General features: G+C 42.0%; 11 protein-coding genes and 2 long non-coding RNA genes across 18 annotated transcripts in view; 4 read left to right on the top strand and 9 right to left on the bottom strand.

Annotated features, from left to right (window-relative positions):
- Nucleotides 1-1,075: 1,075 nt before the first annotated feature.
- LOC309695882 (regulator of G-protein signaling 6-like) lies at nt 1,076-49,760 on the top strand. Of its 4 annotated transcripts, none has more exons than XM_082516858.1 (17): nt 1,076-1,155; nt 7,279-7,374; nt 30,753-30,852; nt 32,996-33,046; nt 33,133-33,239; nt 34,591-34,642; nt 35,153-35,217; nt 36,376-36,452; nt 36,998-37,079; nt 37,461-37,535; nt 42,731-42,832; nt 42,962-43,134; nt 43,448-43,573; nt 43,799-43,985; nt 44,548-44,637; nt 47,239-47,298; nt 47,604-49,760. In XM_082516858.1, exons 1-17 carry the CDS (start codon nt 1,120-1,122, stop codon nt 47,652-47,654), a joined length of 1,530 nt encoding a protein of 509 aa, XP_082372984.1. In that variant the 5' UTR covers nt 1,076-1,119; the 3' UTR covers nt 47,655-49,760. The 4 variants fall into 4 exon arrangements, with proteins under 4 accessions (XP_082372984.1, XP_082372985.1, XP_082372986.1 ...); XM_082516859.1 differs by having other exon boundaries at nt 47,242-47,298; XM_082516860.1 differs by lacking the exon at nt 47,239-47,298.
- Nucleotides 49,761-51,846: 2,086 nt separating this feature from the next.
- On the bottom strand, nt 51,847-56,145 carry LOC309695886. Its single transcript, XR_014273254.1, has 2 exons — nt 55,719-56,145; nt 51,847-53,887 (listed from the first exon to the last, which is right to left on the bottom strand). It is a non-coding gene; the product is annotated as an uncharacterized lncRNA (long non-coding RNA).
- Nucleotides 56,146-56,238: 93 nt separating this feature from the next.
- LOC309695915 (zinc finger protein DPF3-like) lies at nt 56,239-83,581 on the bottom strand. The gene is made up of 10 exons (XM_082516919.1): nt 83,478-83,581; nt 65,779-65,939; nt 64,910-65,017; nt 62,671-62,798; nt 61,478-61,573; nt 61,238-61,298; nt 57,968-58,009; nt 57,232-57,372; nt 56,703-56,816; nt 56,239-56,605 (listed from the first exon to the last, which is right to left on the bottom strand). Exons 1-10 carry the CDS (start codon nt 83,507-83,509, stop codon nt 56,445-56,447), a joined length of 1,044 nt encoding a protein of 347 aa, XP_082373045.1. The 5' UTR covers nt 83,510-83,581; the 3' UTR covers nt 56,239-56,444.
- A 509-nt stretch (nt 83,582-84,090) lies between these two features.
- On the bottom strand, nt 84,091-92,437 carry LOC309694889 (zinc finger FYVE domain-containing protein 1-like). Its single transcript, XM_082515126.1, has 11 exons — nt 90,931-92,437; nt 90,337-90,841; nt 89,151-89,365; nt 88,931-89,037; nt 88,721-88,829; nt 88,500-88,597; nt 88,202-88,319; nt 87,926-88,096; nt 87,531-87,711; nt 87,298-87,411; nt 84,091-85,977 (listed from the first exon to the last, which is right to left on the bottom strand). Exons 1-11 carry the CDS (start codon nt 91,438-91,440, stop codon nt 85,745-85,747), a joined length of 2,361 nt encoding a protein of 786 aa, XP_082371252.1. The 5' UTR covers nt 91,441-92,437; the 3' UTR covers nt 84,091-85,744.
- Nucleotides 92,438-95,505: 3,068 nt separating this feature from the next.
- Nucleotides 95,506-100,607, bottom strand: LOC309696000 (rho-related GTP-binding protein RhoV-like). Its single transcript, XM_082517027.1, has 4 exons — nt 99,793-100,607; nt 96,431-97,544; nt 96,292-96,350; nt 95,506-96,207 (listed from the first exon to the last, which is right to left on the bottom strand). The coding sequence occupies exons 2-4, from the start codon at nt 96,588-96,590 to the stop codon at nt 95,758-95,760; spliced, it is 669 nt and encodes a 222-aa protein (XP_082373153.1). The 5' UTR covers nt 96,591-97,544; nt 99,793-100,607; the 3' UTR covers nt 95,506-95,757.
- Nucleotides 100,608-107,345: 6,738 nt separating this feature from the next.
- On the bottom strand, nt 107,346-109,720 carry LOC309694796 (glutathione-specific gamma-glutamylcyclotransferase 1-like). The gene is made up of 3 exons (XM_082515005.1): nt 109,289-109,720; nt 109,085-109,120; nt 107,346-108,439 (listed from the first exon to the last, which is right to left on the bottom strand). The coding sequence occupies exons 1-3, from the start codon at nt 109,457-109,459 to the stop codon at nt 108,023-108,025; spliced, it is 624 nt and encodes a 207-aa protein (XP_082371131.1). The 5' UTR covers nt 109,460-109,720; the 3' UTR covers nt 107,346-108,022.
- A 914-nt stretch (nt 109,721-110,634) lies between these two features.
- On the bottom strand, nt 110,635-127,596 carry LOC309695090 (delta-like protein 4). 2 transcript variants are annotated; one of them, XM_082515536.1, is made up of 13 exons: nt 127,392-127,596; nt 124,038-124,135; nt 123,751-123,876; nt 116,445-116,696; nt 115,932-115,989; nt 115,100-115,363; nt 114,253-114,313; nt 113,902-114,032; nt 113,599-113,768; nt 113,118-113,337; nt 112,284-113,025; nt 112,087-112,195; nt 110,635-111,985 (listed from the first exon to the last, which is right to left on the bottom strand). In XM_082515536.1, exons 3-13 carry the CDS (start codon nt 123,787-123,789, stop codon nt 111,980-111,982), a joined length of 2,052 nt encoding a protein of 683 aa, XP_082371662.1. In that variant the 5' UTR covers nt 123,790-123,876; nt 124,038-124,135; nt 127,392-127,596; the 3' UTR covers nt 110,635-111,979. The 2 variants fall into 2 exon arrangements, with proteins under 2 accessions (XP_082371662.1, XP_082371661.1); XM_082515535.1 differs by lacking the exons at nt 123,751-123,876; nt 124,038-124,135; nt 127,392-127,596 and adding an exon at nt 116,777-117,265.
- A 9,974-nt stretch (nt 127,597-137,570) lies between these two features.
- Nucleotides 137,571-142,234, bottom strand: exd1 (exonuclease 3'-5' domain containing 1). Its single transcript, XM_082515537.1, is given in 13 exon segments — nt 137,571-137,841; nt 137,843-137,917; nt 137,919-138,433; nt 139,708-139,899; nt 139,983-140,126; nt 140,264-140,344; nt 140,431-140,535; nt 140,624-140,710; nt 140,792-140,865; nt 141,454-141,530; nt 141,621-141,654; nt 141,768-141,833; nt 141,960-142,234. Coding segments are annotated over 13 exon segments (1,683 nt in total). The 5' UTR covers nt 142,090-142,234; the 3' UTR covers nt 137,571-137,738.
- A 149-nt stretch (nt 142,235-142,383) lies between these two features.
- On the top strand, nt 142,384-144,981 carry LOC309695092. Its single transcript, XR_014273037.1, has 3 exons — nt 142,384-142,442; nt 142,929-143,054; nt 144,188-144,981. It is a non-coding gene; the product is annotated as an uncharacterized lncRNA (long non-coding RNA).
- Nucleotides 144,982-145,140: 159 nt separating this feature from the next.
- On the top strand, nt 145,141-161,661 carry LOC309695286 (RAS guanyl-releasing protein 1-like). The gene is made up of 17 exons (XM_082515811.1): nt 145,141-145,456; nt 146,065-146,240; nt 150,744-150,849; nt 152,284-152,346; nt 152,434-152,565; nt 153,237-153,390; nt 153,592-153,765; nt 154,558-154,674; nt 154,781-155,056; nt 155,454-155,534; nt 156,171-156,275; nt 156,426-156,535; nt 156,978-157,122; nt 157,234-157,270; nt 157,659-157,790; nt 160,066-160,370; nt 160,454-161,661. Exons 1-17 carry the CDS (start codon nt 145,323-145,325, stop codon nt 160,586-160,588), a joined length of 2,382 nt encoding a protein of 793 aa, XP_082371937.1. The 5' UTR covers nt 145,141-145,322; the 3' UTR covers nt 160,589-161,661.
- A 17,675-nt stretch (nt 161,662-179,336) lies between these two features.
- Nucleotides 179,337-185,969, top strand: LOC309695773 (synapse differentiation-inducing gene protein 1-like; the record flags this gene model as incomplete). Its single annotated transcript, XM_082516639.1, has 4 exons — nt 179,337-179,941; nt 181,752-182,240; nt 184,975-185,112; nt 185,811-185,969. The coding sequence occupies exons 2-4, from the start codon at nt 181,818-181,820 to the stop codon at nt 185,967-185,969; spliced, it is 720 nt and encodes a 239-aa protein (XP_082372765.1). The 5' UTR covers nt 179,337-179,941; nt 181,752-181,817.
- A 25,668-nt stretch (nt 185,970-211,637) lies between these two features.
- On the bottom strand, nt 211,638-217,704 carry vsx2 (visual system homeobox 2). 2 transcript variants are annotated; one of them, XM_082517276.1, is made up of 5 exons: nt 216,727-217,704; nt 216,243-216,327; nt 215,634-215,757; nt 213,021-213,201; nt 211,638-212,582 (listed from the first exon to the last, which is right to left on the bottom strand). In XM_082517276.1, the coding sequence occupies exons 1-5, from the start codon at nt 217,142-217,144 to the stop codon at nt 212,266-212,268; spliced, it is 1,125 nt and encodes a 374-aa protein (XP_082373402.1). In that variant the 5' UTR covers nt 217,145-217,704; the 3' UTR covers nt 211,638-212,265. The 2 variants fall into 2 exon arrangements, with proteins under 2 accessions (XP_082373402.1, XP_082373401.1); XM_082517275.1 differs by having other exon boundaries at nt 211,638-212,645.
- A 3,673-nt stretch (nt 217,705-221,377) lies between these two features.
- Nucleotides 221,378-223,764, bottom strand: part of lin52 (lin-52 DREAM MuvB core complex component) — a 12,159-nt gene continuing 9,772 nt past the window's right edge. The window contains exon 6 of the mRNA XM_082516354.1: nt 221,378-221,773. Coding sequence (XP_082372480.1) covers nt 221,718-221,773 — 56 coding nt within the window. The 3' untranslated portion in view covers nt 221,378-221,717. The remainder of the gene's footprint in view (nt 221,774-223,764) is intronic.

Consider the following 223,764-nt stretch of genomic DNA (forward strand, 5'->3'; position numbering starts at 1 on the left):
TCTGCCTGTTTTTAATCAGCGACTGCAGAAATAGAATAGATATTAATGCTTATTTTTGTATTGTAAAATTAAAATAAGGGATGGTGGTGTCTTTTTTTAATGTTTGGTAGCACTCTATTATTTTTAACCAATAAGACATCTTTACAAGTGATGTGCTGCTTTGAATGGCTTAAACCTGCCAGAGAGCTGGTAACCAAGTGCAAATACTTTGTTACTGTACTTGAGTAGAATTTTCAATTATCTATACTTGAGGTTTTTTTTTTCTGATAGCTTTTTACTTTTACGCCCTACATTTAAAAAAATATCTGTACTTTTACATTTTCAAAGCAGGCTTGTTACTTTTGGTTTAACCAATTTGTGGGCCTTCAAACATCAAACCAATTTAAGGCTAAACAGGAACAAATAAAAGAAAGTCTGGTTCGTGTATTAATCACCAGGGGACGTCGCATAAAGAAGAGATGAAAGATGCATAATCGCGTGCCATAGTCTGGGGTTAACACAGATCAGTGTTGTGATGAAATTAAGGCGAAGAACAGTTTGTTAGTGCACAGTGGCTGCAGTGCTCATGGTCAGAGATACATCAAGTGTGGAAGAGACTAATGTGAATTTTAGCTGATGATGAATTCCAACTTTATAGCATCTAGAAAAAAAGACAGCATAACCGGTTACTGTCAGTGAAGAGGATGTAAATCAGCCAGGACAACTCATGAAACATCTTGTTCAATCAGGTTCTACAATGTAGGCATCAGAAAATAAAGATTCTTTTTAAAATTTTCCTCATTTTTTTGTTTAGAAATTAAAGTAAAATTTGCATTCCCCTCTTCTAATATTAGAAGATTTATCATTACATTAGTATAACACAAAAAACAGCTGGTAGAAACATAATTCAAAGAGCTACTTTTGCTTGCTTACTTAGATTTCAGACCCTGTACTTTTTAACTTTTACTTGAGTAAAGAAATTGAATCAGTACTCTAACTTTTGCTGGACTGTTTTTAGACAGTTGTATCTGTACGTCTGATGAAGTATAGGATTTCTGTACTTTTGCCACGACTATTGTTAGCGCCATCAAGTGTTGTTTACTAATATGACAAGTGAGAGAGCAGTCTGCTCGGAGACATATGAAGCGCTTTACCCTGGTTAATGGCAAAGCTAAGGTAGGGGTAGCAAAAACATAGTAGCCAGAAACCTGCAATCTCAGCAGTGACTGAGCCACTGCTAAGTAATCATCACTAAAGTAGTTTCTCTTGGCCACACTGGCCTTAGAAGTCCCTTTGTTTTGTGAATCCAGTTAAAACAAATGTGAAAGATAATCTAGTCTTATGTGCCTTTAGCAGTGACATTTAGATGAGCTAAATATGATTCTTGTAGTGTTTGAACATCTCAACTGTTAATGTTTATATTGTTGGGACATAAGAGTGGGGTGGACTCTGCTTCTGATTTGATTATTGCAAAAGTCATGAAATGTAATATATTGTAGCTGTCTACCCGGCAATGACAGCTCTGCTGCTAGCATGGCGGCGGAGAGGGAATTTGTATTTGAAAGACTATCAGTGTAAGATGATGACAATGTGTTACACAGACTGCTGAAGCCGCATTTGCTTAGGACCAGAAACGGCCCTAACCAATCTGGCGCCCTAGGCAAGATTTTAGGTGGCGCCCCCCTACATCAGCAGTGTAGTGTAATGTTGTAACAAATAATATTTCTATTAAATAAGCTTTACTTTGCATTTTAATTAACGTGGGATTATTTTTTGTATTTAGAAATAATAGTACCAACTTTTTTTTTTTTTCAACATTTGTGGCACTGGCGTGGCGCCCCCTGATGGACGGCGCCCTTAGCATTTACCTATACGGCCTATGCCACGGGCCGGCCCTGCTTAGGACTGATCTTCCTGGGCTATTTTGGATCAGATGTTAACAAATTGTCATGTTTAAAAGAATTCATAGCTAATCGCTAACACACACACACACACACACACACACACACACACACACACACACACACACACACACACACACACTGTATATATCCAGCAGTCAAATTCATCTTTTTGTTTTGTGATTGGAGGCCGTGTTGTTGAGTGTACAGATTAGGCCTCTGTAACCATAACTAAACCTAAAACGAACAAGAACATTTACATAATTGATAATTATGTATTATTAACATTATACCCTATAAATCTTTCACTTTTTCTTAATGTCACTGTTATCTTAAAACTGCATCCAGACATGCAAGGCTAGTAGTGCATATGCAGTACTGTGCAAAAGTCTTGAGCCGCCCTTCGTTTCTTTATATTTTACCTCCAAGCAGATTTTCTTGTAACTTAAAGCGGTCTTGAGCAACAGTTCTCTAGGCTTTCTGAAGTCTTTCAAATGTTGTCTTTGGACATTGGCTGCCCTTTCCCTCATGTTCTAGTTCAGTCCTTGTAGCTGATCATCTAGAAAGCATCTTTAATATCAACTTCATTTTCAGCATGACAATAATCTCAGTGGTCATGCAGTAAGATGATATCTGAACAGAAAAACACCCAAAAAGTCCTTCAAGAACCCCGGAGAACTACTCCTAAAGACTACTTAAATAAACTGAACAAAGCTTGTGGAAGAGAGTTCAGGATTTGTAGAATAAAGGTGGTTATACTAATTATTGAGAGGTTTTTTTGCACAGTACTGTAGACTAGCATGACACTCCCATGGTACCAATAGTAATGCAAATAATATTTTCAGACAGCCTTAAAAAACAGCAAACTAATCCACAATAATTTCTTTAAATAATGAATCTATTCTGTGTATCTCCACATATTTAGATGTAAAATCTGGCAAAAAGCCTAAAAACATTCCTCTTAAGTCTCTCTAAAAGCAAGCGAGATCTTTGCTGTGTTGTGTGTGGCTAGCACTGTTGGTCTCTAGCAGTAGTGTGGATCTGAGCAGGCTGTTCAATAATTTAGCATTAATGCAGATTATGGCAGGACTGGCCCCCTCAAAGCAGATTAGAGTCCCTGCCTGTCTGCCGGCTGCCTGTCTGTCACCTTGTTAAAGATGGTACATGGATCATATGCAGTTTGTATTCTGCAGGTGAGGTGTGTTATGTATCACTGCAGATGTACGAAAAGGGTAAATGTGTAGTTATCATAGTAGTTTTGTAGTTTTGGGAGGATGTAACACTCCTGCTCTTTCCCTGTCTATAAGTAGTGGGAAAATGTGCAAGGTAAGGGTGAGTATCTGTGACCTCAGTTTCCCTTGGTTACAACATTTACAGAGAACAGTAGCAGCTTCGGGCTGTTCAAATTTTAATCTGCTCTTTGCCTGAAGAAACACACACCGAACAAATTGTACTTCTAATAATGAGAAGTGCGGCTTTTTATCTCTCAGGCTTGATTAAACCTGCGTGTTGTGAAGAACATTTTGAAGCTTCCTCAAATATTTTCAAAAAGCAACGAGGAGAGGTCCGTGCCAAACAGCACGCTGTGGAAAAAACAGAAGGAAAAGTGCAGTGAAGAGGAGCAGGCTACACAATTCCTTGATAGCTGGTGAACCGGCTTTGTCAAACCCAGGCATCTGTGTGTGTGTGTGTGTGTGTGTGTGTGTGTGTGTGTGTGTGTGTGTGCACACTCTGCACGCGTGCACTCACAAATTGGCCATGCCATGTATTTCTGGGCTGTGTTTCTCGGGGGCTTTTGGGATCTAATTTATGGCGGACGGGGGGAAAAAGAAAAAGGTTCATTCGTTTGGGTTTGCCATTTAAGCTTGAATGAGTGTACATGAAGAGAGGACGGGAGGAGAACATGCATTTAGAATGGGTTGAATGGGTGGAGGAAGAAACATGAGAGGATGTTCGGCGTACTCGAGGACATGGAAAGTGGACTTTGTCCGTGATAAAAGAAACACACCCCCACCCCACTAAGAAATACAAGAAAAAGTCTAATTTTGGGACCCGGGCGGCTTCTCATACATGAGCTTTGAATGCATAATGAAAGCATTTTCTCTGAGGTTGCTTGCTCAAAGAGTCTGGGATATGTATTTATAGCCAGCGTGTGTGTGTGTGTGTGTGTGTGTGTAAGTGTGTGCTCACTAACTTGTTTTTATATTAGCATTTCAATATCCGCTTAATGAAATGTTTCTTATTTTCAGCATCAGTGGGCGCTGCTGCTGCTGCAGTGTGCATCTCTCTGTCCTCCTTTTCTCTGTGCTGTGCATCCACTTCTCTCTCTCTCTCATGCACGCACACCCTCTCTCGCTCTCTCTTCCTGCCCGTCTTTCTCCTCCCTCTGTTTTCCTCTTTATATTCTCTTTAATTCCTTCATCCCTCCCCCCTTTTTTTCAACTTAATCTCCCTCCCTCCCTCCCTAACACACTCTCTCTTTTGCTCTCGCTCTGAGTCGTGCACATGCAGACAGAGGGAGAGGGGGGATGAACGAGGTGCACACATGAGGATCTCCTGAACTGCCGGGGCAAGGCAGGGCTGGTGAAGAGAGAAGAAGAAGAAGAGGAGGAGGAGAACTAGAGGAATACTGCAGTGGCCAACCAGCTTCTTTTCCCTTCTGTATTTCTTTCTCTCTCTCTCTTTTCTCGCTGCTCCACTGCTTCCATCCCCTTCTCTCTCCCTGTGCCAATTATACCATGAACCTGCCTGCTGCTTGTTGCTAAGGGGAAGCCAGCCAGGGGGAGCCGAGTGGACCGGGCGATATTTTGTTGTTAAGGTAATAAAACGCTTCAGTATCAGCAACTGTCAGGTGTCACAGATGTTGCACTGCAGACGTTCGCCTGCCTCAAGTGAACAGGGCTTTGGGACTCGCTGTTTTTATGGCTCTGGCTGTAACTGGAGCACGGCTTGTTGCGTGGCTCTTTCTGCAAACTCTCTGCCAGTTTTATTCCAGTTTGTTTCAGTTGACCGGGCATCTGTGGACTCACAGGGGGTCTGCCTCTGTGAATATGTGTGTGTGTGTGTGTGTGTGTGTGTGTGTGTGTGTGTGTGTGTGTGTGTGTGTGTGTGTGTGTGTGTGTGTGTGTGCAATGTCCTTTTGTGTTTCCTCATGAATTGGATTTTGCTGCGTGCTTAGATTTGTGGATATGCATGGGTAGAAACACACGCACACACACATACACACATGTGGTGTACATGAGGGCATATGTGGCCCACTTGGGTTTCTTTCAGCAGCTCTCAGTATGCCTGTTTCATCTGTTTCTCTTGGACAGGCGTCTGTGGGTTTGCATGTTTGAGCAGCTTCATTAGAAGGAAGTTGCTCTCCAGAATTACAGCTTTGAACTACTGGTACACTATTGTTTTCTTCGAACAGGTGCTATGCAATCCATACCTCCTCTGTCTGTATACGACCCTTGAGGCAGGCGCAAAGATTAGCTGTCTAATGTGCTCAGACTCTAAAAAGAGCACAGACGTGTTAGCCAATGAGGAGTGCTGCACTCTGCACTTCTGGTGGCAATAACAAACAGTGAGGAAAGAGCGGATGATTACTTATTCACTCATGCGCATCACCATGCTCTACGGTGTAATAAATGAAAGCTACAGTGACGAAGCCACCTTGCACGGCTGCTGCCCTTCGAACCGGTAACACCGATGATTCCCCCCCCTGTCTCCGTCACGGCTATTGTCTTCAAAAGTTGAAGTAAGTTGTAACATTGCGAGTTGCAATTATATAATACAGCCACTCCAAATCCCCCATGCCAGCTGCAGGTTTAATGTATGAAGGTTTCATTTGAGCACGCTCACGTGTCCCTGTCATAAAATGCCATCTGTATCCACTATTCTTTGCCCCTCGGTAGCTTATCACAGCTCTGTTTAAACACGAATAACTGTCAACAACAATGAATTGCAGCTTTCTTCTCTCACACCAAAAATTAAGGATGTGTTAAACTATGTGATCTACTTCCTCACCAGTCTCATCTCCCAATTAAAGGACCAGCAAATGGTTAAAAAGCCATTTTACATTTTACAGGTACCTCGAATGCAAAAGGAGCTGAGAGGGCTTGTGAAGCACCAGTCACCAGGTTATGAAAATCCTTACTTAAGCAGAATTAATTCCGTGTGTGTGTGTGTGTGTGTGTGTGTGTGTGTGTGTGTGTGTGTGTGTGTGTGTGTGTGTGTGTGTGTGTGTGTGTGTGTGTGTGTGTGTGTCTGCTTAGAGAAAGTAAATAAATCCCTTAACAGCGGCTCTCAAAGCATGAAGCCTGGGGGAGGTTAATGTTGGGAGTGCAGGCAGATCAGAGGTAACCATTGTATGATTGCAGCTAATGGAGTCAACATTTACTTATGCTGAAGATTTTCTTCTTTTTTTTTTGGGTTGTATGGAAGCCCCAAACGCAATTTCATTGTTCTTGACAATGACAATAAATAAATAAATACTAAATACTAAATACTAAACAACAACAAACACAGTGGCCAGCGCTAACCACGCTCAAAGCCACTATCGGTATCACCTCGGTGAAGGTTCATTCATTATGAACATCAGCTTTCTGTTAAGATGAGTCATCAACGTCGCAGCCGCACTCAGTGTGTGCTGAGGACACCGACATCTGTGCTTTATACATAATTAGTGCCTTCCTGATTCCTCCTTGCTGACACACTTTACTGCAGTGGCAGTTTTATATAAGATGAACTCAGATGAGGTTATCTAATAGTGTTAATTGCAAATATCTTGTGCATCTACCTGTCTGCATACGTCAGTGTTTTGTTATGCTATTGAGCCCACTACTCTTCCACATCAGCGCTTCTTCATTGGGCTACTTTGAGTATTTCCTTTGAGGTAATTATTAACTATTCCAGTTGTCCTTCCATTATTTCCAGCTATTTATTTCAACCTTTATCCACAAACTGTTGAGCATTCCCAGCTCAACTGTTACCACATCCTTAGCACTGACTTTATTTATGTAGTTACAGTCTTTATTTTTCAAATTAAACAGAGCTACACGCAACCTCTCGCACAGCCCCTGGCAACTGCAGAAACACCCGCTGAGGTTAAGGTATTGTGTGTTCACGATCTGGCTTTGTGGCTTATTTATTATTCATCCTACATCGGCCTACCTGGGCCCTTTTATCTGCCTCTGCTATGACAGGCGTCCTCTTTTCTTTCTTTTTTTTGCTTTTGAGACAGCAGCATGCGTTTTGACAGCTGAATGTCACTCCGATAAAGGCTGGAGAACTTTTGGTTCTCGGGGGAAATGCAGTTATCGTCTGATGTTTGTTGTTTTTCATTTTGTTTTCTTCGACCCTTCAGCGGATGCCGGATGCTGTCTTCTAATGGTGCGTTTGCTTTTCTCGACAGGATTTAGAGAAAATGGCAGAAGGGTCCAAAGACCAGGGAGGAACGGGCACCGCTGATCCCGAGGAGGACTCCCCCAATATGATCGTCTACAGAAAGGCAAGTCTGCGTGTGCTTTCTGTGAGATGGGAAAAAGACTTTGCTGAGAGGCAGTGACCCGTATACGGGCTCCTGACAGCTCACTGGTCTGTATGAATGTGTATCTACCTCACACACACTGGTTTCACTGTCAGGTGTCAGGAAGCCTCTTTCCACTGTCTTACAACAAGCTCCTGTCTCTTCGGGACCCACTTCCTACTACTGTATCCCAACACTGGCAAACCCGAGCCCAGCAAAGTTTTAATAAGTTTTCAATCCCTTCGGTGGATGGTTTTGGCAGCAAGAGGGCCTTCGGTGACATGTGTAATTACCACATCCCCATAGTGCCTTCACTTCCACTAGCTGCTGTTTGATTGGAAAGGTTCAGCAGTATTGGAGGTTAATGGTGTCGAGTTTTTTGGCTGGGGAGAAGCGGCTGATTCTCCAGGGCTGGTTCTTTCTCCTCAACCCACGAATTACTTCTTTATTCCTTTGCGAGCACTATGACAGCCCACTCAACAAAAAAGAAAAAAAAAAGAATTATACAGCTTCTTTTGATCATTTGATCAGACTTTAACTACAGGATCGGTCTTGGTTATGGTAAAATATGAGCTACGAGCCTGCCTCTGTAAGCTGCCCCCAGTCTCGTGTTTCATCCTGCTTTTAATCACCGTCCCTTCATATGTCCAGGCAAACAGATTAGGGAAGAAATCCAGAAGAGCAGGTGTGAGATAGATGTTGACAGTAGCGGCATCGCTTGATAAAAATGTTTTCCTTTTAGGCATGTTGTTAACTATGTGCCACTGTGGAGCTTTAAGGCCTGGTGACAGCCTGAGGAAATCTTTGTAATAAACACTCGAGTGTGCCACTCACCTGGAAAAAAGTGTCAGGCTGAATCTTGATGAATCACTTCTCATAATGATGCCGTTGGCATTTTGTGCTATGATGGTGTCACATGCATTTGGCGAGATAAGAGTCGGTGGAAGTGCATTGCCAGCAACAACTCGGTCGTACTGTAAACACTCTGCCTGCTCGGATAGCAGCGGGGGCGTTTTACAATCTCCCATAATGATCGTCAAATCAGCGCTACCAAACCTAGATTTCATGCCATGTGTCATAACTGTGGCTCTTCTACACGGCAGCAGGTTATTTATGCAGCGTTGTTCATGTTCATCCATTCTGAGAGGCTCTCGAGTTGGTAGAGGAGAACATATAGCTGCGGTAACACCGGGTACTTCCACGGATTTCACTGTACAGCTTCGTTACGTAATGCTACACATGTCTGGAGGCGGCGTATTTAAGAGGCTTGTTGGGATGCTGCCTTAGGGAATATTCATCATTCCATGTTTTACTCACATGCAGTGACAACAGACAGATGATTCAGATGACAGGATTTTCCGCCTTTCCTGTTTTTGAAAAGGCGATTTTTGATTTGAAGCTTTTGAGAAAAAAGCCAAGCAGCCGGATAATCGAAGGTATCTTTGACAAAATCTTGGAAAGGATTAAATACTAAAAGCATTCGCTGCGGTCTAAACCTGGTGGAGTTTCTTGCATCGTTGCTTTACCTACGTGCCTGTCTAATTTAAGATGTCGAATAGGTCAAGCAGAATAGAGAGGTGCTGGGACTTTGAGGGCTCAGCGCGCATGGCCTCTGGACTCAGTGGGTGGGCAGCCTGGCTCAGTGTGAAGGTGCTGCATGCAGAGAGGCAGATGGCCACCAATATGTTGTGCCGCCTGGGAAAACACTGGCAGCCTCATCCTCAAGGCTCAAACCCACAGCTGGGAGACATCAGGATGTTTCTGCAAGGAGGACTGTGCAGACTCGATCAAAGGATAAAAATATCGCAAAGAGAAAGTGCAAAATGCATGGATGCTTTAAAACGCCTTCCCTTCTGCTGCCACATCTACTGCAAAAAGTGTTAAGTTATCGGTGTGGGCAGTTAGACAAAGGTGAAAGTGATGTATTTAGCCATTAGAGAGGCTGAGTGCTCGCAGAGAAGAAGAGGAGGTTGTCTCTGTCCGTGCGGCGTAGGTGCTGCAGTACTATCTTACTCTGTCTCTGTCCTCCTATGAAAAGAAGGGGAAGTGAAGCAAAACAATCCAATAACTGCAGAATGTCTTATTACCTCGGGAGCTCGCAGGAAAGGGGAAAAAAGACGTACACACCCTTGGAGACAGCTTGATGCACGCTACCTGTTCATTGTTGTGTTTTCCTCTGCCACGCTCATATGGTGGAGATGAACAGGACTGGCACTGAGGGGGGGGGGGCACAAAAATGAAACTCCAAGCGCCACGAGAAACACTACAGTGCAGGGAAATGCAATTACTCTGAGGAGAGAGGCCACACACTGCTCGCAAACTATTAATAGCCAACATCTCTCGTCCCTGAGCGTGTCGTTCGCTTCTTCTCCTCCACGCTTCGGCCCGAGACTCTTCCGAATTGTGACGCCTGCCTGGCTTTTGACACACGCAGCTAATTAGACGAATTAAAGTACCCCTGTCCTGCCCAGGGAGAGTCAAGGATTTGACTGCTTCCCACCTCCCTCTTCGCTTAAGTCAGGCTATTAAATGTTAGATTGGATAATCCTTGGCAGTCTACATGTACCCAAAGGCGAGTTTTACAGCTTTTTGTGTGTGTTACAGCCCACGAGACTTATATCTAGATGGAATTAAGGGTGGCTTAGTGGGGAAATATTAGTAATGAACCATCATACCAGGAAGTTTAAAGACACTACTTGGTGTCAGTGGACTTTTGGGATGTGCGTGTAAGCTTTAACAGTCTGTTAAGAGACAGTGCAGTCTGGTTCCCAATTACAGTGGTGAAGACACTCCAAAAGTTTTCATCATTAGTGCGAGAAAAGCCTCACATAAGATAAAGTACAGAAAATCTACACTGTCAAGGACAGTGAGGGGTGGGTTAGTGAATGGATGAACTGTCTGTCAGATATTTTTGGTCACCTGAAGCGCTGCCTCATGGTGATTGTAGCCACAGTGGTCTCCTTTCTCTTCAGTGGTCTAGTACTGATCTGTGTCCGATCAGTTATTTAATCACTGCATCTACAGAGGTGGATGAACCTCAGATACTTGTCTACACTGGTGGCAGTACTTTTATTGTGCTGATGTGTTTCTTTCAATCAGCCGGTGCGCTATAATCTCCAAAGCAGCTGTTAATTTTCCTCCATATGGTAAATGGTAAATGGCCTGTATTTATATAGCGCTTTACTAGTCCCTAAGGACCCCAAAGCGCTTTACATATCCAGTCATCCACCCATTCACGCACCCATTCACACACTGGTGATGGCAGCTACATTGTAGCCACAGCCACCCTGGGGCGCACTGACAGAGGCGAGGCTGCCGGACACTGGCGCCACCGGGCCCTCTGACCACCACCAGTAGGCAATGGGTGAAGTGTCTTGCCCAAGGACACAACGACCGAGACTGTCCAAGCCGGGGCTCGAACCGGCAACCTTCCGATTACAAGGCGAACTCCCAACTCTTGAGCCACGATCGCCCCAAATAGATCACTGGGTGCTTTGTTTTTAATTTTGAACATCTGAGGTCATAAGTTGTTTATATGTACTACTTGTGTTTATTATCAAATACCAGAAATGTTTTCAAAAATATTAGCATGCTATAATACGAAACTACAGTGAAAGTGCCACTTAGCCCGGCCTCGCAGAGCTGCAAGCATTGCCGTAGACTGTCGACTTTCTTTTAGTTTCCACTGTCCCTATTTCTTTATTTCAGCCTTTCTTTTGCTTCTTGATGATTAATAATTAAAGTCCATTTCAAGCATTCCATCTTGGAAAAAAAATCGGGTCCTCTGAGACATCATATCCCCTCTCTCACCGTTCATTTATTCATACCAAGCACATTTTTTTGTGATGGCTCTGTATTTTTGTTCCTGTGTGTGCTTCTAAACGTGAGGAGAGTCGGACCGCTGGGGGAAAAGAAGAGAGGCTGGAAAACGATATATGTATAAGCATGAAGTAGAGCTGGGCGATATATTGAGGGTTTTTTTTAAAAAAAAATCGATATATTTTTATACGAGATATAAGATGTGACAATATCCTTTATATCGATATAGTCTATGTTACGTTATAATTATAGTTGTGGAGCCGCAGGTTTGCCTCTCTTTCGTCTCTACGCAACGTTACTCTGCCTCGCCCCTCCTTCACTGAACACAGCTCCCCCTCCTCCCCCATCGCTTCACCTGCAGGAAGCGACATGATGGACACGGCAAATCTCCGTTAACGAGTTATTGCGCATCGCCCCGTGCGTGGGGCTGGACGCAGTCAACGTGTTAACGAGCTAACCACGCTAACGCCATGCAGCCCAGAGGGGCTGCACGGCCTAAAATCCTTGCATTCTCTCAATAGTTGACAGCGCGCCTTTTGTATGAATTCTGGTTGTGCTTGATGGCCGCAAACCGATCTTAGGTGGTACACAGCGCTCAGCAATCTGTCAATAAATGTTTGAGTACGACTTTGCTAAGCTACGGAGCTGCACCGCTTGATGGATTGTCGGAGCATTACGGCTACCGAGGAGCCTCGTGGAGTGATACGTACTGTGCTTCAACGTAATATTACCGTATTGTGTGTGTATAAGGACCATAAATGGCACCTGTTAAGAGACGTGGTTACGAAGCGGATTTCAAACTCCAGGCTGTCAGTCACGCAGTACAAGTTGGGAACAGAGCAGCTGTGAAATCTCTTTGTTATTGTGCTCAGCGTCTGTTAGTTTACATTCTGACTGCACAATTGTGAGCTCTTTGTTATGCACAAAAACAACAGTTTTCTTTTATTTATGGAGCATTATTATTTAATAAATGCTCCTAATTTATTTTTGAGTAGTTTTTTTCATGTACATCTATGCTGTATGTTAATAAAAGTGCCTGTGTGACATCTGGGACACAGCTTTGACTATGAACTCTCTTTTTGTTCTTACTGTATGGCTTTAAAAAAATATATATATCGAGATATATATCGTATATCGCCATCCAGTTAAAAAATATCGAGATATGAATTTTGGGTCCCAGCCCTAGCATGAAGGGTTAGAAACTTGTGTATCTGGATCGTTTGGACACATCTTCACATTTGCTTGCACGTGTGCAGCATTACGATACGTCATGATGGGAGCAGTGACAGAGTAATGTCCGGTTTAAGACCTTTTAGAAACAGGACAGGGGGTCTGCTCCACTCCTACATCATCAGTGTAAAATTACACTAATCACACGACTGGTTGGACATTAACTTTCCCTCAACTGGCAGAAGATGAAATTACTGTAAATGGCAACTTCCTGAACTACTGATTCCCGAGCTCTAGCAGGGAATTACTGCAGCTTGGATCTGAAGGGGCACGAGGACACTCTAGTTGCACTGGTCAGAAGGTAGCTGCCCGTGCGTCACACTCTCTTGGCACTCTTAAGTGCCCCTGGGGGCCCGTGAACGGTATATCTCTCCTCTTTTAAAGCTAACCTCCATCCGAAGTGTCTAGAGCCACTATTTACTGTTCCAGTATGCACTCAAGATAGAAAGGCCCAGCCAAACACTCTGGATATCAACTACCATTTTTAACACTGTCTCCCCTTGCAGCATGGGAGTCTTTATCTGAGGCGCTGGCATGGGCTGAACTGTCAGGGTCACGCTGAAGCCCGTGTGCCTGTATGCTAAGTGTCAGTGTGGGTTGCTTTCCTATTTGGGTCAATAACATAAAACAACAGTAACAGCACAAAGCTTTATCTCTTATGTAACCAGCTCCGGTGTGTTTAATACGTAAGCCAGTCTCTTCTTTCCAGTAAAGCAGATGGAGCAACACATGAAAATCCACCGAAATCAAATCATAACTGGATAATAATTTGGCGTTTTTGGCAGTCTGCCCCTCGTGTTGACAGGATTATTCACCTCTTCCATAGAAAAATCACTGTGACTAAAATAAAAGGCTTTTCTCCAGTGAGGATAGTCCTCCCTGCGCCAGTGCCTCTCCTGCTCTGCCCGTCTGTTTGAACATCGCTAACAAGGTGCTCTTAAAGAAGCGCATTTAATAAATGCGGCCGGCGTTGAGGTTTTTTTTTTATTGGGCTCGCAGCATAAAGCTGTGTATACAGAGTGACGTTAATAGTGAGTTTGATGGGGTGGATCGGCTGGCGCTACTCACAGCTCTCTAGCAGAGCGGATGACATGGAAATACTGGAAATATGAATAAAATTACAGCAATTGACTCAGAGAGGATTTCCACAATAGATAAAATTCCCATTAAGTGGGGGTTAATGGTTAATGGCATCAGTGAGGACACTGTTGTCCAGTTAAACCGCTTTTAATGACACTGATATATAAACTTAGCATAAAAAATAAGGAAATTTGCTTCCTTTATGGCGATAAAGCTTATATTATATAATTGGAAAGTCTGTCTATGTCCCCTTAAATAGTGCCCCATTTGTAAGAAATAATCGACCAAGCACAAATTTCCTTACGTTTTCTGCTAACTTTAGAATCAACTGTTGTATAATCACAGCTGTAAATCCTAGTGGGTTACTGAAACCAGCTGTGACATTTGTAAGCTGCGTGAAAAGTTGCTGGTTCTCCACTTGATAATCAAGCTGTAGCCCCACGGTAGCGCTGACACGCTTAATTAGGAAAATGTAAAGAGAGAGCAGGCTATTACTGCACAACATGGTTTTGTCACATTTTTCAAAACAAATGCATTCATTGCGGCAAAAATAATAATTTCTGACACATCTGTATTAATATTATCTTAAGTGTGCAAAGCGCTTGTCAGGAGGACAAGCGATTAAAAGGGATGTCGCAGATGAGAGACACATTAAACACAGACTCAAAGACGATTACTTCTAAAGTCATGGTAAGAGCCCTCTATTTAGGGATGTCCTCCTGAGAAACATCACACCTCATGAGGGTGGGCTGAGAAGCAGCCACGGGGATCTGTAGCCGGATTCTTGCTGACACAAAAGTAAAAAGTCAGCTGTGGATTGATGTGGTCAGACTGAGCCATGCTCGATTTGAGATGATGTTGCCAAGAGGTGAAGCGGAGACAACAAAAGAAGCAGAGAGACATGAAGGATCCTGACAGGTGACATCTGCCCTGTGAATTTGTTTTTTCTTACTTCCTTTTGAAAGATCAAAATGCATTTGTAGCAGTAACTTATTGAATTTTGCTTTTATGTGCTCTTATTTTTACAACTGCTGTCATTAAGCCAGTGATAGATTCACTTTGTTAATTTGTTGAGCAAAGGTCATTCAAATGTCTCACCAAACAAACAACTCACAGGCTATTTTATTAGGTACATGTTGCTGGTGCTTAATTCTTCATGACTGAGATTCAACAAGGTGCTGGAAACACTCCTCAGAGATACACAGCTGCAGCAGGTTTGCTGCTCTCATGATGTGAATCTCCTGCTCCAGACTCAGGTTGGCATTTAAATAATAGCCAATGCGTGTCGAGAAATTATCCTCTACATTATTACACCAGCACCAGCAGCCTAAATGTTGTTTATCCCAAATTCTGACCCTGCCATCGGACTGTCAGAGCAGAAATGGAGACTCATCAGACGAGGCAACATTTTTCCAGTCTCCTGTGTTACTTGTAGCCCCAGTTTCCTGTTCTTAGCTGACAGGAGTGGCAAGTGTAACAGGTCTTATGCTGTTTCTGTTTTCAGAGATGCTCTTCTGCACACTTTGGTCACAACGAGTGCTTTATTTAAGTTACTGTTGCCTTTCTATGTTGCATCTGTTTGGGAAAATCAAAGTGGATCAGCAGTTCCTGAAATACTTGTGTCATGTGATTGGTTGGACAGTTATACCTGTATTAAGAGGTCAGTGAGTACATTTGTGCATGCAGCGTACAGAATGAGAATAATTAGCCATTGGTCACATTTGACTTAAATTAGCCAGCTGATTGGCTAATAAGGATGCACAAGCAGACCGCTCATTTGTCCGAAACGATCTTTAAAGCCACATTAAAAATCAATGTCCATAGTCCACTGTGGAGATTTTCCACATTTAAAGATGGAAAAAGGATCTGAACATTTCCTATGAACGAGACCCTGCGACTGTATTCTTCTACCGCTCCATTCTTCCTTTTTTACAACGTTATCTTCTGCATGTGTCAATTTCAGCTGTAACTGTCACCTGACTTTTTCTTTAAACCCAGTGAGATCTTCTCTAGAACTGCTCCATGCTCCATCTTGTCCCATTTTCACGTCTCATCAAAGTGGAATGAGGATTTTATCACTGCAGACAGTTTTTCTTTTCCACTGATGGTGTATTTAATCCTTGTGCCGGTGGATCGGCAAGTGATGAATATGTCCTCAATATGCTGAATCAAGCTGATGAAGTACGGCTCCCTGATGGAAAAAAACGAAGCTCGCTGCATGTGCCATTTCACTGAATGCTTCATTAGACGCCTCTTTCTCTGCTCAGACTCTTAAAAGAAGCGTTCAAAGAATGAAAAACAACAAAAGAAGGCACATCTTTCAAATGGCCGTTAATTACTTCTGACAAAGACGAGCACAATGCGGCACCTTTCAGCCTGCTGCACAATTACAACTTTGACATATACCGATCGACAGCACTTTGAGCAACCATACAAATGTACTCCAATTGTGGCACCATCTGCACACCCATTTATATTGTTTACAGACACATCTGATGGGTCGATAGAGAGACACGTTGCTCAGAATAAAAGCTCTGACTCAGATGAGCAAGAGACAGACGGCGAGTATCATCTGTGTTCTGCTGATTCGCAGGTAATGATGGAGTGTCAGTTGGTAGAGTGGTGTGACTCTGTAATTGTCTCTGGGTAAAGGCTGAAGCAGGGATGAGTCACCCATGCCCCAAGTGTTAATTACCCTGGCTAGCTCGTCTGACTAAACATGGCTTGGAGGTCGGACCAGACCATTTAGTTCTGTTCCAGAGCAGGGACCTGCACCCCCCAAAACACATTCCCCTCTACTTGGGTTCACTTTAGACCACCCCGATTCAGTAACTTTGCCTCTTGGGATGCCTGTGTTGAGCTGTGCACTGTCACGACACTTCCCCATCACTTAAAAATTAATTGGCCAAACGACTGAGATGTCCTTGCACATCTGTCCGTTGCAGTTGCCGCCAGAGTCATAAAGGTCTAAATAACCCATTTGTCAAAAGCGACTCTGTTGTCCCGCGGTACGTGGGGGGATTTCAAACTGACTCTGTGACATTAGGAAGGCTGTACAAGTTTCCATTATGTTAGATAATCACTGGCACATTTCTCCTTGTTTCCTTTTTTCAGCTCGAAAATAATAGAAATGTCCTTGCGGGAGACCTTGCTGTGTGCTGACTCCTATTTCCACTCCAATTGTTCTGTCAATAACTTATACAGCAGAGGCCCCCGGTGCTTAAAACAAAGCTGTGATTACTTTTATCAAACTAAGTGAGAGGAGGGAAAGTGAACCTGAATCTGAGGCTTGGGTGAAAGTTAAACCTGCTCTTAAACTTTGGTCTTTCAGGGTTTTTAAAAGTAGTTGTTTTGATCTGCTTCACGCCTTCCTTTACAACCAGTTACTTGGATGCAGTGTGAGCTTAATTCATTTAGACACTCCGGCATCCTGCCTTTAATTTGACACCGCGGCATTTGCTTTAGTTGCAGATTGGTCTTTATTAGCAGAAAAGAGAGGAAGGGAGTGCCGAAGCTTTTAAGCTCGTCGTAATCATCAGAATCGATCAGGCTCGGGGCAAGAGGGACAAAGGCGGTGATGATGGTGGAGTAGGATGGTATCACCAGAGGAATCCAACGTGGTTACTCCCACATTTCGGAAGTGCAGCTGGTGGAAGGCAGAAAACGTGTATTGATAAATGTGTGGATTTGTTTTCCACAAAAAGAGCTGTCGGCCGCTGTTGGTTTTGCTGTGACGTTAATGTTCTCCCAAAAGAATCAGTCACACAATGCTGTAAGAATTACTCTCAGGGCAGCTAAGAACATAGCAATGTACTTTAAATCATGCAGTCTGGCTTCATCGCAGTGGCTGGATGTTCAGAGGCTTTTTCCTAATCATAAAAATGTCATTGCCGTCTACTCACAGCACTGCCTCCAGACCTCAAGGACCGGTGACCTGCAAGGTTTTAGGTCTCACCCTGGGTCAACGCACCTGAATCAAATCACTAGTTCATTCCCAGGCCTCTGGAGAACTTCAAGACTTGTTGAGGGGGTAATTCAGCCATTTAAATCAGCTGTGCTGGATCAAGGACACATCTGCAGAACACCGGCCCTTGAGGCCTGGAGTTCCCCCCCCCCTGCCTTATGCGGTTCAGGTGACGTGTTTGTCATTTCTAACAGCTACAGTGGAGGAATCACAGTGACTTGAAAATAATGAAGAGTCTACTAATCCATGCTTACTTCACACAATGACAAGCCAGGCGCGAACATAAGAAAAACAGATATAGTTTTGAAAAATAGTCGCAATCTGTTGTAGATCAGCTTTATTCAGCTCCTTCCATCTGTTTTCGTGTGCATAGTTGACAGCAAACCTATGAATGCCTTGTCTAACAGTGTGCATTGTTATCACCAACTGCATAATTTATCTCCTCTAAGATATGCAGAAGAGTTCTTGGCGAGAGTTTGCGGAGGCACGGGAACGCAGCCAGAGAGAGGCTTCATTCAAAAGATTTGTTTTCCTTTTGGACATAGCTGAGCCTATAACACGATATAGCAGAAAGATAAAATAAGCTTAAGCTTTTTTTTTTTTTGTGCATGGTGGCACAGAGAGAACAGCTGTATGCAGACGAGGCCATGTTCACATGCAACATGAATCACTTGTACTTTGATTAGTGGACATAAGTGGACTAATACAAGCTGGAAGAGGTAAAACAGCGTTTCCTTTTTCTTCTATATAGTCTTTAATCTGTTTTATATGTATATAAGTTTGAGGCAATAAATAAATAAATAAATATAACAAGAGAAAGCCTGAAAGAATAGTGTCCAAAAAAGAAAAGGCGCACCTCTCCAAGGTGTTTCCATGGAAATGACGATGGTTAAAGTTTAAACAAAGTTTAAACATCAACATAAAATAATTCATAGCCGATTACAGCATGAAGTTACTTTTAGCTGCTCCCTTATTCACATGAGGTTACCACAACAGGTGACTCCGCATGTTTGCAGATTTTTATGCTGGGTGTTCTTCCCCGACGCAACCCCCGAAGGGATTTGTGCGTCCTCTCAGGATCATACCGGGGATCTTACGCTTGTAAGGTGAACGTGGAAGCCATTGCACTACAGAGCTGCTAATACCCTAAGGCCTGGTCAAAGAAGAACCTTCATGATTTAACACTGTCTAGGAAATAGTAAGACAATTCTGATGTCCTCCAAAGCAAGTGTGGCAGAGCAATCCCTCCACAATCCTTCTCAGCATTACAGCCTGCTGTCACAAGCAGATAGCGTGCAGTGGGGGGAAAAAACACTCAAACGGACACCACTCTTCATTCTGAAATATGTTGAGAGGATTTTAGATCACAAAGCATGCCTAGTCTCTTCTTAAGAAGCCTATTCAATAATTCAAGGGGGCTGTGATGGTAAGGTTGCAAGTTCTAGCTTTGCAGGCGTAATAGATGGTTCATTTTTGGCTCGCCTGGGGTGAAACAATAAAAGATTTATGAGAAAATTTGGTTGCTTCCTATTAATGCTTTGGTTAGCAGTAAAGGTGGTCTGTTGACGTTATAGACAATCGATGAGCAGTAAGTAAAGATTTGATGCTATAAAAGACTGGAGCTTCTGTGTTTTACTATCTATTGATTTCATTATTCAGTCAATTAGCCAACATAGCTCTGTGACATATCCTTTTTTGCCTGCAATGCAGTTGTGCGAGCTTCCTCAGGACTCATGTAGTTTCATTAAAAGTCATTAGTGGATGACAATTGGACGAGTGGTGTGTAAGAGCGAGGATGACAGGGTGACAAAGGCCAGAACTGTGAACATCTCTGTGGCAGCTCCTTATCAGGAAGAGGAGGCATGCCCTCAGGGACTGAGTGCAGCAAAGAACATTACGAGTGTACGCCGCCGCTTGATGCCCCACGGCACTGCGAGATGAGATTTTATCACCACATGTACGCCCAGCTGCCTGGATTTCATCACCTGTAGCTGCAAGTTGGAGGTAACAAGGCTTTATTGCCAGCGAGAGTCGAGTTGTTTTCATAGCTCTTCGGCAAACTTGAAATACTCCTCTAAGAAAAATGGCCTAATGTTGCATGATATTACAAATAAAACTGCTGGTGAATGTGCTGTCTGATAGCAGGATGGACTTGTGTGAGTGTCTCAGCATCTGTGTGGGTTCTAAAGTTCATTTCCGCCTCCACTGTGTTCCACAACACCTTCTCTTTCCTTTATGGTCCTTTTTCAATTTGTCCCTCTGTTGTCACTGTGACATCCTTTACCTCTAAAAACCCATCAGGATCCTTGTGCATGAAGAGAGGCAAAAAATGTGTGGATGACAGAAGCCAATGAGGAAAAATGGAAGGGCATGCAGGGGAGGGCGCTTAATAAAACAAAGTGCTGTTGTAAAGAGCATCTCCTATACATCTTTAGAGGTCAAGGGCCTCTCTTTCAGGAGAATTTCTTGTAAACATAGGAATTCAAAAGGAACAGAGACGAAAAACAGCATCGTTATGAGCCGAGGTATAAAACGTGTGGAGGACTGAGCCATACTCTGTGTCCCTGGAGGGAAAGAATGTGGAGCAGTCGAGCAGATGGCATTATAGAATTATGACATGAAACGAGAAAGGGAGGAAAAAAATCCTTTGGATCAAAACTTGGCTAAGCTGATTAAGATGTGATACATCATTTGGCTGTGAAGTGTTGCTATATGCCAAATGCACATGCATGCATCACTGATTCAACAGTTTTCTGGTGATAGGCTAATACAGAATATGTACGGACGATGTAGGCGTGAGTGCGTTTGTGAATTGGATAGATGCGCATGTGGATGAGATGGGTTTGGATCGAGTTCAGAGAGTCGACTTTTATTATTATACTGTTACTAAAGAACACTATGTAATCTCAACTAAAGCCCCAGGGAGCTGGCTCCATGTCTTTTCTGTTGCAGGTCGATCAAATATCAAATTATCACTTTGAAAAAGGAACATGGAACAAGTCAGTGTTACTTCCAATTTCTAAAGAAGGAATCCAGAGTAAATATTACAAGTAAGGAGGAGGTTCATTGGGGAAATCACAGACTCCCTAATGAATTTGTAAGTTTGCTTATCTGTAAGTTTAATGGCAGTTTCATTTTACTGGAGAGAGACAGAATATCAACCAACATTATATTTTTAAAAACCACACACACCACTTAAAAGTTACAAATTAGTTTGCATGCGGTTGACTGAAATAAGATTTTGATCCACCACTGCGAGCAGGACCATGGATTAAATTCTTGCAGGCCCCCTGTTCAAGAAGGCACATGTACAGGCCCATCATAGGTTTGCCACTGAACATCTAAATGAGTCAAAGAAGGCTTGGGAGAAGTGCTGTTGTCAGATGACACCAGAGATGAAAAATCAAGCTCTTTGGCATCAAGTTGATCCGCCATGTTTGCATGTTTGTGTCATACTCAGCATTTCTCTTCGAAATGCTGAGTATGACACAAAGAACACCATCCATACAGTCAAGCATGGAAACATTGAGCTTTGGGGCCATAAAAATCTTGGACGCCAACCTCCCTTCCTCAGCCGGAACACTGAAGAGGAGTCTTCCAGTATGACAATGATCCAAAACATACCGCCAAGGTAAAATGGAAAGGGGAAGCACATTACAGAAAATGTGTGGAGGGAGTTGATTTTGAGTTTTAAAAGATTTAGAGAGTTTCTGTAGAGAGGAGTGGACCAAAATCCCTCCTCAGTTATGTGCAAACCTGATGACCAACTTGTTCGCAAATATTGATTTCTCCATCAAGCACTAAGTAATGTTTTGCTTGGGGATCAAATGTTTATTTCACTCAATAACATGCTATGCAATTTATAGATTTTATGTAATGTCTTCTTTCTAAATCTATAGTTGATATTCTGTCTCTCTCGATTTGTAAGTGAGAATAAACCTTCAAATTCAGCACGGGATCAAATGATTACTCACTGTTTTCAACTTCTAAAGCTAAAACATGTCATCAAGGCACCCCCCCCCCACGGCCTCTGGTTTCCTCCTGAGAAAGCTTTGCATTGCAAAGTCTCCTGCGTCTCCCACATCAAGAGCAGACCTGTGTGTCCACTGAGGGACAAGGCCAACCTGGGCATGCCTCATCCTTTTCCTATTAACCCAATTCCCACCAGGACTTAAGGAATGGGACTGAGGACTCAAAGAGTGGCATGTCAGGGGGCAGTGACAACATGAATATAGAGAGATGGTACCACCTCAAACCAATTACATGCGGACATTATTACACAGTTGCAGTGCCCCAGATCTGAAGATGAACTGAGGCTATTGATCAAGAAGATGAGAGCGATTCAAAGAGAGCTCGAATTCAGCACCACCTCTGTCTCACACACACACCAGACCTGAGCCCCTCCACTCCCAGGTGCTTTAATCGCTGCGCACCCTTAGAATAGCGCAACATTTCATACCCTTTTCATCTCCACTTTTACAGTGAACACTCTGTGACATGGAGGCAAGCCTTAGACTCCGGTGACTGAGACGTTACGGCAGCGAGTGCACGAAGAAATCAAAAGCCGCTAAATGACAGAAAACCCTCTCTTCACAGATCTTTGAAACTAGCAGTCAGGGAGACAGTCGCAGATGCTTTCTGTGTGGTGCAGGCTGTTAGCTTTCTCTGCATTTGTTTGCATCATACCACCGCCCTCTCCGTCTCTCATTTTCATTTCTCACATGCCACAGTCCTGTATTGCTTTTCTGTCTCAATTAGAGACTAGAGACCAGAGATATTCTCCTCTACTGCTCCCACATTGACATACACTGAGTCCCTCGTTTAAAATGCAGGTGCCGTTAGAGGTGTTTGCATTCAAAGTTGCACCCCTGCATTTAAATTGCCATGAGCAAGTGATCTCTGAGGTAAATCTCGCAAAGGAATGAACTGCAGGTAATACACAGTTCACTCCCAGTGGGGAAAATTACCTTTGCCCCACTGGTCCTGTGGCTGTTGCTCATTTCTGACATGTCTGATCTCATACACAGCAGAGTATGAGCAAGCCTGTGAAAGCAGCTAGTCCAATTCGAGGCTGCTGTTGTCCTTCATTTGAGGCAGTTTTTGTTTTAAAAGTAGCCCCTGTATCTGTGCAGTGCACTTTGTTTTTAGAGTGGACAATCTGTTCAGAGCAGCAGCAGACTCCTTTTTTCCCCCCCACTGCACTCGAGCCCTTAGCAACCCATGGAGTATCTAACAACAGACATTTACAAGAGGGGAGATGATCTTTTTCTGTCCTCCTTGAGTCTCATCAACAGAAAGGTGACCTGATGAGTCACTATGGTTTGTGGGCAGGCTTACGCTCGCCTGACTATAGGCTGTCTTAGCCAAGCCATCTTTGCATTTGCAGTTTGCTCACAGCCCCAAAGCTTTGATTTGTAAGCATCTCATTTGACGCTGGAGAACAAAAAAGTAGCTTATTAATTCCTATTAAAAAAAGAAAGAAAACCCAAAAATGTAAAAGAATGATTTGAAAACAAGATTATCCCTCTTGTGCAAAGAAGTGGATCTGTAATTGTAATTTAGTCAGGCTGGCACGCTGCCCAGCATTTGAGCTTAACTTGGCAAACTTTTAATTGCTCTGCTCCTCTTGACACCAGTGTTGCCATAGAAACGTACGCCAGTTTCCATAAGGGATCCTCGACCGGCCCAAACAAGCAGCTAACATCCTCATCAACACTTCCTGTTCCAGCACATGGGTCTGACTGGTTTAAAGTGAAGCTAGGCATCACAGTTGCACACTTCTGGATCTCATCAGTTTCCCTGAAGAGCATCCGGCAGTATGGGCAGCCCAGTACTGGCTAATTGGACTTTCCATACAACCCTATACCTACGTAGTTCTCCTTGACAGGAGCTCAAGAAACTTTTAATGTTTGTTGCGTTTTCATTTGCAAATGAATCCACCCAGCTGGAGCAAAAATTCCCCTGAAGGGGCAGGGTGTGTTTGCATGGAGAGAATGTAAATATATATATATTTTTTAAAATCACTAAAAACTAATTGATTAGTGACAGGTTCACAGATCGTTTCACTGATCCACGGACGTGCACACATAACGTTCAGCAGGCTTTCATGAAATAATGTTACTAAGAGTGCAGATTTGAGTGAATAGGGTTCATTTTCTCCGTGTTTAGCAATTAACTTTAGTGCATTTATGATCCATTATCGCTAATGATTACAGGAATTACGTATGAAAGGCGCTGGCAAAAGTGAAAATGGCTTCACTAGGGTGTAAAAAGCTATTTTTTTTCAGCTGCAGGACCTGATGGGAAAACAGTTGTTTATTGCAGAAAAGAAATGGCTTTTTCTGCAGGGCATTCCCATGGAGATGGCAATTTAGAGAAGAAATGGATCGCTGAATATGTCTGTTTCGGGCCGCCGACGCCTCAGTGAATTGCAATACCAGACGTAGCAGGTGATTTGGTGTCTTTCCTGTCCACATGACTGCGCACAGCTATGTGCCAGTGTGTGAGGGAGTTCACTCAAATGTGATTCATTAACACATCTCTAAAACCATCCAAGTTTCCAGCCATCACAATTTCCTGGCAGGGCTTTTCCATGGGAAAGAGAAGGGGCGTCTTCTTTCTCCAGCAGGCTTTATTCTCACCTCGTTCCCCAGGGCACCGCACACCAGCTGGAACTCGCTTAATTATGCACCCAGTTTGGCGCAGAGGTCAAAGTGGCACTCTGAGGAGTATTATATGACAGTCTAAGTTATTTAGCAACATCCACCAAGTTGTGGATGAGAACACTGATTTTTATGAAGAATGTTGCAATTGTTTTGCAGTATATATGTGCTTACATACATGTTTAAATTGTGTTCTTTATTCATATGAGAGCAACTCAACTCTACTCAACCAGCCAATATTAGGTACATCTTGCTAGTACTGAGCTGGACCCATAGATGCCCTCATTGTTTTGGAATAGATTCAACAAGGTGCTGGAAACCTCTTCAGAGATTTTGGTCCATATTAGGTTGATAATATCAGAGAGTTATTGCAGATTTGTTGGCTGCGCATCCGTAATGCTAACTTCCTGTTCCACCACATCCCAAAAGTGCTCCACTGGATTTAGATTTGGTAGCTATGGAGGCTACTTGAGTACAGGGAAACCAGTTTGAGATAGTTTGAGGTTTCTGACATGGTAAAGTGTCCCGCTGGAAGCAGCCATCGGAAGATGGGTACACTCTCATTAGGAAAGAGCCCTAAGTGTGCCAAAAAATATCCCCTGTACCATTACACTGTCTCCAGTCTGAATCAATGATAAAAGGCAGGATGATTCACCATACCAGCTGAATGTCAGAGCAGAAATTGAGACTCATTAGACCAGGCAACGCTTTTCCAATCTACATTGTCACATTTTGGTTAGCCCATGGAAATTGTGGCACACACCAGGAGTACCTGGTGTGGTCTTCTAATGCTGTAGCTCATTTGCTTCAAGATTCAGTGTCCTGTGCATTCAGAGATGCTCTTCTTTGTTCATAGTAGGTGAATATTTGATTTACTGTTTCCATCCTTCAGCTCGAAGCAGTCTGGTCATTCTCCTCTAACCTCTGGTAACAAGGCCCTCACCAAATAATTTCTCTTTTTCACACCATTATCTGCAAACCCCTGAGATGGTTGCACAGCAAAATTGTCAGTTTCTGAAAATCTCAGAACAGCCAACATCACGCCATATCTATTTAAATAAACTGTTGCCCTCATTCTGATGCTCAGTTTAATCTTCAGCACAGGCTTAAATGGTTGGTTATCGTTAGCATTTATTAGCAGTTGAACTAATAAAGCTAACAACTACTAGTCATAACTGGCAACTAACAGAACTTATTGTTATTATTTGATACTGCAGCTAATTCAGCTCCAGTATATAGGAAATAAAAGTTAAATATTAGAAAATAATTTTGTATTAAAACAATTATCTTACTTTAAATCTTATAAGTCCAAAATACTAAAAGTTAGTGGTAACAGAGATTATATATGTAAAATGAAATGGAAGGATGCAGGCCACATTAATATGCCAGTGGTGTCCTGCTAGCCTGCAAGTGTCTGGAAATGTAGGTACTGCAAAATACAGAGATTATAACAACACAGTTGGAATGAAAGCAGCATGAAGGTCACTGTTCTATGATTCAGAAAAGGGGTCAGTGCAGCCATCTGCTGAGAAGGAACAGAGTTCAAGTTTAAAGCAGTGCACAGGCACACAGCAGCAGAGCGCAATCCAGAACAATATGTCGAAAGAAAGTGTGAACGTAGTAACCGAACAGACACGACAAATGATTTGGAAGTAAAAAAACAACCAGTATGCTGTGGGGCAATGGCAAATTAGCAGCTTTGAGGGAAGCTCTGTTAGGATAAAAGAAAAACATAATGATGACACGATGGTGGCCATCTTTAGCCTTTTGATGTGCTAATCCTGGCTAGTCATGAAAAAGCTTTGTTTTCTGGAGGTTTGTGAAGAGACAGATGTGGTCTTGACTTTAGATCGGTGGGTGAAGAAAGGACGAAAAACAATAAGGTTTATCGGTTTATAATGTGTTTGTGCTAAGGTCAGATATTTTGTACTATTTCTGAGACATATTCATATTTTTTCAGACTGTTGAGGTCCTGGTAAAGTCAGCAGATTGCCTATAGATTATAGTAAAATAAGTAATGAAATAAGGAGTGGATTTTTATTTAGTCACATTATAGGAGCATGAAGTTGGCAGTGAAATCCAGCTGCTTTCACTTACAATATCTTTTTTCATAATCTTCTGTAGTGAGAATGTAATGCCATCTCCAAACACAAATGAATGCTTGGATACTGAAAAGAAGACAAAAGCAGGGCTGCTTCAGGGAAAAACTTGAAAACCTGAAAACTTTTCAAAGCCTCATCACTGTTTCATTGTCACACACCCTAACACTGATGTCAGAATCATCTCCAGGCCAGACATTTTTCTTCTTTGCCCACCACCTAGACATCGGTCATTTTCCTCACTGCCCCCAAATCTCTTCCAACAATGACACAGTATGTGCCCGAGTCTCCTGATGACTGCTGAATCTTTAATGGCACTATTACTGCCGGATCCGTCTTTTAACAGCGGCGCTCTTATTTCTCAAGGCTGGGCCAGTTTTAAATAGCTTCATCTCTGGCCATTTTTGGAAAAAGAAAAAAAAATGGGCCCAGATTTTCAATTAGTAGGAGAAATGAATGTTTCCACACTTAAAGCCCAGCAACATATTGCATTCACATGATGGTTATTTATGCCGCTGATGCTCCCATTTGCTTTTATGTCACTTCATTAAGCATGTTCTTTAAATAACGTGGAGTAAATGGGATTTTTAAATTTTTAATGTTTTTCTGATGTTCTTGTTGTGTTGGCTTTGCCATATTTCACCTCAAGCTCCATCGCACTTTCTCCCTTCATCCTTAACCTGCTACCGGTGCCAGACAAATTACTGGTCCTGCCTTAAGATAAGGTGGACAGGTGACAGCATTCATACACTGGCACAAAGGTGCACGCACACACGTGCTGCGAATGCAAACATACAATATGGTGGCAGGATACACAAGATAGTGTTCTCTTGATAATCATTTATAGAGCTCGGTGGCAAGGGACAAAGTGCTGTTATCGCTCGCGAGCAGCAATGTTAGGTGCTAAACAACCCTCCACACCACGCTGCAACGCCATTAGCCTGTGCATCAAGGAGATACAATGTGCACTTTCTGTAGCTGTGCCAAGAGCTTCTTGTCTGCTACTGGGAGGTAATGAGTTCTGTCTATGGAGAAATACTCAAACCAATGCCTGTAATCACAGGAAAAGAAAAGGAATTAACGTGTTGTTGTGCCTCAGTGGATTTGAGGAGTCCTTCAGAGTTGATTTCAAAGTTTTTCTTTCCTGCTCCTTTGAGCAGAAAGTTTCTCTTCAACATTGTGATGTTTCCCATTTCTAATCCCTGCGCCCTGATTGTGCTGTTTGGGCTCACGTGCAGGTAAAAGCAGGTTTAAACGTAGAGCAGATGCAGCTCCTCTAATCTCTCCCTGCTCCTTTGTGAGAGATTTATGAACAGAGATGAAGCAGTCAGTCTCCATTGTGGATGCTCAATAATTTATGCCGAGACACTCTCTTATACTTATGGTGAGAGATTGGTAATTGTCTTGCCACACAGTCGTCATGCTTTCAATCATCTCTGTGCTCTGCATTATGTATGATATTAATTCATATACATCTGCATCTTATATTGTAGATTTATGGCGTATGTTTATGAACCATCCATTTAAAGCTTTGCCAGGGAGGATGGTTACCTTGTTTAAAGTGGTTGAGTAGGCAGGAAGTACCGTGGGAAAACTCTCTGCTTGTTTTCTTTCTCTTTACACTCCGGGGCACGTTTCTGAAGTTTTGGTGGTAATCTTAGTAAAGATATTCTGCTAAATTAAGAAAATGTCAAGAAATGGTTTTGATCTCACAAAAAGGTGAAATACAAAGTACACAGCCACCTTTATTCAGCTGATGATGGACAGCTGAGAAGATAAAATCTACTATCTGGTTATCCCATTAAAGATTTAATCACTTTGCAAATATAAATTGTGCAAAAGTCTCGTGGCACCCCTCATTTCTTTGTATTTTGCTAGAAAACTGCAAAAGGCTCAATAATGTTTTGATACATTTGCAAATAGAAAAGGAAATACAGCATATAAGATAAACACAAAGTTTGTATCGTTCTAAAGAGCTTCAGAGTCAATATTTGGTGTGACCACCTTTATTTTTCTCACATCCTGAACTCTCTTAAAAAGCTTTTTTGTAGTTTCTTGAAATTTGTCTTCGGGAACAGTTCTCCAGGCTTCTTGAAGGACATTCAAAACTCTTCTTTGGATGTTTGCTGCCTTTTGTTCTGTTCTCTTGTCGATGTTGATCATACACTGCATCAGTGCTGTTTGCATCTGGACTGTTTCACCTCTCTCCCTGACCTCCTCCGTACATAATAATGACAAGTTGAACCAAACTTTTCAAATTTCAGTCTAATTCTTGTGTAATTTGGCGTAAAAGCCCTTTCTCCCCGTTTCTCTTCCTTAAGAAAGCCTTCTTGACAGGCACTCTTCCACTGAGACCGTTTCCGATAACGCTTCAGTGAACAGTAGATGGATTAACTTATGGGTCAGATGTATCTCTCAGGTCCTTTTTTAGGTATTTGCTGGATTTCTTTTTCTTATTTTTAAAGGGCATGACTTTCAGATAGTGTTCATCTGCTATAGATTGTTTTTTAGGGCTACCACATTTTCCTTTGTCCTCCACATGTCTAGTTTCACTGCATGCCATATTGAGATATGCCAAGTTATTGGAAATCACTTTAGTGCTGCAAAAACGCTCATTACGCCTGTCAAATTGTGTTATCTTTGGCATTTTGTTGGCATGTTTGACATACAATTCAAACCAACTCTTTGCAAAGTTGTCTGTCATGTGTAGACACAACACTAGTGTTTCCCTACAATTAGGTGCATTTTTATGATTAAATTATTTATAGCATGTTGACATTTGCTAGCACAAGAGACAAAATATAGCCTAATCTTATAAACTGCATTCATAATAATTTTGCTAAAATGTTATCATGCCTACGAGTTGGACACTCAGAATTCACCTCATCAGCTTTTTTCTTACAGTAGCTGTGTGCATGATTATGTCTGTGAGCATTTCAGTGTGTTTACTTACTAGACAGAAGCTAAGAGAGCCATAAAGAATTTAATAGCCATCTAAACAACCTACATTTGGCTGGTTGCTCATGAACCAGTTAAGTGTGCAAAATCAGCTTCTTTTGGACTCTAGTGAGACTCCACCAGGCACCACAGCACTCACTGCTCAATACATGACCTGACTGTTCCTATAAATTATGGACTCTGTGACTATAATTGACCTTTTTTTTTTAAATAAAAAAAGAACAGTTTAGTGTAAATTTCAGTTTCTTTAAGTGTGTGTTTGAGAATGGATGTTTGCTTGATTCTGTATATGTTCTCCCTGTGGAGCAGCAGCATGATGTGCTGTGTCGAGCAGTCGAGCGTTCCTAATTATAGGCGGCTGTTATGTGATGTGTTTGGGGGTATAGCTGCGTCGGAGGTGTGATGTTTATCTCTACCTCCAGGAATAGCTGTGACATCCTTTTTCAACTGGTCAAAACCTCTGAATAATGCTGCTGTTGCTGCTGTAAGTTTTATCACAGTGTGCTTATATTGCCATTCAAATATCGTGCCTGCATATGTTTCAATAAATACTTGAATTCTACCAAACCTCTGGTCCAGGTTTGCCCTGTTTTGCAAGACTGAGCTTTATAGAGTGGAACATGTCACAGGGTGCCAGTTTATGTCAATGTAAGAACTACACATCTACACATGTGATGATTCATGATCGTGGACTTGGATTAGACTGACCTCAGGTCATTTTCCAGCATCAGTCCTTCCAACAGGTATTAGATGGCATTTGTGTTTGGCTGGTTGTCAAATAATAATAATGATAATAACAATAATAATGTGTTTACTACTACTACTTGTTATGTTGCCCTCAAGTTGCAAAGTGAAGCTTTAACTTATTCATGCTGCCACTTTTAGACTGGTTTTGATTACTGTCCCTTCTAGTACTATAATTATAGTAGTGCTGGAGGCACGCCTCCTTTCTTTACTCTTTGCTTCCAAGAAGCCAGACTCAAAATTTCACTAATTTGGCTGAGGTATGACAACGCCTGGACTGAATATCAGCGGCAAATTTAAATGCTTGGTTCAAATGGTTGTCGCTATGTGCAGAGTACGACACTGAGTATCTACAGCCATCTGTAAAACAGACAGGAAGCTCTGTCATGGTTTGGGACTGCATTCAGCCCGTGATGTTGTAGATCTTGTCAAAATTGATAGAATTATGAATGCAGAAAAATACCATCAGACTTGCATGCTACTCCACCATGCAGTACCATCTGGTGTCCAATTGGCAATGGCTTCATTTTGCAGTATGACAATGAGCCCAAACACACTGCCAATGCAGTAAAAGCATACCTTGATACAAAAACACACAGTGGAACACTATTGGTCACAGACTGTCCTCCCAAGACCTACATTATTGAAGCAGTGTGAGATCATGTTGGTAGAACAAAAGAAGGGAATAGAACAAAAGGCAGCCAACATATTTTCTTTCAAACTGTGTTACTCTATTTTTTGTGTTAATGCTGGCTGTTGTAGAAAATCTATTTCATTGAAATCCTCCATCTGGCCTCCCCACAGATTGAAGACATTGTTACACGAATCCAAGATGAGAAAGCAGGAGGTGTAGCCATACGGACTGTCAAAAGCTTCCTCTCCAAGATCCCAAGTGTGGTATCAGGTTAGTATTTGTGTGCAAAGGTGTGTGTGTGTGTGTGTGTGTGTGTGTGTGTGTGTGTGTGTGTGTGTGTGTGTGTGTGTGTGTGTATCCACATAGACACCCAACTAATGGAGCAAGTGGAGAAATATTATGGTTTTGCTACACTGCATTTTTTGGTGATTGATTATAGGGAAAAGCTAAACCCTTGATGCTTACAGGTTAGTGCTGGCTCTGCTACACTGTGTGTGTGTGTGTGTGTGTGTGTGTGTGTGTGTGTGTGTGTGTGTGTGTGTGTGTGTGTGTGTGTGTGTGCACGCACCTGTTTAGACATCTTTGTGGGGACCAACAGTCACTTATGAGGACAAAGGTGCCTGTCCTCATGAGTTTAAAGGCATTTTTGAGACTCAAAATGTGGTTTTAGTGTCAGGGTTATAATTAGGTTATGGTTAGGTTTAGGATAAGGGTCAGGGTTAGGCACTCATTTTTGATGGTTAGAGTTAGGGTAAGCGGCTAGGGAAAGCATTATGTCAATTAGATGTCCTCACTAAGATATTAAAACGAGAATGTGTGTGTGTATGTGTGTGATCCCCATTGCTAATCAGCACAAACTTGTCCCAAGTGATTTATTCTATGATCAAACATAACTATCCATCCCAACTCAGACGACAATGTCCACCACCACAAGGCACAATGGTTTGGTGTGTGAGTCACTTTGTCAGATACCAGATGGGACACCATATTGGGGAGTTGGGAGATTTTTGGATCAACCTTTTAGTCAGTACTCTATCACCACCATTAGTGTGACACAACATGAGGGAAGAATACCGTACCATCCTTTCTGAAGAAAGAGGCTCGTAGAGTCGATCCTAAGGTACGATAAAGCTGTTATTGGTGGCACATGGTGGACCAGCATCTTATTAAGACACTTTATGTTGGCTTTTCCTCTAAATTGTCCCCCCATCTATACAAAATCATAAATCAGCAACTGGGGAAAAAAAACAAGTAAACGCTTGTTAGTGCAGTCTAACTGGAAGCTGTGTCTGCACACTTTGGCTGCTGTTGACTGATTTCAGATTGTTCAGCTCAAACACAATCAGTGACTAAAAACAGAACATAGGAAAAGGTGGGCTTAGGGATTAGGGTTGGGGCATTTCAAGCAAAAGCACTCCTCCCTATCCACTTGGAAAAATTCGACTAATCTTCCAAGATTGCCCCCAGATGACTTTGCACAGACTTGTATATTTGCCAACTTTACCTATGCTGGGCCTCATTTAGCGGACTTTGGCTTTGCTTTTTTAGAAGAGCATTAGATGCTACCATAGATTTAAGATATAAGAACAGTTGCATAAAATATTTGATATTTTTGTAATTGCAGTATTCACAAATGTCAAACATCCCTTGCAGGAACACAATGCAGACTCGTGCCCTCTCCTCTTGCGTTTTGCACATGAAGGCAGGTGTCAGAGTGAGTTTCTGTGGTCAGGGTGGAAGCAAAGTGTGCCTGCCACTCTGAAATGTCACCTTTTTGGTTAAGTAAGATAATACAGGTTAAATGGATCTGTTTTTTTCAGCGGCTGTTTATCTGTGTGTGAGGCAGTCAGTGAAGAAAGCACGACCTTTTGGGCTCATTTAAATTGCAGCTACTACTGTTAGAGGCAGATGATGTCTTTGCCAATAAGACCTTGGCCATTGAGGAAACTGCCCGTGGTGCCGTGCTGCCCTTGTAACTATCACAGAAAAGCTCCTCTCTTCTTTCTCTCTGTCTCCACAAACTGTACTCATTTACGTTTGTACTCCTGTGTGCCCGTGTATGAAGTGAGTCACCCCTCACGGACGAGGGGGTTGCTCCCCGTCCCGAGGCTGTTTCTGAGTCACTCCTTCACATGGCTCCCCCAGGACCGACAGCCTCGCGGTTTCTCTCTCCAGCCTCTGCTATGTGTAAGACGGGGCCAAAAAACGAGCCGTCCAGGAGCGAAAAGAGAACGAACCGCATCCTGATTACTTAACGTTATATTTACACACCTATTCAGCTTTGACCCACAGCTTCAAAGGGACGTGAATCACAAAGCTTATTTGTGTTTTCCACATTGCGGCTTTTGTTGAAACTGTTGCAGAGCTGGAATTGTGACGCCTCTTCTAACCCGTGTCCTTCTGTGAATAACAGGAGCGGACATTGTTCAGTGGCTGATGAAAAACCTCTCCATAGAAGATCCAGGTAAATGTCAGTACATGTAAGCACAGCAGAGCTTCCAATCGAAGACGACGGCAGCTTCACGTGTCTGCTTTCTTTCATGTCACCAGCTGAAGCCATCCATCTGGGCAGTTTGATCGCTGCCCATGGATACGTCTTCCCCATCTCTGACCACGTTCTGACGCTTAAAGATGACGGAACCCTTTATCGCTTCCAGGTACGAAAAAAAAATCCACCTTGGGACTGTCCTTGATATGTGTTAGAAGGCCTTTAAATATAGAATAATGAGCTGATGGCAGTTTATCAGAGGGATGTGTTTATTGCGTGATACTAATGAGAGCAATCCCTCCTAAGCCTATTACTCATCCCACCAAGGTCGATACTGTGTACCCCTGCTGGATGCTTCATCAGAGCAGGAGGTGGCCTGTAGAACTGGACCGATGGGTCAGTAATGCAGCTTGTCAGTCTGGTGGTTTTGTTTTGTTTTTTTTCCTTTGCTCCTTCTTCTTCTTATACAGCACGAACACTGACAGATCTGTCTGATGGCTACAGACTCTGCTATGACTCATTACTGTGACTGGGCCATTAGCATCTTAATCCAGCAAGCAGGCTACGCCAGGCAAGCTCCCCTATGGGAAGCGCTGAGCTGGCTACACGCTGGCTCTGCACTTTTTGCTGTTGCCAACCGTCCCTCGGTCCCTCCTCAGTCTACCGCTGGATGCATTTATCTTCACCTATTGCTCAAGATTAAAAGCCATTATTGCGGCTGTGCAGCGAGGGCAGCGAATGCCGCGCTTCCTTATTCAGCAGAGGCTAAAAATATTCCCTCTGATGTTGTCGTGATGCAACAGGCTCGCGTCATCGGAACCTCTGAAAAGAGTCCACAGTGGATTTGAAATGCGCTGGCCAGCCTACATTGCAAGAAATAGTGTCAGGGGGAATTTTGAATTGCTAGTCTACAAAAAAAAAGAAATTTTAAATATGTGCTACACCAGGAGAAGACCCAGATTTGATTATGTGCCTTCTGCTGTTTGTCACAAATTCACAGTTTTGTGCACAGAGTGGTGACTTTCTTTTGATTTGTCATAATTTCTTCCTCTCCGAATCCAAATGACACCGCTGAATGAGAGCACGTTAACTTTTCTGTTCATTACATTCAAACCAGCACACTCATCAGTGCCGGGCCTTTGCTCCCGAGCTAATTGCTTTTATGACAAATAGTGCGAATGAAAAATGTCCATGATAAGTTCTAATTTTGCCCTGTTATTAAGAGCATATGATAGATGTGAATGATCCATTAATAATGGACTTGAGAATGAACTTTGAATGCATAATATCACTTGTAGTAGACTTTAAGATAGAGAGACTGCAGCTACCATTGCCATTGCAGATCATTACCTGGAGCGCGCAGAGGTCAAAGGTCACAATCAAACAAAGAGTACTCATCCATAAAAGGGGCAGGGGTGGTGGAAGTATTTGCTGTTTTTTTACGTGATGATAAAAAAAAATTGATTATTTGTGTAAATAAGCAAAATCTTTTTTTTATTTATTCTTCCTGCTTTCATCAGTCTCCATACTTCTGGCCTTCAAACTGTTGGGAACCCGAGAACACAGACTATGGTGAGTCACACGCTATTCCCTGTTTCTCCATCGGTGAGATCTCCCTAATGCCTTCAGCTGTCTCATTTTCTCCACAACTGACATCTGTAGCTCTGTGGCTGACACTCACTGAGTATTGATCCATTCCCTGTAATGTATCTGGCCCCCGAGGAACCCCACCCCCGCACCCACCACCACCCCCTTCCCTCCTAACACCACCAGGGAGAATCCTGTGGGATACAATTAGCTTAACAAAATAAAGGGACAGTCACTGCTTTGACAGCATCTCTGGCTATCTGCATGGCATTTACTCGAGGTTTGGTATTTCAAAAGAGAACACATGGCCTGCCTGGCTGCTCTGGCAGGATGTGCATTAGTTCACACAGCTGCGGCCTTGGTTTAAAAAAAAAAAAGCAAACAAAGAAATCCCACCATGCATTGCAAGTATTCTTTTTGTTGTTGTTTTATTGTAGTTATGACAGTGCTTATTCCCCTCTCTATGTTTCACTCTTTGTCTTTGTCACCCTGCAGCCATTTACCTGTGCAAGCGCACGATGCAGAATAAAGCCAGGCTTGAGCTCGCTGACTACGAGGCTGTAAGTAAACTGTCGTTTTGGTTTAGCGATCGCCAGAAAGCTCCTAATTCAATTCCATCATAGTGCATGAACCATAGTATGATGATGCTCTCGATTTCCTGTTTTCCTTCACTTTGTTGAAAAACCAAAAACGTGCTGAAGCAGTCTCTTCTGGGCTTTTAAAATAACAAAATGTATTTACAAGAGGATAAGAAAAGGAAAACAAACAAACAACAAAAAAGAAGAACAACAACATCAAATTCTGAAAGGTAGATTTCTTTTCCAGGAACACCACTTTGAGGAATACAATGCAGTCATTTACCGGCCCCCAAATGTAAATAAAAATATCTTTAGGTATACCTGCATCAGCAGATCGATACAGTCTCAGGAGGGGCATTGCTGCAGTGCTGATCTCGTTGTTACACAATAGCAATCCGCTACACTTTAATATTCTAAATGACTCTGCAACTATTGTCCAGTGGACTTCCTTTCACTCCTATTCAGGTCACTTTATGCCTTCAGGCCTCATTGCTTTCACTGATAACATGCCTGCTTCTGTAGTTTTTTTTCCCCTCTGATTTTGTAACAAGCTCACATACTGTATTAATGCTTGAATAGCTTTTTGGAACCCAATGTTCACTCACAGGCACCAAAAAATGCAATTTCTACAGGTAAATACTGTTTATGATCATTGTTATAGTAATAAATAAACCTGAGAGATAAACAATCCACAAAAAGCACATTATCACCTCTCTTATTACCACAGGATACCTTGATTGGTTAGGACTGTAAACCCTTAACTCTAATGTTATGTTTTAGAACCAAGCAACTTAAATTTGTTTCATAAAATGTTAAAAATTATTGATGCAAGTTAATTCCCGTGTATGTCAGGTCTTGAGAAAGCATCTACTGTGCCTAATTATAAAGCGCATCTAACTTTCCCACAGTTATCCCTGTGGGGAATGCGTTTAATCATTGCAGTTTACTGGAGATGAAATCAATGATGTATACTGAAACAATATACCTGTGTGAAACTCACACTACATGTGGTATCGGCATCTTGTCATAAAAGTGAAGGCATCAGAGTGAAAAATCCAAGGGCCTTGAAATCAAAGTCAAGCCCTTGAAGATAAACTCCTTAAGTCTTCCTCTTACACCGTGTCTGATTGGCTCCTCCAGGAGAACCTCGCCAGGCTGCAGAGGGCTTTCGCCAGGAAGTGGGAATTTATCTTCATGCAAGCTGAGGCTCAAGTCAAGTGAGTATATCAGTTAATTTTCTAACTTCAGCACTAATGTGACAGGATAGATGTTGATACAATCAGGTTTAGAGAATGCTGAGCTTTGGCTGCCTGCACAGTGTTTGTGTTCTTTGTAAGCCTGACACCTGGTGGCTGAAATGTGCAAGTGCAGCGATAGTCCTGCAGTTAATGGCATACAGTAGCTGTCCTTTCTTGTCTTTTAAAATAGAAAATCAAAGTCTTGGCATCATTTAGTTGTTGCTGCTCTGTGGCTGTAAACGTGAGGATATAAAAAAAAGTCTTCTTATGTCTGGAGAGTAACGACAACAAGCAAATGCCAGCTGGTAAATGTCAGTTATGTAAGAGCTAGGTCCCACCAGGCCTCTCTTGGTGAACTGAGCAGACAGGTTAAGACCTACACTCCTGAGTTTCTTTGCTCTTTTGTCTGGCCTGTCTGTGTTTTTAACGTATGCCGGCAGCAGAGAGCAAGTATGGACCTTAGAGGGTTAATATTTCAGAGCCGTGAGCGTTTTATTTTAAAGACCTGTATCCTCTGCTCTCAGGATTGACAGGAAGAAGGACAAGGCGGAGAGGAAGATCCTTGACAGCCAGGAGAGGGCATTTTGGGACGTTCATCGGCCAGTGGTGAGTAACAGCCAAAATAAGGAAAAGAAAAAGTGCAGAAAGGAAAAAGAGAGTCACATGGTTCAACTAAAAAATGGAAATGAACTCAACAAAAGAACAGAAAAGAAGGGATGTTTTGTAGGTAGACAGTTTTAGCATTTAAACACTGAAAAGAGCAGATTTAGCTCCACATACTGTCCAGCAGATAGCCATGTTGTGTTGTTGGTAGCACAATCAGATTTGGTGCCAGTCAATTTGCATAAGAGTCTTTTGTGAGTGTGGTGTTGCTCAATAGAGCACCAGCACCGTATTGTGTGAGCAGCACAAGTGTAGACAATACATGCTGGAGAAACAGTCTTATCTGACCCAGAAACATGCTTTGTCTGCTGCTGCCTCCCACAGCCAGGCTGTGTCAACACCACAGAGATGGACATCCGCAAGTGCCGGAGAGAGAAGAACCCACACAGGGTAAAAAAGGTGAGAGGAAGAGACAAGCTGCCACCAACCACGTTCATTTTTAAATGTAAGGTTTTTTATTAACTCTGCTGCTTAGTCATATATATATATATATATATATATATATATATATATATATATATATATATATATATATATATATATATGTATTAGGGGTGCAACGATACACAAGATTCACGGTTCGGTTTGATACTTTGGTGTCACGGTTCGATATTTTTTCGATACAAAAAAATGTTCATGCCTTTTTAATTTGTCATTTATTAAAATTATAAATATATATTTTAACTCAAAAGTACAGTTTTTAAATTTAATGTTGCTGAAACAAAAGTAATTAAAAAAATAAATATATCTCAGGGCTCGCAAAATTTCAAAATCCCTGGTAGCCCTTCGGGCAGGGACTCTTCAGTTTTTGGTAGCCCAAAATAAATGGAAGTAGCCCGAATAAAAAAGAGAGCAATTTTTTGATTGATGTTTTGTTTCCTTTACAATATTATACATTAAAGTATAATATTGTAAAGGAAACAAAACATTAATCAAAAAATTGTTGAAAAACAAATTACAACATTGTATAAAAATTACAATCATCAACTCAAATACTTGGTTCTAATTGAACAGAAATTTCTATGAACTTGTAAGAACTGTGTAGGACATGAATTAGTCTGTGTCAGATCCTGAATCTGACATTTCCACTGAAGTCACGGGTAAGAAACAAGTGGAACCAAGATCGAGGCCGTTTGCTTTTTGAAGTTTGCAAAGACTGCTAAATTTTGCCATGGTAGTTCACTCTTTGCAACATAGTAGCTGTTCTAAACAGATTTTTCAGGTTTATTTTTAGTATGTTATTTGCAATTGGTGTTTGTTCTGGGAAAGATATTGCAGACTGAGCAATAATGCATTTCTTGCATTTCTCATGGCTTCTAATGGGGGCCTTTCTTAAAATGACTGGTCCCAGTAACAAAGGCGCTTGTCGACTCAGAAATCGAGAGAAAACCAACAACACACCAGGCAGAACATTATGTTATTTACACGGGTGCACATAAGTGGTCCGCATGTGCGCATTCGCTGTCAAAATAAAAGACGCACCAGATAAGAAGTTGCAACGCGCGTTTGCGTCCATATAAAAAGCACTGTTTTTGTCCGCTAGAGTGGGATTTTCACGGCACATTCCACACCACATCTCTGTGCGTTCATTATTTGTTTGAAGCCAGCTCACCTCCTGCAACCACTTTTCCGAGAATACGCGCTTCTTTTGTGGTTCGGACTCCTTCTGACATTTCTTTGGAGGTGGAGGAACACCAAAGTAATTGCTTAAAGGAGCTTCTTCGACATCTTTAAGAGTTCTAAACTTTAAGAGTCTGTCCTCCTCCAGAAAATCTTATGTATGCAAACAGGCGTTGCGCGTTTTTTTTTTTTTGACAGCGAATGCGCACCTGCGGACCACTTATGTGCAGCCCTGGTTATTTAGCTCGTCATATTGCAGCCACAGAAATTCTTTTGTCCATGAAACCATAAAGCTGCACTTTCTTTTTGCCTCATAGTCTGATTTCTCATAACTTTTCCGTTTTGTGGTAAGCTTTTCTTTGGCTGTCACTTCTTCACCCTGACCTGTCTTATTTGGCTCAGCAGAACTAAAATATATATCCTGCTGCTTTTACACACGCACTCACATAACGGTCAGCGATTCTCTGCGCGATCAACCTCTCATATGTTTAAGCTGCGGGAGATTTCACTTGTCATGTTTGCATAGTAAGCTAACGATTAATAAGACGATGTCAGAGGAATTGGTGCACAAATTATCATCACTCACAGATCAGTGCTGTCGCTCCCTATACACAGTTTGCGCGATTGCAAAGTGAAAGCAAAAAACAAGCGACTTCAATATGTCACATATTGACAGTGGCTCGCCGATGCCAATGATATAATTACCCAGCTACATTTCTGAAAGAATGCAAAAGCATTGACATATATTTTTCCTTCCTACAATAGCCCCACGGGCAGGGAAGAGATAGATTTTGGTAGCCCGACTGGAAAAATCGCTAGCTCCGGGATGTCGGGCTAGCAATTTTGCGAGCCCTGTATCTGATTGAGGAATCACTCATCTTTGGAAAAGAGAGTTTATTACAGAGAAATGTCTCTTTCCAAAATAAAAGCTATACTATACGCTTCTCCTGGGCTATATTCTCAGCAGCATATTGTAGCGGGTCAGGGCTGTTCGGGGTTCTGTTTGTACAGTTATGTTTTGTTTATGTTGCCATAGTGACGGGTGACCCCTCTCGCTGGACGGTGTGTCCTTCCGGGGTCAGAGGGCGCCCTGTGTGTTGTTGTTGTTGTTGCTGCTGCTGTGCGGTTGCTGTGCTGAACAGTTAGCTAGCGGCAGTGTTCTTCTGTAGATGTCAATAAACAGCTGTGCTCCCTGGCTAGCTCACGGGAAGCAAGACCAAACGACACCTCCGTCTCCTCCTTGTTTGAGAATCCTGTGCTAACGGCTGTCTAAATGACTCGGGTAAAGTTTGTAGCATGCATGCTTGTTGTTTTTGTCTGCTTCCACTTGTCTTTGCACTAGGATGATGTCGGAGTAAATGTGCAGTCATATTCTTGTGTTCCCACTAGTGCTGTCAGCGTTAATGTCGTTGAAATGACGTTAACGCCACAACACGGCAAATCTCCGTTAATGAGCTAACTGGCTAACACACTAGTTCCCACCCATGTAATTGAGCATTGCGTGGCACATCCAACATACTGTTTTACTTTAGTCCATGACACGCTTACCTTCAGGGTCATGTATCTGATTCAGGAATCACTCATCTTTGGAAAAGAGAGTTTATTACAGAGAAATGGCTCTTTCCAAAATAAAAGCTATACTATACGCTTCTCCTGGGCTATATTCTCAGCAGCATATTGTAGCGGGTCAGGGCTGTTCGGGGTTCTGTTTGTACAGTTATGTTTTGTTTATGTTGCCATAGTGACGGGTGACCCCTCTCGCTGGACGATGTGTCCTTCCGGGGTCAGAGGGCGCCCTGTGTGTTGTTGTTGTTGTTGTTGTTGCGGCTGCTGTGCGGTTGCTGTGCTGAACAGTTAGCTAGCGGCAGTGTTCTTCTGTAGATGTCAATAAACAGCTGTGCTCCCTGGCTAGCTCACGGGAAGCAAGACCAAACGACACCTCTGTCTCCTCCTTGTTTGAGAATCATGTGCTAACGGCTGTCTAAATGACTCGGGTAAAGTTTGTAGCATGCATGCTTGTTGTTTTTGTCTGCTTCCACTTGTCTTTGCACTAGGATGATGTCAGAGTAAATGTGCAGTCATATTCTTGTGTTCCCACTAGTGCTGTCAGCGTTAATGTCGTTGAAATGACGTTAACGCCACAACACGGCAAATCTCCGTTAATGAGCTAACTGGCTAACACACTAGTTCCCACCCATGTAATTGAGCATTGCGTGGCACATCCAACATACTGTTTTACTTTAGTCCATGACACGCTTACCTTCAGGGTCATGTATCTGATTCAGGAATCACTCATCTTTGGAAAAGAGAGTTTATTACAGAGAAATGGCTCTTTCCAAAATAAAAGCTATACTATACGCTTCTCCTGGGCTATATTCTCAGCAGCATATTGTAGCGGGTCAGGGCTGTTCGGGGTTCTGTTTGTACAGTTATGTTTTGTTTATGTTGCCATAGTGACGGGTGACCCCTCTCGCTGGACGGTGTGTCCTTCCGGGGTCAGAGGGCGCCCTGTGTGTTGTTGTTGTTGTTGTTGTTGCTGCTGTGCGGTTGCTGTGCTGAACAGTTAGCTAGCGGCAGTGTTCTTCTGTAGATGTCAATAAACAGCTGTGCTCCCTGGCTAGCTCACGGGAAGCAAGACCAAACGACACCTCCGTCTCCTCCTTGTTTGAGAATCCTGTGCTAACGGCTGTCTAAATGACTCGGGTAAAGTTTGTAGCATGCATGCTTGTTGTTTTTGTCTGCTTCCACTTGTCTTTGCACTAGGATGATGTCGGAGTAAATGTGCAGTCATATTCTTGTGTTCCCACTAGTGCTGTCAGCGTTAATGTCGTTGAAATGACGTTAACGCCACAACACGGCAAATCTCCGTTAATGAGCTAACTGGCTAACACACTAGTTCCCACCCATGTAATTGAGCATTGCGTGGCACATCCAACATACTGTTTTACTTTAGTCCATGACACGCTTACCTTCAGGGTCATGTATCTGATTGAGGAATCACTCATCTTTGGAAAAGAGAGTTTATTACAGAGAAATGGCTCTTTCCAAAATAAAAGCAATACTATACGCTTCTCCTGGGCTATATTCTCAGCAGCATAATGTAGCGGGTCAGGGCTGTTCGGGGTTCTGTTTGTACAGTTATGTTTTGTTTATGTTGCCATAGTGACGGGTGACCCCTCTCGCTACATCACATGAAAACCAAAATAATTCCAAACGCCAGATCTGAATGAGGGTGGGGGAGGTTTAATTTGCCATGTTGCAAGGAGAGCTTAACTTCTGTCTCGCTAGCTTGCCCTGCGCTCTTCCTTCTGACTATGCTGTCTGTGTTGAACGCTCAGTGGATCTGCGCTCGACAGTGCAGCCTAGGCGGAGTAGTCGAACGCAGATTCACTGAGCGCTCAACACAGACAGCATCGTCAGAAGGAAAGGTGATAAAATAAATTACAAATTTTGTATTGTTCGATACATATGCGTACCGAACCGAAAGCACTGTATCGAACGGTTCAATATCGATACGAGTATCGTTGCACCCCTAATATATATATATATATTTTGCTTGTTTGGAATATTATAAACATGTGAATCAGTTGCTTGGAGTATCATCTTTTGTGTGTTCAAAAAAACAAACAAAAACCTATCGGCTGATCAGATTTTTAATTCAACACATATCGTTATCAGCATCGGTCTCCTAATAAAAAAACTTCTAATAAAAAATTAATGGCATTTTTATTATTTCTATTAAAATTAATCTAAAAATATTTCCTTTTCGGTTTTGTTTCAAAGCTTACTAAGTGGTCTTTGTGTGCAGCTGTGAAAATGTCCTCTTCGACACTTTAGATCCCTTATTCCCTGACACAATACTGAGTCCTGCTCCCAAAACAATCACCAGACATACATCAAAATGGGGTTAACAACATGGCAGCGGTAACAAATTGAAACCGTGTCCCACGTGTGTCTCCACTCGCCCGCTCTAGTCGGTCTATGGAGTACCAGATGATGGCCAGAGCCAACCGAGTCCTGTCCACATCGGCTCCCAGCCGACCAGGAAGACCACCAAAGACGATGTTCAGAAGGAGGTGAGCCAGGGCGTTGTTACCGTCAGCCTGCCTCACTCATCCATCATAACATAGCCGCGGTTGGGGACGTAGACCGATGAGCCGTTCCCTTATTTAACCTCCTCATTACTCCTCCTCCCTCTCCCACAGATTACCTTCTTGAACATCCAGCTGGAGAGACACTGTATGAAAGTTTCCAAAGTGGCCGACAGTCTCATGACCTACACCGAGCAGTTCATGGAATATGACCCCTTTGTGTCAGCCGTAGAGCCTTCGAACCCATGGATCAGTGACGACACTACCTTCTGGGACTTGGAGGCAAGGTGAGGCTTGAAACGGGGAAAGCATGTTGGGATGTGACCTGAGAGTGTGCCAGGAACTAATGATGCTTTAAACCCACACTAAGGTCAGGTGGAGTGTAGAGGTCTCAGTGCTAATGAACTGTTGCTATCCTGAATTAGCTGGGATCTGTCTGTTTGGATCTCATCTCACATGAACACTAACACTGGCATTCCCAAAGGTTCACTCTGTCCTGACTTGCTGGTCGTGACTCTCTGTAGGCCAAGTGACCAGACCTTCTATTCTATTCTATCCCATCTTATTCTGTTTTTTTCGGATGTGTTTCAATGTGAGCAGTCGCGAACCCACCCAGCAGCGTGTGAAGAAATGGGGCTTCTCCCTGGAGGAGGCGCTAAAGGACCCAGCAGGTCGAGACCAGTTCCTAAAGTTCCTGGAATCAGAATTCAGCTCAGAAAACCTGCGGTAAGAATCTCTATTATTTGACTTCTGTAAAGGTTTATGTTTTTTTGCAGTCTGGTATGTTGCAGTAGCATGATGCTGCTGCTATAAAATGCAGAGCTATGCTTTTTAGTGGCTAAAGAAAACAAGGCATGTGTGATAAGAGTGATAAGTCATAAAAAATGTAAAATTGACACTGTAAACACATTTTCTGGAAGTTGTTATTGACTGTGTATGGCGCTGTTGTAGGTTCTGGTTAGCAGTGCAGGATTTTAAGCGACGGCCACTCCATGAAGTTCCCTCCAGGGCGCAGGAGATCTGGCAGGAGTTTCTGGCTGAAGGAGCTCCAAGCTCCATCAACTTGGACTCTCACAGCTACGAGCGCACCAGCCAGAACCTCAAAGACCCCGGACGATACAGCTACGAGGACGCTCAGGTGGGGGGGGGACAGATGGACTCACGTGGCTTTACGTGCTCACTTTTGATTTATCTTGGCGCTCTTCTTCGCCCAGATCTATTTTGAGTTCACCTCAAATTTACTTTACACTGCATCCCCAGTGACAACGCACAAACTCGTTTGCTTTCCCTCTAATTGGCTAAACTCTCCATACTCATGTTACACAACGGAATGAATGAGGGCAAGGATGAATAAAAAGAAAGAGGAGAAGGGAGGAATGACAGAGTGTGTTTGTGTGGGGAGCTAATGAGCCGACTAATTCCATGAATAGGTGGTTGAGTCGGTTCACAGTAGATTCCTCTGCATTCAAAGTGCGTCGGTGATGTGTGACGTGCAACGCCTCTCACTGGCAGGACATTACTCAGCTCTGTCTTGCAGGACTTTGTTGCTCATGTCAGTACTCTCGGTTTGCATCACCTCTTGCATGGATTGCATTACCATAATCAGGCCTCTCTTTATTTTATTTTATTTTCTTTACCACACTTTCTCCTTTATCACTCACAGACCAACGCGCGCTTATGTGGCCTTCTTTATCTTGCAGGAGCACATATTCAAGTTAATGAAAAGTGACAGCTATGCACGCTTTTTGCGATCCAACATCTACCAAGACCTCCTGTTGGCCAGAAAGAAGGTGAGCTGCACTCGCTGACCATGATTTCGGCTCCACATTTAACATGATGCAATCACTCTTTTTGCGTTCCTCATATTGGTTTGATTTTATTCTATCATTTAATAAACATGCCAGGTTTATAATCACTTTATGTATATCAATCAAAAAGTAGATATTTTATCTATACTATATGCTGCAAGGTAAATGGAATGTAAATTACTACGTTTACATTTCAGGTTTTCTGCTTCATTTTATATTAATAAAAACACACAATCATCTTTAAATAATGATACAATGTCATGTTATGCAACATTAGTGCTAACTACAAATCATTGGTCCTTATTGGTATTATATCTGTATATTGATACACTACACTGTCAAGGTTTGAAATATAATAAAAATGTCATCTGGCCTTTACCAGGTTTTAGAATTAGACGATACAACTTCAGATAATTAACAACACATGAAATATTACACTGTGCCATTATTTTTTTAACAAAATTAAGCCAAAATGTTGAAGCAGTGAGTGAAAAACTAAGCGAACGCTTTCTGCTTCCATCGGAATTTAGAGGGTAAGTAGCAGCCAGGTCCTGCCAATCAAATATACTCGACTAACTCACCAATCTGCAAGTGTTTTGTCAGTTTCCAGGTCTGGGATGTTAAAGAATGTATTAACGCAATGCCAAGGAAGAAAGGCATGAACAGCGACCTTAGAGAAACAATTCATCAATCTGGGAAGGGCTGTAAGGTCATTTCCTTCATCATAATACAGCGAGGAAGATTATTCACACGATGAAAGCATTCGTGACAGCTGGGAATCTTCCCAGGAGTAGATTCACATTTGCAATGCTCTGAGAAATCTCAAAAAACAAAGAAACAAAAAACATGCTCACATCTAAATGTTCAGGTTCATGGCATACAATCAGAATGAGACTGAACAAGTACGGCTTGTTTCAAAGATTTGCCAGGAGAAAGCCTATTCTCTTTAAAAAGATCATGGCAGCGTGGCATAAGTTTGCAAAGTTGCATCTGAACAAATTGCAAAACGTCCGGAACAATTTCCTTTTTACAGAAAAGGCAGAAGTGGAGATTTATGCCCCTAACGCTCAGCACCGTGCTTGGCCAAGCCAAACACACCACATCAGCACAAACAGCTCATACCAACTGTCAGGCACGGTGGTGGAGGGATGATGTAAGCTTGTTCTGCAGCAACAAGACTTCGAGTCGACCATAAACTCCTTCGTATATCAGAGTATTCTGGAGACAAATGTTCATTTTTGTAAATGAAATAATGACACAGTGTAATATTTCATGTGTAACTGTTCGTCTGGTGTATATTTAATCATTTTACAACCTGTCAAGGACCAGCTGATAATTTTTATTATGCCCTCATATGTAAAACTTTAGAATTGAGGGTGTACTTTCGTTTTTTCACATGACTTTAGGTAACGAAGTCTTTGTGGTATTGTTGGATGTAATGATCTTCTTCCACCACTAGTCAGTAGTGTTGGGTGATATTGCACTTTTAAACGTGATGTTTTGTTACTGTAGTTTCTATTAAAAATGTTACTTGATAGGGTTCTTTTATGCTTCCACACAAAACCTCTGAAAAACTTATAATCAGGCAGAATTTACATTATGATGTTCTTCTTGTCCTTTTCACCCATAAAATGACCAAAAAATTTAAATACTTCCTCAATGTAAATGCTGTCCTTTCTGCTATCTTGCTAGCACATGCACACGTATACTAGTCCAGTATGCAGCTCCCTTCCAAAAGCACTAGGAGAAAAACAAAAGGAAATATGCATTTTCTTTTTTTTATTGTTTTGCAGTAACAAAAAAATTGCAAAAGATTCAGACTGTTTTAAAAAAAGAAGAAGAAGAAGAAGAATATATGCATGGGAAACAAACATATTCAAACAAGCAACTCAAGGTTTGGGACTTACTGAAGTATTTGGATCACATTGAAATAAAGTGGGTCATTTAATGTCACGTAGCAGCATTTCACAGCTCTTAATAAGGTCTTCAAAGCACCGTAAGGCTACAAGCAGAGCCCCAAAAAGGCACAACCACTGTGCCCAAAATGCAGGTGCAAGGAAACTGCTAAATTATTTAAAATGTCAACGGAACAGTCTTGAAAAAAACATGAGATCATATGCCAAACACAGACAAACCGCTGTGTAAAAGAGGAACAACAGCCAGCCTGAAAAAGAAACTTACAGAGCACAAGTATTACCGTGTTATATAAAAATTCTATGCTACTTTTGTCTGTCTCCTTCAGTGTAACCTTTAAATCTCATGTAGCAGCACTCATTTAGCTGTTTAACTGTAATGCAGAGCTTTTCAGCAAATCACAGCTTCTCTGTTCATGCTAGCCTTTCTGCCCTTTCCCCCTTTGGACACTGCTCCTTGTGCTGGCCTGTCACTGATTCCACTTCATTCCCTAAAAATAATAAATGCAACCCCTTGCACTCTCCGTTGGCCCTCATTTTTTATTTTTTATTTTATTTTGCAATGCTTGGCCCCCCTTTTTTCCCCTCACTAACAACATCACTCCCAACTCCCTCGTCAACACCCATACCTGACCCAAACACTCACCCTGCTTCCCCCCCTCCAAAACAGCAGCCAGCAGACACTGAACAGGGCCGCCGCACCTCCTTGGAGAAGTTCACCCGCAGTGTGGTAAGTCATGTGGAGCTGGGGGCTGTTCATATCACAAACCACACTGGCTGGCTCACTATCAGTGGCTTGTTTGCAGTTATAACCATGTTACACTCTGTTGTGAATTTTTTTTAGACCTTTAATAGGACGTGTGTGTGTGTGTGTGTGTGTGTGTGTGTGTCAATAAGTTAACACCCTAGTCACTTTGAATGGTCACAACCTAACACTTTTTGATCAAACCACATTGCTGGTAGAGATTCTTTGTGTTACTTTTGCTGTCGGAACCTCAGACTGGTAACGAGTTTTCGTTTTAATCTACTTTCCAGGGCAAGTCATTGACGGGAAAACGCCTGACAGGCCTGATGCAGTCATCCTGACACAGCCTGTGCTGCAGGGGCACAGCCAGACCCTGTCGGGTGGGTGGCTGCCGCACAGGGGCCGGGGCACGGGCACAGACAGTGGAGCTGGGCTGGACAGGGCTGCTGTGGAGGCTCTCAGACACTGCTCCGAGGACTGCTGCCATATTGGTATTGCAGCACTGGGCTTGCTGGGGTGAACACCCCAAATTGAAACACTGATGATGAGACAATGTCGACAAGGGGAACCTCAGCCAACACACAGCACGGCATGCAGCGTACAGTACAAGCAAATGCAGTGCAGGGCTCTTCATCACTTAGGCGGCAAACTGGTTGTGAGTCTCGATGAAGCTGATCAGTTTATTGTTTTCAGGTTGTTTTATATTAAGCGTTATTAGAAACGAAAAGAACATCTGCTAAATATTCTTTGATAGGACTGCGTGTAACTCGCCACAACGTTTGCAGTGATGACTATCGTCTTATGATTTCGGGATCCAAAAATAGCTGCAGCCAATCCTAACTTGGACATAAATACAAAGTCTAAGAGGCACATCAGCACAGACACAAATCTGTTTTACATTTGCCTCTGTACTCACAAAGCAGCCAGCAATAAATAAAGCCTGTCCAGTTTTTTTTGATTGTTTTGTTTTTAGAAATATCCAACCTCTTTTTATATCTTTCTATTATATTTGTGTCCTAAGCGAAGCACGTGTCAGTTAAACAGCGAGCACAGCTTTAGCACTGTGAAAAGACGCAGTACAAAGCCTGTATTCTCCACGCTGAGAGGCATCTACAAATTTTTAGAGGTATAACTTTTCATGCTTCATTACATTCCAAAATTTGACATAAGGGCTTAATGTAGCATTCACACTGCACCGTGGCGTGCTTCATCCAAACGTCTGTGTTGAGAATTAATGTTTCATTTCTACAACACTGCTCTGTAATGAGACGCGTGGCGATGATTAATTTCTTCTGGCTGGCAAATTATTCATTTGCTTTGAGAGGTTCAAAAACGTGGCTGTGCAAACAGTTGTGGTGTGCAGCGCCGTTTAGTCACAGCCATACGTACACAGTCACAGGCCAAATAGCATCTCCGGTTTTTTTTTAGGCTTCTGCTGTAGTATTTAAAGTATCCAGTGCCATGGGTCCATCTAGTGGTGGCTGAACCACAGGACCAGAAACCAGAGTGTTAAAAGACTGAACTGTGCTGTCTTCATATCATGATATCAGAACAAGTTGATCTCCCGTCTTGGAGACGTTACAAGGCCTGCTACTCAATATAGGATCACTTATTGCTTTTTTTAAACTGCATGAATATTTTTTAATCACAAAATGTTACCTGATCATTTAAAAAACAAACATTTTTTTTGTTGTCTCCACGAATTATCTGTCGTGTTTTAATGACTATGGGGGGAAAAAAAGAAATATTTGCATGCTGGACTATTATGGAGTGCTAATTTAGGGAAGGATGGTTGGATTCTCCAAAGAGGGCACACAGACAGGGACCAGCCCTGCACCGGAGCAACACTCCTCAGCGAATCAACATCTAAGCCCCGAACTGCAACTGGGAACAATATTTGACCCTCGATAGACGACGCACACCGAAGATAAAAGGCCTCTCTGCTCCACTGTGGCTTCAGACTCCTTCTACATACAGAAAGTGCTTGGACTGAGGAGATTATGGTCTCACAGCTCCCCCATGAGGCCAGTGACTGCTATAGAGATAAACTACGCTGCTGAATGAGTCAATCATCTATTCTTTTGTATTAGAGTCGTTGCAATGCACTGTACAGGTCATATTAGTAATTATTGTTAACATAAACCAGTAACCTCGTTGAGTATAAGGTAGAGAGATATGCTTAACTCGAGTCGATGTACCAAATGTTATCCTCAGCACAAGACACAATGACACTATGTATCGAGTGCATTGTAAATGTAAATTGGCTAAATTTCATTAACCAAAAGCACACTTTATTATGATATGGGCACATTACTATGCATGTAACATATTCAGGGCATTTTGTGCTTTTAGTTTCGCAATCAGCAAGATAACTACTGGCACTCTGAAACACTCAAGCACCTGCTGTCTATTCATGGGTACCAAATAATAAATACTATGGACCTGTCTGCTTTGTGCTGCTGTCTGGGTGTTTTTACTGCCTTGAGCCATAAAGCATAAAAGATTCTGGCAGAGATTTAGAGAAGCAGTTTTCATGCCGTAGATATGTGGAGTCAAAACGAGCCATACGTTTGTTGTAGTTTTGCCTTTATATACACCAGCGTGGATTTTTAAGTCAAACAGTCAAGATGAGGTTGAAGTGCAGATTTTAAAAGGTGTAACAAAAGTGTTACATTAACTGTTTAGGGTTGTTTTTATACGCACTCCCCATTGCACTGTAGGGGTGTAAGGAAACAAAATCATGAAGAAAAAAAACAAACCATTAGGTCCAAAATGGAAATATGGACCTAATATTATAACATCGATTCATCATCTTGACATCACTGAATTGAATTACTAGCTAAAGGAATCTGAAACAGGCTTTTAAAGAGACACTGCATTGGCATTTTTTAAGCATAACAGTTAGTTTAAGTGGTGTTGTGTAATAATAAAAATAATAATAAACTTTATTTATCCCCTCTGGTCCTAAAATTAGTTCATGGGGCCATTAACAGCTGTTGACTGGAAGATCTCAGACGTGTAGGTTCTAGAAGGTCACACAGGGCTACAATTTTATAATGAATTCTAAGATATACCGGTAGCCAACGTAAAGAGATTAAAACTGGAGTGCTGTTTCTTTCGTGTAGCAGCAGCATTCTGTACCAACTGGAGACGGTCAAGATCCTTCTTATTCAAACACATAAAAAAGGCTGCTACTATAATCAAGACAAGACAAAAAGAGGAATGAATAATCATCTCTAAATCCGCTTTTGACACCAGAGTTCAAAGCTTAGAAACATTTCTCATGTGGGAAAAAAAACAGTTTCTGATTAATCCACAAATGATGCCAAGGTTTCTGAGGTTTGGTTCGACAGAAGAGGGCAATAGACCAAGGTATTGCTTGATTTCAGTTATTTGGTTCTCTCGGGGAATAAATAGGGTTTCTTTTTTCTTTTTTATCAGAGTTCACCTACAAGTAGTTTTCAGACAGACTCTGGTTAATACTACTAAAACAGTTTATTACACATCAGAAAATTGCCTGATTATTTGGCCTAGGGGCAAAATAAGAGAATAGGTCCCAAGACTGAGCCCTGTGGTACCCCACACAGCAGGCTCTTGGAGACTGGTTTGCAAAAACATTGAATGTTTTGCCAGAAAGTTAGGAGGTAAACCATTCTAGAGGCCCACCTGATACACCGACTACATCCCAGAGCCTGTTAATCTAAATACTGTGATCATGTTCGTTATGCTAGAAAAACTGGCAAAACAGAGCACTAAATACTACATCTGGATAGATAACATTCAGTGCAGAAAGTATATGGAGGATCAGCAACAACTGAAAATTATTCATGACTAAAAATCAATGACTGATAGCGATCCATTGTGGGTTTTTCTATGTGAGTATGCTGCTACTGGATTGGCAGTGTTTGGGATCATTGTCATGCTGAAAAATGAAGCTGCTGATAACCAGATGGCATTGCATCGTGCCATCTGAACTGTGCTTTCTGTACACACAGAGGAGAAACCTAGCTTGGTTTCAGCACAGTTCAGATGGCATTAGCATGCACGACACAAGAAAGTAGTATGTTTTGGAGCAACGTGCTGCAATCCCAAAATTTTACAGAGTTCTGGCTTAAAAAAAAAAATATTATTGACGTTTCTCGTATTGTGATCTTATTCCTACCTGCTGCCTAAAACGCTGTTTTACTGCCATTTATTGGAATCGTTTATCTCCTCTGTGTACCACAGTTAACATTCAAATGTTTTTGCCACCAGTAAACATTCCTGTCAGGAGACTCTGTTACTCATCCCATTTCTTCAGACTCACTTGTTATTTATCAAGCAGCACCTACTGATCAATAAGATCTCTGTGAGCGAGATCTACTTTTGTTATCTTTGTCTTATACAGAGTCCAGCACTGCCTCCTGCTCTCACACACTCAAGAGATGTTTTTCCTCTCGCTCTGTCTGCTCACAGATTCTGAGTCACTCCAGCTTATCGATCCAGTCTAGGAATCCTGTGCTTATCAGAATGACCCATCTCCCTTTTGCAGAAAAACAGCATCAAGCAAAAATATTCCTTTTTTTGTTTATTTTTTTCAGAACAATAAAAATAGTTTAACAAAGACTTCATTCTCTCTTTTTTGACTATTTACAGCAGAAGATGAAAAAAACAAAACAACCAAACAAATTAAAAATAAACAAACAAAACCCCTAAAACGGTCATGTCCATTTCATCTCCTCTTGGCTCTGTTCCCACCCCGATCCTCCCTCTCCACCCTCCTTTGCAGGCTTGACAAGAGAGTACCAGGGCCTATTGCTGTCTTTGACGAGGTATACAGGCTATTCAATGATTGGTGACACGTTAAATTACGGAGGCATCGCTAACTTTTGCACTCGGGAGCTTCTCCTTTTGTTCAGAACTGCACCGCACTTGGCCCGTTCATGTATACGGTAGGTAACACTTAGCAGATTATGAGTGATGACACATGCTTCAACTTACTGGCATGACTGACTTAGGAAGATAAATGACACGATGACCCACTTTTTTTCAGTTTTTCTTTTTTTAACTGTGGAAACAACACGTAACTGAGGAAAACAAGACAACCGACATGTCTCAGATGCATTCCTTGTCCAGTGGAGATAAACTGCTGTGTGTGGAGGGTCCCTGAGGGAAGTGAAGAAAGATGGTTTGAAGCACTTACGCAAGTCATAACAGACACATCTAAGATTAATGGTTAGCTTCAAAAACGGAGCAGCTGTTATTACATTGCAGCGATACTGAATAATCACATGGAAGAAAACAGACCTCTCAGACAGCATGTGCAACCAGCGGACCTAAAAAAGCTTTTGGATACAGTACTTCAAGCTCCTTCTAAATGTCATAAAGCAATTAGGCCCTCTAAAGCACTCAATGGAAATGTCACAAGTAACTTGGATTTACACTCGTCACTTCTAAGTAAATAGCTGTATCCCAGCGGAGTAATGTCACTCTAGTAATGATAATTCCAAATGCAAATCCGAGATGAATCTCACTGTGTCACGATCTCTGTAGGACTGTAGAGTTTTTGCATGCCATGCGTGACAGCAGGTAGAACGAGCATAGAAGAGACAGAGCTGAAGCTTATTATTGCAATGTTTTCCTATAGCATGAGACTGCAGTATTCCCAGGCCCTACTGGCAGTCGGGATCCACGTGTGTTACTCTGCCAACTGAGAACAATCACATAAAATCAGGGCTGAGTGGCTGAACAATCAACAGCAGATGAAGTGAAAAGATGCCTGAGTAGTTGTGGCTATTATGCACCTGATCAGGACAGAGGTATCAATACAGTCTGAGCAAACGCAAGAAGTCATACCATCAAACTTTAAAACATAGAAATATTATACAACAGAGAAAATATGCAACAAAAAAAAGTGAGCTAAATCATCCATTTGAGATCAGAGAGGCAGAGAAAGAAGGGAGCAAAAACAGGTTGAGGGCCAGAAGCAGAAAACCTGTGTCCACACCGGGGTATTGTTACAGTAGTCCAGAGGTCTGCATGTAATAGTGGTGAGTTTGAGCACCATCTCTATGGCTGCAGGTCAGAGGGTCACTGGTCCAATCAGGTTGGAGGGTCATGGCTGTCAGAGCTGATTTCCAGTGCAGAGCGGCAAGCTGGCACAGTGATGAGGATAATGACGTCTTAGTGTCACATCGGATCACACAGCAGACACACAGTCGCAGAGCAGGAGTGGGCAGGCTGGGCCGCAGGGGCCCCAAATGCACCCGTTGGGCACAAACAGTCCAAAGGCCTGGCCTTTAGTGTTCCCATAGTTCTGAGAGGAGCTCCAGCACAGTGCAGAAAGGATAAAATGAAGCCGGATACTCACATTTCAAATGTTCACAAGGGGTCGATATATACTGTCAAGGGAGCAGTTGCTTCAATTAAGCCACATGGCTGGGAGAAGTGATGGATGCCTATTCATCCGTTTCAGTCAGTTATTTCAGGCCCAAATCAGGAGGGACATGAAGGCTCATTAGTTTTTGAGGGTTAAAATCCTCTTCTTCACTGGTCACCCCCAGCCCTGGGCCACATGCCAATGTGCTGAGTGCTCCTATGTAACACAGACAATAACAGTAAGCCTCACGCATAATATGTCTGAGCAAGAGTTAAGATCTGCAGCCATGCTAGCAGCTTTTCAAGTTTAAACTAGCTTAGCACAAATACAACAGGAGCAGGGCTGTCAAAACATCAGATTTCTACAAAAAAATTGTCACGGCCATAATAATTGATAGCGGATATCTATAATAAAAAAGAAACATCAAATCTTAGTTATGGAGGTACCCAAATCATAACAACATTTTTTTGCTATACGCTAATAAGGTGAAGTCCACAGAAAGCCTTCAAAAATTACAACCCCAATTCTAAAAAGTTGAGACAAAATGTAAATAAAAACAGAATGCAATTATTTGCAAATCTCATAAACCTATATTTTATTTACAATAGAACACACAGAACATGGGACATGTTTCTCTTTCAAGAAAATTATTTGCTCATTTTGAAAAGCAAAAAAGTTGGGATGGAAGCAACAAAAGGCTGCAAAAATAATTGGTACTATAAAGAAACGGCGACCAATTAGATTCAATGGCAACAGGTCAGTAACATGATTGGGCATAAAAAGAGCATGTTAGAGAGGCAGAGTTCCTCAGAAGTAAAGGTGGGAGAAGTTCACCACTCTGCAAAAAATGATCTACAAGTGAAGATAAAGCATTTCATCATCTGTAATATTTAATATTATCAAAACATTCTGATAATCTGTAGATATCCTCCAAGATTTCAGTATTGGATGCCTGTAACCTTCAGGCACTCAGACAGGCATGACTGTCATGGAAATCACTGCACAAGCTCAGAAACACATATAGAACTCAACTGTTTAGTGTTCAGATGAACAGAAATTTGAATTTCATTTTGGAAAACATAGATGCCGCCTCCTCTCTTCTAAAGAGCACGGCGTTCTAAACCCTGCTGCTCTGATGGTATGGGGCTGCATTAGTGCCTATGTAACACATCTGGAAAAACATCAGCTATGACATATAAAAGTTTTAGAGCAACATATACTCCCATTCAAACAACATGTTTTCAGGGAAGAGCTTGCTTTTTTCAGCAAGACAATACTAAGCCATACAGAATCTATTACAACGGCATGGCATGTTAGTCAAAGAGTCCAGGTGCTGCCTGCAGCTCTGACCTTTCTGAAAACACGGGTTTATGAGATTTGCAAATCATTTCAATCCATTTTTATTTACATATTTCAGAGTGTCCCAGTTTCTTAGCAATTGTGGTTTTACGTTTTCCGATAGTCATCAACATAATTACCCTTTTAAATATCACTGCATGTCAAAGAAACATAAGTGGAATATTTGCGCCATCAGCTCTGGTACAATACGATGGGAATGCCATTTATTTTGCATAAAGCAAGTTTTTGGACAAACTCAAAATATGAGGTAATTAAAACTCTATATTACCAGACAAATTTCCTGGCAGTTCATCAAATATTTCTTCAGATAGTTACTAAACACACAAATGTGAACTCATTGTGCTACTACTACTACTACTCAAGGCACCAACGTTATTAGGATTCAACTTCTAAGCGTCATGAATGGATGCATCAAATGTCACGGCAGTACATCTGTGATTTGTTGGGAGATTTCAGTCTGGACCACAAGTGGTGCTCCACTGTGCCGTGTTGCAAGCATGTCTGAAAACTAGACCAATGTTGGACTACAAAATGCTCGTGCATGACCCTTAATTAGTTTTATTGTCCAGTACAATGTGCAAAATGCAGTTTGTCTAAATCAGATTTAAACTGGTAACAATCACTCGCATACCATCTATTCTTGTCTTGTAATCTACTTGTTCTCTGACAAGGTACCACAAACGCTTACCTTCGATTTGATTTGTCCCCCTTGTGTAAAGACTATAAAGGTTTCTTCATCCAAACATTTCCAGTGGCCTGTGGCACTCCTTTCATTGGTTCCTTCATTTTCATACGTTCAATTCAGAGTTAGAGCAGAAGAAGAGGTCTTCATAGTCACACTGACTACTGATTCAAAAATATCCAGTAGTTCTGCAATGCAAGTATGGGTCTGCAATGACATTCAATCATCTACCAAACTTATCATTCACTTAAAAAACAAAAAGTCTTGTCTGCAATTTTCCAATTTCTCCAGTGTTTTTGTTCATAACCCTTCTGCTCCAGTGAGGGAAGAAAAAACAAAAAAGCCACACTCCAAAAACATCTTCCGTTCTGCACGGAGTCACTTGTCAGGAAAAACTGACAGTCCTTTGTAACCTTAAATGTCATATATATATATATATATATATATATATATATATATATATATATATATATATATATATATATATATATATATATATATATATATATATATATATATATATATATATATATATATATATAAGAAGGTGTTCATAAATTAATTAACAATGTTCAGTAGATAAAATACCACTTGCTTGCATTTCTGTCCTGAAATCATCACTTTGTGCTTTCCGCAAACAAAAACAAAAAACATTGAAAAAGAAGCAGCAGATTTTTGCCAGAGGTTAATCCATATTAAAAAAAATGTCTCTTTAAATCTAAAAGATTTTCTTTATCTGTGACGGCCGGGTATCCCATTGCCGTTTGCAGCCGGCTCTTCCAGCTCGTCGTCCTCAAAGCCATGAAAAGTGGAAGTGTCGCTCTCTGAGGTGGTGCCGAAGAGCTCCTCAGCTCCAGTAAAAGTCCCGTCTTCCTTCTCTTCTCCACAGTCAGCTGGAACACCGGACAGGAGAGCAACAGAGTCAAGAAAGAAAATCATATGGCAATCATCACAGCATAATAAATCATGCAAAGATATATGTGAACATACTTGTGCACTGGCAGGCTGAGCAGGGAGACACAGATTTACCCGTTTTCTTGTTTGAGCCCTGGCATTTATTACAGTAACTGTTGGGAATGCTGGTCCCACCTGGACCCTTTGGACCTAAACAGGAATTTCCAGAAAGAAATCAAAGTTTTAATGACAGTTGATTTAACCCAGATTATGTTAGGTACCTATACAACTTATACAAACAGAATATAACTTAAGTGAAAACCAGGTGACATTTGTCCTGAAGAAGCCAGTTTGCAGAAAAAAATGTTCTACAATTTTAATTGCATTAAATAAAATTACATTTAATTTAATTACATTTGTCTACACCTAAAAAAAGGATTAGGATTTTGCATTGGGATAAAAACAAACAAAACAACCCCCCCCAAAAGAAAACAACAACTTTAAAATATAACCAGAACAGGGTTGACAAGAAGCAAAATAATCGGGGTGAATATAACTTAAATATAACTTAAAGTGTTAAAAAAGAGGAACCTAAACAGGAGCCACAGGTGTCACATTTACTTACGTTTGTGTCTGTCAGTCTGTGGTGCAGTGGGGGGTTGGGAGGCAACTGTGCTCCTTTCCCCGGCTCTGTCCTCCTCTGCCAGGTGAGAATGGGTGTAGTGGTAACTTAGTCCTGTGCGGTTCCTGTAGCGCTTTGCACAGACTGCAAGAAACACAGGGGAGATGATCAGTCTCACTACTGTGGCTGCGTTTCATTATATAAATATAATTCTGGGAACACAGCATTTCTAAACGTGGAGTTGGGCAGGTGTTTTCCCCCCTGCATCATCTGGCCATTTGTTTTTAGGATTATGGCTGGTTCTCATAGAGACCTTCACAAAGCTTTTGAGTTAAAATTCCACAGAGCATCTGCTTAGATGGTAATAATGTCAAAGAAACATAGCTACAAAATATTTGTATGTACCCTTTTGTCTTTATAGGCAACAACAAAGTGCAGACTGATAGCATCATTGAGCATAGAAGAAAATGGAAGAAATTCTATCTAATGGAGCTAACTATTCTACTTCTGGCACCAGCACTTTAAGATCTGATTACAACAGTGAGTCAAATAAAACACCAAGCCACACATCATAATAACCGTGGCTCAGATTCAAAGCACCAAGGGCACCTTTCAGCTTGAGAAAAATAACATAATGTAAGGGCTAAATCTATAATGGCAACTCTTGCAACAATACCACTCAACAACCGATCAAAATAAATATCTACAGAACTACAGTCAGAACAACAAATCAACGTACCTGAGGTTGAAGATTTGGAGTTCTGCCTTTGTTTGTATCTGTCTGAAACAGAAAAGACAAAAACACAAGAAGAAAGAGAAAAGATGAGGGTGTGTTTTTCCACACAGAGTCAGCAAATGGAGTCAAATCCAATACCCCTTACTTGGATTTTCCACATGCAACTTGCATGTACAAGAATAGCTAAGACTGCAGTCGCAGTAGTTCACAAAGTTTTATCCTGTTAAGTCCATAATTTGTTTTGCAAAGACACATTTTTTGTAGTTTTGCCTCTGTGCACCATCACCGAGTGGATTTTAAATTAAACAATCAAGATGTCGTTGAAGTGCAAACATTCAGGTTTAAAATAAGCAGGTTTTACAACAATTGTGCATCAACTGTTTAGGAATTACAGCCATTTCAATACATGGTCTCATTGGTAATTGGATAATTGGCTGACAAGTACTTGTCTTGTTATTTTATGACTAATAAGAAAGCAGATATAATCAGGGATGCACATAAGTGGTCCGCATGTGCGCATTCGCTGTCAAAATAAAAGACGCGCACCAGATAAGAAGCTGCAACGCGCGTTTGCGTCCATATAAAAAGCACTGTTTTTGTCCGCTAGAGTGGGATTTTCACGGCACATTCTGCACCACATCTCTGTGCGTTCATCATTTGTTTGAAGCCAGCTCACCTCCTGCAACCACTTTTCCGAGAATACGCGCTTCTTTTGTGGTTCAGACTCCTGACATTTCTTTGGAGGTGGAGGAGCACCAAAGTAATTGCTTAAAGGAGCTTCTTCGACATCTTTAAGAGTTCTAAACAAATGTCTGTCCTCCTCCAGAAAATCTTACGGACGCAAACGCGCGTTGCAACTTCCTATCTGGTGCGCGTCTTTCATTTTGACAGCAAATGCGCACCTGCGGACCACTTATGTGCAGCCCTGGATATAATATTGGAAGCTCATTCAAAGTGTTAAATTTCTATTTTTTTTGTTCCACTGTGATTTTAAATGAGATGTTAATGCAAGTGAGTGAGGCAGTCATGAGGCTGAAATACCCCCCCCAAAAAAAAAAAAACATTCAGAGAGATGGGAAAAACTTTCCAAGTGGCCAAATCAACAATCTGGTGCATGATTCAAAAGAATGAATGCACTGTACTGGCAGCTCAGCAACACCAAAACCTCTGAAAGAACACAGAAAAGCACATGATGACAGAATTATTTCCATAGCTCAGAAAACCAGCTTCACATCTAGTCAGGAGGTAAACTAGACACATCGTTATCAAGATCTACGACCATGAAACGCTTTCATGAATCGAAAAATAGCGCAGGCTGCACTACACTCAAGATTACAAAGGTCAGATTAGACTTTGTGAGAGAACATCGAAAAGAGTTTGCACAGTTCTGAAACAAAAAATCTCTACAGATGAAATCAAGGTCAACTTGCACCAGATTGACTGAAACAGAAAGCTATGGAGAACAAGACAAACAACTCATGATCTGAAGCAATCCACATCATCTATCAGTATGGATGGAAATCGAGAACCGGCTCCTAGCAGTCGAATTCCTCGGAATTGTTAGTCTGCCCGCCTATAGATCCCACTTATCAGTTCTTGCACTTCCGCTACAATCTGCTGATGTCAGTTGTCGGAGGAGGTAAATAGTTGAGCAGTTTAAAGAGTGGATATGGACATTACTTTTAATTTTATTGCACTAAAGGACAAGAGTGTAATGGTAAAGAGCAAAGTGCATCCAGGACAGAAGTAACTGTATTAAACTGTTAACACACCTTCGGTCTTAGCAAGCAGCTGTACAGACAGCATGCTAATGCTAAGCTATCCAAAAAACCAGAGTGGTGCTAAAGCCGAGTGAATGACGATCCCAGCCCAGGACTGGAGTCAAGTAATTCGTCATTTGGGAGCAGCGGTGAAGTCAGTCGCCGCTAAACTTCCTCAGGTAACAAAAGGATGAGCAGTCAAGCTGCAGCCTCCGTTTCTACCTGTTCATGGGATGTAAAATCACTGTGGCAATTGCTTTGAAGTCTCTTTGTGCTTCATTTTTGCTTTGTGCTGTTTGCTTTCTGTTCATACCTAAATACTAAGAAAGATCATATGTGTGGCCTCATTAGGACAGGGATTTGTTTTTGTGTGTTGGGCTGTAGCCTCAGGTTTATATTGTTTAATGATAATGAACAGACAGTGTGCTTCAGGTCATTTTACAGAGCAACATGAAAGTAATGTTATAAGTAGTATAGTGAATTATTTTCTCCTTAATTAAGTAATGTACTGCATTACTTTTAATAAAAGTGTTCTGTGTAATATGTGAAATAAATTATTCACAACAAAGAGAGGAAATGCATCCAACACGCACAAACAGTTGATCACACGACATGCAATTAATTGGCACGAATGTAATGTCTTTGATATGATGGCAGTAACTCTGAAAGCACAGCTAGTGAGAGCCCAATGAGAATCATTGGGAGAATTGACAAGGATTCGAATCAATAAGTAATATCGATAAAGGAATCGGAATTGCTAAATTCTTATCAATTCCCATCCCTTTCTGTCAGCTGTAGTGGAGATAATGTTATAGTAGGGCATGTAGAGGTGCTGGTAGTATTGGGTCACTGGTGTTAATTGATGATGTGACTGCTGATACACAGACAGGACGAATTGTAAAGTCCACTGTGGTGGTGTACAATAGCAAACCTACAAAATTGTTAAAGTTTAACAAGTCTAGCTATATTGTTGGTAACTGACTTTGAGGGTTGCTGTTGACCATGACAGAATTTTGAAGAGGAAATCTTGATCTGTAGGTGCTCTTAACAGCCTCACAACCAAGGAAAGCCTTTTTCTTATCCTTTCTCACACACAGCAAGACAATCTCTGCATCAGACGTGTTCTCGCTACTGAAAATACCTAGCTTGGTTTAGGTCAGAGCTCGGATAGAGGGTGTAGGAGGCAGGACACATGATGCCCACTCACAGAATTCATCAAACAATTACCTGCTCCTTTTTTCACATGAGCTCATGAGCAAAGTGTGAAAGCGGCTTAAACATTATTCTTCCAATTAGGTCTAAAATACAAACTGACTCTGTAAAAAGCCTGTCCAATTTATTTTATCAGTGAGGAGTGTAAACAGTAGTACTCTAGGAAACTGTTAGTCTCGACTGTACAAGGTTACAACGTTAGATAACAAAATGAGAAGAAGAAGAAAGAAAAGAATTCAGCAGATTATCTACAAATCATCTGTATGACGGTTAAATGATTTAAGAATTTGTCTCGACTTACTATCACAGACATATGGCTTATCATCATCTAGATCTGTCCTCCTGCGACCTGAACCCCGACCCTGAAGAAAGGCAAAAAAAATAAATAAATTCAATGAGACTGTCTGCTATGGAATCTGTGTTTTTAACATACAGACGTAACACATAAAAGATCAGCCTGAGTTAACTGTGATTTGACTTTTTTGATTTTTCTAAACTGCATCTCCAGTATGTGTCCATCATCGTTTCTCCAGCCACTTACTCTTCCTTTTCCCCGATGTCTCCGCTTGGGAGTGTCCACCTCGTAGTCGTCATCGTCATTGAAAGCATCTTCTGCTGCATCTGCCTCCAGAACCCTCTGGGACAGAGAGAGATAGAGTAATGGATGATCAGTACTGATTAGAGCTTAGCTAGCTAGAGGAAAGGGGGGGAAATAAATAAAAACACTGTGATGAGGCAACATTTTAAGATAAGATAAGATAGAACTTTATTAATCCCTCGGGTGGGTTCCTCTGGGAAATTCGACTTCCAAAAAAAAGCACAGCAACGACCAAAGTTACAGTTACAGAACTGTTATATATATATATACACACACACACACATATATAAATACAGAGACAAATATAAATAAAATATACAAAGGGGATAAATAGAATAAATAGGAATAAAAAATAAAAATACAAGTGAATTGCACATTTCAAGTTTTGATTTTGATCACATCAGTTGCAAAGCCTGTGAGGATTTGGGTCAACAATGCCCTCAGCCCTAACCTTGACATCTTAATACATCTCCATTTTCATTTCGATCCCAACAACAAAGCTATACAGCTTTTCAAAATCTTAGTTTAGAACAAACATTTGAAGCATTAACAAAACACTTTAAGCACATTCCCCCCCCCCAAAGATTTAATGTCTTTATACGTGCAGTTGTTGTGACTACTGAAAGTTATGGCTCTCCTCATTTATTTGGAAAGGGCTTTGGTCTTGTTCACGCAAAATAGTATTACCAGAGCGGCTGCAGAGTGGCAAGATTTCCTTCTGAAAGGACTTGGCCATTATGCTCCAAGCACCCTCTTTCCATAAATATGAATGTTTCCACAAGAGTATTTTAGTGGAATGTGTGATGCTAGGAGATATACCTGCTTTTGACTTGCAACAAGAAACAATAAAGATACTGACTTTTTTTCACAGGCAGAGCTACTGCATTGAAAACTCAAGTTCTATACCTTCCCTTTTCCTAAAATGCCTCTCAGCGAGACAACAGTCATCTAACAAGCACCGCAGGTCAGCTGAAAAAACTTGGCAGGTTGCCTTGGCAACCAGTTGGGGCACTAAACATCACTGTGAGTGCCAAGGCCTTCGATCGTTTAACTGATACCACACAAGATTAACATTTTAAAATGTTTACCGGATGCTATGAACCGCACTGATCCACACGCAGTTTGACTGGACCCACCTGGATCTCCAGCAGGCTCTCCTCGTCGTTCTTGGAGGCGTTCCTCTTGTCTAGGCCCTCTCCACGAAGCAGAGCTTCCAGTGTAGTGCTCTGAGTCGGCAACGTGTCCTTTGACATGAGACCGCCGTCTGCATGAAGACAAATAACAGGCAACATGTGATGAGTCATCACAACACCGGCTTAGTGTTTGTCAACTGTGCGCTTTAAGTGAAAACGTCAGAGTGCTAATACACAGCATGTGCAGTGTATCACCATCAAGCACTATAATTTCGATAGGAACCAGCAGTGTCACAAACTGTGACCTGCATGAGCAGCTTTTATCAGCATAATTCCATTATCTTCCTTCTCTTCCACTCTTACTAGAACTCATGAAAGCATGTGGCAATTTGGTGTAGCATTTGTTTTTTCTAATGCTTATCATCTCTTTGTCCTGCAGCAGAATGTGTCATCACAGCCATTTTTCCACAACAATATACTGCTGGAAAACAACAAAAAACAAAACATACATGTACTGGCTCTGAGGAAGACTGCACAGTCACTGAGCTCTCGGTACTGTTGCCCTATGCGGACATTATGCTGACTTTGTCCACAGGAATGTACTTATGTGGCTTATCACTTTAACTTGAACACATGCAGATATCTCCTCCTACACTGACGATCTAAACAAACAGTGTAGGAGGCGAGCAGGTTGAGCAGACAAAGCAGAACAAACAAAAGCTTTGACAGCTAGTCGGATCCACACATCTTATTTGCACAATCTCCTCTACAGAGAGCTTCATGATCATCCAGTTGCTTTGTGGGTCTTTGAAGAGGACATACTTCAAAGCCCCAGCTTTTGCAGAATATTGAGCACGTAGGACCTGAAACAGCAGGACTGCATAGGTGAGAGGCAGGCACAAAGAGATAGGTACGAGAGGGAGAAAGCTCTATGCTTCTTAAAAATTGGCCCTTCCACCATGTGGCAGCAGCCCCTCACCATTGTGTCTGCACACGTTGACTTTCAACTCTCCGCGACGAGACAACCCCCCCTCAACCCCCCTCCCTCCCTCTCTCAACCCATGGGAGCTGGGGGGGGCTAAAAATAGAGCCGGCAGCAGCCTGCAGCAGGGAGCTGATTCTGCATGCAACCCCAGTCCCTCTAGCACACCATCAGACAGTGAGACAGACTCTGGTTGCTGCCCTGAGCTGGCCACCTCTGGCCAGCTGTACAATGTGCTCCATATAAGAGACGCCAGGTTAAATCGGGGTACGTTTCCCCTCTGATGGGCACTCACACACAGCGCATACCAATCCACTTTTTATTGGAGAAGGGAAGGGACAGCAGGGTGGTGGTGTGGTCTCGGCAAGCACAAGCTCAGTGGAAAACAATAGGCTACAATGGGATGTGTTTAGGAAACAAAGGCTTTGTTCACATGCTGTCACTACATCTTGGTTTCTCTTTCCAGTCTCTCTCGCTCTCTCTCGCTTCCTCAACATCCCAACAATTTTTCCTTCTAACATGCAAAACACATAAACACAGCACCACAATCTTGGAGGTTTCTGTCAAAACATTATGCCATTTTCTTTTTGCAGAAACTACTTGAAAGAGAAAGATGTAACCTTGCATTTCTGTGTTTATTCCTTAGGATAGTGTAACCTCCCAGTGGGTATGAAAGCTTTGGGCACAGAATGGACCTGTTACTCGGTGTTGAGAAAGACTGGCCACCAAACACAGACACACTGCGTGGCAGGCTACAGGGAGAGAAAGATGAAAGAGTTGCCAGAGAGAAAGAGACAAACCCAATCAGCAAGGCAGGTGGCAAGTAGAAAATAAGATGGAGTGAGAATATAGAGAGGGTAAATGTGTTGAGTGAGATGTTTCAAGTGGCAGTCAGAGAAGACCAAACTTCATTCCATAACATTTATTAAATACTGTCTGCAGTGGCCAAACTCTGTCTCGCTGCTCCCAGCAGCGGTAAATCTAATTACATGTTCTACTTCTCACAAAACAAGTTTACCAGCCGTGGTGAACACAGCCACATTTCATCCTCTGAAAAATGACTGGCAGCCTGCTCTGCTCATTGCGCTGAGACTGACTGATATGCTTTTAGTGAGATTATTCCAGATCATCACCAGTAATCACATGAGCTGAAGGAGGTGGGTGGAGATCGAGGGGGAGCCGGCTGAGTGGGAGGAGAAGCTGAGTGGAGCAGAGAGCGGTGGGCAGGTGACATGCCGAGAAGAGGCTGCAGGGTCTTACCGAGCTGGAGGCCGTAAATGCCCAGGCGGGGATCTGTGGAGTTGTGCAGCCGTCTTTTCTTTCGCCAGCAGCGGGCGGGGTACGTGTACATCTGTCCGGCTGCAACACCTGTAGAATGGACGCCATGAATGAAAATTCAAGTCTCATGGCAATTTGTTTGTTTCGACATAAAGTCCTTCAAACGTTTTGTTTTTCTCTATGCCTGCACCAATTTTTCTGTCTGACACTGACAGGACAGTCTCCAAACCACCAAACCATAACAAACTAAACCAAATCATGATCATTTACTAATCCTAGCCAAGTAGTTTTGTTCCCTAAACTTCACTAAAAAGCACTTAATAATGTATTTTATGTCTTTTAGCTGAAGGTTACTTGCCACTCCCAACCACTAATACCCCTTTTCCATTAGTATATACTCTGATTGGCTCGACTCGTTTTCCACCGAATATGCGTAGGGCTCATTACAGTAACGTGACCGAACGTCCCATGACATCATTTGTTTGGGACACAAATGCCACAACAAAGGAGGAAGTCGAGGCGATGGCATAACTGCTGCTCGGTCTGTGGCTTTTTGTCAAACTTTTTTTGTGTAGCCATTTCTCTCACTGCTGGGCTTCAAGATCGCCGTTTTGATTTTCATGAAGGAGACGCTCTCATGACTCATCGAGTGACGTCGCTGACTATCTAATCGGTGGAATTCAGTCTGTTGATGTCTCCTTTTCGGATCATCTCGGATCCCTTGGAACCCCGGTCAAGTAGGTACTTGAAAAGTACCTGGTACCAGGTAATAATGGAAACACTAAAAACCGTGTCGAACTGATCCAAGTCTTCTTTCTTTTTGCATGCATAGTGTGGGTGTTTTCACTCACCGGGGCTGCGATGGTGACGTTCCATCCAGATGTAGCAGTTGTTCTGGGCCACCCCGGTTTGAGAGTCCAGGAATGGCAGGCGGACGCTGCGTTCAGCGCACAGGCGGGCATTGTAGCTGCGGCACTGCTCAATGGCCTCTTTATAAAACTGGTCGCCCAACCTGTCAAAAATAAGCAAAGATCAATGACAAGGGTAGATATGGTTGGTTAACTTTAACTAATTGTAAATGACATCACCTGCTGGTTAATGAACTCCTGTTTTTAACCTACGAGCATTAAAACACACCTTCACTACATGGGACTCCTAAGGGGTGGATGTGACGAACATTACTTGCTCAAACAATACCAAGCGATCAATCAAAATGTATGCTTGCCTTAAAGCACATTCTGCTTTATCATTCATTTTGACTCTAGGGGGACAACAGACAATGTGCAAACAGACACACCGTGTTGTAGAGATGCACCGACTGATCAGTCAGGGACCAGGATCGGTCCAATCCTAGCATGCTGACCCCTGACTAGGGATGGGTATCGAAAACCGGTTCTTGTTGAGAACCGGTTCCCACTGTTTCAATTCCTTGGAATCGTTTGCCATTTTTGCAAACGATTCCCTTATCGATTCCAGTCGCCCCGAATGACGTCACCACGTTGCGGAGCGTCATTTACCTGGCAGGAAACAAGGTGCCGAAGCGGCTCAAACGCTCAAAAGTTTGATTATACTTTATGAGAACCGATGACAACAGGGCAACTTGCAATACTTGCAAAGTAGATATTTCATTTAAGGGAGGAAACACTACGAATATGCAAAAGCATTTGCTTACAAAACACGCAATGACACGTGTTTTTAATTCCGCTCCGGACTCGTGACTCTCAACCCAGCAGCAGCGGTAACGTTTGCACGTCCTCTCCCGTTAATGCGGCAGGTAAATAATCAACTAACAGTGCATATTATGTTAGCGCAATCTGCCTTATTACAAGACCTGCCATTACTGTGCATGTAGGTGACCATGATGAGAGAGACAGACAGAGTCTGGCTGGCGCTCGCTGGCAGTTCTCGCTGCAGTCTACCGGTAGCGTCTCCTTTCAGGCCAGGATAGACTAATGTCACCGAGCAGTGTCTAAGTTTGTGGTCAAAGCCTTGCACCCATTTGCCACAGCAGATGCCCCGATTTTTGGTAAGTGAATGTGTTTAATTGTAGGCAGGGACATTACTGGATATTCTTGTGTAATTGCCACAGAACAATTTATGTTATACTTTGTTATTGCTACAGAAGAATATTTATTTTATTATTTTACATTTACAATTTTTTTTCCTGGGGACCCTGTGACACCCCATTGAAGAGCCGTAGGCTGGATCTCTTAAGATCTCACTGTTGGGTTTGTAAGGCCATGTTACTCCTAAATTTCTATCTTGTTCAAAGAGAAGATATAAAACAAAGTTCTAAGCTAATCGACCTTAGTGTTCTCCTTTTTTAAAAATAATCGATAAAGAATCGAATCGTTAAACAGAATCGAAAATGGAATCGGAATCGTTAAAATCTTATCAATACCCATCCCTACCCCTGACCCATCTCACTTATGTCCAATTAGAAGCCGGACTGTTTCGTGCACAACAACATGAGCAAAAAGCAATTCACGTGCAAACTCACAGCCGTGTGCTAAGATGTCATCAGAGTAAACTCACTTCACTGTGAGTGAAGACACAAAATTCACACCTGGTGAAATCTATTGCATTTGCTTTTGTTTGGTAAGATAGAACATGGTAGGTAAAGGTGCATCTCATTTTCAGCACTTTTTTGTCAGGGGTTTAAATGAGAGGAGATCCAGGAAGTTGCTGCAGTTTGGGGAAAACTGTAACGTGTACTAATGTCTTTTAATCTAAAAAAAGTTACGCGAAAGGTTCATAGAAAGAAAATTGGGATCAACAAAAATTTGTACTGACAGGACACGCTATCAATTAGGGCTGGGCGATATGGCCTAAAATTCATATCGCGATATAATTTGAAGCACGTGCGGTAACGATATATATCGTGATATATTCTGTTCTTCTGTATAACGTATTTTCCACACTTAAAATCCTTTAATTTTCTCAAAAATCGAGAGTGTGCCTTATGTATGAATTCTGGTTGTGCTTACTGACTTCGAACCGATTTCTGCGTGCAGAAATCTGTTAAAAAATGTTTTAGTACAACTTTGGTAAGCCGCACTGCTTGATGGATTGTCAGAGCATTACGGCTGCCGTAGTGAGAAGCTTCGCGGAGTAATCTGGGTCCAAAACTCCGTCCCTTCAGGTCCCAAAATCAAACGAACACTGAGAGTTAAAAACTGTCAAAATTTGACAGGCTCCCCCACAAACCTTCGCCTCTCTCACCACAAGCTAAGGCACTTAATTCTATCTGTGAAGACTTGAGATTTGTAGATGTATGGAGAATAAAACACCCTTTAGATAAAGAATACACTTTTTTCTCCGCACCACACAAATGCCATACTAGGATTGATTTTTTCTTTTTACCGGGGTTGTTATTGCACTTAGTCTTATCGTGTGAGATTGGTAGTATTATAATCTCAGACCATGCTAATGTAATGCTCGATCTCTCTCTCAAAAATATGGCAAACAGAGCAAAATACTGGAGGTTAAATACAATTATTTTAAAGGATCATACATTTATATCTTACTTTAACACTGAGTTTAGATACTTCCTGTCCATTAATCTGCAGTCAACAAATGACTCCGCCTTACTGTGGGAAACTATTAAAGCGTACACTAGAGGGATTCTTATTTCTTACTCAACCAGTAAGCGGCAGCAAAAAGTGAGGAAGCAGAATCAGTTAATGGTAGAACTTAAAACAAAAGAAAGGACTTATGCTGACTCCCCAACCCCAGCTTTACTACAAGAGATATCTGCAGTCAGATCAACTTTAGATAGCCTTTTTACGCAAGATGAAGAGCTTAACCTTACGTTTACTAGACAAAGATTTTATGAACATGGAAACAAACCTGGAAAATACTTGGCATGCCTTATCAAGAAAAGATCTCAAACACAATTTATTACAGTTATTTGTGATGCTCAGAATGAGCGCGTATATGATAGTAAAACTATAAATAGCATTTTTAAAGAATTTTATTGTAGACTATATACATCTGAACAATCAGTTAATGCACTGGAATTAATGGAGGATTTCTTTTCCAGGCTTAGTCTGCCTACTGATGGTTTTTGTAGTGAATTCTATAAAGAATTTAGTGAGCTGTTAATAGACCCGTTACTTAATATGTTTAATTACTCGTTCTTGCATAATAGATTACCTCAGACTCTAAGGGAAGCTAATATCTCTCTTATTTTGAAGAAGGGGAAGTGCGCAGAGTCTTGCTCCTCTTATAGACCGATAGCTCTTCTAAATGTGGACCGGAAGATACTTTCTAAAATATTAGCTACTCGACTCGAAATTCTTTTGCCTGTAATTATTAAAGAAGATCAAACAGGCTTTATAAAAGGCCGTAATTCTCGTAATAATGTCAGACGCCTTCTCAATCTAATTCAGGCTGCTCAGCAAAGGAACATAGGCGGTTTGGTGCTCTCTCTGGATGCTGAAAAGGCTTTCGACCGGATAGAATGGACCTACTTATTTTATACTTTAAATAAATTCAGTCTTGGTGATAATTTCATTAAGTGGATAAAAATTTTGTATGATAATCCCCAGGCGTCCATCTTGTCTAATGGATTGAAATCAGATAGTTTCCCATTGTATAGAGGAACGAGGCAAGGCTGCCCACTGTCACCTCTTTTGTTTGCCATGGCTATCGAACCATTAGCTGAGGCTATAAGGACGGCATCTGATGTACGGGGTTTGCAAATTGATTATGAGCATAAGATCAGTTTATATGCAGACGATGTTTTAATATTTATTTCTGATCCAGAGACATCAGTACCGGCTTTACTTAACATTATTGATACATTTAGTCAATTTTCTGGCTATAAAGTAAATTTGACTAAGTCAGAGGCTATGCCAATTGGGAGCTTTAATTCAGTGCCAACTAGACCGTTTTCTTTCCCCTTCAAATGGTCCCCCACAGGTTTTGTATACTTAGGGATATTTATAACTCCAGAATTTAAAGAAATGTATAAAGCAAATTTTTCCCCTCTGTTCGAGAAGGTAAAGCAAGATTTGGAGAGATGGAATTCCCTACCTGTTTCTTGGCTAGGACGTATAGCTTTGATTAAGATGAATATTTTACCTCGATTGTTATATCCTGTCCAAATGATTCCGGTTATATTTTCAAATAGAGTGATGAAGGATCTGAATAGTTGGCTAAGCTCTTTTATATGGAGCAAACGTAGACCAAAACTTAAGATGGCTACACTGCAGCTCCCAGGTTCAGTAGGAGGTCTAGATTTACCAAATATTAGAACCTATCAATTGAGTACTCACATGAGTTATATTCATGACTGGGTCACAAATAATTCACACTCTATCTGGTTGGGGATTGAAACCTCTCTTTCAAAGTATCCATTAAGGGACCTATTGTTTTTCAAGAACTTTAAAGATATTAGATTGAGCTGTGATAATCCAGTCACACTTAATACACTTAAGGCCTGGCGGTCAGTATGTCGAATTGAGGGAAGGTTGAAGCTAACATCTATGTTTACTCCTATTGTGAATAATCTTGACTTTCAACCAGGGATGTTTGATATAGGATTTAAGGAATGGAAGAACAAAGGAATTCAGAGACTGAGGGACTTATTCTCCGATAATGTAGTTATGCCATTTGACCAAATGGTTGAGAAATATTCTCTCCCCAAGCATGACTTTTTCCGTTACTTACAGATAAGGCATTATATTTTGCATAGTACTAACTTTAGTGAGAGTCATGAAGTCTCTCCTGTTGAAAAATTATTATTTTTAACAGACAAAGAGGTACCTGTGAAGATATTTTATAAGGCTTTATATTCTGTACTCTCAGGGACGTCACAGAGGCTTAAAGGCAAATGGGAAAAGGAATTAGGTATAGTAATTGATGATGAGGAGTGGGAAGATGTCTGGAGTTACGCCAAATCAATATCAGTTTGTAATCGTACCAAAGCAATACAGTTAAAAATTATACATAGAATGCACATATCTATGTTTCGCAGACATCAATATAATCCTACCCTTTCACCCATGTGCCTTAAATGTAAGACAGTAATTGGTACCCTAACTCACAGCTTCTGGTCATGTTTGAAATTGCAAGAATATTGGTCTAATGTGCTATTTGAAATGGAGAAGATTTTCGGTTGTGAATTGGAGATGGACCCTCTGTCTCTCATACTGGGCCTCCCCAGCCGGCGATTAATATCCAAGAATAATAGGAGATTGTACTGTGTTCTCACCTATGCGGCAAGGAAGAATATACTACTCCAATGGATTTATGAAAAAGTACCAACTATTAAAGGTTGGAAAAGAGTAGTGTTGGATTTAGTGCCACTGGAATATCTTACATGTATATTGCATTCAAAAACAGATCAATTCTTTAAGGTGTGGGAACCATACTTGAACTATGTGGAACCTGATGTTTCTAATATTATGTTACAAGGATTCTCTTGAGTGTTTAAACTGTAATGGAACTGAGCTGTTTTTTTTTTTTGTTTTTTTTTTGTGTGTGTTTAGTTATCAGTTTGTTTGTTTTATGTTTGTTTGTCTGCTTGTTTATTTTTTTGGTTTTGAATTGTACACTGTATTATGTTATGTAATTATGTACTATTTGTGAAAATAAAAGGGAAAAAGGGGAAAAAAAAAAAAAAAAAACTGTCAAAATTATTTCATCTTTAATAAAATCATCAGCGTTGCTGCTTTACCAGGTGCAACAATTAAGTTTAACATCCAGGCATCCATGAAAACAGAAGTTATTAAATTTAACGGAGTTAGAAGTTAGCAGGAAGTTAGCTCGCTAGTTTCCACCTAAACATTTCATACCATGTTCTAACTGAGAGATTTTTGAAGCTAATTAAAACGTACAGCTCTGCTACAACTTCCAACATAAATGAAGATAGAAAACTAAACAGCAGTGACGTTTGCAGGGTTACTGAAGTTGGACTACCTGGTATATAATGTTGTGCTACGTGATTAATGGTTGTAGCCGCTGCGATGCTTTCAACCAGGGGTGCCCAATCCCAGTCCTCGAGATCTACTATCCTGCAGCTTTTAGATGCATCCCTACTCCAACACAGCTGAATCAAATGGTGTGATTACCTCTTTAGTAGGGCTGAACGATATATCGCATTTGCGATAATATCGCGACATGATCAAGTGCAATTTTCTAACCGCAAAGGCTGCGATTATACTCTGGACATGTCCAAATTCATGGGCTGCATCCTCCTGAGGCCGCATTTGTAGACCGATTACGTCACAGCGACGTGCCGAAGGCTGTCCAAATTACTACCATATCCCAGAATTCATAGCGCGGCCCAGCCAAACTCCAGTTTCCAGCAATGGCAGCCGCTACTAAGTTTTAAAATTACTCATACTAATCTTTCTGGGTCACAAAATAAACTTTTAACATATTTTCAGGCGAGAAAGTAGTTGTGTAAACATCAAATATCTGCTCGGTTTATCAAGATATCCCATATTTGTAAAAGTGCTTCGACGTTTTCAGAGGCGTCTGCTACCCACCAGCTCGACAGCTAGCCGGGAGCTCGAGGGTTACTGATGCGGCCGAGAACGGCACAACTCCCGGCACATCATTTTCAGATCACCGCGGAGTTTCGCTGCTCGGGTTAAACGTAATATATAAGTCACTTAGACAACCTAAAAATGTTATTGTTGGGCTTTTTTCAGTGTTTTGTTTGTTCGTGAGTAAATCGGTTTGGCTGAGATTAAAGTTATTAGATTAGATAAAATAAAACTTTATTAATCCCCCGGGTGGGTTCCTCCTTGGTTTTCACACAGCTGACTAAACGTCAAACAGAAAACTTATTAAACAGAAGTATGAGACAGTCGAGAATTTACACCAGTGTCTGGTTATATTTTAGATAGCAAGAAGCAGACGGCCGAGTTTATTAAACTCCACCGAGACAGCGGTGACGCTAATCAGAACTAGACCGTCCAATTTCACGCCTTTAAACTTTAAAGGCGTGTTTGTGTGTGTGTTTATACAATTGCTATTATGTTTGCACTTTATGTGTAATGTTACTGACTGCAGAGATCAGTAAGATGTGTGTATTTTTTATTTATTAGTTTTATTTATTTAATATTATTTTTTAATTGAATGACTGTCTAGTAGTTCACAGATGTCGAAAAACTGAGTGTGGTAAAGCCACTGATTTTTTTTATATATATTTCTGCAATCTGCACATTGTACTGACTTTCATTTTAATGTTTACACCAGGGTTCCTTGTCAGCACTTTATGCTCAGATGTTTGTAAGCTAAAAATAAACTATTGTGTATGTTCAAATATACTGTTGTGATTGAAGAAGTTAAATAAAAATGTCAGTCATCAATTCATGCATCACCTAAAGTGCGCATGCGCCAACCAGCGTGCAGCCTGTTACAGTCGCTCCTGCTTTTCTCTTAGTTTAGCTCTTTTTTCTTACGTATTCTTTTTTTTTTCTGACTTGTATTTTCCTCCGTTTTCTATCTCTTACTCAATCATGTGGATTGAGAGAGTTTTTGTTCTTCTGGTGGCCGTGGAACTGTTACTTTTATCAAGGAACGGGACCGCGGCACATCTCCTACACGCACGGACTGTTTACTCCAGAGATCAGCTGATCGCCCTGATGCCGGCCGGCTCGCTGGCCAGGCCCGCAGAAGTGCCCGCAGAAGTACCAGCTGAAATTTGGAGGAAAACACATCGGGGATGCAGAGGTCAAGGACAGAAGAGAAGAAAAAAGGTGACGGTGAGACAGCGGAGGCTCGAAGCGAGGAGGTGGTTTAAACCGTGTCTGCCGTCTATCGTGATGGGAAATGTGCGATCGTTGGCAAGTAAAATCGACGAGCTCTCAGCACTGGTACGGAGTCAGAGGGAATACCGAGAGTGTAGCCTGATGTGTTTCACCGAATCATGGCTGCACCAGGTCATTCCCGATGAGAATGCTTCCGTGGAAGGCTTCCACACTGTTCGGGCGGACAGGGACAGCATCGCTAGCGGTAAGCGTAAAGGAGGTGGGCTTGCTGTTTTAGTTAACAACCGGTGGTGTAACCCTGCCAACATAACAATCAAAGAAAGGATTTGTTGCCCGGACACTGAACTGTGTGCTGTTGGACTCAGGCCGTATTATTTACCCAGGGAATTCTCTCACGTCATCTTGGTGGCTGTTTATGTTCCCCCCTCTGCTAACCCCACAGCTGCATGTGACACTATCCACTCTGCCATAGCTCGGCTACAGACTCAGCACCCGAGTGCCTTTATTGTGATCTCGGGTGACTTCAACCATGTATCACTGGACAATACACTACCAACATTCAAACAATATGTGGACTGTCCCACCAGGGGAGAGAAAACTTTAGACTTACTGTATGCTAACGTCAAGGATGCATACAGCTCCTCCTCCCTCCCCCCACTTGGTAGGTCAGATCATAACCTGATTCACCTCACCCCCCGCTATGTGCCAATTGTGAGGAGGGAACCTGTGACCACCAGGACTGTCAGGAGGTGGTCAGAGGAGGCAATAGCGGAACTACAGGGCTGTTTCGAGGTGACCGACTGGGAAACACTCTGTGAGCCTCACGCCGAGGACATCAATGGGCTTACTGAGTGTATCACAGGCTACATAACTTTCTGCACCGACTCCATTGTTCCAGCTCAGACTGTTCATTGTTACCCAAATAACAAGCCGTGGGTGACTAAGGACATCAAAGCCCTCCTCAACAACAAGAAGAGGGCTTTCAGAGGGGGCAACAAAGAGGAGGTGAGGAAGGTCCAGGTGTTACTAAAGGACAAGATCAGAGAGGCTAAGGACAATTACAGGAGGAAGCTGGAGTGGAAACTCCAGCAGAACAGCATGAGAGAGGTGTGGAGGGGCATGAAGACCATCACTGGATTCAGGCCAACCAACAGCAGGGGAGCTGAGGGAGGTGAGAATAGAGCCGACGAGTTGAATCTGTTTTTCAATAGATTCGACACCACAGTGTCTGCTCCTACCCCCACAACCTCACCTGCAGTCAGCCTGGAATCCAGAGCCACACCACTGTGCCAGCCGCTCTCTTCACATGTTGCCTCCTGTGAGATTCCTGACACCCCTCCCCCACCCATCACCTTCACTCAATACCAGGTTGAGATGCAAATGAGGAGACTTCACTCAGGCAAGTCTGCTGGACCAGACGGAGTGAGTCCCCTTGTCCTCAAGACCTGTGCCCCCCAGCTGTGTGGAGTCTTTCATAAACTGTTTATGCTGAGTCTGAGTCTGCAGAGGGTCCCGGTGATGTGGAAGACATCATGCCTCGTCCCTGTACCAAAGACGCCTCGTCCCAGTGGCCCCCAGGATTACAGGCCTGTGGCACTGACCTCCCACATCATGAAGACCCTGGAAAGGCTCATCCTGGACCAGCTGCGACCCATAGTAAGACCACATCTGGATCCCCTTCAGTTCGCTTATCAGCCTCGTCTCGGAACAGAGGACGCCATCATCTACCTGCTCAATCGTGTCTACACCCATCTGGACCAGCCGGCGAGCACTGTGAGGGTCATGTTTTTTTACTTTTCCAGTGCTTTCAACACCATCAGGCCGACCCTCCTGGGTGATAAGTTAGCAGCGATGCAGGTGGATGCTTCTCTGGTGTCCTGGATTGTTGATTACCTGACAGGAAGACCACAATATGTACGTCTCCCACAGTGTGTGTCTGACAAGGTGATTAGCAACACAGGGGCACCACAGGGGACTGTCCTCTCCCCCTTCCTCTTCACCCTCTACACCACAGACTTCAGCCACTGCACAGAGACCTGCCATCTTCAGAAGTTTTCTGATGACTCTGCGGTGGTTGGATGCATCAGCAGGGATGATGAGACAGAGTACCGGGCTGTGGTCGACTCCTTTGTCACGTGGTGTGAGCAGAATCATCTGCAGCTCAACGTGGCAAAGACCAAGGAACTGATCGTGGACTTCAGGAAGACCAGGAAACACTTGACCCCTGTTTCAATCCAGGGGGTCAGTGTTGACATTGTGGAGGACTATAAATACCTTGGAGTACACATTGACAATAAACTGGACTGGGCTAAAAACACCACAGCACTTTACAGGAAGGGCCAGAGTCGTCTCTATTTTTTGAGGCGACTGAGGTCCTTCAACATCTGCCAGAAAATGCTGAGGATTTTCTATGAGTCTGTGGTGGCCAGTGCGATCCTCTATGCTGTTGCATGCTGGGGGAGCAGGCTGAGGGTCGCAGATGCCAACAGACTTAATAAACTGATCCGTAAGGCCAGCAATGTTGTGGGGATGGAGCTGGACTCCCTCAAGGTGGTGTCGGAGAGGCGGATGCTGTCCAAGATAAAGACAATGTTGGATAACACCTCCCACCCACTCCATGACATGTTGGTCAGTCACAGGAGCTCGTTCAGTGAGAGACTGAGATTACCGAAAAGCACCACTGAACGACACAGGAAATCATTCCTGCCTGTGGCTCCCTGTACAACGCATCCACTTAACACACTGTTTGCTGCTACAGCTACACATGTTTCTTTTCCAAATATTTATTTATAAGTGACTTATGTATGTATGTATGTATATATATGTATATATTGTACTATTCTTAGTTAGCGTATTGTCTGTCTTGTCTTAATGTTGGTTTAAAATGGAGCACTGTAACAAAAAATAATTTCCCCCAGGGATCAATAAAGTATTCTGATTCTGATTCTGACCTCATGTCATCATAACAGAGGTCTGTCTTCCAGGAAAGAACAGTTTAAAATTAATGTAATATAGTATTGGCCATACTATATGATGTATTGCTTGTCTTTGTTTAATAATACAGAAGACAAAGACCTTAAAAAATAATCGCATATCGCATCGCAATCGCAATATTGGGGCAAAAAAAATCGCAATTAGATTATTTTCCATAATCGTTCAGCCCTACTCTTTAGCATGCCATCAAGTTTGGCAAAGGCCTGATAACAAACCATTCAGTTGATTCAGGTGTGTCAGAAGAAGGATGCGTCTAAAAGCTGCAGGACGGTAGCTCTCGAGGACTGGGATTGGGCACCCCTGCTTTCGACCAAAACAGGCACAGCTTGATGACATCATCAACATGCGCTATCGCGGTAGAGCGGTATAGTCAAAATCTCTATATCGTTGGCCAAATTTATATCGTTTCTATCGTATATATCGCCCATCCCTACTATTAATGTTACATTTTTTTTTAGAAATTTAAATCAGCCAATAAAAACATATTGTATTCAACAAAAACTAGGGATTGAGACCATAGCCCCAGCAGTAAAGTGTTTCCTGTACATGAATATGGTAGAGCAAATGTGTCCTTTTGCATATGAATTTCCACACAGAAAAAAAACTCAACTGCACATCGCTGGATGTGGGTGACCTGTGTGTTGGTTGAATGCTGAATGAATGACAAGTGGACCCAGACAGGGAAGGGAGTGACAGTGGAGTTCACCGGGGAAAGGCAGTCTAAAAAACTCCATCACAGAGCCAAAAATACAATATGAAAAGTACATACTGTGGCTGCAGTGGACACTTCATTGCTTTTAACAGTCTAGGTTTCACTTCAGTTCTTTGTATGTTAACTTCTCCACAGCTGGCCGATGGACCAACAAAAGTACATCAAGAGTAGCCCACAGACCGGTTGCACCACATACTTTGCACACTGCCTCTATGGACAACAGAACACTCTCTGCAGGTAGACGGGCACTCTACGACTGCCCACGGACTGCCTTTGTGCTACCACTGCTGAAGTATAATTTCAACATCAAAGTATTTCTTCCAGAATACTTTTTTTTTTTACAATCGGTGGAGTCGCTCTCTGCTGGCCACAACCCACAAGACCCACAAGCTACATCCATCTTTTATATACAGTCTATGTAGAGTAGTGGAAGAACAAAAAAGGAGCACAGAAAAGTCAAGAAAACAGTCTATATTAAAAATACTCAAAAGTTAAAAAAGCTTAACAACTCTTACAGAACAGATCGGTTTATTAGCAATTCATATTACAGCTAGCACCAGTGGGACTGAATTTAATAATGATATATCCGGTAAACATGCAATATTTGCCTTTGCACTATAGTGGAGTAGAAACAGACTGTAGAAAATGGGGATGCTCTTTTAAAGTGCAACTACTAATCAGACTTGAGTAAATCTACTCTTGTAGTTCTCACCACTGTTGACACAGCTGGGACACTGATGTGGAAGCTTCTTTGAAGAACCGGTCAAGAAGTGCTGTGCTGCTAACAATAAGGGCGACTATACATACGCAGCATCTGACATCCAAGATGTTCATCATGTACAAATGCTACGATAAAGGCCTGTTGCTTTGCTGGCTGCAGATCACTTAGCTGAAGCAGCTATAAGCTGATAGAAAGCCAGATCAAAACAAAACAAGGGAAGAAACACGTTGCTTCTTTAAAAAAAAAAAAGACCGCAAAGATAAAGTGCATCTTTCACACTATCTGTTTCCTGTATATTCAAGTCCCCAAGAACCCAGCAATGCTGTTAGCATCAAACCCTGTTCAATTTAGGGATCAAACTGACAGCTGAGCTTCTCACTGCTGTCTCCACCTTGCCAACAGGGGGAATTTGTGGAAAGAGAAAAAAACAATGCATCCCATTTACAACAGTTCGACCACTCTGCTGCTCCCACTCCTGAGGTTAAACATATTATTACCTCTGTGGGCTCTTTGTTTGATCTGATTCAAGACAGGCTGTGAGCTACACTGACGCTGACTGTGTTAGATTATCACGCAAACACTGAATCTGGGGTCTGATATAAAGTCACTCCTCCGACCAGCAAGCAGCCAAGACTCTCGCACTTTAGTTCCACTTTTCTTAGTGCTGCTGAGATTTTGGCACTCCCCGAGGGTTTCAATGTTAATATTCAGAGTGAAATGGGGGAGGAAATTTCACATTCAAGCCCTCAATCGCTGCCACACGCCTGGTATGGTAATTAGCCTACTTAATTAATCTCAGCAGAGTGCCTAGCACAAGGGCAGGTTCTAATTTGACTATATCAAAGACGAAGGTAACTGCTTCAACTCTGAAATCATGACACGGTACTTTGGATGCGTTTTCTACAGTTTGCTATTATATCACAGGGCCAAGAGGGCCCAATAATAGCTACTGGTTCTTCTGGTATAAACATCCCCACATCCAGATAATGAAGTTCCTCCATGTGTTCTCAATTACAGCATTAGAAGGACGGCCATTTTGAAGTGAAACTAATGAGCTGCGGGTTGTGAGTCGAGGCTGGAATTTTAAAGCGGAGGTAGAGGTGCTGGAAGGCTGATTTGTCAGTGCTGCTCGGATCCCACACTCCTCCTTTACCTCCGTCTTTGCCACCACCCTTGAGACAACGTCCAGCTATGCATTTGAGACAAAACCAGATTGTGTGTGTGTGTGAAGTTTCCGGGAAGGACAGGCTTCGTGTCAGTGTGATTGAGAAGAGTAAACAGTCGCAGGTACAGAGCTTGCGCAGGGAGGGGTGGAAAAGTGTGAGGGAGATGAAAAGGGAGAGGGAAGGAAAAGCTAACAAGCAGATCATGACTAATAAACACAGGACTTTATTCTAATGAATAATTGCATTACTACTGCTCCCTGCCTAATAAAGACGTAGCTGATTGATTTGCGTTGCATACAAAGCCAAAAACAACATAAATTTCTCACATGTAGCAGGGCTTTCTCTGGCTTTAAGGTGCAGGAATTTTTACAAGCGTATTCACACAGGGATAGACTCAAAACAGATTTGCCACAAAGCATGACCACACAGGATCAGCGGTTTGACATGCTTGCTAGTAGCTTCATCGAGGATTTAAGAGAAATGTTTAGCTCATGAAAAAAAATAATAGCATGCGGCTTGCTAATAAAACGCATAAATTAGATTTGTCAAATGTGTACCATGTGCGGAGTGTCTCGTTTCCAACAGTAAATCCCTGTCAACCTAACCTGTGTGCTTCAGTGGCATTCCTTGATATCAACACACAGCTGCGATGGGGCATAGTGTGACATATCAGTTTACTAAAAGCAGATCGGCTGCGAGTGCTCCCCGAAGTCAGCTACGGGCGCACGCTAGTGCCAAGAAACCCCTGCGATTACTCGAGTTGAATGAAGGCGGGAGAGGATGCCGGTTGGTCTCAAGTGAATCCTGGAGTGCAAGGGGGTTTGAGGAGGGAGGATGGTGGAGCATCTGAACATGTAAGTGGGTGAAAGACTTCTGGTGGTTGCTAGCTGTGTGCGCAACAGCACGAGCTGCATCAGAGCCCTGCCTCCCCCAGCAGCAGGTGTTCCAGCTTAGGTGAGAGAACTTTCTGACACCTGTAATGAGTGACAAGACCCACATGTCCAGCGACTCAGGAGGGGGGTGGGGGGGCGCGCACACATACAGACACCACCTCCAACTCAGTATTCACAACCTTCCGCCTTGTTCTGAGAGACTAGTCTGTTGACTTGGCTGAAAGATAACTTCAACTTTATATTTTTGGACATTATTTTCATAATCGAGTTAAGATCAGAGAATGAAGCAACAGTTTGAAGAAGAACTGATCACACATGCGCAGTTAGATGATTGGATAAAGCTTTCAAGTATGCAGCTGAATAATACAATTATGTTCTGACCAACTACAGACAACTAAAATGTATCTCTGGAGCCTTAGAGAGGTGTGCAATCCACTGGTTTAGACAATCTGGCTAAATTTTTAGCTTGTCTGTTTTCTATTACAAGACACAGAAGAAAAATACACAAAAATGAGCTCAAATTTGCACTAAACCAGATTTAGCTGTTAGAATTAGCCATAAACACTTGAGACTTGTGTGCATGCCACAGCCTCAGAGGTATGTACAACACATCCCCGATGTCTTCCAGCTGAGCAGAGAAGGTGAGTGTGCGCATGAGGGTGAAGAACAAAAGCAAATCTTGTGGCCAGTGGGGCCTCCGCTATCAGCGTGTTCCTGTCAACGGTTCACCGTGTCACATGGCTGCGTCCGTAATGTAAGCGTGTGTCAACTCACGTTTTGCATATCTAACGACAAACTGAGAGAGCAGGAGAGCTACGAGTGAGCTGCAGTCATGACAAAAAGCTAGTGCTTTACAATAGCCCGGCTTGTAAGGAGAATATGTAAGAGCAAAAACAAAACAACAACAAAAATCTGATATAAAACAACTTCTGTCTCGTGTGCTCTATTTAGAAGGTATCTCAAACTTGCAGGTGCACTGCTGCTCCACAGGAAGCAAGAGCTACCACATAACAAGGGTAGGGGGAGGGCCTACAGAGTGACTGCATCCTGATAGCAACCTCTGATTACACCAATCAGAACAACACAGTCTGGCTGAGGGCAGGGGTAAAAAAAAACCAGACCATACACCTCCACACTGCAGTACCAATAAACAGCAAGCCTGACTCACTCAAAGTCTACTCAACAGCAAATGACAAGAAAGCTGACAACACGAATCCGGCGGGTGGAACGTCAGGAGAGCTGCGGATGGAAGATGTGTCCAGGCGGCAGATAAACTCCAGCTGTGGCTCAAATTTTAATGAGCAGCTTTATGCGCTCCCCTTATTAATTAAATATTCCAGCCTCCATTTTAATCAGCAGATTCTGGAGATTACTGTCGTCCAACAGAGCTCAGAGAAGGCGACAGACCTCAACCAGGCGTGCGCGGGCCTGCATGCTCCTGCTCCATCAGCCTCATCCTCACAAAGTCAAACTAGCAGTTCCATTTCCCTGAAGTGAATCATCTTAATACAAAAAAAGGTCAAACTGGTCTATGGGAGCGACATCCAATTAGTGTCAAGTGTGACTAATTATAATCTGACAAACGTGTGAAATGAAGTCAGAAACCCGAGACAGAGGCTAATTATAGCAGATTGAAACACTTCATTAAGCACAGCTTATAGCAAGGAGACATTCCACATCAGAATGCTAAAACGTCAGTGAGATGAAGCAGCGGCTTGACAGCAGACAGATACCGAGGCTTGCTGGGACACAAGAGAAATGGCCCAACACCGGTAGTCATGAAATGCACCTCTGCGTGCTCTCGTGAAAAGGCGTGAGGTACGAGAACAGCAGCAGTTTAGATGGGGAGGGAATTATTTATTGAACATTTGCAATGAACATCGAGTGTGTTCGCTGAGCTGCTCAGGTGCCAGCAGGAGGAGGCTGTGATTGCACCGGGCAATTCCCCGGTGAGTAAAACTGTTGAGCAGTTTGAGCGAAAATTGAGAGCATGCGCAGTCGACTGAGGAGTACATAACGATTCAACATGCCCCCCCAATTTCTTTTTTTTTGTGTGCAGGGAGGTTATCTTACTAGGAGGCCACTTTACTGGATCATCACAAATACATATACATATATACTCTGGATGCTTAAAATTAACTTCTCCCTAGATGGTGCAAAAAACACCATCCTTTCCAGCATCCTTTCCTAGGTGTAATAATGCCTCAATAACAATGGCAGCATGGGGTGCATGGATGTGCAAGGTGCTGTGAGGTCCACTCCTTGTGCTCACAGTCCACTGAGGTGGCAGGGTACCTCTGTGAAGGAGCAGATGGTTCTCCTGCTTGTGCCCAACACTTCCTCTCTGTCGGAGCATCTCTCTGACAGATGGGCCCAGGATCCTGGACCAAGCTAATCTCCAGCACTCCTCCACTTAAAGGCACAGTGGAGACAGCCTGCACTATACCTCCACAGTCCCGTGATTATAACACATCAATACAGGCGGACTGCTTGGTGACAGCCGCGCAACTTAACATGCATTTAAAGATTTAACAGACCACAATGTGCAGTACAAAAATGACAAGGAGCGAGAGGCCAAGTGTGTCTAACTTGCAGTGATACGTCTACCAGTAGGAACTGGTAAAACAATACAGAAGAACAAAGGAGAAAATGGGAGGGAAAGGTGGAGTATTTCTTTGAAGTTGAGGGACAAAAAACGGCCGTGCATGCACTATTTGAGCGCAGGGTGACAGCCTATTTTCAGCGGCGGAGTCAACTGCTGTCACTTTTGTCGATTTCGCCAGCAAGCATGCAAATACAAAATGCCTCCTCCCTTGCTTTACCGGGTCCTGACCACGTCTGCGCTCGGAGGAGCCAAAGTTGACATGTCGACAATTCACACCAACTATAAAGGACTTTCGGAATGTCCGATGATATTCCGCCGCTATGCCCCACCGAGCGAAGGAAGAAATTCGGCTTTTTAATTATTCGTAACGGCGCAAAGGCACGTTGTGGACAGTTTTTTTTTCCAAATAAATTTACAGCCCAGAAAAAGACGACACTCTCCCGTGTTGTATGCAAAGCCGTGTAGAGGAAAAGCCCCGCTAGTACAGCGAAAATGTCAAGCAGCCGAACGCACGTTGTTTAAAACCAAATGTTGAAATGTAGCGGAATTAAAAAAATAAAAAAGAAACTATACGAGGTTACTTTGCCATGCAAGAAGTACACAAAATGAATTTGGACAGCTTAATAGCTCATATGCACACGGCTGGAAATGGCATGCGCTAGCGTTCAGTTTAAATGTACGACTTGGCAACAAAGTAGATATTCACAATTTCCTCAATGTCTAAATTACTTACGCTTTTAGTGGATTCTGAATGACAGCCGCCATTTTGCTACAATGTAACGCAATATCGGCGTCTTGCAGTTCTGAGGGAAACCTACGGAAATTGACCAATCGGAGCTCAGGGTGAATTCGTGGACCAATACATCTGCAGCATGAGCGGATAGGGCGTGGCTTAATGGGGTAAACTGTCAAAATTATTTTAAAGGGTTTTCCCTTGTATTTATATTGTACACAACTGAATAACAGCACTTTTAAAGAGACCCTTACTGTAGCTTTGGATAGATATCACATGCAACTTCCTCTATTGGCTCACTGATACCATGCAGTGTATTGGCACAGAATATCAACATGGAAGCTTGGGTTTAATTATTTATTAAAATAATTATAAATCATTTATTATTATCAATAAGCACCAAGCAAGTATTACTTGATTTTTTTCTCTCGTTTATCTGAAACTGCAGTGCTGGAGGGAATGAAAGCAAGGCTCATAACACAAGGATGTTGCACACGATCTATTCCTCCCACATACAGTACAGTAAGTGGTTTGACACAGGGAGATTTAAACCCCACACACACACACACACACACACACACACACACACTTAAGACATGGAGGCAGTTGCAGATTATGTTTTAACAGACGGGAGCTGATACAACTTTAATCTTATGCAAATCTTCCACCATTTCTTCAAGTTAGTTTCCAACAGGGAGAATTAACTTTATCTACAAAGCATACAATCGACAAACCCCTTTTTTTCCTTGTTGCTTTTTTTTGACAATGAAATATTAGCATACGTCTAAAAGGCATCGCCATGTGCTTTATATGATAATGGTCTCAATACTCAATAAAACAAAACTAGTTAATGATGAAAGACACAATTAAAGCTCTCAGTCGCTACATATGGGCCGACGTCTCGCCTTCGACACATTCGAGCATTAGTATTTCTGCGTAACGCTGAAACACAAAAACAAACAAGACAGAAAAAGGGTGGTTCACAAAGTGTCACTACAAAGTCTATAAATATACATACAGTGAATGATGTCAACCAAAAAAAAGCTAAAGCAAACAGTTTTCAATAACGGATGTAAAGTAACAGAAAAAACAAGTCATTATAAGCAGAACAAAAATACCATTGTGCTTTGTCAAGAGGCTTTATCATGACAGACTGCATCTACAGCGACCTGGAGGCATGAGTGGAATAAGTAAAACCAGTTTGAAGACTATTTGTGTATCTTTGAGTTCTGAAAGACAACATCCATATGCAACGCAGGCAGGAACTGCAAATATTAAATATTTATATAATAATTCAAACAAAAGTTGTCAATAAAAACATTTTGAACATGAAGTACATGTTGTAACATAAGAACACTGAAATGCCGCTAAGTAAAAGAGATAGTGAGGTTTATTCAGAGACCGTCCTCTGAACAAATTAAAGGCCATGATCTCTCACACTGTCATGCATGCCAGAGTGCTAATATATATATTTTTTTCAATTGTCGATACTTAAATAACTTTCAACATTTCCTCTAACATAGTTCTACGTCTTCATACGACCACATATTACATGATAAAATACCAGCACAGACACAGTGACCTGAATGATTTTTGGCACGCCAGATATCCAAACTCAAGACCTCCTGCGGTAGATTTCAACTGAGTTTGCAGCAACCGCTTTGTCACCTGGATATCTGGCTTTTTGGCCATGGTAAGCAACAGCCTATAACAGCTGAACAAGGCGTAGTGCAAAAACTAAAATGTTGCAGTACATGCATGCAAAGGAACCTGCAGTCAGCTGCATATGTTTAAAATATCTCTTTGCCATTACGTGTATGACATCAGAGAAAATGCTCAATAACAGGAATTGCTGGAAACTAATCACACCAACCCATCCAGCATTCTCAACTAGCTATTATTATTATTTAAATTATGTTTTTCGTTATATTTTCTGACAGTAGAAAAATAGCTCGACAGCCTTATTACATGTAAAATTAGGGATTCGTGTCAATAAGAATCAAAACATTGACACCGCGGATGATCAGAGTAGAAACGCAGGTTTCACACTCGAGTCGAGTAGCTCACACGTTCTGGCTGTTCTACAAAGGCCACGGGAACGCTGAAATCCCAAATCTGCTAAATGTCCTACATATATGCCTAAAAATTTCCCTTCCACTGATACGAGACAGAATCGGTAGAGCAAGAGAGGTATACTTTAGCAGAGACAGGCTGCTGAGTTAGTGAGCGGTTCAATACGGTGTTCTGAGGAAGGAAAGCAGTCCCTGTTAAAGTTCTCCGGGTTTCTGGTTGCAGCTGGTGCACACGCGCACAGGGTGGTCCCAGCCACGCGATGGAACGGCTCGGCGCTCGGGGGAGCAGTCGTCGCACACTCCTTGGCCACAGGCGCGGCAGTGGTGCTTGGACAGCTTGGCAGTGAACTCGCGCTGGCAGTTGTGGCACGACAGGATGTCCTGGTCAGGAACCCAGTAGGCAGGACGAGCTGCGTCTTTCACTAGGCCTAAAAGGAGGGTGGAAAATAAATGCGCCACACTCACAGGTCTGGAAACTTTATATGACACCACATCCTGTTCGCTTAAGTTTATACTGCAATATAACCTAATAGAATCTCTGTCACGCAATAATTGTCTGTAAAACGATATCTGCATATGAATATGTAGAATATGTAGGCAAGGGACAAAAACTGTGGGACCAAATGATTGGAGAGGACGTCACTCTGTGGTATTTTTGGGGTAGTCACAGATATGGAGATATCTTCAGCGAGATATCATGTGGTCCAAAGCATAATTATCTATGCCCTTTACCAGTAAATTTAGACCTGCAGGTATATATATAGTATCTTCACATCTATAAATATTTAACTTGTGTTTGGATTACACAAATACTTTGGTTTTGAATGCTAATAAAGAAATCTGAATAAGTTTGTGGCCTAACTGAAAAAGTACAAAAGTTGACACTCTCTTCTTATAAAGCAGAACTTGTTCTTTCTGTTGGATAATCCTGGCAGAATCCTGTCACACTGGCTTAACAAACACACTTAACAAAAGCTTTTTCTCATATCCACTGGCCAAAGTGCATCCTGGAGGTTAGTTCAAAGGGTACAGAAATGATTGATCCCGAGTAGTTAAACGATCACTGAGGAATTCTCACAGATGTATGCTGTGTAGGCAACCTAACATCAATATTAAACAAGTACAAAGAAAAGGAGACTCACAAGCCTGGCAAAGTCTCATAAACAAAAAGAACAATATAACTGGTCATCGATCACATCGCTGCACTAAAGACATCTGGTAGATACAAGAACTGAAACACTGGCAGTGTTAAACATTAGATGGGAGAGCACTTCTGCATGGAGGTGTTGCCACAGATATGTCCTGAACAGAGTGTCCAAGGCGTTTTTAGGTTCGGTGGCCAGTGTGTGTGGGAGGGTTTCAGTTTTTTAGCTTATAAATATTTTTTGCTGGCAAGAGGAACTAGTTACAGGAAAATGCAATCTCCATATAAATGTAATCATTTTACTGCCATTAACTTAAAACACTTCAGATGGCTCAACTGTTTCCTTGATTTGCGGCATAGAGACCTGCTTTTCATAGCAGTACATGTTATGTTAAAACTAGGCCATTAGGGCATCTCATATTCCTGGCGAGACTCCAGTATGACATAAATAAAAGGAAAAGACTTCATTTCTTTTTAACTGAAATTAAGCAGAATGGGCCTCCGCCACAAGAGGGCATCGCTCTGGTGTACTACCATTTACTGGGTCATTTGTTTAGGTTGCATAACCCTTCCCCTTTAGGTTTTGTTTCGGGGAAACATTCACCTAGTGGGATGTCAATAGCAGTGACCACGACTCCGAATGTGTTGGTGACAGCTTCTCCAACCTTCCTAGCAAGCGTTCCACCTTCTTCCTCTTCTTGCTCTGCTTCAAGTAGTTCTGGATAAATTTAAAAAAAAAAGACCCTTACTAAAGCCATGCTCATAGATGTTAAATGGCAGCATAACAGAGGTTTGAGAAAAACAGAGGAGATCTGACATTATTTAGAGTGTGTGTACCTGCATATGAAGATCTCTGCTCAAAGCAGACATCACACACTCTGACAGGGGCAAGACCCCAGCCTCTCTCGGGGACGGGTGCAGCTTTGGAAGAGCAGCCATCACAGAAGCCCTCCCCGCAGGCACGGCAGTGATGCTTGGTGTCGTTATCCTGGAAGACTGTGTGACACTTGTGGCACACCTTGCATGAGAGAAAAATAATCACAGTCCGTGTTGTATTGAGCAAGAGCTAAAAGAGTGCGGATGCAACACGAATCCAAGTTTCATCATGAGACGTGCAAATGTAGATTGTGTAATAGGCACACCGCAGACAGTAAACATCCTTGTGAACATGAAAGTGTTGACTTGGCCGTTGGTAGCTGGTGGCAAAGGATGGGGCTGTGTGTGTCACTCACCAAGATGAGGGAGTTGGGTTTCCAGTAGGCTGGGGCGATCTGATCTGTCAGCCAAGAGGTGACGGCCTTGGCGGGTTTGACACTGAGCTCTGACACAGACTGGGCCACTAGGTTGACTCCATCCAGAAGCCGCTGTGCAGCATTGCTGTTGTCCTTTAAAAAGCCATCCGACTGCAAGAAACAGACAGGTTATCTGTAGCCATAATTAAGGTCTATGCAAATCAGTGAAATATAGTCTGCATCTGATAAATAAATTAAATACTTGGCGTCACTTACTCCCGGCCAAACATGTTGGATCTCGGTGCGGACAACTGTATCAACAGGATCCTGATTTCCATACCAGTACTGTCGGCTTCGATAGATCACTCCACAGTTGGGACATTCAATAACATACCTGAACATATATTTAAAAAAATGAAACTCATTTTTTGTGACAATAATCTGGTATGTAATCTGATGTGGAGCATGCATGTTGGAGTGACAAGAAGAATTTAATTTTAGGCCAGAGCTTTAAAATGATGTTAACCAAAGCCTAGGTACAGATGCCCTCGCAGGTCATTTCCTTACTACTTACCCAGACCAGGCATACTTTGCGAGGCCCATCCATGGAGAATCCGAGGAGGCTGAGGTCTTTGGGACTACTATCACTTCTTTTCCTCCTTCATAGCAAGCCTGATTTGATGCACAACATAAATGATTTCAATTTAAGGCTCTTTGGCAATGACACAGAAGTAATTACAGTGTTATGGTCAAAACAGAGAAAGCTAAAAGTCAAAGCTGAGTCACCACACTTACTTTACAGGTGTAAATGCGATTATCATACTGAGCAGAATAACGACAGCGATGCTTCGCCTCGTGGCGCACTCCCTCTCCTAAGTGGTTCATGCTGTTCTTGCAGCCAGAGCTGAGGTAATCGTATTAACACAGAATGTAAAACAGCAAAAACAGAAAAAGACTGAAGCAAAAATGATTAAAAAAAAAAAAAGACTGGCAAGAAATACTTACCCACAACTGAGGCACAGGCTAGAGCAGGTGAAGTATTCATCAGGAAAGAAGCAACTGTGTGCTACCAGCTCACCTGCGATTTCCCCACTGAAGCGCTCGCTCAGTGCCTGCAGGGAAATTAAAGATCAGCAGATATTAATCCATAAACTGCTGTCAGACCAATTCAAAAATGCATTTCCATGTGATGCAGAAACAAGCAGACTTCTAAATGCAGCCCTACCTGCAGGGCTTTGAAGATGACCACAGGTGTGCGTGGAGAACGGGTGGCGTTGTTATCCAGGAGCTGCTCCAGTTTATTCTGTAGGCCGCGAAAGTCAGTAGGAGGACTGAGAGTCTGCGTACCCCAGTAGTGGACAGAACTAAAGGCCTCTGGAAAGCGTGAAAGCTTCCTGAAGCGCTCCAACAGCAGCCGATCTACTGACTTGAATGACTTATCTACAACAGGACAAAAATTTAATGATTATTAACATCAGCTAAAATATACTGCAGATATATTTAGCATTTATCGACAGTTCTTAAAATAGTGTGCTTGAAAGAATGCATGTGACATGTGAGGGGAAATAGACAATATTTGCCTTATAAGAAATACAAATGTGCCTTTCATTCCAAAAAAACAGAGTGGGTAATAAAATGGCCTGCATCTACCAAAGAGCAATATATGGTAAGCAAGGTATACCACATATAATGTAATACCTGAAATAAACACGAATAGAAATGAAGAAATAAACCCTGAACAGGAGGAACCTGTGGAGATTTTTTAGAGCTCATCTTGGAAAAGCAAAATGTGTTTGGCACAACGGTGAATTCAAATCACAATTCTGAATGCAAAAGCTGCCAGACAAACAGGATTTTTTTTTTTAAAGAAAGAGTATGAAAGATATGAGACTATGGTAAAAACAGGCAGTCTTCCTCAGTAAAAGGGCTTATCTAACTTGAGCAAATTGCAAGTCTCTGCAAGCTGATTATTATACCAGAGCGAGAGGAACACAAACCAGTAGATACTGAGGACTGGAAAACACATCATACTATTAGAGTTTAGACAAATTCAAATAATGATTCCCAATAATGTACAATACCTGGTGTTAAAACTAGATGTAAATGTGTAAAAACTGGTGTGACTACAGCTATAAATGTACATTTCTTTATCATTTCCAGATTTAACTAAAGTTGGAAAGCTGATTTCGACCTCCAGATAACAGGGATAGAAGGCTAATATTTGCTAAACCCCAAATTATATGCAATGCTTAACCCTCAGTTGACTTTAAAGGGGCCACTTGTAGTCCTTTGATGCAATGATCCATAACTACTGTATATTCAGAGTGTCAGAGTGAAAATGTTAAATAAAGTTATTTTTAAAAAGGTTTAAGTTATTGCATTGCACCCTTTAACAGGAGGAGGTGTTTTACCTGAACCCAGCAACTTAGTGTGGACTGTTTCATGGAAGATGACTACAGCGGGACCCAGGGTGGACAGTGGAACATCCAGGCCACAGCGTGCTGTCGTTGCCTTCAGTTCCTTGGTGAAATGCTTCAAATATGCGTCTGAAGCATCTCCGAGGAACTTGAAGAGGTCATCGTGGAGACGGTCAGCATGGGTGCGGTAGATGATGAGGTCAGAGATGGCGAGCACCTTGAGTAAGAGACGTGTTCTCTGGCCTTGTTTGGAACTGTTCCCAAGCAGCCCCTCTGTATCAATGACCACTAATTTATGGATGGGATCAAATGCTGCCCACACTCCCACTGTGCATGACTCTTGTGCAGGAGAAGTCTTGAACACCTCTCTGCCCATGAAGAACGTGTGGTTTAAGGTGTGAGATTTGCCCTCTCCAGTGTTACCAAAGATGGACACCACCTTCAGCAGCTGGTCGGGCGAGCAGCTGAGGCTCTTCATGAAGGAAGCTTCATCTTTTATCTTAGGACAAACAACAAGTGTAAAAACTTTAAAGCATAAACAAAGAAAATGGAATACAGTCCTATTTAATGCCCACTTGCACAACTTACCTGCATTTCCTCATTCTCATCAACCAGAAGAAAGCTTGATACCTTCTCCAGAAGTTTAGCCTTCTGAGATTTGGTCTCATCGGCTATACAGACAGCAGGCTGGGCAGATGTTTGGACAGAGTTGCCTTCTGCAGGTTTGGGTGGTGGAGGATAATGTGTAAGCTGGTGTTTCTTCTTGTTGCCTCCACTGTGGGTACGTTTCTGACAGTCCTGACACAGGTTAACTTTGCAGTTCTGGCAACGGACCACAGACCGATGGCGCGTGCCACTATCCCCACTACCTCCTTTACAGTTGTCACAGTATGGGACATGTCCAGGACCTAGCTGGACCCGCTTGTGGTTCTTTAGCCGGTCATGACTATGGAGGTCGAGCTCACAGCGAACACACTGCAGGCTTTTGCAATCAACACACTCAAATGCCGCCTCCTCAGAGCCACCACAGGAATAACTCTCCTGACATATCAGACTAGTATTGACTCCCTTTTCTGAAGATGAGCCATACCCATTCATCGTTTCTTAAGGAGTGAGCTTGAATACAGACTGGCGCTTATTGGAACAGCTTTGACAACAGCACCAGCTACTTCCAATAGCAGTTAATGAAAAATGCACAGTGCAGTAATACTGAAAAACTCAAATACAATGAAATAAACTTAAGACAGCTGCATGATAACAGGGCAGCTATCACACTGATTTAATACAAAGTTTAAACACTGATGTAAGTGATCAAATTAGTTTTAGCGGTATGAAATTCAGACACCTAAACGGGTTGATCTAATGCCATTTAGTGCACCTAACAAAGGCAGTGAAGTAAAAACCGTCGTCTTCTTCAGTAACGTTTAATATCCTTTGATCCTGTTAGCTTGTTCATGCATTAAAGTTAGCATTTAGCAGCAATATTACCTAAAATATATATCTAAGGCAAGAAAGAAACAGTTAGGTAACACATAAGTGTGTACAGGTAACCAGTACCTAACGACACAAAGAACCCTCCTTGGGGAAAAAAAATACCAAAACAAAAATGAGCAAATGTTAATGCTAACAACAGGCTAACTAGCAAGCTGACCCTCTGTGGGTCTATACCTTGCAAATTCAGTAAATTACTTGGCAACCAAATGTGAACAGCTAGCTTAGAGCTAGCTACTTTAGCCGGACAATTTCAACTTTTCCCCCCCACCTCAAACAAAAGCTGCAATTAGCGAGCCAGCAAACCACCACAGCTCACAGCCGTCCAAGCAAGCAGCTAGCCTCCAGTCTGTCAACTAAACAGCAACAACATATCAACAAACAACAGCTAGTCGATGTCAAAAGCTCGAATATCTGTGGGCTCTTTCACTAAACACCGGGAGGGAAATCGGCGCGATTCGGTTTTAAAAGTCTTTAGAAGAGTTACTGTATTTAAATTCTTCCAAGCAGTGTCATTGTTTTGTTCTTCAGCCCCCCTCCCTGATAGATTGCTCTAGCTACGTTATTTTGTTGCCAGGTCAGATCAGCTGATCAGATTATTTTCAGTCACAGGGTCAGAGCAGGGTGACGCCACGTTGCATCATGGGAAACGTAGTTCTTGCTAATAGTTTGCTCTGTTTACATTCTGTGCAACTCCTAAAAGCTCACATATTAAAACGTTTCTTTTTGAATTTTTTGTATAATATAATATAATATAATATAATATAATATAATATAATATAATATAATATAATATAATATAATATAATATAATATAGCCGGCGAGCACTGTGAGGGTCATGTTTTTTGACTTTTCCAGTGCTTTCAACACCATCAGGCCGACCCTCCTGGGTGATAAGTTAGCAGCGATGCAGGTGGATGCTTCTCTGGTGTCCTGGATTGTTGATTACCTGACAGGAAGACCACAATATGTACGTCTCCCACAGTGTGTGTCTGACAAGGTGATTAGCAACACAGGGGCACCACAGGGGACTGTCCTCTCCCCCTTCCTCTTCACCCTCTACACCACAGACTTCAGCCACTGCACAGAGACCTGCCATCTTCAGAAGTTTTCTGATGACTCTGCGGTGGTTGGATGCATCAGCAGGGATGATGAGACAGAGTACCGGGCTGTGGTCGACTCCTTTGTCACGTGGTGTGAGCAGAATCATCTGCAGCTCAACGTGGCAAAGACCAAGGAACTGATCGTGGACTTCAGGAAGACCAGGAAACACTTGACCCCTGTTTCAATCCAGGGGGTCAGTGTTGACATTGTGGAGGACTATAAATACCTTGGAGTACACATTGACAATAAACTGGACTGGGCTAAAAACACCACAGCACTTTACAGGAAGGGCCAGAGTCGTCTCTATTTTTTGAGGCGACTGAGGTCCTTCAACATCTGTCAGAAAATGCTGAGGATTTTCTATGAGTCTGTTGTGGCCAGTGCGATCCTCTATGCTGTTGCATGCTGGGGGAGCAGGCTGAGGGTCGCAGATGCCAACAGACTTAATAAACTGATCCGTAAGGCCAGCAATGTTGTGGGGATGGAGCTGGACTCCCTCAAGGTGGTGTCGGAGAGGCGGATGCTGTCCAAGATAAAGACAATGTTGGATAACACCTCCCACCCACTCCATGACATGCTGGTCAGTCACAGGAGCTCGTTCAGTGAGAGACTGAGATTACCCATGATGCACCACTGAACGACACAGGAAATCATTCCTGCCTGTGGCCATCTCCCTGTACAACGCATCCACTTAACACACTGTTTGCTGCTACAGCTACACATGTTTCTTTTCCAAATATTTATTTATAAGTGACTTATGTATGTATGTATGTATATATATGTATATATTGTACTATTCTTAGTTAGTGTATTGTCTGTCTTGTCTTAATGTTGGTTTAAAATGGAGCACTGTAACAAAAAATAATTTCCCCCAGGGATCAATAAAGTATTCTGATTCTGATAATATAATATAAACAAAGTTTAAAAAAAAAAGTCCAGAAGAGAGGAGAGAATCAGTGAGCAGCAGTATGACTTCATGCCAAAAAAAGAACACTACAATGTGATGTTTGCTTTGAGAGTGTTGATGGAGGAGTATAGAGAAGGTGGTAAGAAATTGCACTGTGTCTTTGTGGATCTAGAGAAAGCTGATAGGCAGGTACCAAAAGAGGAACTGTGGTACTACATGAGGAAGTCAGGAATGGCAGACAAGTATGTGAGGGTTGTGCAGGGACATGACAAGGACAGGAAGAGAGTGGTGAGGTGTGCAGTAGGAGTGACAGATGGCTTCAAGGTGGGGATAGGATCGGCTGTGAGCCCCTTCTTGTTTGTAGTGGAGACGGACAGGCTGACAGATGAGGTGAGGCAGGAGTCTGCATGAACTGTAACATTTGCAGATAACACTGAGATCTGCAAGAGATGATATCTACTGGATATAAATATGGATATAAACTGGATATAAATATGGATATAAATGTCATATAGACCAGGTGTGTCAAACATAAAGCAAAAACTCCAATTTGGCCCAAAAAGTTATATTTCTGTAATTTTACAATTTAAGTCCAAAGAGTAATGTTGGCAGATTTCATTAGTCAACCACAGCATTTCTTTATCAAGTAGAAAAACTGAAACATACTCTTGAAATTGCACTTCTTTTTATTATATTCACATACTGCAGGGATTAATTAATTTGGGATTTCTTCCAAAGACAAGAACTAACAGACTTAAAAACTCCTTTGTCCCACACGCCATCAGACTGTTTAACTCCTCTCTGGAGGGGAGAGGGAGGGGAGAGGGAGGGGAAACAGGAGGACAAAGGAGGGGGGAACAACTAAGCTGTAGTGCCTCTGCACCTCACTGTGCAATACTTTTGTTAATAGTCAACGGTGCAATAGACTTGAAATGTGCAATTTCACTTGTATTTTTATTCCTATTTATTCTATTTATCCCCTTTGTATATTTTATGTATATATGTCTCTGTATTTATATATGTGTATATATATATATATAATATTCTGTAACTCTGTAACTTCTGTCGGTGCTGTGCTTTTTTGGAAACCGAATTTCCCAGAGGAACCCACCCGAGGGATTAATAAAGTTTTATCTTATCTTATCTCTCTCTTATCTTAAAAGTGCATTTAAATTACCGTACACTGACAGAACAACCAGTTGGTCTAGCCCATGGTCTACGATAATGTCCTGTTAAGCACAACATTGTGAAAAGCTCTAAATATCTCTTTAAATTAATATCTAATCCAAATCTACCTGTTGCTTCTAGTTGGCCAAATCTTATCCTTAATCTAATCACTGAAATTAAAACTCCATTACCAATCATCGCCATAGCTAGGAAAATGTGGGTGGGTGTTTTAAAAGTAGGTTTGGGAAACAAGTCCCATCGTCAGGCTTCAGGCTCAGGATGGATTTAAATGGCTTTTATCTTGTAAAGTAGCACTTCAAAGCAGCAGCAGGGGACCATTTGTCCTAAATGCCAGTCTGCGCTTTCCCTCCGTTTCTTCACTGACAGTAACTTCTAAAGGCAAATCCTTAAATTTGATGTTGTCTTTTTGAAAGCAAGCAAATCACAACCACTGCATTTCTTAATCCATTTATTACAAAACTTACCTAGCACACAGAAATATAAATAATAACAACAACAGCCAAAATATGAAACAAGAAACACAAAGGTATAAAGAGAGGAAGTGTAGCTGGCTGAAGTCACCGTTTGTCCGGTTTGTCACATTTCACACAAAGATGGAGATTTTGAGATCAGTTCTTTAAATCCACAGCCCACAATTTGTAGACAGACACTTTGTTTAAAAAAACAAAAATCATGGTTTGTTACGGTCGAGTGAGGATACCCGCTCTGCACTTTGGATTTCAGATCACAAGAATCTAAAGATTTTCCTCCATCCACCATCATAAAGAGACTTTAAACTGTTAAGCAAATTGAGCTTTTTGTATTTAGTGCCACCGTGCTTGTGCTTAATGGCAGCAAATACAGCACAGTCAAAGGCGTCTTTAAGGTTGTGCTGTGTGAGAGCCGAGCACTCCACGTAGTCATGAGCTCTGATCCTGCTCGCGAGCCGTCTGGCCTTGTTAAAGAGCACCGGTCTGGTGCCCCGCTGGTTCAGATGAATGAGGACGTCCACACTGTGTCGAAGGTCTGACTGAGTTCCAACCAGAACGATGGGGGAGATTGGGTTGGCGGCTCGAATCTGTGGGATCCATTTGGAGGTGATATTGTCAAATGAGATGGGGTTGACGAGGCTGAAGCAGAGGATGAAGACGTCCACATGGGCATAGCACAGAGAGCGCAGATGGCCAAACATCTCCTGATAGATCAAACATTGAGAGATGAGAAGCACTGGACCCACTTGTCTGTTTAGAAAAAAAAAACTGTGATATGTGATAATTACCTGTCCAGCAGTATCTATCAGCTTAATGTGGGTTGGGATTCCATTCACATGAACTAATCCTGGACGTTAGGTAGAGACAAGCAGGCTTTATTGCTGGGTGAAATATCTGACCTTTAAATAAAAGAGCTCCTTCACTTACCTGTGAAAACATCAAATGCAGTTTGCCTGTACTCAGTGTTGTATCCATTGAAGATGTAACTGATAACCATGCTGGTTTTTCCCACTGCTCCATCACCAACCAGCATGCAGCTCACTTCTTCTCTCATTCTGTTTGCTTTATCAGTTCTATGACAGGCCATCTTCCCTTATATTATCACTGCACTATCTTAGAATCCCAGCAGTGCGAAAGTCTATGCAGGAGTGCAGCACTAATGTAAAACATGTCTTCTTCCACCCCGGGGGCCTGTTAGTGGCAATAAAGGGAGAAGGCCACCTCGATTTGAAAGAACAAAGGCGCCCAATCAGATGAGTGACCTCTTCTCAACACTTTGACTGTTTCCGTTTGATGCAGATTTACATAGTCACTCCCACCAAACACTCGATGTGACTCATCCAATAAAGGTCACTTAACTGGACGTTAAAGACGGCATAAGAGGATAATTAATTTTATTTCGCAGAGTGCTTGTTTGTAAATGTGTAAACTTAACACACACAAATTTGTGGAAGACTTTACAAACTCTATACATGCCCAATTCTGAATATACTAACGTGAACAGCTGTAGTAATAACGTCGATATTATCGCGAGAGTAGATTTACGAACTCCTAAATTCTCTTCTGTGCGGAGATGCATTATGTTCGCGCGACAGTGATGTAATACCATCGCCGGCCACTAGAGGGCAGTGTTGCTCCAGCATGGAGCGGGTACTTCACGGTGCTTCACTCAGGTGCAGTTTCTTGATTTCGTGAAACGAACCAGAAAAGGTAATTATTCTGACTCATTCACAACTTTCAGAAAATTATTTTTTATTTTCTGAAGTGACAGAAAATAAGCTTACCGTTTTTTTTTTCATTTTAATATTCCTTTAATCAGTACACAGCGAAATATTCAGCACCCAGAAGCTCCAAACAACATTTCTCAGGCCGGTTTGTTTTCATTGGGTATATACATTACATTTCAATACCAGCTTTACTCTTCCACGCAAAGAGCAAAGAGCAGAGCTGAAGGGAAGTAGTGGAGGTCATTGTTTGTCATCAAGTCCAGTTCATAGTAGTGACGTCAGGTCCCATCTGTCTTTTTTTTTTTTCAGGGTGACTGGGTTCATAAATACACACACACACACACACACACACACACACACACACACACACACACACACACACACACACACACAAATCCCAAATATATATTTTTTAAATCTCATATTTACATTTCCTCTGTTGCAAACACACTCATACAGACTGCATCTGCAATTCAGCGACTTCCACATCTGCAGAAACTCAGCATATTACTCTGCTAGTATAACTAATCACAGTACGTTAAAGGAGCTCACACTGATAATTCTTTGATCACATGCTGGCCTTAGTTCAGGGGAAACTGCTTAATTGTGAAGTCTGTAGTTTGTCTGAATTCCCATCATGCATTTGATTTGTGTTTCTAGGCAGAAATACCAAATGCATTAAATAAGTTATTTAAAGCATTTTAAGCCTGACGTTATGGAAGTTTTGACCAAATACAAAAAATCATAAATTAATAAAACTTTGGCTTGGAAAACCTCTTCTGCACAACTGATTTATAATTGGTTTATAATGCAGCTGGAGTCATTTTTTTATGATCCAGCATCTAGATTACATTACGCCACACTTTTAAGGCCAGTCTCTGACCTTACAAAAAAGCCATTATGGTAATATTAGTAATGTCTGCAAAAATAATTGGTTATTATCTTACTGTACTTTTCCTTAATTGAACTTGCTATTGCAGTCATGTCTTGTTGCAACATTTGCACTGAGCCTTGAGCTTGTTTCCCTCGCAAACAATCCAAATTTTGCACTCCAACATATCACAGCTGTACTGCAGAAGAATTGTACCAGCAAGCGGCGCAACATATTTTAGAGCCCGGGAAACGTTTGGGGGGTTGAAACTGCAGCTTTAAACAAAGTGTTGCTCCTTATCTGTCTGAACCTGCAGGAAACTCTGCGAGCATTGTGTTGTAAGGTCTCTGCTTCCTGTTTGCCGTTGTTTCTCACTTACTCTTTCTCTTCTCCCTTTCTCTCCCCCCTTTTCCCACCACCTGCGGTGCGAGTGATAGAGTTTATTCCCCGTGGTAGGAGGACAACATCTGGTCCCCACCCCACCTCCTCTCCATACAAATCATTCTGCTTGCTCAACTCCCATGCTACACCTTTGACAGCTGTGAGTCACAATGTGCTGTTCCTTAATCCAAGGTAAATGTCAAATGCAGGAAGTCGTCTTTAAATACCCTTGCATCCAAAGATTGTTTTTCTGTAACTTTCTTTTATCATCTCAGATCTGTCACAGAGCTTTTCAAATAGAAGCAAATGTCTGTGAAAGGCTTGCATCACCCTTAACTCGTGCAGCAGATGTCAGCAGAGTGTTAATGGCTCAGTGTCCTGGGATGCATACGTTGCTATAAACATGTTTAGTCTATGCATTCCCACGGTCTATTTTTGTATAACTAGACATGCAGAAGTGAATACCGACATAGATTTATTTAGGTAATCTGCTTAGGAAGAGACTCTCTGTGTGTGTGGCTTAGGAGAGCCCTCTGGCATGCATAGAGCTCACTTCAAATTCCACACCTTCAATATGTAGTGATAAATCTTGTCAGTGTGCTCTGACTGCAGTCTATTTATTTAAAGGCATAGTTTGAGATCAGCACAAACGCATCCGTCTCGACCCAAACTATTAGCCCAGTATTTTAAAAATAAACTCAACATCTGCCTGCACTTCCTGTCTCATATCAAATCTGACAACAATAGGGAATCTCTGCCAGATAGGTGTTAAAAGATTATGCTGCCCCCTAAGCCGGAGCTCAGCATGGCACTCTCAGGCCACAAAACAAGTGGCTGATGCCGACATGGATTGATAAACAAGCCATTTGCATAACATTTCCTGTATCTCATTTTAAGTAGATGAGGATTAGAGCAGGAGGGGTGCATCCATCACACTCCACATAACAGGAACACTTTACCTTATACGTCATTAAACTTAAGTTGTTCTAGTATAAACCACTGTTCTCTGAAAAGTCCAATTATAAACACTCACAAAACAGTGCTTTGTGTGTTCAGTCTTCTCCGTGCGGCCCTCACTAACATGCTCCACTCTGAATCTATGAGAAAACCTAATCTAGCAGCTGTACTAAATACTTTAATAAATGCTAACTCCCAAAGCAGATATGCCAGACAATCATAAAAACTAACATGCTAAGTTAAGGAGGTACATTTTTGACATAACTTACTCTATTGCTTCAGCATATTAGTATAAAAAACACAACCTCGAGGTCTCTGTCCAGAAGAGCGAAGCTTGAGGAACTCACACGTACCAGCTCAAGGGAGTGAAAGGAACATTTCGTCCTGATGTTGTTGACACCATCTCAAAACTTTCAACTTTTTATTAGCGCTAGACAAAAATGACGAAGGAAGTCTGTGCCAGGCACTGTTCATATAGTAGGAGTGACCTTCCAGTTTATAAATGAGTTTCAGACCTGGACTTGTTTTTAGTAGTGCAGGGATAGTAGGGAGCTGGGTTAGTGTGATGATACCGCTTCAGTTTTTTTGCGGCCCTCTTCTCAGTGAATCTCAAATTCTCGCACCTTATGCTCACCACACAAAGTGATTCACGTTGAGACTTGTGTGGATTTCGTCTGTTCTGCACATGACCCTTGCTTGTATTCTTGCCTTGTTGCCAGTTATTGAGATGCACTGTGGTATCAGTGCATTTTCAGTTAATCTGGATTGACATTGTAGCCATTTGGATCTGAGCCAGCTTATGGTAAGTCATCCTGCCCCAATTTTTAAGTAAAGCTTAATGATTTTGGGGGCTTTTGTTAGCCAGCAAGAACCCATGCCAATTTAGTTACCTCTGCTCCATTAAATCCTTGCTGGGGTCCAGAAGCAGCAGACTAATCCCACTTTACCCTCCAGAGAGCATCGTAAGGGGTCTGTCCTCTGCCCTCAGTGAAAAAAGAGCTGCTCTCCCATGAACCTGTTCAAAAACTAAAAAAAATATTTATTTGTCTGCACCATGGGAATGTGGATTATTAACACACATTTAAAAGCCCTGAAAAATGTTTTCTAAATCATCCTCTATGCAAAGTGGCTTTAGGACAAGTTGATGAATTTCTGTAGATATCGATTGATCTTCTTTCTGCAACACGTTCTCACTCCCAAAGCGTAACATTTTAGGCTAGGTGACAAATCGTCAACATATTACGCTTTCGGCTACCCACCACGTTCCTAAATGACGACCTCGGAAAAAAGAGGACATGAGAACCGTCTGGACTCCGTCTACACATGTTCGCTCTTTTTCTTCAAATCGCTTCGAAACACGCTATTTAACATCATTATAGTCCTGGTTAAGATCAGGAATAAGGTTATGGTTAGGGCTGGAACGTCCATTACCGCGGGAGCGTCATTGCACTGGATTCCAGCCATAACCCGCCGCGTACCATAAGAACGCCGAAGGTCTCCTTTCGCGTTCCTCGGGAACGCTGCGGGACGAGACAAAACGTCGACATGTTACGCCTGCTGGGACTTTACATGAGTCACAACTGAGCAATATTAAAACTATGAGAAGATTTTGTTGTCTGAATTAAAAATAAGAATTAGATCACTCTAAGAAGGATAAATAATAGCTTTCTTTTATGTTGATTCACATGCATTTACTAATCAATATTTATGGATGTTATATCGATATTTGCAGAGAAACGTTTAGTTTAAACTAGCTCATGTGCAGCCTGGCAGTTACACATTTACTAGCTTTGTAGATATGAATGAAAAAAAATATTGAATGAAGTTCTAAAAATCAGTCAGCTAATGCTGATATTTCCACACAGTGGACTCCATGGTATAGTTTTGAAATTCCTCGGAACTTAGTTGAGAATACTGATACTGAACTTACATTTATGCAGTACGTATAAAGGTACGGCCAGCAGGTGACCTGGCTCCGTAACAAAAATATAAGCTGAGCTAATATATGTTTTTCCTAAAGTACAAATGTGGGTTTACACAGGTTTCTGATTTTTTTAAAGATGCTGGTATATATTCTAGTTTTCACACACTTCCACGAGAGAAGGATGAAGAACGGATCAGATCTGAACAAACCTCAGATTCACAGGTGTGTTTTAGCGTCACCATGATGAACCATACATGACCATGTTCAACATACTGCAGGGAAGCCCCCAGCTGCCTGTGAATGGGCACATTCACATGATCATCCTCACACTGTGAACATGTAATAAAACTCGCAGGTTGACTAAATTTGCAGAAACTCGTGTGAGGAACATTGTGAACATTTGCAGTAGTTCGGTTACTTTGTTTTGCCATTTTGTAGTTATCTTTACCTGCAAACAAAATGTTTTCTGGCAGACTCTCTCAGACACTTGTTAGGAAAAGTTTCCAGCTGCTACACAATGCAAATACAAAACCAGCTGCTGGATATTCCCATGTATTTTTTATGGTTACGTCACATAGCTGACAGCTTTAATCTGGATTGTTGACTGCTCTCATTTATAGAAATGGAAAACCTGAACCTTTTAGTTTCCAGGTGAGTCACTGATGGCATCATCTCAGTCTTACTTTTGCCATAATATTCAGGAACCCTGTTGTCAGAAAGGCCTGCAAATCACAATAATTCATTTATGAAATTGATAACAACATCAACAGAGGTTTCACCCTTTGGCCTTTGGAAGCATCTGTGCTTTCTCCTTATTTTAGTTTCAACTGGCTCTGCATCAATCCACACAGCATATGTTCTCCCAAGGCCTGATTACAATCTCTTCAAACAGGAAGCTCTGCTGTAATTGGCTGACTAACATGAGAACATGAACTTTCCAAATGGACACAACATCACAGACAAACACAGAGTATCATTTGTGGATTTCACTTCTAAGATTACACACTTAAATATCATGTCAAATATCACAGCAAAGTGAGTGAAATGCTCGCACTATCATATGAACTACACAGTTGGCTTTTATTAAACAGCGCTAAATAAGTCCCTTATAAATCCATGAGTACCTAACTCGTAGAGTTCTGCCCCAGCCCCCTGAAACCCTGAATGGATTTATTGGAAGATAATGGGTGGATGGTTGGTTGGGTTTAAAGATAGTATTCCCTCTAGAAAACTTCAGACCAGCATTTTTGGTTAAGCACAGTCTTTCAGATTAAAGACAAAGTTACAGTGACCCTGCAGCTGCTTGATTATTAACTGCTGTCCTGTAAAATAGCACTGATATGGAACCTCTGTGAGTGTGTGGGAAACAGAGCAGCCTTTCCTGTTCTTTGAGAGAAAACACTCAAGAGAAAAATGGCCGGAAACCTCCAGGGCCTTTTGATTCACTCTGAGAAATCAAGTCAAGCTACCTGAGAGCTTGGAGACCTCGTAGTGTCTGAAATGAGCCAGTAGATGAACATATTTCATCAATTAAAATATTTCTAACATTTTGAGTTATTTTCCAGTGTTAGAAAATCAGCACTGCTCAGTGTTAGCCATTGTTGATCTTCAAAACTGACTAGGTTACTTTTAAACATATAACACTGTCAAAAGTGTTAATTTAACACTCAACAGTGTTGTATTTAACACTCAGAGGTGTGGACCCATATAGACACTCTCCAGTGTTAATTTCACACTGGAGATTTTGCTGTGTGGGTGAACTTCGTTTTTGGTTTTCTTGTTTGTTTGTTTTGCTTTCCAGTGTTACGATGCAGTGACCAGATGCCAAACCTGCTACAAAATGTTCCAACCAAAAAATTCCGATGACTCAGGCGTTGTTTATGTAGTATTTGTCTGTAAGAGTACACCCTATAATTAATTTGTTCCTTCAAAACCAATTCTGTTCTTTGTTGTCAATGCCAAGTACCACACTCCACCGATACTTTTTTGGTGTGATGTGTGTCAGGGACAGTACATTCTGGGTGTGACTGACTGAAGCTGCCCAGAGCATCTGCCAGTTCATAAAGACTGTTTTATTTGGAGTAAGAGCTCGATCGAGCCACATTAGAGCACTGATAATTTACGACTGCCTCCAGCAGCTCTCATTATAGCTACAACAATAAAGATAGGACATTCAATAACTGCTCCCTGCCACACTCTTTGCCAAAGAGTAGAGGAAATATGAAAAGTTGTATTCACGGTGTCACTCAGAACAGAGTGCAAACATCTGTGACATTTCTTTCTTTTTCATTTCCTCAGTAATTACTCAAGAGCAGCTGTGCTGTGTGTGTTCATTGCTCGTTATTAGGATGGCAAATAGACTGGCCCTGCTACCACTGGCATCCCGATTCATGATTATACATCACACAAAGCAGCGTAGAGTAATTTTAACAGTTATTGTGGTGTTTTGGATTTAAAGTCAGATTGCGTACATTTAGAAACTCTCACCTCAGTGCACAACACCCCTCGGCCAGACCAGTGACACCGCGGTGAGTTTGGGTGTAAATGAGATTAGGGAAATGAAATTAAGTGGTGCAAAAGTGACGTTCCTCAGGGATCGAGGCAGCAGGTCCCCGTTCCTGCTCTGTGCAGATTGAATTAAGAGATCCAGCCCACATGAGTCATGTTCTGCTTTGACGAGAAGAAACACTTTTCATGCAAACTGCTAGTGATAATGAATGAGTTGTGTTGATTGCCGCACAATGATGGATGAATACCAACTGTGATCTTTCTCTTCTGCCACATGTAACCAGATCAGACGCAGCTCAGGCCCAAACCAGAAGTCAGATTTACGCTTTTGATCTGAGTAACCTGAAAGCTTTATATTTCGTATAATGCACTTACTACGTGAAGTACGAGCTTCTGCGTCTATTAGACGATTGAAACATTATTTGTGTCTTATTAATAGATGGTCTTCCTGTTTCGATGAAGTTGCCTTCCCAATCAAAAAAACACTCAGGTCCTCTCATAGAGGGGTGAGGTGACCCTCAGGAGACAGAGCTGACCATCCAGTGTAAGAGGGCAAGGGCTCTAAAGTGGATGGACTCCATTAGCGGCCTAATCACTTTCTCTTTAACATATTTCCAAGATGACCATCAGCCATTGACTGACCAAACCAAGGTCAAGAGTTCAGATTGAGTACACATTAGCATGCAGGTGGAGGCTCCAAACACAAGAAACAGTGTTTTTTAGGGACGTGACAACTGTTCTGTGTAGTGGTGGATAGAACAGCTTGAACGTGCTGAGCACATGACCTCAGTCTCTTTGTGTTATTGTCAATGTTCTTTACAACTAGGGCTCTTTTTTAACAACATAATTTCCTAAAATTGTGGTTCACAATGCACATGGAGCACAAAATATGCACTTTACTTTTTAATTTACTTATTAAAAGAAAAAGCTTCATAGAACCAATTCTGTGGGCTTAAATAGCAATGCAATTAAGAGTAAAAAAAGAATGCAAAATGTCAGACATATGGAGATGTTTGCACATATGTTGGTGAAGAATTACCTCCTAAGAATATTGATCCCAGGTCTCACATTTCCTCTGCACTTTGCCAAACACTGGTATGGTAAAGAGGTTTTATTGACTGACTTATCTTTATTGTTATAGCCACAGTAAGCGGTAAATCATGCAGACATCTGCTTTGAATGCTATCAGTCCATTAAATGTTATCTGTTACCAGTCGTCGTAGCTCCCATAATTATACTTTAGATTGAGCACACAGCGTGTGATTGCCGATGATTCGTGTGACTCAGGCTGTCTTGAGTTTTTGTAATTAAATGCATGGAAAAACTGATCAGGTGGTGTACAGCCCAGCGTTAGACCAAAGCCTGTAATAGACCTCAGATCCATGTCAGTGTCATTATTTCCTTAGCTTAACTGTGAAAACAACCCTCCTACAACATACTACAATAACTACTTTTCCCAAGTAGTTTTGATGCTTAAACCTAACCAAGCACAAAAATGAATAAAAACTCAAGAATGAAAGAACTTTATGATAAAGGCCTGCTGTGCCAGCTGGAGAAGGATGCACCCAACAGGTATTAGTGTCTTCAAATCCTAACATGGCAAGAAGTAGAGGTGCAGCCTTACTTATACGTTGAAGAATAGACTGGAAGAAGAATAAAATCTCATCAAAAAAAGAAGAAACTGAATGCTGTGCAAACAGAAACTCTCGATTCATTTAGCGTCTCTTTCTTTAGTAAACTCATGACTAGTAAAAATTAAAAGCATGTTGGGCGTGGACTGAAGGGAAACGAGTACTCATATTTTCTGAGTCATCACGGTCATCTGACATTTTTGTCATGAACAGCTTGTACCAGGACTGCACAGTACCAGGTTTCTGTGTACCACATGTGACCACATGGGGTGTAGAAAACCACTAACAAACACATGACTCTGTCTTGTTTATCTGGATAATCTCATTAGTTTTAATGAAAACGCCACGTCTCAGACAACACTGATAGCTCGCTTCACTTTACTGTTTTTCTGCAAACAGTATCTTATTGGGTCACTGTATGGTCAACCCCGGCTTATCATTTGGGTGATGCTCTTTCAGGTACTATCGTTGTACCTTGGACAGTGGTTTGTACCTAACAGAGACCAGCGCTGAATCTCGAGGAACACTTTTGTTCTTTAATGTAATGCTGGAAAAATTAAGCATAGTAACAACAATAGAAAGTGCATGCTGGGCGCAGGGGTAATCACTTAGAAACAGAAACAAAGAAACCAAAGAATCAGACCAAGCTCGGTGAGAATAAATGGCACACAAAGATTTGGACCCAGAACTTCATCCCGTGTGACCGTAATAAGACAGATACAGAATCAGATATGTCAGAATACACTAAATATGTTCATTTATAAGTTGAAGACTTATTCATTATTATTATTTGTACCTAATCTCCTTTTCTGTAGGACTAAATTCTGACTAGCAGCTGACATGACACCTTAAAAGTCTTGAACAAACTGTGAAAATATGCAGCCTTTACTGCTTTGTTATGTACCTTTTTTGGCACTTGGAAAACATAATTTACGGTTCAGTAATTCGTCCGAGGGAGAGCTTGCACTTGTATTGACAGAAATGTACTTTCACTGAAACCTTTATCTCTGAGAACAGAGTTATGTAATGAGTTCTACAGATTTTTCTACCTGAGAGGATATTCTGTCTGTTTTACATGTTTTGTGCATGTGAGATCTCTTTGCTCTGCTGTTTTCATGGCTCTAAACCTTTGACCTAGTTTGGGACTGAGTTCTAGGAAAGCAGAGCAGTGCGACAGAACTGTGGCTTGTTTATCCATGGAAGGAGCCCAGACAGGGAAAGAAACCCTATCTGCACCCCACCTGCCCGCAGAGCCCCTAACGCTCCCTCTATACTGTAAGGACTGTGGGTCCTCTATAATAGCTTATGTGCACTCTGGTAAACAGATTATTCCCAACGCCAACACCACTGAACATTGCACCATGTTTATCAGTATTTTGCTATTTTTCACCGTCAGTTTTCTTTACGACGGTTAAAAGACTTTATGAGGTTTTACAAAATGAGATGCTAATGCATTTTGTGTGTTTGAGGAATGCCTTGAATTAAAAAATGACCCTTTAAAGCTGGACCAACCACTGTGCTTGGAACAATTTAAGAGGCATAAACCTGGGAGCAGCAAGGAAAATAGTTTTAAAGCATTCTATAAGTCACAAGAATCTGCATAGAGAGGCTTTGAAGTTTCTTACATCCAATTTAATATAAATTCACAAAAGAGTGTCTTAAAGATTCTTGGCCCATGCTTTTAACAGCTCTCTGAGGAAAACTAAGCACTTTCATAATGCCAGAGGTGGCTTTCTTTGGCGATATGATGTGGGAATATGAATCAGGAGGGTCTGTATGCACGGACAAAATATAAGAGATGTATATGAGACTAGATAAACAGGGAAGGAAATCCCGAACACAATTTTCTCATACAGATTTGTATGTTTTTATTCAAAAACTTTATTTTAAAAAATGTGCATTAACATTTCATAATATTAACAAGGTTACAATATCATAACATATGTGTGGAATCTTAAAAACATGACGTGCTGATTTTTGTGTGCAATATGAAATACAATGAGAGTCGCCTGCATATTAAAGTGAACAGTTGAAAAATGAGATGAGATGAGAATGTCATAGATTTCCGAGTGACATGAGATAGTTTTCTCCCTTTTAGTTGAAACCAAATAAAGTATTTCCTTTTAAAGCACCATGGGGCGATCGTGGCTCAAGAGTTGGGAGTTCGCCTTGTAATCGGAAGGTTGCCGGTTCGAGCCCCGGCTTGGATAGTCTCGGTCGTTGTGTCCTTGGGCAAGACACTTCACCCGTTCTCTACTGGTGGTGGTCAGAGGGCCCGGTGGCGCCAGTGTCCGGCAGCCTCGCCTCTGTCAGTGCGCCCCAGGGTGGCTGTGGCTACAATGTAGCTGCCATCACCTGTGTGTGAATGTGTGTGTGAATGGGTGGATGACTGGATATGTAAAGCGCTTTGGGGTCCTTAGGGACTAGTAAAGCGCTATATAAATACAGACCATTTACCAAGACTTCATTTGTTTTTCTACTAAAATGAAAATTATTTTCATAAAAAGCGGAGTTTACTCTTTATATAACTTCCAGCAGCAGGGATTTCCTGTCGTTGGATCTGAGCTCTCTGCAGTTGCTGAAAATGTTCAAAACAGCTGTCTCGATAGAGAAAAGGTGCTCATCCTCCACCTCCGGACAGTGGTGCCTCATAAATTCTGCAAGGCGGACCAGGTACTCAATGTTGTGGCCGGTGTTGCCTCTGCAGATGGCAATCTGGGCGGCAATCTCCCCGTCCGAGGCCGGCCCGAGGTAGATGGGGTTGTCAGGTGTGGCGATGTAAACAAGGGACAACACTGAACCGTGACCGTCTTTAGGAATGAATTCCACCATCTCTGTTATGTACCCGCCCTGGACAACCTCTCTCATGTTTAAATACTGAAGAGACGCTTCGACCTGGCACTCAGTCACTTCATAGGCCACGCCCCACGTGCAAGCCTGCAGAGTACAAACAGGTGGAGGTTGACACACTTGCAACACTTGCAAGACTTGACTTTGTGAACATATTCAGAGAGAAAAACCTAAAAATAAAACTACAGTGTTTTGGTTTGTCAAACAACATTGATTGAGCCTATAGGATGTTATTTAAAGTCCAGTTTTTACTTGACCCAGTGCCAGAATTTAATAGAAATTAGAACATTAAACAGTAGAACAAACAGTAGACAACCAGTAAATAATGGGTTTAACATTTTCCCTGTTTATCACGCCACAGTTACAGTTTATTGCAACACATCACACAAAAACTCATAATCAGAAAGGTGGAAAGTTTAAAATAGCAAAGTTGTTCTTTTAGTGTGATTGGCCGGTTAGCTAATTATTTTCTGAGCAGAGTTATTACTTGTTATTTGTTTTTATTTGTCACTTGTATTGCAATACATCTGAGAAGACCAGTGACTCACAGTCAGACATTCCAGTCTGAGTAAACAACACAGCCTCATCGGGCTTGTTGTGCTGACATTTAAAAAAAAAAGAAGAAGAAGATATTTTTAAGATATTTTAGTTTTAGTTTTGCTTTTTAAGGGTTATAGAATTTCTGAATCCACTGCTTTACTTACACATTCAATATTTAAGTGGTTCACTCACCTCCTCATCTGCTATTAGTGTGACAACTCTGGCTGGCTGTAGAGAGCAAAAACACCGACAGTGAGAACTCAACAACCAACAAGAAAATGCTTCATACTTCACAACAACATACTGTAGCCTACATCTAAAAATGCACGAGCGAACTCCTAAAGGATCAGAATCAGCAGGAAATACTTGTGTTCCAGGTGTGGCTGCAAATCTCACCTTTTCCTTGTCCCCTCGATGAAAGTCATCTCCGTGCCAGAACCGTCTCTTGTATCCTCTAATGTACCCTATTTTTCTTCTCTTGTGTTCAAAATCGGGTTTCCACACTAGGGAGCCATAGCCAAATATCCACAGGCTGCTCTTTTCCTTTATAATGTCCTGAGGTTTCATTGTAGGCACTTAACTTCGTTTGGGAAGAGAAAAAACAAAAGTCCACAAGTAGCTGCTCGATGTTATTTCCAGTCTTCTACGACCTCATAGAGTCTCATACATCAGGCTGCTCCTATATATAGATATATAGATAAATAAAGCGCTGAAAGGAGGAACCATCTTTCACGTCACAATGATCATTACATCAGTAATTAGTCAGTGTCATCAAAATGCAAATACTGTCCATTCCTCCTTAGTATACCGACGTGCACACATGTGTATTTGTTGATCAAAGTACGTCAGAGAGACACGACCTTGGCCAATTAAATAGAAGGGGCGGGGCTCTTTTGTGGCGACGCCTCGCCTAAGTTTTGAGTCGTTGCGCATGAGAACACGCAAGCACCCGGGGCAGGGAAATAAGAAGAATAAGCAGATATATTTTAAAGAAAAGAAGAAAGAAACTGTCTTTGTTTCTAACGTTTTAATCTTTATGAGCACTTTCAATATACAGCATAGGGTCAAACTCATAGTGCAGAGGTAATCACATTACCTATAAATAGCCGGGACTGTTATATCTGTGCTCTCTTAAGCTCATTAGGTATCTGTGTTCTCTATAGACGAGCTTAACACCGCAGTGGCTGATAACTGAGATCAGTTTGTCCTCTGTAAGTCGGTGAGGATGATATTTGATGGGTTAAGAAAGGAGAGAACTACTTTCTTGTTACTTCACATAAAACCTACTGCCACCAGGTGGTTGTGAAAGACATGGCTCTTTACTTGAGAGAAACATCAGCCTGGTTGCTTTGATATTGGCTGAAGGCTGGGTTAAGTAAGTAAAGTGTTAGATCTCCAAAGAGAGGGTGCAATTGTTATTAGTCCCTGTGTGCATCATGGAGCCTTGGCTGCGGGGCCCTTTGTTTGCTGTGATCATGCGCCATTAGTTCGAGGACATATAGATTTTCTCCGCGCACTAGTTTTGCTGTGTTTCTCACACCTTTCACCTTTCAGTCAGCTACAAGAATCAATTATTGATCATTATAGACGCAGATATCAAGAGATGCAGCAGTTCCAAGATCCATTTAAGCAGAAAAGACAACAAGGACTCTTTATTATGACATACAGACTTTTAAATATATATATATATATATATATATATATATATATATATATATATATATATATATATATATGTTTGAGTATTTTCTTACATTTCCTGCCAATTACAATGCTGCCCACTGAATGATTGCTAGCACAATGATTTCATATCACGCAGACACAGATCTCATAGACATAGTATCATCAGAAGAAGCTACCAGGCCAAATATTACTGCATCTATAGACAATGACGTCACTTTCACACCAGGCGACACAAATAAAGCTTCTAGATGATTCCAACATTTAATTTAGGATCTCTATTCGACCAGATGGACACTCAACCGACGAAGACCGACAAACAAACAGTGTACCAGATATGTAGTTCTTGTTTCTTTTCATAGCAAAAATAATAACAATACAATAAAAACACCAAAACAAAAACACTTTAAAAATATATTCACCTTTGCGAGGCATCAACTTAAAAACAGATGTACAAGTCATACTTCTAATCTCAACATATAAATATACACTATATACAAAATAATCTTATAAAACATAGAAAGAGAAAAATCAGTGCTTCATATACTTAAATTACTAATGAAATACTAATCTTACAAAATAACATTATTGATTCAGTAATTTCCATTAAAGGCGTTCTCGGTACGATAGTCACAACATGTATTTCTTTGTCTTGATTTAAGGGGGATTTTGCATAAAGTAAAACAAGGCCTTATTATGAGTTTTCCCTGCACGGCGCTTTAGCATATTGCATCATTTGATCTTTCACACAAAGAAATCAAGATAAGCAGGGCACAACAATTCCCTTTAAAAAAGGGGGTATAAGGCTTTGTGATCAAGGCTGAATACATTCTTTATAAAACGGATTGAATTTTCAAACGATAATCCTAAACATCTCTCAAAAATGAACCGTTTTCAGTAGTTTTCTTTTTTTCAGTCCCCTTTTCTTTTCTTCTTTAGCACAATGCTGGTTTTTGTTTGCATAGCGCGTCGCAGGTCAGATGAAATGGAAAAAAAGCCGGCTCCATCCACATTCCCGTTGGCGGTGAGTTGATTTGTTTGATTGCCGATTACTGCAATAAGATGGAAAGCGTCCATCGGGATAGCCCGCTTCTTCCACTCAGCATGCGGGCACACGCATCTTGGCCCGTTGCCCTCGGAGGAACTTGAACAGAGCGGACGAGGTTGCGAGAGCAAGCCTGATTGGCTCATTATTTCCCTTTTTAAAAAAAAAAAGAAATCCCAGTCTTTACATTCGCACATAGATTAGTAGCTTTACTTCTATTGCATTCAGAGAGCACACAAGCTCTATCCAGTTATCAAGTTTTCAAGAGCAGCAACTTGCGTTTAAATAAATCCCAGTCTTTCCACACTTGTAAACAGTCCACAAGAAATCCAATGTTGACGATGAATAATATATTCAATTTATTATACCTGAAAGAGACAGAGTCCAAACATTTAGTGACAATCACAGCAACACGTGCAAGATCTAAATGACCAGTTATTAAAGGGCTGGAACAAGTAAATAGATTTACCTCAGTTGCAATGATGCATTCATTTTTCTCTTCTGCTATTACAAAGACAGACTGGTACATTGAATCTCCAGAAGAACTTATTGTAGATATTCTACACTCTGGTCTCTCACTGTAAAGACACAACATGTCAGGCACACGGCACAAAAACAGTGCATGGTGGTATAAGTCAACATATGCATCTCTTCTCATCCACCTACCTGTACATTCTACTTAAATGTTTCGTGTCTTCTATTGACTTTTCACAGTTTTCATCTTTGTCCACAAGGGACAGTTCATCCTTGTACCTCGCGGAGGGTTTATAGTCCAGGTGGTAGTGGTTGATGCATTTGTGATTAGACTTTTCCCTGGGACAGTCCACCTCCAATTCAAACTTTTTATTGGTGTTCTTGAGCTCTAGAGTAGAGATGAGGTTCTCCTTCTGAAGGTCAACCTTGGAGAGGTTGTTCATGGTGTCCGAGTCCTGCTCCTTATCCTTCTGCTTCTTGATGTGCCCCATCACTGCCACTGCCATGCACAAAAGCAACAGAGCAGCCACTACGCCCACACCCAAAACGATGGCTACCAACTTTTGCTTCTCACTGGACTCCCAGCTTATTGTGGGGCTGGGGGTGTTGGCTTGATGCTCACTGTTGAACTGGCACTGAGGGCCGCTGTGATGGGCCGGGCAGATGCAGGTGGACTGGCCTTTGGCTCCTGTGGTGCAAGTCCCTCCATTGAGGCAGGGTTGAGAAGCACAGTAGTCTGTGGGCTTGTCGCAGTGGCGGCCTGTAAACCCTAGGGGACAGGTGCAGGTGTAGTCGTTGATGCGATCTATGCAGGTGGAGCCGTTTGCGCAGGGGTTTGCGGCGCACTCGTCGACATTGATCTCGCAGCGCGGTCCCGTGAAACCTGAGCGACAGCTGCACACTCGGAGGTTACCGCGGACCACGCAGTGTCCACCTGTGCAAAAAACACCATCATTATTGATTACTGCTGATGTAGAAATACAGCACCATACATGCTTTTGCAGTGATGTGCGTCTGGTCTCTTACCATTGGTGCATTGCAGTGAGGTACATTTGTCCACTTTCTTCTCACAGTTAAGTCCAGTGTATCCTGGTGGACACTCGCATGTGTAACTACGGCCATTATCTTTCTCTTGGCATGTGCCACCTTGGAAGCATGGTTTGTCTGCACAAGTGAGCACCCTGTGTTCACAGTGTTGTCCTTCGAATCCCTGCGGACACTCACACCTATACCCATCCTCAGAGTCCTGCAGGAGAAAAGATATAAGGTTTTTTTTTTAAAAACCCTCCGTGTCAGACGTTTTTTATCACATCCTGTTCACGACTGCCCCAACAAACCCCATTATCCTTAGACCAAATTCTATTTACAGTACATCGTCTGTGAACTGGGTCACCCACTGACTTGACAATCGATAGCATCCTCCTGGACAAGCAGATAGACGGAGGCAAAAACAAAAACAGGAAAGCCTGTGTTGTGGGAAAGGAGAGAGAGAGACTTCCGGACTCACCAGGCAGCGACCTCCGTTGTGGCAGGTCTGCCTGTCACATTCCCTGACCTCCGAGTCGCAGTTAACCCCGGTGAAGCCTGGCAGGCAGGTGCAGGTGTAGCTGCCCTGGCCTGTGTTCAAGCACGTGGCCCCGTTTGCGCAGGGTTTATGGTGGGTGCAGTAGTTCAGGTCTGTAAACAAACAGGAGAAAACGTGATTACTGGAACCAAAAGGAGGGATTGCATCAAATGAGCCAGACATTTTCTGCTTTTTGCATTATCCTTTGAGACAAAGACGTCTGGAGTCGCTTTCTAATTCACTCACCTTGGTCACAGAAGATGCCCCCCCAGCCTTCTTTGCAATTGCACTGCCAAGCCTCTTTACAGGTACCGTGTTTACAGGACGGGTGGATTTTACACACATCACAAAAGAGACCCTGCCAGCCCTGTCTGCATCTGTTCACACAAAATATAATAGCTGGATCACACACAAATCAACTTTCATCTGCTCACTCACATACAAGAGCTACAACAAGCCTGACAAAAGGGGAACAATAGTGAAAAAAGGTCCCCTTGTGCTTTGAATACTTTATATTTCTCATGACTAGGGTTGACTTTTATTTACCCTTTTCGTTGGCTAATTGTGGAGGGACACCAAACCAAAGTGAATACTCACTTGCACTCTCCAGGTAATGTGCAGTTTCCGTTCCTTTCATTGCAGCCTTCAAGACAGATTGCTGAGAGAGAGAGGGGGGGGGGGGGGGGGGGGGATAATTTAGTGTTATTAACTTATTAGGCAATTATTAAAACAGTATTTATTTATTTTACTCGCTGGTGTATCAATAAAAACGATTTCCTGTTGAGTGTCGCGAGGCACACTGACTTTGCATGATTTTTAATTTTTCATTAATTTATTTTTTGCACTGTTGGTTAGAGCGGAGCAGATGTTTGCTCTAAAAAAAAAAGAAATAAAAGGGGGGGGGGGGGGGGGGGGGAGCAGGACAGCTGCCCCATTGTTACGGGCGCACTGTTCGAGCCCCGTGTGCAGCTGCCGCCCCACACCGCCTCCACAATAGGGCCTGCAATTTAGTGGCGGGCGATAATGCCGCGATTAACCCCGACGCGTGCTGCCGAGCGACCACCGCCCTGGATTAAATCTCACGCGCCCAGAAAGAAAGCAGCATCAAGTTAGTTGTCGTCAGATTTCACCTGAACCTCACTTGTGCGCAAATTGTGCCCTGCTTCCTCGCGTCCCACGCACACCTGTGATCATGTGGCTTAACAGGTCATTTAATATGGGCCAAATGAAGTCAAGAAAAAGAAAAATTGGAAGGATTGAGAGAAAAACAAATGTACAGAACCTCCCTTATCTTCCTTTGTAACTACCTAATATAAAGCTGTTAATGGCCTGTGTTTTTTGCTCCATTTAGGACTAATGCGCAAGCAGCCTTCCTGAAATCTGACTCATGACCTTTTATACAAACAAAGAAAAGTGCCCATATGGTGTCTTCACTCTTGCTTACGTTCTTGGCAGTATTCTCCCCTCCATCCCGGCAGACAGGCTTCTTCCCCATCAGGCTTGCAGGTGAAGTGGCCAAAACGGTCGTCTCTTGGAGCGCATCTTTTGGAACAAGTGGCCCCGTAGTAATTTTCATTGCAGATGAACCGGTATGAGTAACGTAGCTCCGTCTGCCTCCCGCTGAGCACATCCTTGGACCACTCACGCCCTATTCCCAACTGCCTTTGGATGGTAAAATAACTAATCAAGAATTCGGGGTTGGTGGTATCTGTGAATAAAACAGAAAAAAACATTTAATCCTATTTAGGCCACAAACTGGCTCACATGAGAGACTGTTTAAAATTTAGGCTGCTCTATGACGTTAACACATCTAACAATTATAAATTTTAACACGATACACAATTTAAGAGGCATACTTAAAAGGCCTCCTCAAATTCCCCTTGCCGTCACTTCTCGCCATTACGCGCTGCGTTCACAGAGATTAAAAAGAAAAGAAAAAAGAAAAAAAAGGTGTAAAATCCAGGAAAAGCCTGTCATGGGACTTTTGGCAAGGGTTCAAATTCTCATTTAAGCGATGTACACTTTCCCATGCCTGCCAAAAATAAATCAAGGGAAGTACGATTGTGTTTGGCGAGATTTGATTGCAAAGGATTGTCGTGTGACTCATGACATCCTAACAAACACGAACCCATGACGCTGAAACACCAGATGCGTTTGCCAGCACTTCATACGTTCATCACGTTTCTGATAAAAGCGGACTTTTCAGTAACAAGTAAAGCAAGTTACACCCACAATGCCTCCCTCTAGTGGCGAAAACCCAATAAACATCTCCTCACCTCCGGGCTGCTCCGCTGCAGGAGAATTCCAGGCTTCAATAACTAAGGAGAAAGCACCCTGTGGGGACAAATGAGGGAAACAATGGTCACAAAACAACCTGAAGATCTCATATCTTTAGCTTTGTTTGGATGAAACGGGGTTTGGGGCACAACACTTTACATATATATAAAAGAAAGCAGTTGCACTTAATTCAAATGATCCCGGCAACAGATATAGGGACTGGATTGTGTCCTACATGAGTTCACATAGTTGAACGCAGACTCAGTTTTAGGCAAAGGATAAAACAAGTCCTCTGACCCTTAAGCGTAGTTTAAATGGCACAAAAACGTTGCATTTAATTGGTGTGACAAAAGCTAAGTACTATATGCAAAATACATTTCAGAGTGTTGTTTGGTAGAAGCATTTTTCAGCACTTATCAGCTGTGAAGAGCGCATTTTTAAACGTGTAGATTTGGTTTGGTTTCTGCGTAAAAGCGTCAGACGAGTGCGCCCGACAGGACAGGTGCTCTTACCGGCCAGGTGAAGTTGAGCGGCAGGCGTAGCCTGGCGTCCGGCCGGATGCTGAAGGAGTCGGTGCCCAGAATAGGTGTGCTGGCGTTGGCAAATATGCAGTTTCCAGGAGACACCTCCTTCTGGAAATTCTTCAAACAAACCTTGAAATAAGTCCTGCAGCCACTCATGCCGCAGCTAAGCCCATTTGCCAGCAAACCTTTCGTGTTCTGAAAATGATTCAGCTCTATCTCGAACACACCCGTTCCGAAAACCTAGAAGGAAATGAAGAGTGAGCACAGAAAAATACATTTTTCCCAAAATATAAACGCAAAGATTTAAAAACCAAAAATACCTGAGTAGATACTGTAATAACTATTGCGAGGACAGATGTGAACCAAACGGCCATCCTTTAGTTTTATGTGCGTATCCTTAAAAAACAGTTTGTCCTCCCACAAAAAGACGCTCCTATTCCAAAAATGCAGTGATGATAAAATAAAGTGATCAGAATAAATAGAATCCTTTTCTTTTCCTCCAAAGCCTGTAGGACAAGATCCAGCTCCACAATCAGTATCCAGAAGAAGAAGTTGGGAAAAGACCGAGTTATCCGTGTGCTTGAGGTTAGACAAATATCAGTAACGTCAATATCCACAAGTGACTCATTCTGCGGTCTTTATGTTGCCCATCCATCGTGCCGGTTAGTTGTTGTTTGAGTTTGCTGTGCTGATGTGAGCCTTGTTTTGCCAACAGTGATGCGGGCATGTGGCGGAGCATCAGCGCATAGTGACTCCCAGTGAAGGATGCTTGACGTCCCTCCTCAGTTTTTATACGCCGTTACAGACAATGTCAGTGGGTAAACACCGCCCACTCCCCTCTCCACTTTTTTTTTTTTTTGGTGTGTGTGTGTTTCTCTTTCTCTCTCACACATGGAGTGTCATTAACATGTATAATGATTTTTAGAGGAGTTTGTTGCTTAAAATAAGCGATTTTCTGTGCTTTCATACGCTGTTTATGCGTAAACTAAAATTCAATAGTAGGTTGTTGGGGGTTTTTTCTGGGGGAGGGGGGTTTCATAGTGTTAATATAGATGAAGCTTTCAGGCATCCAGAATTTCTAGATTCACTGTTGCTGTCTTCAGGGGTCACTGCTTGTGTCTCTTTCTTTTCCCCTGTGTTTATTTTAGAAGATGGAGCAGGAGACAGCCCTCCCCAAAATGGATTTAAATGTTAAACACGTGGTGTCACTCATAAATCAGATGAGGAACCCATGATTTTTGAGACCAAGACCCTCATATAAAGTAAAATATTAAGTCCATTTCTATAAATGGGCAGTTATCATGTGAAACGCTTATGTGTGGACAAACACAAAGCTGAGATTGTCCTCTAGCTGAGCACTGTTTGTTGAACTAACATCCACATGGCAGCTGAAAAACAGTCTTCTTCTTTCAAGTGTGTGCATAATTGTTCCAAGAGGGAAAAGAAAAATGAACTCAAAGCAGTATATGAAGGCGGCAGAGCAAATAAATTCACACGCCATATGCAATTTTATCTCATGAAAACTCACGCTGAGCGCAGGCATTGTTACCTTTATCACCCCTGCAGCAGGCCAACTTGTCTGGGAGGATTTACAGTGAGGGAACAGGATTTAGTAACCGTTCCCTGGCCATGAAGGTGTGTGGCTGAACGGCTCTCCTGCAGAGATGACATCATCTTTAACCCCCCCCACCTTTGACTTATAGGTTTGAGGTTCCACTTTTGGGCAGAGACAATGGACTATTGAGTTTGGAGGAGTGTGAGTAATAGACCCAGACATCTCATACTTCTCCTGTATTGAAGCATTTGGCGTTCCCACCATTGACTGAATCACACAGATCCTGCAGTGGTGCATCAGTGCAGCCTCGTACAGTGCCTGCTTTCAACCATGCACTCTTGCTCTGCTTTGTGTCAAAAAGGACCCGAATTTGCTTATCTACAGGGCATCTCGCTGGTATATATGGCTTCCACAGACTCTAGAGCCTCATCAATCTCTTAAGACATGTGTAATGGTGTGCCTGCCTTCCCTTCATACACATCAAAACACCCGTACACTTTAATATTTGATGGAGTCTGGCTAAGGTTTCTCAAGCGCAGCTCAGGTTTCAATTCCTTGTAAAGTAATTGGACTGTGCTAAACACGCAGCGATGCTTGGATTGGAACGTCTTGGTGCAACGCAAGTGAAAACGCTGGCTTGGTTGAAATACGGGGAAGTGCCTTTGGGGTGATGCACTCACCAGACTTTGTTAATATTTACAAATTGTGATTTTATCACTGTCGTTATATTATTATTGTTACTATTATCTAAATGGGGAGAAACCCTGACCTCAATTAATACGGACATTTTAGTCCTTAGCTCTATGAGTTATTTACTCCTGGCCAATGCAAACAATAGGATAACAGAGTCTTTTCTGCTGTGCTGCTCTAGAATAAACACAACCATGGAAACAGACATCGGCCCACCGCAGTTTCATCTGCGGCCTTGCCTGGGACATCATTTTTCTTTGTGACAGTATTTTGTAAAGCCGACTCGTGATTGTTCTATGTATATATTTAGCTGGCATCCAAATCCTAAAAATAACATTTTGACTGGAAAATGAAGAGATATGAAAGCGGCTGCTGACTCATTTTGGACTTATTGGCAAGCTGCTATTGGTGAGAAACTGCTTGATGCAATTGTTTAGATCATCGGAAGTCTCAATTATTTATTCATTTTGTCCCAGGAAACCTTGCTCATACGTTATAGGTTTTAAGAGGCCGGCCATCCAATCAGGTGTGCACTGTTTGTACGTTTATAGAGCAGGTTTGCTTGTTTGTTTGTTTTTATTAAATACGTGTGAGGATATGAGTCGGAGCATGCTTACTCAAAAGTATGCGACCACTGTCAATACACTGTTGTACTTGTTATTTACAAAACACATCGAGCCTATTGTGTCCCTCATGAAGTTAACAGAGATCAAAGACTTTCTTAAATTAATTTTTCATTCGCTAAATGTCACTAAGTATTTACTGTAAATTTGCACTGGACAATGAACCTTATACCTAAGTGAAAATCCACTTGACTGATATGAAAACATTAAGCTCAGTGGGGTCATGTGTCAGTTTTAGATCCAGTTGGAAGCATTTTTTTTCTTTTCATTACATTATTTTGTCTCATTATACCACAGTCTTGGCCATTGTTCCAGTAGTATCAACAATCTAGTAAAGTGCAGTAGAAAGTTACAAAGCTAACAGATGGCCCCCTTTTAGTTCAGATATCTGGCCTGTTTAATGTGCAGCAGTTTAACACTTCTTTACAGCACATTTGATCTCTATGCCCCAATCTGTCCGGCCAATCAATGGGGCTTTTGATGTGCGCTGCCAGTGGATCTGAGGCTTCTAAGCATGCCGTGCTGGGAGGAGAAATCACCTGCTGTTGCAATTAGAAAAACAAGGGGTGGTTCCATTCTCTCACAGCACCATCCACAGCCTAAGCAGCTCTTATTTTTACGCTAAACATACAGAAAATACCCCCTTAAGGATACAAACCCAAATTGTTCAAACGTTACTGTAAGTCTGGGAGACTTAAAAAAAATTTCTAGAGAGATTTTATGTGCTTACGCCAAAGATTAAATGCTTCTAGCTGTAGAGAAGAAAGCATGATTGTGCATGTCTAGCATGATGAAATATAAATCAGCGTGATTTATGTGACACTTTTGGACCTGAGAGTCATTACTGATCAGCTTCTGCATATGTTTGCAAGTTTTTGAACATATGGCCTAAATTACCATGTTAAATATTGCTCTGCATGTCTGTTTTTACTCAGTTTAAACCTTCAGCTTTAATTTAAAGCTCCTGACATTGTGGTTGCCGGTTTAATAAGAGCCCGAGGGGCTGTTGTGGAACTTTCCAGCTACCATCTTCGAAGCTGTTGACAAAACAAAACCATCCCCCACACTTGCACCACAACAATCAACACTATGTGGTCACTGGCACCATGTCGTGAACCATGGAGGTGTCAATAAAGGTTTTTGCTTTGCTGAAAAGATGTCTGTTAGCTAAAAGGCATCCTGCATGCCTTCAGTGTATGATTTATGACTCAGGGCCACGCCTTTTCAACAGGTTCCGCTCAGTTTGAAGCGCTTAAAATGGACCAGATCATGTGTGTAACAGCTGTCTGTGTGCTAGTATGCCCCCCCAAAAAACGGCATAGCACACTCCGCTCTCCCACCATGAGGGTCTGTGATTATTCCAACCACCCCCTCAATGTTCAGTATTGATCTCAACAGAACAGCTCCGCCTTTGACACGTGCAGAGATGCTGGATAATCACCGCATCTGTCAATGTGAGCTTAGCAGTGTCACATCCTGCTGCATTTTTAGCAGATGCATTTCCCTTCTGCCGCTGTATTTTTTAACCATTGTCCTCAAACAGACAATAAATATGAAAAGGACACGGCATGAAAGCCAAACATGTTTTTGTGTCCAGGCAGTTGTTGCATGATTGCCAGTGCAAGGATAGTTGTTTGCGTGGAAGAAGCTACTGTAGCCTTGAGGAAATCCTCCTTTCCCAAAGTCAAAGCATAATTGCTTTACGCAAGCCAAAACCGCACAGCAGGAAGAGGAAAGAGATAAATGGATGTGAGGGAAGAACGTGCTGGTGTGAAGAGGGTTGTTAAAACCACAAGAGCGAGCCAATCGGGGACACCAGACAGAGTATGAATTGGTGTCCCACAATTCACACACTAACCTCATTATTATTGGGTAGGCGAGAACAGGTGCATTAACCTTAATGTTCTGTGCAGTACAAGCTTTTTAATGGTTCTTATTAAACACATTTCACTGAAGTTACTGTGCTTTGGGAATCGGGAAACTGCCATCAAAGTAATTGGCAATATTAATCTTCAAAGATGCAAGAGTTTTGGCCTCAGTGTCACCGTAGGGGAAATTCTCAGTAATCACTGAACACCATCAGCGTGATTAGCGTCTGGTAATTTCACCTTGGCATGCCACGCTGTTAGATGCTGTGATCTTGTGTGATAAGGGTCTGTGGTTCTGGTTTAATTATCAAGAGACTTAATGATCTCTTATCTACTGTTCTTCCTCCACTTCCTGAGCGGGCAAGGGGGGGGGGGGGGCACATGACCTCTAAAGTACACTACACTTTATTATTGTTTATTTATATAGACGGACCTAGGAATATTTTAGGAGGGTCCGTTGTTTTTTCCTTTGACGATTTGAAGTTCCTAGTTGTCCTTTTCCTTTTCGGTGTATGTATGAATAGTTTCCTACCTTTGCTTTCAATTTCACAAACACAGATTCCTGGGAATTTGTCCCGCTGGAAGTTACACGTGGGAGAGTTATGTTTGTGTGCAATGCACTGAGATGAGTGGCTTATTAGGCGAAAGGCTCAGGTAGTGCGAGGCCTCGCTGTGCTCTCTGGTCCTACCAGAAACTATCAGCGGCCGTCAGAGTGAAATGTGACCTTCTGTTTGGATTCTGTTTAATGAGTTGAACTGAAGTTGACCTCATCACACACGCACACACACAGACCCATCTCCACTCTGCAGGACAAACAACAGATGCAAACCCTTTTGTATAAAGTGATTGTTATCCACGTCAACTTAAGGCTTGGCTGTGATATTAACAGTAGTGCAGCGCACAGATTGCACATGTATACATTTGCACGTCCAGTTTGTGTTCCTGTGGACAGCGAATTAGTGGGCGCTATGCCATGTTTGACATGATTTAGGCCCACTTCTATGCTTACCCAGCCTCAAAACGTGACAGCAGGGGCTTAGAGGGTGCTTGAGTCTGAGCACAGTGGTCAGAAGTCTGTGCGGAGCCTGTTTGTCCAGTAAAGGCTCACTGAGGTTGAATCCTTGCAGATGAGCCCGTGTAGAAGGGCTTCATGTTTACAGTGATGAATATGTTCTCACAGTGTCTTACTAATGGGCTTCAGCAGTGATACACCACTGGGCCTCTGTTCTGATGTCAGGCCTGTTGCGCGAGAGGCTCCCTCGCTGCCAGGCCCTAATAGCTATGGGCTGTTGTTCCAACTTGACCCCACGAGTCCCAAGTTGCCTCCTTTGATTTGCCTCTTACAAGCAATTTTCATATCGCTGTTCAATATCTGACATGTCTCAAGATCTCTATTCCTTCCAGACCATATTCATACAAAAGATGTCATACTTTTAATATAACCTAATTTTAAAAATGCATCGCTCTGCTTTCATTGCATTTTAAAGAAGTAATTTCTCCCTTATGTGGGACCCCCCACCCCCACCCCCATGCAAATCCAGAGGGTAAAAATAATGATTCCTCACTGTCATTTTGTGGCATAGTAACGGATTGATGCATTTGTAAAATACACAAATATGGATTTGCAATGTTATTGTTTCTGGTAGATTTAGATGAATAATTTACTGTACTGTGCAAATTAATCTTTCTACACAGAGTTTGTGTTCTCATACACTCCACAATGATTTAGTAGCGAGGGTGATAAATGACACTGATAGCATATGTGTAGACTTAGCACATTAGGGCTGTAATTTATTTATCTTGCTGCCCAGCGCTGTTGGAGTGGAATTCTGAACATGTAGCACACATTTCTTGTAAATGGGGTGCCTCTACCAACGTTATGGTGAGTAAAATGCATCAATTCTATTTTTCAAAGTGACCAAAAAGGAAAGATCTTTTATAAGATATAAGATTGTATCTGTCTGCAACTTGCATTGGTGTGTTTGCTTTAATGTAATGAATGAATATTATATATATTGTCGGAGCAGATAAGTCTACCCTCAATCCATCTATTAATTCTCTACTGCTTATCAGGGTCCAGGGCAGCAGCCTACACAGAGGTAGCCAGACCTCGTATACCTCCACCACCTCTAGTTGCTTCACCTCTGAGGATCTAAAAGCAATCACAGACACATATGAAGATGAACTTTGATTGTAACCCAACTGAGTCTTTCAAGTGTCTGATCAGATGCTGGCTTGATGTTAGCCTGTCAGATCAGACGTATATGGGCTTATATGTGCATTTGTGTAGCTTATTTGAAGAACCAAATCAAAAATGCATTGTTCGAGTTGGTGTGCTGGACCATTAAGAGTTGAATGCATGGTGTCCTTTAAAGTTTTACATCCTCAGCAAACAGGTATTAAGATTTAATGAGATCTTTGATCTTTGAGATCTTTTCTCTGGTCGTAGAGGTAAGAAGTGTCCACTGGTTACTTTGTGTCACCCACACTGCTAACAACCATTACCCTTCGCCCTCCACCTCCCGCCCTCTCACCCTCACCCCATCCTCGGCCTTACCCCAAGCCTGGGAGCGGAATTCTGGGAACATTTTTCCATGTGAAATGCCGAGGTCCAGTCAAGGGGTGTGACGCCAGTGCATTGTTCCAGCAGCAAAAAAGGAACCGCTTGTGATGAGGCCAATTCCTGTTGGTCCCAAAAAAACAGGCACTTTCTCACACTGACTTCCTTCCTCATTGGACAGCACAAAACAATCCCAGACCAACCAGCAAAGTGAAAAAGAAAGAAAAAGAAGGGGGAAAAAAGAACAACAGTGGAGGTAAGCTTTTGTGGAGAAGTATTCTCACCCTGTGCAGGTTTTGTGGCTGGAGCTGGAAACGCACGACTGTCTTGTCAATCTCCAAAATTCACCTGTCTGTCCCATTGAAAGGCGAACGTCCTTTATCTGCAGACACAGACCCCCCCACAAAACAAGCTTACATTATGTAATCCCAGTGGCAAACAGCCGGTGTCTTATCTTTACTGCGTGTGTGATTGCAATCACTTCAGTGAAACCTCTGTGCTTCTGCTATTTACTGTCCCGCAATGTTTACGTTTAGCAGGCAGTAACTGTGGCTGAATTGTGATTCGACCTGAAACTCAGTAAAACTTTGCAGCCGATTGAGAAAACACAAAAAGGAATGGCGATCGAGTGAGAAGGGCAGTGGGGCTCTACTGATTGAGCGAGCAGGACTCAGGAAGCACCTGCCTGCGCAGAGAGCTGAGCATTTATCTGACCCTGCTCAGATCAGGTGGTTTCCTTGTTTACGTTATCTCCGCGCAGCTCCCTGTGGCCCAGCCCCTATTGGCTGCCCCGAGCCACTCCTTTTTCCACCGCATTCATTGATCTTGAGAGGGCTTGCCACTTCCTCGTTTCTCCTTTTCCCACCAGCAGCAATGAAACTCACCCTTCACCACCCTGGAGCTTGTTGGCAAAAAGACAAACTAGTTTAATAAGCTAAAAACTCCTCAGAGCTCCTGCCTGACCTCTCACCTCTGTCCTCGCAACACAAACATGGCAGCCTTGAAGACTGCTTTCCTTTTCCTCTTCTTGCTTATACTTGGGCACAGTGAAAACAACTATACTCATCAATTAGCCTGACTGATAACCCTGATCCTGCTGTCCTCCACGTCCCCTGTATTGCTCAACCTTAACCCAGCTGGAAAGATTTAAAGACCGATCTGCCTCGGGGGTCGGGGCTTTACATGTTTCATCCACTGGGTTTCTGGTGGTTCATTATTCCAGGAATTCTGTTGAGACAGTGCTCTTCCTCTCTTGATGAAAACATGGCAGCTTTTTTAATAGTAAAGTAATTGAGCTGTACTGCCTGCTCAATGTTTCCTTTTTCCCTTGTTGATATAATTATGGTTAAATTGCTGCTTGGCATTCATAATAATGACTGCAGGTGGGCTAGACACAGGTGCTGTGTGTAATTACAGTGCACATGAGATCCAGAATTGATTATCTGGACTAAATACATATAATCAACCTCAGCAGATGTGCATCTAAACTGTTTTATCAAATGCTTATTGTCACCAGGAGGAAAGTCCGAGCATTGTGTGCATGTGTGTGTGAGATTGGGAGACACTGGCAGTGAAAACAGTCTCTTGTGTGGCTGTGTGTATGTAATACCCACCCACACGTGGCCACAGATCCCAGCTTGGTGCTCCTACTACCCTGTTGGAGTATTTGTTCTGGCAAGGTTTTAGCTGATTGTCACAGTTAGCCATAGCACAGTGAAAGACGCTATGCTAATGCTAACCTTTAACCCCTGTCATACTATTCTTGTAACTAGAAAGAAAAGACATGCGTTCAATATGAGGATGTTCATTTTTAGTGGTTAGCCTGAAGCGAACCTTCACACTGCTGACATTTACCTACATGGTAAGCACCCCCCCCCCTCGCTGCAGTCCTCCACATGGCCTTTCATAGCCCTGCTTTCCTTACTATCTTGTTATCTCAGCAAGTGTTTCCTGCAAGCACCTTCTCTGGGACATGTGGTAGAGCTTGTGCTATGTTATGTCCACGAGGTATTGTTCTCCCAGTGTTTGACCATCGTAAATTAGCTGGAAACGATTTGTCAGACATGGGGGGGACCAGGAAAGGGAAAAAAACAACAGCACCATTAAAAGGGCCTTGATGTGAACCCCAGCATCGAACCATACATGAGCAAATATGTTAATGGTTTTTTCGAATTGCTCCAATCCAGGTTATTCAGAAAACATCTCCCAGAGAGAGGAGGTATTTAACATTTTACACTTCACTCCAAAGACTACAGTTTCATGTTATTTTCTTTTCTTTTTATATTCACCCCTTTAAACCACAAGGTCAAGTACAGTGCATAGTTAGACAATAAATCCCCCTTCCTCCTTAATCCAAAGGATAATTAAAATATATACATATTTTTGAGCACTGTTTCCATGTTACATAAATAAAAAGTGTGTTTATTTGAAATCGCTGGATGAGCCACCCCTGTTTATTCCGCAGGCTGTTTTGAATTGACTATCAACATGTCCCACTTTAATGAGGGAATTCCTGTACATCAGAGGATGTCTAACGCACATCCTGGCTCGTAATCATGCTCTCACCTATATCATCAAAGTCCCACAGCGAAGCCCAATTCGAGGAAGGGGGTGAAACATCCTTCTACTTCTGAGGCCTCATGGAGGGAACAAGGGAGGGAGCTGCGGGATCTCTGATAGTTGACTCTCTATGAAATAGCCCCTCATGACCTCAAACAGCAGCAGAGAATTTTTGAGCGACAAAACTCATTCTGTCAAGATGTACCCAGTACCGTGTCCCTGGGGAATCTGCTGTCACAACCAATGTTCCCATGGATAGAAAGGGACCCCTCGGGATCCGGAGATTGACAGCGAGCATAGTGGGACCAGGAATTAAAGGTCTCTAAAGAGTCAAGAAGCTAGTCAGAGTGGCAAAAATAAAAACATGCTGTAAAGTATGATCTGAGCTGTGACATGGGAACCTCCCACTCTAAACTATGCCCCCCCTGGACAGTTTTTTGATTTAAAGCCAAACAAGTAACTGTTTTACAAAGTTGTTTTGATAAGGAAATGTTGCAAGGCGAGGGAAAAGAGACTCTGGCAATCATCAGGAGCACAAAAAATTACTGCAATTCAGTAAGAAAACAACTTCCCCCACTGTAAAATAACATTATTCCTGCAAGGAAAGCAGAGGGAAGTTCCTCCCTTATATAGAGAGAGGATTGTTCTCCGACTTTGATTGTTTAAGCAAAGCTAAATGTGTTTGCTTTAAATTATGTCACAATATATCACAGAAGTGCTTCTAGTTTTGTACAGGAACAAATATCGCACGCCTCTTTTGGAATGAGCGTGCATTTGTTTAGCTCTGCATCTCTCGATTTCCTTATCAGAATGCATTAATCCTTGGGGACATGAAAAACACTACAAACTGAAGCCCATTGACAGAGCAATTGACATACCGAAATTTCAGCAGAGTATATTTTGGCTATTTTCTGATTTACTTTAGGATTTCGGGGTTTTTTGGCCATATCTTTACTTTATCTAAACTATCTTTAAAACCTTTTTTTTTTTAATTGTCCTCTTTGATTTGCAGAATTAGAGCGCATAAGGAAAGACAGAAAATACCAAGAAATATCAAATAACCTATTTCAGATACTTACAGTATTGCCACCAAGACCCAAAAGAGAAGATAGCCACCCTCTGCTCTCCTACGCCAGGCCTATTTTGACCCATCATCAATCTCCTTTAATAGCGGTTTCCATGGCACTCTGTGTTCTGCAGGAGAAGATGGCAGGATGACAACTTTAAAGTGACCAGTGTTTTGTGTGATGCTGGACAACGCTGCAAGCAAACATCGATTGGCTCCTTTCCCTCTCCTTTTGCAGCAGGTGTGTCTGCCGGAGAGACAAACAGATTCAAATTGAACAGGATTGCTGATTTGGCTCGGTGCTCTTTGGGCATCCCACGCATGGGAGGTGGAGGGTTTTTAAGTCTCAAATCTGGCCAGATATCAGAAGGACTGCAGATGCAAAATCTGGGCAGAGAATAAAATGTAAGGCACTGAAAGAGTAAAGGAAAAAAGATCAACAAAAGATTTAAGGTGCTGTTTTTTATGGGTTAAAAGAATAGTTGAACATATAATTTTAGAATATGTTCGTATATATTCTTAGAAAAAACAAAACCTTTAAACCAATCAGCTACAACATTAAAGCTACATGCTAAATTCTGTGCAAATTCCCTATTTATATATCTATTTATATACTAGCAAATCACAAGGTGCTTTATAATGCAGGGCAAAAAACTTGAAATAATACAGAGAAATCACCAACAATCAGATGACTCCCAGCAACAGTGGGAAGGAAAAACACCCTTTTAACAGGAAGAAACTGGCAAAACCGAGCAGCCAGTCAGGGAGGGGAGGCCATCTTCTGCGCCTGGTTGAGGGTGAGGAAAGGAAGACAGGACAAAAGAAATGCTGTGGAAGACAGCCAGAGTTTTACAACAACTAATGATTAAATGTAGATTGGTGTATTGAGTTAAGAAGAGACACTCAGCAGCCTAGGCCTATTGGAACAACGCTAAGGAAGGGTTCAGGATCACCTGGTCCAGCCCTAACTTTATCACAAAGGATAGTTTTAAGCTTAATTTTAAAATTAGAGAGGATGTTTGTCTCCCAAATCCAATCTGGGAGCTAGTTGCAGAGAAGAAGGGAGTGAAAGCTGAAGGCTCTGCCTCCCGTTCTGCTTTTAAATACCCTAGAAACCACAAGCAGCCTGAGAGCAAAGTGCTCTTTGAGTTCATATGGTAGTATGACGTCTTTACGATAAGAATGGACCTGATTATTCAAGATCTTTTATGTGAGAAAATCATTTTAAACTTGATTCTAAATTTAACAAGAAGCCAGTAAAGAGAAGCCATTATGGAAAAAATATGCTTACAAACTTTTTACCTCTCAGCCAGGCCTACATCCACTTCAGAATCAACAGCTTTCATAAGATCCTAGATTGTTGGGGAAAACCACAGGACAAACTAGGAATCATCATCTGGGATTTGATACTGCTAACCATTGCATCACCGTGCCGCCCAGCGGCGTGTAACAGCAGGCCGCAGCCTGATATCAGACTAGCTTTGACCCATTAAGGAATGGACAATCGAACTCTGGCGATATCTGTGGTGTCTGGACATTGGCAGCAGATCATTTGGGTTTTGTGGGTTGTTGGGTGGGGCATCTGCGCAGACACTTGATCACACTGGAATCTGGGGAGTTTGGATGCCAGATAAACTTGGAGATTTTTTTTCTTCTTTCGGGCATTATTGGTTAGTTTTTTTTAAACCTTGTGGATGGGATAAACTGTGCTGCCGGGAAAAACATGTGGGTGGAAGTTGAAACCAAGTGAATGCCACAATCAAAAGTTTTCCTGTATAACAGTGCGTTATAATGCCATGAGCAGTGTTCTTCAGTTTAACTGCCAGTGGTTATTAATGTTAAAGCTTGTAAGTGCTTGTTTTTTTTATATATATAGCAAGTAAGGTACAGGAAAACATGTAAAATGATGAATATTAGAGGTGCCTGGATGCAAATTTAGAAAGAGCCAGCCTTGCTGTTTTAAGTCATCATGCCAACCTGGCTGAAGCTTCAACTCTTTGCCTCCTTCAAAGCACTCTAAGAGTAACAGCTGAAGCTCTTTTCCGAACTTAGTGGTTTCTGTCATATTGTTAGAAGCTGCTTATAGAACAGAAGGACTGGATGTTCATCAGAAGTTAGAGGATGTTTTCTGAATATGCAGCCACCCTTGGAAAACCCCTTAAACCATTCTAATGGTCATCGAACTTTATTGGTATATAATGAGGTGTCAAACTGGTCACAAAGGGTACTGGAGAAGTCGTCAAATGTCATCTTTATGGGAGAAAGAGCTAAATGGACATAATAGTGGTATAGATCTTCTCTAGAATCATTGGCTTCTAGTTTTCAAGACAGAGGAAATAGTCCTAGCATAAAACAACAGGGCCACATACAGGGCTGGTTCCTGTTTGTCCTTTTGGAGAGAGTGGCTCCTGAGTCTATGTTGCTGCTGGTATCAGGGCACAAAGGGGAAGGAGGCCTTCTGTAGACAACATGGCTCCCCTGAGACAATAATAGTAGGAACCTTCCTACCTTGTTGAGTATCCTGAACTGAAGTTTAAATGGCAATCGTTAAAAACTAATTAATCATACTCTAAAGAAATTTGAGTATGATTTCATTGTGTACAATCAAAAAAAAAAGTTTAAGAAAAACTCCACAGACAACATAATGTTGCTGATACAACACTATGGTGATACTCGAGACTTTAATTTTGTCTGTGACACAATTCAAATTGGAAATTGTGTCATTTTCCTTCCTAATCTACACCCACTTCCCCCCACAATATGGGTATCATCCCCTGGTATAACTCATAGAATTGTGAGGTTATGTCGCCGTCAGACATCACAATGTGCATTGTTCTAATGGCTGCTTCTGGCTGACAGCCCAAGAATAATAACTGAAAGACTGATACGTGAGTGATAATCTGAGAAGTGAAATATGTTCAGCTATTCTAAACTACAATGGCCATGCAAGGCCCTCAGTTTTTGCTGAACCACGTGTGAGTATTTGCTGTATTTAAAAGCATGTATGACCTGGACTACAGACGATTGCTTCTGCGTCCAGTCACCGAGTGACCCATATTGCCTTCTCTTTCATTCTGGCCTCCCCACAGCTACAACCGATACCACTACCTGTGACCAAGCAACCCCCGCACAACCCCCACCCATCCCCATCATCGACCTTCCTTTTTCACATTAAAGTAAAACCTGGAAACCATTTTGCTACTCTTTTTCCTCTGGAGCCCTCATAATGACAGGAAAGTGCTCTGGCCCCAGTGCCACAGAGAGCAAAGGCACAAGCTTGATGGGAAACTGTAAGCCTCTGCATCAATTTCTCCTTTTAGGGCTCTGTGAATTCTGTTACACCCACACTCTGCAACCATAAATTTCAAAAGATTAAATAGCATGTGGACCTTATCTTTATTTACACAATATAAAATATTTTATCTACGTAAGGGAAAATGAGAAAATTGACCCCTAGAGTCTAGAAAGCCCTAACTTCTCATGGAGGAAATCAACTTGAACTAGTTCTATAATTTTGTTTGAAAGAGAACAGTGTTTTTTCTGCCTCGCTGAATGTTCATGTGAGCACTGCTAGTGTCCGAAAAACTTTTATCCTCAAAGTGTGCACGCTGCAGGTAAAATGCAGAGAATTATAGATTTTGCGGGTAGATTTAAATTAAGGAATTACAGTTTTTTGCAATCCATTTAAAGAAGCATTGAAAGTAAGTAAGGGCCATAAAGGTTAACCTGTATAAAGACAGTCTCATATACATACATATCAATGATATGTATGTACAGTATATGAGACTGTCTTTTTTGCTTATGAATAATATGCTGTTTGTGTTGCACTAACGATGCAAGGGCCATCACCTTGCAGATTGGGACTGACTTTGCCTGTGCTTTAGCACTGCAATCACTTGCACTCTGCTCATAACCCGCCCTGTAATCAACCAAGAGTTCATCTTGTTCCAGAAGCCAAATCAAGCTCATTATCAGAGATCATTACCGTGGAATGGTGTAATGAATCACAGATTGAAAACAAAATAAAGTTGGTTGTTTTTCTGGACAACAAACTAGTATGATAATAACTGTCTGAGATCAGAATTTTGGCAGAGTAAAAGAGATTTTTTTTCTCCTTTTAATAATTATGAACCTTTTTTCTTAGCTTACTATTCATTTTGGTTGCCCATAGACAACCAGAACACCCAAGTGTGAAAGAAGGAAGGACGCTGGTTAAAACAGAAGAGGAACACACACACCACTTCCTTCCATAAATTACCACAGCACCCACTAGATAGATATGGCTGCCTAGGAGGTCTTCTCTAGTAAAAGTCAAAGCTTTTTTGCTATCTGTGGTTTTTTACGACCGGCGTTATTGTTTGAGCCTGACAAACTCTCAGGGTCAACAAAGAGCCAGACAGCAGATAAGAGCTGTAACACACCTGCGTGAGGAAAGAAACTGCACACCCAGTAACCTGCTTCCACTATCTCGTGATGGATTAACATACAGTAGGCTGCTTACTATAGAGATAAGATACTCCTTTCTGTTTCACAATCACACTCGTGCACGTATTTCCTGATTATGGTCAAAATATATTAGATTGGGTGTTTATTTATTTCGATTTTAGAGAATTAAAACATATTGGTCGGTATAATGAGTTTTACAGGAAATAATAAAATACAGGCTGTGATAGCTTCAGATGGTTGCAATAATTAGCCGCACCACTTCATCCTCATTATACCAGCGGCTCCGAAACACTTTGCTCTCATTAGGGGCGAGCCATTGTCTGTCAGCAGTTAGCAACCATTTCGACTCTCTCATTACAAAACAAAGAGAGGGGAGGTAAAACAGTTTACCCACAAATCTTCCCCTGTGTGCACACTGGTTCACTCCACTTATTCAGGCGGGGAAGTAAAGCCCATCTGCTCGTTTTATAGAACTTCCCCCTCAAAACCTTCACCAGTGCACATTCATCAATTCTATTTGGCCTTAGCCAGCAGCATATTTGACCAAACACCCACCGAAACGCTCTCTTCAAAGCACGTCTCACTGATGGCCAAGGTTGATTGAGCCGCTACTGGGTAAGGTGGCCGTTGCTTAGAATGTGAATGCAAGGTCCTTTCCTACGCATCTCCTGTTGGCTTGGCATGAATGGCTTGAGCCAAAAGGAAAAGTTGGAGCAGCACAAGCTCAGCCGTGACAGCCACAGGAGTAGCTTCACTTAAAAAGAAAAAGAATGGGCAGCTGGTCTCCTGTCCTCTCGTAATCAGGCATGAGGACAAAACATACTTACTAATAGTTAGTAAGCAAACATGCCACAACAGCTTAGGTCAATGAGATTGGTACTGAATGATAGAAACCTCAGTGTTTTGTTGCTGCATGCACCAACCATCAACCTCTCTAGCCATGCTTTCAGGCACAGGTTACAGGAATGCTGAGGTTTTTCATCTGCGCTGTGGCAGGCATTATTGCTATGACTTCTTTGAGTGGTTTCTCAATTGGGTCTGTTTGAAGGCGCAGCACAGGGGGCCAAACAAATACACATTAATCTACACTTTGTATGAATATTCAGATACAGCTGTCTGTGACACAGAGATAGCAGCTGGTGTGCTTGGGCCCCACAGATATCCCAGTGCCATGCCTGGATAGAAGCCGTGGCATCTGGGCCAAAATGGGCCCAGCCGGCTCTGGCAAACCAGGCCCAGAATCTGCCCAAATCCCAGAAGCAGGACAGGTTTAATATACAAGGGTGGTCAAAGTCAATGAAGGCCTTTAACAGCCTGAAGGAGATACACGAAGACACTTTCAGCACGTCACTATTTTGCAATGAATCTCTGTCAAATGTCTATTAACTCGCTGTCTAATGTCAGGAAGGATAAAGATGATTGCAACCTTAATCATAAAATTTCTCCAGCATCCTCTCAGGCTTGGACTTGTGTAAATCTGTGAAACTGACATTACAGTAACACAGTGTTTCCAGTGTTAGTGGAGCTAAAGGCAAGCTCCCACAGCTTTATGTGTCACATTAAATATACCACCTTGTTTTGTTTTGTTTTCTTTGAGCACATCTTGACAAAGGAGACTAAATCGAATTTATCTTAGGTGAGTCATATGGGCATTTACTTTACGTCAGCCTCTTCTTTTGATAAATCAAAGCAACAGCAGGCTGGTTTTTGAACCAACAGCTGTTTAAAACACACAACGATCACGTTTTTCATTACGGCCAAATGTCATAACCAGCTTAGTGTGGCATTTACGTTTTCCCTGATGACATGAACGCAACTTGCCCTTTTTCATTACCCGGCTTAATCTCATACTAATCCAATGATATTGCCATAATAAGTAAAACAAGTATGCTTGGAAGACAAAGCCCCGCAATGGTGACGGCGTTGGTGTGCCTGGCGTTGGCACCTCCCTTACTGTGTGCTGGCTGGCCATGACAACACAACGCCACAGTGCTGGCTGTCAGCATGCCAGGCCCCCAGAGCAGCTGCCAGGCCAAACCCATCGAGCACTAATTCAGCCAGCCACAGGGAGCCCTCCCCTCCGCAGTTTCTTCCTTCTCCAGGCCCTTCCCGTGGCTACAATCACCCCGTCATCTGTGTGCACACACCCACATTACACAATGCAGGTTTTAATTATGACAAACTTGCCAACAGCTAATAGCTCATCTTTTGAATCAAAGACTTTCTTACATAAAGGGGGTGGCCAATAATTTAATAACTCCACCTTGACAACACCTTTGTTTTTTATCGTCAACTCTCCTCTCAAAGCCAACAACACAGGAAAAGAAAAGACCCATCGCAGCTATTATTTATTTCTAAATGTTTCCATAATTGCTATAATTTATTACTCAACATGATATAATGATGCTGCTCAGCATCAGAGGCTCGGGTAGGGGGGTAGAAGGGGGGTCTTGCATGAGTCATTTGCATGCTTGTCTTTGACACATGTCCACGTTCATTGCACAAATCATTAACATCCCGCTCGTTTTGTCATTATCTCCTGCGGGTGAAGGTGCACCTACGGAGCCTCAGGGACTGCGGCCAGGCCAGTTGCTCTGCGGTCGGTTAAGCGACGGCCAAAATGCGGAAACATTCAGCTGGTCTTCTGATGTGATGGAGAGCTTCTGTAGTTAAATCCTGCTGTGTCCTCGGCCCTTTGGGCTGATTGTGGTTGAAAGGCTTTTTCTACAGAGGATGAATGGAGTACTTTGGGTAAGAAAAAAACAGAAAGTATCTATTTCCATCATATTTCATCCAAAATAAAGAGCTACATTTGCACCAAAGTTAATAGAATTCATCCTCTTGCTGTCTATATGAAGCGTTGTTATGTCATAGCTGCCCCATACACTGGCTACTTATTAGACTGGACCAAAGTGGTGGACTGAAGGCTGACATTCCTAAATCCTGGCCTTTATCATCTGCTCCGTCACCTGTCACTCATCTCCTGTCTGTGCACGTCTATCCCAGCTGAAGGTCACAATATGGCTGATTCCTTTGGAGAGGCCCTCCCAGGTCCCGATGCTCCACGCCGCCTGAGTAAACATGGCGCAGCAGTTCATAAAGATGCGTATTGTGTGCCTGCATCTGTGTATGTGTGCATTTAAATGAACGTGTGCTTATTGAAGGGGGTCTTCCTGAGCAAAGCTTTCTGACTGCGGGGATACGTGCATGCCACTAGTGAGGCCGGCTGAAATATTGATGCTGTGTTTTGTTCTCATTTTCGCCTGTACTCGAGAGGCCATCTGGATAGGTCGGCCTTTCTCACGTTAAATATTAATTGTCCCGTTGAATACGACCTGGGGAGAGTAAAGGAGGGTTGCCTGTAACGTGAGAAAAAGAAAGGGAGAGGAGGGGGGGCTGTAGGGGGTGGGGGAGCGGAGCACGATTCAATAGGTTTTTCCTAACAGATGGAAGACTGGCTGCAGGGATGCGGTTAGTGGCACAGTGGAACCTGATATCTGACTGTATGCCTCCCTGCCTATAAATACAAAAGGATTACATGTGGTTACATTAATAATGAAAATCATATTATTCTGTTGACACGTGTCTACACAACCTGTCGTGGCGCGGTCAGAACTGCTGATGCTGCTCATCAGTCTGGTTCTTTGTAGTGCAGCTACTCAGGTAAGACCAGCTGATTGTGTTGTTTCAACAAGCCAATCAAACAAGTCGCTTCTGGCCAAGTCTGCCACCCCAGGCTAAACAAAGTCCCAGAGGAAAGCAGTAGCAGGATTAAGCCGAGAGGAAAAATTTAAACAGCTCACAAACAATCTGATTACTGATGAGCCACTGGTCCAAACTCTGATTAGCTTTCCTTCTTTTTCAGCGCTGAGCTATATCTCCCATGATCTGAGTGAGCACTTAGTCAGCAAACATGATGATCAATTTTAATGACGTGTTACAACAGCAAAGGTTTTCATTCAACTGTCCTTTCACTTTTAATAATTAACAAGGGCCTATTAATTATGAACAAATCCTCGAGCCTAACCCCGATCAGGAGGGAAGGTGTTGTCCAGGTCGTGTCATTTTCAGAGTTGTAAGCTGGTGGGGTGGGAAGGAGGACAAACACCTTTGTTTCTGGTACTCTCACAACAGCGCCTGAAGCTCTGGTGATCAATAATGCAGCTCGGCACGTGTCTGGGTGGCTTCCTTGCCGTCTTTGAATAATGTATGCAGTTTGTAAAAGTGTGACTTTTAAAGTGCTCATCATTGTTCAGTGAGTGAACCATTTCCATTACACCTTCAGGCCTCGTGGCTCGTACTGCTCAGTCAAAACAATAAATGGTCTTGCGCGGTTGAGATCTCCATTTTCGGATGCAAAATCAACACAGCTGGACATCCTAAAGTTTGTGTTTATGTCTGTGCGCTACCTTTCCGACTTTTAGTCTAAAATTAGCTCGGCCGCATCCTGCTGTGATGCTGAAGGTGCAGTCATCTTTCCTCTCTGAAGGACATAACACTGTCTGAAGTTTGTGGGTGGAGGGGAGGGGAGGCCGAGGGGGAGGGAGGAAACGGTGACTACCGTGTGACAAGCGCGCAGTTCCTTCCTCAGAGGCCTGAGAAACAGGAAGTGCTGCACATAAGGCATTATTGTGACGGAGAGGAAATGCAAGGTCCTCTAAAATAAGAGCTCCAATCTGGTGGTCAATGACAGGAGCCTGTCCTCCATGGCCCCTCGGAGACCTGTATATCCCCCCCCAACAAACTACAACCCCTCCACAACTTCACTGCTGATTGACGCAGATAAATATAGAGGGGAGCAAGCTCCAGTCACATTATATGGAATGAATCCTCTCTCGCTGTGGGATGGGATTTAAGAGCAGCAGCTCAAAGATAACATCACACAAATCGGTATTAAGATGATGCGATAACCCTTTTGTTCCTTGCTGAAACCTCGCGTACACAGACCGAGTAACGGGAGCGTTTCAGAGGGCTGAAAGAGGCATATGGGTACGATCCACCCTGTTGCAGGGTGGTTGCTACGAGAGAAGCAGGGCTTTGTGTCAGGCTGCCTCCCAGTTAATTAAAATCCTACATTATCTGTTTCATGCTTTCAATTAGAAAGCTTTGGAAAGGGCCCAAGCCTCTGCATGTAGATAACCATAGCAATAAGATGTGATTAATACTGGTGGGGGGCTTGCTCTGCAGAAATGCCCTGCTGTTGTGTCCATGGCTTGTTTTGATCTCTGGCAAAAATGGCTGCACAAAATCTGCAAGGCATGTCAAGCAGCAAATTAACAGGATAACATCATCTTTTTTCTGTTATTACAAAATATGGCAGGTGCTGACCACCTGTGATCAAAGCACGTCTAAAACAGCAGCAATGACTGAAGATAGAGAATCTGTATCCCTCTCTGTGTTCCTTCTGCACCAAGTCTAATGTTTTCCCCCCTTTTATTATTATCAGTAATCAAAAGAAGTGTCAGCCAGCAATGTTTTTGCTCAATTAACAGCAGATCCATCAGTGCCTGTTTCTGCATTTCACAATCAATTAACTGCAACACAGGCTGTACAGGCAATCAATCACGCTAAGTTTAGCACATTAATGAGGTTGTGGAGTTGTCTGGGTGTACTTGGTGTTCCACCAGCCAAACCCATCATTTCTCGTCACACATGACATATTGTGACATGCTATCAGAGCATAATGTGTGCGATAAAAAGGGGGTCAACTACGACTTAAAACACAAGATGAAACATTTAGTTGTATTAAACAATAAGAACTCCTGTATATTTTTATTTTTCCAGAAGCATAAATGACAAATGTCAAACAAATCTTTGCAAAACAAAACAAACAAACAAAGAACATTTACTGCCACCTACTGGCCATGCTAAGGAATTACACAGTGGAAAAGAGTAAACATTTGTGATGACTACTTTAATATCTGAATGATTGGCTCAGTGAAGATGAGATAGGCTGGGGACTTAATGTAAATTCTTCTCCACTCAAACCACAAACATCTTTAGGTGGGTTACTTTCCGAGGCCAGGTTCTGACATTTTATTCTGGAAAGGAGTCGCTTTCACACTACACTGATGTTTGAAGTCCCCAGCACTTGGGGATCTGAGTGGGTGGTAAGTGGAGAAGGAAGCCTCTTCCTCTTCCTAAGAAAGGAAAAGTGCCGTTGGATGGCTGCTCTTTCCCAAAGAGCCTTCCTCTTCCCATGAGATCCATTCGTACTCCTGCATCCCCTCTGCTCATACCTGCTGACAGAGAACAGTTGATGGACTCTTTATTGGTGAGGTCTGACACAGTGGCAGGAGCAGGATCCCGAGCATCCACAGCAGGCCCACTGGTGACCCTCAAAGGGCTAGTTGCAGACTGGTTAACAAGAAGCTCCTGTGGTGATGGTGAAGGAGATTCTACACTTGCAGGTTCAGACACATCTGGATGGTTTTTCCTTTGGTCTTCTTCTACAGCAGGTGAGGCCTGGGATGAAGACTGAGGTTTGGGGCTAAAGCGAGCCAGCAGACCCTGCTCTGTGAGTGGATAGTGACTGGAAGCCCACTCGTGCCTCTCGCGACGCATTACCTCCAGCTGCCTCAGCTCTCTGGGCAACTCCAACACACTTTCCTGTGGATACAAACAGTTGATTGGGACGGTTACTGCTAACCTTTAAACTTCTGCAAACCTCACATGTCAATTAAATACTCAAAGCAGTTTAAATCTGTGCAATGCTTGAGTAAAGAAAACGCCAGATTTAAGACCTTTACAGACACACACAATTAGCCCGCTGTGATCTGTGGATGTTATATTTCAATCTGAAATCCTGCAACACATTAGAGCTGATAAAAGGAAAAGCAAAATGTTTATTTTTGGCATTCATTTTTAACTTTTTCACATAAAGTTATATTAGCTATATTAGCCATTTCGCATGCAACGCAGGGTACTGTAAGAACAATTGAATGAAAAGTGTTGACCATGACTTGTGGACTTACCAATAACTGGTAAGGACAACCTTACCACGCTGGTCTACAATAACATTTATTTAATGATGCATAAGTCTGCGTGAGTGCAGATCATTAATATGTAGACACAACCGAGAAGACTGCATTTATCTCATGTGCTTTTGTGAATTGCACAGCTTAAAAATCATCTGAGAATTGCATCATATCGCATAGACCCTGTTTCTTACCTCAGCTATCATCTCTTTCCTTATTATTCCCAATCTGGAAGAGAAATCTCTCTCAGACATCTTGTACAAGGGCAGAGGGCAGAATTGACACTTTAAAAGATGGATGTGGGTTCTATGTTTGAAAATTCTCCCAGTTGTATAGAACTCTATAGGAAAGCAGCCCTCGGATCTTGCTCTGTGAGCTCACCAAACACTTTACTGATGACTATATTGGCTCACTCACTACTTTCGAATCATGCTGAATAAAATATAAAATCCACTTTGTGAATTCTGAGCATTATTTAGCCACCGTTATCAGCAATCACTGAGACATCAAAGTGGCCACGTCCGTCTTATACACTTTCTAAGAGACAGGCCCATACTCTGTGTTTTACTGATGACGGAGGAAAGAACCAAACATACAAATGTGCAGTTACATCTCACTAGAATCAATGCCATACATTTTTACCAGATATGAAAATACTGTACATAACATGCAGAAATGTCTTTCTGTGTGTTACTGACGTGGGAGTGTGTGAATGAAGCAGTGAAGGATAACGTAAACCTGTCCCACGCGTGAATGACAGGAAGCTGTCACTTTAACAGACTGATGAAGCCAGCAGTGTTGACTAAATCATGCGCGTTTCTATCATGTTGCCCGACTTTTGACTGGAGCAAAAAACTGAAAAGGATTATTTCTTTGAAGACAGCTAATTGTTTCTTAATTACCCACCATGCCAACATGCGCCAGTTCATCGGGCTGGTAATGGCTGCTGCTGAGGTAGGAATCAACCAGAGCCATGTAGTCTCTCATGAGCGTGTCCAGCAGCACCAGTCTGAACGGCTGTAGGTGGATCACTGATAGAGCCATCACCTTCAGCAGGGGTAACGGACAAGGCCGCATGTGCCACATCTCGCTTTCTTCCTGTAAAAACATAAGCCTGTTATAGCACCAAATACCTATACAGCACAAGAAAAAAATACCCTGGATAGGTCTGTGTGGTGTACCTTAGTGAACTGTGACTTCATCTGAAGAGACAAAAGCTGGGAGGGGGGCACCCTCAGATGCAGACTTAACACCTCGTGGAGAGTACTGACTCTGTCAGGAAGGAAACCTCCCGTCTCTGAGTAGAAGCACATGACATCTGCCACCTAAAATATTTAAAGAAGACAAAAAAAATGATTTCAATCAAACAGACAAAACAGAGACACATAAAATGAAAAGAACAATATGGATAATTTAGAGAATAATCTAAAGATTAGCAATAATGTGCATACTGCGCACGTACCTGAGTGTCAAAGACATTTGCCAGCTTTACTCCAAACTGAGCGATCAGACATCCAGCAATGGCTCTGCAGTCATGGATGACCTATAACAAATATCAAACCAATATGCTACGGTAATCATAATCACTGCCATAATTTTAAGAGAGCTTCTAATGCAGTTATTTGTCACCTTTAAAATGTCCTTGCTCTCCAGGATCATAGCGAGGCCATTCTTAAAAGCCCGGGCTCCGAGTAACAGGACATCAAATAGGTATACTTTGTTTTTAGTGGCAATCTAGAAGAATTAGGTTTAAGTTATTTTCCTTTTTCTGTCCTCATGATGGAGAAGGAACAAAAAACCAAAAGACTGACGACCTTCTCACCTGCAGCCAACACAGTTGTCCATTCTTAAATACCTCAACTCCTTCTGCTCCCACACCGATCACGTGCTGTTTCTTGATGTGCATTATCTAACACATTTGGATACGGTACATGGGTCAAAGAAATCTGAGTCATTTAAACAGTAGAAAGCAAACATCAAATCAACTCACAGTAGGTCCGAACTTCTCATGAAACTCATCAACAACTACGTAGTTGATGTACTCTTCATCCTCCTCGTCATCATCTGCAAAAAGAAAAAGAAAAATCCTCTCAAAAGTGAGACGTTCAAAACAAATGTGTAGCTCAGGGTTGTCTAACTCACGTTACCTAGTGGGCCGGACAACCTTGTGTCAATGCGAACGGCACATGTAACCCCCGAGACGACTCAATATGAGCAAAAAAGGGTAATTTCAACACTACGTCAAATTCTTTCTGCACAATAAAGAAATGCTGTTGTAATAAAGGAAAATAATCCTGTCAGGACATCTTTTTTGGCTTAATTTGTAAGAAACAAACAACTGTGTTTTCACAACTGCATAAAATTATAGAAAAGAATCTGGTACCAGATATTCCTTTAATTATAAAATTTAAAGTTTTCAATAATTTACTTTGATTTTTTTTTCTTTACCGTGGGTAGAAAACAAGCAAACATGTAGTTTAGGTGTTCATCTATTACTTAATTACTTTGGTGTAGTATAAATGACCATTAGCATACAGGCCTCCTTCATATTTTCCAAAGCTTTCCAAAGCCCATTCAGGACCCCGGGCCTTAGGTTTGACACCCCTGGTGTAACTGGTTCATCATTAGCTTTAGTGGAATAAATGAACTCACCCAATGTGCCTGTCTTCCTGTATGGCTGAAACTTTGCTACATCCAAGTGGTCCTCTGGTCTGTGATGGTGAATATTTCTGTGCACAGTTTTGTACATTGAAATTTATTACAAGCCAGGACAAAAGGCATTCTCACCAAAAGTGGCACCTCATGCATGTCTTACTTACTCACGGTCACCGTTCCCATCACTGCTAAATTCCACTGTTGAATTAATTATATAAAAAGTCAAGCCAGATATCAGAATGGACAATGAAAGAATACTGTGCAGCTTGGTACAAACCTGTTCAGGTATTACTTTTCATGAGTGAACTCACCATTCAGAATCTCATGGCCAAAGAAAATGTTTGTTCCGGGAAACCTCCAGCCATCACTACTGACAACTGCAACAAACCAGAAACCCCAACTATCTTTCCAAGACACTAATATAAAGTATTTAGCAGTTTTACTCTCTTATATTACAGAAAGAATTCATAAATAAAGTACAACATTAATTAAAAACATCTAACCGTCCGCCAAAATCAAAGCTTTGTTGGGGTAAATACGTTTCACGACCCCGAAGAACGATGAAGTCTTGAGGATCAATTTGATTCTCGCTCCCTTGAAGTAAGTCAGTAGTTTTACATCATCCACAACCATTTTAAATCATGTACGAGCTGTTTCAAGCGAATAAAACAGTGTATTTGTTGATTTGGAGATATCCTTATCCCCAATCACCGGTTAGCGGCTAGGCTGTTAGCTGCTTGCGATTAGCGCGCTGGCCGGGAATGTTGCGTTCATGAGCTCGTCGTTACTTAATTGTTCGAGCGCCTTGACTCCATAAAAAAACATCACCAGATAAAAAACAACTAACACAGTTTTTAAAATTACATTTACGGCTATCGGAAACTTTGCGTAAAGCAACAAACCGATTTTTTTTTTAAAATTTATTTCTGACTGTAGGGACGCTCTCTGGGATTAAAAAATGTTTTTGTTTCCCATGACAAATGAAGGTAACTCCACAAGTCAGTTATGGGTCGTGCTTACGTATTTCCAACATTTTAAAACAAGGATGACAGAGTATTGAGGGCAACGAGTGCCAAAATTATTATTATAATTTTTTTTATTTAATTAAAATGGGAAATTATTAATTAATTTAATATATAAATAAATGATTACAATTATGTTATCATCATTTAAACCACTTGATAAATTATTTAGTACTCTATTTCCATTTTTTATTAATTAATGACCCATTTAATTCACTATTTAACAATTCAGTTGTTAAATTCACTCGTGACCCTCCATAATCACGAGTTCAGCTCAATTTTCGTCAAATGAGCATAAAAACCTCGACAAAAACAGCTGCTACAGAGGTTGGTGGTCAGACCCAAGTTCAATTAATCTCCCTGCTGAAGGGAAACTGTGATTTGAAGAAAAGAGCTTGCACAAAAAGTACTGTCTTCTCCTGGATGGTGATTGATGTATTTGTACAAAAGATGCTGAGGCTAATTTCCAGTACCTGCAAAAGGACATCATCCTCTCAGCTGGACAGCAGATGATTCAATATATCCACCAGGGGGTGTCCACAGCTCAACTATTGAGTTAACGGCTGCAGGTCCAAGGTATTTGACTCTTTCTTCCTTGAATGTGACACTCTGTGACACCATTTACACCAGTGACCACTGACTACCAGAATAGCAACATAGCCTACTTGATGTACTGTGTGACTGTCGGTGTCTTATTTTCTTTAATCATCAAATGTCATTTTCATGTTTCAAAATTTGCACATTCACTTGGAGTGCATGGCAATCAACAGATATACCTAAATTTATCACATGTCTGAAACAGTGCAGCTTATCAAAGAAAAGTACCTGGCATGTGTTTAAAAGGCTACCATTTTCTTTCACATCAGGATCCTTTTTCTGTTTGTTTAAGGTTGGGTGGAGACTCAGAGAGCAGCAGTATTTTCAAGTAATAGAAAATTAGTGTGTGTGTGTGTGTGTGTTTTATCTCAAGCAGCACATTTCTACAAGTAGCACTGGGATAAGATGAGTGAGAAGTTTGCTTCAGAAGTGCACTTAGATGCATGGGGGCAAGTTGTAAAGGTATCACCAAGCAGTCCGATAACAGCAGAGACACAAAAAAGGGTGCAGATACACTATCTTATCACAAGCAGCCAGCTGGTCTTTACACATATTCTCATGACTTCACTCTGCATGAGCTCAAACTAACACATGAACCCAAGCTGCTGGTCATCTGTAGATGGCATGCATGTAGTCGTCTATTCAAAGGGAGGATATTCCGGTGTGCAGGAAGCAGAAAACCTTTTGACCTGAGTAATCCTGGGTGTGTGAGTGAGAACAATGGACCAGTGTGTTAATTTTCACATTTAAAATAGCCCAACTAACACACACATACACACACACAGAAAAGTACAAATCATTTTTTTTAAGATTATAGATAATTAGATTAAACCTGCACAGTTAAACTGAATACAGACAAATACATAATAACTGGATTTCAAAACCTTTTATACTCATACCTGTCGTCTGGCCAATGGGGGAGGCTCATGTGTTTAAATCCGTTGATGTGGAGTTAATAGCGCTTTGATGCCAGTCGAATTCACTCAGTCAAGGGGCATGATTCACATTGCAAGTGACGTTGATAAACACAAAAAAATCTCTTGTCATGAACAAGCATTACAGAAGGAAACAATAATCATCCACTAAGATGTTTTTAAACTCCCCCTTTTCAGGTTCAGGCGTGCACCTTCCCCTCACAGCCATGCTGACTAAAGGGAACTACGTACAGGGAGTGGAGATAGGTTTCATGACAGAGATGCCTCAGCTTTTCTTACATCACAGTCTTCACAGATGTGTATGCATCCTTCTTTTATGGTGTTGTGAAAATTCAAATGCAAAGCTCCAGAGCTGATTTAGTATGATTTGGATGATCATTTGTTTATCTGTTTATGACAGGGGGTAGAACTAGAGGATCAAACTTCTCCAGGCTTTCTTCTTACCTTTAACTTGCCAGCTGGCCTGAGTGTAATTTAGAAACCAACTCAGGTACATCCATTTCTCACTTGAGGAAAAATATCTCAGAAATGGGCTTCAGTTTAAAATTAATGAGACTATTTTCAATTTAAAACGTTCAGATCTCATATAATCGTGGCCTCTGGAGTAAAATGTGAGCAGCCATAATCCCCATATCTACGTTTGGATGAAGGTGATAAGACTTCCTAAAGCTCCTGAAAGATTTCAGGAAACATCTTCTTTGGACCACCTACAGCACAATAACACAATCCCTGATTTAAGCTGTAGTGGTAATGGAACCTGCAACCTCTGTTATCTGTTAAAGGAAGATCCACCCTTTCCTGTTGTGCAGAATGAACAAACAACATCTTTTAGTAAACCAAAGGAAGAATCACTTACGCAGTGATTATCCAGAATGTACTCATATTAAAGGGATATTTTAACCTCTGGTTATGTGAATATAATGTGAATTGTTATGGAATAGCAGGAAAATGTGAAAATTAAAAAAATAAAAATAATATGTGATCAAGTTCTAAATCATTGTTAGAGTGCCAAAAGATAATAGGAACATGTGCTTTTCATTTTCTTGGATGGAATGACTTCAACGAGCCCCCCCCCCGCGCCGCTTCCGTGATTAAAATCTTCAAGTATAAATCTAGAGCACGACTTTTGACGCAAGTATAATGACTAGTGAAGCGCGGAGTCCACTCCGTGTGAGTGACAAGCCCGACAGCAGCAGCACGGCCGCCCACTCACAGACAGGCTGGGTGAATCTTAATTGTGTAACGTTCATTGACGAGTCAGCACAATGCTTGTGAGACCGCGGAGGCGCACCGAGCCCAGCAGAGCGATGTAATGCTCCCATCGAGGAGGACACAGATGGACAGCCTAGTTCAACCGCTCGTCGCCCAGTACCTCGCAATGGGATGTCAGTCAAAAGAAAACCAAAACGAAAGTATAACATCAGAGGAAAAGGGCAGAGACGAAGCGTAAGTCGGCTCATCTTTTTGTGCTTTTACTGAGGAGTTTCTGGTTGGTTTTCTCTGGTGAAAACGTGGGCACCTGATCGAAGGTATAGGAAGGTTAATCCTACTATCAGCTATTTGTTAATAGTAAATGTGGAATTTTGGCCAAAATGGTGTCAAAAACTGATGCTTTCCACTTGTTATTGCGCACAAGCGTGTTCAAGTTCACCCGCTTCTCTGCGGCCAGACCTGCTACGCTTGAAGCGCTTACATGCGTAAAACTGTTCCATTTGTAAGCTCTTTGCTCTGGTCACTCGAGAGTTTTATGTGGATGTCCGCAATCAGCCGGTATTTCCCCAAGTTAAAGGAAGGAAATGAGAACAATGAATAGCAAAACACACCACGGGGGTTTCTTAAGTGTAAATAACACCTTCGAGTTGTGTGACTGTGGGACAAATCCTTTCATGCGTGTGGGCTAATAACCCGTGCTCTCGTAAAATCATGGTTTAAGGAGTGTGCATGTACAGTCATACATGTTAATAGCAAAAGGAGAAAGGCACACTTTCACTGCAGTTAACCCTCCTGTACCTCCTCCGCCCTTCACTGTTCTTCTTGTGTTGGTGTTTCTCAAGGAGAGTGACTCAAGGATGCACCTCCAGGTCTAGAGTTTCTCCTCCAGGTCGGCCTCACAGGTTCCACAAACCTAGCCCGGCCCATACCCCGCCGAGTAAATCAGTAATGCCTCTGGGACACCTCACCAAGGGCGCAACCTGGGAGGAGCTCATCCAAGCCTGCCTGCAGTCTTTTGGTAAGTTAGCGCTGACCTTCTTGGCTGGTTTGTTTTACAAGGTGAAGTCCTGCAGTGAACAAAAGACTCCAGAGGGTGTTTGTGCTCTATGGTTGTGTAACAGGTTATGCAGTCCTTCGGATATCAGAAGACATTAAACCTTCAGGTTAAGCGAGATCACAGAATGTTGTAGCTTAAGGAGTCTGTTTTTCTCACCACTTTCTCTCACCAGCAACAAGTTTAGGCAGGCCTCTAAAGAAAGAAGGGAGTGCCTCGTGTTGGAAAGTAAAAAAGTGATTTCTTACCAAGGCTGACTTTATTTTTGTTTAGTGTAAGATTTCATGGTTTGAAGATAAAGTCTCTTGTCGGTCTGATTTTGTGCCTTAATGTTGAGGGACACGGTGTTTGAGGCTTGCTAATTTTTTAGAAATGCTTTTTGCTGCACTCTATTAATTGTGCATTAATATTTCACTGGCTGCATGATATATAGAGGGCGTACTTAAATGAAAGAACAGCACAGCAGTGATTGTGTAGGCTATAGTTGGATCAATCAAGCAGATATCATTGGCTTCATCGAGTTGTCTGGAGTGCTCTTTGAGTTATGGTGATTGCATCTCTGAAGAGACAAGCTTTCAAACTGCCGTTGCCTGGTTACGCAAATGCAGCAAGAGCAGTGGAGAAGTGTTACAATGGACTGCACATAAAATGACATCTCATAACTACATTCATCTGCAGAGATGCAGGTATTAATCACAGTCGGCTTCCCGTTGGCAGGATACAGAATCAGTGGGAGGGGTTTTAGCCCTATAGACCCCGTACGCTTGAAAGTTACACCCTCAGTGTGTGACAGTGTCTCTCTGTCAGGATAATGTGTTATGACTGGGGTTTTCCTTGCACAGCCTCTCCTGATAAAATGCATCACAGTTCTGGTCCTCTTGACTCACATCACAGGGGACCCCTAAGGTCCTCGAGTCCTGCCACCTTTTCAAATGTGAGAGTGCACGTAAGAGCTATTTGAAGGATTACCGGATGGCAGCTTCAAGCCTGGCTGAGCTGAAAGGTCAGATCCCTGAACGGTAGTCCTCAGATGCTGACCAACCTTTGAAATGCAGAGCACTGCGAGGTGTGGATCAATAGCTGTTGACATCATCTTTCTCCTTGGACCGCTCAGAACACACCCATATTTTTTTTTCTGTTTTTGTTCTTGCTTTCTTTTTTGTTTATTACAGTACTGCTTGCATTTAATTTGCCTCTTTTTTGCAAATTTGGCAAAATATTTATAAGCCAATAGAATAAGACGCGCTATATAAGTCAAGAAACAGTGGTGGGGTTTTTTGGCCTGATGGAAAGTCTCAATCTTCACAGCTGTGAAGAAAACAACACTTTGTTTATCGCATAAGAATATTTTTATTTTTGTATTTATTTACCCATCTACTCCCACATAAATGCGGGTGCAGATGTTTCAGTATTTATTTAATTTTAATGTTTTTGTTGCAATGTATCTACTGCTTGGACACTTCATTAACTAACATCAAATCCCAATTTGTAGCTATGTAACATTAATGGTTATTTAGCCATGACATTTAGCTTTTTTTAAAAATTCATTACAACTGGCTTTCTGTTAAAATGTGTTAATTTTGCTTGCTCATGACTTTACATAACTACATATTGCATACAGATCACAACATCTATTTCACATCTTTTGCTGTTAGATAACGGTTTAAGTTACTCTTTCATTTTTAAGCTGTTTATATTCAGAGAGCTTTAGCCTTTAGTTTATTTAACCACTTAAATCCACTTTTAATTCATCCTTTTCTATTTGTTTATATGCAGTTTTTTTTTACTTTACTTTCTCCATCTAAGTAGTTTTTTTTTGTTTATTTGTTTGCTTTTTTCCTGCTTGGGAATTACTGTTGTAAAGCACGAATGGAAACAGTGTTGTCGACACAGTTTCACAGAGTCCGAAATATTATGGAAGATTTTGCCCAGAGTACATAGAGATGGCAATCTGACTCGGGTTCTTCTAAAACAAAAGGACCGTCCAATCTGATAGCCTCTGTCAAAACAAGGAAACATGACGTGCATGTTTGGATCGGCCGATGAATGTCGAAGATAACCTTAAAAGTAGGCCACCGGCCGCATGCCCACTGCAGTGTTTATCATCATTCGCCGGGCAGCAGCTTTCCTAATGTTCCAGTCACTAACAGCCAGTCCGGAGGGGATTTCCTCCCACAATTAACCCTGCACAGGGAGGGTTAGTGGTTGGAAAGTTGTGAAAAAAGTATGGCGTAATTGTTTGCCTTATGGAGACTCACAACCTCCTGCTGTGCTTTATTTTACAGTAGGTCTGACTCTGAGTGTTAGTAAGTTAAGAGAGTATTAACTGATAATTTGATTAAAGCAATCTTATTATATTTGTGTTTACCAGAAATGCCAAGAAGGAGTGGGAATTGTTCTGCATGCATATGTCTTAACTTTAACTGCACCAAATTTTTGCAACCTGTATCACATGTGTCATTTTATAAGCAGCCCTGTGTTTTTCTTGTGTCTTTTACTCTCTTAATGACTTGGAGGGTAAGGTCACTGACATTCGCTGGGTTTAGATGGCAGAGCCTGCGTGTTACAAACACAAACACACCAGATGCAGGATATGAGGGATGGATTAGTCAGCTGCGGCAGCAGTGGCAAGTTGCTTACAGATAACAAAGATTAGAAAACATGTTGCCATGGCGTCCAAGGTATTTCCAAGGTGATATTGTTTAAAAGTGGGTCCTCAGACGCCTGATATCCTTGATGGTGTAAAGACACTGGCAAAGCTTAAAGGGAAACAGCACGCAGCTTGAGACTTCGCAAATGTTGTTCTTAAGGTTTTCAGCCCATTTTCAGGGACCACAGGGGAAGAAAGACACAAATAGTCTAGAGCTGCTATTAAATTCACTTCCTTTTTACGTCAACCGCAAATTTACGGAACGATACAGTCATTTTTGAATTTGTGCTGAAGATGAGTGGTTTGTTTGAGTGTGTGGGAAAATCACTTTTTGTGCTCATCTTGTCCGATTTTAAGAGGTCATTGATAAGAAATTTGTCTTTCTTTTCGCGGTTTCGAGATGTCAGTCATAGCGTGGAGTCAGACGAGCATTATAAGGAAAGGTGGTCTGCATACAAAGAGAGGAAGTCAGATACATGCAAGGAAAAAGGAAGCCAAAAAAAAGGTAGTGAGACAGGCGAGCAGCAGAAGTAAACACAATCAGAGGAAAAGGTAAGCGTTCAACGGAAAGGTAATGGCACGAGAATGTGGGCATAAGTTTAAGCTAACTGTCTCTTGTAAAGTGATGAAAATGTCTATGCTGAATTTATGTAGTACAAAATAAATGAAGAAGGAGGAGGGTATTTCTTTAACATTATTGATGCATAGACCCTCATCCCACCAACATATCTAGCATGCAAGACTATTGGCTGGGGATAGGGTGGCCAAGCGTCTCATATTATTCTGGACTTTACAGCACCTTTATCTCTTGTTCAGCATGCTGACATAATGTCCCACATTTTGATTGGCTCCAGTTTGCGAAGTGAACAAATATTATAGGAAATGAGGGGCTTATGTATGTGTGCATCGCTGCTGAAACTCAAAGATACCACACAGAAAAGTAGCTGAAATAACAATTTGCAGTTTTAGCAGATGCTGCAAGAGAAAAAGCAGAAGACGCAAGAGCACAAAGACTGTTACGTGAGTCTATAAACACAAAGTTTCACTTGAGTAAAGTTGTGAAAACACTGAAATACAATATTTGGTCTTCACATTATATGAATGCAAAATCTATATAGCTTGCAAAATTTGTGTGTTTATTCTGTTAGTTCACAATATCAAAATTTCAAACTCCCCCCTCAGCTTGGCCTGCATTTCCCCACATAAATATACATTTTGATCCAGATTTATTTGCTGTAAGCAAGAAACATCATGGCAACATGTTATTCTGTTTGCCTTCAAAACATCATCAGCTATGCGATTAACTTTCTGTGAGAAAACTGTGTGATGGATCTGAAAACCACATTTGAGTTAAACATGATGCGAAACCAAAAGGGGGTTTATCTTAGTACTAGTAGCGGCTTCTGTATTTAAAAAATACACACATATACACACACACGTATATGTATGTATATGTATATATGTATGTGTGTGTGTGTGTACGGTGGCCCTGAGAGGCCAAACGGAGTGCATATATACCATCTTTGAGTCATTTGATATTCAAAACCCACCAGCCCCCCAAAAAAGCAACAAAAACCATGCCACAAACCCCCATCTGATCTCTGATAATCAAACAACAACAGCAACAAAAGCAGCTCTAATAGTACATTTTAATGTGATGTGCTCTGGTTGATTGTATTTGATGAAAGGCAGGCAGAAGAATTCTCACCATCAGAGCAGGTTTTATCTGAGAGGGTGGCGTGTGTTTTTGTAAACCTCCTCCTCTTTACAGCGGCGACGCCTAACTCGAGCACGTGTGCGTTCGTTTTCTTTTGCAGACGCAAACGGATGTGTAAACGGGAACGGCCACTTGCTGAACATCACCCTGACCATGCACCGTCACCTCATCTCCTCCGGTGATCTGCTGGACAAACTCGTCTTTTTATATCCTTTGTGGAGTGCATCATAAAAGCTTTGGGGGGGGGGCTGCTGTCACAAGGCAGGGACGTGATTCAAACAAATCAGCGGCCAATTCTGGGCAGAAAATGTAGACCAAGATCAGACCACTTGTTCTGCCGTGTGCTGCTTTCATTTGGTTGTCAACAGCAACACGCTGTCAAGTTCATACTTGGCTCACAATGCAGCCTGTAGCTGTCAGTGTGTAAAATGTGATAGGAAAGTGGCAGTTCGTGTTTGCTCCTCCTGTCAGACATTTTAGATTTTGTACATCAGTTGCTTTCAGTGTGCAACTTTCCTCTATTCTGAGCTGGTGTATTCAATAGCGGGGAGTCTATTACCTTTCAGCATTTTGGTCTCTTTCAGAATGTTTGGTTCAGTGCTTTTTTATTTTCTCTGCTTCACACCAAAAAAAACCCCATGTTTTTTTAATGCCTTGTGACTTGTGGGGAGGATCTATAATCTCAGCTTTCATTCAGGAAACAGCAGTGGCATCACAAAGCCCCTCAGAGGAGCTTATCAGCCCCACGGTGAGAAAGCCTTGTGGTTTCAGGTGTTAATTACCTCTGCCTCTTTCACATACAAGTTCTCTCCAGCTATATATAAACACAGACCCTCCACTGCCTAAAGAGCCCCCCGCTCGCGCAGACCCACGTCAATGCACGCACGGCCGAATGGCCCTCTCTGCTATTTTTAACCCTCTCGTTCTGTGCCCGAGACCCAAAAGGATGCATCAAATAAATACAGTGTGTGGGTTAGGATCAGGGAAGAGGCACAGGGGGCCATTAACAGTCTTCATCACAGTCTGGCCTTGGAATTGCGTGGGCACTTCTTCTGCTCCTATGACGCAATTAGCCTTTTTATGTGCTTCACCGCAATCTCGTTCCTGCCAGCGCAGAGCTATACAGTCGGTTGGATATAAATTCACAGGGCGGTGTTTTTCTGAGCAACATGTGCTAAAAGGAAGGCAGAGTGACCTCCGTAATAAATAATAGCCTTTCGAGCTGACAGCACTGTTTAAACTGCCGCACGTTTAAAGATCCGTCGCAAAACAGTTTTTCTACAATATACGAGGCACCGATTCTGCGGTTTCTTTGTGCATTATGTTGTTCTCTTACCTCTGTAAGCCAGAATGATTCATTCCGTGATGCTCATCGGGAGTTTTGCTTCATGCAGTCGCCTCCTCCCACATTAACAAATGTCACCTGTGTTTGCCTTTTCAGTTTAGTTTTTTTTTATTAATGACTTTGTTTGCTGGAAAGAAGTTGCACAGTCACATCAACCATATGTTCATTATTTACTCCAGAAAAAAATTGTCTAGAATAACTTGCTGGCAAGACAAGCAGCAGTGAATCCAAGCTTTAACTTTCATATTCATCAGGTTTATGCTCATGTCACTTGCTCCTTAACTGAAGTCCTCACGTTTAAAACGGCAGTAGACAGCGAGCAGCCAGCAGAGTGCCAGAGGATATGCTACCTCATCAGGTCAGTCCCACAAATACACCGACTCAGAGTTCAATTTGGCTTGTTTTTACATCTCATTCACACTGTTATCATTCTTTACTCTTACAGGCACTGGATCCAGGAATTCTGGATGATGTTCCGGTTGCACCACAGCTTGTCAGACAGCCTGGATGAGTTTCGGGATCTGATCCGAGAGCACGGACAGGAGCGACTTTGCTCTCTCCTAGAGACCAAATGGATGTAAGTGTTAATCTCCGGCCAGCTGGCCAACTGAGACATTAGGTCTACAGAACTCTCGGTTGCTTGTTGCAGTCATAAAAGTACTGAAATCAGTCACGATCAAGAATAGAGACTCTCACTATGAAGAACACAGACCCGTAGTAAGCATGCTAAATCTTCCATTTTTTATTGTTGTTGTTTTTTATCATTTAGGTTGCTGTGATGAAACTGGACTGCACAGTTTTAAGTTAAATACTCAGATTGATGCTGCAGCTAACTATAATTATATTTAGAGAATAATCTTCCAATTAATAATTAGTGATGCAAAGAGTTGTTTTATATATAATGTGAGAAATATCAGTTTCACGCATAGCACATGCTTTATTGTGTCTGATCAACAGCCCAATACTAAAGCAGCAACATTAATAAAAGTGGTAGATACTTACATTTGTTAAGCTAAAATCATTGAACTGTAGAATTAAAAGATTAAAACTCCAAACTGCACGTTTTGTAGCTGCACCATTTTTCTCTCCAGGAAGTGACCGCAAATAAATGTAATGAAACGCTCTGTGGGAGACTTCCATGAATCAACAAACAAAGAAATCCATTTGCAGCTTTTCAGTCTATGAAGTTTTGCTGCTACATAACCTTTCTTCTGATGCATTCACGTTTTGTTTCGTTGTGTACTCCAGAACCGAACGAGACTGGTCGTGGAAAGCCAGCCAGAAGATTAAAGCTAACAGCAGTAAAAAGAGGAAGGTGTCGCTCCTTTTTGACCACCTGGAGCCCATTGAGTTGGCCGAGCATCTCACCTACCTTGAATTTAAATCCTTCTGCAGAATATCAGTGAGTATAAACACACACCAACTTAAAAGAACAAGCGCACCTGTTTGTAGCTTATCATTAACACTTTGCTGTTTTGTTTTTGTTCTCTGTTTTTTTTTTAAATTACATTTACTAAGAACCATTAAGTGTTTCCTCCTGACAGGAAATGCTTTGCAGTTTCCGTGCAGCGGTTTATGCTCCTGTCTCTGCTCTCTTTGCCAGTTTGTAGACTATCAGCATTACATCCGCAGCTGCTGCATGAAGGACATCCCCGTGATGGAGCGTTCCATTGCGCTGTGTAACGGTGTCTCCCAGTGGGTTCAGCTGATGGTGCTAAGCCGGCCAACCGCTCAGCTGAGAGCTGAGGTTTTCACTAAGTTTATCCACGTTGCACAGGTAGTGGTTAAATCAACCCCCACTTCCACTACACATATACTTTCTGTGCTTACATTTCCTCTTCGCTTAAATCTATGTGCGGTTGTTCCAGCACCTTATCTAACTAGTGTTAATATGACTTTTGTCTCACTCTGAAAGCCCCTCACATGTTAGTAATTGTGTAATGCATATTCAGAGAGCTTGTAGTGATTCTCAGGAGCTGTGCTGCAGGCTTTTAGGGTATCCAAATATCTTACCGATAGAAAAATATTATCTGAATGCAAGCTAATGAAGTCACCAAGTGGAACACTCTTAAACAATGAGGACTTTGTAGGAGAAGAAAAGCAGGAAATGACTCGTGAGTGTAGTCTCTGATCAGAGCTGGCTTGTTAAAACCACTCCAACGTGAAGCTGTGTGCAGCCTGCTGAGAAGTGATACACTGGCTTTGGGGAGCCGTTAGGCAGGCTTGTACTCTGGAGGACCTCTTGCAACACTAATGCACCAGTCTGCTGCTGCTCACTGCTGTCAACCTCGAAACCCACGGGTGTGGAAACGAATTTCACACCATAATGCTCCAGTGACAGCAAGAACTGGAGAATTTATAAAAAATAAGAGAGGGAAAAGCATTTCCAAAAAAAGAGCGAACCATCAGAGTGCAGTAAGAAAAAGCCAATGATCTAAGTGGCTTATGTAATGCCACTGTTGTGGATTATATAACCAAGGCTACCTGAAACAAGTTTAATTGCGCGTTTATAAGTGTGTGTGTGTGTGCGTGAATGGACTGACGTGTGTTTCTTGTGCGTGTCCGCCAGAGTCTGCACCTTATGCACAACTACAACACACTAATGGCGGTGGTGGGAGGCCTATGTCACAGCTCAATCTCCAGACTGAAAGACACCACGTCGCACGTACCGAGTGAAGTCACTAAGGTAAAGGGTAACTGGCAACGCGATGTCCAGTTCATTTAGAGTCAAGGATCAAAATACTGGAGAAAAATAACTGTAGCACAATGATAAAAATGATTTCATTCCCCAGGTACTGAACGAGATGACAGACCTGCTGTCCTCTTGCAGAAACTATGACAACTACAGACAAGCTTACAACAAGTGTACAGGTTTTAAAATCCCCATCCTGGGTGTCCACCTCAAAGACCTGATCTCAGTCAATGAGGCCATGTCGGATTATGTCGAGGACAACAAGGTGAACGTCCAGAAGCTCCAGGCCCTGTACAACCACATCAACGAGCTGATCCAACTCCAGCAGATCCCACCCAGGCTGGATGCCAACAAGGACCTGGTTCACCTGTTGACGGTAGCGAACTGCTCGCGGCGACTTTGGGTTCATTTGAAATTGTTATGCAGCTTCATGTGATTCAGCAAGTAGCGCTGAACACATACAAAGATGCAAATGAGTGCAGCATGTGGATTGTCTTTTTCTCGTGTGGGTGTGATTAGAGTCTATGATCTATGAGTGTGTGGGTGACAAGCTGAATGTGAATGAGAGTGAGTTCAGATTGCTGTATTGTTGTATTATCTGAGTGCAGTGTGCTAATCCTACTTGAATGACAGCATGCCCGTGAAGAGATAATAATTACCCCGCAACCTGAATTCACCTTCACCAAAACATGTTTCAAGGAGAAATCTAGAGACCTTTTTCTCATTCTGTTTACCTTCCATGCAGCAATAAGTGGCTTTTTAATGTCTTGCAGCTATCCTTGGATCTTTACTACTCTGAGGATGAGATTTATGAACTGTCGTATGCACGGGAACCCAAGAACTGCAAAGCACCTGTGAGTGATAGCAACAGACACGATTTAAGTAAACATTTGTTTACCAGCTGGAAAAATTCAGCATATCAACAAACTAATAGATTGTCTTGGAAAGCAGGATTATTCACTCTCTTTCTTTAGAGAGAGCAGCTGTTTATCTTGGCCTAATGCAAAGAGACAGAAACAGCAAGCCTCTTTGGGACCTGAGATTGGTTAAGCAAAAGTGTAAAAAGTGTAATGATGCTTAACGGAAGCAAAGGCTTATTTGCTTTCTCTCAGAGATGAGAATATAGATTTCACTGTCTCTTGTGTGTGCTAAAAATGAAGCAATTACTTAGTCTGAAGACTGAAAATAAGAAAGTGCCTAGCCTGACATCCGTGCAACATTGTTGAAAGTGAATTTTTATGCTTTTGTTAAACTGACTAACTTAAGCGCAGTAATTAGCCTGTAATGTCTTGGTTGTTTCACCCATGCACTCAGAAAAAGAGTCTTTGCCCTCATAATCGTACCTACGTAACAGATTTAAATGGAATTAAATTGCTTAAAGTTGTCGTCATTTGGGCCTTATTTTATGGAGTGTATGATAACTGAAACTCCTTTGGTCAGATGTTATTTTGCATATCTCCTGAGACTTAGTTTTCTTTTTTTTTAATCAGCCAGCCACACCTTCTAGACCTCCCGTGTTTGTGGACTGGGCATCAGGAGTGGCTCCTAAACCCGATCCTCGAACCATCAGCAAACACGTGCAAAGAATGGTCGATGTAAGCGCTTCCCTTTTTCAAGCCTCCACAGTTTTCAAGCCTCCTTATTTCAACTATTCTCTTGCATGATGCCATCCTGACAGCCTGCCTTCCCCGCTATTGTTCGCTAACAACTGAGCAACAATGCTTTTTATTTGTTGTCATTCGCAGTCCGTGTTCAAGAACTACGACCACGACGAGAACGGCTTCATTAATCAGGAGGACTTTGAGAAAATCGCTGCTAGCTTTCCGTTTTCCTTCTGTGTCATGGACAAAGAGAAGTGAGTCTCTTGACAGGTCATGTATTCGCTCAGAGGCTATTTATGACTTCAGGGGAGAGGAAGCAAAAGTGGCATTTGTAGATGTGTAGTGGCGAGTTTAGCAACCGGAAACATAAAATAGCTGCGGAATTAACCATAAAGCTGCCGCTAAATGTGTACATGAAAACCAGCACAACTGATAGGCAACCGGTGCTGTAAAAAACGTTGTCACTAAGTGGTATATGTTTTTTTTACAACCACTGGGCAGATGAGTGGGTGTAGCCATCTATAAATATGGAGAGACATTAATGAAAAATTTTTAAAAAACCTACAAAAATAACATGTAAATTATTACTATTAATAGATTTTTAGTATATCAGGCTCTTTTGCAATCATCCTGTATCACAGCTCTGTTTCCTCTTTTAAACATCAGCTTACAATATATGTGTTGTGGTTTTTTCAGGGAAGGCCAAGTCAGCAGAGAGGAGATCACAGCTTATTTTATGCGGGCCAGTGTCATCTGCTCCAAGCTGGGCCTTGGCTTTGTCCACAACTTCCAGGAGACCACTTACATGAAACCCACCTTTTGTGACAACTGCTCAGGATTTGTAAGGAAACACAAACCTCCTTGGTGCTGTTTTCTAAAAAAAAATGTCATTTGGGTTTTGCTCTTTTATGTTTAGTCACATAAATGTTGTTCTCTCTCTTTTCTCTCACAGTTATGGGGTGTCATCAAGCAAGGCTACAGATGCAAAGGTGAATATGGTGATCTCACTCGTGTAACTTTGGTATCTCTGGCCAAATGTCAGTTAACTCAAATACTTGGAGAGGTACACTCTGTCTTGTGGGGAGCAGGTGAAATGGAGTGTGGTTTTTCGTTGCGTTGCATGTTGCTAGTTGAACCTTGCAGCACATGACAGAAAGAGACTGCACTGAGAACCACAATTTTCTTCCCCCTCCCCCGTCCTTCTAAAGATCTGAGAACTATTTGTTTGCTTGACAGTAAGCATGCAAAAACAAGAGTCTGAGAGTTGCATTTGCAGAACAGATAGTGTTCAAAGAGAAGTGAGAAGTCAGTTTATTGAAGCTAGATCAACTTCGGTTCCTGTTGTGACATGTCGTGCATTCTTTTGGGCCTGCACAGACTGCGGGATGAACTGCCACAAGCTGTGCAAGGACCAGGTGGCGTTTGAGTGCAAGAAGAACACCAAAGTGACCAACGCCACTGACAGTCCGACCCCGAGCTCCACGCCGGTCACCACAGGCACTTCAGAGGGTGGGTTGTGTTGATGGGGTACACCCGCATTCAGTACTGTTAATCACGCCATGCTTTTCTTGCACATGTTACCGCACAATCTCACCTCAAATATGTAGACAATAACAAATACCCGGCATGGAGTAATCACTAATTTTCTGTATCATGTGCCATCTTCGGGCGGAAAGTTTTTAAGCCACTTGTTCATTGGTGAGACAGTTTTTGTTTCCTGTAATCACTGCCTCCGACACTGCACAGAAAATAAAGTTGTTTTTTTCTCATCTGTGCCAAAAAGAGTTTGCAATAGCTGTAAGAAAAAACAATTCTTGAACGCAAGGTCAGGTCTGCTGTGAGGGTGATTTCCCTCCATCTATCGCTAGGAACAGTTTCACTTACAGTAAAACTCAAGCTGCCCACCGGCTTTAAAAATGCTTCTATATTCGGAGCAGAAAAACTTTCGTTTTTGCTTATTATAGGCTGACTAACTAAGAGACTCAGGCTCTTTCAAAATTAGTCTTTCTGACGTACTGTTTTGTCATATGGTGTGATAACTGATCTGAGCCATTTTCTTTAAGGATCACTGATTGCTCTTTAGGCATAAAAGTTACTTTAAAGAGGAGCTTTTTAGTTAATAACATGAAATAAAAGAAACCAAAGAATGTTTTAAACTATGAGGGTAATCAAAGTTACATTTCAAAATATGTCCAAATCTACTACAATTATTTATAATATTACGAGGATGAAGATCCATTTTACTGTAGTTCAAATGGTAAATGGGCGATCTTCTACTCGCACACTCAAAGCACTTTGTAAAACATGCCTCATTCAACTATTCACACCCATTCATTCTACGCCTTTTCTAGTGCTTTATATCTAGCATTTACATCCATTCACATGCATTCACATTCTAAAGAACGCATCTTAGAGCAACTTGGGGTTCAGGATCGTATTCAGGGATACTTTGGTATGCAGACTGGAGCAGCCAGAGATCAAACCTCCAACCTTCCAATTAGTAGATGACCTGCTCTACCTCCTGAGCTACAGCCACCACATAATTGGTAATATACACTCTCTGGCCACTTTATAAGGTACACTAGCAGTTCCCACTAGTGGTTTGGCCTTTTTATTGCATAGATTCAACTAGGTGCTAGAAACATTGCTCAGAGGTTTAGGTCCATTATTTGCATAATAGTGTCACACAGCTGCTGCAGATGTGTCGGTTTCATATACATCATGCAAAGCTCCCGTTGAGCCACATTGCAGTAGGGGCTTTATGGGACCTTTGGGCAGCAGAAGACCGCTCCTTTTATGCCCATCTGCTTGTATTTGTATGCAGAAGAGCACGTGTTTTGCATTTAAAACATATTTGTGATAAGTGAACAGGTGTGCCTAGTAACGTGGCAAGTGAGACAAATCTCTGTTTAATATTGTGAACAAGACAGTGTCTGGAACAATGAATACTAATATTAAAGTCAATACGTGGTCTAAAAGTAAGTTTAGAGTCAGTGCAATGTAAATATTTTTCTGCTTTCTGAAGGGGAAAATATTCAGGCTATGGCAAAAGATTTTAGTTAAAGGTTTGTCTTTACGCTAAAGAGCATAGAGTAAGTTTTTTTGATCTACAAAGCAATAATTTGTTAGCTGAGAACCAGGTTTGAAGAGTTTTAAAGTCAAAGTGCAGAACTGTTGAGGTTGTAAAACAGAGGTCTTTGATGTATAGACAATAGTGTCATCTGCGTAAAGTTGCGTAGAGTAATTAGTTGAATAGAATACAAAAAGAAGTGGTGCTAGGATAGAAACTAGCAGCACCCCTTGCTGCTGAGTAATCAGATCCGATTTGCACCCACTTAAAAACTGCACGCTGCTTTCTGTTGCACAAATAGGACTTAAACCACATCAATGCCTGTTGGGAAAGAACAATAGCATGGAGATTGTCAGTGAGAAGATGCTGATGAACCAAGTCAAACGCATTGGTAAGCTTTGTAAGACAACCGTGATCAGCAAAAAGGAATCATTAGACAATTTTAGCCCTTTCATTTTAGTTGTATCATATTTCATACATGAGCTTTTGAGATCTCTACATCATCAACGTGATTTTTATTTTTGTTTTTTTGAAAAATGTGTTGTATACAATCAGACACAAGCAGTGCTACTGTGAGCAATAAATTGCACAAAAATGTTGGATGTAGCTCATGGTTCAGGTTTTACAGGGCTATGAGAACAATAGCTATTTCCGTCTGTTAATGTGCATTTTGAAATTAACAGAAATAATTACTAAGCGTGTCCCTCTGCCCAGGTTCAGAAGAATGTCCTTTCCCCTACCCTCCGGATGACAGGAGAGACTGGAGCCCGGACTCCCCAGTCACTTCCAGTTCGAGGCCTAGGAGAGTCCATAGCCATACCCAGACAGATGGACCTGAAGTATCGCCCACCTCAGCTTCTCTCTTAGTCCCAGCAACACCCACCCTCACCTCATGTCCCAGCCCAATACCCCAAAGAAAACAGCGATACTGTGCCAAATGGGAAAACAGAGCTTCTGTTGTGCAAAAGCCTAAAGAGCCAGAGGAGGAGAGCAAACCTACCTACGAAACTCTGGAACTGGTGAGTATCACACTATGAATTATACTCTACTTTTATGCACCATATCGCCCACTTGTTATTTTAATATAAGGTTTCTTTAACAGGAGAACCAGAAGCTCCGTAAAGCTAATGAGACACTACGTAAGAAACTAAAAGAGACAGAGCGGGAGGTGGAGATACTAAAGACATTGCTGAAGAGGCACGCTCTCCACCCAGTGGAGGAGGACTCCTCCTCTTAGACTTATACATACACTGATGCTTCAGCAAGGGGACTGGTGCTGCCTCCGTGTGGCAGCAGGTATGAATCCTGATTTGATCATGAACAGTGCAAGTATTTATCAGTATAATGAGATGAAGATAACATGATATAAAGGAGAATACGCTGCACAAGTTGTTTTTATCAAGGAAGGAAAATCTGTGTGTCACCAATAATAAGGTTAAGGAATTTCTTTAAAGGTGGTGGATTTTTTAAAGCTAAATACGGTGCAATTTAACAACTTGTTGTTTTTTTTTTAAATGCACATTTATCCAAATTACTTTTTAGTGGGAAGATGGTTTTAAAAAAGGCTTTTTTAAATTGCAAATCTGAAGTAAACAGGACAAGCCCCTTTAATGTTTTCAGCAGCTTAGAAAGGTGACAATCAGTAGCTTGAGCATTACTTAATTTATTTAGCTAGTGTGCAAACACAAGGCATCATTGAATGAAGGAATGCAGTATTTTTAGAGGGGGAAAAGGCATTTGCAGAATGTGTTTGATCAATTCTTGATCAGTTAATGAGCTTAGCTATTTATGTTAAACATAAAATGGAAATCAAAGGCTGCAGTAAAATGTGTGAGCAGCGGAAAAGGTCATCAAAAAGTGCATGTCGTTACTAGCAATGACAGGAACCCACTGAGCTTAGAGCAGCAGAATGAAAGTTGTACAGATTGCTTTATATTGTTTTCACTGCTCGTTTCAATGCACAACATGCTTCTGTCAATATTTATTGTGTGAAACACTACACACTTCATAAGAACAGTGAGATATCGGAACATTTTGTACAGTATAGTGGTACTTTCATGGAGTTATTTATGCTTATGTTGGCTTCATATTGATACTTAAAAAATGGCTGGTGCAGCCATGCTATTTTGATGTAGTGTGGCCCATCGTGTGAGTGTTGTACTGTGAGCTGAGATATGTGTTTGTGATGTACATGTAATGTATTGTAAATACAACGTATACACTGTGCCGTTGTACTCATGTCGAGGTTCATCCTATTTCTCAGTATTGTTCTCTTATTGTTCTAATAAATAATTCATATTCTATAGTAAACATTTTCCTGTGTTACTCAGTGTGACCACCGGGAGTCACCAAAGCATCACCATAAGAAGGTTTTCAGATTCATTTTAGTGATTGCTGGTTTTCAGTTTCTAAACATAGAGGTATATTCTGTGAATGCTCGAGTTAGCTGTTGTATGTCTATTTCTAAGAATGTGCCCTGCAAATAATATGAGTGGTAGTTAACTTCAATAACATCCTTTTTAATGCTAGGTTTAAAATATATCGTTTTTAACAACATCCACTACTAGTTAAAATAAGTAGCACATCTCCAACACATTGTTTTGCAAGAATCCACAGACTTGTGCTGAAACAAACCGTTAAAGACAGCATGTATCACCCCGTCTGCCAACTGTGCCAATCTGGCCTGTCCCTAGAGCTTTGCTGCAGGTAATGAGTCTGACTCCACAGTACATGTTGGCCAGTAGATAATGAGAGGGCAACTGTCTGCTGTTGCAGGAGGAAGGACTCAAACCTAATAATTCTCTTTTTTTGTCACTGCTCACTGCAAACAGCAGGTGATTTATACACTACTATATTCCCGGTGCTGTGATTCAGCATGTCTATATTTCTATAGCTGTATTTCATCAGATAAGAAGGCAGCTATCTGAAAGTATAAAGCATTTCCACATATATTGCATCTGTATTGTTGCCTGGACCAGGATAGCTTCTTAGGCACAGCAGCTGTTACCCCAAGCCTAGCCTTGTGGTAACAGCTAATTTACTTTTATTTGAATGTGACATCCAGCTGCTGGGGAGTAGCTCCTCGAGTCTACCACGCTCCATGCACACTAATGCTGAATAATTTCCAATACCATGGCTGGCTGAGAGAAAGTGACAGAAAGAACACGTGTTAAACTTGAGAGAAAATGTCATCTCAAAGGCTGCTTTTTTTCAATCAAGGCTGTGATAAAAGCTTGAGAGGAGAAATGTCTTTGCCCCGGTGTGCTAAAGTAGTCGTCAAAAAGATAAATATATCAGACACAAATCCATTTACAAACCCAACAGAGACTGTAAACATAACACATTGTGGTGCATTTAAGTCTGAAAGAGACCACAAGACACATGTAGGCTAAGTGATACAGAGTATGACTTCCTTCTACGTACACTAAGATCAAAATATGACCAACCAATTAAAGCAGGCAGACTGAAATGATTTATCACCCAGACATCAGTTGTCACTAGGTGTGAATGTGAGCGCGAATGGTTGTCTGTCCCTGTGTGTTGGCCCTGCGACAGACTGGCGACCTGTCCAGGGTGTACCCCGCCTCTCGCCCTATGACAGCTGGGATAGGCTCCAGCGCCCCCCGCGTCCCTGGAAAGGATAAGCGGAAGCGAATGGATGGGACATCAGTTGCTGTGTACTTGGGGGAATTGGGCCATTGTGAGATATCCATAAGTTAACTTAATGTGCTAAGTCTAATGAGCACACTCTCTAAAACTAATCAGACAAAGATGTGAGCAGACCATTTTATGTCCCCCCTGACAGCATGCAGAAAACACATCGGGAGCACACACAGGGGACTTTCCTTTCAAACACGAACAAGCGCCACCGCCGCAGTGCCTGTAGGATACAGGAACACCACAGCCAAACTCAGCTCCACATATTCCCTTGATTATTAAACCGAGTTCATCAAGTTCTAATGATGGCCAAAGGACCATTGTGGAAGAGCAGAGAGAGAGAGAAACCCCAAGTGAAGGTGCAGGAAAGGCAGAGAAAGACACGTTTTTTCTAAGGAATCTTCCAGAGGTGGCTTTAAAACTGAAGCTGTGGTTACATTTTTTAATTAACCTTGATGATAGCGGAGGAGTGTAACGGGAGAAGAGAAGTGGAGGAGTTCTGCTCTGCAAAGGCAAACAGTACTGCTCAGCTGCCTCCCCCTCTTTCCAACCTTTGTCAGTGAAACCTAAAACAGTCAGTTTTAGGTTTCTAATGCAAGCTAATGCACCTATGAGCTCAAGGTAAACACAGAATAGCAAGAGAAGAGTTATGTCTGAACCTGATATGAAGGTAATGAATGTGTGGGCACCACTGTGTGTGCATTTACACAGAGAGAAACATCAGGCTGCCCTTTCTGGGCACACACACACACACACACACACACACACACACACACACACACACACAATGCAACCTATGGGTGAGGAAATTCATATCCTGTAAATATCCAGTGAAGTGGCTTCATATTATTCATCTTGCTGGCATACCAGCAAGGCGGCTTTGGAATAGGCATATATTTTCGAGGCTTAGAAAAAGAGGCACAGTGACAGAATGGTGTGTGTGAAAAGCCAAAAAATACATAATTCCTCTTGGTTGTTTTGTGTTTGCAGTGCATTCCTGCAACTTGTAACCTAGAGCATCAGTGATCTGCATCACAAGGAAAAGACTTAGGTGCTGTTTAGGTGATGTGAGATGTACACGCTTCACCAGTGCAGCTGCCAGTATGATTTATGATAGATATTCACTCCCCTGTTGTTCCCTAAGGCGTACTTTGGTGCAAAGTGAGAGTGGTATAAACAAAAAAAGAAACTCTAAAAGTTATAATTGCCCCGAAACAAACACTTTTATATTGGCTCACATCTGTGTGAAATTGAAAAGCAGATTGTTGGCAAATCTATGTCTTGTTTTAAGCTGCTCAATGCAAAGATGCCAAAAAACAAGAGACATCTGAAGGCAAACACTGATGGTTATATAGCATCTAACAGAACAAGTACTTCAAAGACAGCCTGGAGAAAACGCAGATTACCGTAACTGATGAAAAAATGAAACCAGGTGGTGATTTTAAAAAAAGAAGAAGAAGAGAAATCACAGGTACAGGGAGTGCAGAATTATCAGGCAAAGGAGTATTTTGTCCACATCATCCTCTTCATGCATGTTGTCTTACTCCAAGCTGTATAGGCTCGAAAGCCTACTACCAATTAAGCATATTAGGTGATGTGCATCTCTGTAATGAGAAGGGGTGTGGTCTAATGACATCAACACCCTATATCAGGTGTGCATAATTATTAGGCAACGTCCTTTCCTTTGGCAAAATGGGTCAAAAGAAGGACTTGACAGGCTCAGAAAAGTCAAAAATAGTGAGATATCTTGCAGAGGGATGCAGCAGTCTCAAAATTGCAGAACTTCTGAAGCGTGATCATCAAACAATCGAGCGTTTCATTCAAAATAGTCAACAGGGTCGCAAGAAGCGTGTGGAAAAACCAAGACGCAAAATAACTGCCCATGAACTGAGAAAAGTCAAGCGTGCAGCTGCCAAGATGTCACTTGCCACCAGTTTGGCCATATTTCAGAGCTGCAACATCACTGGAGTGCCCAAAAGCACAAGGTGTGCAATACTCAGAGACATGGCCAAGGTAAGAAAGGCTGAAAGACGACCACCACTGAACAAGACACACAAGCTGAAACGTCAAGACTGGGCCAAGAAATATCTCAAGACTGGTTTTTCTAAGGTTTTATGGACTGATGAAATGAGAGTGAGTCTTGATGGGCCAGATGGATGGGCCCGTGGCTGGATTGGTAAAGGGCAGAGAGCTCCAGTCCCACTCAGACGCCAGCAAGGTGGAGGTGGAGTACTGGTTTGGGCTGGTATCATCAAAGATGAGCTTGTGGGGCCTTTTCGGGTTGAGGATGGAGTCAAGCTCAACTCCCAGTCCTACTGCCAGTTTCTGGAAGACACCTTCTTCAAGCAGTGGTACAGGAAGAAGTCTGCATCCTTCAAGAAAAACATGATTTCCATGCAGGACAATGCTCCATCACACGCGTCCAAGTACTCCACAGCGTGGCTGCAAGAAAGGGTCTAAAAGAAGGAAAACTAATGACATGGCCTCCTTGTTCACCTGATCTGAACCCCATTGAGAACCTGTGGTCCATCATCAAATGTGAGATTTACAAGGAGGGAAAACAGTACACCTCTCTGAACAGTGTCTGGGAGGCTGTGGTTGCTGCTGCACGCAATGTTGATGGTGAACAGATCAAAACACTGACAGAATCCATGGATGGCAGGCTTTTGAGTGTCCTTGCAAAGAAAGGTGGCTATATTGGTCGCTGATTTGTTTTTGTTTTGTTTTTGAATGTCAGAAATGTATATTTGTGAATGTGGAGATGTTATATTGGTTTCACTGGTAAAAATAAATCATTGAAATGGGTATATATTTGTTTTTTGTTAAGTTGCCTAATAATTATGCACAGTAATAGTCACCTGCACACACAGATATCCCCCTAAAATAGCTCAAACTAAAAACAAACTAAAAACTACTTCCACAAACATTCAGCTTTGATATTAATGAGTTTTTTGGGTTCATTGAGAACATGGTTGTTGTTCAATAATAACATTATTCCTCAGAAATACGACTTGCCTAATAATTCTGCACTAACTGTATATGAGAGATGAGAGAACAGATGTTGCAGTGCTGGGGCAACCAGAAATGCTCTCAAAAGTCAGCAGAACTCCTTGGCAAAATCAAGGAAAGTGAAGCAAAGCATGGCTGCAACAAATGCAAAGCAACATACAAGCTCTGAATATAGAGCATAAATGGGAGATAGAGGTAGGAAGGGAGTGAGTTCCTCCCAGTGGGAATTGCTTATGAAGGTGAGACAGAACAAATCAAGCAGCTGTCTAAGCCAGTCTCCACCTGGACTTTTGAATTCAACATCCCCTCTGAGCAGGGAGTCACAGTGGGAGTTCCCACGTGTGACAGCAGCCTTCTCTCTATTAATGCAAAAGCCATAAATGCTTTATATACGACTAAAATGAGAAATCACTTGTCTTTGTTTGTGATACTGTGGACAGCTTGTGTTTTGCAGGATACATAATAAAGACTCACTAAACTATAAAGCACTTCATATTTCATTTCGATGCTATTTCGTGTTTATTAATACATCGAAACCAGGGGTGCTCAAAAACAGCTGAGCTATAATAAGAATTGGAGAAAATCTAATAATACAGTTTACCATTACTATAAACTACAACATGAACTCTAGAGTAATTAAAAAAATACTACAACCAGATTTGTGAGGCTGTATTTAGGGATGCTCTAACAGAGGCAGATTGAATGTGATTAGGTACTCCATTTGAGTTCTCAAAGCCATTCATTCAAATGCCTTTTTCTACAACAAAGAACTTTTAACATTACGTTCACACATTCACACAAGGGTTCAGGATACTTTAATATGCCGACTACAAAAGCCGGGGACCAAGCCATCAACCTTCCAGTTAATAGACAATCTGCTCTAGATCCTGAGCCACACCAGGGGAGGTTAAAAGATGTGGCAACTGACAGCAACATCAGAAAAAAGGAGCAGACTGAAATGATAGAGAAACACCAGGGGCTGACAGAACAACCAGAAAAGACTGGAATAGATGAAGAGTGAAGACCAGTGCTATAAACAGCCCAAACTGGGAGAAAGGCACAGCACCATGAGGAAAAAAAGTGCAGTCCACAGGAAAAACTAAGACACTTTAAAAACGGTTAAATTCTCAGGCCTCTGGTACAAGATCTGATCCTGAAGACACAAATAGAAGCCCCACACATCGATATGTTTGGTGGAGTAAAGGTGAGGCTTTGAAACCCAAAAGCACCGTACCAGCTGTGAAGCACAGTGTTGGTAACATCATGCTCTGAATCTGTTTTGTACAAAGTGGATGGACCTCCAAATACTTTAGCCTCACCTCAAATGAGCAGGTAGAGGGTGAAACTTGGATACAATGAAGTGAATCCCAAACAAAACTGATTTTCCAGTTGATAAAGCAGGTTGACACTAGCTTCTGAAGTGCTTCTCCCAGAGCCGTCAAATCAGGCTGCACTCAAAGGCTGAATCACTGCCAGGAAGCCAACCAAGTAAAATGAACTCAACCAAATTTTAAGAAGAGTAATCAAATATCCAGAACTACCGCAGAAGCTTATTGATGCCTGCCGAAAACATCTGGTCGAAATGCAACTTGCTAAGAGTCATTTAACCAAATATTAGTGGGGGTGTATCTATATACTTGAGACTGTATGTCTACTTTTAACCCTGTGTGTCTTTTAGAAAATCTGAAATAAATTCAAACTTGTGCAACCAATTCTTGTATTTCAAAGCCATTAAAGATGTAGGCTTCCACTCTGAAAAAAGCTCTTCAAAGAAATAATTTAAAGCCCCAAATTACTATAACGTTCATTGCCATAATGAGTTGATGTAAACTTCTGACCAAAACTGTGGTGAGCACGAGTCACGAGTCATGAGTCAGCAGAGTTAAATAAATAAATATTTCATAATTTAATAATTAGGCCTCTTGACCTAACCAGTGGCATTGGAAAAGCTAAGCAGCAATTGCAATTTATAATGTTTAAAAGACTGTTATTGCGTGTAGCATTGATGATATCGGACAAGAATTTAATTATTTAAATTTGAAACATCTGCCCGATTACTTAAGCTGACTTGGAAATTTGCTGCAGCTTCTTCAGAGATGTGATTAAAGGATCAGCCAACATGCATCTGAAACCATCAAAATGACCACACACGAGACCCCACAAGGAAAAGCCATCATCAACTGAAATTTGCCTCTGGCTCTGATGTTAACCTCTAGAGCCTTAACTTTGCCCTTTATGAAATTGATTGGCTTGGGAATAGATTTATACACTGAGGCCATATTCAGACCAAATATTACCCTTTAGATGTATCCAAAACAAATTATATATCATGTTTAACAAATTTCCCTGGGCAGTCTGCCCCACTGATTTCCCTGCTATTTCTCTGCCCCTCCATGCTCCTGTAATCCTCTGTCCCCTGCTCCCGTTTTGTTGGCCATTCATCTAAACCCTTGGCTTGCCGGTCACTGGGTCCGTCTCTCATGTGTCCATGATTGTTTTACAAATGTTTTTTGTATCCTTTTGTAATTTGCTTCCCTTGTGCTCATTATTTCTCACCCATGTCTTTTTACTTGCCCTTGGTTTTTGTCATCACCCTACCTCTTCCACCGTTCCTTAGTCAGACTGTCTGTGTTGCCTTGTGATTGTTGCTGTTTACAATAAAGGCGTATCTTTCTAGTAGGTTTTCAATATAGTTGCATGAATTTACTACTATGTAATATGCTATATTAAAACAGATAGTGCTTACTTTAAGCGAATATTTCCTCTAATACCGACAGGGCTTTATTTGAGATAGCTGCTGCACTCAATTTGCATATTCCAGCTTGTACACAACATATTGGCACAGTGAATCTTTAAACAATCATTGCTTGCTCCAGAATGTGCTTTCCAGCAGCAGGAGATTCATTGTAGATTTCATAGTTGCAGGCAAATTAAATAACCGGAACACTGTTTTTACACCTAATCAAGCACTATGTGATAGTACATAAAATGGATCATCAGCAGTAACTGCTCCATGGCCACTGAATGCATCCCTTTAGGAAGTGAAAGTAGAAATTGTATTTATTAGTCTACTATTAAAGAAAGGATACAATCTGGAAGCAAGTTGCACATTTTAAAGGGATCTCTCTGTGATTTTATTCTCTAATTAGGCAGCAGTTTGGGGGTGGGATAGGGGCTTTTTTCAGGCTTTTGATTGAACATCACGACCCAGGAACTTCACCGAGCCTGTAATGTTCCCTTCAGCACATGATACGTTAATGCTACAATCAAACCAAATTAGTTTCAGATTTCAGGGACGAGGGAGCGCTAACGTGATCATTTGTTAAACAGAGTTTCGCTCCGTTGCAGGAATGTGCTAGAAGTTTGTTTGTTGCTGCACAGACTGAGAGACTATCCATTTACTGGCACCATCAGCGGCACCTCTCCGTGAAGGCTGGCTGAAATAGCCAAAAGACTTTAATGAAGGCCAGCAGGCTGTTTAAAAGCCTTTTAGCTACTGTTGATCACCCACCCACGCCTGTTGCATTCTCCATTGACCTTAGATGTAAGGACATGTCCAGGTGCATGGCACAGTCTACCTTAAATGCCTTGAGGTGACATCTGAACCTGGTGCATCATAACAGCACAAAACCATTAATATCACTTACTGCTCAGAGGCATGCATCACTTAAAGGTCAGAAGCAGAGGTCTTTCTATCATTCATGTGACACATCTGCTTTCTTTGAAGGTCAGATACCCAGAAAAAAGTGGAGAGGAGGAGGCTGCATTGTCACACTGGAGGAAATAGAAACATTTATAAAGCCAACAAACTTGATTGTGTTGGCGCAGCACAAAAGGCAAAGAGAGATTTTGATATATATGCAAGGTGGTGATCTGTGCTAACAGCGTCAAAGCCAGACACAATCACATGATCCAGCTTTATTATTTGTCACATTTCTGATGCTGTATTTCACAATAATCACTATCCAGGATCGCCTTGTTGATCCCTCAAGTCAGTAGTGCAAAAACGCAAGTTAATTCGGGTCAACTTGAGAGAAGTTAAACACCTCACGCACAGCTCTCTGCCATCTGCAAGCATCCGGCCCAAAGGGACCAGCCAACTGTTCAGATTAATGTGATTTGATGCTTTCCTCCTTGCACGAGTCCCCGGAGAGTGACCATTAGCAGCGTAACCACTTTTCCTTCAGAGCAGGATAATGGGAAGTGAACGATGGTCATCTTTTTTTCTTGATGCTAATAATTGGAGTGGGTTTAATCGGCAGTAAAAGCAGACATATCCGTATTGTTTAAGAGCCATGCGTATATATTTCTATAACAATTTAATGTCTTCCAGTCGAACCGCAAGATTGAGAAATATGACTGAATCACGACCTTCATCTGCATGAGGGGAGGACCACGGATAATCTGAACAGACAGCGCTGCCACAGCTCTTCATTTATACATCCCATCGCCCGGGAACCTTTCTCCTGACATGTCAGAAACCTCAAAATCTCAAATCCCAGGGGACTCCATGAATGGTTGCACAACATCAGGCATGGACCACGTCAACTCCAGAATTTGGGATATTTTGATGAGTGACGATATGAAGGCACGCATCACCACTGTCCCACTTTTACCAGCCCAACTGGAATACTTTTTTTGTGACCGCCTGGTTAAAGATGTTATTCTTTGGACTTAGCAGTGTTGCAATTACTTGCAAGAGCTCCTTACACATACTTTAAAACTGGGGAAGGACGTGGACAATGAGAGAGGGAAAAACAAAAATAATGAGCAAAAACAAGGTCACAATGCAACCACCATCGTTTAGAGGATCACTGGAAGAACTTTGTGGCCTTGTTACTTTTTGGAATGCACTCAGAGCATCATTAAATATATCTAAATATGCATTTTAATATCAGTTATGTAACGAAGGCGCTACTCTAAGTAAAAAAAAATCAGTAAAAACATGTAATAATCTCACTTAAATGTGGACTTTGAACTACTTTAAATACATTTAAATATGCACTTTAATTCTAATTCTAATTCAAAGTTATTACTTTACAAGATTTCTGAATAACAATAAAAGAAAACTTTTGTGGAAATAGATGGTACTTTTTTGTCATCTCTTCTCATCATTCTGAGACTCTAGTGTTGCTTGGATAGTGGTGCCATCACACATATGAACACTATTACTTTGTGAGTGTTGAGTGGAATATCATATCAGTCCTTTCTCCTTGGGTAAGAGCTTTTAATTTTCCTTTCTTTGATAATTTGGTGCAGAACAATCAATTATTTCATCACTTAACAAAGCAAATTATGCTTTGTCATGAAGATCAAATACACCTGAAAGAAAAAAAAGTCTCGTCTGCTGTCTCTGTGATTTCCTGTTTCTCTCACGCTTGCTTGCCAATGCAACTTGGCGAGCAAGCCTGCAGTTACTGGAACATTTGCATGGAACTATGACATTTAGTAGATGTAGTTTTAACATCAGCTGCAGTGTGCACGGGTTCGTTTTTCCAAATTAGATCTGTGCATATACATACAACACTTCTGCAATATAATATGTCAGATGTAGGAAACATATGTCAAAATATTGTGATAATGGCGGCGTTTCTGGTGCATCAGTTGTAGTAACCCAGAAAACCCATGTGTTTCCTCGACAGGTTCACCCTCTCTCCTTCCTCTTCCTTAGTAACCATGGTTACCTTGGGTGTCACATTGTCAACCTATTTTAAGAAACTATCGGCCCCTATATAGAGTACCACACACATACACAAACACACACACACACACCTTGTAGGAGGAAACCACCCTATTTGTCATGCTTTTGGTTATGCACTGTGTAACACTAGCTAATCTCTTTATGGTGCATGCAGTGTGAATACATCACCAGGCCGTGTTAAGTTCATTGTACAAGACACTCATTAAGATAATGCAATTTACTACAGCCATTCCTTTCTCCATCAAGACTGAGTGCAGTAACTTTATTTAGTACTTGAGGCTAATCTAAACATATGCACATGTTAGCAGGTATTAGCTCAACTATGTATTTAAACCTAATTTTGCCAGTCAAGTGGGAAAGTGGAACCTGCTTCATTCTCCCCTTTTACTCTAAGAAAATGTGTTTGAGACCATTAACTGATCAGGAAAGTGTTTACTGAGGTCACAGATTGGACCAGCTGAGAGTATTTTTCCACTTCCACTATAATTGAAACCAGAAGAGCAACCCCCCCTGTCAGTCTTTAGAAAGATTGCAGATTTAAGGCACTTCTGACACTGGCTAGACTTTTCAGACTGGCAAGTGTCATCCATCTTTCATATCCCAGGTATTGAAATATCTCAACAAGTATAGCAATAGATCTTCATGAAAATGAAAGCAGACATTCACTGTACTGAAACGACACAGTAGCCTCACATCTAATAGGTCAAAGTTACTACCCAGAGTGACAATAATATCATGAAATCCAGTAAAAAGTTGCTTTTTTAAAATCCTGGATGAATTTAACAAATGCGTTTGCAGTCTTTCTTGCCTTGGCAACTATTAGTTTTAACATGATTGGATTTGTCACAGGCAATTTCTCTGTTAAGACTTGCACTAACTTTAAGTAACTGTCTGAGGTTCAGCTAAATGCATGCACAATGGAGCCGTGGACATACTTTAAGGTCTGTGCTAATTAACACTGGCATGCTGTAAAATGAGATGGTCAACAAGGGAAGCATTACCTCAGCTAAAATTCAACATGTGAGCCTCATCACTGTGATCATGTTAGATTCTCAGTGTGTATCATTTAAACTTATTGGCCGTTGTGTCAGGTGATTTCAAGCAAAACGCTATCAAATGGGCATAAACCAGAAGCAGTGATTTCAATTAGAAATACATCACTGATTCAGCACAAAAATCACAAATCTAACTAAGATAACTTTTTATATCCTGCACCTCAGCAGCAAATTGCTTCTATTCAGTTGAAAATGTCCTTGAAAATGAAGGGAGAGTCCCTGGGTTTTCCAGCTATCAGTAAACATCAGTATCCAGCAGCTCCCTGTGTGTGTTATTCGCTTGCAAAGCCAAAATCTACATGAGACTTTCTTCCTGACAGTTTGCAGTGCCACAATGAAACACCATGTACACCTTTGGCTCAATGTCATGTGAAAAAATAGGTCATTATGAAATGAATGAGAGATTAAAGAGGACCTGATTAAATCTCCATCAAAGCCATCACTCAGCATAATGAGCACTTCAATAAAATATGGATATGCCAATAAAATATGTATACTTCCAGAAGTTCCTAGTGTTTAACTGACTTAACTTTAGTGTCCAGCATCTCTGGAGTCACAAGTTCATTTTCCATTACCCTTAATAAATCTGTAAGTGGGTGCACGGGCCAGACTTCTGGGCATATATTTATTCACAAACGTGGATCTTCAGCTCAGAATTTGGACCAAACGGGAGAAGAAAAAAACAACACCTCCTCTGTGGTTTAGCATGCTCTGATTGCTCCAATTGTGGTTGTGAGGTTCTCATTACATCCTGCAGATCGCCTCCATTCCTCTCTTGATGTCGAGAATAAACAACACAGACACTGGATGTGGCAACTCTGGCCTTGAATGCAGGAAAAAAAATGCATTTCAATGAATTATGCACAGCTAGACATCTATTTTTCAGCCTAACAAGGAAAAGCAATGTCAATTATGGTGCAGACATGTTGTCACATATCATCCACAGTCACATCAGCTCGTGCAGAAGCTTTCGGTAATTGTTCTCCCAATGACATTCTATCTTATGTGAGAAAAAATTCTTCACAAACTGTGTCAGGGTCGTGTTGAACGTATTGCCAACATACATCGTATTAGCTTAATTATTGCTGTCCTAATTACAGCATCCTGCATGTGCAATAAGATCATGACCTCACTGAAAAGACAAATACCAGCTGGATCCCTTTACATTGCTTTTCAGGGCTCTGTTGCTGCAGACAGCTGTTGCGAGGTAGATGACCAAAATGATGTAGTAGAGGAGACCGGTCATTTAATGAGCCTTGGACCAGAGTGCTCCGATGGATGAGCTGTTACAGAAAGCACTTCCTTCATCTTAGATCCTGATGATCAGTCTTCTCCCAGGGGTTACACGCATGTGCACTGATTCTCTTAAAAGGCTGTCCAAGTCAACGCACATCCTGTGGCGCGGCGCTCAGATGTCATTGACACAGAAAACGATCGTGTGGCAGAGCATCGTGGATTTCTGGCAGGGTGTTAAGCCATATTCGTCCTGTGGAAACAAGACTCACGTCTCCTGCGGGTGCATTAGAGGCTTTTGAAAATGAAAGGCTGGCTAGCGCTCACAAACAAGTAGTCCTATCCTGATCTTTTGACACCCACAGGAATCCCTGGGTTATATTGTTTATTTGTCACAACACCAGCCAAAGTGACAGCGCGCGCTGAAAATAGCTTTTTAAATAAGGGCAGCCACAGCAGTCTGGCAGGGCTCAGATAATAAACCCTCCTGAAATTACAGCTCAGAGAAGAACATTAAAGAGGAACATTAGGGAGTGTGTGGCTATTGATCCAAATCAGTGGAGGAGTTTTACGGTGCATGCATAATATAAGCTTCATGAAATGAAATAATTAGTTTTACAGTTTTTGTTCCGGCAGAATATGGCTTTCAGCTACATTAGATTGCAGAACGTGATGAAATCTATGACAACCTTTACATCAGCATTTTAGTTTGAGTGTTTGCTGCACACCAAAAGATTTCATATATATGACAGAAGCTGTAATACAAAGTTTATCTGGGACACTGAATCTACCCAAGCATTCGATTTTCTTAAATACAGTCCTGATCAAATGAAAGCACTGTAATAGAGCCGAGGAGATCAGCTAGTTAAGATAAAGTAGAAATGAGTCCTTCTTAAACTTCATTAGTAATATCTATGTATGTGCTACAAGATCTTTTTGCATTTTAATCTGTGCAACTTTGGTTTTGTGTTAAAGATGAGTCACTTAACACCAAATCATCAACTACTGATCACCTAGATCTATGCAGTTTGTCTGTTTCATAACTTTTCTTTTCTTTCAGATGAAAATGCATTGAGTCCACTCTTTAAGAGTGCTGAGGGTGGGGCCTTAGCAATTAGATTAAAATGCCAAAACACTCCGAGGAGCTGAGGAAAACGGCACAATCCAGTATTATTTTCTTTTGGGCTCGTCACTGAAAGTAACTCCTTTTGCATTTCACACATTCATTTCATCATTTCATCAATAGACTTCAGTGATGTGCCCTCCAGCAGGTTCTTCAGTCAGGGATTTTGAGGTGGGGTTGCAGTGACAGGTGCAAACACCAGGTAACTGACATGATGCAATGAGACAGGGCAATGAGTCACTACCGCCCTCAGCGAGCTCCCTTGCCTTAACCTGCAGCCGCTCCTGAACGATTACCTATTTATAACCCTTCCGCATGAGTCCCACAACCCCTGACAGACGGTGGAGTCTGCTTTCGTCTGAGCTCTCTTTTGCACAGAAGCATATTGAAGTTGTAATGCTAATTCATGAGCTGTTTAATAAACGCTTTAGTGTATGATCTTAAAAAGTGGAAAGCTGTAACATATGCTGGGTGGTCCCATGACAAATGAGGGACAGCAGCTCTGACAGAGGCAGGCATGCATAATTGGTAATTCTCCTTTTTAGACTGATGGGATAGAGTAACAGTGAGTAAAACCACATCTCTGCAAGTCATACAGCGCACTGTCATGCCTGGCTGACTCATCACCTGGAATACCTGCAAATACACTCAGAAGGATTAACAGTGTGTAGTTCATTAGGAGAGATCCAAATAAAAAATCATCTGAGGTATCGGTTCTTGGAAACCCTTAAATCCCTGTAAAGAAGCAGTGTCAGTACTTAATAGCATTTTTTTTGTGAATCCAAGCGAACAATGAACAAAGCTGTGATTTTTGATTTTCTATTTTGTTGTCTTTTCCTTCACAGCTCGGACTTCTGGCACAGCATCACTGCATTAGAGCAAATCCATCATATTAATGATCCTGAGGCCACTTCATTATTCACAGAGAAGCAGCTCTGCTGTCCAAATAAATTATCATTGGTGTTCCATTAATGGAAGTTTTCAAATCTAGGCACAGTGATGCCATTAATCTGCACAGTGCGTCTCTCTCTCTAGAGGACAGTTGGCTACTGTACCGGTGCCAGCGATCTGTGAAGATGAGAAACTCCCCACTGTCCTCATTCAGGTTCCGTCTGCTGGATGAAGTCCAATTATAAGTGACGTTAACTGCTGCGACTCCAGACTGGATCTCTCCCAAGTTGCACACTTTGCATTTGTTATGTGCCACTAAAGGGAAGCGTGCTCGCAGGTGAAGGGTAGAGCCACAAAGTGGTGATTCTGTCTCAAATTGTGGATGACAAACTCCGACCTTTCCCCTCCTGATGGAGCGCTTTCAGCTAATTCGACACATATTGCATTTGTGTGTTAGATAATTGCAAAAGCCAAAAGCCTCTGCGGGTCTCTTGGGATTTCCAGCGCATCCACTCCCACTGCGCCGGCACGCAGACGCGGGCCAGCTTCCAGACACACACTGTTAATATTCTGATTGAACATTTGTGGAGGGACCTTGAGAAGTCACATACTCCGCAACTTTCTAACGCTTTAATGAAATTGCTTCTCATAATGTTGGCATTCACTGACTATTATGTTTTTCATTATGACAACCTTCCGTGGGAGTCAAGCTCATTTTCATTTTCTCTGGATGTAAGAGGGCAGTAAATCCATTTCCTTTAATGCTCTGCACCATGTGGATTTATTATCAAACCCAACAAATACTAAAGTAAATTTCTATAATATGGCTCGCTGAAATTAATTTGCCTGATAGGTCACTTTATGGTAAATAAATGGACCTTTTATTTAACAAAAAAAAGGGGAGAGGGGGGCTTGTGTTGTGTCTTAATGCTATCTGCTTCTTTAAAAGAACACATCTCTATCTGAGGCCTTCATAGATTAATGTACTCTTTTTTTCTGACCATGACAGGACACAACTCTGTTATGTGCTTCCTGGCCAGCTCATTCCACCCTGAATATGGTGTGAGTATGAGGCAGTATTTACCTGCAGCTTTACTCGCTTCTGTGAGTTCACAAGTTTGAGGCTTGCATTATGCCTCCGGGGCTGGAAGGAGCTCCAATCTGTGTTCCTGCCAAAACCTTCACCATATGCAGAGCCTCCTCCTGCTCCTGCACCTGAATCTGGCACTGCAGGAAGTGAAGTCCTGCTGTTTTCCTCGAACTGACTTCTCTGTGCATGATGACTTTCTCACGCAGCACCTAATGTCTACAATAAAGACCGGGAGCAGAAAAATGGGCGGTAAAATAACCACAAATATGAACTAGTTCACACTTGTAATGAAGAGAAGTAGGACTGTTGGTCTGAAACAGTGCAGTAAATACACAAACATGTCTAAATTAAGCAATCTGTCAAGTACTAACAGTCAGTATGGTTTATTTTTGCCTCTTACTAATCCCATGGGCTGTTTCTGTGGTCAGAGGTGCTCTGCTGGCATAGACCTTGCAAAAGTGCTTAATCAAACATGAAATAACACACAGAATGGTCACGTGGGAAAAGCCGCTTAAATCCTCAACCCCCCCACCCCCTTTCTTCGCAGAAGCCAGCTAGGCCAGATCAAATTAAGTGGTTTGATACTTTCTCTGCCAATCGGATTAAGCTGATTAATTCTCAAAAGTGTTTAAATGATTAAAGCTGGTTAATGGGCCTTAGGAAAGTTCACGGTGTCAGAGTCGGCTCCGATATCAAACACAGGTGAAGGAGAATCAATACAAAAAGGTAAATGTGAAAACCTATAATCGCTTTTACCTTTGCTCCCCCCCCCCCTCTCTTTTTTTTTTGCCAATTAACAGCACACACATATCTGCATATTCAGCTCTAATTATCTTTTATGTTTCTTGAAGTTTGATGACTCTAAAGGTGGTGGTGGGGGGGGGGGGGTGCTTGACAAATAGCGCATCTGCCATGTAGTGACACAGTGCCTAAATATAGAGCGGAAAATGGAGCAGAAGAAAGGGACACAGAGAAAACCATAAATATTCACAGTCCATCTAAAGAAGACTGGCAAAAGCGCCCTCTAAAGAGAAATCTTGTCTTGTCATAAACCATGCTTAATGTGCCCCCATTGAGCTTGACTGGTTTTCCTCAAGATTTCATATTTTACATGTTTCCTCTCTTGATTTTTTTTTCTTTCGGGAGGGGTGGGTCATTTTGAATCAGATCCTCATTAGACAATGTACCTTTTTCCTGCAGTGAATGAAAGTGAAGGGAGAGAATGAGAAGGAGAGAGACAGAGAACAAGAAATAAAGAAAGAAGGAGGAGAAGGAGGAAGGAAACTGTTACAGGTTCCGCCTCGCCCCTTCACCCCCTCTTCTAATATACTCGTCTCCTGAGGGAGTGGTATCCATCACAGAGACGGCTGGGCTGTTATGCCATGTCGCCTCGTGCATGTGAACACAAGGTGACTCTAAAAGAGAAGCAGCTCATGTGAGCCCAGTCTTATGAATGCAGCCCCATGTTTCCCCCATAAAGTGTCCATCAGCGCCTTAATGCATCTCCCAGTGAAAGTGACAGAGCCTGGGCTCGCACATTATTAACTCCAGACATTTTTATGAGCCTGTGGAACAGAGTGCTCCTTCTGAATAAGATATGTGTCCGGTGTTCAATGGCACTATATCAGTCTTTTACTTTTTGCCACAGCATGATGTCCCCTGATAGACAGATTTAAGTGTGTTTTTCATGCCCCTAAACTACAGACTGAGTCCCTGTAAATGCTATAGCTCCTCTGATCAGTATAATTATTATATTATTCTAGAGTATGATCTGATTCCCATTTTTCCTGTGTGTAATCTATTATGTTACCAATTTGCCTGCATGGGAAATACATCTACATGAATGTTATGCAAGCTGTGTTTACCATGATAAATTGCAGTATGTAATCAAGAGCAGCTCCTGGGAGTGGGGTGAAAGGCACATCCAAATTGGCAGTCTCATGATAAATGCATGGGATTTGTCTAAAATATTAATCAAATCTAAATGTGCAATGAATTTGATAGTGGCTTACTCCTGGGCTATATTTGGAACCAGTTCAGAGCCGTGCTGGGACAGGAGACAATAAAATTAAATTGGCAAATCTTCTCGAAACTAGTGATACAGCTGGACTCATGCGAAGAATGGGAAACCCTAAAAATTAATGTAGCAGAAGGAAAGCTTTACAAAAATGTTTCCGTGTTGTGTTTTTATCTTTAGTGGGCGCTCTCAGCGAGAATAACACCTAATCGTTTCACTGTGAAGGTGCGAAAGTTAGAAGCAGGGCGATCATTTCACGATACAAATCAGATGCGTTTGCAAAGTGGGAATGGTGGCTCACGTGATCACACATTTCAGAGGCTATATTAAGAACCTGATTCGAAAAGGACTCTTATGCAACAATGCAAAATAGAACCGCTGGGAGGAGGCGTAGAAGAAAGAAAAAAGAAGAAAACCGGCCGACACTTTAGATGCTGAATAGAGTTAGACGACCAAGCAAGAGGGAAGTTTAGAAATGTCAAATCCTTAGTCGGTAATAGAGTTCACGCAGCCAATCACTTGGCTGGAGTCAGCTCAGCCTCCGTTGGAGTTGTTTGGAGCCCGAGCCTCGGTGAGATACTGTGCGTAAAATCTGCCTTAAACGCAGCAGCGGCACTGTCACAGCATCCAGAGTCCATTCTCTCACACACGGACTTACTTCCGTTTGAAGGGGAGCTGTTGTTGTTGCTACGATGGCAGTTTTGCGAAAACTGTTAATGTGAAGTGGGAAGGTGGGTCCACTGCTCCGTCTACTCGACTCAGTTGCGTCGAGGAATGATGCTGAGCAAACCTGCCGGAGGATTTTCAACTACAGGTAAGATGACCGTCGATGTTTAGCTGCTGGTTGCCACAATATGTTCTTAGGCTGCTGTTCTAGGATAGATGTATATCTGAGAGTAGTAGAGTGGGAACAAATAGGAAATTCCCTCCATTGTACGTTGAAAATTAAGTTTTCCAATTTTACGTGAAGCGGACGCACCACAATAGGGGAAATATATTGTGCCTTTGTTTGTGTTTGTGGCTAAGAAAGTGTCATGTATGAATAACCCATAGCAGATTAAACAAAGACAAGGTAGATAGACAGAGGGACAGAGGTGGTCATTAATAATCGCGGAGTCCAAGACTCTCATGCGCTAAGTGCACTCATTCCAGAGTCTGATGAATTATTTGTGGATGTGAGATGTGATTTTTGTTGTCTAATGTAGTGTGTAATGGAATTCCTTGTTATCTGAAGAGCGGCTCAGGCACAGGAGCATATGAGGATGGACACAGTGTTGAAGATACTGAGCTGAGTGTTGTGTGCGTGTACATATGTGTGAGTGTGTGGGCTCACATTCAGCCACTGGCCCACATTATTCATGCTTCCCCACGGCAAATAACTGTGAAAGCTACTGTGGATGCATGAGCTTTTTATTTTTTTAATCATAGGAGGTCAAAGGCTCCAAAGTTCTCCTGTAAATCTGCATGTGTTTAAGGACCGCTGTCTCTGACGGCCAGGAAGTCACTGCATATGGAGGAAATAATGCATCTCTTACAACACCCTCTGCCTGTTTTATTGTTTACTGTTTGTGGAGACTGTCAGAGGCAGCCAGAGAAGTCTAAAGGGTGTAGTTTATGCCACACTGTATACTATTATTTTCAATATAGATAGATAGATAGATAGATAGATAGATAGATAGATATTTTGCCAAACTCATGTATTTCTGTATGCCATTATGCTCCACTCAGTCACCTTCCAGACCTCAAAAATCAAAATCTCTGGGCAAAATCACAATCGCATCCAAATGTGCTTGTGCATTTCCATCCCTGCAGCTTGTTTCTCAGTTTTCAGACTTTCAACTAAACAAACACATGACATAACTCGGACTTATTTTCATAACATAATGCAGCCCCTTTATCTCATTTCGCCATTAGTCACGGGATGAAAAAAATGAATTTGATGGACGAGGTCCACAGGGACTGACCGTTTTGCAAAACAAAGTAGTGTATTTGCTTAACCCCAAATCTGGACACGCTCATATCACAGAGCCTCTCATTGGTGGACTGGTTGCCTTAGTGACTGCCTTTCCTGACAGCGTTCTTGTTTTTGTTGTTGTGTTTTTTTAATTGCTATTATTTTACATAAAGCAGTCATTTATTATTATTATTTTTTTATCTTCTACTCATTAGTCCCACTCTTCAGCTGCATTTGAACATCCAGGCGGAGTCGAGGAGGCCACTTCAGACTTGTCAAATTAGTATGCACCGCGAAATACAGCACCAACTATCATCCTTTCTCCGCGTATTCATTATAGGAAGCTGTGACACGTGGAAGATATTTTTTCACTAAATGTTTATATAAAACTGGAGGGGGGGGGTGAGATGCAACAGTTGAACATACACCAGATGGTGATTTTTATGGCTCAGACTGGTGAGAGCTTAGGAGAGGAATCCTGATTGTCAAACAAGATGAAATATTTCCTGCATTAGAAATCTGTTCTAGAGGGCACATTTTCATGCTTAGATCAAACTGGAGACCTATACCACACCTAGATTAACTCTATATTCCCTAGAATGTGCTGTGATTAGACTTGACTTCTTTCTTTATGTTTCAGGTTTTATTAACTAGATGACTTTTTTTTCAGCTGCCAGACTGCCCGATATTCTCTGGACTCCATCCTTTGATCCACAAGACGTTTGAACCAGCCCTCATGGAGAGCCTCAGCGAGCTCCAGAACCCCCTGCTGGACAAAACCAGCAGTCATGCAGTTCCTAACGACTACCAGGGCTACCAGTGTGACTACCCGAGCCAGCCTTATCAGGACAGCCTAATTGGCTACTACTGCACTGGGGCCAATGGCAAACATAAGGCTCAGCAATTCTTGGATGCCACCTCTCTCCATTTGGCAGTGGAGGCCTTCTACAGGCCCAGCTTCATCCTGTGCAAGGACGACATCAGCCTTCATAGCAAGGACTCGAAAAGCGAGAGCTTTGAAACCACTTTCACAGAGAGTAAGGCGTCAGATGGCGTTTCCACGGAAAACACAGTGGATAGCGCGCAAGAGGAGAAGGATGCCAAGATACAGACGGTATCCTATGAGGTGGAGGAGGAGCAGCAAGGTCCTGAGTATGAGGTCAGAGGTCACATGAAAGGAAAACATGAATATGTCGTCTGCATAAATGGCAGGGCACCATGCTTTATAGGCATGTTATCCATAGCTCCAAGCATCTGATGCAACATGAGGAAGTCTGTGTTATTAAGTTATTAGAGAAATAATAAACTTATAATTCTTCATTTTTTATACAAGGCATACAGGAATGATTACTGTAGCCATACATGCATAAGCAGCAGACCGAAGCAAGAACCGTTTGGCAGTGTTGACAGAGTAATTGAATATTGAGTCACTATATGAAATTAAATGCGTTTCAACACTTGCTTGTAACTGTCAGGGCCAGCTTTCAGCAGAAAATGAGTCACGGTGCTGTAGTGATGCTTATTATTTCATTTGCTGTTCTATTAGACTGTCGGCGTGATTCACGCGCATTTCTCACTCTTTTCTGCAAATGGTCAATCTGCTTGTGACTCTTTGAAATGCGGTGCGGGGTAATTGTTCGCTTTTGTCTTATAATTACATTCCAAGAAAATGACACATCTGATTTTTATCTATTTCGCAATTTTTCCCCTCTTTTTTGGGGTTAATATAGTCACAAAAAAGATAACATGACAGCAAAAAAGAGCAAAGTCTTTTCAGAAGTGGTGAAAATCTAATTTCACCCAGGGAGGCTTGTGAAGTACTCAGGGCTCTGAGCTGGCAGAGGAAGAAGTATAGCACCCTTACCGAGCTGATGATCACGCCAGCTCCTGTCACTCGGAGGCCTGGCAGATAGATTGAGACATAGCAGCAACTGCCATTAATGCCATAAGTAATGTCGTGCTTTAACGGTGTTAAGCGAGGCTGTGCTGATTCATGGCCGTCAGAGCAGGTGAGCCCGGAGCCAAAGTTATTCCATGTCAATTCAAAAGCGCAAATGAATGTGATAAAAAGCTGGCTTTCCAAATGGAATATGAGACCTTTTGCACCTACATTTCTTTACTTTCTCCTCCTGCCTTTGTGTTTGTGCGTGCATCCGTGTGCCGCAGCGCTAATATTCGAGTCATGCCGACTCAGAGAAACTGTGATTAAGAGGATTTTTACAGCTATGGGAATATAAATAAGAGAAACAGAGCAGCAGCTGGGGAAGGTCCATATAGTTCCAAAATTACCCATATATTGTCTGTGGCAGCTGTGTTTACACATTTTCCCTTCACAGTTGCATGTTGCTGCAGGCCTTGTGTACAATCAGCAACAGAGAGGGGGGGGAAAACGTAGATCAAGTCTCTGGCAGGTGATGTTTGACATTTGGGTGATACAGACAAAATAAATTGCAGGTAACAAAGTAACAAGACCCTGTGCATGATGCCACTGTGATTGCCCCTGCTAACTAGGTGCACAGATACGTGCATATGTGTGTGTGTGTGCGCGCCCCGGTGTTGAGTCGTCTGTCCCCTTCAGACATTAACAAGGACTAGGAGAGAGCTGTGACAGGGCTGTTAAAGGCACTGAGCCTCGGCGGACCCCCATCCGTTATACTGGCAGACCAGACTGGGAGCGTGTTCCCAGCCGACCGGACTCTGTGTCAGGCAAGCTGTCAGTAAGACTGAATGCAGCAGTCACTCAGAACTGTTATCAGTTCTTGCTACGGAGATAAAAGGAGATTACTGCTGTTTGTACTCACCAGTTTATTCATGTGATGTCAGATTATGCAGTTACCACCAGCTGCTGTTTTGATAGATCGTACCCGTCTGTCTAGGTGGACAGTGTTCATAAAGCAGATAAGAGAGAGCTTCGTAATCTCTTTCTTGGCAAAGGTATTTGTTTGTAAACTCTTTGGACCCCCGCTGACCTCTAAATAAGGTTTCTGAGCGGAAATCCTCTGAATATAGCTCAAAGTTATTACATTGCATCCAGTGTTTTGGTTAATTCGGATGCGATCAGACGCTAGAAAATAGTTTAGAATATTCTGTGAAATGTGGCTATTTACAAGTATGGTTCCTTTTTCTCTTGCTTGCCTCACTGCCTGTTCCTTAATTACCTCTAAAATGGTCGGTTCAGTTCCCGCCTTACACATCGATTTCTGTTTTTGCACTTTCCTTTTTCCCTGCTTTGATTGATCCGAAGGCAGGAAGACTAACAAATGAAACCTTGCTCCTGTGGGGGCTGTTTATTTAGACAAACATCCTCTCCATGTCTGGGACAGCTAAGAGAAGTAAGGCCACCTTCTCTTAAAGGTCACCTGTGTAGTAGTCACATTGCCATCGTTGCTGCAGGCTCGGTGTGCCCATGTGGCCTAAGTGGCATTCAGATCTATCACTCATTAGCTCCCGTGGCCCTGACTTTCAAGGTACGATGCGTTCAACAGGCTCCTGTTGTACACCTCATAAGATGCCTGGTGCATTAAGGAAAGATGGTGGAGGTCTCTCAGAGTGTAAAAGCAATTTAGCACATAAATGACGCTCTGTCCTGTCACCTTGCAATGATGGAACAATCCGTTAATCCTGTGTTATCTGTCAGACCGCTCATGTGTGTTGACAGAGGCACCAAATCCTCTCTGGCTGACTGAGCACATCCTGTCCTGGGCGGTTGTAGAAAAGGTTAGATACAGTAGAGAGGGAGCATGAGATGTCAAGCTACGACACCATAAAGCTGTCCAAAGTACACCTGGCTTTTTATACGTCAGCCATACTCTGTTATTATGTTTATATATAAGGTTCCACATCCGTTCTTTTTCTGACTTTTAATTTTTCTGTATAAAATCAACGTCTTCCAGAGTGACAGCTCCAGTGACAGTGAGAGTGAGGACAACTTCATTGTGCTGCCCCCTCGGGACTACTTGGGCCTCGCCATCTTCTCCATGCTCTGCTGCTTCTGGCCCTTGGGCATTGTTGCCTTTTACTACTCTCACAAGGTAAAGGCCCAGAGATCTCAAGGATGTCATCAACTCTTATTACACTGCATTCTATTTAAGGTCAGTGAGCACAAGCGTTCAGACAAGTGCAGCCGCAGCCCATTTTCCACCCTGTGACCCTCCTTGCAGTTGTTTCAGATGATTGGCTATGTAAATTAAACAGATTCGGCCCACTTGTCAGTCACCTGTGTTCACTTTGGGAAACCATTAACTCTAAGGTTTTGGTTCACAGTGCGCTCCTGTGTGAGCGACCGACTGCCATTATATTGTTTTTTAACTTGTTTTGCTCATAGCTGAGAACTCATTTGCAATTATAGCAGCACCTTTGGTTGGTCTTATGGTTAGCATCCTGCTGGTCTAAAAAACCATTAGCTTCAAGCCCTCTCACCTCAAACGCAGCACAGTGTTTCTCTGTAGTTTTGAAACACAATAATTGCAGAGACAATTATAGCAGAACAGAAAATAATGTGTCAAAAGAATAAATAAAGGCCAGCCTCATTTTTGATAGGAAACCAAAACACCCAAACAACACATTTGTCACTGTCAGAGGGATAATGACCTAATTGCCATGGTAACTAATGGCTCCCTGAGAGCATTTCTTGTTTTCTCTCTTTTAACTGTGGCTTTACACCTACTCAGACACTCGGTGCTGATGAGTAACACACCAGCTCATTTCACTCTCTGCTTTGTTTTGTCAGACTGGCAAGGCCGTTGCAAAGGGAGACTTCTCCAGAGCAGGGATGAGCTCCAGAAGAGCCCTATTCCTGGCTGCACTTTCCATTACCATTGGAACAGGGATGTATGTGGGGGTGGTTGTGGCCCTCATAGCCTACCTGTCCAAGCCTGGACATGTATAGCACTAGGACCACATGCTTGGAGGGTGGAGACGGTAGACATAAAGATGAAAGGAAGGGAAAGGGTGGACAGATATTTGCCTCTCCTGAAGGTGTGCGTCATTGTCGAAGCTGGCTCTCTGCAAAAGCAGAAGCTATATGAAGAGAAAGAACAGAAGGAGAGCAAGAGAAGAAAATATGTGTGGATGGAGTATTACTTGGACAGCATATTGATCTGGATTGAATCTTTATTTCTGGAATGCAACACTCCCGATCCCTCTATAAAAACACAAAAAGACAGTGCTGAGAAAGATGACTACTCTTCCACAAAGACTGTGCTACACTTATCTAAGAAAAAAAATGAACTCAGAGTATGACACTACCTACCTTTTATCACATTAATCATTTACAGCATTTTTATTTGACCTTTACATTCAGTGTACTATCTGTCCTTACTGTTGCAGATTGTGTATTATTCTCTTTGTAAATGAATTTCTTGGAAAAACAGTCAGCCAATGGATTTCTGGGTGATTGTTCATTTAAGGAATACTCGAAAAGGATCCAGTTAGTAAGACGTGATAAGTGGACCCCTGACAGAAAGACAACAAATGTGTCAAGTGTACACAAAGATGCCAAGCAGTGGACTAGAAATTTATTAGTGTCTATTGTGAACTGTAAATTTAGTCAATAAATATATTTGGCATGAATAATTAAACACTCTAATGTCTCATATTCCCTTATTCAATTTTCTTTGACAGGTGCGCCTCAGAGCAGGGATAGTTCTGCACTGGCATGGGGCTAGGAAAAAAGCAAGTAATTAACTGAACTCCAGATTATAATTTGATTTAAAAAAAAACAAAATTAAAAACCCCATTCACAACACAAAGTTTCACATATTAAGGGATGTGTTTATGTACAAAATCCCAGTGGACCAAAAGCTCAGAGTTAGCTTAGACTGTCTCAGCTGCTTGATTTCTGTTTCTAGATGTGAACACAGCACCTGCTGTTCAGACACACTGTTTATGATGGGCAGCCAATCACGACAAAGTTGGTTTAACTGGAAGGGAACTAAAATGGTTTGTTTCAGAGACAGAATGGACTGAGGGGAGAGTCTTGCACTACAGCTGAACAGCTAAATGGCTAAAGGGGTTAGCTAAAAGTATTGAATGATGGAAAGTTGCAGCAGTTAGTTGGGCTAAAATAGTTAGCAGTGAACAATAAAGACTTAAACTACTTAAGCTACATTTGACATAGCTGTTGACGAAAGGTGATTGATAAGCAAAGCTTAAACTAATAACTAAACTGATGAAAGATTAGCAATAGCTATGGTTGGTAAATGGACTCATTCTTACACCGCTTATCTACTCTAGCTGTGTTCTCAAAGCGTTTTATACAACATGCCTCGTTAACGCATTCATCCAAGCACTTGTTCTTTCTATCTAACATTCACACCCTAATGTATGCATCAGAGAGAAACTGGAGACTGGAGCGGCCATGGATCAAACCACCAATCTTCTGATTAGATGACCTGCCTTACCCCTGTGAGCTGACGGCTACCTCAATGTAATCAACAAACAGACAAAACTATTGGTTGGAAAAATGTAATGGTAAAATGGCTCAAACATCCAAGCTAGTCATAGTGAAAAATTTTGCATCAAAACCTACAACACTACGCAAAAGTCTTGAATCACAGCATGTAAGGCAGCCTGAACTCTATGAAGTCTTCAGAAACAGATCTCCAGGCTTCTTGAACGACATTTAAAGCTCTTCTTTGTCAATATGATCCCACACTGCTTCAATAATGTTGAGATCAGGCTGTGGGGAGGCCATCAATTTTCCATCAATTTTGACAAGATGTTCAGCGTCACTGATTGAAATGCAGCCCCAAACCATGACAGTGTTTTACAGATGGCTTTAGATGCTCACTGTTGTACCTCTCATGATTTCGTCAGTACATATTGACAATGAGTTTGTCAAAAATGTAACATTTTTATTCATCAATCCATAAGAACTGTTGCCACTGATTTGCAGTTCAGTTCTTGTGTAATTTGATATACCTCAGCCATTTCACTCCATTTCCTAAAATGACACACTGCACTCTTGAGAAATATGCCAAGTCTTGACATCGACCCTTCAACTGTTTGATGAGGTTTCAGCAAAAAGTAGATTGGATCTGAAGGGCCAGATACATCTCTCAGGTTCTGTGCCATGTCTTAGCAGAATTGTTTTTCCTGTTTCTTAAGGACATGACTTTCAGATACTGCCCATCTGCTGTGGAAAGGTTTTTAAGCCTTCGTGCTTTTATTCAGTTTCCTCTATCCGGTTGTTCAGTCTGACGTCACTAGCCGTGTCTGGGTCTAAACTCCGCTGCAGGTCCATATATCAAACGATCACTGTGGCATTACTGAGAGTTGAAAAACTGTCTAAAGTCTTTCATCTTTAATAAAATGATCAGCGTTCTGCTCTACCAGGTGTAACAATTGAGTTTAACATCCAGGCATCCATGAAAACGGAATTTATGACATTTAACGGAGTTAGAAGTTAGCAGGGAGTTAGCTCGCTAGCTTCTATCTAAATACAATATAGCATGTCCTGACTGCGGGGTTTTGGAAACAAATTAAAACGTACAGCTCTGTTATCACTTCCAGTATAAATGAAGACACAAAACTAAACAGCAGTAACGTTTGTAGGGTTACTGAAGTTGGGCTAGCTGGTATATAATGATGTGCTGCGTGACCGCTAGCGACACAGCTACGTTAGCATAATATAAACAAGCTAACTTTTTTTTCCACTCGATAAAAGTTACCGTGAGTGTTCTCGGTGGTCAGGAACAAATGTAATCGCATGGCAGGATGCTGTAAAAGGACCAAACTTCAGCCAGGAGAACAACTGAGATAATCCATCCACAATACGAGGTTAGTCATTCATATACTGCTGCATGGGCTGGGCTGTAGTTACACCCTAAGGTTTTAAAAACTGAGCTTAAATAAATGATTAGTGGTAATAAAAGCCGAGGGAGGTCAACAGTGATCACTGACTGTTTTAGGAGCTTTTTGAGATCAAATAGAAGAAAATACATAACATTAAACATGTTAACAACACAAAAGCCATATTAAACGCAGACTACTTTAGACCCGGAAGTAGGATTCGTCGCGTCATCACTGAACAACCGGATTGGTTTCTTTTCGGACACACGGCACACTGTGCCAAGAGATGACAAATTTTCAGCTAATAGCTCTTTGGGAATCACCTTGTTGGCACATTAATACTATTTTATGCATGTCCAACAATGCTGTCTTTGAGATTTTTCATAGATTCAACTTAAGAAATGGGAGCAAATTATGTCGCTGCTAGCAACACAGTGCCTTAAGACAATTTATATTTACGTGAATACACAATGCTGGTTCATCCTTTGAGATAGTTACACTTTGACAAAATTAACAACTTTTTTTTTTTCAAAGAAGTGATCCAAGGTAATTTATTCTGTCTTTTATGAACCGGCATTCTGAATGTATGAGATTATGTTGTTACAACGTGAAAAATGTTTACCGTTTCTGCAGCAGATGTATTTTTAATGTAGTCTGCAACGTCTGTTAAAACAGCTCCAAGTCTCGGTTGATGGAGGCATCCTTGGCTTATTTATAAGGCTGTCAAGGTACATCAGAGAACAAAGGTTGGAAACAAGTAAACGGGACACCGATTGTGTGGTTTGCAAAGCCTGTCAAAGCTTATTGTCGACCACGGAGCATTAGATTGACCACTTACTGTTGCAGGCACAAGCCAGTGCAGTCACTGGCATGTCTCTTCACTGTCGTTTGGCATCACTCACTGTCGGGGCTCGAGGTGACTTCAGCTGCCAGAATGCTGTGAGCAGGAACAGGAACAGTGCCTACACTCTGAAGTCAGAATGTCAAAACAAAATTAGACCAGCGCTTCACTCGGCTCGAAAACTTGGAACCACCACCACGCACGTCCTGTTCTCTTGCCCCACCTGCCATGCATACAGTTCATTAGCCTCAGAGTAATAGCTGTCAGGTTCAACTCTGCAGACAGCATAGCCAAGAAGCAGGAGAAAACAGATCACAACAAACAAATGTAGTAGACACTAATATTTAAATGCTAAGAATCCTACTCATCATAAAATCAATTCAGGCAAATATCTGGCACATTAATGAAAAAATTTCTTGAGTCATATGAAGCACACACAGTCCTGCAACAGACAAATTGTGCACATGATGTTGCTTTAAAGCAGCAGCACAGGTAACCACTTCATATAATAAATCCTCCTGCCTTATCAGCAAAAAGTTTACTGAGGTCATAAATCAGAGTGCATTTTAATTTTCCACATAGAATTCCACATCCTTTTGCCCCCCATTCCCAGTCATTAGAAAGGATTCACGTTCAAGGCACTTCTTTAATAGCTTCAGACACTGAGACTGCATCCACCTTTCACATTCAGGTGCTGAAGCGAACAATAAAAAGAGGAACAGAAGAAGCGAAAATGGACGAACAACTAAAATAAGTCTCAAACTGGCCCTCAGCTGCTGTCCAAACCTTTGTGGAACCAAATACAGGAAGACAGAGGCCTAGCTGGCTTTCCACTGCCAGACAAGCAAGTAACAGCAGCTGGCCATCTCCCACACTGCAGAACATGTTAGCCTGTGTTAGCAAAATCTTGTTTGCTCATCAAGACTGTATTGGACAGGCACAACATGAAGTAAGGACATTTGTGTTTGTGTAGATTATATCTTTGTTGAAACAATGTATCTTGGCAATATCACTGGAAAGCTTATTTATATCCACTTAAATGGTGATGTTACGGGTCCCAGATGTGAAGACCACAATAACAAAAAGAATACAAATCTGTAAAAATAAAGGTAGAGTCTCAGAGAAAGAATCACAGGAGCACTCGTGTCTTTTCCCGAATTGCATCTCTTATTTCAGATCAACAAATATAATTTACATCCAGTGCTTTCACTTGTCAGATATGCTCAATAACTGTAAAAGGTAAATAAAAGGCATTTGGCAAATATATGCATCTATGGTCATTACATTTCTCCAGTTTACACTGTTAATCACACTATTCCTTCACTCATTTACATCAGCAGTGCAGATACCATATAATGCCTTAACTGTCTTATTGCTCTCTCACATATAGGGCAAACTCAAAATAGCTTATCCACAAATCCGATATAAGTGCATAAATCTTACTAGATTAGACAACACACACCTGGATGTATTACTTTGCAATGTAACAACATAAATGTACATTCATTCTCAGCTTATTCTTAACATTTCCACATCACTTGAACCATAAAGTGTATATAAGATATTTTAATCTCAAATAATCTGATGTCAGGGCCTTTACAGTTAAATTGGAGCACCACACACACATATTTGCTTGTTAAATGGAGTTTACCCAGTTTAAATACATCCCGCGGGCTGGCGAACTCTCGCGGTAACTCTCGCGATAACTCGCGGTAACTCTCGCGAGACTTGGGGCTGCGCGGCTCGGCTTTACCACCGCGCCGCGCTTCAGTAATTTTCAACTAAACCCCACTTAAGGTTACATCGGCGGTGTCAACATAACTCTCAGTAAACACCGAAGTAGAACAAGGCACAAAACCCTCATACACTGTATTTTTAAGACGATACTGACCTGTAAAAATAAAGGTAGAGTCTCAGAGAAAGAATCACAGGAGCACTCGTGTCTTTTCCCAAATTGCATCTGAGAGGACAGGAAGTTGGTCCGCTCTAGGCAACCGCGGGCGAACGACTACAGTGTCAACAGTTCCGCTTATTATTTCTCACTTTTACTCTCCTCAATTGTTATGGACTACACGTAATGAATGTAAAATAATAATTGTCTTAATTGCTGACATGTTTTTCTTAAAAATAATAAAATTTACCAAAATGTGGTAGCACATTTGTGTTCACCACACGCTCCCCAACAGCAAAAGTGGCTCCTGACACTTAACTTGAATTATAAAAAAACCCTTTAAACTAACAAAGTCTCTTTACAGAAGTCCCTGGAATATTCCTCTTGCCCAGGTGTCCTTAGACTTCAGGCATTCTTCTTCCTGAGATTTCTGTTCGATTCAATAGCAAGGAACAACATATGAAACAGGTAAGTAAGGGCTAAGGGTGAGGGGAGAGGGGTAGGGGGGTTGGGAGTAGAGAAGAGGGTAGTAGAGGGAAGGATATGGCGAAGGCTGGACGTTGATGGTGTTCACCGCAGGATGAGCCTGATAGGCTGGTTGACCCAAGGATGGGTAGGTGAAGAATGTGGTGGGACGTCTCTGCCTGCTGGACTGCCTAAGATGAGATGGTGGCTCTGGATGGATGTCATCCCCTGGCTCCACCCTGGGTTGCGGCTCTGGGTCAGGAACCTCTACTGGATCAGGACTGGACTCAGTGACGTCAACTTCTTCTTGAACCTGAGGCATCTCCTGATCGTCACTTAGTTGAGGTAGGTCTGGGTCTCTTAACACAATTAGATCCTCTTCCGGAACCATGGCACTTTTTTTTCTAGGTTGGACACGAGCCCTTAAGACTTGTCCTAGTTCACTTGGACCAGAGCTCCGTTGCGCTCCACTTGGAACTGGTGTGACTGGAGAATGGCCCCCTCGAGGGTATCTGGGTACACCAAGCCAGTACAATGGCTCACCCTCTTCCGAGTCAGTTGTGTCAGGGTTCTGCTCTGGTGTCATTGGTCTTCCGGTGGACTTCTTGTTTCTCTTGTGTGGTCTTGTAGCCTGACTTTGGATAATGTCCACTGGCAAGTCATTTACTTGTAACAACAAGTTCCTGTGCAAGGTGCGAACAGGACGGCCTCCCGCCTCTGGACTCACTTTGTAGACGGGGTTGTCGCCCACTTGCTCCCTCACAATGTAGACCGTTTGCTCCCAGTAGGGTCTCAGTTTGCCAGGGCCGCCCCTTTCACTCAGGTTTCGTACCAGTACTCGGTCTCCTGCCTGTAGCATTACTCCTTTGCATCTTTTGTCATAGTTTGCTTTGCCTTTGGAACTTGACTTGACTGTTTGCATTTGCAATGCGGTATGCTTCTGTCATCTTCCCTTTCCATCTTTCTGCATACCCATGTGGTGTCTCAGTGTTGTTTTCTGCCATGAGACCAAAGAGAAGGTCTACTGGAAGACGAGGGTGTCGACCATACAAGAGGTAGTACGGAGAGAAGCCAGTCGATTCATGCTTGGTACAATTGTAAGCATGGATAACATGGGGTAGATGTTCCTTCCAATTTTGTTTCTCCTTTTCTCCCAGTGTACGCAGCATCTGTAACAGGGTGCGATTCAGTCTTTCAGTAGGGTTGCATTGGGGATGGTAGGGGGATGTCCTTGAGTGACCAACGCCTGCGAGTTCTCTTAGGGACTTGAATAACTGATTCTCGAACTCGCGACCCTGGTCGTGGTGGAGCTTGGAGGGGTAGCCGAATTTGGGAATGTAGTCATTGAAGAGGCGGTCTGCCGCGGTCTTTGCGGCCTTATTCTTGGTGGGATACGCTTGTGCGAACCTGGTAAAATGGTCTACAACAACCAGTATATATTCAAACCCACCTTTACAAGACTCTAAGTGCAGGAAGTCAATGCAAACAAGCTCAAGAGGGGAGCTGGACGTTATGCTACCCATGGGTGCTCTCTCGTGTGTCGTTGGCTTCTTCTGCTTGATGCACTGACACTTCCTTGTGACGTACTCTTCAATTTCTCTCTTCATGAAAGGCCAATAGAACCGCTCTCGAGCCAGGTTCAAGACTTTCTCCACGCCGACATGGCCCATGTTGTTGTGGAGGTGTGTGAGAGCTACCTGTCTGTAGAGAGTAGGTAGGACCAGCTGCTTGCATCCTGTAGTCTTTCTATAGAGAAGGTCATTCTCCATGTGCAGCCGACTCCACTCTCTCAACAGTCTCTTTGTGTTAGTGTCAGCCTTGTCATCTTCTGTTGGTCTTATGTCCTTCTCTACCATGTCAATGACTTTTCCGATTGCTGGATCTGCTCTCTGCGATTGTACAAGTTGGTCATGACTGATTGACTGTAGGGGTTCTTTGATGGGTAGGTTTGGTGCGGTGAGGTTAAGGGCTGCAATCCATGCTACGTCTCCTTGCTTCGCTCTTCTGCTCCCTTCCCAAACTGCACATACGGCTTCCTCCGACAGTTCCTCTGAGCACTCTCCCATGAACCTCTCAATGTCAAGTGGGCAACGTGACAGCACATCTGCATCAATGTTTACTTTTCCCGGCCGATATTTGATGTCGAAGTGGAAATCTGCCAATTGTCCGACCCAACGGTGTCCAACTGCATTGAGCTTTGCTGTGCTGAGGACATATGTCAAGGGATTGTTATCTGTAAAAATGGTGAAATGTGGAGCATAGTAGAGGTAATCCTTAAACTTGTCACAAACTGCCCACTTGAGGGCGAGAAACTCTAGTTTTCCGCTGTGGAAGTGGTAGTTTTGTTCAGCAGGTGTGAGCGTGCGAGACCCGTACCCAATCACTCTCATCTTGCCTTGTTGGTTCTGATATAGGACGGCACCAAGGCCCCTCTGGGATGCGTCCGTGTGCAATATAAAAGGGCGGGTGAAATCAGGGTACGCTAACACTGGTGGCTGAGTGAGCATGTCGATCAAGCGCTCAAGGATCTCTTGGTGTTCTTTGTTCCACTGTATCAGGGCTCGAGAAGGCTGCTGAGTGTGTTTTGCTCTGCCTCTAGTTGGCTTTGGTGGCAGTGTGTTGGACGGGACTTGGAGCAAGTCATACAACGGTTTGGCTATGCGGGAGAAGTCCTGCACATACGTCCGATAGTAGCTTAGGAATCCCAGAAGCTGCCTGACTTCTCCAACGGTCTGTGGCCTTTTGTGTTTGAGTGCCTGTACTGCCTCGGTATCTTTGGGGTCCACCTTTACTCCATCTGCAGATACCAATCGGCCGACATAGCGAACCTCTTTACGGAACAGCTCACACTTCTCGGGTTTTAGCTTTACACCATGCCGTTGTAGGGCTTGGAGGACTTTCTGTAGCACTTGGACATGTTCGTCAAACGACTTGGAAAAACAAAGCACGTCGTCAAGGTAAGGGATACAGCACTCGTCTCTGAGGGTGTCAAGCATTTCTTCCATGCTCTGTTGGAAGGCTGCTGGGGCATTAGACAGTCCAAAGGGTATCCTCACCCATTCGTAGAGGCCCCACGGGGTAGTGAATGCCGTCAGGTACCTTGAGCCTTCTGCGATGAAACCTTGATGATAAGCTTTACCCTGATCCAGGATCGAGAACCAGCTGTAACCACCTAGCGAGTCTGTGAGATCCTGGATCCGGGGAGTGGGTGTCGGTCTGGCACAGTCTTGTTGTTTAAGAGACGGTAATCGATGCACAAACGTAAAGACCCATCCTTCTTCCTTACGCAAATGACTGGAGCAGCATACGGCGACTGTGACTTCACTACCCATCCCTTGACAATCAGCTCTTGAATATACTCCTTTACTTCCCTGTAGAGGGGTTTAGGGATAGAAGCATAGGCCCTCTGGACTGGTGTATCATCTTTGAGCCTGATTTCCATTTGTAGTGAAGGGATACAGCCTATGTCTGTGCTGCTACGAGAGAACGCCTCACACTCTTCCCATAACACCTTTTCAACTGACTTCTGTTGGTCCGGACTCAGGTGGCTAAGATCAACTGGGGGTAGCCATGACTCAGTGGACAGTTCAGAAACAGGGGTGGCTGCGCTTACCTCAGCTATGGTGATGGGGCTCTGTGTGGGTTGAGTCAGCTCTGATGTGTTTGTGGGTCGGTCTGCCTCAATAACTTTAGCGACATGTTGAATAGTACCCAGGGCTGTTCTCTTCGGTAGAATTATTTCGTGTTTGGAGTGGTTAGAGATGGGGACCTTAACAAATGGCCTTTGAGGGTTGTTGATCTCCAGGAGCCCTTCCCCAACACTCAGGTGTCTCAAGGCAGTGTTCTCGTCGGGTTCGTACAGCACCAGGGGGTCACAAATGTCAAAACTTTGGGGTACTCTGCACCACACTTGGACTGCTTTTCCAGCAGGAATGGTCACATTGCTCTTCCCAATTCTCACTGTGGCTGGGTCACATTCTGCTCTTTGTGGTACTTGTATGAAGTTTACCATAGCCATCACTTGCTCTTCGTCTGTACCAAAAGCTTTGCGTAGGAGACTATACAATAAAGCACTGGCCTCTCGGTCTGACTCTTGTGTTTGGATAATGGCGCCAAGCACGTTCGCTCCCAGGAGGGGCTGAGGGAGTGACAGCTTACTGACAAGGAAAGGGGCTTGCACAGTAAGATTGGGATCTTCGTGACCAGCAAGAGTGACTGTAAGTTCAACCCACCCATCATAAGGAACTGCTTGTTCGTTAACCGCATAAACTTCAAGTCCATCATTTAACAGCTCTTGGAGGGGTCTCACCTGATAGTTAGGAATAAACCGCTGAACCCACTGTCTGTCCACTAAACTCACTTGTGAGCCAGAATCAAATAACACTGTCACTGGATAGCCACCAATCAAACACTTGAGGAGGCTTTTCTTTCCAACTAGGGGGACTTTACAGCTGTTTGGTGTTAAACTTTGGCAAGAGGTTACCTGTTGCTTTCTCTGGTCTCGCTTTGGCTGCCTTCTTTTTAGCTTACTGCGACGTCTTGCACACTCAGTAGTAAGCTGTGCAGAGGAAGACCTTACTGGCTGGGACTGTGACTCTGCGCCGGCCTCTGGCTGTCCCTCGACAGAGACCGATTCCAGTTTCCCTGAGTTTTGGTCCGCTTTAAACATCCCACCGCTCGGTGTCCTGACTCGCAGCATACAAAGCAATGACTACAGTCCTGCAAGTTCTGTTCAGTACACTTTGGACAAAGGAACGCTTTCTTTTGAGGAGGTCTGTTGGGGTTGGCTGGGGTTTGGAAAAGCGGGTTGGGAGGTGGTTGTGGGGACAGCTGGCAAGGCTTTGCCTCCTGTTGTTTAATTAGGCTGGCGACCATGTTAGTTAGAGTCTCTACTTGGGCGGCGAGTTGTTTGATTGTTGGTGAGGATTGTTCTTTGGCTATCTTGTTGTTTGCTTCGATCCCAGCACTTTGGGCTTGTGCACTCTTTTGGCGGGCGACTTGGCCTAACCTTCGCTGGTGTTCATTTTCATCACTGATAATCTTTGTGACCTCACTAAGTATCTCTTCGTCAGTGACATTGTTGTTTGAGGTGAGAGGTCTTAGTCTTTGTCGCAAGTCTGCGTACTTAGCCCCCAGGCCTTGATAGATTGTGTGGAGGAAAACTTCCTGGACGGTTCTTGGGTCATAGGAGATCTCAGTGTTGGCCTGCTTCGACTGAAAAATAAGCTTCTGTTTAAGTCCAATCATGCGATACAGAAACTGCTGGGGCGTCTCTTGTTCACTTTGTCTAGCACACATTAACTCCTGGAGCATTTCAGTTGTCGCTTTTTCTCCGAGATGAGACCTCAGAAAGCCCTGAAGTTCATGGAGAGACAGGTCATCTTTGAGCATTAACATGTCCCGGAAAGTGCCAGGCTTCACAATTCTCAACACACCTCGAACAATTTCAGCCTCCACAAATCCTTCTTTAACTCCTTCATTAATCTGCTTGGTGAGACTGTTGTAGCTGATTTCGGAACTGTTGTCTCCAATCTGTCCTCCAAACACTTTGAATTCTCTGCGTGGCAAGTACGAAAGGTCTCTTACAGTGACTGGCTGCTTAGGGCTAATCTGTATGATTGGTTGTGGTTGCAAATTGCTCTGCTGGCGTGCTACAGCAGGTGACCGGGCCCTTACAGTTCCACATAGTCTTAGCCTCTCACCCAGTGTCTCATACGCTTTCCTCAACTCCTCTAACTGTTGTATTTCTGCGTTTGCATAGGGGTTTGGTGATATATCTGGTGGATCTTCCGGCGGTTGTGGGTCTAGCACGGTATTGGATGGTTGTGGACTGGGCATGGCATGTACTTCATTCTCACCAGCTGTTTGCACGGCAGGATTACTTCCTTGGATGACTAGATTAATCAAATCATTCAGCGTCAACAAATGACTCATGCCCTCATCTTCAAGTTGCAATAGTGTATTTGACTGCATGTAGGAGGTGATATAGTCCATACAACCTTCTTTATCATCCTGACTGAGCTGTGTAGTGTCTTTGTTTTCTGATGCGAGGCTCTTAGCGAGTTCGAAGAGGTCTTGACCTTGGAGTGAAAACAAGCGTCTCCTGATATTCCAGGCGAGTTCCTTTCTCTCGGTCGACATGTTGTATGTATTTCTGATTATCCTTCAGCTCGATAGTGACTAGGATGCGTCACACTCCCCTCACTGCAGTACGGTTCCACGTCGAGGCAAAGGTCCCCTTTTCACCTCACTACCTGGACACCTACTCGCTGGCTTGGCTGGAGTAACGGCCTTGTCACAATTGTGTCGTGGTTCTGGTATCACTGGATCTGCCCTCGACGACTGTAGAGGAGAGATCCCGGACGAGCCCCCACAGTTTGTTACGGGTCCCAGATGTGAAGACCACAATAACAAAAAGAATACAAATCTGTAAAAATAAAGGTAGAGTCTCAGAGAAAGAATCACAGGAGCACTCGTGTCTTTTCCCGAATTGCATCTCTTATTTCAGATCAACAAATATAATTTACATCCAGTGCTTTCACTTGTCAGATATGCTCAATAACTGTAAAAGGTAAATAAAAGGCATTTGGCAAATATATGCATCTATGGTCATTACATTTCTCCAGTTTACACTGTTAATCACTACTTTTCCCTTGAACAGTCTCTCACTGTCGTTCTCTAAAACCTAACAGAGAATTATGGATTTGATCAACTGATCTCTGAACGCTATTGACACCCTCTTCTCAACGAGAAGTCTGGGCTCGGGAGAGCCCGAGTGCCCTGGAGGGACTTTCCCTGCCGGATACACGATGGATGGGTGGCAAACCTGGAGGATCTTGTGCCTGGCGGGACTGTCTATCGAGGACGCTGAGGATATTTACCTATTCGGAACCATGATAACAGGGTTCTTGCTGATCGGAGCTGGCTTGGCCCTGACTTATCGGAGAAATAAGAGAGCGGAACCAGCTGTTCAAACCCCCCCTAAGCTGACCGCTGGAATTGAAGCGATGGGACGAGGCGCGGCCTCCCACACCGAACGCAGCATGGTTAACACCTTGGAGACGCTTACAGCTGCCGTGAAGACTCAAACTAACACCATTGAGCGTATGATGGGATACATCAGAGAGGGGCCTGCTCACAATAACACCCTTGAGCGACAGTTGGATAACATCGCAGAACGGCTCACTGCAGCTGTGGGGTCTCAGAACCAAAAGAATGACAACACCACGGAACAGAAGCTTGATACCATCATGGGGAGGCTCGCAGCGCTCCAACGGGAAATCGAGGCCCCAGTGTCAGAGTGCTAAATTCGCTGCTCGCATAAAGGAGAAATCAACAATATTCTACATTTGGACACCACGGCGCCAGCTGCTAGGCCCAAGGCTGGAGCCCACCAAAACAACTCCCTGATAACGACTGTGTGATGACTATTCTTCCCATCCCATGAAGGACACCTGGATCGGCTGGAGGACTGTTTACTTAGCCTGATACAGCGAAGGACACTGTCTCAGCTGAACTATGGACACGCACACACATACACTTACACTGATAAGCACGCACTCATCCCCCTCCCTTCCAAACGCCTTCGATGCTTGTTCCTGCGGGGGAAGGCAGCGGGTCTGCGTGCCGCGCTGAAATGATAGCATGGTGCAGGACGACTGCTGTGTTCCTTCGAATCACCCCCCACCCCCCTATCCATCCCCTGTGGCTTGTCATGTGCTCTGATGTTGTGATGTGGACATTAATGTGCTCTCTGTGCAGAGGAGTTTTTTTTGTTTCCTGTTCTCATGCTGTCCTCCCATAGGTTGCCCAGCGTGTGAAGAGGTCTCTTTTTTCCCTCTTGTACTTTTCCCAATGTTGTGTAATTTTTTCAGTGTTATTCTCCCAACGCTGCCGGTCTCCGACTGTATTCCCATGTGATGTCTTGTTGTTGTGTGTGTAAGTCGGGGGGGGGGTCCTATTCCTCTGTGGGGCAACCTGCATATGGCCAATAAAGCATTCATTCATTCATTCCTTCACTCATTTACATCAGCAGTGCAGATACCATATAATGCCTTAACTGTCTTATTGCTCTCTCACATATAGGGCAAACTCAAAATAGCTTATCCACAAATCCGATATAAGTGCATAAATCTTACTAGATTAGACAAAACACACCTGGATGTATTACTTTGCAATGTAACAACATAAATGTACATTCATTCTCAGCTTATTCTTAACATTTCCACATCACTTGAACCATAAAGTGTATATAAGATATTTTAATCTCAAATAATCTGATGTCAGGGCCTTTACAGTTAAATTGGAGCACCACACACACATATTTGCTTGTTAAATGGAGTTTACCCAGTTTAAATACATCCCGCGGGCTGGCGAACTCTCGCGGTAACTCTCGCGATAACTCGCGGTAACTCTCGCGAGACTTGGGGCTGCGCGGCTCGGCTTTACCACCGCGCCGCGCTTCAGTAATTTTCAACTAAACCCCACTTAAGGTTACATCGGCGGTGTCAACATAACTCTCAGTAAACACCGAAGTAGAACAAGGCACAAAACCCTCATACACTGTATTTTTAAGACGATACTGACCTGTAAAAATAAAGGTAGAGTCTCAGAGAAAGAATCACAGGAGCACTCGTGTCTTTTCCCGAATTGCATCTGAGAGGACAGGAAGTTGGTCCGCTCTAGGCAACCGCGGGCGAACGACTACAGTGTCAACAGTTCCGCTTGTTATTTCTCACTTTTACTCTCCTCAATTGTTATGGACTACACGTAATGAATGTAAAATAATAATTGTCTTAATTGCTGACATATGTTTTTCTTAAAAATAATAAAATTTACCAAAATGTGGTAGCACATTTGTGTTCACCACAATGACACATTTGTAAGGAAAATGCGTTTGTGGGTTGAGCAGCAGAGTTGAGCATGTGGGTTGCACCCAGAGGTGTGGACTCGAGTCACATGACTTGGACTCGAGTCAGACTCGAGTCATTAATTTTATGACTTTAGACTTGACTTGAAAAAATGTTCTAAGACTTGTGACTTGACTTGGACTTTTACACCAATGACTTGGGACTTGAATTGGACTTGAACCGGTTTACTTGAAAAGACTTGATATTTTACCCCAAATATAAAATTTAACATGCATATTATATAGAGATTGAAAATGTGACGTCATTCACGGGTAGAACCGCAAAGGATTCTGGGAACTCGTGGCAAGCGGTACTAGCGCACGCAGGCTTTCAATTGAAACCAGTCACACAGCGATAAAAAGAAACACAAAAATGTCAAGAAGCTGTTGTGTTATTAACTGCAATAGCTGGTCGCATGACAGCCACGGGAAGCCGACGGGTAAAGAGATCGGTTGTTATCGGATTACGTCGTTGAAGAGAAATTGTTCGAGCCATGTTTCCGAAGTAACAAAGATGCGACTGGATTGCAGCCATTCAAAGACCAAATATAACGTCCCAGAACCCTCCAGCTCACAGGTTAGTCTGCTCCAAGCATTTCCACAAAGGTCAGTCTGCTGTTGTAGTTAATGCGTCATTTTTCTTAACATAATTGGTGATATAGGTTACAAGCAAGTCTGGCGCTGAACAGAAATTGTAGCGCTATGCTCCTTTGTTTATTGTGCATAAATAGTGAATTGTCCTGACAGAATATTGTGTTTCGCTTCTGTTATTATGGTACATTGACAAAAACATATACTTTTATTCACAGGGTAAAACAGTTGTTTTGTATCACTAATTGTCCAGTGCGATTACAGCATACAATATTATTGTCACTGCTACATTTCTGTGATGCTACCAGAAATTATTTCCACTGCTAATTAATTACCGTTGAGCTCAAAGGTCCTATTAATAAACGGTTAACGAATGTGTATTTATGACGACGATTTGTGAGACTGGTAAACTTATGATACGTACGATGGTCTTTCGTTCTACACGGTGCATTTCAAGGTCCTGCACCCATCCGTCGGTAAACTGTACCTGGGCTTGTTGCAGTGACCGGAAGTTACTAAACTTCATGAGTGTGTGCACTCACTCCAAGAACCGTATGCTTATAAATATAAATATAAATATGCTACGATGAGATAGCTGACTTCATCTAACTAGCAAATGTTTTCCAGGCTACGTTGGTGATGCAGTTTTTTTTTAAATTATATTTTTTTAAAAATATCATTTATTTATGTATGATATTTTTGTCATGCGATTTTAAAGCCGGTCCTACAACCGCATCCAAGAATAACATGCAGCTTATCTCAGAACTGTCGGTGAAAATTATTCTTGGAGCTAGGTTTAATTGAGCTGCATTTTAAAGAGGTGCAATTTCACAATTTGTGTATATTTTCTAAGTTCACTATTTTGTCATGTGTTGAGAAAAACACAGATTTAAAAATTACATGGTCTAATATTTACATTTAGCATATAACTGCAACATGCTTTTTTTCGGGGTTTTTTTAAAGACTCGAAAGGACTTGAAATTCAAAATTTCAGACTTGTGACTTTACTTGGACTTTTACACCAGTGACTTGAGACTCGACTCTGACTTGCCTGACATTACTTGAGACTTGACTTGAGACTTGAGGATAAAGACTTGAGACTTACTTGAGACTTGCAAAACAATGACTTGGTCCCACCTCTGGTTGCACCCATGAAGAACTTGGTCAAATCTTCAAGATTTATTGCCAAGATGCATTACTACAACATAGAAATCATTGATACAAATGCAAATGTTCTTACTTTATGTTGTGCTACGTTTATATACATACCTGTTTGTCTTGAATTAAGGCAAAGGAATGCCTATGTTACTATTTTAAGCACAAATAAGAAGAGTGACTATTGACCTCTGTTTGTTTTATACATATATATATACATGTATGTACACCCCATTCTGTATCAGATAGACTAGATAGCAAGTCTTACAGGAAGCCTGCACCTTTTCTAAATTCATCTGCTTTCTCTTTTTCAGCTTCTCCCCGAGCAAGTTTCTAATGCATGAAATGTGGCTTGATGGGGGAGACGGGGGCGAAAGTGCCGCTCTCATCAATGGGAGCTGTATGGGGTGCTGAAGTGGGCTCACTCTGAGAGAAAGTGCAGCGTTGCATGTGTTTTCTCTCCCTCAATAGATAGGAAGCTTCACCCACGCCTGCTAGCTCACTCACAGCATCCATAGCAAGCTCAGACCACCAGAAGCAAACTGATTTTATTAGTCATCCACCCCCACGTGAATAAAAACTTTCCAAGAGGCAGCAGGTTGAACGTGTACTTCTTCAAATATTGCAGCGAACATGTGAGCTGCACTGTAAGCATCACTGTATGCAATCCAGGCTTTTCGTTTTGAAAGGACACTACATTCTTTGTACCGAGTTTCTAAGTATAATCGCATCTATAATTATCCAATTTTGTCGAGTCACACCCCCACCTTGTCACATCACATCATGAAAATAGACTGAATGCGTCTTGTACGCAGAACTAAAGTGGGACAATCACATTTCTAGAAGAATAACAGTGATGAATGAGCTGCAACAAAAAGCCCAATAAACTGGAATGGAGTGGAAACACAAAAACACATTAAAGCTGAGTGCTGCATAAATAGCGAGCATCATCACGCAACTGAAAGGCATTTTCAGATTATCATCACCGCTTTAATAAATACTTGTCACCTCTTCCTGCTCACAACTAGACGACCGACGAGTAGGCGATATCTTTAGTGGCTGAAGTGGTTGCGAGAAAGAGCGATACCTGCTATCTTTTATTACAGATGTTGTGATTTTTCCCCCTTCTTTTTATTGACCTATTGAAGAAAAAAATTGTGGACATTTCTCTTTTGAAAAAGAAATAAGACTCAACAGAAACCACAATCTAAACTTACCATTCAAAGGGACGTTGTAAATGAGGAAGTGGACATTGTGACCTGAGATGTGGCGGTTATCTCATTAAAGTGGCAAAACCTCTTTGCTTGGTGTTGTGTGACGGATCTTTAATCAAAAGCACATAGTTCAGCTGGTAGATTATAGACTCTTTCATTCTGTCTGAAGTTCATCAGCTTTCATGTAGACAGATAAATGTAAAAATTTTATCTATATTTGATTATTCCGGAGACATTTTTTAGGTCAAAAAAAGCTCCAATGACTTCTCTGGAATGGGTAAAACTAAACTGATGTCTGAAACCTCAGAGATTTCAGCTGTTTATATGCAGACACAAGAAGCAAAGAGCGGCATAGTCCTCAGTCAGCATTTCGACATTGCCAGCAGTTTTTGATGGTGCCATTCAAGCACATTCAGATTCAAATGTAAAAGCTTTTTTTCTTCCTCTCTTTACTGAAATGTGTTTATTTATATTCCATTTGTATTTATTTTACAGACTGATGTCCTCCCTGTAGGATTTGAAAACCCCACACACATACACACTCTTTAAGAATATTCTGGGACATGCTCCAACCTCCCACAATGCCGCATTAAATAGGTAGATACTGGAAATGGATGGAAGAATTTATTTATTAAAATACTGCAGGAGGAAACACGTAACAGCCAGAAAATATAATTTTTTTATTTTATTTATGAGATAAAGAATTTATCAAAAGGAATCCCAAATCTTAGAGATTAAAGTTGCTGTCTGTCACTGACAAAGAAGAGTTTTTTTGTTTGTTTGTTTTTTTGGCTGGCAGGGTCCCTTTTAACTTGAGATACATTTTGGCAGCTCATTCTAAATATATTTATTAAATATAAGAACAGGAGGATTAACAATCCACAGCATATGCCAGGAGAGAAATACTCTGATTGCTTAATTAAACGATGCATTTTTTTATTTATGTTTTTACATAAACACACAGCCACTTTAATAGTTACATATTACAAATATGTAATCAGCCTTTTATCTACTGGAGCCATCCCTGGGGTTACAAAGAAATGTCTGTAAAAAAGATCAATTGTCTAAAGAGTGACACTTCTTGTTGATGCAAGGGGTCAGAGGAGAATGACCAAAACTAATTCAACCTAACAGGAAGGCAACAGTAATGCAAATAACCACTCTATATAGGCAATGCATGCAGAAGAGCATCTCTGAATGCATAACATGTTGTACTTTAGAGCAGGTGAGCTACAGCTGCAGAAGACCACACAGGTTGTCAACTAAGAACAAGAAACTGAGATGTTGAGGCTATGATTCAAATGGGCTCGTCACAATTGGACAACAGAAGTTTGGATAAACATTGTATGGTCGATGAGTAAACAACATGAAAGCATGGATCCATCCTCCCTTGTATAAATTGTTCAGGCTGCTGCTGCTGGTGCTACTGCTGATGGTGTAAAGGTGGCAAATCTGCAGCAACTGTGTGCTGCTGTCATGTCAACATGGACTATAATCTCCGAGGAATGTTTCCGGCTCCTTGTTGAGTCTGTGCCGTGAAAACTTGAGACAGTTCTGAAGACAATATAGGGGGACCAACACTGTACCAGCAATGTGTCCTCAAAGGCATAAAATAATCTCCGATCACTGAACTTAAAACTGTGTTTGCTGCTGAATATATGCAAGTCCAAAGAGAACCTTCTGATTTTAAGTGCTGGGTTACAGTATTGTAGTTATGGCAAAAAGAAAGCACATCCTACATCAGTTCTAAGGTACTTTTCAGACTATCATAAAAATAATCATTGGTGGGTCTTAAAAGTAGGTTGAAATCAGATGGACAGCACATGACATATTAGACCGTGCCATTATTTATTTATCAAAAATTAAACCAAAATGCAGAAATAATGTCTGAAAAACTAAGCACACCTTAACTGCTTCGATAGGAATTAGGAGGATAAGTAGCAGCCAGCTGCTGCTAACCAGTCACATCTGATTAACTGATCATCAGCAAACAAGTATGAATGCCTCCATAAAAGCACAAGTTTTAGTTTGCAGTATATTGAGGTGTGTGTTCGTTTGGTGCCGAGAAGCAAAGACATCAGCGCTTGTCTAAGAGAAGCAATTGCTGCTGCCCATCTGTCTGGGAAAGGTTATATAGTCATTTCTGAACAATTTAAAGTCCATCATTCAGTGAGAAAGATGATTCACAAGTGAGCAAGAAGTGACCCAGGAGTGGTCATCCCAGGAAATTCACCCCAAGGTGAAGGAGTGCTATGCTTCTGTGTCTGTAATGGACTGAAACAAAGCTATGACATGTATCAATTATAATATCAAAACTTTTTTATTTGCACCCCTTTAAAAAAGTCATATCAAATATTCAGTGCAATAAGTTATGAACATGAACCAGGGACGTTTACTAAAGTATCATATATGAGTACAGTTGAGTTTACATTAAAGTTCTTTCAGGGTTTTACTTCATTAGACTTCACAGGGAAATGACACTAGATTTTGTGACATCATTGAGTAATTTATTCGTCTGTTTTTCCTCTTTTGGTTGTTTAACTAGTACTTTGCAACATTTCTAGCTTTTAAAATGAAGCACAGTCATTTTGAGTCCTTTTAAAATACAATCTTATGAAAATACCCAGTGTAATATTCCATAATAAAACACGCACACATACATCTCAAGTACTTTATTTCAGTAGAGTTTTGAGGTACTTCTACAGTACTTTATTTTTCCACTTTATACTGTTTCATGGGTCTGCTTCATTATTTTTCAGAGAGAAATATTGTACTTGTCACGCCACTACATTTTTTAACACTACACCGGCTGTTCTTTTAAGCTGTTGGTTTACGACCTTTCCTACCTTTGAAATGAAGCAGCAAATGAGTATTTTTACTCATTTGCTGCTCTGATTATTTCATTTCAGTGAATTTAAGGGATTTAAAGAGGTTACCATATTCAGTGTTTCATTTTGGTGTTTCCTGTATATAAAGGTACTTGTTTTCTGGGCTCTGAACTGCAATGTGTGGGAAACAATGTTACACAACATTGATATTTTGGTGGCATAGCCCACCTTTACTTCAATTCAGTTCAATTCAGTTTTATTTAAATAGCACCCTATCACAACAACAGTCACCTCAAGGAGCTTTAAGGTAAAGATCCTACAATAATACAGAGGAAAGTCCAACAATGAGACTGTGAGCAAGCACTTGGCGACAGTGGGAAGGAAAAACTTCCTTTCAATAGGAAGAAACCTCCAGCAGAACCAGGCTCACCTAATCATTCACACTGTAACCTACGGTCCTTGTAATTGAGATCCATGTAACTTAGTAGGAAAAATCTGTATTCCAAACAGGTGTTCCAAGGCACTTTTTAGTATGCATCAGGAAATAAAGACATCCCCACAACTCTTAGCACAACACTTGTCAGCATCCGTTTCTGTAAACCTATCTGTCTTCTCTCCCTCCCTTCAAACCCCACTTTCACATCAGCGTTAAGCTCATCTTTGAAGCATTTCACACATTCATGCTTATCTGCCCTCGCACCTTTGTCGCACAGCAACATGCCTCCCTCTCTGTGGCGCCGGCATTTGCCAGGATGCACACTGGATTGATAAGGGCCTCGCAGTCTCATCTTCTGGCTTCACTTATCACCCTTGAGCAACAAGGGAGCACGGTCTATGCATTCATGGTTCTCTTCATTGATAAGAACAGACTGGACACTTTTTTCCCTCTTTTTTGCCTCTTTGCTCAGAGCATTCCTCAAAACTGCTGTCTTATGCCAGCCAAAGCATTTAATACAGCTCTAAGATAAGACTCTAGAAGATGTGATGGTTTTTAATTGCAACCTGAGTGCCTGACACCTTACGGGTAGTGGTAATGTAATTTTCCTAGACAAGAAATATGAAGCAGCAAGTAATAAAAGCCAATAATATCATTTTAACGTAAACAGAGTCTAACACAGTTTATGTCTGCCCAGATGACTGGAGCTGGCATCTGAAACTATCTACAGATGGCCTGCTGAAAATACCAAGCACCGAAGGCTGGAGGGCGGCTGCAGTGGATGGCTGCTGGTGTCATGCCACACATCATAAATCTTTCTGGGACAAGCAGTCAAGTCCAACTTCAAGAGATAACTGATATCCATTAGTAGAGTAGGCAGCAGTGACAAAGAGCAGTCTTTGTCTGTAGCACTCAGATGAGACAGAGGACACACATCCAGAGACAAAGAACTCCCATCATGCTGCTTTAATCGGGCTATAAATCTGACACACAGCATTTAGAGAAATTTGAAATCCAGCAGTGTGTTTTATGCAAGGGAAATGTGTGTATAACATTTTTGAAGGAGAAACATTGTGAAAAAATCATTCTCTCTTGCTTAATTTCACAATGTTGATGCTATAGGAAATGTCAACAGGTGAGCAGGTGAGGAAACATAATGAAATGTTCTTGTTTTTTACACCAGCTACTCATAAATCTGCTATACTGGGGAGACAATAGAGGATTATTCAATGCAGCAGACGTCAACAACAGATTAATCAAATGATTTGAGGATTAAAGAAGCATAATTATTGCACAAAGAGACTAATATATCATGCAGACACTCAGGACACTGATTTCAGTGAAATTTAAATATTAAAGAGATAATAATTCTAATCCAGAGACTTGTAAGAGACAGCCAGTTGGGTCAGTGTGGCTTTCCAAAAAAAAAAAGAAAAAAGAACCTTGGAGATGAAATCAGTCCCCGGGCAGCACAGATCATTTAGCCACAGTATCAATTCCATCTCCATTAACCCACAGCAGACAGCCTCATCACAGAGAGCACCAGAAGACTGACAAGAGATGACAAATATTGATCAAGATATCAGATCCTGTCTGCTCAGAAGCTTGTTATACGACCCTTTTTCTCTTCATCCTGACAGATATGAATCGATGATAAGATGGAAATGATTTTCTTGGATTTTTGTACATGGACAGGATTTTGTGAAATATGTAATTGAGAAGCTGTGTTTTAATTAAATTTACATGGACATACGTGAACTCAGGGCTTTTGATTTTAAATGCTCAAGATTGAAGCTCAAGACTGCCACCGTGTGGCCAGAATAATCGATTTCTTTATCAACCCAGAGCATTTTACATTTTATGGTATTGATAGATAGAGTGCAAATACTCTACCTATCTATGTTAACAGACTGTATATGCACACTGTTTGTATTTATAAATGTTATGTTAGTGTATAGTATGTGGGAAAATAAAATACCAGTGCATGAATACGTGCACAAATCATGGCACACATGCTTTTGCTATGGTTATGGGCATATAACGATTATTTTATGAGATGTGGATTGATCGTTCAGATTAAAAAGGAAAACAAAAAAGAGAGAAATGGAAATTTTGCAAGTTTGCAGACAACTCAGCCATGTGCTGATAATGAAATCTCCTGAGCAGATATTGAGTTTTCACCTGGAGCTTTATTATTTCCTATTAGTATTATTGTCGTTTTAAATCTAGCTTGTGGCAAAACCTTCATGCACAAGAGAAAGGCATGTTATTCATCACATGAAGAATCACTTGAGGTGAGAGTTTTGACTTCTTTAGTTGTGCAGTGGCTTTATTTCTATGGTTTGGGGTTTTATTGTTAACTCCTGCTTGTGTGCTGACATTTGAACCACATACTTTGCAATTTCTAAACCCACCAGAGAACCTGTCATCATGTTCTCAAATAAAGATGTAATGAAAAGCCATCTGCTCAGCCAGATGCTCAGGTTTTTGATTGTACTGATAGGGTTATGCAGCAGGGGGCAGAACAGCACCACATTTCATTACACTGCGGTTTATCTATATCTCCGTTTGATTTCAAGTCTGCATGAAACTGGAGCCAAGAGGCTTCCAAAATGATCTGTATGCACTTAATCTCACTCATAAAGTCATATCGCTCAGAACCCCATCAAAAAGAAATTGAATGTTAATATTGCATTAGTCAGAAATCTTTCCATAAAGCTCCCCCAGATATCACTTTGCATGGATTGAGATGATCTTATCATGGTCTTCAACAAGCAGACTGCCCATCAAAAGGGATACTGTGAATTACCTCCTCATATCCAATGTAAACAGCTTGATCTTCACCAAATCTGGTCTATAATAACCTTCTATTTCACTCTCAGAGGATTAAATAGCTTTGCACTTTAGAGGAATAATCCTAGCTCTGTATATGTCTTGGCCTCAATAACTGAAACGGGCTGAGGGTATGTGCAGTAGAGGTGTATGTATATTGCCATTCATTACGCTCACTCGATTTCTTCTTCAAGGATGGTGCAGTAAGGAGGATGCAGTTTAATGTGATGTTTATTTTCAGCTTTAAATTCTTCAGAATAGTAAGAAAGAGGAAGATTGAGAAGGAGAGAGAGAGATAGCAACTTGTAAGAGTTCAAGAGTTTAACTTCAGGGTGCTTTAGGAAAGACAGGAACCATCAATCGCCAATTAAGTACTGTTAATTGGTTGGCAGTTGCCTCTTATTGGCACCACAGAAGAAGTCATGAGACCACCAGCAGGGTTTATCCTCTGAGGATCATGAATGTCAGTGCAACATTTGATTGCAGTTCATCCAACAGTTTGTTGAGACCAGCAGAAGGGTATAAAGCTAAAATAAGATATCATTTAGTGATACATAAACTGGAAACATATGTCTAGGTTAGCAAAGGATACGAAATAAGATTAGCTTGTAACTTAGTAATGGTTCTTGTGAGCATGAAATGTATCTGCTGCAGTGTCCCTTAATGCTAGATCTATCAGGTCTGAAGATTATTCTGCAGCTGGTTATTTTTATGCTCTGCCCTGAAAATATAGCGGGAACAAATATCACAAATGATGACATCTGAAATATCTTTCTAAGGTTATAATCAAGAATTAAACCTTCCTTAACATTGCTGCTCACAAATTAACTCATCAGTGGAGAAGAATCTTCTTAACATCAACATTTCCTGCTATCCTGGCACATCCCAGAGCATTTTTACCCATCATTGTTGATTGTATGTATACTTATCTCTGTCAACAAAGTAATTAACAACCTTTTCCCTATCGACTGACATCATGATTTCGAACTGAGAGCCATTCACTCTGGGGCCACACTGAGCGCAGTCATCCCTTGCCTTTTGAAATTGCTCTCTGTTTAATTGGAATGGAACTCAGTTGTTCAACTCATTAAGAAGCCCCATTAGAAAGTGTCTGAAATGTGATATGGATTATAGCTAATGCGACCACGTAGATGTGTTGTAAAGCCGAATTCAAATGCCCTGATAGAAAGTTTTATAAACAGCCGGGGGAGAAATGAAGATTACCAACAAATGAAGCTGTTAGACTTTGGCTAAGTATTCAGATAAGAGGAAGAAAGAGCTTGAGTGTTGGATGCTAACAGCATCAATTGAAGTGATTTGAAATCAGGCTAAGGTCATCCTGCTTCACTCTCTTCTCCTGTCCCAAAAGCTCTGGTTCCCCTAGTTTAATCTGAAATTGAAGGCTCTCAACTGCGACAGATTATGGGGGGCTAACCCAAGCATGTAGCCAGGGGCGGTCTCCTAATGAGCCCAGCCAGCAGAGCAGCAAGTGACAGCAAGCAGCTACTCCAGCAAGGAGGGGGTCTTCAATGCCATTCAATAGTTAGAGCAACAGGGTGGTAATCGAATCATTTAAAGCAAAAGAACTGACACCAAAACCCGCATTTAATAAACAGTGATTTCTATTTTATGCTTTGTATTTTGAGTGATACATATTTTGAAATGAAAACACAAACATTTTTAAGACTACATGAAAACATATTTCAAATTTGTGTCTTTAGTGGGAGCGATTAATATATCAATTATTTACAGCACGATATAGGACAACATTTACTTTCTTTCTCTTGAAAGAGTTCTGTCGGTGGGGCGCCTCTTATCTAAAACGCCAGCACTTAGTAACTGTACAAGCAAAGGTTAAAATGAAATGCAGACTTTGACACACTGACTGCTCGTTGCAAGTACTTCATGTTGCACTGGATGAAATTCTGCTCATCTGGCTGTCTCTATATAATTGCGGGATCTATATACAGGGATATTTCTCACTCTTGCTCTTTTCAACCTTTCTATATGATGATCAAGCAACAGCTGTATGTTTTGAAGTGAATCAGGGAGGGGGGAAAGTGCATTTGCATCTTGTGTGCAGCAGCAAACCAGATGAGTTTTCTCCTTAAAGGAGTCCAGATGCAGACCATCTGCAGGACAGTGAGTCATACCAGGTAGGTCCATGCTTAAAGCAGCCAGACCACTGGGTTCACTCGTGAAAACAAGAGTCCTCAGCGAATTCGACAGTCTCTATGGACTTTTTTGCTCCTCTGGTGAACTCAGGGGGTCGCTGGCCTTCTCCTCGGCTTCCTGTCTCTCCGGTTTGCCCTCCAACTGTCTGTCATGAGAAACTGTTCCCAGCACTTTGGCACTGTGCTCCTGTGCCTTGGCCCTGAGCGCGGCAATGCTGTTCTCTCTCAGTTCCTCTTTAGAAATGACGGACTTGCCTTCTGACCTCTTCTCCTCCGCCTCGGCGTCTTCTGCCCTCTGAGAGCTCGGCTGCTGGGGTGCATCGTCCTTTCCTGACGGCGGGGGTGCTCCAGCCTCCACGGACTTTTTGTGCATCCCTGCAAAGAGTTGCGGGTATTCAGATTTAGAATAGCGTCTGTTGATTGGTAAGCCATCCTGGACTGAAAATAGCAAGCAAAAACAGTTGCGGTTTAGAAAATAATGTTTAAATGGACAGTGGCAATGCATGACCAGGGTACTGGATGAAAAATATTTTGCATGCTGATTTCAATTTAGGAAATATATTAGTTTTAAAAGGTCATGCTTAGGGGGGAAAGGGAACAAGACACGGGGTACTTGTGGAAAGTCAGAATAAACGCATTAATCTCAGCTTGTTAACTCAATGAAGTGCAACCTCTGATTATTTAAAATTATGATTACTCAGTCATCACTAACTGACTGAACTGTGCAGCTAAGATGTGCTTTACATCTACAAAAATGGATGAATTAGAAAAACAAAAGCGGAAAAATCAGTAAAAGTAAAACAAAAGCCTCACCAAGCAGCCAGGGGGCGCAGGACTCCATGATACCATCCTTTGCAGACTTGAGGATGGACTCTGGCAGAGGGATTGAATGCCTCACCATGGCTCCATACAGTCCATATTCAGCCATCACTGTGCTGCGACCCCAGCATTTCTCCCTCTTCCTCCACTTGGCCCTCCGGTTCTGAAACCACACCTGTAACACAGGAAGAAGTTCCCCAGTTTTTAGCTATATCGCTTAAGTCATCATATTCATCAGATTTCAGGTCACTGCAGCAGAGGCCAAAATACGTGCAAGAGATTAAATTTGATTCATTCAAATAACCTTTTAATTTTGAATGAATAGTTTTTGGAAACAGCCGAGATGGACTTGACTTTTGATTACTGTTACAGAGGATATTGGGAATGAGTTTTCAGTAATTTGGGAACCACAAGAAGAGGAAATCAGAGGAGTTTCACCGTGGCAGACTGTTTCACAATGGCAATCTTATTGAATCTGCTGCATTATGTGCAAGATGCAACAATTTGTATCCTAAACAGGTTTGGGCTTTTTTGATGGATCGTCTGCATATCTTCTAAGCCACCGATGAGAGCAAATATTGAGGAAAAAATCGGTTTGAGTTGTGTTTATCCAGCCAAAACGTGCTGTTAGTCCAATAATAAACGCTTAACGATGACAAAGAAATTCTAATTCAAACGTTTCCAGAAGGGATCATCAAACCCTCCTAAAATGTAACTAATTAATCCATTCCATCCACTTACTGCCATTTTAGGCTTTTCTAAAAGCACCCTTTTAGAAATGTTAAGCCTAGTCTTAGCTATTTTAAAGATGATCCATTTAGGAATCCAGTGCGATTCAAAGTGACTTAAGATAACAACTTAAGTCCTGTTTTGCTTGAGTCCATTGATTTCCCATAGCCTGCAGGCTCCAGGTGTAACAGATCTCTGCCTCCTGTCACTGCTTATCGCAAACTACCTGGTGGCATTATAGATGGTGTGACACAACAAGACACTTCACTTGGCTACAGCCAGCAAACTGCTTAAAGCCCGGAGTGTCTGTGTGTGCGCTGAGAGAAAGAGAGAGGCCAAATTGATTGTATAGCACAACACAGGATTGTTAAGCACTCAGCTTAGGCACCTCTGGCTCTGAGAGAGGAGGAAGGTGGGGGGGCAGAAAGAAGACTCGAGCGAGGACAGATTTTAAATCGAAAGCGATCAAATCGTTTTCAAGCTTTTTTATTAGATTTTTTTCTTCTGGTAATTCTGATGGATAACCCTTATTTCATACAAGATACTTTTTTTAATGAGAAATTGCTTATGTGCCCCTTAAAAAGAAGCCAGTGTGTAAGCCGCGAGGAGGAGCGACCCAGGGGCACGCCGAGGCTGATTGAAAAATAAGTTAATTTCAGGCCCAATCGATGGTGGGCAGGCGGGCAAATATCACGGGAAATTAAACTACCGGGACTCGTGGGATCAGCGCTATTGACCCATGCTAATAAATTCAATGTAGTTATTTCATTTGAACTCCCTGCGTCTCTCTCCAAGCAGCAGCAGCAGCCAGCCTCCCGAGCTCGTCTGATTTAACTAATTACACTCAATGAGAAAATTGGGTGTTAATTTTATTTAGGATGGGAGCAGGGTTATTTATTTATTTCCTTTTATTATTTATTCCAGGCCCTACTGTTGCAGCCCGGTAATGAGAACGAGATTAAAAGGCACCCCGGCAGATGGATGGTCCAGGTCACACTGCAATCTTCTTCCGCCTTGATAGCTTGATTAGGTCGTTAGCGGCTCCTTCTCTGAGAACAAATTGTTTCACATCCAACTGCGCCTGATGAGAGATTATCTGTCCTGGCGAGGATGCTGGAGGAGAGCAGTCTTTGTTCAGACGGGAGGAGGAAGAAGAGGAGGAAGGGGAGGAGGAAGGGGGGGCCCATCGCTGATCGATTTGCTGGGGCTCACTTAGACCATCGTCCCTTTAACATCAGAGCAGCATCAGGGGCAGCTGGCGGCCTCCACTCAAATATTACAGCGGGTTATTAGCACTGATGGAAAGGTGAAGGATGAGCGAAGCGCATTCGCCCGAACAGGTGCATATTCATGAGGAGAGCGATTAGAATATTCACACAAATCATTACGGCAGATGAGTTCAGAACGAACCCGGTTTTAAAGAGACTGTTGCTTATTTTTTCAGAATGGCCCACAAAGCCCAGATGCGCTGTTTAAAAATGTAAAATTAGATCGAATCCTTTGAATACAACGAAATGAATGTGAAACACTATGAGATACTTTCACTCTGCTGTTGCTTTGATTAGCCTGTTGTTCGTATGTGCAAAGCAGCTGTACGAAAAAAAAATATGTACAAATAAAACTATGCTTCAAATGAAGCATTCCTCTATATTTTAAATGAATAATATGAAACGTCGCATTTTTACAGGCACAACTGGGCAAAAGTAGATTGAAATAACCGAACAACTTTATACTTCATATAAAATAAAATAAAATTCTTTGAACAGCAAAAAAAAAAAAGAAAAATTGGAAAAGCTCCATGGTCTTTTTTTCTAATTCAATAAATATTCATAATTTTTTTTATAATTTCTTATTATAATTATCAGGGGGTTTTTATACCTGTATCCTGTCTTCAGGTAGCTCTGTTTTCATGGCCAGCATCTCTCGGGCATAAACATCCGGGTAGTGCGCTTCATTAAATGCCTTTTCTAGCTCCTCCAGCTGATACGAGGTGAATATGGTCCTGTGGAAACAGGTTAAATACAGGCGAGAAATATATATTAATGTGCTTTGAAAACAAAAAACACACGCACACGCAAAAACCCGATTTTTTTCTTTCTGACAAACTAATGAATACATGTGCATGTTTTAACACACACAATTTGCACTGGAGAAAAGCTAAAAAGGCGTTCAGCTTTAAGTGCCAGTTTTAATAACTTAAATAAAAACTAATCATAACATTACCCTGTTTTTCAGATAATTTTTTTTCAATTTGCCTAGATGGCAATAATTTGAGAAAATAAAAGCTCACGTGCAGTAAATCCTTATGTGCACAGTTGTGAGTGCCAAAGAAAGAGTAAGACCAAAAATTAGAAATTAAAAATGTAAGAATAACAGCCACTGTGCATTTTATTTTATTTTATTAAGTTGAACAATGGGATGTTGTATTAACATGAAATTTAACATTTTCATCATTTTTCCCCCTGAAATCCAGAAATCAGCACTAACCGGTGGCGTCTTTTCTTCCTTTTCTTGCTCTGACTTACTGACGACTTGGAGAGTTTTCGTTCATTAGAAGACAAATCTTCAGAGTCTGAGAAGAAGACGTAATGTTAAATGAAATTAAAAGATCAGAGCAAATGTTTGCAACGACACAGCACAGGTTTAAATAAACCTGTCACAGCCTAAAACATTCCAGTTCAAACACGATACTAATACTACTATTACTATTATTATTATTATTATTATTATTATTATTATTAATATTATTATTATTAATAATAATAATAATAATAATAATAATAATAATAATAATAATAATGATGATGATGATGATGATGATGATGAGGAGGAGGAGGAGGAGGAGGAGGAAATGGAAGAAATCTGGAATCTGTCTTAATCCACAGTAACACAGTGAGTGGAAATGCGATAATAATATAACTGCTGTAATAATTTCACGGCTATGAATCATTAGAAAGTGACTGCAGATCACCTGAGCTGGCAGACTGGCTGGTGTCCAGCGGGCCCACGGACCTGCTGTGGGGCTGCAGGTGAACATCTTGCCCGTCAGACAGCACAGTCTCCAAAAACGCTGGCTGGCTGTAAAACGATGGAATCCCACCAGGGCCGATTAATCCCATCCCGACACCCACGCCGGCGGGGCCCAGCATGGACCTGGCGGCGATAAGGTGCGCCCCGGCCGGCAGCGAGGCCAGTGGGCTCCTCGGGGCTGCGGATGGCTCCTTATTCAGACCCAGTATCTCTTGGATGCCGAAGCCGGTGCACCTGGGCGGTGGATTGGTCGCGCCGCTCTTCGGCTGGTGGCTGTTACTCCCTCCATTAACACCCAGAGAGGTTTTCTCCGATAGATTTAAACTTTCCGACAACACGGAGCCCTGTTTCCCCGTCATAGTGTCTCCGATGTTCCTTGAAAGGCCTGTTTCTTATCACGGCGTCTAACAGGACGGTCCCCAGTGCATGATCCTCTGCGTAACACACAAGAGCCCTTTAGAAAATGGTCCTTTTATCCAACAGGTCCATCCCAACAAGAGGCAGAACCAGCAGCCAATCAGCTGCAAGGATTCGGGATTCCTGTGGATCATGGATGCATTATACGCCCTCCCGAATGGATATCTGTGTTTTCCTGAGGACTGCGTGGATAAATGAAGACTAGATCCGTGGTAAAGAGGAACAAGCGATCTTTAAGTTTGCAATCTGTTGGAAGAAATACGAACAATGAGCGATGGAACACACACACACACACACACACACACACACACACACACACACACACACACACACACACACAGCCAGTTCTCTCTGCCCAACCACTGGCTCATAGGAGTGGATAATTGATCTCCAGATGCTGTGGGAAACTCATCACACGCAAATCAAAGGCCCTCCCAAAAACGACAGCTGGACGACATGGACACAGTCTGCGCTGCACGGTCCTGCACAGCGTTAATCCCACAGCAGCAGCAGACTACACAGATTATAAACCACAGGGGGATTTTTCTTGGAGGATGTGGGAAATTAAACAGAATATGAGCAACGAACACACAAAATAATACAAAACTAACAAGAAACTCCCACAGCATGTTTTTTTGTTTTATAATTATAATAATAATAATAATAATAATAATAATAATAATAATAATAATAATAATAATAATAATAATAATAATAATAATAATAAATTATAACATAATAATTTCATTCATTTTATTGCAATAACACAACAAAAGAAAAAATGTTTCTTTGCGTTACGGTTTTAATGACCTTTATCTTTATTATTATTATTAAAGATGCGGACCAAAATGTTAAAAATAAAAAATCTTATAAGGATAATTTAACAGTTTTCTTTTAAAAAAAATACTTATGATACATTTATTTGGAAAGCACAGAGGACAGGGATTTGCCCGCTGTGTGCAGAGATGATGCAAATGTTTTTCATTTACTTTCTTTACTGAGGTAAACGTGCCAGTATTATGCAAAAAAGCAATCTGTGTGGTAAAATCAGCATCGTCACAGGTATATCATTCTAATTAAAACCTGTGGGAATGAGTCATGTGGGTGGTGAAAGCGTGGGTCTCCGTTATGGAAAGAAGAGTCTGGTGGAGCTCAGAGCCTCAGCTGATCAAGACTTTAAAATTTGACTATTAAGAAGGAGAAAAAAATATTTATTGCAATCAGTGGTTGGCCAGTTGAAACTAATTAGGCCCTATTTGGTGGAAATTCTATTAATGACGAAGTCAATGTTATTAGGATATGCTAATGGCACATCGGCCCGCTGGGATCGAGTCATTTATTAACAAGGAAGAGTGCGAGTCACAGGGACATGGCAACTACAGGGAACTTAGTTCCCTCCCTCTCACTCAATCATCACTCCTGTTGCAATCTATACGTTTTTTTCTTCTCTTCTCATGATTTTGTCGGTAGTAGGATGGTTCCTCCTTTGTGTTTACTTTTATTAGTCCATCTCCTCTGAAAACTGGTCCGTGCGGATTTACATGCAGAAGAGAGGATGACTAATAAGGCTCGAGATTTAGTTCAGTCATTCGTGTAGATTAGGTTGCCCATCAAAGACCTGCAGGATCTAACGCATGTAGATTAAAAAGAAAACAGCTGTTGGATTTGATTGTTTTTTTCAGTTTGTTTATTTACCCCCCCCCCCCCCCCCCCCCCCCCCCCTCCGAGAACGCACATACACACACACCCTACATCATTTCTTTTCTTCCCCCCGCTCTTCGTGCTTCCGTGCTGCGTGTCCTCAAACATTTGGAAATGAAAGCAGCTTTCAGAGAGGAGTGGCCTGCAGAAGGTGAGGCTCTGCTAAAACAGCTGTGAGATTTAAAATGTTAAAAATAAAAAGGCCAATGCAGCGTATTTACGGGAAGGTCACACACACACACACACACACACACACACACACACACACACACACACACACACACACACACACACACACACTGGTGAATGGATAAGTCACATGGACTGCCTGTGGCTTTCTTTTGAGGTGTCCAATCTGACTGTTGTCAAACTGTTCAAAAAACAAAACAGAAACGTCTTATGCAAGAGGTGTGGGTGCTCAATCAGTTTGAATCCTCGGTGTTGAAACAAGGTGCAGGCAACTTGATGACAGCGCACATGTAGCGCCGAGTCAGGGAGGGGGGGGGGGACTACTAAAGCTCAGCCAAAAGCCTCTGCTTTCCCAAAGCACTTCCAGGGCACTCCCCTCTCCTCCTCCCCCGGTATACTGAAAGAGTTTGCAAGCCCCGCAGCTTTCTCATGGCTCCTCCACAATGGCATGTTTGGTAGCTGCCCGTCGGCATTGCTTAATTAGGCGAGGAGTTGATTAATTTGCACTAATTGACAGCTAATTTAAGGACTCGGGGCACATCGGATTGACGTTTGTCGGGGCACAGAGGCTACGTGAGGTCAGGGCAACGCACTGCGGATGGATGGAGTGTTTCTCTTTTTTTTCTCCCTCCATATGGATGACCAGCTCTGCGGGGACTGACCCGTTTCTCGAAGAGACTGCTTGGCTGGACTGAGGCTATACGGGTGACAGGAAGCCACAGTGCGTACACCATATTGAGGATGTCAGCTCGTTTAACACGTCAGCGCTCAGCAGACTGATCAATGTTCGCCAGTCAGCATCAACAGGTGTCTACATTCAGCCAGTCCCACAGACGGCAGGGGCACTTCAAATGGGCACAGTTGTTGCACTGAATGCATAAATGCGGGAAATGCAGACACACTGACTTTAAAATAATGCACTTTTTTATAATGTGTATAAGTTCTGCAACAGCCTACGATTAGAATCACAACATCGTCAAATGCACTCTGTAGAGCATAAATAAAAGAATGCATAATCTAAGCTTCTGCACTTTAATATGAATAGAATTTGCATGATTTCAACCAATCCCCTCACAAACTATTAACTTGTCCTGTTTTGATATAACATTATTACACGTTTTTGTGTGGGGGCTTTCACAGATAATATGAAAGTAGTTTTTAATATTTATATCTAGAGGGACTTCACCTTTTAGCAAACTAGGAAGTGTAATGCGCTTTAAAGTTATTGAATGCATTAATAAACGAAGGCCTTCCGAAAAGAGAATAGAGACGATAAAACTGGAAACACTCAGTTTATTTTTTGTGGCTTTAAAATATCTACAAATTATCAGTAAATGTTTTAACTTCATAAAGCCACCGCGTCACAAGTCATTGGTGACACTTGGTGGGATCAGATCTAAAAAATAATTCTTCAGTTTGATCCCTGGTTTTATTTCTAATGTTTCTCAGCACCCGAATGACAAACTCCAGCTTAAGAAGCGTGCACAGGCCTTCAGCTTCTTGAGGCCATAAATAAAGACGGGCTGGGCTTCTTTTCTGTCCACGATTTGCGTCAGCGGCTCGCCAGACTGCGCGTCCCAGGACACTTCAGTAAGAAACACGGACAAAGCCAAAGTGCTGCATGAATACATATTTTCGGAGGGGTGAGCCAGGGTCCGTGTAGGTCACGAGGGGTGAAGCCAGTGAGGCAATGGCGGCCTCTGTCCGTGTGAATCGGAAAGACGACTGGGGGCTTATTACCGGCCTGGGGAGAAGTGTAACTTGTTGGGAGTGAGCGGCCAGAGCCCCTGCGACATCTCCAGCCGAGAACAGTCCGAGGCATTGTCTTACCTAATTATGGCGGATGGACTTCTTTTTGTTTCCCATTCGGCATGCCTGTCTGATTCTCTTTTTGCCCGACCGCTAGCTCCGACAACGTTGAAGTGTGCTAATTAGAAAAGAAATGGTCCTAGTAATTATGTCAACTCTTATTAACGGCGATGACAATGAGCAATATTATTTTTACTCAATGTTTTGTGTAGGAGACCCTGCTTCCAATGCTCATTAAAAAGAAAACATGCCCCGATAGCCGAGAAAGTACTCCCACGTCGGAGCTCCTTACATGTCCACAGCAGAGAGGTGCTGCACTCTGTGGAGTGGCAGAGACATGAAGTTATTGCCCTAATTAAAAGAAGTTGAACAGTCTCTAAAAACTTTTGCATCACTACAGTTGGCTCCTTTGGCTGCAAACGTAATCAAGTCACAGGAGACTTAAATTCTTAAAAAAAAAAAAAAAAGCAAAGATCTTTTCATTTTAATAGTTTATTAAATAATTTCACAAACTGAAAAAAAGTTTCATGTTCAAAAGTATGAATAATTAGGGAACATTTAATCAAGGTAGATCTACAAGTCAGAGAGAAATCCAGAGAAAAGCAACAACTTTCAAAAAAAAAAGAAAAAGATTATTTAGAGAACAGCAGTTGTACAGAGGAGTCTGATGAGAAGACATCAGCAATGTTAGTGAGCATTTTGCTCTATTTAATCAGAATGCAGTCCTTGACTTGACTGTGAATGTCTGAACATGTTCATAGCGTACTGGTGAATGCAACGACTGCAATCACTGTGAAATCCAAACAAAAAGATAAATCACTTCTTGGGCTTCTCCAAGATGTTTAGGAACTTTCCTCTGGTCATTTCTCTGGCTGGAAAACAAGAAAACACATATTTTAGATAAACTACAGCACAGTGTCAGAGACCTTTCAACAGTCTTCTTAGTAAGTTGTTAAAATCAGAAACAAATCAGTCTTGTGCAACACTTGGTTACAGCTCTAACAACTTCAGAAAAGCTTGTTAGTAATGCACAGCATGTATTTAATATCTCCAGTGTCACATCGGGAGGCAATTTATACAAACATCTGTTCATCCAGGACATGAAAATCAACATAAAATTGAGACGTAACTACCAAAGAGTCTTGTGATTACAAAATTGTTGGCTCGCTGTAGTGAGGTACAGGTACTTAGACCTATGCATGTATAAAAGTATTAATGTGTATGTGATTTAAGAAGCAAAAATGATTACAGGTTATGAATAGTGACAGACACTAACAGAAACATAATACTCATTCAAGTATTAAGATGAATAATTGAGTGAGTGAAGGCTTCATTGTTAGGGTTGCGCAATGAACTTAGTAGTTGCCAGCCTAGAGGTCCCATTGATAAATGTACGGGGCTGTGACAGGTCATCCTCCCCAAGAAATATTACATTATTCAGACAAGATGCACACTGTCCTAAAAAACTATGAGTTGCTAGTTTAGTTAAAACTCTGGATACAACTGTTTTAAATCTGTTGGTTTTCTTCCCTTTTTTCTTATAATTTAACTCTGTGGAAGCTGATGCTTCAGATGAGAAGAAATTTAAACATAATACACAGTGAGTGCAGCAGCCTCACTTGCTATTAAAATGTTATGTTATTAAGGGGCGGCCAATCAGAAAGAAGGGGAGAATTGAGGAAAGAAGAGAAGAGCCCAGTAAGGAGGATTATTTTCAACTCTGAAAATAGAATAAAATGTGAAAATTTAAAAAAAAAGAGGTGGAAAAGAGCATAATCGATCCTTCTATATTGTATCTACAGGAGATGAGTCTTCATACCGTTTAGATTTTCCATTATAACAGAGTGTAAGCTATTTAATTTGAAATGTGTATAATGAACAGCAATTTTATCACATCCACACACTAATAAAAGACCAACCCTACCAACACAGTCGCTTACTGTCACTATAGCACCAGATAAAGAAATGTATTCAAGTGGGATTCAGTGAACAAGGTTTTGCCAGCATCTTGGCACCGAGTCTTGAAACATAATCGTCCCTGCTGAAGATCCTTTGTTAAAATGGCTTTCTCTGGGAGACCAATCATTGCTGAGGCTTTTCTATCAAAGACAAACCCGAGTGTGAATATAGAGACTACAGACAGTTTCCTGCAGCATCATCATAAACCCCACAGAGGCACCTTCTTGGTACAGTAATTACTCTACTCGAGATAAGAAGACGATCAGCCTCTCTGCTTCAACTACAGATTTTAAAAAGCACAAAGCTTAGATCGCCTTCTTTACTGTTACAAATGTTGTACATCAGACAAATAAATGATGACAGAGCAGCAGACAGCACTTATTTTAAATGGGCTTTAAGCACAAAGTCGCCCACCTTCATAACGCCTGTTTGGTGTCTGCGTGTGCTGGTGCAGAGGGGCCCCGCCTCCTCTGCCCAATGTGGCTAATGAAAAAGCCAGGGCAGTTAGTAATTTAGATGAGTTGCCCAGGGTGGAATGATAATGGTGCATCTGGGCGTGGGGGCCATGTCACCTTGAGGTGTCCATCATTAGGTTGAAGATGATGCTAACTGGAATGGGATGGGTTCATTTTCCAATTTTCCATCTCTTCAAATCACCCTAAACGGAGTCATCAATGGACCTCTGGCCACGCATAGGATTCTTTAGATTGAAGTGAAGCCATCAAAATTAGGCAAGGGAAAGCAATTACACTGGGATGACCCTTAAACTGGCAGAAAGATGGTGTCACTATTATTTGAAGCAGCATCAGAAGGAACGGTAAAAGGGCAGCAGTTAATATTTGCATTTTTAACATGAAATGCTTCTCTCCTTCTTATTATCAATTTCTCCAACCCGTGACGAGCT

This window comes from Aulonocara stuartgranti, assembly GCF_965226115.1.
Source record: "Aulonocara stuartgranti genome assembly, chromosome: 19".
Taxonomy (NCBI): domain Eukaryota; kingdom Metazoa; phylum Chordata; class Actinopteri; order Cichliformes; family Cichlidae; genus Aulonocara; species Aulonocara stuartgranti.

Bases quoted from the DNA above. Each gene is read 5' to 3' on its own strand.
- LOC309695882 (XM_082516857.1), top strand. From the start codon at position 7,291: ATGGCAGAAGGGTCCAAAGACCAGGGAGGAACGGGCACCGCTGATCCC. The intron at 30,853-32,995 runs GTTAGTATTTGT...TGTGAATAACAG, and splicing joins GATCCCAAGTGTGGTATCAG to GAGCGGACATTGTTCAGTGG. The intron at 37,080-37,460 runs GTGAGTAACAGC...TGCCTCCCACAG, and splicing joins GGGACGTTCATCGGCCAGTG to CCAGGCTGTGTCAACACCAC.
- LOC309695915 (XM_082516919.1), bottom strand. From the start codon at position 83,509: ATGGCGGCTGTCATTCAGAATCCACTAAAAGC. The intron at 65,940-83,477 runs GTAAGTAATTTA...TATTTTTGACAG, and splicing joins ATTCAGAATCCACTAAAAGC to GTTGGGCGACCAGTTTTATA. The intron at 65,018-65,778 runs GTGAGTGAAAAC...TCCATTCTACAG, and splicing joins ACGTCACCATCGCAGCCCCG to GTGTTGCAGCCGGACAGATG.
- LOC309694889 (XM_082515126.1), bottom strand. From the start codon at position 91,440: ATGAATGGGTATGGCTCATCTTCAGAAAAGGGAGTCAATACTAGTCTG. The intron at 88,097-88,201 runs GTAAGTGACGCC...TGTTTCTTGCAG, and splicing joins TCCAACATGTTTGGCCGGGA to TCGGATGGCTTTTTAAAGGA. The intron at 87,412-87,530 runs GTACACACACTC...AAATTTATCCAG, and splicing joins GCAGAGATCTTCATATGCAG to AACTACTTGAAGCAGAGCAA.
- LOC309696000 (XM_082517027.1), bottom strand. From the start codon at position 96,590: ATGGCCTGTCATAGAACTGATAAAGCAAACAGAATGAGAGAAGAAGTG. The intron at 96,351-96,430 runs GTAAGTGAAGGA...CCTAACGTCCAG, and splicing joins TGCATTTGATGTTTTCACAG to GATTAGTTCATGTGAATGGA. The intron at 96,208-96,291 runs GTAATTATCACA...TTGATCTATCAG, and splicing joins TGATAGATACTGCTGGACAG to GAGATGTTTGGCCATCTGCG.
- LOC309694796 (XM_082515005.1), bottom strand. From the start codon at position 109,459: ATGAAACCTCAGGACATTATAAAGGAAAAGAGCAGCCTGTGGATATTT. The intron at 109,121-109,288 runs GTGAGATTTGCA...TGCTCTCTACAG, and splicing joins ATCGAGGGGACAAGGAAAAG to CCAGCCAGAGTTGTCACACT. The intron at 108,440-109,084 runs GTGAGTGAACCA...TGTACTCTGCAG, and splicing joins CACTAATAGCAGATGAGGAG to GCTTGCACGTGGGGCGTGGC.
- LOC309695090 (XM_082515535.1), bottom strand. From the start codon at position 116,830: ATGGCCGTTTGGTTCACATCTGTCCTCGCAATAGTTATTACAGTATCT. The intron at 116,697-116,776 runs GTATTTTTGGTT...ATTTCCTTCTAG, and splicing joins TTATTACAGTATCTACTCAG to GTTTTCGGAACGGGTGTGTT. The intron at 114,033-114,252 runs GTGAGTATTCAC...TTGTGTGAACAG, and splicing joins ACATTACCTGGAGAGTGCAA to ATGCAGACAGGGCTGGCAGG.
- LOC309695286 (XM_082515811.1), top strand. From the start codon at position 145,323: ATGCTCCCATCGAGGAGGACACAGATGGACAGCCTAGTTCAACCGCTC. The intron at 153,766-154,557 runs GTAGTGGTTAAA...CGTGTCCGCCAG, and splicing joins AGTTTATCCACGTTGCACAG to AGTCTGCACCTTATGCACAA. The intron at 156,536-156,977 runs GTGAGTCTCTTG...TGGTTTTTTCAG, and splicing joins TGTGTCATGGACAAAGAGAA to GGAAGGCCAAGTCAGCAGAG.
- vsx2 (XM_082517275.1), bottom strand. From the start codon at position 217,144: ATGACGGGGAAACAGGGCTCCGTGTTGTCGGAAAGTTTAAATCTATCG. The intron at 213,202-215,633 runs GTATAAAAACCC...CCTGTGTTACAG, and splicing joins TACCTGAAGACAGGATACAG to GTGTGGTTTCAGAACCGGAG. The intron at 212,646-213,020 runs GTGAGGCTTTTG...TGCTATTTTCAG, and splicing joins CTGCGCCCCCTGGCTGCTTG to TCCAGGATGGCTTACCAATC.